Source organism: Poecile atricapillus, chromosome W (genome assembly GCF_030490865.1).
Source record: "Poecile atricapillus isolate bPoeAtr1 chromosome W, bPoeAtr1.hap1, whole genome shotgun sequence".
In the NCBI taxonomy this organism is placed as follows: Eukaryota; Metazoa; Chordata; class Aves; order Passeriformes; family Paridae; genus Poecile; species Poecile atricapillus.
In genome coordinates, this window is record NC_081288.1 from 28254352 (window position 1) to 28503221 (window position 248870).

At 44.6% G+C, this 248870-nt stretch overlaps 8 protein-coding genes and 1 non-coding gene across 23 annotated transcripts; 3 read left to right on the forward strand and 6 right to left on the reverse strand.

Annotated features, from left to right (window-relative positions):
- Positions 1-5232: 5232 nt before the first annotated feature.
- On the reverse strand, positions 5233-135674 carry LOC131591598 (transcription factor 20-like). 4 transcript variants are annotated; one of them, XM_058862444.1, is made up of 8 exons: positions 135411-135674; positions 123979-124086; positions 52711-52930; positions 47309-52434; positions 20961-21054; positions 14258-14307; positions 11173-11300; positions 5233-7364 (listed from the first exon to the last, which is right to left on the reverse strand). In XM_058862444.1, the coding sequence occupies exons 3-7, from the start codon at positions 52892-52894 to the stop codon at positions 11217-11219; spliced, it is 5538 nt and encodes a 1845-aa protein (XP_058718427.1). In that variant the 5' UTR covers positions 52895-52930; positions 123979-124086; positions 135411-135674; the 3' UTR covers positions 5233-7364; positions 11173-11216. The 4 variants fall into 4 exon arrangements, with proteins under 4 accessions (XP_058718427.1, XP_058718425.1, XP_058718424.1 ...); XM_058862442.1 differs by having other exon boundaries at positions 11173-11267; positions 47309-52930; XM_058862441.1 differs by having other exon boundaries at positions 47309-52930.
- Positions 135675-145150: 9476 nt separating this feature from the next.
- Positions 145151-160619, reverse strand: LOC131591800 (NFAT activation molecule 1-like). Its single transcript, XM_058862864.1, has 6 exons — positions 160437-160619; positions 158040-158378; positions 156847-156956; positions 154295-154390; positions 149694-149780; positions 145151-147082 (listed from the first exon to the last, which is right to left on the reverse strand). The coding sequence occupies exons 1-6, from the start codon at positions 160489-160491 to the stop codon at positions 147023-147025; spliced, it is 747 nt and encodes a 248-aa protein (XP_058718847.1). The 5' UTR covers positions 160492-160619; the 3' UTR covers positions 145151-147022.
- A 13440-nt stretch (positions 160620-174059) lies between these two features.
- LOC131591931 (suppressor of cytokine signaling 1-like) lies at positions 174060-189133 on the reverse strand. 2 transcript variants are annotated; one of them, XM_058863059.1, is made up of 3 exons: positions 188859-189133; positions 178859-178983; positions 174060-175660 (listed from the first exon to the last, which is right to left on the reverse strand). In XM_058863059.1, exon 3 carries the CDS (start codon positions 175592-175594, stop codon positions 174911-174913), a length of 684 nt encoding a protein of 227 aa, XP_058719042.1. In that variant the 5' UTR covers positions 175595-175660; positions 178859-178983; positions 188859-189133; the 3' UTR covers positions 174060-174910. The 2 variants fall into 2 exon arrangements, with proteins under 2 accessions (XP_058719042.1, XP_058719043.1); XM_058863060.1 differs by lacking the exon at positions 188859-189133 and adding an exon at positions 188667-188714.
- A 9936-nt stretch (positions 189134-199069) lies between these two features.
- On the forward strand, positions 199070-208870 carry LOC131591388 (serine hydrolase-like protein). Of its 4 annotated transcripts, none has more exons than XM_058862008.1 (12): positions 199070-199135; positions 200531-200755; positions 200827-200940; positions 201991-202032; positions 202766-202785; positions 202977-203051; positions 203771-203880; positions 204156-204235; positions 204571-204605; positions 205364-205440; positions 206886-206979; positions 207320-208870. In XM_058862008.1, exons 2-12 carry the CDS (start codon positions 200608-200610, stop codon positions 207434-207436), a joined length of 912 nt encoding a protein of 303 aa, XP_058717991.1. In that variant the 5' UTR covers positions 199070-199135; positions 200531-200607; the 3' UTR covers positions 207437-208870. The 4 variants fall into 4 exon arrangements, with proteins under 4 accessions (XP_058717991.1, XP_058717990.1, XP_058717993.1 ...); XM_058862007.1 differs by lacking the exon at positions 199070-199135 and adding an exon at positions 199156-199734; XM_058862010.1 differs by lacking the exon at positions 199070-199135 and adding an exon at positions 199809-200161.
- Positions 208871-209003: 133 nt separating this feature from the next.
- LOC131591387 (ribosomal RNA-processing protein 7 homolog A-like) lies at positions 209004-212431 on the reverse strand. Of its 3 annotated transcripts, none has more exons than XM_058862005.1 (7): positions 212339-212431; positions 211985-212127; positions 211675-211800; positions 211269-211392; positions 210556-210653; positions 209950-210148; positions 209004-209481 (listed from the first exon to the last, which is right to left on the reverse strand). In XM_058862005.1, exons 1-7 carry the CDS (start codon positions 212388-212390, stop codon positions 209396-209398), a joined length of 828 nt encoding a protein of 275 aa, XP_058717988.1. In that variant the 5' UTR covers positions 212391-212431; the 3' UTR covers positions 209004-209395. The 3 variants fall into 3 exon arrangements, with proteins under 3 accessions (XP_058717988.1, XP_058717987.1, XP_058717986.1); XM_058862004.1 differs by having other exon boundaries at positions 209034-209481; positions 212291-212405; XM_058862003.1 differs by having other exon boundaries at positions 209034-209481; positions 212243-212405.
- Positions 212432-213726: 1295 nt separating this feature from the next.
- LOC131591389 (polymerase delta-interacting protein 3-like) lies at positions 213727-229484 on the reverse strand. Of its 6 annotated transcripts, none has more exons than XM_058862014.1 (9): positions 229354-229484; positions 225714-226101; positions 222482-222577; positions 220819-220914; positions 218836-219018; positions 217900-217977; positions 217196-217325; positions 216267-216333; positions 213727-215926 (listed from the first exon to the last, which is right to left on the reverse strand). In XM_058862014.1, exons 1-9 carry the CDS (start codon positions 229410-229412, stop codon positions 215752-215754), a joined length of 1272 nt encoding a protein of 423 aa, XP_058717997.1. In that variant the 5' UTR covers positions 229413-229484; the 3' UTR covers positions 213727-215751. The 6 variants fall into 6 exon arrangements, with proteins under 6 accessions (XP_058717997.1, XP_058717996.1, XP_058717995.1 ...); XM_058862013.1 differs by having other exon boundaries at positions 222482-222580; XM_058862012.1 differs by having other exon boundaries at positions 225705-226101.
- Positions 229485-229775: 291 nt separating this feature from the next.
- LOC131592527 (U12 minor spliceosomal RNA) lies at positions 229776-229924 on the forward strand. Its single transcript, XR_009280645.1, has one exon. It is a non-coding gene; the product is annotated as a U12 minor spliceosomal RNA (small nuclear RNA).
- A 3005-nt stretch (positions 229925-232929) lies between these two features.
- Positions 232930-239353, reverse strand: LOC131591972 (uncharacterized). The gene is made up of 8 exons (XM_058863139.1): positions 238992-239353; positions 237541-237777; positions 237025-237093; positions 236649-236738; positions 235993-236173; positions 235266-235361; positions 234680-234754; positions 232930-233616 (listed from the first exon to the last, which is right to left on the reverse strand). The coding sequence occupies exons 1-8, from the start codon at positions 239255-239257 to the stop codon at positions 233380-233382; spliced, it is 1251 nt and encodes a 416-aa protein (XP_058719122.1). The 5' UTR covers positions 239258-239353; the 3' UTR covers positions 232930-233379.
- Positions 239354-239456: 103 nt separating this feature from the next.
- Positions 239457-245217, forward strand: LOC131591971 (heat shock 70 kDa protein 12B-like). Its single transcript, XM_058863138.1, has 4 exons — positions 239457-239869; positions 241053-241277; positions 241631-241802; positions 242709-245217. Exons 1-4 carry the CDS (start codon positions 239588-239590, stop codon positions 243767-243769), a joined length of 1740 nt encoding a protein of 579 aa, XP_058719121.1. The 5' UTR covers positions 239457-239587; the 3' UTR covers positions 243770-245217.
- Positions 245218-248870: the final 3653 nt, after the last annotated feature.

A 248870-nucleotide genomic window follows, 5' to 3' on the forward strand; every position in this document is an offset into this window, starting at 1 on the left:
GTTCCAGTTCCTGTGGCACACCACTGACTGGAGGTAGAAAACCAAGATGAGGCATTTATGAAGAGGGACCAACCAGCCCTGGTGAGCTGGCCAACATTCCTCCTTGAAGCACAACAAAGACTATCCCCTATTTGGAATGACCATTTGGATGCAAAAAGAGTTTTCTGCATTAAAGAGTGGACTTCAGGGCCTGTTGCTGTGTAGTCTAATAAAAGTTACAGAATGGATTTGGTATGGTACCTACCTGGACTGTTCTTCCAAAGCGCACACACGCACACACACACACACACACACACACACACACACAGAGCTTCCCACAGAAAATGTCATCAGCAACAGCCATGTCCACCAGTGAGGCCCTCAAGTGCCTTTCCACTGGTCTCAGGACTCCTCTCAAGGCATAACATTCCCTAGAAAAAACCTCAGGAAAAAATCTTCCCCGACTTCTACTGACAGGTTATTTCTCCATGACTCTTTCACATGACAGGGCCACTTGTAAAAGGTTTTCTCACCTCTCCTTATTTTTAAGAGGAACTTTGGATCATAAAACTGCCATGCTCAGCTCAGGGGTGAATCCATCCAACATGGGTGGTGGGCAGTGGTTGAGGCTAATGGGCCATGCTCCAAAGCAGAATTTTTCCCAGTTACTGGCAATCTTACAGTCACTGTTGCTTTAGTAGTGTTCCTAATGATAATTTGTACGTCTTCTGATCCATTAATCTTCTAGACAGCAACAACTCTGCACAGTTAAAAAGATGCACCTTCTTTCCCTCTTCTGAAGCAGCAGAACCACAAACTTGATGTTTGCTAAGTCTGTCTTTCACATTTGTCCTAAGGGATGTTTGTACTTTTGCTGTAACAAGCATCTTTTCCAAGTCTTTTGTGTTCCTGTGGCAACAAGATGCTGCTGGTTTTAGCAAAAATAAGTGGTACAGCTGGAGTCAGCCATGAGGACTGCAACCCTTGATGTCCTCTTTAAGGCTGAAAATTCCCACTTCCATCTCACAGCTCTGGAAACTGTTTCTTCTCCTGGCACATTTTCCTGTCATGTAAAGCCAAGAATGATTCCCACTTGGAGCAGAATCAAACACAACCCTGGAAATCTGCTTAGATGCTACAAAACCAGGCCATTCTGTATGGCCCCTGCTTTTGGTTGCTGGAAAAGTCTCCATCAGCAGTATTACAGAAGCTTGGTTTGTTTTCTTGCAAAGTGCAACTCTTTGGCTGCATTCCCAAATGGGCACTTGTATTTTTGCCATCTATCACCTGTAGTGGTAATTAGTGATTCCTTCTCAGAAGTTTCAGCCACAGCAGGACAGCAGGTGAACAGAGAGTGCAACATCCACTTTATACAGCGACTTCCTCACTTTGGTTTCCAAAGCAGCAAAATATTACAAAATCCAGGAGTGTGACATTAAATTGGTCCTTGTTCTGCTTGTACCACGGTGCTTTCTTGCCTCTTGGAAATCCATTGCCACCTGCCAATTCTGAATTTCACATTAGAACACTAAACAGTAATTTGTCCACTTTTCTGTATTTCTTCTGACTACAAATGTGAACTGTGAGATCTGTCTTACGTGCAAGTTACTTCAACTCCAAGGTGATGAAAAAGTGCACAAGAAGAAATAGATATTGTTACGTCCCATAATCCAGGTTATTGTAATTCCAACAGCCTTCAGAGCAATGTCCTCAAAATAATCTACAATTTGTAAGAATCTAATAATTCCATTTCTCTTCTGAGAGGGAACACAGTTCAGGTGGGCAAGAACTTGGGTGAAAGTCCAATTAAGTTTTTGTCATGCAAATGCTGTGTACAGACTTTAATTTTTTAATAAAACCATGAGAAGTGGTGACATTTCTCTGATGAACTGGCTTCAGCTCAAAGGACTCTCACTATAATGCAAATTTATCCTTTCACCACCATTTTTATATTTAGTGTAAACACCTCCCAGCTCTTTCCCCAACAATTTCTCAGCCATTCTTTGCTGCTTCCCTCTGGAAGATGTAGCACTGAAAAATGAGCAATTTCAATAAAACTCAGAAAAGCATTGCCATGCTGTGTCTCAAAGCCAGGGAGCACCAATCTCCAAATCTACTGTGAACTCCAAATTTGGCTGTCAGCAGGGGTAGCTACGACCCAAAAGCCCCTAATGCAATACAGGTGGTATTTGCAGTTAACCTGGCCATGCTCATGTTCAGTAGCACATGCAAGCAGGTTTTATCACGTTGGTCTGAATTCTGAACTCCAGCTAGAACGGAACATTTCTTTCCCAGGGGCTTTGCTATGAGCTATTTTTCTTTTTCAAATTATTTGGATGGGAGTTAAGTCTCTCTGGGGGCTGCTAAGAAGTATCAGCATTTCTAAAGCTGGCCAGGTAAGGTCAAAAGCTTGAAACCACAGTGTTAAAACTGAGTTAAGCAATAAATAGCAAGAAACCTCTGGAGGATGAAGAGGGAAGAGAAGCAATCTCAGCTCTCTCTATTGCCCTGTGGGAGAAGCCTGCAAACAAGCAATGCTTCCTTCCAGTTCAGGCTAAACACACTAAATAGGAAGAGGGATCCACTTAAGAAATTAAATCCTACACAAAGATTCTGTAAGCAGCACCCTCTTCACTTTCCAGCTGGATGACAGAGTAAATCTTTTGGATTCCACCAGAAGTACAGACAGAGCAAACAATTAAACAATCCCATGTAGGGACAATGACAGCAATTATTTCACTGACCTTTGCACTCTAAGGAAAAACCTCATTCTCTCCTTCAGAGCTTTACATAGTAATTTCTGGCTGAATAGCACAGGTCAAGTGGGGAGCTCATGGTGCATGGCTTCCATATGGAGCCAATTTTTCAGCGATGTGCATTAGCCAAGCTCTCTTTGGCCTGCAGCAATGCCAGGAGAAAGTACCGGAGTGCTACCGGTCTTCCACAATTTTCTAGTAATTCCTTTTGTCCTCTACCTTTACTGACTAAATTCTCTGACTCATAATATGCTGCCAGAGTTCCATCTTTAAAAAAAACCTGAAACAAAAACCCAACCCTAAACTTGTTTTTTTGAAATATTTCACAGCCAGGCAAGAATCTTGTCTTGTTTCACAACAGGGATTTCTAACCAAAAGCTAAGATTGCAACTGCTCTTTCAGCATCTCACAGCAAAGTCAGTAAAACCACATCTTTGTATTTTCTAGATCAATAACTCAACCAGGATTACCTGCACTCTGCTCTTTTTCACATAGCTTTTAATATTTAAAAAAAAATTCCAGAGCAATGGTGAATTATTCATCCTCAACCGTCTAGATATCCCGTTCCAGTTCCAAAAGTATGATATTTACACTTAATTTTCTACATTTTGAAATAGAGGACTGCTTCTTTCATTCATTCTGTTAAGTCCTGGGCCAGATCAGACAAACCTCTGCTGTGTCCCTCTACCAAATGTTTCTGCCACATCCAGGACACCCACTGCACTCAGGACAGCACAGGTAATTCCTGATGTAGTAACTCGGTGAATAGGCATGATAATTTATAGTTTCTATCCAAGTCAGCCCCCAAATGTTCCCCCTGTAACTATGCCAGTTTAAGGTATTAGCTTTCCTAATATGCATTTTTATGTATATTAGTGCACATTAAATAGTCAAAATACCAGACCTGTCATTCAACTGCCCATATCTCAACACACTTTTGTTTTTTTGAATGCATGTCCCACCAAAAATGTATTTCTTTAGCTAGCCGTTAGCTGGACTCCATGAACTAGATGTGCACCATTCTTTAGCAGATACTGCACCCCTGAATATTATTTCAATACTATTAAACACCATCCAAGTTTGTCTTGTTCTAAGCAATTCGAGAGGTTCAAGAATGTCACAACCCCAAGTAAAATTCTCTCTCATACCTCTGTGGTACAGATTAGCGAGGCTGGCTGCTGCCTTCTGCAGTGGCAGCTGAGGTGCCTTTCTCCTGTGCTGCACCATCCACAGTGGTCTGTGCCTCAGATTTCCAAGCATGTATCTCACGTGCAGTAAATACATATGACAAATCTACCAATGGGCAGCTCCCGGTATTGAGATCTGCTCTGCACACATCCCAGGGCCTCCACCAGCTCCTGCAGCACTCCCTTTATCCTTGTCATATCAACAAGCATCCTTTGCATGTTAAATCCATTCCATGGAAATGATGGGAAAACATCTTTTTCTTTGACCATGCGCAGCAGTGTTGACTCACTCTGATTAGCTTGGAAATGCTGCTAAACCATCACATTCAACTCCAGCACATTGGTGTAAGTCTCTTTCAAGAGATCCCGATGGGAGTCGGCAGAGGAACACTTGGAAAATGAGCTGCCTTATCCAAGCTCTCGTTAGTTCATTCCTCATCCAAACAGGTAATTCCCAAGCGGGTGCCAGGCCACCCATTCTCTTCTATACAACATCTCTTTCAAGGTTTTAAGGCTCTGCTGCAGGTCATTTCTGCTCCACAAATTCTAAATTAGCCACGACTTCCAAACCTTTCTTTCTGGTTTGGGGTAACCACGATGTCAAGCTGTTAATTGCTTTTGCAGGATGGAGCAGGTAAATGTTTTGCACAACAGCTTTCAAAATCCACTCAGCACTTTGTATTTTCTCAGCCAAAAGAAATTTTTATTTCCAACAGGATTTTATGACTCTTCTGAATAATTTCCAAATTCTCCCAGGAAGCCATTCCACATTGTTTAAATTCCTCCTGGCTCGGTTTTAGAATCACGACAGCTCTGGTTTCTGTAGACTTGGACCACCAAGCACAATCCTGCTCTACTGGAGAGCACCTCTCACCACAGCACTGGGGGGGTTAAGCCACAGCCGAGTTGAAGGATTTTAAGCACTTCCCACTGAGAAATACTTCCCATGGAGTCGACTCTGGTACCATTTCTTTATTTGCTCTACACAACTCCCACTACTTTTCAACCACAGTGCATGAGGAAATACTGAATCTCCATACTTGCCACAAGCTCCCACATGGAAAACCTCCAAGGCTCCCTCCTCCCAGCTACCCAAAAACCTTCTGCCTCTGCTGTGATACCACCCTGAAGAGCCAAAGTGAAAGTGTCAAATTCAGCAGTTCCAGCACACACTGTTCTGCTGTCACAGTGCTACAGAGTTGATTCTTCACCAATATAAAATCAATGCAATAACAGGATTTTTTTTTTGAATATGTAGAATAGAACAGACACTATGAAAAAAAAAACTATTTTTATTCAGTTGAAAAGAAGTCATTTACTCAATCACATTAACTATGCTAAAAATGACTTTTTTCTGACTACACCAGCAGTTAAATATTTTCAGCACCAATTCATGACACATTAGTGACATTTATCACAACAGGTCTATTTCTTAATGTAAAGGACATACTAACTTCAGTAGCTGCTACTGGGAAAGGAGTAAGCAGAAGGCTGCCCGTTCTTTCCAAATATTTATGAGTGAGAGTAGCAACTTCTAGAAATAAATAACTGCCAAATTATCTCCCAAATCTTTAAATCGATCTTTTAAAAATAGAGTTAAAATAGATATCTTAATATGAGCTATCATAGATTTTATTTTTATGTGCTGAATACTCCAAAATGTGAGTAGCTGAGCAAGCATCCAGTACATAACTTTTAAAATAGTTCTTCCCTCCCCACAATATCAACCCCAATTTTTTATCCATGTCATGCTGGTTAGATCCCTATCTCTAGTTGACTTCCCAGTAAACACCACGCTGTTTGATATCGCTAGGATAGGCTACCATCCTATGAGTGAAAGAAGTCAGTGACTTGGTGAAACACCACCAACTCACACAAACAGAAAATTCATCCAGTCATTGGCTTGTTAACTCTGAACATCAAACAAATCCTAAGCTTTAGTTTTTCAAAGCCTTTGTGGTCTTCCTCTTGCTGGGCCAGTTCAGAAGGTCATCACTGAAGGCAGAACCGATGAAGGCAAAGAAACAAAAAAGCAGCAGATAGTACTGTCTCTGTCCTTTTAAACAAATCAAGTTCGCACAAAACAAAAGGAGACAAGGTTAAAATGAAGTTTATTAGTTTTTTTGGTTTTTTAAGCTTTTTTTATATAAAACTGTTTGTGAAACAGCTATTTTTATTCCCATGGCAGAGTGACCCCTGAAAGATGCACTAACCCCTTTCTTAAGGCCTTAACAAGAAAAAATTGATTTTTTTTGTTGTTTTTGTTCGTAAAACCCAAGTGTTTTAAATTTCCATAATTTACAAAAAAAAAAAAAGAAAAAAAGAAAAAAATGAAAAAAATGAAAAAAAAGAAAAAAAGGGAAAAAAAGAAAAAACCTGACCCCAAATAACCATACCGTGTAGGCTTTTACACTGACATTGCCTCTTCCTTCCTTAGGAAAAGCAAAAACATAAAATTTAAAAAGGGCCAAGCGGATTTACCCCAATCAGTTTAAAGATACATTGACTCCACCAACATTCAGACTTCCTTTCATTCCCCACTCTGGCAGGTAAACCATGTCTTCCTCTCACCTGCCTCCCAAACTGAAGGCAGCTTCTTGGAATCTGGGGGTCACATTGTGGCCACACAGGACAGACACTGCCTTCCCCTGCGTGGTACAGGTGTTCTCACACCAATGAGGTGTATGGGACCTAGCAAGCAGCAGCCACCTCTTCATGAGTCTCAGGACCCAAGAGTCTGCAGATGTTGTTCAAGCGTACATTGTTAATAGTGTTTCTCAAAAATGGAAACCTCCCTACCCCTCAGACACAACTGCTGACACCAAATTACCTGCAACCATCCAAGCCTTCCTCTCACACCCTACAAACAATTTATCAGTATTTTATTTGCCTTTCAAAACTGAATTTCATTAGATATTGTGAGAAAGAAAGCAAGAGGAACAGAGACAAGTCCTGTTTGGACTACTCCCAGTTTTCCTATTCTTTCCCACAAAATGTTAAGCTCCACATACCTTGCTTTAACTTCGGATTTAATATTTACTTTAGCTATAGGTTTCTTTTTTAATTTATATGGGGTTTTAAAAATTTTAATCAAAAGCATCAAAAGGGATATAGCGCACCTTTCATTTAAAACAAAGTCTTTCAAGACTAAAAAATAGATCTTTATATATATATATATTTATCCCTCCCTCTTTAATTCCCCCCACCTGTTTCCTTTTTCCCCCTCCCCTCCCCACTGTCACTATGGAGATTGTGTCCATGGAAACAGCTGGTTCAGACTCCTTGGTCAGATTCTGTGATGTCATCAGTCTTGAGTGTGATGTAAGAATTTATGAAGGAAGTGCTGGCATTGGCAGGCACGTCGAGAGGGGGCATGGCTGCACAGTGGGAGAGATTCCATTCAGTCACGAATGTCCACCGCTTTTTATCTCAACAGCCTAACCTGAAAAACAAAGTCAAAATAATATTGAAATGGCTCCTTTCCCTCCATTTGCAAACAGGCCCCTCAGGCTTTGGAAAAACCCACTCTGCAGCCTACCACAGCAGCAACACCAAGAGCTTTTTAGTTTTGTGGACCAAGAGCAGATATACACAATGGCAAATAGTTTATAGAAGTTAATCCATGTGATAAAAAGTCTTAGTTTAACAACCAGCAAAAAAAAATTAAAGAAGCCCAGTTCTGAAGGAGGTCTGGGATGGCAGGATGATCTGTGCCACCATGGCCCGGCACTCTCACAGAACGTCTACCTTCAGCAGCCAGGCAGGAGCTCACTCACCGCATGTCCACTCCTCACATCAACCATGAGAATGGGAAACAGAGGAGCCAAGCATGTCCCAAGGCAGCGACAGCTCCTGGGATGCCATGAGGGACCACACCCAAATGTTTCCCTATAGGTCATGCTGCTACCATCCAATGGTGGTTTCCAGTGAATATGTAGCAGACAGTGAAACTAGTATCAAAATTACAGAAGTCCAGAAGCCAAACCTGGAACATGGCCAGATTTCACTAGTTAAAGGTGAAGCCGTGTGTGGTTTAACTAATTGAAGGGCAGGTGATATTTCTTTCTGCTGCTTTTTTAATCTGATTTTCATATTATGGAGACAGTTTGTGGAAGGACTAAACTTGTGATATCTTTCCAAGACAAATGTGGAAATATCCAAGTGCTTGGCACATGTTCTCCCTGTCCAGAAATTCTCTAAGGTGACAAAATGAACTTCAGGAGTTTGCTAAGTTGCTGGAGGCTCACTTCAAAAGAGAAACTACAAAATTGAAATTTAATTCCTCTAAGTTATGGTTCTCATTCTTAATCTACACAAAGAGAAAGCAAAGCTTGAAATAATGTAATCCTTTCTTCCCTTACCCCACAACACAAGTGAGCCCAGAAATTTATTTATTTATCTAGTAAGGTTACTTATTTACTTGGATATAACTTAGGTAATTCCCTTCCTACCACCTAATGAGTTTGGGAAAAGGAAAAAAACTTGCACCATAAGTGATGCAGATGGAAAGCAGTTAATGGAATTAGAGGTGTGCCTGGGAGCAAGTAACACCCATGTTCGTTCATAGCTGGCAATTAAACTCCAGGAACCCTGACTAAGTGTGATGCAGAAGTCAGTGCTGCTCTGATCATCAGCACACCAATTAGATTACATCCCAGCAAGCCTAACTCTTGGCTGCAAATATCCCCCATCCAGGGGTGCCAGGCAGAGAGCGAGTAAAGAGTCAGGCAAGTACATACAAAAACCAGACGGGCAATGTTGCAGAGCACCAGCTGAAGAGGAAAAGGGGAGGTTCCTAGAAAGTTCAGGCAGCTGCCCTTTGTGGTTTCATTACTGCGCAACTGTGAGCCCTCGCTGAAGGAGTGTCAAGGCCGTGTTGCTGTCTCTGGCTCCTGTACAACTGCAGCTTGCCCATGCCTGGAACTGGTCCAGAGCATTAGGCACCAGCTCAGGGAAGAAACAGGCTCAACACAGAGAGAGAGAGAGAGAGAGAGAGAGAGAGTCCTGCCTCGTTCCTGGACAAGATCCAGAGCACCAGACTCACTCTCACAGTCACTCTCCAGATCTGGACTTGATCCAAATGTTCTAGAGGCAACTGGCTCAGGGAGAGAGAAGCAACAAAGACAGAATACACTGACTTGCCTGGATATTATCCAATATGCAGGATTTTTCTTAACTTGCTAGGCCTGGGAGTGAACCAGGACTAAAACAGCCCAATAATCTTGCAATTGAGTATCCATTTTATCTTACACTAAGGCCAGCAGAAGGGCAGTTCCAGTACTACCTGGACTGCTACAGCATTCCCCTAAAGTTCTTTAATTACCACAGTAATACGATATTTTTATTTTTATTTTTTGTTATAATTAGATCTTTTAGATTTGCATGGCTTTTATTTTGGAATGCAAGATCAGGTTAGAATTAGAGAACCTAATTTTTAAGACATTCTGAACATTGGAAGGGAATAGCTAAATAGGGCCTTCTGGTAAGAACTACTTGAGGCAAAAATGGATTTGGAAAAAAATGATGCCTTAGAGAGGTATCTAGGGCATACAGTGAATACAGTGCAGAGATTCCACAGCCTGCAAGGTCTTAAGTCAAGACTTTCCTATGATATATAAAAAAAGAGCTATCACTGGAAAATAATGCAGGGAAGAAAGCTGTGAAAAGGTCTCCGGGACACAGTAATGTTCACCAGTACATTACAGAAATGGCCCAAAAATCACCAGACTTCTCTAGTGTTAAACAGTCAGAAGAGGCACCTTGGCTGTGGGACTCTGGTCCTGCTTTAATTTTACGAATTACATTGCTTGTTACACTTAAAGGAAAAGAGAAAAGCTTAAAGGAATCCCAGTGACCTTTACCATGGAAGGAGAAAGCTACTCAAACACTGAATACTGTTAAATACTGTTTACATGGTAACTGTTAAAACAACACTCCAACACTATTAAAAATGAAAAGTCACAGAGCACAGCTGAGCTAGACCAAGTCAGCAGTCAGTTTACAGAAAGTGTTTATATGGGACACTACCTGTCTTTTGCAACTGCACCAAAACCCCACAATCTTCCAATTAATCTCTCATCCTTCACACAAAGCACCATTAGAAGTACTTCACAATTACTTAACTTGAAAAACAGGAAAGATTTTAATTTAGGGAGGTGCCTGGGAAGCAAGGGAACGGCAATGAGGGAAGGGGATTACCATCAGCAGTTCCAAGAACTGACACAAAAGAGCAACTTCCCCTGCATGACTGCAAGAAAGAGACAGAGAAGCAAATAGCTTGAGTAAGAAACGCAACTGAGTAGTGAAATGAAGGCAAGAGACCTTCTTGGGCTGCAGTTTCATGGAAAGGGTGCCAACAAGTATTAATTTGAAACCAAGCACTTACTTAATTTTAATCCATCCTGCTGCCTTTCAACTGCAATGCATCTGCAATTGAATAAAAAATCCCAACCTCATCCCATTTCCTCCCACCTCAGTGCTACTTGCTCCTTGTGCAACTGTATTTTCCCAGCCACACAGTGAACCAGATTAGGAAAATGACCCAGCTCTGATGCTAACATGGCAAAAAGCTGTTTCAGACAAACTGAATTCCCCATCAAGCTCACACCTGGCTGTATGAACAGTGGGCCTAGACAAAGGAGGAGGCAGGAAGGAAGTGCAGTGTGGAACTCGGGGCACATTACAAAGTTATGGAATTGTGATCACTTCTGGATACAGTTCTACCTTCTATGCCCCATGTCTGCTTGCAAAACAGAGAAAAAATCTGGGCTAAAAGAAACACAGTGGGCTCCTGCTAACACTAATTTACTTATTCTTGGATCTATCTACATTTCCAGAAAATAGGAATCCTAGATTACAACAATCCTGAACTCATCAATATTATTTATTCCTTACATACAGAATTTAAGATACTTTAATGACTTCATTTATACAGAAGCTTACTATTAACTACTCTGAGACTCACAGAAAAAACCCTTCAGATCCTTATGGATGTGATACAAAAGGACATTTCTGCCACTGGTTTAGCTGTAATCAGTAATCAGGCAGTTATAACAGCTAACAAGCTTTGCCTTTCACTGTTTAACAGAAGAAAGTGCTGCAGAAATACAAAAACTGAACAGGATGGTAGCAGAGAAAAAAAATATTACAAATGTTTTGAATATACACAAAAGCACATTGATTTCTCACAGAAATGGGGAAGGCACTGGATGTAAGGCAGCAGGTGGAACTGGAAGCTCTCTCCCACTCACCTGTGCTTGCTTTTATATCCATTCCCAGGAGTACACTTCCCCCCTCACCCCCGCTCCGACTGCTCTGTGCTGAGGCTGCCCTTCACCATCTTGTTCTGCAAGGAGGGAAGAGAGCAAGGAAGGAGGGGCTGACAAACCAGCAAGCCAAACAGAGGAGGAAAACGAAAATAAGGGATAAACGGAAGACAGGGGTAGGGAAAGGGAACATACAGAAAGTGAGAGAGAGAGAGAAAGAGAAGTCAGTATTGGAGCCAGAAATAGACTTTTCAGACAGAGTTTTTCCCGAGACAAAGGCACGTAATTCCACAGAAGTAGAGTCTGAGATAGAAAAGACTGGTTAATTTTAAGAAACACAGAATTTAACACAAAAAGGTAGAACGAGCTTAGAAGCATCACTTTAAAATTGCCCAAACAGATGGTTTAAGACAATCTAAGATGGCTGAGCCACCAAAAGGTGAGATACCCCATCCCCTTTATGGCCTCTCCATGGCTCAGCATCCTCATCAGGTCTGTTGCAACCTCACTTGCTGTGATGCAGACAGAGAATCTGTGAGAGGAACGCTTCAAAAGATTATAGTTTTCAGACAACATTTTCCTTGTGATAAAAGCTGATATTTTGCATAAGTAGCATATTCAGGACATGGATGGTTGAAGCATCAATCCTGACAGAAGGAAACGGAAAAGCTCACTGGGGAGCACACAGAAAGGCAGGACCAGTCCCTTTGGACTTAGCTTGCTTATGCCCCAAGTGTCAAGCACAGTTAATGAGGCAAGAAACACCTTTGCTCTCCAGGAGCCTCTTACTGTGATGAAGTGTATTTACTGGTGTGAGGCACAGACTGCCAAAGGGTAAGAGGCCCTGTACCGGAGGACTTAATGCTGGAGATTTATAAAGTTAGGTCTTCCACCCATTAGCTACAGAATGGCAGAGTGAGCTATGAGACAGTTACTAATTTGCTAATAGTGCTAAGCTGGTGTTACCTAAAAGCATCACTTTCAACAGACTAATTGAAAGTCTTTCTTCCTCTCAACTGCTCATACTCATATCATGCAAAAAATTGATGCAATTTGTTCTCCAGTCATTCTAGAGCAATGGTTTTCAGCCTTCCTGTTCCTGCATTGTCACTGTCTGGAATTCTCCTTTCCAGCCACTACAATGAAGGAGCAGAGTGAGTTTATATTCTGCCCTGCAGAAGGACTGGGAAAAAACCAGTAAAGATTAGTGAAACGTGGTGAGGGCAGAGAAAGAAAGCAAAGAAAACTCTACTTGGCTTCAAACAAATTATTTGCGTCTTTACTAAGCAAAAGTCAACAAACTTCAGTGTCAAAGAAGGGCTGCTGGTGTTGAACTTCTGTTTTTGATACAATGAAGAAAGTGATCTGCAGTAAGATCTGAATAGAATTCAAAATTTTATTGCCTCATGAAATACCATTATGAACTTAACTGGTAGTTGTCCCTCTCCCATCCTGCAAGATTGCTTTAGAAATCCATGTGCCCTCTCAGATTTTTTTGGGGAGAGCTGGATTCTATGCCTGAATCTAAACCAGTTCTTTTCCTTTCATGGTTTGATCACCATCACTGCCAAGTGCTCACATACAGCAGCAGTGACCCAAGCCATCTATGTAACACTATTTTTCTGGAATACTTCAGGCAACAGGCAGTAAAATAAAACAGCCTTCAAATACACAACCCTCTGTCATGGTTTTACCCCAGCTGGTAACTAAGTACCAAGAAGAAAATAACTATCCCATCCAAAACCAAGACACACTCCAATTATCTTTAGTCAAGTATCCAAAGTTGAGCAGAGGTTGGCACTTTGGCAGTTACGTTACGCAGTATGGGGGGCTCGTCCTTCCCATTTTTGTTTGGCAAGATCTGCAGATTCTTGTAGCATTAAGGCATTAATTTAAGCTTGCTGTACATCGTCAACATTATTCCACAGTTGTGCAGAATAATTTATTTTCTTTTATATAATGAAAAGTAGGCCAATTCTGGATAAGAGCCTGAATGTGCACTGAATCTTCCAGCGTATTTTAAATACGTGTATATAAATACATCATTTTGTGGTAGAACATCCAGAAAGGAACACGCGGCTAATTCCTGTATGTTTACAAAAGACAGATTAAGAATAATCTGTGAAAACAAAAGACCACCAGATGTCAGTCTAATTCTAGGCAGGGATCTGCAGACAAGAACTAGATGGGGACTAATCCCTGCTAGAAAGCAAAACAATTCTTTCCTATTATCAATTCCTTTTCAGCACAAGCCATCCAAACTCTTGCACAATTCCTGTTGTATTCAACTGGCAACAAGAACAGTTGTTTTTCTGGATACTTTCTGACCATTTAAAACTGGAAGACTGGTATCCACAACCTCCCAGGGATGTAGCCTCCCTTAAGGGCTGGGAGGGGTGTTCCCAGCACCGTATCCCATTACTTAGGGCTATAAGAGAGTATGTATCGTCTACCTTGTCTCCTCTTTCCATACAGACAGCTCTTTGCACCACTGTGTTTGTAGGCTCCGGGGACAATTATTAAGGATGCCCAGACCCTGGGCAGAAGCAGCATGGGAGTCTTCTGACAAACCAAAGATTTACAGAACAACCCCACAGATCCACTGAAGGCCGAGTGGTTGCACTCAGTCCAGTTACTACTGGTAAACTAGAACAAGATGCTTCCAAAAACCAGGAGAACTTTTTCATAAAGTCATTTTCATCTTCTTTGCATCCTCAGTAAATCCAAGGAGAAAACCCAACAGTTCAATGCAACATCCAAACAGGAATAGCGAGCAACATATTGATTCTATCACAGAATTCAGGAAATGAAGCTGAGCTTTCTGAAGAGTCATCAAGGATCTAAAGAAACACTGAGCAGATGGAACAAAAATTGTATCTTCTTAATCTTGGTATTCTTCTTAAATTGATGTTTGCCCCCAGAATACACCACAAGCATAGATCACAGAATAATTGAACTAAAAGCATCTCTGACTACAGACATTATCCAGGTAATAAAATTACTAATCCAAATTTAGAAACCAGAAGAGGGCAGCAAAAAACCCAGGTCTAATCCAGGAGAGGATTCTTACCTTGTGCTTGGGGCACCTCACTGAGAAATTCTCTTCGTTTAGTAAACAATCTAAAGGAGGAGAAGACAAGCAATGGATTATTTTTTTTAATGAAAACCAATTTAAATAATACATCACATGTGTTAATCTTGCCTCACAGGATACATTTTTTTATTCAAAGATCTCTTACAGGAATACTTTGTTAGCAGTTTCATTCCTTCCACCCCCAAAGTTTTAGCAAACGAAATAACTGAACACCCCAAGTGACAATGCTGCTTGGATTACCACGCAGCCCCGGTTTTCCCAACGATCTGTAAGCAGCAAGAATGACAACAGCAAGTCTCCCAACCCCCTTCAGCTATTCGAGCCTTCTTCGCTTTACCACAAGGAAGATGGACACATTCATCCAATCTGAACAGACAATCTCTGCACTTCGTAGTACAAATGTTGCATTCCACCCTTACCCCAAGGCCCTGCCAGTATCAGGGGGAGAAGGGGTGTGCATCTCTAGGTATGGATGCATACAGTTTATCTGCAATCCCAAATCCTGGTGATAAGTTTACACTGTGACACTATTTCTGGTAGTCTGGTCCCCCATGCTGCTCTTAGATCTGCTTCCATGAATCATATATGTGAAGCTTCTATGATCTAAAAAATGGTGTAGTTAATTATTTAAACCTATTACGTAAAGTGAGGCACCTGTGTGGAACTGCTTATTTAGGAACAAAGTAAGCAATACTGCCACTTGAAAGAGCACTTATTTGGCAGCACTGCCAGAGTACGGATTGCTTCTCCTCGCATCCCCCCTCCCAGACTATGCCTCTAAGTGATGCAAGTTGGCAGCTCCTGGAACTTCAGCCACGGGAAAAGGCAGTGCTCCCCTGAGAGCACTCAGCTGCCTCCCCTGGGCACCCTGAACTGCAGGGTCACCTCTCGACCTGCCCAAACGCCCGATACCGCTCTGTTCCAATTGCCTCTTGCATTGGAGGCTGACCCAAGGCTGCCACCTCCTGAGGAAGAGCAAGCACCCATCCCCACCCCAGCACGACTGACCAACGCTGCCCTGGAGAATTCAGCAAGGTGCTTAGGACCTCCTGCCTGCTCCAACACACCCCAAGAGCTCACAAGTAGGCAAGTGCAATGGTAACTAAGATGTGCTAATTTAAAACGCTCTTAAGTATGTAGCATAACCGGTGCTACCTGCTGTTTCAATCTGCTGGAAGAGTTTAGCAGACAGCAGGAGACTGGAACTAAAGCTTGAGGGAAAAGCTTTCTAGATACCCAAGCTTTGGCAGAGCATCCCTCTGCTACGGAATGCTTAATGTTTCAACATGAATGCCTCTGGCCTCAATCAAAGGGAAACAGCATGCAAGAGGCTAAGTTACTTGAGAGATTTTAGGAAAGGGGAGTAAAAGCCTTAATCCTGTCACAGATAATTTCAAATGCAGCATTAGCAAATCACAGGAAATAAACAAAATGTCTTCTCATTATAAGGGCAGGAATCATACATTTAGACTACAGCATGAATTATCACTGCATAATACAGCAATCATCAAAAATATACAGAGCAATCATCAAAAACATACACAGTATGTTAGAACAGAATGGAGTTTTCTTCTTTGTTGGAAACCCAACATTGGTAATGAATGCAGTTCTTTAGCTAGTACATCAGAAAGGAAGACTGTACAAGGATCAGGAAGAAGTGCCAGAAACCTTGTACCTAATGCCTGATCTGTGTATGGGGCTCAATTTCTTACTAAGGTCAGCATTTTTGTTGCAAATACTAATAGCAGATTTAATTAATAGCAATTTTTTTCATTTCTGTTAAAGGACTACTATGAAAAATGTCATCAGCACAGTGTAGAAAATCAGCTGAATACCAATAAGGCAGAAATTGTTCATCATTACAAAGCTGGCCTGGATTTTGGTTAGCAGTTCCAAGTATTTTATATAACAGATTACAATTTGTCATGAAGTCAGCAGACACGGAGCTATGATCAGCTCATTGTGGCAGAAAGGGAAAAGAACTGAGACTTGTCCTTGTTTCCACAGATTTTTCTCCATAAAGTAGTCAGGGAAAACCTAAAACACTTTTAATAGAAGCAATTATTCTTCTGTAAGCTTCATACTTTTGTCTCACCCTCTGTGTTCTGCCTGTTACTCATCTTTAATGATACTTGTGAAGACACAGGATTTCTGTTCTCCGAAAATTCATTTTATTTTGCTGTTAATCTTTTCCTAATTTACAGTCAAAAATCTGTAAGTGGAACTGCCTGTGATATATGTTGTAGGGACAAGTGTGCTGCAACCATCAGAATCTGACTCCAGGTGGGGAAGAACAAGCAGAGGGAGAGGATATAAAATTTCAGAAAACAAAGATCCTGTTTCCATGGAGACATCCCTAGGACTAAGTTATCTTGAGACATCAGAGGCTCTTCATAAATTTGGACAGACGAAAGCCAAACACAGACAATGTTAACCACAGTCATTTCCATACAAAAATGACTTAAGTGGCACTACTGATCTTGATTTTTATGTAAATGGATAAGAAATGTTCAGCTCTCTTACACCCTATTTCGCCAAAGACTATTTTCTATGAAAGGAGATTAAAAGACAGCCTGAATTAGGCTATATAAAAGCATCCATATGTACAAACTGGCAACTTACGAAGCCACGTGCCTTGCACAGCACTCAATTAGCAACAGCGGGGCAAAGCCTGGTTCCTCACCGGGGTGGGATTGGACACAGACCATTGGCACAGAAGCCAGAGCCCAGGTCCCACCCCAGGACTGCCTTCAGTGCTGCAAGGAATTGAAGCCGTTCGACACGTTCCAGCCTCCAGCCCTTTCCCAAAAATGTACTGCCTTTCCCAAGGTGCAGGAACTGACAGGGACCAACACGGACGCAAAGGCAGAAACGCTTCAGCTCACACTGCAACTGCTTCAGAATGCAACATGGCTACTTCATCTCAACTAAGGCACAGTCACTTCCAGGAATTCAGACAAACCAAGTGTGTATGACTCAACATACCCTAAAAAACACTCTAGCAAGTGTTTTCTGTTTGGCTTTATTTCTTTTAGATACAAAACCAGTCATACATATTCCAAAAGCCTGAGAGCCCTTGTAAATGTTAACACACACTTCTGAGGATTCAGAACAGATCTGTGACAGATCCTAAATACAGCAAGGTGGCACCATCCTTCAAAGCAGGGTGGTTGACTTCAAAATGGCACTACCACTGAGCTCAAGGAAACTGAGAAGCACCTCTACAGTTTCACTACAGAAAGACAGTAGAACTGCAAAACCAATAAAAAGGGTTTACAGGCAGACAGCAGGCTGAGCAAAGAGAAAATAATGTTGATTTGTTTCTCAAGGAAGCCTACATTTTCTGCTTCGGCATAAATGAAAATCAGGTCTTATGCTACATAGCTTATTTCTTTTACACAGATTTATTGGAAGAGTGTCTGTAGATTAAGACAGCTTGATTACACCCACAGATAAAACCAACTGCAAACAAGGTCTTTTACTGTCACACCATCAGGCTGATATTTTGAATGCTGAGAATCTACTTCAAGATGGGGCTCTTTTATTTGTTTTGGTTGAAAACTTCAGCTGAAGCAGCCCAATGATTTCCTTAAAACTCTTTCTTGGAAAAAAGTTATTCTGCCCATGTTAAACATCCCAGGATTATTTTCTCTGAAAAGCTCTACAATATCCTGATTTTCAGTAGGACCTGGATTTTAGCTAAGGCATACCCTTGCCAGCTACCACAAAAACAGCAAATAGAACTCCTTGAAAGGTGACATGGGGATTTTCATGTGCACTTCAGAAGGAGCTTGTTACATTTTAATAGCTAGGTCCTTTTAAAAATTCCACCAAATCTACTTCTGTCTGGGGGTGATCAGGGCTTTCCTGTAAATGAACCTCTGCCCTCAGATTCAGGCACCAGACCCAAAAGCAGTGAAGCTGTCAGGGGACATTTCTAAGACTCATGCAACCCAAAAGAACAAAGTGACCATTTCAAAACTGCAAATTCGGAAGCACTGGTCCAGCAGGCAGAAGTGAGAACAGTACTGAGAAAGGCAATCAAGATACAGAAAGAATGGAGGCTAGCAGGAGGGAGACCAGTGCTACTAGAAGTCAGGAGCAGGAAATTAAGGACAAGTGCCAGCAGAAGGCTAAGACAAAGAACTGATTGGAACAAGGCATAGAAAGGTGAAACAGAGAATATAAAGGACAATATACGAGAACCAACCAGGACTAGTAGGGTGGGGTGTGACAGGGAGCTGAGTTAGGAGAACCAAATGGCAGTGATAAAGCCCAGAGAGGAAAAAAAAAAGGAGAAAACAAGAAAGGAGAGAAGAAGGTGAAGTAAGAGCAGAGAGGAGGAAGCCAGAGTGAGAGCTGGAAAACTGGACAAAGGAAAAGTCAGAAATAATTAGGAGGAATTGGGTCTTACAAAGAGACTGGAGTAAGAAATTTGTAAAGAGGAGCCTGAGACCAACTAGATAAAAGGCCTGTGGGTGGTATGAGAAGCCAGAGAGGAGAACATATCAGACATACAGATAGGAAAATGTATTTAAAAAAGCACCAATGAAGTCTTTTGTTCTCACTAAACCATACTCTTCTGGGAGTGAAACCAGAGACTCACCAGTTTTACCAACTCCTCCGCTATTTTTAAAATATGTTTGTGAAACTCACAGTCCAAGTATCCCATCTCCATGCAGCTCTTGCAATTTATTACTGCCGTATTACTCAAAGGAGGGAAATTAGCTTGGAATTGTGCACTCCGACAGATGGCCACATGACAACATGATGTCTCATAACAAAATTAAAAGAAAATGAAGTAAGTGTAGCCTTGGAACTTGAACACAAAAAGCTACTCTAAAAAAATCTCACAGGTTGCAAAGTCAAGACAAAAGTGAAAAAAAGCCAAATTTAATCTAACCCAGGTCTAGATATTATATAGCAGACATGTTACATTTAAAATGGACTAAATACTATGATTATATACTGGTTTTTGTACATGACACTGCATCTTCCATGCATGACACAAACTGCTCTTGCGATTCAATCGTGATTGTTCAGTATATTTATCATTTTGGATGATCATACATTTGCTGAAGTGGAGTAGAGTTAATATATCTGAAGAAAAAGGACAGTATATGAATTTTGATATCTGAATTTAGAACCCAGAAAATGCTACATACTGTGTCTAGTAAAACATGAATTTAAATTAAGCCCTCAAATTTTTGGGAACATTCACTATAATTTATTTTTGTTTTTTCATGGTATTGAAAAGGGCAGGTCACAAACCAGAAACAAATACATACTAAACAAAATACGAATGTGAATCTGATTGGAGATTGTGTGTCTCAAACACTGTACAAAACCAAGTTTATTAACGTTCATGAAACTCTCAGGCATGACGGAGATGAGTATCACAGGAAATTTCCCAGTTCTACTTTCAGAACTGAAAAGGAATCATCTGCAGTAAGTACGACACAGATCCAGCAAGGACAACATATGTTCATGAATGAGTACCCTTCCATCCTACAGGCTGAGGTAAGGCCTTATGAAAAGAGATATCAGCCTTTAATTAGGTGATTACTGTAAGACAGATTCATGAAAGACCAAAATTACATTTACATGGACACCCTTATTTCCGGTATTTTTTGAGTATGTGATTTTTGCAACCTGATGAATCTTTCTTTCACGTGAAGTCAAATATTCTCTCTACTAGTAGTAGTAGTACTGTGGTAGTAGAATATTCCACTGCAATATTAATTTAATAATACCATTCCTATTGGAATAGAATGCATATCTCCAATAGGGAGGGACTTCACAGTGAGAGGTGCAGTGCAGTCATTCAGAAATGAGCATTCCTACTTCAAATACTCTAACATTTGGAAAACAGCATAAAATGGGTGGTGAACAAATGAGTTGCTGTGGAATGGGAATAACAAACAGGAAGCTTGCAATTGTTTTCCAGTCTAGAGTTATAATCTTGAATCCTTTCCTGCTTTTTATCAGACAAAGTTTTGTATGACAGGAGAAGTGAGATACAGGGTACTGGAAAAGTGGGGTATTATTTACTCTGAGGTTGGATTTTTTTTTACCCAAGAAAAAAGCTTATCTCCATGAAAAACTGTCATTATTGCACAGAATCCACCAAACTCACAAGTCCAGGCTCACAGATGGAAATAGTATCATCAAACAATTAGCTTATCTAACAGTGAAAATTTGACCTACTCAAGAGACTGGCTGAACTACTTCTTAGGAGGGAGAAGGAAGGTTGTGTTACAAATGGAAATGATGATTCTACAGACACAAACACTACAAGTCATTACTAGGATCACCCATAGGCATGTAACCCTGAAAGAAGAAATCCCTTGCTACACATCCTTTTAACAAAGGGTTTCTATTTTTGGCAGGGAGCGATCAGGTCTCACACTGCAGCCAAATTCAGTGACTGCAGCTGCACTCCCCCAAACCAGGCTTTTTCTGCTCTTTCAGGCAGATTCCTCTTCATTACAAGCTCCATCTTGTCCCAACATGTTACTGTACACTGTTTATCTCATGCCGTTTCTCGCCATTTTTATTACTTTATCTTTGCAGTAGGAGAAAAACTGAGAGCGAGTAATTTGTAAAGTACCTCAGAATTATTTAGTGTCGTATGATGTGAGTAATTACGGAATACAGTTAAGATGTCATTTGTTCCTACCTGCATCGATGGCACATGGGTAATGGTATCGGAAGGAGCAGCCTTTGTTGTAGCAGCCTAAGGTGGCTCCCGGTTCCTGGCAATGGGAACATTTCTGAAAGGAAAACCAAAAAACAGTCATGAAGATTGGAGTCATTTTTCTGAACACCTGTATTTTCCTGGTAAGTTTATCAACCACATTCCAGCAAAAAGAAAAATTTGATAAATCATGTTAAACTATCTTTCTACACCACACAATTTTTTTTTGTTTGCCTTTCAAACAGGTAAAAACATAAGCTCTTTTAAACTACGAAAATTTCAGCTGTGCTAATCAAGCAAGAGATAGAAATGTTCAGCCATTCAGAAAGAATTTGAAATCCTTCTTAAATCTGTTTTACTGGCCCATGTTTCATTACCTGACAATGACATCACTATTAAAATAGGAGGAAAAAGAGTGTCTTTGAGTCTACAGCAGCTTTAAAAGGAGAATCAGCATGTCAAATAATGATTTAGAAGACACCACCATGAAAGAAATTTGGTTACACCATTTTTATCACTAGCAATTGAAAAAGATCATGCACAAGTTGAATATTTTTTCACAGGTGATCAAAAAGGGTTTATCTGGAGCAGGAGAAGATGCCAGCATAGCAAAACACCTCATCATCACAGAAATGGTACCTGTCCAAAAAAAGCACTTGCAGTACAACAAGGATGCTCATACAACTATTGTCAAAGTAGCTCAGACTCATCTGATGACCACGTTCAATTTTCATTAGTTAAACCCTATTAGCTCAACTAGTCAGTGATGTATTTGACCATAATACCAGACAACTGTGAAAGCAGAAAGGAAATCTCTCACCTTCACTTCATCCTAAATGACTTAAGAAATGACCTAAGGAAGAGTTCTAAAGCACATCTCATTCAGACAGCCATTTTATTTCTTGAATGTATACACTAAGTGATTTTTGCTAATTAATCTGATTCTGATGAAAGCTGATTTCTGACTGGTTGACATTTTTCCCTTAAAAAAAAAAGATATAGCCATACCTGGTAGAATTCACCAAATGCTAGGAGATTGCAACTGTTTAAAAATGAAAAAGTGAATTAACTACTGGCAGAAAATGAAGATAGGAACTACCATGGTATAATTGGTACAATTCACCTTGAATTCGGGCTGTGAGAAGTTGCCTTTGGTCCCTGCCTGCACACAGGGATGATGACATGATCTAAAATCACGGCTGCTACTAGGAAAGCCGGTGTCAAACTACACTGCTCTATTGCCATTCCCAGCGAGCTCCACCTGTACCACACAGGAACAGCTGTGCTCAAGCCAGCGGCGCACCTGGCACTGGACACGAGCGCGGCCTTCCCACCATACGGGGACGCTCGTTTGCCAACATGGCCACATCCCCCGGACCACACATCTTCCATCCCTCATCAGCACACATGCTGCAGCGGAGATCTGCACAACAGACGTGGCCAAAGCTAACAGCCACAGCAAAGTTCCTCACTCTGCATAGTAAACAGGGGGTTGATTACAGTATTTCCAAACCCTCTGAGAATATCTGACAGTTATTGCTCTTCCTGCTATTCTGTGCTATGCAGAGATAACTATAGTTTGTATTTAAATGCCTGAAGGAAGATGAAAGCAAAACTAGCTCCAGCCATAAACTAGGGGGGGCTCTTCAAATCAAAGCAGATGCAACTAACAGAAAAAGCTTGTGAGACGTCAGTTCTCGTGACATCTACAACTGCAGTTTTGAGTAACACCTTCTCTTTACAGGTATGCCAAAGAATCCTGAGCCTGATCTTCAGTGCTTCCTACTAAATAGTGTCTACCTTCTAAGCACAACAAACTACTGCGGTATTTATGATGCAAGGGAAGTATCCCTGAGGCCTAGAAAGAGACACACAAGCAGTTTATTATTGCCTGTCAGAACATGAATGCAGGTTTCCAAAGATTAAAAAGAAAGGCTAAACCAATATTGAAATGCACACCAAAATATACCGACCACTAGCCAAACTGCAATGTAACTCACTCTCTCATGGGAGTAAAACCAAACTTCATCCACAGAAAATGTCTTTTCCTGGCTCTGAAGTCAGCTCTAGAAGGATATTATGTACTGGCAATAGTCCCAGATTCACCTATGCCAAGTACTCACAAAGTGCAGCTTGAGGAGTTCTGAAACAGAGCTCTGTACCTGAGTACTTTATTCTCGCTTTTAGATGTGGCTGACTGGGATTAATTATTTTAACAGGACAGAACCTAAATTGACGATTCTTTTTGAATGCAGATATGAATTTCTAGTCTTGTTCCTCAGAGGCATTCTGCCCTCCCCACTTTATCTCATCTTTTACGTACTATCACACTGCTGCAACAGAAGGTCATTCTCCCCTGGAACACTGTTTCCCGTGCAGAGCAGTCAATAAGAGCATAAGAACTACTGCAGCAGAGATTGAACTGCAGCTGTATAAAATATTTCTTAACACTAAAAAGGCATGTCTTAGAAGAGTATGCTGTGTGATACAAGAGAAAAGAAGACCCCTAGCAAAATTTTTTTACTTTTTCCAAATGCCACAGTTTTAAGTTATTCTTTGCTGCATCTAGAATGGTTCATGCTGCTATTCTGAAAATCACATCCTGAAACACGACATTTTGACAAATTTTCAGCTGAGAATAGGTAAGGAATGCTTTAAAATAGTTTGTGATTTTAGAAGTTACCAGACAGTAAAAGTGGGCAGTTAAGATGCCAGTACATGTGCATCAAACCTTCACAGCCCCTTTTTTTCAGCCTGGCAGACCAATGAGATTTTACCAAGGTTACCTGTGCTACGCCCACAACAGCAATTCCCCAGCGGATGACTCTGCCACTGACGGCTCAAGGCAGAGATCATCTGCTGCTGCTGGCTCCCCTGCTGCTGAACAAGTCTCCATTCTGGCAGATGCTTCTGCTTTTCACAAGCCACTGACAGCCTAATGGCCCCATTCCTTCTACCTCCCGGGACCCCCAACCATCTGCTTCTTTCATGGGAAGCTGAGGGAACCACATACACAATAACTACTCTTTTTTTCAAGTTCTTCCTTCTTGACACACCTGAGTGACTGAACAAAGCAAGACACCCTACAAAGCTGTGTGGTTCTAAAACAACAAGTCTATCACCTCATCTTTGAAAGAGACTATCATCACATAGTACCACATGGTTTCCAAATACATCCAGGTGTTCCCATGAAGACAAAAAAAAAAGTGCTTAAAAAATTTCTGGATGGTCTCAGTCTTCTTTTGCAAGACATTGCTGCTGTGCCTTAAAAGGTAAAAAGATGCCCTGTTCCTGCTGGTATTTTCTGTGGCTTTTGTTAGAACCCTCATCTCACATATTTATGCTTCAAAACAAAAAATACATACACTACAACTAGGAAACATTCTAACACCAAAATAAAATCACATAACTTCTTACAAGGAAATGTGTGAATTCAGCATAATGAAAACTAATTGTTCTCTTAGTCCGCGAGAAAATTTTCACCCAAACTCCACCATTCTGCTGCCATTCGCCAGCAGATGGTAGCAGCCTGCTTGTCACTTGTAAAGGAATTATAGCATTCTTAGCCAGGGAAACAGCACTCCAGCTCTCCTGGGAGGAGAAATTCCTTTTGCTCAGTAAGCAGCCTGCTTAACCTCCCCTGCTTGAAAGAGCTGAAGGCTGGTACTTGGAGTGTGCTCCCAATGGGAGGTGCCAATGGATAGTAATCATTGCCAAGCATCTAATCAACTCTTGGCTTAAATTAAAAAAAACAAAGAAAGAAAAATAAAAAGGAAAAAAAAAAAAAAAGAATAAAAAGAAGGAAAAAAGAGACCACACAGCAAAGATTGATTCATAGGTCCTATCTCCACAATTCATCTCTGGCCACAAGGCACATATATCTCACTTAGAATAGGCTGGAGAGACTGAAAAGTGCCATTTAGAAGAGACACTCCATCCCATGAACTAAATTATCAATAGTATTAAAGCCAGATACATTGTCTCTACCTCTCTACACTATTAGCTGCCCATTTCTTCCTTGCTACAGCTCATCATTCTGTGTCTACCAAAATGAAGTAACAGCCAGCCTGGAAGTGTGAACAGTTGGGGGACAGCTACCACATCAGCAGCAGAATAGCTCCGATTCATTTAAAATGCAACAGCACCTACCAGCTATATTCCTTTTGCTTTACGCTTGGCTTTTTTTCCCCCTTGAAATCTGTATTCTTTCACTCTTCTGAGACCACACTGCTGTATGCAATAAACAAGAGTATGTTTTTGAGTATCTTTTTTTGCTTTCCTCAGATTTGTACCGAACTCCACCTAAGTGCTGTAACAAAGATGTCCTGAACTACCTATCTTGCTCCTCTGAACAAGACAAAGCTCTTAGCCTTGTGAAAACCAGTGCCCCAAGCTGCTCAAGTAAAGCACTCACCTGCTCACTCTGGCTCTGCGCTGACAGATAGTATCTTTGTCCCTAGACAAAGTACTCCTTCGTACTGGAATCCTACAGTGGACATTGCTTCACTGGTGGGAGGATGGAAGCTGCCGACTAGCCCTTCCAAAATATTCCTGGCAGGAGCAGTAACAGCTGCTTAGAGGCAGAAATTAACTGCTTCTAACACTAATATAAGGTGTTTTCAGATGACTCTTCCGCTATCTTCCTTGCTGAACAATTACCAAACCAGTTTACACAAGGACATTAACAACAGGATCTGCTGTCTGTAACATAAAGCATCTTTTTTTGATGAACAGTTACATACCCTATACTCAGACCTCTTGACTTCCTCTCTTCCAAAGACCAGTTTTTCCTTTGGTCTGTTTTCTTTTTCCTTTGCTTTGCTTTCTAGGCATCTCCTTGTTTTGTCCCTTCTCACATACCAGTGTCAGGAATGTATAAAAGGAGTAAAACGGAAAGCAACAGCTGAAGGTTACTAACAAAGCAAAGCAAGTAAAAACTGAAATATATGTGGCATCAATTATACAGGTACAAGTCTTTGCTTTAGATGCTATATGCATTTTTCATACTCTCTCCTTCTCCTGTTTAAATTATAAGCTTTTTAGGAAAATAATTGCTTCTGTATAATTGCACTGCACAAATGCAGATGTAAGATAATGAAGACTTCACAGTCAGCTGCAATATTAGGAAGGAGGGCCTTCTGACTATTTCTGATTAAACAGTTGGCAGGCTCGGCAGAGGCTTGGATTTAATATCCAGGCAAAAGGGCAACAGAAACAGCAGGCAGCCACATTCTCTTTCCTGGAAAGTGGGATGTAGAGAGTCAACTTATTCCAAAAAGCTACAAGAAAAAATAAAAATAAATAGGAGTGTTTGTGTGTGTGTATATATATACATATATATATATACTGCTTTTTACAGGAGAAAGATATAAGTGATTTTAAAAGACTTCTGCAAAAAAGGACCAAGATGAAAAAAGCAAGGTGGGGAGACATTTTTAGGAAACAGGAGAGGAAAAGAGTACTTCCACTCTGATGTGCAGATACTGCTTAATGAAAAAAATTGTTTATGTGGCTGGGGCTAGAGATAACCACCAGTACTGAAGGACACACAACTATTAGTTTATATTTCCTGACAAACAATTTTAAATTATCAAAAAAACCAGGCACAGTATATCAGTAAAACAAACTCCACAATTAAAAAGATAATAATCTTTAAAACTTGCATTATAAAAAGCCATCTCTTGCCAATGACGATATACGCCTGTAGCAAGCAAATCAAATAAATAATAAAGGATAACATTCCAGAGGTAAAACTGGACAGTTGTCTTCAAGTTAAGAAACTAAGGACAAATTTAGATTCCAAGATTTCAGCAAATCTGAAGGATGCCATACTAATAAAGCTGCATTGGGAAACATAATGAAAAGTTAGATCTGCAGTGCTGCACAGGCTGCTGAAGCACAAAGGGAAGCTGCAGCTCAAAATGGATGGCATAGAAAAAAAAAACCACAAGAAATCCAAGAGCTGGAAAATGTCTTAAAAATGGAAAATCCTATTCAATACATATGAAATTGATTACACTAGAACAGAAGCACTTGAAATTAAGAGCAGAGCATTTTATTACCCTCAACTAGAAGGAAAAATAGAAAGCAACAAAACCAGAAATAAATATTTAGTTTTAACAAAGAATGGTTTGCCAGAAATAATTTTAAAGTCCTATATACACTTAAGCTATTCAACTGCACTTACAGAGACTCGCAAAAAGGGGGGTGAACAATAAGATGCAAAATATTGTGAAGTTTGTAAAATTATCCAGGGCAGCCAGACCTCAAACTGATAGTAAAAAGCTGCAAAACCATCTCACAACCGTGGATAACTATGATAAAATGGAGATGAAAATTACTACTGTTAAGTGCAAAGTGATGTATGTGGTAAAAATATTTTCACCTATGCATATACATGATGACAGATTGTAAATTAGCTTTTACTACTCATAGGAAGGTATTAGTAGTCATCCTAGACAGAAACATCATGCAGTCCCTGCAAGCACAAAAAAGGACAGCCAAAACATAAGCAGTTATCAAGAAAAGAAATCCATAATGAAACTCAAATGTTCATTATGTCTGTCTGTTACTCCTGTAGTAGCCTGACATCGTAATATCGTGTGTGGTTCTGATGATCCTCTTAAGACAGGAGGACTGATTAGAAACAAAAATGGACAGACCACAGATGTAACTAGGAATGTAAAGAACTTGTATATAAGAGAAGTCTAAGTATTTTGGAAAAGAGGGAACTGAAGGGTGATTGAAACCTACAAAATCCAATATGATGCACATAAGGGAATGACTCTTAGCCATTTCCAAGAAGGAAGAGCAGGTTTAAATGCAACTTAAACCTGCTTTTTTTTTTCCTTCACTCAAGTAACTAAAAATCATTGTCAAAGAATGCTGCACTGGCAAAAAGATAAGCAAGTTCAAAAACAGATTAGACAAGTTCATCAAGGATAGGTATGCCTCTGCCTGGTAAACACAGGGATACCAAAGCTATAACTCAAAAGCTGTGGTTGCTGAAGGGAGGGAGAAAATATGCAACTATCATTCTGCACATGCCTCATTTACTACATATCTCTGAAGACGTGCAGTCAAGTGGTAAATATACGGCCATTGCTGAAGAAAGGACACCACAACAAAAAGGTACTTTCGCACCTGTCTGGAAAGGCAGTTCTTGTGAAGACCAAGAGATGTGATTGTGAAATTCCACAATGAACAAAAAAAAACCCCCCCATGATTATCAACAAGAACACAGGCACCAAATAAATACTGTATGGTTACAAGTTTTTAAGACTCTTCAGTTTTACCTCCCAAACAGAAAGGTTGAGCTAAACTGTAACATTTTATAGAAGAGAGAAATTCAACCTAAGTGATATATTCATGTTCACTACTCCCTACAAGCCTGTTTCGTTCACTTGGTGGAGTGATCAAAGGCTTACATGTGCATGAATACATGAGACTGCTGAAGAGCCAAGTAAGACTTGGAGGGGGATGAACCCTTCCCGCCTCTTCCACACAATGGAAGGAGAAAAAACCCAAACGAAAAAAAGACCCAGTGTAACTGAACCAGAATAGAGATTAGGTCCTTCAAGAGTCAACCAGGGCAAACTAAAACAGATTCAGCAAAATTAACAAAACCAGTAATTTTAAATGGTGCTACAAAAGCAAATTTAATTTCAGTTAAACAGGCTAAGTGTATACCTACGTAGCCATTTTATATTTTAAAAGGAATATTAAAATAATACATAGACTACCAAGTCCAAGAAGTCAAGAAATTCATAAATCATGTTTCCTTTGATGCAAAGAGCCACCCTGAATGAGAGAAACATTTCAGAAAACCACTTGTAAGTATAGGGATTTGACTTTGCCGAAGTATGCATGTCTAGCAGAAAAATTTATAGTTTTTATTATCTTGACTGTTCATTTGGGGAATTAAACATGCAACAATAAGTGCAATTTAGTTACAAAAAGGTCTGAAAGACAGAAAAGCAGACTTAAAAGAGGAAAAAGAAATCCAAATTTTCAAGCAGTGATTATGTGATAAGGACACACAGAGTTGTGCTAACAGCACAATCAGCAAGAGAGCATTTACTACAGTTGGATTTTTCTACCAGTACTAGATTTATTTCCCAGCCATCTTGGATAATGATTACAGGAAACATCCAAATATATTGTGAATTTCTATTTAGTGCAAGACCTGCCAAGTACAGTATAAAATAACAAAATGCATTTACCTGAAAATAAAGCAACATTGCCATCATAATTGAAGAGATTTTGGAAAAAAAAGCAACAGCTTTGAGTATCAATGTCTGAGTGATATAAAAAAAGAAAAAACCTGACATAAACTACAAAACGCAATAAATTCACGGTTTTCAAGAGGCAAACTGCATAAGAGAACCAGCTTTTGTCTAATGAAAGAAGAGATGATGCTGAGTATTTGCTAAAATGCTCAAAACAAAAAAAAAAAGATTGGTTCATTAAAGACACAATCACTACGTTATTAGGAGCAGTAGATACAACAGAAACAAAATCTTCATAAAGGCTTAAAAATGAGGAAATATGTTTGATAAAAGCAAACTCTAAATGGAAAATATTTTGACAAGATATTACATATCTGTGCAACCTGACAGAAAAATGGGTGCAGCACAAACCCACCCGTCAATGACTCAAAGACTTGTAACACTGGACAGAAATACACCATTTGTCATTACTTGTAATAATCCATGCAATCCTTCATCATAAACAGAGCCCCACTGTGCGAGACACTTCGGTAAAAGAGAACAAAGCGTTGGTGGATGCAAAGGGATGAAATAGGAATGGGGAGACTGAGCCAGCAGCGTTGGGCAGAGTCCATCTCAGCAGCAGGCTAAGCATATCCAATTATTCAGCACAAATCCCAGACAAGAAGGGCTTTGAAGAAATGCAGTTTCTTCAAATGAAAAAAAAACAAAGGTAAATGTGCAGTTTTCAAAGTGAAGCACTTAATGTAGGAAATTATAAAATTAGCCAGGGTGTACTGATTGGAAGTAAATCTTAAGTTCTTGAAACTGAAAGAAGAAAAAGCAGCAGGAAAAAGGCAGATTGAAATAATGACGAGCACCTTATGTTTGAAGCGTAAGAAAATAGGAGGTGGGCAGATGAATGTGAAAGAAGTAGGAATGTGAAAATGACCGTTTAGAACAACAAACCTTTGTGAAAGCATTCCATCCAAACTGCACTTCACTAAGAATACCAATTCTTAAACTGAGGTCTGAAGAACCACTCCTGCACAGTCAAAATACATTTAGCTGCAAGGATAGGTGAAAAAACTACAATGTTTACCTTACTGGAAAAGAAATAACTTGTCTCTAGAAAAAAGGTAGCAAAGAAAACTACTGAAAAACATTAAAGAAAGAAAACAGTTACCCCAGAAAGCTGCAGAAACAGTGGTTGGCAGCAGAGCTCCAATAAGGAGTAATAAAGTGCACACCAGTATTCCTGAGGTCCCTAGTAGCTGTTGCTACCACTGAGGAAAAGCAGAAGAAGATGAATCCAAGAGAAGAAGTAAAGGTGCAATGCTTGCAGAAAGAAAAATGCTTGCAAGCCATTGGATCTCTCTTTAGTGATGAGCTGTCAAGTAACATATCAGCATAAAAAAAAAAATTACAGTCTTATGAACCACAGCAATAAATCATCAATCACAGTTGAGGAAAAGTAGACAATTAGCACATATTGGTGAAATATCCTCAGATACACAGAAAGTGCTCTATGTAAAGTAATAGTCGCTGGCCAAAAATGTGAATGGGTTTAGAGAAGAATACGTTATTTCATTTTTCAACAATCATCAGGAAAAAACAACCCCACAAACCATAATAATAAATGTGCTGCTAAACTGCACATTGCAATAATAGGCACTGTTTATGAATTCCAAACTGAATTTATACAAGAACATGTAGTGGCTGTAGGCCTGTCACAGACAGGACACAGGAAAACATGGTATGAGCTAGCAGCAGTTTAGAAGAGGCAGAAAATATAAATAGCAGCAGTCCAAGCCTAGACGGCATTCCAGCTGGATATTACACAGCAGCTGAGGTAGTGTCAGTAGTTTCTTTAAAGGACAGACATAACAATGTGGTTCTCCTGACAGAAGAGCTTCCTCCATCTAAGGATTAGATGGGGTTCTCCTGAGAGCTGAAGGGAAAGGACTAATGAAGATCTTCTGGACTCAGAACACTGCTGAATCATGGTAAAGGCAATAATATTATTTGCAAGCCACACCTTCAGTTTTATAAATCTGGATCAATCTATGCTATGAAAAAAGGGTTGGGATGAGCCATAGATTACTAGAAATAAATCACTGGACAACATCAAAGAGAAATATTAATTTTTTTTTTCACCTGAGGTAGAAATCAAAGGATATAGGCAATTTTGTTTTCGTTTTTTTTCTATTTTACATAAACACACCCTCTTCTTACTTATTCCTTCATCTTCTGAAGACTCTAGCCCAAAAGCAGAAGAGTAAGTCAACATGAAAGTCTTCTTTGTTAAGACAGCTTCAGAATAGACAATTCTTCTTTCGGCATTACCCTTGTAGCTATTTGTCCGGGAGACTGAATTTATTGGTAACTATTCATAACTCCTGCTCCCTAAGAACTGCCTCTGAAAGTTTCTGCTTAGAAGAGCGGTATCATATAATCACTAAAGAATCCTTATGCCTTCCAATGATAAACTGTAACACTTCAAAGGGAGAATAATTAAATTTGAGTATAGAACTTAAGACTTCATAAAAACCTTGTAAAAGAGTTTTATGTACCTATAACATAAGTACTGGAATTTTCTAAACAATTTCCTAAAGTTGACATTAAACAAAATAATAATGTTGGTTTTCTGGAAAGCATCAGTTATGAACCGTGTCAACTCTGAAATTTTAGTGATTGAATTGAACTTGGAGAGTTATTCCCAAGAAAAATCTTAACAATTAAAAATAACAATGAATTTACATATGGGACAAGTACATTGCTACTAGTATTTTTAGCATTTTAACTTTTTACAAGAAAAGAGAAAGCTAACAGCAAATGAACACATTACAGAACATTTTTGTTATCTTTTTGGACCTGACTCAAAATGATACCTTGGCAATCTTTAAATTTATCTTCCTGCCATTACATCTATGCAACTAAACCATAAAACCTTGTATCAACTCCCTAATCTTCCAATTTAATTGAGAACATCTGACAACTTAAACACATAGTGTACTTTGAAAGCACCCTACAAATTTGTCTTAATGGTCACAAAATAAGTGGTCTTAAAGCCTACTTTACAGAATAATTAGATGACTTGTCAAAGGCCTGCAGGCAATTTCTGACACCAAAGGCACAAAGTCAGCAAAGTTCACAGCTCTCATACCTGAACTCAAGTACATGAACTTGCTTTTCCCTCCCATCCCCACCCACTTTTTTTATTTTCCTTTTAAGCTTCCCATTGAGCAGCAGTAGCCCTCAGTGAAAGTCCCCATTTCAGAGATTCATGCTAGGACACCCTCCTCCTCCTTCCCCTCCCCTAACAGTAAGTCTTTTATGAAGCTGGTCAGTCGCCTTTAATCATCAATAACTTTGTGAAACTTAGCAAGTGTGAGTTCTCTGTAAGAATAAAGGAGTTGGAGGCACAAGAAAAGCTGTAATTAACAGCAGTCTAGGGCAAAGTAACAACAAAACCATGCGGTGAAATGAGTAGCCATGAGAAAAAGAAATACAGCTGAGTCAAGTCTCCTAGTTCTAAGCATAAATCAAAAGAAAACATGCAAGAAGCTAGAAATGGGGAAGAGGGGTGGGGGGAATCACTAGTAAATGAAGACTGCACAACCATATTTTAACATCAACTTTTAATATTTTCTCAAACAAAAGTAAAGCTTATGACCCAGACAACAATCAGCTAACTGAAGTAAGATCTGACTGTACTTATGCTACAATCACTTGTGCAGCCAGACCTCAGGAAGGCATATGCAATCTATTTTTGCCACCAGTAGCTCAGGTGTTGGGTGACAAACAGTGCAGCTGCAACACCCAGAGCCCTGGGAAGGCTTTGCCACTCAGCACTGTCTTGTGCCTTGGGCTGGAATTACAGACCAGGCCCTACACTGATATTTCTCCTCCTATGGCAAGTCTGAAGACAACTTAAGTAGATCTACACCATTTAAGTCACACAGTGAGCAGTGTCAGAATTTCTAAGAAACTGTAGCTACTTGAGAACTTTTAACTGGAAGAAAATGTCTGTTTTAGGCTGCTCCAGCTGGCAAGTTAGGCCAGGGCGGGAGAGGGAGCATCCAGTCCCTAGTGCTTCTGCATCATGAGATCATCATATTAAAGAAATACCCTTATTTTTTCCTATGTCTAGGCAATGAGATGGATGTACTTGACATCAGTAATAAATACATACATTTGAGAGCCACCTTAGACAAACTTTAAACTGGGTTTGTTTGTTTGTTTTTATTTACTACTTTGTGTAATTAATAATATCATTCTGGAAGAAATTTCCATCTGAAGTCATGATCTTGACCAGACTTCCAAACCATTTTAAGACTCGAGTTTGCTCTTGCACAGCCTGCAGCCTCCTCCTATGCCTAGCATTTCTCTGTATCAGTATTCACACATTCTTGACTGCAAGTCAAGAAAGCTAGTCTAGCCAAAAAATTAGCCTGATTAAAATGGAAATGGGGTGATGGAGGGATTTTCTGGCTAGATCAGCTACCTAACTCGGTTCAGTCGCAGAGCACTACTGCTGGCAGAAGGGGGGGGGTGGGGGGGGGACAAGAAGAATGGCTTCTAACAATCTTAATTTAGCCTGGATGAAATCACCACCATATTTCATCTTCACAACAGATTCCTCAAGTGAAGCGGAAATGGTTTACATGGGGTACTCTTCACTCTTCTGTACCTCTAACAGTGAGGAAGCCTTGACCTTTTGCTACACTCCTACCTCCCTCTGCCCTCATTCATTTCACGTCTCCCAGCCCTTGCCCTGCACTCATTCTAATTTACCCCACAGTGGCACAAAGCAATCATGGGCTCTCCTGTCAAAAACGGGAATTTCACCAATTCAGAGGAGAATTCTGAAAAAGGAGTTGTAGTTGTGGCAAAGAGAGGGACAAGTCTATGAAAACCAATGTTACTGTGAGAGCAGCTCAGAACTTCAAAGGGCCTTTTCAGGACAATGATCATTTTTGTTAACTCATGGGCTAATCCACAGCCAGTCTCTGTGCCTGATGTGCAGGTTGTGCTCTTATGGACATTTGCTCCGTTTCCCACTCCCATCCACCTTCCTGGCTTAATGGTGCAGTAGGAACAAGCTGATGAGGTCAACTAACCTCAGAATTCTTATTCCCATATTCCAAACAGCTCTGTGCCCACATCTCCAGCTACAGACCTTCTCCCTCAACGTGGCTCTAGCCACTTATGTTCACCCATAGCTTTAGCAATACAAGACTGCTGTTAAATGCTAATTGCTTACTAATGAAAACTAATCATCATGCAATTAAACTTTAATCACTAAGCAGCTGGCTGGGATCCAATCCATAACAATGAAGGCTCATTAATAACTTTTTGCCAAAATGCTCTGTCCATGAAGACAATCCGATACACAAGAGTCCAGCTAAGCGTATGAAATTGTTTGAAAAATATTTCCTCTGCCGACCAACTAGCCAGAGCACAACAGGGTAAGAGCAGTGTAGTATAAATTAGCTAAGAAGGATGGGTTTAAGATTCAGGGAACCCAAACTACTTTTCTGGCTCCTTCCATAACCTCAGGCATAATGTGTTGCACAGAAAAATCTTCTTTTCTCCAGCTCTTGTCTCTGCAGAGTAACATTCTTTAAGGCAAAAAAAAACTAGTTATAATTTTGCTGTAGTTTCTAAAATTATTACATGAATACTCATCATACTTCAGTTTTATTTTTACTCATCTTTCTAAATCTAGGGAAATTAATCTAACCTCTTTCAGAACATATTTCTCTAATTAAAAAATATATTGAGGTTACATAACTAGGTTTATAATGGACAGACGAAAATCTACTTTTGAAAAGAAGAAAGTTTAAAACCTGCTTTCTACAAAGCCACAAAGATGATGAGAGGGTGGGAGCACTTCTGCTACGAAGACAGAGAGAGCTGGGGTTGTTCAGCTGTAGGAAGGGCTTCAGGGAGACCTTATAGACCCTTCCAGTACCTAAAGGGGCTCACAAAAATGATGGAGAGCAACTTTCAACATGGGCAGATAGCAACAGAACAACGGGGAGTGGTTTTAAACTAAGAGGAGAGGTTTAAATTAGGTATTAGGAGGAAATTCTTTACTGTGAGGGTAAAGCATTGGAATGCTGTACAGAGAAGCTGTGGATGCTCCACATCCCTGGAAGCCTTCAAGGCCAGGCTGGATGTGGCTTTGAGCAACCTGGTCTAATGGAAGGTGCTCCTGTAAGGTCTCTTCCAAACCAAACCATCCTTTGAATTCATGATTTTAAAGGAATTTCATACCACCACCAAAAAATATCCCAGTTTTGCCTGCGGAATTCCTACTCCAATCTGGCTACTGCAGCAAGCCTTATGTGTAGATAACTTTTTATTAACTTGATTTGCATTGCCATGCTTGGAAAGCTTTCCTTTATTATGAATGGTAGAACACTAGTATAACTGAAGTATTATTCTTGCTTATTCAGTGATCAAGGAATTCAATATAATGCTTATTTTAAAAATAAAATGGAAAAATTGTAGAATTTTTTTATTTAAAAAGATCTTACAAAAGATAGGACACAGTTCTAATAATCCACTAAATATTATGTAAAATAAAGTAATGAATTCTTACCTTCAGAAACTGACCTTTCAAACAGAGTAGGACAGATGAAAGAAGAAATCTTTTTTTTCCCCAAAAATCAGGAAAAATACTTTTTAAGTCTGCATTTTTGCCCAACTGTAATCAAATATACACCATTTTAAATGCAGGGGCATGGAGCAGAATAAGCTTATTTTCTAGTAGTGTTCTTCTAACAAAGCTAAAGGAATACAGCTGAAGTGACAAGCATCTGGAATTAGTCTAAGTTTAAAAAAATCGGTTCATTTTAAGTTAACAAAACAAAATGCCAACAACACAACAACCCTCCTCCAAAACTTTGGGGAATCTTAAGCTTTTTACCAGTACAGCTTAAAAAGATTTAAGCTAAAATGACACATAAATGGATTGCATTCACTCAACTATTGAAAATTTAGTATGAGTTTGGCACCCTTATGGTAACAGGCAATTGAAATCTTACAAAAAAAAAAAAAAAAAAAGACTGTGCGAGCTTGTGGGTAAGCCAGACAAAAAGCTCTAAAAGCTTTGTCTAGAAATCTCCTGCACAGAGAAGGCTCCATTCACATTTGGAAGAGATTCCTCAAAATTAAGTTACTTAAATGTATTTTTAAATTAAAACTGTACACAGATTATGAGGATCCCTGATGTTTTACAGAAAGGCAACTGTGGAATGAGCAAGCTGCTTTTTGCATACAAGTTTCCAGTGCTCTTGGCTACAACTAATATAAGTGGGTAAACATCCTATTCTTTCCCAACACTCCATTGTCAGTAAATCTATTTTCCACTTTCCTCACTCCACATGCAAGACAAACAGTAAAATATAAAACCACATGCAAGCACAGACATAATGCCTGTACTTTGGGATAAACTAATGACAAAGAGTCTGCTAGTAAAGATGCACATAAAGTACTTCCCTGCATCTTCTTTGTTCCCCATTACAGAGGGGATCTTTACGCTTGAGACCTCAACTAAAATGTGCTAAAATGTGCTTCCTATCACCTTGAGTCCATAATCACCAATAGGCTGCACCAAATTTATTACACTTCTACTCACAACAAAGCCAAAGAAAACCAACTTCATTTCACAAATGTAATTACTGGCTTCTGATAATTTAAGATATTGAAACATTTTCATTAGACATGTACATGTGGGTTTTATCTGCTCAGCTCTTTAGCATTTAAGGCTTGTGGCACCAATGCACAGAGCTGCTGTGAACTATCAAGTGCTGCAGCAGCAGGGATTCACACTTCTTGGTCCCCAGGAGAGGAAGGCAGTGAACTGGGATACAACAGGGGCTCCTCTCAGGCTCTCCTCTCCGTGGAGGAACACTGTTACAGACCAGGAGTCATGACAGCACAGAGTTTCAGTAGCACAGCAGATGGCAATGCCTTTCTGAGAAAACCAAATCTGAACTTCATCATTCAGCTGTCTTTCAGAATTTCTCCTCCACCCAAAATTTCATGCTTTCTTATTTTTGTAACACTGCAGAAGAATATTAAAGATGCTGCCATTTCCTGAGGAATGAAAACAAGTATTACACTAGAGTGTGCACGTTTCCAGCTCAGACAACTAGGTATTTGGGCACAGTTTGTCACTGAAAACCAGGAATTCAGCCACTTTAAGGATAACTGTAGGAAGTGCCTCAAGGTTCTGCAGCAATCCTCATTTGAAGGGTTAAAGCATACTAAAAGCTGTTTCCAGAGATAAAAGCAAGCAGTGTTCTCAATACACCCCTTTACCAACCACCACTGGCAGTGATTTTAAATCCACCATTCATTTCCCTTTCCCCACAGTGAAAAATTAAGAAGCTCCAGTGTCACTTCTTCCTACCCTCAAAATGTATCCTTACTAATACAGATCTAGGTGTAGAAATACAATTGTTCCTGTGTTTTGTCAGGCATGTTATTTTTGAAGCAGCAGATAATTATTTCTGTGGAACTCTACAGAACTTCACTTGAGGGGGTTTTTGCTTTGGTTTTGGGGGAAGGGGAGGGCATTGTGAGGGTGGGGTTGTGAGAAAAAAATTACTAGGTTCTGCATGTTTTTCCTCTCTATGAAGAAAGATGATGAACAAAAGGTTAACATTCTTCTCCCAACACTATAAAACAGTAGTACCATAGATGTAAAACCCTTTCAAGTGCTGGTAGCACCTGGGCACAATTTTATGTTACAGCTAAGTTGATCTAATGGTTATCATTACCAGTGGAAAGGACACTCCCTCCCAGATACAGCAAGCGTGGTTCAGAGGGTAAGCAGAGTCAGATGGCTGATCTGGCATAAAGAATCCCCACCCCAAGCTAGTCTTCTGATGGATTAGCTGGCTAAAAATCAACCCACTGTGCAAATACACAGGTGGTAGATCTAGCGCAAGTGAAATAGTGGAAAGCAAGCAGCTTGCAAAGAGGATAAAGTAGGATCACTCCTCATGACAGCAACTCCCTCCTGGTCTGGCTTAGGGATAAGAGAGCCCACCTGTGCCAAATGAGACATTCAGAAGCAACTGATACTGTATGGTACTACAGTAGTCAGGTTTCCGGGGCTAAAAACTGTTTTGCCAAAGGTAGCTAACCTTCCACGATTTTCCCAGTTCATACCAGTTCCCTGGCTTAGCCACTTGATTAGCTATGCAGCCAGGAACCTTTTATAAGCAATTACTTACAGGCTGTGGGAGCTTTTTTATTAGGCTTTGCTTTCCCAAATTTGAGAATAAAAGTAGCTTAAATCCAAGTGATCCCTCCAGATACCTTTCTTTACCCAATTTACAGCTAGGGTCCAGAACGGTATAGGTAAACAAAAGAAAATGGTTCTATGAAAGCATCAGAGTAAACCAAGTACTATAGAAAGGCAATTTCCTCCAAATAAGATAGTGAAAGATTAACTATCAGGAATCTTAAGAACAACTTACCTGTGCAAAACCAGGAGCTGTTCTCTGTGAAATATGGGTAACACGTAAACCTACCTCCAACACTGCAACTAACAAAGACACACTCAACATGAGGCACAACACTGCCACTGCCCAACAGTCATGAAAAATTCAAATGTCTAGCATCAAGCTGAAGAGAAAGAGACTTCGGGAATTTAGGTTCTAAACTTCTTATCACTAAAGTCTATCAGACCTTCAAAACACGCTTGTTAACAGCCTTAAAGCAGGTAGATTTCTCCACTTTGGGTAAAGAGCAGACTTTGAAAGAGAATCCATGAAGAGTTGGACAGACAAAATTCCAGACTGGTGAGAGAAAACAGAATCTTCTACTACACTGCAGATTATGGGCAGGTTTCACCCTTTACCTTTTGTTATTCCAAAGTTCACTTGACTGAAACCCAAGACAATCTTTTCAATAAGGAGCAACAAAGGAAAGAGCTTCCAAGGACTTCTTACCATGTATAAGGATTAAAAGATTTCTCAAGATGGGAGAGATGCAGAGATTGATGAGAAAAGCATTACATTCTTTTAGACCTTTTAAAAGAGATCTTTAAAAGGGGGATAAACAAGCTTTCCTCTCACAGAACACTCTCAGCAGGAACAGAAGCTACATTTACCTTCAGTAAGGTCAATTCTGATAAGAGCAGGGGTAGAAGTAGAAAAAAAAATACAAACAGAAAATTCCATCCCAACCAGAAGTAATAAATGTGCTAGGCCAGAGCCTCTGCCTTGGGAAAAAACACGTCTTATAAAAAAGTCCTGTAAGAAACAGCATAGCATATCCAGGTGAACAGCTTTTTAGAAAACAATGGCTGAACTATCTTGGATTCAACTTAACACAAAGAATGTCCTCTGCATTGTTCTTCTTTTCATTTACAGCTTCATATATTTAATACTGAGAATAAAGATCATCGATTCTTCTGAACATTAAAACTGCTGACAACTACTGAAGTGACTGCATAATTCTTCCAGTTTCAAAGGTTACCAATACTTCATCTTCCATGGAAATGAACCTCTCATTTAGAAAAATGGTGAAAAAATAGATAAGACAGGAAACTTTCTGGCCACCTTCAGTATTTGAAAGAAATTCAAATTTTATTCATTTTAAAAGCAACAGGATCATCTAGCACTAAGAAGATGACATTTTTTCAGTTTAAGATTTTATCAGCATTGGAACAAAAAAAGTAACTGCAAGAAGGCCACTTAGCACCATCACTATGCATTAACAGTTTATGAGAGACTCCTTGGCAGTTAGGTTCATCTGCTGGGGTATCTAATTTGAGCCTCAAAGTAAGGAGAAGGATTAAGTCACTCTGCATCTGAAGCGGCCCAAATAATTGCATTACATTCTCAGAATCAAAAAACATAGAAGAGTGACCAGAGTAAAAGGAACACCTTTTTGCCTTCAAGAAAGGCAGATTTCTAGCACTTTGGAAACCATCTGGATTGCTGCTTAGCAGATAACACACACCATTTTCAGTCCAGGGTGAAAATAGACTTTAAGGAAAGCTCAAAGCTCAGGAGAGTCACTTCACAGTTTGATAAACCTTTTCAAGATAACACCTTCACAGGAATTCTTCTAGAGCACCTGGTACAATATGATCTTTGAGCACCCTCACATACACAAAAATCCTTTCTTTACATTGACTATGGGGAAGTTGTCAAAAAAACTGCAGTAAGACAGATGTTCATTCATATAAGAAACAATTTAGCAAAAAAAAATTATTTTCTGATTCTGGAAAGCAATGAGAGAAACAGGTGCTCAGGGGGAAAAAATCTATAATAAGCTTTCATGTGATGAAAAACAGGAGAGCTCGTGTGAGGAGAAGAAGAAACTCAGGACGTGTTACTTATATCACTACCTCTACATCAATGGCCTTTAACTAGAGGTTTAAGTTTCCAATTTCTAAACTAGAGTGGTGCATAAACAGCAGCTGAGCCAGATGTCTAAAGAAAATATTTCAACTCGCTTAATGGTATGGATTCAGCTTAAATTGGTGCATATTTATCCTGTCAGTACCACAGACCGCTCACGTAATTTTTAGTTATGGGAGTATTTAATTTGCACAGAATGAGTTACATACATGAATTATTCACTTCCAGGATCATGACCCTTTATACACCATATGCTAAAGTCCTTCCTTACCCAAAGACAAAATCCAAGAGCTACATTCCTGTGTGCCTGTGCACACATCTCTCTACTTGTTCCTGGTAGGAAGCAGCTACTTGATTTGCACATCTGCTTTTCCATGACAGCAACACCAACGAACTGCATGTCAGAGGGAAAAAGAGAAAATGCACTTGCAAAGCACAGAGGAGGTAAAGAAAAAGCATATGCAACAAGCATAGGAAATCAGCTGTGTGAGCCAGAAGGCTTTCCTCAGGCAGCAGGGCAGGAGAGTTGAGCTCAACAGAACCTTTCCACTGCCTGGGGATGGCTTCTGGCAGGCACACCTCTGAATACCCCATGGCCATCTTAGTGCTGCACGTAACTCTCTGTGAGCTGAAGGGATGAGGATACACTGCTTCCAGAGGAGAACCCAGCACAACAGCTTGCTACAACAGGAAAAGAAAAATGCTAGAAGAAAACCTTTTCCATTGCTTGTCACAGGGGTGGTAAATGGATTATTCTTATGGATGCTATACAGAGGAGCCCAGCATCGCGTTAGGATACGGCGTTTGCTTGAGACACAATACAGAGCTTTAAAGTCTGATTTGGGAGGGGGACAGTATTAGGCTTGTCCTTGGCAAGCTGTGGGATGAGAAGCAAAGGTTAGAGGACAGGGTGCTAGTGAGGGCACTCTGCCCTTGACTCTGAAATGTGCTGGCCACACTTGGGAGTCTTACAGAGGTGAGCCAGGGACTCCTGAGGTAACAGAAGCCAACAGGGATACAGCAGGGAAATATCTCAAAGGAATTCTCCAGGAAGATGACACAGCCAGCAACCTGACCAAGGTGCCTTTATACACCAAAGCACGCAGCATGGGCAACAACTAGGAGCTGGAAGTCACCATGATGCTGGAAAGTTATGATCCTGATGCCATTACTGAAACTTGTTAGAACAAATTGTGTGACTGGAGTGTGACTATCAATGGCCATGAGCTGTTCAGAAGAGACAGAAAGGAGGGAGAGGTGGAGGGATTGCTCTCTACATCTAGAGGTGCACTGAGTGTGAAGAGCTGTCTCTGAAGAACAGCCATGAGCAGGTTGAAAGACTGTGGGTAAAAATCAGACACTGAGGCAACAAAAGGAACCTTGCAGCTGTGGTCTCCTACAGCTGCTGGACCAAGGGGAGCCATTGACAAAGCCTTCTTGCCCCAGCTACAGGAGGCATCATGCTCACACGCTCCAGTCCCGTTGGGGGAATTCAGCCACCTTGACATCTATTGGGAAAGTACCAAGGCAAGCTGCAGGAGACTCCTGCAATGCACGGAGGTCAGCTTCTTGAGCCAGGCAATAGCCTACTAGAGGGAAGCCAATACTGGATTTCATGATCACCAGTATAGTAATTGTGGATGTCCAGATGGGAGGCGCAGCCTGGGTTGAAGCCATCATGCACCAGTGGATTTTCCAGTCCTGAGGGATATGGGTCAGGTAAGGAGTAAAGTCAGGCCCCTGAACTTCAGGAAAGCAAACTTCCAACTCTTAAAGGAGATAGTCAAGAGGGTAGCCTGGGAGACTGCCCTCAGGGACACAGGAGGAGAACTGAGCTGGCAAGTTTTTACAGATATCTTCCATAGAGCTCAAGAGCTAGCAATTCCCAGAAGCAAGAAAATGAGCAAGGAAGGCAAGAGACTGGATGACTGAGTAGAGAACTCCTGGTCAAACTAACGGGAAGAAACAAAGATGCAGGCAGTAGAAACAAGGAGAGGTAATGTGGGAGGAGTAGAGGGACAAAATTCAGTTGGGCAGGGATGGTTTGAGGAAGGCCAAGGCAAAGCTGGAACTGAATCTGAAAAGGAACACAAGGAATAACAGGAAGGGCTTCTACAGGTAGGTTAACCAGAAAAGGAAGGACAGAATAGGAAGGACAAAGAAGGTGTACCCACACCATAAACAATGCTGGCAAACAGCTAACAATGGATGAGGAGAAGGCTGAGGTAACTCAGCAACTTTTTTGCCTCACTCTTCAATGGCAACCTCTCTTCCCACACCTCTCAAGTGGACAGATGACAGAAGGGGGACTGGGGCAGGCAAGTGTCCCTCCCACTTTATGCAAAGATCAGATTCATGAACACCTGAGGAACCTGAATGTACACAAGTCTATCGGATCTGAAAAGATGCATCCCAGATTCCTGAGAGAGTCTGCTGATGTAATTCCTAAACTGCGCTCCATGGTATTTGGAAAGTTGGTAGTCAGGTGAAATGGCAGGTGAGTGGAAAAAGGGAAACATTGTATATGTCTTTTAAAAGGGCTTTAAGGAGAACCCTGGGAACTACCAACCTGTCAGTCAGCCTCACCTCTGTGCCTGGAAAGATCATGGAACAGATCCTCCTAGAAGCTATGCTGAGACACACAGGGGGCAATGAGGTGATTCAGGACAGCCAGCATGGTTTCACCAAAGGGCAAGTTCTGTCTGACTAACCTAGCAGCTTTTTATGATGGAGTGACTCCTTCCTCCCTGGGAAAGGCTGAGGATGTAATTCATATGTAATGCTTTTGAGATGTAAGGCTTTTGACAGTCCCACACAACACCCTTCTCTCCAAACTGAAGAGTGATGGATTTGATGGATTAGGAATTTGTTGGATTGTCAGCTTCAGAGGATAGAGATCAACAGCTCAGAGTCCCAATGGGCATCAGTGACCAGTGGTGTCCCTCAGGAGTCTGTACTGGGACCAATTGTGTTATTTAATATCTTCATTAATGACACAGATGAAGGGATCAAGTGCACCCTCAGCCAAGTTTGCAGATAACACCAAGCTGAGTGCTGCTCCTGACTCACCTGAAGGATGGGATGCCATACACAGGGATCTGAACAGACTCAAAAGTGGACACATGGGAATCTCAGGAGGTTTTAACAAGACCAAGTGCAAGGTGCTGCACCTGAGTTAGGGCAATCCCCAGAATCAACACAAGCTGGGGGATGAAGGGATCAAGAGCAGTCCTACTGAGAAGGACTTGGGAGTGCAGGTGGACAAGAGGATGGATATGACCCAGCAATGTGCACTCACAGCCCAGAAAACCAACTGTATCCTGGGCTGCATCCAAAGCAGCGTGGGCAGCAGGATGAAGGAGGGGATTCTGCCCTTCTGCATCCAGCTCTGGTGAGACCCTGCACCTGCACCTGCAGTGCTGCATCCAGCTCTGGGGTCCTCTGCACAAAAAGACCTGTTGGAGCAAGTTCCAAGGAGGCCACCAAAATGATTAAAGGGATGGAGCACCTCTCCTTACAAGGAAACACTGAGAGAACTGGGATTGTTCAGTCTGGAAAAGAGAAGGCCTCAGGGTGACTTGTGGCCTTCCAGTACCTGAAAAGAACATACAAGAGAGAGGCTATTTACAAGAACATGTAGTGACAGGACAAGGCCGAATGGTTTCAAACTGAGAATAGGTTTAACTTGGACATCAGGAAGAAACTCTTTACTGTGAGGGTGGTGAGGCACTGGAACAAGTTATCTGGAGCAGTTGTTGATAGCCCATTCTTTGAAGTGTTCAAGGCCAGACTGGATGCAGCTCTAAGGAGCCTGGTCTAGTGGGAGGTGTCCCTACCCACAGCAGGGGGTTCAATCTTTAAGGTTGCTTCCAATTCAAGTCATTCTATGATTCGATGACAAAACAAAATGTACATACAAGACAATGGTCCCTGACTCTGAAAGTTCAGTCTTCTAAACAGATTAAAAACATACCTAGACAGAACACTGGAAAGGACTGAAAGACTACATATTACTTACCATATAAAAAAAGTAAGCAGTATTTCTTGCAGCCTTAAATACGAAGGATTAGAAAGAAATAATTTTAAAATCAAATGAGACTGTGAATCCGAGTGACATGAAAATCAGAACAAAATGACAGACAATGGATTAAGGATGATGTACACTAAAAGCCATGTTTTAAAGTGAGAATTTGAAAACTCACTATGAATTCAAGAACCATTTTTAAGTTTATGCCAGAAGAACACGAATCTGGAGAAAAAAGGAAGCTGTACAAACTCTGGAAGAAAGTGACTGAATTACCAAAAGCTACTCCAAAGCAAGGTATTCCAGGATAAAGGGAAGAAAAGCACAAGCAAACTTCAGTAAGTCCCACAGAAAAAGCATGCAGTAATGAACAACAGCCTCTGAAGAATACAATGGAAATCAAGGAGAGAATCAGAAGACACAGAGAGAAAACAAAAGTGGGACAATACTTCAAAAGCAGCACAGCTGATAGTGACCATGTAGTCAACAGAAAAATGGAAAATTGGGCACCGTTCTGAACCTTAATTGGGAAAAGATCATCAGAAACACTGATTACAATTGCAGTAGAGCGCAACTGAAGCCACAGTGGAGGACAAGAGCCCCAGACAATGCACTCAAAGAACTTCGAGATGAAAAAAGAAAAAGGGAATCAAGAAGTAGTTGCAAAGACAAGACAGGCCACAAGCATTTAGTACTTTTTTTTTTAAAAAAAAAGAGAAATGCTTATATCTACTGGCATTATGAGGGAAAAGACAGAGGAGCTGAGCAACTGATTAAGGGAAAGGGGTGAAGGGTAGAGAAAAAGAACACAAAGTTCAAAAGAGATAAGGAGATATTTTTATAAGGTGCTGTAAGGGCAGATGAAACAGCTAAGAAAAGGAAAAAAATGTTTTATTTGTAAGGAGGAGACGATTGTAACAGTTGGAAGAAAGTGATGAAGGGTAAGCCAAAGCATATTCAATCAGAAAGTCATGAAGATTCCATGCAGAGAAAGAACTAGATGTCAAACAACATGCAAAACCCATATAAAAATGTGGATAACGCCTTGCTATTATTTAACAAGTTTGATTAGAGCCTCTCAGCACGTTTTAGCACAGCTGGGCTTATGTCCTTTGCACAAATGGAGACACAAAAAGGATCACTGCAGGATAACTCAAGTGGTTTAAGAACTTGCAAAGAAGGCATTTGCTATTGGGAAAACCAGAATCCCAAGTGAAACACACACCCTATACACAGTAAAAGGGGAAAACCAGGCTGGAGAGAGACAAGTTCAAAGCTACCAGACAAATGAAAGCATGGCCACATTGCGAGTAGAATCCAAATCGTGGTGGAGAACCTGAAAGAAACGTTGCAATTATCAGAGATAAGAAATTCAGCAGTTGCATCAGAGCAAGCACACAGGCATGGCTCAATGAAAACCAAATGAAATTAACTGACTACGTTTAATGAGAGACTAGAAACAAGAATGCAAGCCAAATCAAGTTAGGGCAAAGAAGCATGTAATTACTGTCAAAGAACAGTTGAGTGAAAATTTAGAACACGCCAGGAATCAAAGTTGAAGAGAAAAAGCTCATGGGGAGGAAACAAGCATACTATATGTAACAATATAGAGGAAATAAGACAAAAACTGGATCCCAACACTGTTTAGAAAAGGAAGAACCTGAAGACAACAGGAAAAAGTAGTTCTATGCCTCTTCCATGGTCTGACTCAGGACAGAGAACAATACAAAAAAAGATAACCATAAAAAAAGGGATGCAGGATACTGATGACGGCAAAGAAAGGCCTGTAACAGTGGCTTAAAAGCATCAGCTTCTGCCTCGGGAAATCAAGAAGAGTGAGTGTGTCCCTCCAGAACCAGGCAGTTGTGAATCAAGTTTTTCCTTTGTCTCTGCTTTAATTTTACCTATTTCTTCTTACTGATCATATACTCGCACCCTGGAGAAAGTCAACTATCAGTATTATTTGTGAGTGCTGAATTCATCAATACTGAACCCACACATTTCAATCAATGCTTACAGACCTCTGTGCAATTCTGCTCCATCCACCTTATTTTGTAAGGACTGCAAATTCTCCTAGTTATGTAGTCATTTATTACAGTGCAGAGTAACTCACACTGGAAGGAGCCTCTGCTGAAAGCAGAGCCAACTTTGAAGGCAGATCCGACTTCAGATGTAAAGGCTTTGTCCAGAACCAAATTTTGCATCCCAAAAACCAGGGCATTCTACTGCTTTTCTGTCAATTCCTCTCCCTCAACCCAACGCTTGACTGTCGTCACCGGAATTTTTTGCCTAATTGAACTGGAATTTTCTTTGCTGCAATTGTGTCTGCTACCACTTGTCCTTTCACTCTATGACTCCAAGAAGAGCCCTAGAGAATGTTAAATATCTAATAGAAGAAGGAAGGGCAAAGAGATCAATGTAGTCACAAAAAAGCCTATGGACATCCAGAACTTCTACTAGGTAATAAGCACCCAGCTTTTTGATGTCCAAAAAATCTTAACTGACCAGATGTGGCAGAGATCCAAATGAGGTCCTCAAAAGGACATAACTAGAGATTTATTAAAGATAAAGGATTGTTGTTTAAGACATGAGAGAAGAACAAGGAAAAACAGTATTCCAAATGGCATATACTTGCTACTGCAACAATAAACTAAAATATATTACAATATACTAAAATAATTTAGTATAGCAAGGTTAGGTACTCACCATCTCTCTTGCAATCTCCACAGCTTCCTGCAGCCCATAGAGCCTGCCACAGACCAGGTAGATCCCATTGGCCCAGAGAATACAACCCTCATGGACCCAAAATTCATTGCTGTCAAGAGGTAGTTCAGGAATTTGTAACTCCAGCTCAGTGCCACCTTCTGAAGTGGGCATAGACGGTTTTGAGTCCAAAGGAGTCTTTTCACCAGCACTGCCACCATCAGTGGTTGCTTTTTTACAAGAAGCTCCCCTTGAAAGTGACCGAGAGGCTCCGCTGCAGTCCTCAGAGCGGTGCCGCCTCTTAAAGCGGGGATGAGCAGCCAGGCTTCTTTGTTCCTTCTGTTGTTGCTGTTCCTCCTCCTCTTCAGTATCTGTCTTGGAACCATTAGAAGCACTTTTGTGCCGTACCTTGACCTTGCTCTGCATTTCTGTGGCCCTCTTTGGAGGTGGATTCTTGGGCAAGGTAGCTGCGTAATCCTGGGGGTAGAAAGGACCAAAGAGGTCACCCATGTTACGATAGCTGGCCCATTTGCCACACAGGCAGCAAACCAGATGTCCCAAGACAGAAGACTCCGTTACTACAGGGCCTTGCAGCATGAAAGTTGAGGTGGGCAGCACTTTGCTCTCCGCATTGCTAGGAGGGGGTGTTGAAGACCTCTGTCCTTTCCGACCCCTCACCAATTTGTTCTGCTCCTCTTCCTCCGCATTTATGATTGTGCACACAGCGCCTAATTCACACTTGTTTACCACATGAATATAAGGGAAAAATGACTTATTCTTGGAGTCAGTTTTATCTACAGACTGGGTAGCATATTTAAGTTTGATCTCTGGTTCTTGAGGCTCCACGATTGGAGCAGCCCGTCTAGGCTTCCGCTTGCGTGGCTGTGCTGCAGGTTTCCGCCTCTCCCTCCTTTGTCTCTTGGGCTTTGGCTCACCAGCACCCACCCCTTCTGCAGGCTGTGATGGTGCTGGTGGGGGAGGCAGGGGCACGGGCAGCTGCTGCTGTTGCTGCTGCTTCTTCTGCTTGTTCACACTCCCAATTGGCCTCCCTTTTTTCTTTCCAGAGGGGAAATATCCCTTTGGAGGGAAACCATCTGGCTTGGGTGAAATATTTGTCACATCTCCATCTTTTTCCTCGGACTTTGGATTTGGTTCAGAAATGAACACACTGGAAGGGGAAATTGTTTTTGAGTCAGAAAAGGTCAGAGTTCCAGCTCCACCTACAGATCCATCAGACCTTCCCTGACCACCTGACTTCTGAGAAGCTGGTGGTGCTGTACTGGATCCTGCTCCTTCTTTACCAATACTGGCAGTTTCAGGGACCTCTTTTTTGTTTTTATCATCCTCACTGCTTTGCCAGTCTTCTGAAGATCTTGGAACAGTCTTTTCACCAGTTGTTTCCTGGCTTGCTGGCCCCACTTGATCTGACATCTCTCCTTTTCTCTTCTCAGCCTCTGGTCCATGTCCAGCCACAGTTCCTCCTTCAGGTCCACTCTTGAGGGACAGGATGTCATCAAGAGTGACAGTATCTGGACCACTTTCAGCACTGTTGGTAGAAACACTTCTCCTAATATTGGGAGATGTAATTTTTTGAACAATAGCTTCCAGTTTTAATCCTCGCCCCTTTCTTGGGGGTAGTATTTTGGTCTTCGCTGGGCTTGTGAGGGAAACAGCAGGACAATTCCTATTATCAGGACTTGGCAGGTCCTTGAAGGAATCTCCCTTTGCAACTGACTTGCCAGCATCTTGGCTTTGAGATGAATGGGCATAGGAGTTGTATGTTTTATCGGCTCCTTCTTTTGCTGAAGTCATCAGCCGCCCTTTATCTTCACTGCCACTGTTTTTCATATCATGTGGCTGTCTTTTGGTAGGGATAGGAGAGATGAAAGAACGGACCCTCCTCCTCATAATTAATGGGTTTTGAGGAGACTGGTCTTCCTGGCCAGGGAGCCTAAGCATAGCGTTACTCGGCTTGGGCAAATCTGTAGATTCCTCTCGTCGATGCCCATCGCTTTCTTGAGGGCAAAATCTTTTTTGGTTGGCTGCTCCAAGAGGGCCACTGCTTTTGGCAGGAGAAGTTTGCCGAGAGAGGTCCCATCCAGATTCATGATGCTGCAACTTCTGGTTGCCGTGTTTCAGTTCGGTGCATTTGCTCTGAGTACTGTCACTCCCCATGACACAGCGCCCAGCTTCCTGGCTTCCAGCATCATGGTAAGAGCTACCTTGAAGGTACATCATTCCATCCTTGTCATTTTTTAAGGGACTCCTTACTCTTTCCAAAAACTGCTGTTGTCTTGGGCTCTTCCTTGCTCCTTCCTGTCTGTGCTGAGCTGCAGCAATCACACCCTGAGCAGCACTGCTTGCCCAATCTTTGTATTCTTCTTGCTGTTGCTGGTATATCTGTCTCTTGTAATGATACTGGGAATTCAGACTCTGGTTGGGGTCACCAAAAGCGTGAGGCCTAGCATTTGTGTGATATGCTGAAGCCAGAGATGGGCCTTCTGAATTCTGAGGGTAGACAGAATGCAAGGAACCCCTGCTAACTCTTTCAGATAGTGTCATGTGTGGATTCATGTGATGCAGATCTACCCCTGGGCCTCTGCTTCTGCCTGGTGACATTTTCAGCTTATCAGCAAGATCCTGATATTGAGAGGGTGATTTACCCCTTCCAGTTCTGCCAGGTCCTCGTCTCATCTGTGTTGATCTGCTGTCCTGCTGGGACATGTAGTCTGGAGCAGCATCAGAGACTGCAGCTCCAGGGCTGGCATTGCCTCGAAAAGATTCATGCTTGATGCCAGCGGGATGACAATGGTCTCCTGTTTTTTTATTATTGAGACTAGCTGAGCTCTTTGACTGTTCAAAATCTTCTTCCTTTATTTGCCCACTGTGAGCTTTCATCTTTGTTTCCATGGATACTAAACCACCAGGGAGTATTACTGACTGGCTCAAGCCAGGGGCAAGGCGTTCACTCCTTCCGCTTCTGGCCTCAGGACCCATGTGCCCCATGGGGTGAGGGCCAGGATCTCTTACAAGTTGCCTTAATGGAGAAATGTCACAGATCACTGATCTCCTCTCTGAGAGTGCTCCTGCCTCATGGGCAGCAGACTGAGACTCCACATCAAACTTTCTAGCAATAGGGTAATCAGCTAAATTTATTTGCTTCATATCTGGAGCTGCACTGCTAGACTTCCTATCCCAGGGACCCCAGTGAGGGCCCTCCAGGAGGGACCCCATGCTTTTGTTTAAGAGGCCTCTATTGGTCAATTCATTGGTTTGACTAATTAAAACATTGGGCCTCATGGCTCCCTCCAAACTCCCAGCCATCCCAGAATGCTCCTGTGCATTCCTAGAATACCTTCTGTCTGGATGATGGTGGTACCCCTGTAAAACCTCTTGTAGGAGACTAGGAAACTTCTCATTGCGGCCTTTGCGCTCACTATGCCCCGGAAAATCCCCCTTTTCTTGACCAGACGGATACTGTGGAAAGCCACCAATATTTCTCTGTATACCAGGAGCTATATTATCCTTGTAGCTGTATCTTAAACTGCCAGGAGACTTGGAAGATTCTGTTCTTGCAGGAAAATTTGTCCCAACAACTGCATGACCAGGCTGGCTGTTCCCCTCCCCATTATGGTTAGTGTTATCACCACTTTTGCTCCCTTTACCTCCTCCTTGAGTTTCTTGCTGTGTCCCTGCATGCCCAGATTCTTTTGCTCCACTAGTGCTAGCTGGTGCCTGAGGGGCTGTGGGAGCATCATCTTGTGCAGGTTTATCTTGTGCACCTGACTTTTCTACTCTTCCTGTCATGGCTTCCCGGGAGACAATCACCCCAACTGCCTTTTCATTCACTTTTGGGGCATTTTCCACAGCCACCACAGCTTCCTTCCCATCAGGGGAGGCCACATCTTCCCTAGCTGCAGGACTGCTGCTGAGTTTTGATGGCTCATTCTGAGAGCCTTGTGCTGGTGAGGAGTTGGGCCTCTCTAAATTACCCCCCTTGTAAGTGGTATCTGAGCTGGTGCTCTGGCCACTCAGCTGTCTCACCCTTTCCCCATGATCCTCTGAACTACTGGAACAGCCACCATCCAGGGACTCTGCCATGGGAGACTTGAGTTGCTCCTCTGCCTGGGAGGAGCCTTCTGAGTTGGTACAGCTGTCAGCCTTCTTGGAAGAGGATGATCTTTTGGAACTTTTTTTCTGAGGTGCCAAGGCATCTGAGAGCAACATGTGTTGGACTGTGTTGGGCAGATTGGCAACTTGAGAACTTAGGGCACTCAGGCTGCTCAGTCCTGGATCTGTGAGCCTTTTTTCCTGCAGTCCTTCCAGTCCAAACCCCTTGAATCCACCCGCATGAGCATTGGGGCTTGGCATCATAGATGGTGTAGGACTAAGTTGAGGCATCATCTGCAGGATTCGGTTTCTAGAACCCATGGACATGTTGCCTTGCCCACACTGGAGATTTTCTCCACCTGGCATGAGTGGAGAAGGCGTAGAGCTGCAGCTTGGAGACTGAACCACAGATGCAGCAGGGGATGGATTAGAGATTGGACTGAAGTTTTGATGGAACTGCATCGGTGACCTTACAGGAACTTCAGTCTGGCTGTACTGTCCCACTTGACTTTGAAGAGAGAGTTTGGTGGCAGCATTTGAATACTGCATTACGTGCTGAGGTGGGTGCTGTTGCTGCTGCCCCTGCTGCCCACTTTGGGGCAGCTTAGACTGCTCAAAGCTTTTCATCGGTTGAGTCTGAAAGCTGTAGTTTGACTGGGTCCCATAGGCCTGTGCATTGGAACCCACAGCATGGCCTTCGTACTGCGACCCAGAATTCACATTGTAGCTTCCATCATAATTCTGTCCTGACTGGCCAAAACGCTGTGGGGAAGGGAAAGAGGAGGAAGAGGATGACGAAGGTGGCTGATAGTGTTGGCTGAACTGACCCACTCGTAACTGGTAGCCTGAAGCAGAGGAAGGCAGGGTGGATGGACGCTGCATTGGCTGCAAGTGTGAGGTGCTAGAAGCAGATTGGCTGGAAGCCTGGGGTAAAGGCTGATGAGATTGATAGATCTGCTGTCTCAGCTGCTGCACCTGCTGCTGCTGGCTAGAAGCCTGCTGCTGATACTGGGCACTCCCTGGAGAAAAAGGACCAGTATAATCCTGTTGATAGTGGGATACACCCCCAAGGGTCGAGTGCTGTGTTTGGAACTGGCCCACATGTCCCTCACTCCCATACTGACTCCCAAAGCTACTCCCTTGAGGGGGCCCATAGCTCTGTACTGGTCCAGAAGGCCTGCGCTGAGGCGGCTGCTGCCCTCCTGACACCACTGGATCTTTGTTGGCAGCCATATAGTAAAACTCTCCTGCTTCTTTTCTGAAACCTTGGTAGCTCTGATGGCCGGAGCTCTCACCAGGCATTGCTGTAGAGGCTCCTGTTGCTCCACGACGTCCACTGCCAGCACCTCCTCCAAAGCTCTGGAACATCTGGGCCTGCTGGCGGGGGCTGAACTCTTCCAGTCGGGATGAAGTATGCACTTCCTGTGGGTAGCTCTGCTGGTTTCCGTGATAACTACTTTGCTCCCGAAAGGACTGCATGCTGTTCAGCAGCAGAGCGGTAGCTCGAAAGCCCTCCTAAATATGGAGAAAAAGAGAGGGGAAAAAAAAAAAGGTATAATATGTTTCCCAGTCATACCAGTACCCCACTCAATTTCCCAACTGTTTTAACAGCAATTAAAATTTAGTATTTCTCTTCTACTTCCTGGTACATCAATGTTTAAACCCTCTTATTGCAACCTGCCAACCTTCTAGGCAATGCAGGCCAGCAGCCTACTACCAGCTGGAGTGCATTTCAGCATTAATATATCCCCATCATCATGTACTAACTGGCTGTGTTTATGTGCCCCTGAAGAGAGAAACTTCCAACAATATTTGCAAAGCAAAGGAGAGCAATCCTCACCCTCCAGCTATTCCCTATGGCTAATACTGGGAATAATCCAAGTATATTTGCTACCATGCTTAAAGATGTGACAAGAATCCTGCAATGCTTTCAAACCACACTTGGATTTACCACAGGAATGATATCCAAGGCCTATGTTTCACACAGGGAAAGATCTCTATAAGCAAATACTCAAGATACAACTGACCACAGCTCAAACCAAGATAACCCAATCAATGAAGGATCTACAAAAGCGTGTGTGAAAGAACTGGCACCAGCATACTCAGTGCTCAGCTCCTGAGTAATTCCCGTGACACGCCTAGGTGAAAACCAACACATCGCATTTTGTCCCCCCAGCCATCTGCTTTGCTTTACAGGATGGAAAGTTGAAACAAGTTCACTCTCTTTGAGCAGAACAGTCTGCAACTTCATTGCTCAGGACTTTTCTGTTACCTTGAATGAAACATAACTGAAAACATTTGCCAGTCATAATATATATTTTGGAATACCGTGTAGGATCATCTACATTTACATAATCAACACATAAGTAAACAAACTCCAGGAAGGCTCTCCTCTGTATTTCAACGTATTATTCAGTATGTGGAATTATAACTCAACCTCAAGGACTGGACCACAACTGCAGAATTGTTTGGGGACTCTGGCTAGTCCCTCTATAAAAGCATGTCACATTAGTAGATGCATTAAGAAAAGCACAATAATGAACAAGTATGCGCAAGTACACTGCTTTTAAAAACCAAATCCAAACAAAGCAAAAAATCAAAACCAACCAATCAAAACAAAACCCCCAAATAACAGATGACAAAAGCTTTTTATGTGTGAAACACCTTGTGGTGTTCTCTTCCTGAAAAAAAATATGGATAAAGCCACCTGGAGAGACTCCTTCCTTTAAAAGAATGTTAAAACAATGCTCAACACTTTTCCAGGAAACAGAACCCCAACTCCTCAGATTGGAGACTTCCTGGAAGGCTTGCCTGCATTATGTTTTCATATTTAGCCATGTTTTGTGTGTGCCACATTCAGCTGAACCCACTGAGAATTAAATTCTAACTCTGCATTTAAATTTTGTTCAAGTAGATCACCAAACTCACAAAAAAACCCAGGCACACAAATCAGATGCAGGCAAGATCTGGCATCCAGTTCTTTTCCCATCTGCCTCCCAAGGGTTTCTTTTTTTATTAACATGTATGTTATCTACAGAAGACTCTAACTCTACCACTGGAGCCTTTCATCTTCTACTATCTGTGTGTGTAGGCTACAGAACACGCAGGCACAAAACCACCTCACAGCACTGCATGTCTCTGCAGCCCCTCTCCTCTAATTCAAAGACCTCTTTGTGTTGCAGCCTTGGTTCATGCAGCTTGATGTACATAATAATATTACTAGAATCAAAAGAGAACTGTCAAATTGTTAATACTTCAAATTCTGTCTCTTTCTTCTAGGAAGTCAACTTTACTGCTGTTTTAATCTTATATTTTAAGTGTCATAAGAGAGATCTGCTGTTCTGCTGAACTTCCACTTTTCTAGCATTTTAAAGACTACATATATCACATGAATAACACTTCCATGAATGCCACACTGTGCCAACATGTCCAGTTCAGGCTTATTATGGATAAGCTCCTCCTTCTTCTGAATCACTGCTTTTGATGTTTCATCAGTTTGAAGTTCCAGCCCTATTAGAGAATGAATAAAATTGAGATATCTAAGGCAAGCTTCTTTCTTTTTTTGTGTAACTTACTGTAAAGGCAAAAACAAAAAAACAAAAAACAAAAAAACAAAAAAAAAAAAGAGGAGGGGGGAAAAAGGAAAAAAACCCCCATATATAGAAGAAAGTTATCAAGCTAAAGGTAAGAGAACATCTACTGAAACTGGCAGATGTTAAAAGCAGCTTTTCTAGATAAGCAGTTTGGGGCTCTGCAATCAGCAACATTCACGTGCCATGGAGACTGCGTGCACGCCCTGGCTATCACATGCTTGGCATCCATCCTCTTTTCATGAAAGCAACATCTCCATCCTCTCACAGGCTCAGTCTCCCACAGAATCTCAGACTCAATTTTTAAACATGACTTTACCAAAGCTTACTTTGCATAGCCTGGACAAGATCTCAGGAAGCCTCTTCTGCATTACATCATACAAAACCTTTAATCTCTGAATGATATTCATCCTCTATAACTCTACCAACAGGCTTGAAAACTGCTATGTTTTCAAGTTAATGTATGTTAACAATGCTAGCAAACATTCTTAAGACTTCTTCACTATTAAAAAAATAGTAATTTTAATTATATAAGGAATAGAAACCACACAAGATGCTGTAAAATGCCCTTAAGAACAGAGATACAGTAAAGGTCAACCAAGGCACAAATTCTTATCCTCCATAATCTCATGCAATCATGTAACATTTATTTAGTCCAGACATTATATATGCTAACTCAAAACAGGGAGATCATATTTTTCTCCTTCAATTTATTATTATTTTTCAATCTTGGAATTTACCCTGCCAACCAGATAAGAAGTTTTCATAAGGACAATACTTGCTTTGAGTATCTTACAAGGACCCTAACTTGAGTAACATAACCAGTAGAATAGCTGCCAAAAAAGAAAAAAGGCATTTAATTAATAACAGGAGTAAAAAAGGATGGACGTGCTCCGATCCATTACATCACTGATAACTTAAGACATATAGCACATTTCCTGTCATTAATGTGCTATAAATACAGAACTATTACAATTACTACTGCAATAGCCTTTCTTAATAGTAACAGCCCTGTAAAGTGCTTAGATAGAAGTGCTATGCTCTCAGCAAAACCACTGAGAATAATCCCCTGGACAAGTCTTGTTAAAAAAATATATTCAGACAGATAAGGCCTTCAAAGTCTACCCCCATCCACATGAAAAAAAAGTATCTATTTTATTAATTTTTACTGGAAGCCTTTAAAGAAAACATTTTCAGTTGGTACATACTCCTCCTTATGCACAATCTCAAGAGGACAATGTACCACCTGCCAACTAGAGACTACAACACCATCATATAAAACTCCATAATGGTGGTACACATCCATGATGCCATCCCCAACAGAAGGGACAAAGTCCTGCCTCCAAACAAGTGCTCTATTAACAGCCACAAATTACACACATTTACAGTACTTTCCAACACACGTAATATGCAACATCTTCGTTTATTCAAAGGGAAGGTAAGAGTCTGGCACAGCTTTCACTACTCCAGTGTCACACCTACACTGTTGCTACACGTGCATGCAGCTCTCTCAGTAAAGCTGCACGACTTTAAAGTATTTATAGCCTGTAGCTGTAGAGCCATCTAAGCATATTCATCTAGACACTGCAGACTACACTCACTGGGCTAAGCAGTTTCACTCTGCTTCAACACAGTCATTTCTCCCCCAACAGCCCAGTAATCAAAATTTGCCTTCAACCTGGCAGGAACAAAGGAAGCACATTACAAGCTTGTGTGGCTGATAAAAAACAGCCTCACTTACAGAATCACTGAACAGAAGTCTTGAATAGAAAGAAGCAATAGGTCCTTTTACCCAGATCTCAGACTTATTTGTGAAATATGGAGTTATTTCAAGCAATAATGCATATTTTCTATCTTGTTTAATCCTTCAAAACAGCCTCATAGAACTTTGTTAACATAGGAGCTCCTCAAAATATGAAGCTACTGCATTGTGACCTCACTGTGCACAAGATTATCCAATGTTAGTCAATAACGTGTAAGCATCTTTCAATGGTTCCTCCATCAGAGTGCATCAGTATCAGAGTGTATCAGAGTACACCTGACCAGTGCTGATTAACAGAATTCATCAGTACTCCCATACCAAGCTTACTCTGTGAGACAATCTTCTGCAATATACCATGCTATGCTTTCTTTTACAACCACATAAATCTTTAAAACTCTTTTTGTCCTGATTATCAAAGACCGAACAAATAACAGGACAGCTGCCCAGATCTCCCCACGCAACACTGATGCCAACACAGTAATGCATCTCTACAGACAGCTCATAACAAGTCAGCTAAAAACTAAAATACTGTAGGGACACGCCTAATTCTTGACTATAAGCCTATAAAGGAGCAAATGAAACCACCACCAGCTCATCCAGTAGGACATAAGTGAGGTCTTTCCGCTTCGTTACATTTTCTTTAGATTTGGGTTGACTACCACGATCCATCTGTGCAGAGAAGTCTCAGGCAGCAGTCAAATGCAATATATCTCTAGTGCTCTGTCAAAAGCCTCTCACTTCCTAGCATACTTATCAGGAAAGAAAATGCAGTTGCAGGCAGGCGACAAACAGTAAGACGGTATTTTCCATAGGCCAATGTACACAAAGAAGTTGAGAGGGTTATAGAGTGTCCGGGGTTCTGATTAAAATGGACTCACCTGCTAAATGCTGTGCAAGTGACAGAGATGTACATAAGTTTGCAGCCATTTCTTGCCACAACTCATACAAAATGCAAAAATTACTATTTTTGTCCTTCCTCATTGTATTTTCTTAAACTAGCAGAGAACACACATAACCAAAACAGTCTCAAAAGCCAGAACCTGAGTATAAGTATACTCCAAATTCAGCCAGAAACAGGAAAAAAGGATTTCCATGTACTAAGTACCATTTCTATTGTCAAGGCCAAGTTGCTAACCCTCATTTCTGCAGGTACAGAGTTATTACTTGCACACCTGATCAAAGGCTGGGAATAGACTGACCTTGTTTCAGTTTTGGAGGAACGCTGCTGCTTTTAAGAGAAGGCAAATCAGCCACCAGTGCCACAAGAAGATGAATTTAAAGATCAAGCCTTAGACTGCATTTAACAAAGTAACAGATACAATTTATTTCTTCTACATTTGATGCCTTTTTAAAAGAAAAGGGAGAATAATTGAGACTTGTTTCCAACATTAGGTGTGGTGTCGAAGTAAACCTAGACAGCCCTTCAGTCAGTCACCAGTTTGTCCAAGCAGTAACATTCACTGCTCACTTCTTTCAGAAAGTTGTGTTTCTGATATTATTCACTACCACACTTTTAGAGAAAACTGCAGTCAGATCTGGCTCTTACTAAGCCATCATGATATATTCTGTCAAACAAACCTTACTACAACACTCAAAGCTGAAACAGGATACAGTTAATTATCACAGAGCGTGACAGACCCTATGGAAGTAGCTAAACTGAAGTATCTTGTAAATAAAAATTAAATTAAACCCAGAATACTGCATTAATGGAAACCAAATTTCATAATTCTAAAAAATCACAGCATATCTTAGAAACCATATGTAATGGTTACACATGCTTAAGTACCTATCAATAACACATATTAGCAACATGTCCTGCAAATCAGTGGAAATATTGGTCTTGACAAAAAAAAACAGGACACCAAAACTTAATTTTGTCCCTCCTAGTGAAAACTTTTTGATAAAAGCTCCTCAAATGAGCTACAGCTTGGTGAAGTGGATTGTAACTAGCTTACATCATCTCACAGAGACGCTGGGCCTTCTTTACCAAAATGTCTGTACAGCTTTTCAGAAAGTCAGTATGTATCAGCTTAAATCCAAACAATTAAGGAAATGGTTCTCACAGAATGGGTGAGGAACAGATGAGCGTGGCAGAAGGAGCATAGTGAGCTTTGTCAGTTGAAAGAGAGGAATGATTAGAGATTATTGTGCTAGATAAAATCCACATTCACTTATTTTTCCATTTATTTCCTTAAGTGACCACAGAAAAAGCCCAACCACAGTAAGCCTGAGTGAGTGGACCTTCCTATCTCACAGGGGAGATGTGAGCAGACATATCCAAAGCATTCAACTGCTATAATAAAAAGCATCATGCAAACAAGTGACAACAAAAAATAACCAAATTTTGCATGTGGCTATTACTTGGCTGCTGCTTTCTTCCCTCACATCCAAAATATTTTTTAAAAAACTACTTGTATAACACCAAATCAGAAATACAGACATTTTTGCATCTGCAAGTTTTCCCTACTCACTAAGTGAACAAAACTGAAATACCATCTCCAGTTTAGCTTTGCACTTTTAGTGAAATGTACTGTTAAAGTCATACTCCTAAACATGAGGAAAGAAATTTGACAAGAACAACTTCTGTTGTAAGCCAGTATTTAAGCTGAAGTACTATGAAAACATGTATTTCTAGAAATATTACAAATTATCAAAGTTCAGCAGAATTTTGGCTGATTGTATACATCTGATTTTATTATTATGCCATTGGTTCTCAGTCTCAATCAACAGCACAGATGCACTTAAAAAGCTTTCAAAAATCCACCAACCTCTTGTTGAAAGTTATCTATCCAAATTTCTGACAGACACTGCTATTTTAATAAGAATCTATGCAAATCAGTCAGATTCCATTTTATGTCAAAGATTAAGACAACAATTTTGGTTTCACATGTAGGGTCAATCTTCTCTAGCCCAGTTGAAGAGGTCCATCTCTCTCTATGGTATTAACACAGCCATTCACGAACAAGTCAGATCAGGGAACTGATACGGTTCAGAAAATTCGGTGAGGGAGAAAAGCCATTTCTGACCTGACAGATCCATTCACTGTATCATTACACAAACATCTGCACCAGCAAAACAGACACAGCAGGAACTGTTTTAAGTGGTGTGGCTACTGAAGGGCACTTGAAATCAGGAACTCATATTTAAAAGGCTCTTCATTTTTACACAAGAGTTGAACTACCCTTCCTAACACCAAAATTAAAATAATACTGAACTCTCGGCTCATCCCCCCCCCCCCCCCCCCACTCCCCAAGCCTCCAGATCAGCTGACTGCACATCCTAATCCGCCTCACTCATCCTCCAAAAATTTTGGCAATTCATCAATTCATTACATACTTCTTATTGCAAAGTGACCTGATCCATACCCCCTATGTCCTCAAGCAGTCAAACATGATACCTGCTCCAGCAACACAGCAAAATCTGAACATCCACTTCAAGAACCACTTCTGATCTGCTCCTCCTGAGACATGCAAGACAGGAGGCTCAGCAAAGGCATTGCAGCTCTCACTAAACCTTCACCTCTCAGTTGCAAAACAACGAAAAGGAGAAGTCAATTATCAATTGCAAGAGGAAGGCAGTAAAGTGCAAGCAGTGTTCTATCTGCCCAAGCTCCCACCTTCTGTGGAGAAATTTATCCAGTATCTAAAACACTCAGAAATAAACAGTGGGGGGAGAAAAAAGCCCACCATCCTAACACATTATTTTTAATTAGCTTTTGTAATTTTTCATACTAAGCAGTAGCCCCAGCTTGATGACAAGTTGCTAAGATGCATACTTATAAGGATCATATTTAATAGTACCTGTAATATGTCTGTTTTTTCTATTCAACACAGTCCATACAATTAAATCTCTTTATTCTTTTTTTACCATGTCTGGTGTAATGAGCCTGTAACTAAGACCCCTGGGAACTCCTCAAGGCAAATGAAATAAATTGACATAAAATCTGTATCAGTTATGTGCAAGTATTATTACAATAGAGGCTATGCACTGTACACAAGAATGATATCCACTGATCAGGATAAAACCAGCATTGAAGACAATACCACCTATTTACATTATAGGCAGTAACATTAAAATCAGGTAGAAATATAACCTTGATCTACCTAAACTAATAAATTAAAGAATTACTCTTCAATTGCAGAAAAGCTGTACTCAAATTTATACCTTCCAATCCTTTTATAGATAGCTCTTGTTCCTTTAAAGCAAGACAAAAAATTTAGCTTTAGCACTTTAAATTTTCACTAGCTAAGGTTATTCTTTCTACTAATTCAGCACTTCATACCTTTAAATCAATGCAGATTTAAGAGGACTTTGAGTGTGGAACATCTGCAAATACTATTGCTATGGCACACTTTAAAAGAAAATACAGTCAAGGCCATATAATGTTTACTGATAAAAAAATCTGGACAGAACCTTATTTTTCCCAAACATAAGAACTGTTTGAACTTCTCTAAAAAAAATATGAAAAAAAATAATTCAAAGCATTTGTAAGATTTTCACACTAGAAGAACAACTTTTCTTTGCCTAACATTTCTCCTTGTCTCCTACAACCTATGTCCTCTAAATATCACTTTGCTCATTTTTCCACACTTCAGATTCCATAGCATCTGCCTCATGTTGAAGCCACAAACTGAAGCAGACCCATTCTTACAGTAAGCTTTGTCTTCTGAGACTAAAAGGGAGTGACTAAGACTACAGCCATACTTACATGGAGACAGGAGAAACAGTTCAGATTAATACAAAATAATTTTATACATTTAAATAATTCTACAAAGAGACTGCTTCAGAGGTAGTACTATTTTAAGGAGGTCTTCTCCCTTCCTATCAACCCATCCCCACCCCTGCAGGCTTTCTCTGAAATTTTCAGATTGGACCAGTTTCTTGCACCACCTCATTATGCATCCCCACTGCAGCTCCACTGGCATAGCCAACAGACACAGGAGAGAGAGAGAGAAGGCAGCACAACACAATGCTGGAGCATAAAGTGATTAAACTTCTAACACATCTCAGTCTGAAGTCTGAAAAATCTAGGTTTTAAACTCAAGCCACGAAAAATGACACTCCTCTGTAAATACTGATTACTGGAGGATAACAAAGATACTGCACTCAGAGCATAATTTTTGGAAATGCTAGAGTTAACATTTTAAAGAAAGACAAAGGGAGCTTAGATGGTCCACTACTCTCAGAATCAGTCCCACCATTCTCTTAAGTTCCCACACTCCTACAGTCATTTGTCTTGTACACCAGGGAGGAGAGAAAAAACAAAACCAGAAGTTTTGTCTACTGTTTCTGTCTCCACCTATCTCCCCTCATGAAGAGGCCAAATAAAGAGGTACAATTAACATAAACCATACATGATGAATTACACACAACCATTTTATAATGCTAATGTAGTCCTAGTGTTCTATTCCAAGAAAAGCAGTATATCTCTTTTTGCCCCTGCTCTAAAACATCCCAACTTTCAATGAAAAATGAAGTTTGTTACCTTGTTTCGGCTAGAAAGATGGCAACTAAATGACTTTCACGTTGAGAATTGTTCCTGATTTAATTCTGCAAGTCCTGTTAACCCACTAAGCAAAAGGACCTTACTCCTCAGCTCATTCCAGAAAGGCAATGCACACATAGAGACAAAATTCCATGAGGAAGCACAGACCAATAACATCTTTATAAACATTACAGTTCTGTGGATAAGCAAAGAAGTTTATTTCCTAAATCCTCCTCCCTTCCACTTTCAGAAACTCCCTAATGCTGTTTCTCATTGAGCTAAGAGACATGCTTTCGTTTGACCCAGGTTTACCGAAGCTTTCTTTTTCCACCAGCTTTGACAAGGTTTTGACTATGCTGCGGAGTATATGTATAATTAACCTCTTCTCCTCCCCTTGCTATTTTCAGCAGCTCTATTATATATACACCCCCTTCTGGTTTTCCACAAATTCCACCTTTCAAACATAAAATAAGCTGCATTCCTGCAAGGCAAAAAGACAAGGAAACAAACAAAATGAACACATGACAAGTCAAATTTCTATATCTTAACTGCAGGATACTACCATCATTGAAATAAAAATGTACTCAACCAAGCAATTCACAAGCAAGAACAGTGTTGTCTCTGATAACAACAATATTACATATACCTAATGCAGAAAAGGTGAAAGACACCAAATGTAGAAAAGTACATAGAGCAAAAGGAAAAAAGGCCAGAATGCAAGAATCCCCATTCTCCAAAGAAAATGTGTTATTAGCTGAAGTCAGAACTGTAAAGACATAGAATACCACACTGCAATGGACTCCCAGCTCATCACCAAAACCAGTGCCCTACCACAGCTGGCAAACAAACAATTCTGCAGCAGAGTTCTCTTTACACACTCTCAGAGTAACATGGTATGAAGTGTTTCTCCATTAAAATGCAGTGATTTAGATGGAAGGGAGGTAAGGACAGCACAATTCAGTTCTCATGCAAAATAAAAAGCATCTCTTCAGAGCAATTCTCAATTATGCCCCTGCTACTTCCGCTCTCCAACACTAGAGAAGAGAATCTGCCACTCACTCAGCAATGCCCTGCAATACAACGACAATCTGCTACCTCCTTCTGTAACAATTTTACCCAATCCATGTAATTTACTGCCTGCTTAGTTTCTATTATTATTAAACTTACCAAGACCTATCTAAAAGACCAAATTTATGTAGCAATACACACAAGTTATGGTCAGGATCAAGAACATCAGAAAATCAGATGTACACATTTCACGCAAAAATGCTGGAAAGATGAGAGAAACCTCCCAACCTCCACACAAGAAGTGAAATAGGTGAAGCTGATAGTGGCCAAACCAACTTACACAACATGACAGAACACTGCTGAATTAATTCTTTTTCCTTTGAATGCGAGATGAGAGACAAAAGGGAAAGACATGGTTTATAGTGTCATGGAATCCATTCCCTTGTAAAAGACCTTTAAGATTATCAAATCCAACCCCTCCCATAGAACTGTCAAAGCCACCACAAAACCATGTCCTTTACCACAATGTCTACACATCTTTTTAAACACCTCCAAGGATGGTGACTCCACCACTTCGCTGGGGAACCTGTTCAAATGTTCAACTTCACCAGGTAAAAAATATTTCTTAGTATGGAATCTAAACCTCCCCTGGCACAACTTAAGGGCATCTCCTCCTCTCCTATTGCTTGTGACTTGGGAGAAGAGACTGAACTCTACCTGGCTACAGCCTCTTTTCAGGTAGTGTAGAGAACAAGGTTTTCCCTGAGTCTCCTTTTCTTCAGGTTAAACAATCCCAGCTCCCCCAGATGATCCTCCTAAGATTTGTGCTCCAGACCCTTCACCAGCTTCATTGCCCTTTTCTGGTTGTACTCCAGCCCCTCAATGTCCTTCCTGTAGTGAGGAGCTCAAAACTGGACACAGGATTCAAGGTGTCTCACAAGTGTGAGGGGCTGGCCACACTATATCTGATAGGAGTCAGGCTGCCACTGTCACTTTCCGTCCACTCTGCCCCCAGCTGCAGAACTGCATGGTGCTGTTGCAACCCGAGTGCAGGACCTGGCACTTGGCCTTGTTGGACTTCCTCCTATTGGCTTCAGCCCATCAACCCAGCCTGATCAGATCCCTCTGCAGAGCCTTCCTACATTCCACCAGATCAACACTGCCCAGCTTGGCATCATCTGCAAACTGACTGAGGGTGCAGTGAACCTCCTCACCCAAATCATCGATAGAGACATTAAACAGGACTGGCTCCAGCACAGAGCCCTGGGGAACACTGCTTGTGACCAGCCACCAGCTGGATGCAACTCCATTCCCCACCGCTCCGAGACTGGCCATTCAGCCAGTTTTTCACCCAGCAAACAGGGCACCCATGCAGGCCATGAGCAGCCAGTTTCTCCAGAAGAATGACGGCGCAAACACTACCAAAAGCTTTACTAAAGTCTAGCTAGGCAACATCCACAGCCTTTCCCGCATTCACTAAACAGGTTACCTTGTTGCAGAAGGAGATGAGGCTGGTAAAGCAGGACTTGACTTTCCTAAAGACATATGCTGACACGGCCTGGTTATCCCATACATGCCACATGAGGACACTTAAGATGTGTTCCATGACGTTCCTTGGCACAGAGGTCAGGCTGACAGGCCTGTAGTCCCCAGATCCCTTCCAGCCCCTACTGTAAACAGCCATCACATTTGTCAGCTTCTAATCATCTGGGACCTCCCCAGGTAGCTGGGACTGCTGACAGCAAGCGGCTCAGGGAGTACTTCTGCCAAGTCCATCCGGGCCCGTAAGTGGTGTAGCAGGGTCACTGGCCATTTTCCCTTGGATTACAGGAGCTTTTATCTTCTCCCCATCCTTTTCTTCCAGCTCTGGGGACTGGATACCCAGAGAACAATTGGTCTTACTATTACAGACCAAGGCAAAAAAGGCATTAAGCATCTCAACCTTTTCCTCATTCTTTGTCACTTTGTTTCCCCGCACATCCAATAAAGGATTCTCTTCAGCCCTCCTTCTGTTGCTAATGTATGTTATAGAAACATTTTTATTGTCTTTCATGGTAGCAGCCAGATTAAGTTCTCACTGGGTTTTAGACTTCTAATTTTCTTTCTGTGTAACCTAACAACATCCTTGTAATCATCCTGAGTTTAATGCCCCTTGTTTCAAGGGTCATCTCTTTTTATTTTCCCCAAGTTCCAGCCAAAGCTCTCTGTTCAGACGGACCAGTCTTCCCTGCTGGCTTATCTTTCAGCACATGGTGACAGCCTGCTCCTGCACTTTTAAGATTTCCTTCTTGAAGAATGTCCAACCTTTCTTGACTCCTCTGCCCTTCAGGAATGCCTTCCAAGGGACTCTGTCAACCAAGCTCCTCAACAGGCCAGAGTCTCTGCTCTCTAGAGGCCTGAGGTGGCAGTTCTGCTGACTCCCCTCCTTACTTCCTGAAGAACTGAAAACTATCCTTGCATGATCGCTCTGCCCAGGATGGCCTCTATCACATCACCCACCATCCTTCTCTGTTCACAAACCACAGGTCCAGCAGGTGCCTTCCCTAGCTTTCTACCTCATCATTTGTGTCAGGGGACACACACTCCAGGAACCTCCTAGACTATTTCTGCCCTGATGTGTTGTATTTCCAGCAGAAAACATAATGTTAATCACGGGGTATTCACTACATTTATCATATAACCATTTATGTTAATTTTTAAAAAATCACACATTGCATTTTCACTATTCCAGAACAACTACTTACAGAAAACACTGTTGAACAAATCAAGCCTCATGGAAATTCAAGTGTATCCAGGCATCTAACCAAAGTTAACAGCAAACTGCAGATATTGAATTGAAGGCTGATTAACAAAATTTCATTATGGTGTATGAAGGTTTATTCCTATTCTGGCAAGTATTACAGCACATATTTTTCTTTCAGCTAATAAGTTTTAGGTATGTTTTTTCCTAGTCATTAGAGATGCTGTACATGGACACAAGCCATTCAGTCAGCTCTGCTAATACAAAGTCTTTAGATCAGTTAAAAGCTATTAACAAGATACTTTGCAGCATCTAATTTTACAAGGAAAGTGATATGAACAATACTTCCAATAAACTGTACTAAAGCTTCCAGCATAGTAGCTCCCTATACAATTTCTAGCTAAGTACTGAGCTCTTAGTAGAGCTCATCAGAGGGTTCTGTTTAGGATTTCCAATTTACTAGCAATTAGATGACTGAGTTCATACTAGTAAAATACTACAAAATAAATCATCGTATTCCAGCACAGAATATGCAATTAATTCCATACACAGTTACTGGTATGAACATAGGCATGCTGTGTGCTTGTAATGAAGAGGTAGGGGGAAAGAAAGTAATTTTCCTAGATTTTTTCAATTTGTTGCATCACAATTGAGACAAGAAATAATGGCCTTCCCAAACAGAAAACAGGTCAAATCTCAACGGACTCAAGCCAGGGCTCCCTGACAAAGAACCTGGTAACACTTTTTCCACTCTTCCAAAATCATCACAGGTTACAAACACTGTGGTACAAGAGAAGCAGAAAAAGCACCAGAAAAAACAAGCATATTCACTGTCACCCGGTGACAAGAGGATGCTTGCATTTTTAGCTACCACTGCTTAGCTCCATTCTTGAGGTAAGAGGCAAGAAGAAACAGGAATCTTACTGCAAGATCACTGCTCTGTTGTATCCAAAACTGGAAGTTTAACTGCTTGTGCTGTTGTTCATGAAGGCAGCAAGAAAACTTTTGAGAGCTGGTAAAACGCAGTTCTGCATTTTTTTGTCTTCAAAAGCAAATAGGCAGCAAATCACAGACTCTAGAACACCCAGAGCAGATATTATCCTCCAACAGGGCTAAACAGAATCCACTTCTGATTAAATGTCAGTCTTGACTTCTGAGTGTTTGGATCTGGCCTTTTATTTTTGTCCTTTTCTGTTATTAAAATGAAAGGAAACCCATGTACATGCATAACGAAGAACGTCACATGCTTTTCTAAGTGACCCCAAACAAATCAATATGTATCTCAGTGGTAAGCACCAGCAGAGAAGCTCAGCTGAAGCAATCAAGAAGTGGTGTGGCCAGACACGAGTGTGACACAGATGTACCAGCAGTGCTGTACATGGCTGTAAGACATCTTCCATTTTTCCAGTTCAGCCAAGACTGAAGTCTAGTCAAGAACTGTCAGGAACTGGACCTGAGTCATAAGAATAACTGAACCACCTTTTTTTTTTTTTTTTTTAGTAAGTATGAAAAGTTTGATAGGAACAGAACTGAACATCACCTCCCACTACAGGGAGGCTATTCCCAGGAGAGCAGTACCCTCTCCTGCATGATTTTAGAGAGGTATACACCTCTGCTTACATTATGTGTTCTCTATCAGTAACACTGAACACTTTTCTACAATAAAGAAAATTCTACATAGCATATCAACACTATTAGAAGTGGGTCTAAATACTTTATTTTTGATTTTAGAAGTCCAAAAGCTAAACCAGAAATTAAAAGGTTATTTTGAAAGAGATCTCACCAAAACCAGTCAATAAAAACCATCTTTTGCTGTCAAACTGCAGCTTAAATTTCTTGAATGGTAAGAGTTGATTTGTCTTAGGCCAGTCTCCATCAACAAATTAGTTAGTTGGCTCTTCAGAAACTGCCACCCATAGTCTTTCCCATTTCAGAGGCCAACCATGGGAACAAGTAACACAAAGTCTCACACAGTCAGTTAAGGTACACTCTGAAGCCTGACAAGCCAGTACTGCCAAAAACGTTACTAAATCTTTGTAACTGATAAGAACTCCGGTTCCCAATACATGAGTGTAATACCTTTCTTAAGTACAAAATATAACTGAAAAAGTATGAAAAAATAAACACATGCTTTAATTAAAAAGCTATCCCACCCAAATGGAGATCTGGCATGCCCTGTGCCAAAAGGCAAGATATGCATAAGCCAGCTATAAATGCTTACATACTTTTATATCAACTTATAGACAAGCCAAGGAAGCAGCATGAAATTATTCAAGTTTATTACATATTATGCCCTCACTCCAGATAACAACATGCCAAGCTGGTGCAAGAGGACATGTGCACTGCAACTCTTTCGAAGGGACCTTCCAAGAGCAGTGTTATTGCTGTTTTGCTGTGCCTCACCGGTGGTTTAGTTAAACGTGGCCTAAAAAGGGAGAAAGGGGGTATGCAATGATTTTCTTTTTAACATGTCCTAAGAGCCCAAAGGGTTGTCTTTGCACACATTTCCACAACAGGAAGCAAGAAGGAGGAAAAAAAACCCAAAATCCTACACATTTCACTCTGTCCTACAAACTTGACGCTTGTAGGACATATATACATCCTATATCAATCCTAGATTGATACAGAACCATTAAGAATGCTTTTACTTACAATCTGAGTGCCCTTTAAAATGTAGCAAACAGGTTAGTAACAGCCTATTTCTTCAGCTGAAGATTAAGGAAGCTTATTTTGACAATAAAAAGAGGTCTCCTTTACAAGTAATACACAAATAAGTTCTCTTTCATTTAAATAACCTTTACATCTTTCTTACGTGTTATAGAAACAGATTTACTCTTTAATAAAAAATCACTTCAGGGTATTTTTATGAAGCATTAGTAACAAAGAAAAGGAACAACAACAAAAACAAAAAGGTCATCTGATCTCCTATCAAAGTCACTAACACTGAAGCGGCTCCTACAGGTTTCACATTGGGAACCATGATTAACCTGCCCCAAGCTGCAAAGGTACATGAAAGCATATGTTTCATCAATCCCAAAACCTCTGAAAGTTGATTTATAGGGCAAAACCCAAATTATGTCAAAACACACACAATTCTAGTACAATGGATGCCAACAGACAAAGCTAAGTAGTCTGAAGAATACCAAACCAGCAAAAAAGTCCAAGAACGTCCCCCTAGACATTTAAACCTAACAATACAAAGCTTAAAAGCTATCCCAAAACTACAAGATTTAAAAGAGTAAACAGGAAAATAGCGTTTTTTATATAAAAGTAATTGTCATATTTTCACTCAAATAGCATAGTAACTTGCTTGCTAATTTAACCAGAATACACAATATTCATTTCATGTACCAGCAATTTGCAGAAATGAGGAATGACTATCCTCCTTGTAGCATTAACGAAGTTTAAGAGACAGATGACTAAGCGAATAAATCTTTTTACTTTTTTTAATAGTAATTCTCTCTGCAGTACACTAATGCAGATGCCTTCTAAAATGCCAATAGAACCTAATACCAAGATCAAATAATACGCCTTCAAACAACTCAAAGTGAACTAACATGGAACCCTATTTAAAGATGTGGATTTAAAGAAAAAAGAAAAAAAATAAAAAGAAACCATTTCAAACAAGTGAAAACTCAAATAACAGTACCAAAAATTATTTACCACATACAAATACACTTAACCAAATGCAGTTGGTTAAGCTATGTAATAATACCCATCAATAAGCCTCAAAAAACAAGCTTATCTGACAAAAAAAAAGTCTAGAAAATGCGTAAAAGAGATCAGCTCTTCTTGAATTGAGTTCAGCCAATGTGCTACAAATCTAACCCAGAAGTTGCTGCATCTCCATCATCCAGTCACTTATTGTTCTATAAAATCTGAGCAGAGGTGGTCCAACTGCTCCATGCAGATCTATTGGTCAGGAGGCATGGAAAAAATCATACTCTCCAAAGAATTACCCGTGCATGCAGCAACAGATGGCAACAAGCGACACAGACATGAATAGCTTTAAAAATGCTAACCTAAACACAGAAAGCTCTGAAACTCAATCCCCTCGCAGGTGTACCTCTTATTTTCCTTTTGTTTTCAAAGGAGGACTTAAAAAAATTGAATGGTACAGAAAACAATGTTGCAATTTAATCAAAGTGCTTGCCCTTTTAATGAAGGAAAAGGCAGTATACAAGAAATAAAGGATTCTGGTGGAGCAAAATCTACCCACAGAGACAGTCACTTGTTGATTCACATACAAACATCTTATTTTCAGGTTAATAACAGAGCCCCAGTACCATTATGCAGCTTTGATACATAGGTTAAAACACTTCCGTTACATAACTTTCTCTTATTCCTCCCCTCAAGGTAGGAAAAATAACTTCCAACTGCAGCACAAAACACAACTTCCAGCAAGGTAAGCACCATTAACAGAAGACAAGCTGATCCTCACAGCAGCCCAAACACATTATATCCTGATTATCTCTGCAGATAAGCAACGGCTACGTCGAGCCTCCAAAAAAGCAGAGGCACTACAAACCTCAGGCATTACCAACACAGCCTGTTCACCTACTACAATATGAGCACTGTGCATCCATCTTCTCCAACAGTTTTAATCGTTTATCTCTTCAACGAAAACACCAATCCCCACAACAACTTCACAATTCTTGCAAAAAAAAAACATTCTTCCGGGACAGGAAAACAGGTGAACACCTCACCAGGCAGCACGAGGGCCTCTTTGAACACATGTAAACAAACATTTTTTTCTTTAAAGAAAAAACAAAACAAAACACACCACAAAAAAAAAAAAAAAGGGGGGAGGGGGTGGGTGGGCGAGAGAAGGTTAAACTACCCAGGAGCCCTTTCACAAGCCCCCCTCGTACGCAGCGCTCGTCCTCCAACTCACTGATGAGACCCTCACATCCCTTCCCACACGCCCAGGCGACCTCGGCTTCCCCCGCCAGGAGCTCGCGCTCCCTCCCCAGGCCTCCCCCACACACCGACACAGCCCGGGCGAGCGCGGCCACCCCTTACCTGAGACACCCCCCCACCCCCGCCGCCGTGCCCGGCACCCTCCGCCGCGGAGGGCGGGGCGGGCGGGGCGGGGGCGGCTCAGCAGCGGGGACGGCGGGGCCGGGGGGCAGGCGGGGGCGCGGGGGAATCCGGTTCCATCCTCCTCCCCTCACTCACACCTCACACATACACACACACACACATACACACACAGGAAATAACACGGGGTCACCTGACCCCCGGCAGCCAATGGCGGCGGGCGGCGGTGGAGCCAGCGCGCGCGCCAGCGGGAACGGCGGCGCGAGGCGGCGAGTCCCGGCCGGGCGAGGGAGGGATGGAGGGGAGGGGGAGCGGCGCGTGCGTGCGCGCCCCCGCAGGCAGGGACGTGCCTCCGCGCGCGCGCGGAGGGGTGGGGGGGCGCGTGAGGGAGCCACTTCCCCTCCCACCACCACGCGCCCACTTAAAGGAGCCGCACGCCGCCGCCCACCCCCCCCCCCCCCCCCGGGCCGTCCCGCGCGCTCAGAGCACGTGGGCGAGGCGCGCCCGGTGCGCGTGCTACTCCAGCGCGCCCCTGCGGAGGGCACCGGGGCTCCGGGCCCCTCTCCGCCGGCACCGGGCCAACTCACATTGCCCTCTCTTCATAAATCAATACCGCCCCTCTCCTCCACCGCCCCCCCCCCCCCCCCCCCCCCCCCTCCGCCACCCTCACCCTGCCCCAAGTCATTTTAAGAACCGTCTTTGCTCCGTTTGCTCATTTGTGTCCGCCCGGCCTCCCCGGCAGGCACAGAGCGGACAGCGGCGGCCGAACCCTCACGGGGCCCGGACGCCTCTCCACCGGCCCGGAGCGCTGGAGCACACCTCGAGGCGGCAGTCGGGCCGTACAGCCCGGGCTGGGCGGGCCCCGAATCGGAGGTGCCTCGGCGGAGCCGCAGGGATCTCAGGAAACAACATGGAGGCGGCCGTGCCCGGGCTCCCCTGCCCCGCAGCCCCCGCCCGGCGGGAGCAGCACCGGCCGTGCCCGGGCTCCCCTGCCCCGCAGTCCGCCTGCCCGCGCACCGCTAGCCCAGGGCCGCCCGGACTATGGGAAGCGGCACTGCCAGCCCTCCGAGTCCCCACTGGCCTTGCATTTTAGAGTCCGGTGTGTCTAGTTGTACTTCCGTGCTGGAGAGACAATTATGCATTTTTCAGATTATTCGCTAGTTTTTGGGTTTGAGAGCAAGGGAGCAAGGAGACTGGTGGATGGGGCAGCTGTAGAGCAAGGATGCAGTGCCTGTCAAATCATCACCTCCTTCATTTAAGCCTGTATGGCAGCAAAGGAAGCTCTATATGACATTACAGTTTCCTCCATCTGCCACTCAGAACATTTCACATGAAAACGCAGTAGGGCTGGCAGTCTGTGAAGCTCTTAAATGCTGGGCAGAGAAAGCTCAAGCATCATTTAAAACTTGCTTTGCCAGGAACTTTACTGAGCAGATATGACACTTTCAATAACTGCCCCGTTTACCAAGCTTTGTTTCCCAGATCCTCAGCAAGCTGTATTCCAGGAGAAGGCCTCTGCTCAGAGCTCATCCAAAAGGCAATGAACTGCTGAGAAGGACTGTGTTGTAAGCACAGCCAGTTGACAACTTCACTAATGGCTCCTCCACAGGTGACTTGCTTTTTATGAAAAATGAATACAAACCACCACATCTCATACCATGCATTATCTGTCAAAAATAATTTGGAGGCTGGCTGAAATTCCATCTAGATAAGCCTAAAATGATGCCAGTAGTCTGGGGAAAACAACCAGAGCAGACAATAATTACACATGCTTCTACCATTTGTCTTTCAAGTTAACAATTTGTGGGTGTTAGGGACTCCCCAGCCGTTGGTCAGGCAATCATGCAGCTGGAGCATCTAGGAAAGACTTGCCTGCTCCTCTGCTGGCTTGTCTTGGGACATGAGAGGCACTGGCTCCTTTCTGAGACAAGTCTACTGCTGTGATCTATGCCTTATCTCCTTCAGATTAGAATACTGCGATGCACTCTGCGTCAGCTCCCTGGAAATTGCAGCTGGAGCACACAGGCGCTGCATTACCAAGTGCTTTCATAGTACACCCTGCTCTCCTCGGCACTGGCTGCCCATTCACAGGTAGTGTTTCAGGCACTGTGCTTTGCTCACAGGAGATGGAGATAATCGCTTCCTTCGCATGGAGAAGAGGCTCCGACAGCACATTCACCGTGACAAACCCACGAGGTTGCTCTCATCAGAAACAGCCTTAATCTTGTTGACTGCCACAGCAAGCTAAGAGCTTGGTTAGAGCAGCATTCCCCCTGGGGATCCAGGACTGTGATAAAAGCTGTAATGGGGTGGGGGAACTCGGTAAGATTTTTATGATTTGGTTTTCCATTATGTTTTCTGATTTTGAAGTGAAGCATCAATTGAGGTCAATCCTTTATGTAGATTTATAAGGTAAGAGTGCTTAGAGCACTCTAATTTAAGCTAAACTTAAACTTACCTTATGGTAAAACCCTTTGGTATATATAAATACATGAGAGCACAGCTTATCTTGATAAGCTTGTTATATCAAGGGTTTTTTTACCTAATGTCTGAAATGAAGTTGCAGCATAAATAGCAGAAGTTTTGTAAAATGCTCAAAAACACATATAAAAATCCAAGGACAGCAACTCTACCCAAGTCAAACATTTCTCAAAGGACCAAAAATAAGTGAATTCACAGAGTTAAATATCTGAATCTCTACTCTGCTGCAGAGCAGCATTTCCCATCTCCATTATGACTACTTTATAGGTGTTACAATGGAAATACAACAGGAGTTGCTTTTTAAAATATTTAAAACCTTGAAAACTATATGGCTGATTTTGAAGGATGAAGTGAAGTTTTAAAAGAGCTCATGCTATAAATACAGGCAATTGTCACACCATCGTCAACTGTTGCATTACAGTAGGCATTACTGGTAATACACAGGGTCAATAAGTGCAGAATGTAAACAAAGTTATCAAAACTATATTATCATGCAAGTAAAGACGCCATATCCTTTGCAGCTTTCCAAGTGATATATCAGGCTTCAACATACAACCCCACTGAGCTTAATGGATAATTTAATTCTCTCAGAAACTAATTTTTGGCTGTCTGCAGACTCCAGATGAAAAACCACTGTCATTAGTACACCTTGTTCACATTGCCAAGTTTTCCTTTGCCACTGAACATTTCATTTTCTTTCCAGAAGAAAGAAATTCAACCTTTTGACTTGGCCATTCAGTGACATCTATCTACTTGACCACCGTCAGTTACACAAAAAAATTGTTATAAATAAAACATTACTAGGACTAATGAAGACAGTAACCCCATCATGCTACTAGGGCTACAATCCCACACAAATGATCAAGATGGGAATCTAACACCCATGCAAGCTTTTCTACTTCAGGGTAAAGTCCTCAGTTGCATCTATATGCTCTCACCCTTCAATTCTGAAAAGAAGAAAAAACCCCAGGGATTTAAGGCCAAAAATGGTTACAAACAGACAAACAAATAAAAAAAAAACAACAAAAAGGATCTTAAAGGATCAATTTTACAATCACGACAACAAACTAAACAGGTTTGAATGTAAATTTACAGCAAATACATTCCATCATCCAAGAGTAAGTGCTATAAATTCAGCAGATGTGCTACACCACAGTCGTAAGAAAGACTGAAGTCTCTGCTTTTAGTGCAAGAAAACCAGCTCGGTCATAATTGTATAGAGTCACTATGGACTACCAGAACAGAAATTTTCCAAATCCTACCGATTTCCTCCCTGAAATCCTCCCTGCCATCTCCTAATCAAAATGCTTTTGAGGATAGAGGCACAAATAAGGCAGGAAAATAGCCTCAAGACTTGGCACCCTCCTCTATAATGGATGGGAGATTCTGAGCAAAATAAAGTCCCCTAAGTAGCCTTCTGGGTTAGTGTCACTGCTCCCACCAGTGCTGCTGTCATTACACAAATGCAACCACTGCTGCATCTTACTGCACATGAACTCACAATGGCTAAAACAAACGTTTTTGCCTGCTATGCCTTAATGTAAGGCTTACCTTGCACTTCCCTTTCCCCTCTCTCACAGATCCCAGAGAAAAATTGTCCTTCTGACCCCAAGAGGACTGACAAATGGAGATGGAGAGTCTCCTTCTGTCTTTGAGGTCAGCACTTCTGATCTAGCCGTAATTCAGTAATTACTCAGTTTGTGTGGCTCTCCAGAAGCATACATTAGCAGCTTGGAGGGGGAACAGAAGGATGACACCATTCCTGACCTCAACCACCTCTCATCTTCACACACCCCCTGAGCTCCCTCTGCCTGGAAGGGCGGAGGACAGTAAGTGATGCAGGATGGGGAATCAAGAACAAATTTGCAGGTAACATATGCTGGAAAGTCTCTGAGCACCCCAGTGTTTGTTAGAGGAAACATGATTTCTGCATGCAGCTGGTGGGGTCCTCTGAGAGATTTCTTCTTCACAAAATGAAAGGTTTTGCTGCTGATGCAGCACTAGGAAGGTGAAGCCTCCGCAGACTCAGGCACATAGATTTCTCACAGACATGGCACCCGTCCCCTCTAAGTATTACTCTTATCGTAATCTTTTCCCCTGTTACACAATTTCATGTCATGCACAGGCTCACCACTGCACTTTTACAGCTTTCATCTAGAGGCTCTTAGATGCTATGGGAATGGGCATTAGTGACTACCTTGAAGATAGATAATACAAAACATGACAGCAAGATTAGGCACCTACAGGTCACGCAACTGGGGACTGAAACTTATATTCACGGTGGGACAGCTACATCTTTAAGTGACTGTAAAGCAAGGGCAGCTCACCTGTTTCTCTTTCTCCAAGAAAGACATCAGCATGGCTACATTCATTAACATTTCTTACCTCTCTTTCTACCTATCCCTAGGATTTCCCATACCTTCCTCCTATTTCTTTTACACTTCAGATAAAAAGTGTTACATCTGACCCTACACAAGGGAGAAGCGGTATCAGACGTCTCCCAAGGAACTGCAGCAAAGATAGAGAGGGCTCTCCTCTCATTAATTCACTGATATTTAACTTTTCCTCTTAAGACTACCAAAGGATTTGTGCTTGCTGGAAAATATTTTGGACAGGCACAAGTTTTCAGCATACTGATGGCCAGGTCTTGGGTGCATCACTTGGAAGCTGCTCTCCTCCAGGCACTGGGGAGATCTCCATAAACCATAGCATTAAGTCCTACAGCCCCTTCCTGTAACTGAACAACTGGATTGAAAGACTTTGGAGCATCTCAAAGGAAGGAAAAGGAATGAAAATGATAAAGCAGCTGAAGGTAGGTAGTGTGAATCATAGCAGGAAAAAAATTAAAACACTGCAACACTTCTGCCTTTTCATCTTCCCATTACAAAGAGCTGATTCATGAAAATAAGATCTTTGTACCTTAAGACCTCCTCTGCTTCTTCTGCTTCTTCCTTTTGCTTCCTGCCAAAAAGCTGCTTCTGGCAGAATAGAATTAGTTGCTGTGAAAGTGATTGTGATGCTGCAGACAAAAGAATCTGAGTCCAGCAGAAAAAGCAAGAAACAACAGAAGCTGAACTTTTGAGGAAAAGCCAATCACATTTCCATGCAGATGCCCAGAGTCATAAAGGTGGAAATTAAAACAGAAAGCCATACAAATAGGATTCTCCAGCAAGACAGTCTCCAACAAGGCAGAAAAGACCATCAATGAATCTTCATTATCTGAATTGCTAAGCATATCTAAATAAAAGTAGAAATTCAAATATTAGAACTTGTCTTTTTACATGATCTTACATAAAACCAACTCTGCCTTACTTGAACATGTTTTACAGAAAGGGATTTTTTCTCTCTCTTACTTCTTCTAGCCCTTTACAGAGGTTTCATTTGCTGGGGTGGCTTTTTCTGCCTACGGGGAAGTGGGAATTTCTGGGCTTAACAAGCTCAAATCCCCATGACATATAGTTCCAAATTTTAGAGGCAACTAAGATTTTGATTCTTACTTTGCTCCCTGTTGGCTTCCTCCCTGATGTATGCAATAGCTGTTGAATCTCAGCTGTGCCAACAGGAGAGGAAAAAAAAGGTCCCTGAAGGAACAGCTTTAGTTCTTCCAGTCACCTTGCTGCTACCACACTCCAGAATTCCAGGCACATAAAACAGCACATAAGAAGAGCTTCCAGCAGCAAGAGGCCAATGCAGAAAGCATCAGACTGGACCAAAACCAAGAAAGTCTTCCATATTCATCTGGTAAGAAGTCTGCACTTATACTGGGTAGTAGAAACCTATGGGTACACTAAAGATAGACATTGCATGAGATCACATTAACTTCTTGTCATAGAAATAAACTTCTGTGCTTTCTTTTGTTACATATAGTAATATTCTCTGGTCCTGATTCATCTGAGAGATTGGTTTATTGAAAGTATTTATAAAGTTCCAACACAGTTTACTTATATATCTCCTCTTGCTAACAAAACATGAGGGAAAAAACCTACTTCAAACACAACCACTTTAATTACTTTGTATCTTGAGACTCATTAAAGTTTATTCAGTGCTCAAACACTCTAATTCTACATTTCAAAAGATAGTAATGTCTTATTTTAGTGCCCTGCATTACTTTAAAGTTGCACTCAAATACGAATCAGGACAGGGCACATGAGAACATACAGAACTCACAACCTTGAATGCAACATATTCCACTATTTATGAACACTACTGACACATCTGGGGATGGGGGAAAGTAGCATATTTTCATTCACATTACCTAAACCAAGTGATAAAAATGCTTTAAAAGCTATTAGGCAACAGACACAAAGACACAACTGTCCTCAGTTAAGAAAATCAGACTTTAATTTTTAAAGGCTGGACAAATCTATCATTAGAGAGTCCAAGCCATACAGCAAAATCTTAAGTAACTTGGTTTTGTTTCAAGATTTGAGGGATTCTTCCAGTTGCCTACTTAAGTTCAGGTTCAAACTAACAAAACCTCTGATCACATATCATGGATTTTATCATTCCTCTTTAAATGATTATCTTCTGCAGATGGGAATCCTGTTGGCACTCACATTTGTCCTGAGAGATGATTAGGACTGAAGGTCTCCCATTTAACTTCTGTAAATGTGCTGTGAGTAATTAGACCTAAACAAAATACTGTCAGTTCCATTAGGGCTCTGAAAATAAGGTCAGCACTTCTTAAGACGGCAGAAGCAGAACAGATACCTCAGCAAGCACAGTTCACGTCGACCTACCAACTCAGTCTCCACTGGTTTTAGCAAGTTTGAAAATAGCCCAAACTTCCAAATAATAAAACAAGCTATTCACAGTGGCATTTTCAATGAGAAGCAGCAGCATTGGCTGTGGGGGGGGCTGCAGTACTCAACGTCATCCCCTGACAATCCCAGCTGAACGCAGGTTTAATGATGGCACACTGGTTACATTGGTGGAGAGAAAGCCCTTCACCAGGGTGAAGTTCCACATTCCCTGGGGTACCTGCCTCCAGCTCAAGGATCCCCTCATCAGGGCCAAGCCTTTTCATAGCAGAGAGCATAATGTGAGAGAAGAAATGACTACTCTTCTCCAAAACAACTCTTACAGTGTGATTCATTCCACAGGCTAAAGATCTAGGTGTCTGCTTACTCCTAATATTGATGAAAAAGGGTAGTCACCCTATTTGTAATGAGCTAGCATTATCTCATCTTGAGAAACAAGAAGTCAGCAGCTAGCCTCAGGTGATAAGTAGGGGGCTTCCTGAACAGTACTTTTAACATTGGGACACAAGTTTAAAAAACAACAACAACAAAACAACAAAAACACAAAGAAAAGAAAGAGGAAAAGCAGTTGTGGATACAAGAAAGGGAATATCTTAAAAGAAATGGGCGGGGGGAAACTAATTAACGCTTTCAGCTCCTTCCCCTTCACCACTGCCTGGAAATTCTTTTCTGATGCACACATTGCCTGCCTAGGGCTTTTTGAGAGACCCTTGCACATCCTCACTGATTACTTCCCCTACTCAGGGAGACAGACTGTCCTTTACCCTAAATGCTTTTATCCTCTTGATGAGGTCTCTTACCCAGCTGGATCCTGCTTCCTTCTCCCACTGCAATCTCTGAGCCTGAGAGAAGACACCTGGGGACCTTCCACTTTTCCTAGGAAAGACATTTAATCCTTTCATATCCTAGCATGGGGCTGAAGTGATGCACATCTTCCCCCAACCTGAACACCTACGGTTACAGTCCTGGGTGACAGACGTCCCCAGCTGAAAAGAAATCAAAGGAAAGGGTTTTCTCCACTGTTTTCTGCTCTTTTAAAAGCAGATAGATAAAGAACTGAGGAAAGCCCCATAGGGGACAATCCTGCCATAGCCAAACAAAATAATGAGGCTTAAAATCTCTTCTGTATCTATTCTTAGCTAAATCACATCCCAAATGTCCTCTACCCTCAGTTTTGCAGAATGCACTTAACTCAACACTCCCCACCTCACAAGCAGTGTCCAGTCCCATTTGGTCACCCCCACTCCTGCTCTCCCTAGGGCCAGAGGTCCACAGGAGGACATCTCAATAGTTCTTTTGACTTAATCCTCCAAGGGGCCTGTGGGGTGATTCTAGGTTTCACTTCCCAGGCAAACTGGGTAGTGACTCAGACAAACCAACAGACTGTGTTGTGCACAGACAACGATTTTTATCTTCAAAGTGCTTTACAAACTTAAAAATTCTTACTTCCCCTCTGAGAGAAAAAAAGAAGGAAAAAAAAAAATCCCTAAACAACACCATTGTGATGGAACAGAGATGCAAAAATGCCTAAAAGTTCTTTCATGTTGGAGCAGAGGCAATGGAGAGGAGTCCTGTGGTGCAGCACTGCTTTGGATTTGGGGTTGTTTGTGGCTTTTTTGGCTTTTACACCAAAGACCTGGATTCGAATCCTGTTTCACATCACTCCAGTAGGACAGAGGCTCTTAAGCTGTGGCCAGCAGGTCCCTTCCCCAAGGACCATGGAGCTGGGGCTCTGAGAAGCAGGTGGCAGTACATGGGTGTCTTCCAAGAATCCACTTGCTTGTTCAGACTGCAAAAGTGCTGCACAATTAATTATACATCTGTGCTACAAAAGATCAGCTCTATAACTGCAGGGGGTGCTATTCATCAGCCTTGAAACATATTGGCAGAGGACAGCCAGGGTCCAGTAGTTGAAATAAAGAAATAAATAACTACAAAAGCAGGAGGTGCTCTGGGTCCTTAGGAGTGAAGTGCAGCAGCAGGACCCAAGTGACCCCGGAGTGGAGGGAAGCCTGGCCCTGCAGACAGTCGGGACGCGGTGCTTTTCACAGGAGTTTCATGAACCAGAGCAGCAGAGAAGCCGCCGGTCATCGGGGTGATCGGGGTGAGATGCGTAGGCAGAGCGGTGGCAGCAAGGAGCCTGCCTGACACCTGCCCTTTTCGTTTCTCAGCCCTCCCCTTTCATGGAGGCAACAAAAACACCACATTCCCAGCTGTGAGAATCCAGTTCGAAGTGGCTTCACCAAAGGGCAAATGCAGAAGGACCCCCTTTTGCTCATCCCTTTCTTTTGAAGCCCTCCTTTCCTGGAGCAGGCATTTAGCAAGTACAAATACACCACAACATTAGGCATCCTTCCACTGTCACTCTCCACTATCCTTCCTCCTCCAGACACGCACACTAACACAAAATGATGGCTTCCTCAACAGACTGAATGAGCAAAGCCTTCGCACTGATCCTTAATTGTCTGCGCTTTACTCTCTTGCTCCAGTCATATTATATCACAAAACTCAAAGCAGCCCACCCACTGCCCCCATCTTTGTCCAAAATCTCAAGTGAACAGTAAATTTGACACAGGGAAAAAAAATTACCAAAGAAGGGAGGGGCAAGCTAACCCCCCACTTCCCCCCCCCGTTTTCCTCCTCCCCTTTTTTTAATTTTTATTTTTAAAAATATTTTTTTAGGTTGCTCTTTGCTGATGCACCCACATTGCTATTGTGCAGCTGTCAGTTAAAAAAAAACAACAATCACCAAACCCCCCCCAAAAATGAAGATACTGAAGAGGAAATCATATCTTACAGCCCTTGAGAATGTGACCCTGAGGCCTTGCCCTTCTCCCTCCTGATGCACCCACATATCACGGGGGAATGGCAGGCCCCCTCCCCATCCACCCCCGTGCTACTCTGAGCCTGCAGAGCAAGGAAAAAAAAAAAACCCAACACATCCAAAACAAAAACAAAATAAATAATAATAAAAAAAATCATCAACGACAGATACAGGGGAAAGGAAAAAAGCGGGGGGGGGGGGCACCCCTCTCCCCTGCATATGCATAAACCCCGTAACCCATTCATGTCGGTCTCGCAGGAGCCAGACTGCAGCGAGCAGCCAACAGCTGGGGCCTTTGAAAAGGGACAAGGCGAGCGGCTCGCCGTGCCCAGCCACGGGCTCCGGCTGCCCCCGGCGCCCGCAGCCCCCCCCGCCCGGCCGCAGCCCCCCACCCCGCCGCGGGCAGCCCGGGTGGGCACGGCGGCGGCGCGGGGGCGGGTGACACGCACAGGGCGCCGCAGACACACGGCCGCCACCGCCGCCGCCGCGCGTGGTCGGCGAGAGCTGGCCTCTGCAGGGCAATTTTCCACTCTCAACTTTCAGGGAGAGGGAGAGAGAGATAAAGCCCATTTACTGTACCTTTCTGGCATCTTTCTCAGCTTTCCCTGCTGCTTCTCCCCACCCCCTTCCGATTTATCTCAGCTACTGGTTTTATAAACCGAGAGGGTGGAGGGGGGGGAGGGAAGAGGAGAGGAGGGGGCTTTTTTTCTCTTCTCTCAGCCTCGTCTGCACCTTCTGCTTGAGCCCGCCGGTGAAGTCACAAGACCGAGTCTCTGACATCACACAGAGCCCACAAACGCCGGATTGTGACTTCACTGCAGGGTAGAACAGGGAGGAATAGGAGAGGGGAGGGGAAAAGGCTCTTATTCAAACACATATCTGCAGTAGTAACAAAGGGAACTCAGGAAATGGCTGGCCAAGAAAATGGCTTTTTTTTTTTGCTTTTTTTTTTTTTTTTTAATAAATTATACTCCCTTTTTTTGTTGTGGCGTTTGTTTGTTTGGTTTTTTTTGTGGTTTTTGTTCACAAATAAACTTTGTGACCACGGTGGAAATACCTTTTAAAAGTAGCCTGGGCAGGACAGACAGCAAGCGCCAGTCCAGGCGCCATCCTCCAGCGCAGCACAGGCACCAGCAGCCCTTCTGGGACAGAACCACCTGCCGGGGCCCCTTGGGACCTGCCGGGACTGGAGCAGGATGAGGTGCTGGGGTGAAGATCAAGGGGTGGCAGTGGCCACACGAGAGGCTCGGGCGGGGGCACGGCAGGGGGGATTGCAGGGTAGGGATGGAAAGAGGCAGATGCTGCAGGCTGTGCCTGAGACACACGGGGAAGGCAGCGCTGAGAGCCACCGGGCAAGCAGGGCCATGCAGAGTGAACACAACTCCGTGCCAGAGGTCTTGGGAGCTGTTGGCCGGGCAGATGTAAGGCTCATCAGTGGGCACTTGGGGTTTTCTCCCCCGACCTGAGGATCTGAAACCACCGCTAAAGTACAATTCGGGAAAAAGTGGTCAGAGTAAAGGTAAGAGAGTTGTATGTCAGGCCTAAGCAAGGCAATAGGGAAAAGAGTGGAGTTTTTGATTCCCTAGTGTATTTTTAGGTGCCCTGGGGAGGGGAAGACAGACTGGGGTGGATGAAAGAAAGGCCAGGAGACTTTGATGTACTCCCAATACAAGGCAATGCTCGGATGTTGCTCTGGGAGCAAAAGCTGATGATATAAGACTTCTGTAGTCATTTCTGAAATGAAGCCTAGAAGAAAAAAAAAGGCTTATTAAGTAGCTATTGGCTTAATGTGACCTGGAAAGTTGTAAGATTTGGGGCTTTTTTTTGTTTATTCAGCTGGTATATCTTTTTAAAAATCATTTTCTCTATATTTAACACCACCTCAAACATGTCAGTAAATAAGCCCAAAAAAATAAAAATCTGTTATTTGTGTTTAAAATGGATTTTTTTTTTTTTCCACCTTTTGAAGCAAGGCAGCTCAAACACTTACACTGTGCTAATCATGCCTGAAGGCCAGGAATTCAGAGGAATAAGTCAAGGGCACAGCCACAGCCAAGTGAAAATAAAAAAATAAAATAAAAAAAAATTTAACTGTGCTAATTGCAGATGTTATATTTATGAAGTTATCGGAACTGCAGAGCCAAAAGGAAGACAGCTTGTGATCCTCACAGTGTGTCCACTCCTCTCTCCAACCTCCATCCCTGCCCTCATCAAGACCTACAAAGCAATTCCCATCACCGTGTGGACCTGGAAGGAAGAAAACAGCACTACTATCGTAGCCTGCCCTTTCTGCAACCTGCCAGTGAGGCAGGAGGGAAATCTGTATGTGGAGCGAGTGAGAAGCGAGGAGGAAGCAATCCAGATTCCTGCCATGAACCAGCTGGCACGTACATTCCCAGCTCGCTGCTGCTGGACTGTGGGAGCACCCCAGGAGTGCCTGAAGTGCCCCAGAGGGCTGGCATCAGCACCAGAAACCCAAGACACTTGTCAGAAACTTTTGTACCCCAGCAGCTCTATGTGCTTCCAGCACAAAATCCAGGCATCCAGAAGATAGTCTTCCAGGCTGAAGCTGCTCCATGGCCAAAGCCTCTGTTCCCACATCTACTCTGAATCCCAGTGCCTTGGGGCATCATCCCAGCCCTGGCAGAGCCACGATGTTAGGGAAGATTTCCCCTGTTGTTTTACAGTGTCTCCATGCCAGTACAGCAATAAACCAGGCTGCAATGGATGGAATGAACTCTCCTGCCTCTGCTTGTGAGAGGGAGGGAGAAGGTATGAAATGCAAGCAGGGAGGTCCCCATCCAATCTCATATCCTTTAGCAAGTCTTGCTCCTTGTTTGGCCACAACTTTACTACCATTTTTATATCAACTCCTTGCATTTTTTTATCTATTTTTCTCCATCCTGCTGACTGCATGAGAGGAAAACTCCATGTTTATCCCACTCCTTCTCTCTTGGGGAATCTCTCTCAGCCTGCCTGTGGCGGGGAGGCAACATGGCTGCCAACATGCCAGGATGCAAGGTGAGGAGGTGAATGGGGGAGAAAGGGAGGCACAGGCATTTGCTGGGAAGAGGAATAAAGAAGGGGGAAAGAGGAAGGAATCTAACATATACACACTGACTAGCATGGGCTTGCTCCAGCTTGGCCCACGATGCAATTACCTGACTTGGAGGCTGGCCAAGCCTCCCAGGTTAAGTCCCTGTGCACTTGTGCAAAATGCTGTCAGAGCTGCCGGGACTGTGAATACTCAGGGCTCCAGCAGCATGCCTCATCCAAAAAGGAAAAAAAAAACAACAGAGACAGGGCAGGGACTGAATGGGCTTATTTTCACACAACTGCAATTGTTTTGTTGATGCGGAAAGGTAATTAAAAAAAGTTCTGATTTCAAACGTGCCACAGAATTCCCAGAGCCCGGAGGCTGCTGCTTAGAGGCAGATTAATCACACTGAATTCTCCATCTAGATATTGCATGCACTCCAAACTCCCACCGCTAATAGCTCTAATATTCTCCTCAGCGTGTGCATGCTGCTGGTGTTATGTTCCAGGAATATTAATTCCCCAACTCGAGCTCCTTTTGCTTGCGCATGTACCCTAAAGGCTTGCTGCCGGGCACCGGGAGATTATGGAAAAGAGAAAACAGGGCTAGAGGAGAACCAGGGTGCAAAGGTACTGGCTGCAACTCCTCAAGGAAAGTCATTAATGTTCTTTGGATAAGCAAGCCGTCCAAATAAAATCTACCTGAAGGCCAAGTTCTTTAAACAAAGACAGCCAACTACACACGCACAAGATGGTTGAAATTAAAATGAGCTCCCAGTGCTGGCTTTGTGTTACCCATTCCCACTACCCTGAGACTTGCTCAAAATCTCAGTCCTGTTAATTGTGAGCTCTGAACTAGCAGTTTCATTTGTGTCTTCTGCTGGTGTCTTCCCCCATCCCCCTTACCCCCAAGCAAGGCTTCATGCATCTAAAACTCTTGCTGCCACACGCCAGTAACAGTGAAAATATAGCATATTGTAGTGCAAGCACCTGAAGAGCAGGCAGCACTTTACATAGCAAGTCCCTTCTACCCCTAACAAAACTGATAGGCCAGGGGGTTCACAGTCCAGCTCAAGGCATCCCCAAGATCCTCATTCCACACAGAAAACAGGAAAGGGAAAGATGAAGGCAGGAGAGAAACTTGTCATTTTTCTTGCATTCAACTAACTGCCATTCCTGATAAGCAAGTCAGAGTGTGTGTGTGAGCTATGTATATGCCCAAAAGGCCAGCTGCTAAGCTTTAAAACCAATGCATGCTTGAGAAGTACATTTAAGATGCCTATGATGTAATTTTCAAAGCTGCTAAATGCCCAATGCTTCTAGTGCTGTTCAGCGAAGACTGCAGGTAGTCACCAGATTAAAACACAGTTCCCTAAAACTGGCCATACCAGAACTCTGGAAATTACCACACAGAAGATACTTCAAAAACGGATGGTGCTGGTCATGCTTCCATTTAGTAGGATTACTCGCTTGACAAGAAGCTGTCATGGGTATGATTTTCTTTGTCAAGCAGTCAAAATATGTAGCTCCACATAATGTTAATCAGTGTACTCATGTCAGTACTGGAAAATCAAAAGAGGTTTGCCCCTTTTGTTGCAGGTGTTTGTGATAAGCAAACCAGTAGGATACCTGAGTCATAGGTTAAACTGGATGTTTAGACCAGCCCATCAGCTGTTTTCACAGATGAGAACATCTTACCTAGTCTCTGGACTAAAATCTGTAACACCACAGGTGCACAGACATAGGTGGTGGCCCTCTTCACAATTATGGCTGGTCAAAAAGTAAAAGCATATTTTTATGGCTAAATATTCTACAGGGGGGCTGTTGTTGCTGGGAGAGAAAAGGATAGGAACATTTTTGAAGCTGCTTCTCCTTGCTATCTGTACCATGCAGGTCTACAATTGTATGTGCACCTTGAGCTCTCAGCCAATTCCTTAAACTTGGCTTCTGCTGCAGGGAGGGAAAGGACAGGACTCCAACTGAGGCACTGTCTGTGTAAGGCCCTTGGGGCTTAACTCTCCTGTAAGTGGGCAGGGAGAGGCATGGGCTTCCTCCACCGTGATAAACCAAGGCACTGGCATCACTCTTAGTGTAGCTTAGGTGCAAATCTGTGATCCTCTTTCTCTCTTTGTGCACAAAGAATGAAGCTTATAGAGAAGCTGACATCTAAATCCTCAATATTGCACATCTGAGATAACCCCAGTTGGTTTTGTTTTTCAAACTCAAATATACGAGAAGGGAGAAAGACAGAAGGATTTCAACCCTTGTCAAACCCTGTCACCAGCCCCCTGTGTTACAGATCTGTGAACTCTCACATGGGATGAGGGCTCTTTGCTTTTATCTCCCTGTGCAGCGTGTGTCCTCAGCCCTTTGCAAACAGATGTTTTGCCCTCTGAAAGGGAATAGATGGGGGGGAAAAAGAGAGCATGAGCACAGGGGAAAGAGAGAGAGCACGAGTATGAGCATGAGCAAGAATGCTGTCTGCAGATGTCAATCAGGACTTCAGTCTAGGTCTAACCTGCCAGTCCTGCAAAAGAAGGATACATGAATTTTCTAGTTGGATAGTCAGTGTCATCAAACAAGAAAATTGTGAGGTTTAGATTGTAATGCAGTCTCACATTCAGTAAAAAGGCCTTGCTACATGGAGATGATGTGGGACTGAGGAGCCTATTCCTAGCACCTTAAAAATTAAAATTTCACTACAAATAACCCAAATGAAATGGTCAAAAATAGTACAGCATTTCAGACCGCTTTTGTAGAGCATGGTAGTATTTGGCAAGGGGAAAGTGATTGTAGGTAGAATACTGTCAGGTTTGGGGAAAGCTTTCTCTGCATTTAAAAAAATTATACGAAGGAAAATATTCTTGGGAATGAAGTCTAATGATTACATGTATGTGGAGTGTCATCTCTATCTTGGCGTTTAACAGAAATCAACTCCCCCATGCCAGCACCCTCCCCTCCAGCCACCCACCCTGATATTCTTCTTCACCACTTCCCACCCATTAACCCAGTACCTGCAGTGCAGTGTTCAAGTGGGACTGGCGGAGCTGCTGCCGCTGTCATCTCCTCGGAGCTGGCAGTCACCTGCCAATCTCGCCCCCACTTCCTCCTCCCTCCTGCTCCCCCCCACCCCTCGTCAGTGCAGCTTTCCCTGGGGATAGATCTCTCTCGCCCCCCCTCCAGCAGCCTCACAAATAACTACTGTTAACTCAGTAATATCACCCTCCACGGTTTTTTAATTACCAGCCGTCCACAGGGCACGAGACTCGCACCTAACAGGGAGAAACAGGCCAGAGAGGCGGGCTAGCAACAGGGCGTCGGAGAGTTTGGGCTGATGTGGGCTTCAGCCGAGAGACGGCTCCTTGTGCTCCATCCGCATGGCAGGGCTGGCACAGGGAGCCTGCAAACCCCCGCGGGACACTGCCACCCTGGGCACGGGCACATGTAATGTGCCACTGTGCGGGGGAGAGAGGGGGACTTGGTCCTGCAAGGGCTGGTGGGGAAAACTGCTCCTGCAGGACAAGGAGATGCTCTGCTACACCAACTGAGGAAGCATCATCCAGGACAGCATTTGTTTATACGGTATTTTAAATGGAAACCAGAAAAAAAGGGGGGGAGGGGAGAAAAGAGGAAAAAAAAAAAAAAAAAAAGGTGCATTTCTGTTTGTGTATCATCAAATACAAATCTCTTCTCACATATGAAAAGGCCTTCATTTTTTCCTTTGCAAGACAATAGCCTTATTTCACCTTTTTTTGTGTGCAAATTCATCGGTCTGTGGCCCGAGGCTTTTTCTTAGCCCTTTATTAAATGGACACGGCTTACTGAACTTTCAGACAACCTCTCCACCTAGTATTTGTTTGTTCACACCCATTTACACTCTCTTGATTTTTAACAGGTCTGAATAAGGCTTATTTTTTTTAAACACTCGGTTAATGAAGTTTTATCTGAATAGTCATAAGCCTATTAGTGCTCAAGTTGTGCATCGAATTCCCCCTCCCCCCTAGAGGTTAAACAAGACCAGAAATCCTTTTGTATTTGAAATAACACGCTGGGAAGAAAAGAAGCAAAGAAGGATAAAAAAGCCCAAGCCCCCCATTAGATCCCTTTTAAATCAAAAAGAGACACTAGAAAAGGGGCACAACGCAAGGCGCTTTCCCCCTTCCCCCCTCTTCATTCTTCTCCTCCCTCCTTTGTAGGTCACCTTTACTATGAAGACATTGATGCTTCAAGTCTTCTTTTGCTTCAATAAAGGAGTAAGTTCAACACCCCAATCAGGTAACCACTGTACCCCAGGTGGGCAATGAATGGGAAAGGCCATCCAGGGAGGAAGACCCCTTGCCTAAGGCGAGGGCTGGGTCCTCAACACGCGAGTGGGACTGGGGAGTCTTCTCTGGGAAACAGCAGGCGCTTTTGGAAGAGGACAAGTTTGACAGCATGGCACTGAAAATGCCGAGCTCGAGTGGAAAGGGAGGAGACAGACATGCAGCACTTGAGGGATGGCCCTGACTCTGGCCTCTGCACCCTGGGAAGGACTGAGGGCAGCAGTCGAGGGGAAGAGCATGGCAGTCGTGGCCTAGGAGTCCTTTGGCAGCCGCCCCTCCATCCCAGCAGAGCATCCTGGCAGACGAGAGAGCCCCTGCTCCCCTGAAATAAACAGCAGCCTTCCCAATGCTTCATTAAACTAACACAGCTTCCCGCCATTGCCCCGGCAACCGACACAGGCCTCCTGTTTGCCAGCTGGGGGAATTAAAGGAAGCCTGGCAGCCAGCCCCTGGCTCCTCCAAAAGCTCCCCTTACACAGCCAGAAAGCTTCCCCTGGCAGGGGAGGGGACCAGGTGGCTCCCAAGGTGCCAACTGAGATGCGGGAGTCCTGCCCACCTCCATTCTCACAAGCTACAGTCCCCAGGGGACCAAGGACCCTGCCACTGCCACCAGCACTGCTGCTATAAGGTGGCACAAAGCTGGAGGGCTAACCAAAATGGTCCCCGAACTGGAAGAGGACTAAATAACCCCTGGATGGTCCAATAGCACAAAGGTGGAGACTGCTCACCTCCACAGCATCACCTCTGTCCAAATGCGATCAATAGTTCACATTAATTAGCAACACATTCCTCTTCCTGCCCATCCACCAGCTGAGTGAGCAAATTATATCCTCTGGTCCCTGGTTTGCATCCTTTTATCCCTGGTTTTCCTCCTCTCTCTTAAACTACATATACTGGGGTAAAAGCCTTAGCATGACCCCCCACTCTCCTCAGCCCTTTGGTGGATGAGGAAGGCGCCACAGACCACCAGCTGCCCCATCCTTTGGTGCTCGCCCTTAGAGAAAGCTGTTTCAGGGAAAGTTCCAAATGGAGCTGTGTTGTACCAGCCTGTGGATGCCCTCCTGCTCTTCTACCTCTTCGCAATCCATCCACTCAAAACAAGTAGATGGGCCCTTCAGCCAAAGCAGAGACATCCCTCCACACGTCCTCAGCAAAGGAGCTCTGCCCAGATCTCAAAATCAGACCTGCTTGGCTGGTGTAGGTGCTTCCAGCACCTTTTTCCCACCACTGTTCCAGGACACCGAAACCACAAAGGAAGCTCAGAAAATTGGTGAGGAGAGGAAAATGTCTCACTTCAAAACAAGAAAGAATGAAGCAGTACTATTCACTTGCTTGGGCATCCACATCTGTTTTGTCCTGTTTTCCATGACTACTGGCTGTGAGCAGAGGTCTCACAGGGAGGAGCATTAAGTATTTATTTCAGCTCTCGGTTCTGTCAGCTTCTGATGCCACCAACGTGTTTCGATTCTGCTTGAAAAACCACATTGCTTTCTTATTTTTAATCCAGGGATCCCAAAACAACCATACAAAGGTACCTCCAATCTCCCCAACAGTAGCCTAGCTTTCCATAGCTCTGCAGTACACATTTCATAACAAACTTAACTCTGCCTGGAGAGACCCATTTCAGTCCCACCTCTGAACAATCTATATCCTACTCCTCTCTTATTTGTGATATTTAGCTTTGTGAAATACTACTTAGCTACATTTAGAACAATTAAGGATAAAAAAAAAAAAGGAGGAAAATAAAGAAATGAGTACATTCCAGATTCTGGCCACAGCTCTGCACTGCATGAGGAAGTGGCACATGGAAAATGTGGAGCTGTTTACAAGCATTAAATAACACATTATAGCAATCTTGCAGGGGCAAACATAAAGGTATTGAGTCCAAGCAGCCTCACAAAAATTAGCTCAGCAATCCCACCTCAGTGACAGAAGACAGCACTGTAGTTAAAGGTGTTCGAGCAAATCTTGAGCAGAGGGAAATAGGGGTAGGATAATACAAGCACCTTCCTTCAGTGCAAAGCTCTCAAAAAGAACAGTTACAGATGTGAAAAGGGAGTATTTGAGGTTAAAGGGACTTAAATTACAGTGGGAAGAATACTGCCTTATCTTACATGAGGGATGTAGAGAACAGGGGGCACTTTCTGCTACTTGCAGGAGAAATTAAAAGGGGAAAATGTGTGTGCAGACCACTGCAGGTAATGGCTATTAGACTGGGGAGTCTGGTAAAAAGTTGCAGGCCTGCCAGTGGTCCTGGTTTAGCCACGTCTCCTTCTCTGGAAGTTTTTGATAGTCTCACCTTCTGGTTCTCACCTCGTGTGGAGCTCTGACCTCGCAAAAAAAATCACATATACACACACACATTAAAAAAGGCAGGTTACTATTTCTTAAGCTCCCCTTTACAGCAATAAAAGTCAGATCCTGGAGATTTAAAACCAAATGCTTTCCCCAAAAGAAAGTCAAATTATGTTTTTATTTGTTGGGTTTTTTTTCCCCTTCAGGTATTGGTGGGGTGTGGGGAGAGAGGCGGCTGACAAGTCCTGAGGCAAAGAGAGATCTGCAACAACAATCTGGACCCGTCTGTGCCCTGTCCCCACCTCTCCAACTGGGAAGCACTTGCAGCCTGCTGTTGCCAAACCTACTTTTATTTTTTCCATGCTCCCCACTAATTAAACCTTCAGTCAGGTCTGCCTCTCCTCCCACCTGGACTAGATCAACTCCCTGCTTTCACATTTTTTTCATTCTTCCCCAGACCCAGGAGATTTAAGTTTCTCAAGTCCCAAAGTTCCCGGAGGACGGGGTGGGTAAGGAGCGGTCTCTTGGCTCAGGCGAAACACGGTCCCCCTCTGGCTGCCCTCCTCTGGGGCTGGTTTTCCGAGCAGAAGAGATCGCTGTCAGCGAGCCAAAGGCGCGCAGGGCTAGGGGAGGCGCTGGTCTCCGTGTGCGCACCGCGTCCTCCTTCCTCACTGCTGCCATACATGATTAATCATCCCTGAGACACGCCTGCTGCTTCCCTCTGGCTCTCCAACAACCACAACAGCGGCGGCAGCAGCAGCTGAGAGCACAGAGACCTCCTCAGGTTCCCGGCCCCAGCCCAGCGAGCGTTTCCCAGCGGGGACCTCTGATCCTCGCACTCATCTCTCCCGCACATGCCGGTCCTGCCTCACGGCCTCGCAATTAATCGTTCCCCTCCCCCCATTTTCAAACTCGGCTCATCTCCCACCCCTCCCCCACTCCCCTCCATCTGTGTCTAATTGCATTTCATCTGTAGTCATTCTCTGGAAAACTCACCGGGAAGGTGTCCAGGAGACTAGCACAAGCTTAAACACGCGCTTGACACGGGGAGCAGCCCGCCGCTCTGCTGGGGCGGATCAGGGGCCCGAGGGAGCCGCTCCTCTCAGCAGCCCAGCCCAGTGCTCCCTGCTGCGGCCCGGCCAGGGGATGGGGCAGCTGGAGAGAGGCGGCAGGGCAGGCAGCCAGGAAGGGCCGGTGAGCGCCTGTGGGGCAGAGGTGAGGCTGCTCAGATGCCAGGTCGTGCTCACCGCGGGAAGCATTTGCTCCGCTCCTTCCTCCGCCGAGCAAGGTCAACCTCCCCGTGGGCTCTGCCAAGGCCAGTGAGAGGCAAAGGCAGGGGAGAGGCAAGGTCTCACCGTACGACCTGCCCCCAGCGTGATCCGGGGGCTCCCCTGGCTTCTGGTTCTGCAGAACGATGTCCCCCATCCCCACACAGGCACCAGCGATGTTCCTGCCTTGACCCGGGCACACTTAAGCCCGACACGTCCCAGCTGTGACAGGTATGGCAGGTGCATCCCTGCTGGTCTCACAGCTCCACAGTCCCACCCCATCACCTTGCTGCTGCTCTGATCCCGAGTGGCCTCCTGTAAAATCCAAACATTTCCCAAGGGCTTGTTCGCCCTACGAAGGGAGCGATAAGCTGGGCTCTGAGTGGACGGCACACTGCGCACTGCACACCGACTCATACTGTAGCCACTCTTACTCAACGCTGCCGGAGGAAGCAGCTCAGCTCTGAACTGCATATGAAAAATGCCCACATAGAAGAGTCAAGAACAGTGGGTGAGCCATAAACTCACACCCCAGCTTAGTGCATGCCAACTTCCTCGCATCAACAAGCCTAAGTGCCCAGTGGTTTCACACTAAAAGCAAGGTTTCCTCCTGGAGAGGTAGACCCCGAATGTGAGCTATTTTAAGGTTTTAGACCTTGGGTAGAAGATCTGCAGCCCAAGGGCTGGGCACAGACCACAAGTTTGTTCTGCATAGGCTGGAACCACCTGACTTCACACATCACTGTTGGGTAACGTGAAGCTATGGACTGATGTGTGGCTGCCCAAAAGCCCAGCTTGGCTCTCAACAAGGGGAAGGCTCTCCACCTTTTCCACCAAGAGTCAGTCTTCCAGCTGTGGGAGGATAGGGAATAAAACACTAACCTATATAACACCACCTTCAGCTTTGTCCATCTGCAGCCAAAACTCTGAATATAAAAATTCACAGCTCAGATGAGGATGACAGATTTATTTCAGCAGGCCAGCAACTTAGACACAGACAAAGCTTTTTCCATTTCTTTTTGCCATCAGCTCTACAAGCAGATCTGCTTCTATCCAGACAACAGTGATTACATCCAGAGAAATCCCAGGCTTTTCCTTTTACTTGCCTTCCTTTGACAATGGTGACCCACCAAAATCAGTTCAAGAGCTACAAACACGGAAATAAGCAATTGAGTTACCACAACTAACAAGTTACCTTTTGCCAGCTGACTCACAGAAACACTGAATCAAGCAACCTCCTGATAGTTTAGGCAAACATTTTACTACTTAGTGCAATGAAGAACGCAGTCAAGCTACTATAGCCCAGACGATAATTTATAATCTTACTGTGGTAAATAAACTTGCTGGCGATCGTCTGTTCGAATGTTTTGCTCTGCCAGTATCACACTGAGTCAAATCTTTTGATTCCACCAAATGCCACAAGCCAAGTGCATTCCTGCAGTACAACTGCAACGCAGTTTGCAGTGAAGATGCAAAAAACCCCTACATTTTTATCCTTCTAAACCCCTTCTCAAGACAATTATCCTAATGAAAAATGCTACATTGAAGCTGTTCATCTCCACAGGCCAATTCAACACAAAAATATGCAAATGTATCTTTAAATAAGCACAAAAATCATCCTTTTTCCTCATTCTTCCTGAGTATTGGGCACTGAACCTAGAATCTGGAGTCTAGGTTTAGTTCCCAGTTTTAATGCAGACTTTCTTCATCATCTCAAACTGTGCACAGCATAGCTCTTTATGAAGCTATAAAATGGGGATGGTGCTACTTTTGAACAAAGCAAGGTGAAATACATGCACCAGTGCTTGTATTTTGTAAAAAGCTCTATACAAATGACAAGGGTTGCATAAATAACTAAATATAAATATACACATCAGATTCACATCTGCCCCAGAACTCTGACTCTGTAAGGTAGTCTACAGAGAAGGGTATTACCCTGATGCTTTCCCATCTAAAGCAAACGAATACCTGTGAGAGAACAGACAGCACTTCATCTACAGATGGATTTTACCTGCTTTCAATCCTAGTTCAGAGCCAGAACATGCTGGGAGCAAACAAAATCCATTACAAGACAACAATTTATGACAAATGAGATCAATACATGGACTGAGGACCATTGAACAGGTTCCCCCATACACAGCAAGATGACAAACTCTTGCAGAGGTCAGTTGGGTGACACAGAAACTTACCTGTTCTCCCACTGCTAGTGGCACTCTGCTCCATGTCAACACACATCCTCCACACTGGCAGAGGAAGTTCTTACTGGCATTGTCTGAACTGTATCATTACAGTGCAATGACTGTCAAACCCTGTCTCATCAGCACAGAGTTCTCCTTATCAGAGAAGGGATGCACAATAGGGAAAGAGAATTACGTACACACAAGCAGTGTTTCTCTGATGCTCAGCATAAAAATCTAATCAAAATTGTACCAGAATGGTGATGTGAAAAGCACCCTGCCAAGTCAGTAATAAATATAAAATTCATATCTTACATTTCCACAATGTATCACCTCTCATTCCGCAGTACTTTACGCATTGTTGGGACTCAGATGAATCCCCAAATCAGAACAGATTTGTATTGGAATCTAACATTTTTTTGGCTTCACATTTATTCAAATTACAGCCCTAAGCGAAAGCAGGATAACAGGCACTTAAAATGGCCCCTTGAATGCGGCAGCAGCCATTTTAAATGGGGCCCAACTCCTTCCAGCCGCCAGACTGATTCCCTGAAGATCATCCCCCACCCACCTCTCACTCCTGAGCCCTGCATGAGGTCCTGTTTCCCCTCACATCCACTCTATGGCAGAGGAAAGACAAAGTGGTTGCTTCAGGGTGCATAAACAGTGGTTTCTCCCCAGTAGGCCCGATTGAGTATATCCTAAATCCAAACACAAACCGTCTAATTTTGGAGATTGCAGCCACCAAAACCTGAGCAAGTCTCAGATTTAAAGACAATATAAACCCCTATCTTTTTGATTTTCACCCTTCCCAAGTAATACCACTGCACAGGTACTACACACAGCATCTGCAGAGATCAAGAACTCCGCAGGAGTTGAGCAATCAGCAATAGTAACAGCTTTTCCTTTTCTGAAGACCTTGTGAACTGGGAGAAAAGTAGAGATGGCAAGGAGTGAAAAGTCATAGTCCACCTCCCTGTGGCTCATTATCTTAACACCCATCACTAAATTCCTCCTGACAGATGCATTTGCCAACTAATCTGATGGGAACACTGAGCAGTGCCATTCTTTCTTGTCCTATCAATATGGCTATATGACAAAACTGCACTGATTTTAGGCCCAAAGTTTCACATTCTGAAAGACAGATGCATAAAAGACAGAAGGTGTTAGAAACCATGAAGAGCACTGCAAGTGTTAATAGCAGTAGGTAACTTAAGACAGAAATACTGATTGTAGTCCTTCAAGCATACCATACATAATCACTGCATGTCTAAGTAGGAAAAGCATCTTCTCAACGCTGAGCTAAGACTAAGGTGTCTAAACAAAGACCAGGTTTTCATGACTGTTCAAAAGCCTTGAGCAGTAGGTGTTCAGTTGTAAATTTTGATATTGCCTCTAACAAGCCACAGATGATCTCAAGCCTCTCTGCCTCATCACTAGTGGTAGCACAGCTAACTCAAGACAGCAGCAGTTCAATGCCTTGTAAGGTTTCCCTTAAAGTTTTGGAGATCTTCATATTTTTCATACTCGTATCTATTCACTTCTTGGGGCACTGTGTGCACACCAAGTTGGAAGAAAAAAACCCTTGGAAGCCATAATAAGAATGGCGTAAGGTGGTCCTCTCAAAGCAGGAAAAAGGACTTAGTAATACTTGGAGATGCTTCCAAAAAGAATTACATTATAAAGGTAGGAGTCTTCTGTAGCTCCAAGTACATTTATCTGTATCTACACTGATGAAATCAGGACAGTTATTTCACCTCTGGCAGCAGAAACACAGCCGCAGCACAGGCAAGAATCGGCTCCTGACATTAAAAAACACCCCAAACCCTTCCATAATGTCATTTAGCTTTACAACGAAACGATAAACTATGCATCATTTGTCTTCCTTTTTCTAGTATAGATAAGGCCCTAGAACAGCATCACCTAAACTGTGGTCCACAGGTCACTGCTGGCCTGTGAAGCATAATAGGCAGTCAGTGCAGTGCCCTATCTGCAAACAACACCCTGCAAGCCACAGCAGCCAGTAAAACTGCCTGTCCATTTCCCCGTGTCATTTTTCTCCTTATAAACTCTGCATGTTTTTATGCTTGCATGACAGATAAGCATTTACATCTACATACAAACTATCGTCCAGAGTGCATCTGTTTTGACCAAGGGGAAGAGACAGTATGAGACCCTTCCTGAGAGCCAGCCATCACACCTGAACCATCAGTGTTTGCTACTCAGTGTTTGCTACCAGTGTTTGGTACTCAGAGCCATTGCAGTGACACAGGCTCAGGAGATGCAGGATGCAGTCTCCTGGAGAAGACTGTTGTGACAGCTACTTCTGTGTACAGGTGGGCACTGCTGGAGGCAAATAGCTGCACTTGCTGCATGTGCTTACAGTATTATTAGTAGTCTCTAGAGCAGACAAGCCTCAAATTATTTTGGTTGCAACCATACCAGAAAGCTAGTATTTAACTCTGGGCTAAACCTGCTCAAAAAATACCCCTGACAAAAGAGAAGATTGCAGAAGAGCAACAAGTGCATTATCAAGAATCAGAAGTAATTTACAAACACAAAAACTAAATAGGAGATCTCACTAAACAATGACCAATGAGCTAGGAACTGAACTGTCTACAAACCTCTGAGAGGCACAAATTAAAAAGAGGATCATTCAGTGTGCCTCCTGAGTATTCAACACAACCTCACCATTGCTGCATGGGGAAAAGAGGACAGATCACCTTAACAAGAGACATATGGTCTTGTCTTCTCAGGAAAACATTGAAAATGCAATCACTCAGGACAGCTAAAACTAAATTGAATGCAAACACCAGAAAACACATGGAAGGAAGTATCACATCTACTGGATTTTGATCATGCGTGGAGCTAGATAATCAGATCAGTGGGGTGGGGGGTTTGCTGTTGCTCGCTAAAGGATATTCAATTCCACAGCTAAACTGTGACTTACTCTTCACAGCCACCTCGCTTGTGTCTAGCCAGGCTCCAGTGGGGGTCGGTCCCTGTCACACAGGACTGTGACACTCCTACACTACTACACTGTGTCACAGTGACTACTGTGACTGCACCTACAGTGCAGTGAAAGAGGTTTTAGGCAGAACCTCCATTCTTGACTCTGCCAGGATAATCAAATAACTCTGCTGAATCAGACTGGTTGTTTGTTTTGCTTATGATTTATTTACTTCAATAAGTAATTAATATTTTAAGTAGAAAAGGTCTTTGTCAAAGATTCACCACATTCACCCCTTCAATTAATGTTTTAAACGTCCACATTCATGGATTCATTTACACCTCCCACTTGTCCTTCAGCAATGCCAGAAAAGATCAGAGTTTACATTCCTGGCATCTCAAAAATAAAAGGGAAAGGGAAAATAAAACCAAATCCTCCAGAAAACAGCAAAATCAAAGCCTACATCAACCAAATCACCAAAAAAAAACCCCAAACCAAACAAAAACAACCAAAACCAAACCTAAACCTACCGGGTCTTCTATCCATCTCCAGAAAGAAGAAATGGTGTCCGAGCTGTTTAGAAATATCTCACCTCTCACATGCAATACAGCACCTGTAAGATGAATTAGGGGAGCAGCTTGGGCAACTGGGGCATCACCAGCCACTGGAAGAGAAGACCTGAGCACCTCAACCTGGACACGGGGCTGAAAAGTCTCACATTGCAGCTCTGCACCCCAGTGTGGCCAATGCAGAGAGGTGTGGGGTGGGGGGATCTGGCACCCCTCAGTACCTGCAAGAGGGCCCAAATACTTCTGCTGTGCCCGCAGTGAAGTCCATGTACCCTGGTGATGGACAGGTACCACCGGAGTGGCTGGGATATTTGCATATGTTAATTGCAATGTCAAGGTGTTTGTGCCTGCCGCACTCACTTCTTCGGGGGGAAGCAGCAACGACAGGATTTGGATCTACCTGTGCCGTGCTGGTGACGTCACAGGCAGCTATTTCCAGCCCTGTTGCCATGGAAACCACCAGGCCTCAGCACCAGTTAGCAGTTCAATATATAATTTACTTATTCTTTTTCACCTAAGTGATTAGGACTCAAAATACAGAAGCATTTCACACACCCTCAAATCATCTGATTGTTTCATAGGAATTTCTCAAAGGTGAAAACCAGCCTGAAATAGTGAGCTGGGCACTCTCCAAGGGGGAAAAACCCAAGCAAACAAAAGCCTAAACAAAATTTGAAAAAATCCACAACCTTTTCCCTGCTTCTTCCCCTGCTGTCCCAACTTTCAAGGGAAACGTTGTGGCTCCTGGGAGATTTCACAGTGCTGTCACCACCTGAAGGAGATGAGCCAACAGTGAAGGAGGAGATAAAAGCTTAACACAGGAGCTGCCACATCTGGCAGTGCCTTTGGTCCGTCCTGCCCAGGACACCACACTCCCCCGTGTCCTCCAATGCCACTGACAGGGCACAGCGCCTGCCTCATTCTGTGCCAGTGGTGAGAGGCAGCACCAGCATACTCAGCAAGTCTCCCCTGGCTCCCATGAGTGCATTAAGGAACAAGTCTCTCCTCCTTATTAATGTTAGCAGGAGTGCTTAGGGGTGCTGCTAGTCAATGCAACACCTACCAGAGCCCTGGGGAAGGCAGCTGCTCCATCTCCACCCCTTCTTACAATTCAGGATTGCAGTGGTTGCCCATATTTTCCACAACTTTCTTAACTAGTGCTGCGGTCAGAGGTGAGGTGATTTCTCTGCTTTTCCACTGCCTAATTAGTCACTGCAGAAGCTTATTCGAGACCCAAGGTTACACTTTAGCATACTGTTTTCATTGAGAGAAAATAGAAATATTTTTACAGGGAGAATTTTCAAGTGATCCATCTGCCTTCAGGTAGTTTCAAAGTATCAGTCTTTATGTTTCTTATTGTGTTTCATTATATTTTAAACCGGAACTTTTTAAAATGTGAAGTTTTAACCATTAATTTTGAGAACCAGCTGCTTTGTGGCTGAATCACAAAGTCTGGCAGAACAATAGGAACAGCAGCTCTCCCCAGCCCCCTCGTTTCAACCCGGCATGGGCTATCCCACTCTTATTTCCTGAAACAAGTCATCACAAACCATCCCTGCTCATCCCTTCTCCTCACCAGTCCTTCCTCACACACAGGCTTGACAGCAGGGAAAAGGGGACAACCAGCACCAAGAACAACCAAACAAGGCCAAAGGAGTTATTTGGCACAGTTTTAAATCAGGTACATTACTCTCTAAACAGTAAAGACAGGAAGACAAAAAAGCCACAGACAAGAAACTTTCTTTAGCTACTTTTTGTTAATGTTTTAAATGCTTTACATGTTAGGAGTTGTTCTCTACAACACAGGACAGCAATTTGAAAGCTAGCAGGACAAATTGGCAGGGGACTATGCCAAGCCATTAACACAACAGTTTGAGGAACTATTTTCTAGGGAAAGGAGGGTGCTATCAGACACTATTATGACCTCGAAGAACAAACTTTAGAGATCTTCCTACTCCAAATTATTTAATGTGATAATCTAAAGTGTTCAGATGCTTAAAAAAAAAAAAAAAAGCAAGCCTCATTTTGCCCTAAGTTTAGAAACATAAGGGTAATGTCTCAAAAGTACAATTCTACAAAGCTAAGTGAACTGAACAAACCTTTTTCCTTATTCCGTCCTTTTGCTTTCTTCCAACTCCTTGACTTAACCCACCTTTCTCCAAATCACTACTTTCATTTGCGCTCCACTTCCTTTCCTTCTTTGATCTGCATCTCCTTTCCTCTCACTTTCTGAATAATTCTTTCCATTCTTGCAGCTCAACACTAGCCTCCTGCCAGTACCTCTCAGTCTAAACTTTCCCTTTTTTCTTCTGTCACTAGACCCTTCCTGCCCCTTCATGCTCTTTATCCTAATTCTGCTAGGTAGCAGGTATATCCCCTCTTCTCTAATATTAAGATTCTCCTACCAATATCAACTATATTAAACAAGCAGGAGCTACCCCAATTTCAAAGATAACACAAGTAAAAGATAAATTTACAAGTGACTGAGCAAAGGTCACATGGCAAGTCAGTAGTATCATATGGAATAAAATGCAGAATCAGGCTGATCTGTACATGGGCCACCTCATAGTCTGAAGTGGATCACAGCACTGACCAATTGAAATAGATTTATGTCAAGTCTAAACCAGAAACAGCCACTGAAAAAAAAAAGAAGTTGTTTGGCTGTATGCTGAAACTGTGATTAAAAAGATGATTAACTGTTTCTATTTTAGAAAAAAAAAAAAAAATCCAAACCCAAAAAAACACCAGCTCAACCTGAACAACAAAGTGTGTCTTTAAAACCCTTTTGCTACAGTAACTCATTTCACACAGGGAACAAGGCAAGAAAAACATGTTGCAGTGACTTTAGCAATGGGAAAATGACTGATACTTCAGACTGAGTTGACAGCTGACTTTAAGAGTCATCACTAGGGCTAACATCTTCCTTTTTCCCCCACAGCCTCAGTGGTCTGGCATGTCTCAAAACTTGAAGGAAAAAAAAAACCAACCCTGCTGATTTCATAGAAAAGTAGCCAAAGAGCCTGTTTGGAGGATGAAGTCAACTACATATGGTTCTATTTATTTGTTTGTTTTGGGGTGGGGAGAGGGAGTCAGTGGCAAATTCTCAGCCCTAACAACCAGCTCACAATAAAAGCTTATGAAGTCAAGAGTTCCTCAAGGAAAAGAAACACTCTTAAAGTTTGTGTTTATTACATAAATGCCAACATATTTGCAAGATTCCAAAACTCGGGCAGCATCCAGCTTGAATGATTAAAGAGTATTTCTCCTTGAGGATTTGAATCCAGCCCAGATAAACTGTAATCCAAAACCGCCTTTGGATAGCAGGTCAATACAATTTACACAAAACCCCCTCTCTGTATACAGAGGTGATACAAAACAGGTACACTAGGCAGGTCATGTCCTAATGCACACTTAGACCTCTGCACCACAAACCAAACCCAGCTGCATCTAAATGCATGACCAAAGCTTTCTGCATTTTCTTTTAGTGGAGGGGAAGAAAAAATATCTCCCTTAGAAACAAAAATACCCCTTCTCTGTGCTTTATGAGTGGGAATTGACATAGAAAAAGGCAGGAAATGAGATAAGGTTACTTTTTTCCTCATTTTCTGTATTATGACCACGATGCATACATACATTTCTACATTTAAGAATATAACCACATACTCATATATAGCTGCATCTCATGCAAGCACTGGTCACTTGGGAAAACTTAGAAATTCAAGAATTCTGTGACTCTGACTCTACAACCATTACCAGCTGGGAGCTAACATACATTTCTTTTTTTGTTCCTCCTAAAGCTTTGAATTATAATTTGCTCATTAGCCTAATAAATATCTCATCCTTGTGTGGCCCATAACAGCAGATAGAGCAGTTATTACAGCAGTTCCTCACTGCAGCAGGGGAAGCTTGTCCGACCTCAGCATCCCTCAGCACCTTAGGCAAACATGGATTCAGTATAGCCACAATCCTCATGGAGCTTTCCTGCTAACTCCGACACAGGAAAGCAAGAGGTGTGACCCTTCTCTCTCTGGAGTGCACAGCGATTTTTCTCCAGTCACAAGAGGAAAAACCCCATCCCCAGGGGTTTTCTCCATCTGCTCTGGGTAAGAGAAAATTAACAGTCTGTGGCACAGGGGCAATATGTGCTGTAAAAAAGGTTCACTAGCTCAAGTGCCTTGGTTGTGCTGAACATTTCAGTTGTGACCAACATAATTTCCTATTCCACTTTTCCCAAATTGCCTCTACATCTGTCCTGAATCTATGTGAAACTCCTGTTTATACTTGGTAAGAAAACTAAGACATACTAACAGTTAACAGATTTTTTTATGTATTTCTAAAAAGCTTTGCAATGAATATAAAAATGACCCCAAAATAATGAGTCTGGTTTGGGGATTTTTTTAAAATTTTTTTGTTTGTTTGTTTGTTTTGTTTTTCTTTTCTCCCCTCCCCCCCATTTTTTTGTTGGTTTGGTTTTTTGTTTGTTTTTTTGTTTTAGGTTTGGGTTGTTTTTTTTTTTAAGAAAAGAAAGCTGAGATTGTGATTTTGATTCCGTTGAAAACACCCCTGGCCCATTCCCAAAACATATGCCTGATGAGCAGAACGATGACTCTCCCAAATGTACTAAATGGGGCAATTTTGGGACCTCTTCCAAAATCTCTTTCCATCTGTCCATCTTCTGCCCAGCAATTCACCATCTCCCCCAAATCTCTAACTCCACCGCATTCTTTAGCCCTAGCATTGCAATTTATCTCTGTCCCACATTAACCCAGTCACATCCCATCTCTGAGCAACACCTTTGCCCTTCCTGGAGTTGTTTCCTTTCACAGACAGGACGCCAGTTAAGTTCTCCCGTTTACCATTCCCAAAGCCAGGTGCCTCTGGGGAAGAACCCACTGCTGGCAAAAGGAAGAGGGATAATTCTATATCATATATCTTTGTTTTCTGCTGCAAAAACAGGCATCAATCCAAAAAGCAGAGGCATCAAGTTCTGCCTCTTCTACACCAGCTCACACGAGCTCCAACAGTTGACCTGTCCCGTTTCTCTTTGGGATTCCTTTATAAGCAAGGCTGAACCCTCTAGCACCATTATCTGACCTAATCCAGCCCTGCTGAAGTCCCATCGCTTGCCTGCATAAAACACGGAAAGAACTAGCACTGATCTTAGACCCCGTATCACCAATGGTCCCTGTACACAAGTGAATTAAGTATTAATATTGCAGATGCCCAGAAGAGGTGTCAGAAAGACTCTTCTGCCTGCAGCAGGTGAGAGACCCGCAATTTTCCGGGGAATCGGGCTTTTTCCTTTATCCTTCTGATTTACAGCGCGATCAATAGGTTTCTGCCCATTGCTGCCACCCCCTTTAGTTTCAGAATTGATGGGCGGCAGCGCTCCAGTGCTATTGTGTTACAGACAAACTGCGAAATGCCACCGAGGCTGAGTCACGCACAGTCAGCACAACACGACGGGCCGGCAGGGTTGGAAGGCTCTGCACGGACCTGGCCGCGCCAAGGCATCCCGTTCCCGCCTGTCAGCAGCCCTTGCCAATGCCATTTCTTGCCCCGCAGAGGTTTTGACAGCACAAATTATTCTTAGGTCTCTCTCCCTCTCGCACATGTATACACAAACACGCGTTTCGTCGGATCACTTCTCAGCCTGCGATAGCCTTATCACACCCTCATAAAGCTGGGAAGTACTATTAAATGGGGATAACAGGAGAGGGCAACGGCAGGAAGCAGACGAGTTAGCTAAATGAGCTGAAAACAAGTTGTCAGATAACACGTCAAGACAATCCAAGTCCTTACTTCTGCTGAGGGGGGGCAAAGAAGCCCCTCCTGCCTCTTTTCCCTCAGCACATTTCCCTGACTAGATCTGGCTGAAAAACGTTGTCTGTACTTGGCTAGTTTACCACAGCATACTTGCAGCAGTAACAAGGAATGTGGGAGACAACTGGGTCCATTCCATTTGGTAACTGTGCTGATCTCTATCTACGTCAGCCTATCACAAAGCCATGCCCTTAAGAACAACCTGACACCTGCAACCCAAATGCCAGTATCGCTCCATCTCCGGGCCATAGGTTTCAACTCCAAATGGTGAACAGCATCGAGTAAGCGCAAGCCTTTCATTCGGGTTCTTCCATCTGCTTCCCTTCCCCCTGCTCAGTCGGAAGGGGTTCAAACCTAATTCCTGCCTTCCTCATCAGACGCCCACAGCCAGAGTTTACAAAGGGAAGCCCTCCAGCATATCCTCTTCTGGAGGTGCAGAAAAGCTAAATAACGTCATCAGCAGAGGCAGGCTTGGGTTTCAAGTGCAGCAAGTCGAGTCCTCATGCAGCACGTTCCCTCCAGTGGGATGGCCTATCTTCTCCCCCTTCCCGGAACAGCACATGTTCTAAACGATGCTGCAGCCACAGCACTGCCAGGACCACTCAATACAAACCTGCAGCTTGAGAAACAACTATTTAGTGCATCATATCAACAAGTACCTGGTTCATAACTTGATGCCCAATCCTGCCCTTTCAACTTCCAACATCTTTTGAAGGCATTTTCCAGGAACAACTTACAGTAAAATAGCTTCCAAAGCCAAACAGACTTAAGAATGCCTTAATTACACTGCAGCAGGTGACACACCTTTTCAAAGCTTTAAGGAAACAAAACACAAACCAAAACAAGCTTCTCCTCCCACTCCTCACAGAATGATATGAAGGCACAGCAGGATCCTGGCTGCTGGTGAGAAAGCCAGTTTCCAAAGCCATTTCCCCACCTGCCATCTCCGGGTGTGAGTGGGAAGCAGGATCTATTTCATAAAAGACAGCCATGGAAAAACCTCTCTGCCTACTGCACCATCCCATCAGGAGTAAAGGCTTTGCTCTAGCTCAGAGGACAGCCTTCGTGCTGGCAGGCTAGGGGATATTCTGGGCAGCTGGACAACACCACATTCCTTTCCCTGTGAAACTTGTATGAAATGCTGAGATTTAGACAGACACTTACTAGTGTTTAAACTAACACTTTCCAAAAGAGAGAAAAACCCCACATTTAATCAATATTCCCAACTGGCTCAAGTGCTCGTATCTACAATGCAGGGAGAAGAGAAATGCTAAGAGGGGCAAAGACAGGGAAAAGGGAGTATTTTCAGATTAAATGAGACATGAGAGAGAAATGACAAAATGGTCAGCAAGTGCCTTCCAAAGTCACACAGCTGTACAGGAGCTTTTTGTACCAGAGAAGTGATTTTATAGCAAGCCAGAAAATAAACTGCTGTCTCCAAAGGAGCGCAAGGTATGGCATGAAGAGAAAGTAAAGGGAAGCTCAAGCTGCTCGAGCAGCTGTAATGCTTTGACTGGAACCAGCAGATGATAAGCTATAAAACACATTAGCTGGATGGATGGGGTAAGTATGAACAGAGGAATTCAGTGCCTGCGGTTCTGGCAGGAGGCTTCCTGGATACTTGGACATGGAGGACAAGTGAAATTTCTTAGATGCAGGCACCACCCAGGAGGAGGTCTTGCCAAATTGCAGTCTCTGCAGCCACAGGATAGAAGCACATGGAGTTCCTTTGACAGTCCAGAAGACAGACTGGCCAGTATCTTAATTCAATTAGACTTTTGCAAAGATGACAAAAATATCCACAGTGGTATCAGACACAAAATCAGTTATAAACTAATGCAGAGCCTTACATTTTGAAGTGTATGAAAGCCAACTGACATAAAAAGAAGCAGCTTCTCTCTTAGGGTCATTGCTCTAAATTAGCTACACTGGAATAGTTCTTCACTTTGCAAGAACACCTGGTATCAGCTCTGGCATCCTAGGCAGCTCCAGTGCCCAAGACAGGGTATCAGACCGAATGGGTCAGTGGGCCCAAAAGTGGGGCAGTGTTTCTGGCACTTTGCCATGGGCATAAAGCAAACCACGCAGCAACACATGAACCGTGACACCCCACACATTGATGATCCAGCAAGATGCCACGGTAAGAGGCTTGGAAGAACCACTGACAGTAAACATTGTCTATCCAGCCAACACCTCACTCAATTTCATCCATCATTCATGTTTATTTTATGTAACCAAAATAACAAAAAATCCAGTTCTGTGGTATTTGACATTGAAGCTTGTGCTACCCCACTGCATCAGCCTGCAACCTAGGTCTCAGCTGCAGAAGAGTCCTGTGAGAAACAGGAATAACCTGAAAATATCAGGCAAGTAGATGCCCCTCCCCAGTAAGGATTAAAGATCAAGAGTTCTCTGGGGCAGAAATGTGGCTTACAACAAAAACTCAAGGGAGGGGACTAAGAAGGAGGATTGAAATATAAGGCTACGTTTAACATATAGCTCTTCTAGGGAAAGACATTTCTGCTGTGCAAAACCCAGCATGGCCCATCTTTACCTGAATGGCCCATCCATGGGGTCTGATCAACTAAAGTGCCACGTTTCACTGCTGAGGGACAGGCCAGACAGGCAAAGGCAGGTGAAACAGAGGGCCTCTGTGAAGTCTCTGTGACCTCCACTCTCCCAAGGCACAACCTGGAAGTCATTATTCCTAAAGGTAATAAAAAATCGAGATGTTTGGAGGGGGGGAAGATCAGATTCTATATTTGGGATTCTGGGAGCTGAAAAGGAATAAAAAGCTGGTTGAAGCCTAGCTCTGCTAAAAAACCCTATGTGCAGACATAGAAACAATGCTCATCTTACATTAGAAACCAGGAAACGAGGTGGAAGGAGAATGCAAGATAGCACTGTGTTTCTGCATTAGGGTTTTTAAGTACACTGCAGGATTTCTGTCTCAGAGTACTCATTGAGTTACATCAGACTGTAATGGCCTGTTGATTTTGAGAGATTATGGCAGTGCTGCTGATGCAGGGGGAGAGGAGATGGAAGGAGAGAGATGTGATGTATCAGCCAGCGTGCACACACATTTCAGATGATTACCCCTACACTCCTGTGTGGATTCACAGCAGGACTAGGACCAGGAGTGGACTGTGCGCAGGACCCTGTTAGCAACCGGTGCAGACACAGCAGGTGGGTTTCTGCCCCTCTGGGGCAGCTGATGCCAAAAGCAACATTTCTGCAGGGGAGTCCCATCCAGGGCTGGCAGGACCAGAGCCACATAGCGTGGCATGGCAAGCATAATGGAGAAGGTGAATCTCGTGTTCAAGGTGTGCAACGTGTTCCTGAGATGGATTCAATCTCACTCTGCCAGGCTGACAACTTTGCTTGCCTGCCTATTTCTCCTGTATTTCACAGAAAGATGGTATCCTTTCCTTTTCCTTTCTTTGCTCCCGGGCACAAGCAATCAAGAACAAAGGATGAAAGAAAAATGCAGGGGGGGGATGGGGGGGAGAGTGAGGCGGGGGAGGGACATTTGAGAGTTAGGGAGCAATCTTTAGCAGAGAGAAGATAATTTAAAAAAAAAAAAAAAAGCAAAAAGGAGATGCAGAGGCTTGGAAAAAAAACCACAATATGCAAATGAGGCAGAACAAAAATCAGAGCTGGGAAAAAAAATAAAATCACACTAAAACAACCCATGTCTCCATAAACTCTCCATCTCTCAGACAAGGGGATGCCATTGGGGTGAGGGGTTCCCAAATCCTTCTACCGCTCTCCACCTCCAGCAGACACCCGTGGCTCACTGCAGGCAGGCAATCTACCCTCTAGGGCATAGCAAAGGAAAGGAAGAGGGAAGAGTAAAGCAATTCTGGAGCAGTGAAAATCCTTGTTTTCTCTCTGAGTTAGGGAGCTGTGGGGCAAACAGAACCAGCCAGGTGCTTCTAACACGATGTCTATCAAACAATCTGATTTCAGGCTTCACTGGAGGAGTCCCTCAGCAGCTGCTTTAATCTACTGCAGCACTTTTCCCCCACAGCAGGCTGCATTCCCCTTGTGCCTCCTCCACTCTTCCACCAGGACAGAGGTCCCACAGGAACAGAGACCTCCACCTCAGCTGGCAGCAGGTTGCCTCACAGACTGAACTACCTCAAGCCATACCACAAGCTAAGGAGGATCAGGCTCGAACTGGAGCTTTCCAAAGGGCATCCAGCTGCACAAGGAAAAGCAGGATTTGCTCCTGCAGATAACATGTTATTCTTGATGCAGAGCCCTCACACTGCTCAGAAGTGGGCATCAGCAGAGGTGGCTTTCTCCCTCCAGACCATGGAATAAATAACCCATCCATCAGCTTGTTCATTAGCGACACCGTGGCTGGTGGTGTGTTACGACACACTATAGTGCAGTTACCCTTCTACTCATCATCATTTATTTCTTCTCTTCCACGGTATGGCAAAACATCAGTGCGTGCTCCTCAGCTAGGAATAGTGAGAGCCATAAAAGGGAACTAGGAAGCAACAGGATTACTGGCTTTTATACAAAATCTAGGGCTCACTCCCCTGAAATACCTCTTTTTAGCACCAGGAGTGCCCTCCTTTCATGTAAACAGAAGCTCCTCTGCTCCAGCTTTCTGTTCTCCTTCCTGTCCACACTTCTATTTGAACCATTGCTTGTCCACTTCTGCCTGTGAACACCTGAAGCTAGGGACTATAGGCTTATATGCTATACCCTATATAGACTACATATGGGTCGGTCCTAACAAAATATTTTTTAAAAACTCTATCAATATCAGAAACATGGTATTACTTTTACTTATTACCAAGAAGGATCACCTAGTAAATGCTAACTGCCTAGAAGTATAAGTCACAGTTGTGTTGCAAAGGCTAGTTAAAAAGCAATTTCAAGAAGCTGACAAATTCCACACCAAATATGTCTAAACTCTGGTGACATGTGTGAAAGCAAAAGCTAAGTCTTGCACCATATTTTATGAAAGATTGTGGATATCAAGGTAAAGCAAATACTGGAAGCTTTGCTGGTATTGAGGGCAGCCAGATGTCTAAGGGGGAAAACAGCAAGAGAACAAAAATACAGCAGTGAGAGGACAGGGAGAAAAGTAAGTTTTAGCAGAGATTTCTGCCATGCAGATTGGTAACTCCAATCACCTGCAAAGGTCACTAGCACCTCCAGAAACAAGAGTGGCTGCAGGCACTGGCTGTATTTCCCAGGAGCTTCCCTTGCTCCCAAGTGTGACTTCCCCACCACAGAAACCCACAGGGAGGCAGAGTGAGAAGATGTATGATGTCTCAGTTCACATCTTAGCCAGGTCTGTGTCCCCATCAGTAAGAACTGCCACCACAACTGACACTAATTGGTTCTCTTGTCATGCTGCAAAGGTGACACAGACCACATGAGGCCTCCCACAGACAGGAGGCCTCCCTTTCCCTGGTCCCCTCAGGTCACTGCTAGGTACCCTGGCAGAACAGTGTGTTTGCATAGCTGGTGTTGCCACGGTGTGCGATGCCTGCTCGGTGAATAAAGAGCATCACTATCTGGAGCTGTTGAGCCTGCGTCACTCACTGCAAGAAGCGGGGGGGGAAGACAACTACCAGCTTAAACCAGATTTTACTGGTAGGAGCATCACCAGAATCCAGGCTCTCAGGGACTTTACAAGGGATCCTGAAACATCACCAGCTGCAGTTGCAGCCTCCATATCCTCTGTCAGCCTGGAAAAAACAACAATTATCACATGTGTGCATTAGTGCATGCATGTGTTTGCATGAGCCTGCGGTGCAAACATACACAATAAACAGTATGAGAAAGAAAGAGATTGTTGTTTGAAGCTCAAAGAAGCTATTTGTAAAAATCTGTGTGCAACTGAGAATAAAAAAAGGCAAAGATTACTTTCATCTTTCTGTGAGGCAGAGGGGGCAGGGAATTAAGCATACACACCCCCCAAGCAATGCCCAGGAAGAATTATGCTGCTCGTGATAAATGCACTTTTCTGGTTCTGTGAAAAATCTGACATAATGAAAGTACCTTGAATGCAATTACTGGCACTTGTTTAGCATGGCAGGGCATTGCACTGCCACTGGGCTCGCTCCTCTCTGCTCCCAATTAGCATGCCAAGTACTCCAGCCACACACATGGGCTCACAGGTCAGGGATTGGCGCGGAGGAGCAGCAAACAGCTACCTGCCCACCAATGAGGGAGCGAGCGATGTGCTGGAAAGCTCCAGCTTCCTTCATTTTACATCCTCCCATCCCTATCACACTCTTTTCCTCCACTCCTCCAGGGTCTCTGGAGGCAGTGATAAAAACCGCAAGCTCTCCCCCTCCTCTCTCAGCTGGTCTCATTCACGGCTCATGGCAGACCCGGTTTCCTCTGGGGACTCACTAATGAAGACGGCCAACGTTAATCTCTTTCCCCCTCCCTGACGGGTCGATTTATAGTTCCACGGAGAGTCCTGGATTGCAGCCAGAGGGCTTGACACATTCTTCTTGTTCCAAGACGAAAGGGGAGGGGGGGAAGAGACAGGCTTGCGCGCACACACACACACTGAAGACACACACACACATTGGTGATTTGGATTCAGCTGGAAGATGCAGCTGGAAAACCTGTTTACCTGTTCCGAAACGGCAGCTGAAGGGAACAGTAGCCAACAGTGTCTTTGTATATATGTGTACACTCCAAACATCTTTGTGTTTCCATAGCGCCTCTTCCAGCCCAAAGACCCCAAACCACAGGGATCACTCCCTCATCACCAGGATGAAATAAAGCATCAGCTGTGTGCCAGCAGCATTACCCGTGAGTCATTAGGAGAGGAAGCAAATGATAACTTCTCCAGGATAAACGGGGGGGGGGGTGGGGGGAAAGGGAAATTTTAGACAGGCAGAAAGTAATGAACTGGAATTTGGCCAGGACACTGAGGTTACTGTCCCCTCATCTAGAGAGAAATGCAGCGGGATCTTTAACAATCGATTGATCAAGACCTCGGCTCTACCTCTCATCCATAAGAGTTTCCAGTACTCCTTGCAGCTTCTTCAAGAGCAATGCTGGCGCACGGGCCCAGCTGTGGCTCAGAGAGAAATGCACCCCTCTGGTACCTCCACCTGCTTTTCTACAGCACTGCAAGGCACTGCCTGTACTGGAACTCCTCAGACCTGTCACTCCCACAGCTGCACCTTCAAATGAACCAGAGAGAAGGAGAGACTTGGGTATTTTTTTACGAGTGAGCTATGAGGGAGCATCCCCTCCTTTCCCCATGTGGCAGTCTCTGGCGTAGCCTTGTCGGAACCCCTAACTCGGTGCTATTTGTTCAGCCCAGCTCCCCGTGCACACAGCGGACTGGCCCGCGCTGACAGCACCGCTCTGCTAATAGGGTCAGTCAGTGAGCTACTGCTGCAGAGCCGCAGGGGAGCACAAAACACCGGCTTTATTCCTGTAAGACCTATACATTACGTCCTCACCCCCGCCCCCTCAGGAACCAAGTGGTGGATTTAAAAGGAGCACTGTCAACTCATTTAGGCCCATTATTTTGCACTAGAAGAAATGGCCTTTACAGAGCTCTGTGGAAGCACACTCTCATTCCATCTTTAAGTAATCTTGAAGGTTTCAATTGCAGGGCTGTAAACCACAATGCAAAAAAGCACAGACAAATAGATCGGATCAGATATGAGACTGCCCAGACACAGAGTTCCCCTTGCCAAGCTGACTGCAGAGCAAAAATAGAAATGAACACTGCACATAATTATAGTATTTTACATTTCCACTGCACTTTCCATCCTGAATGATCCCCAAACGCACACACATGTGCATGGGTGTGCATACAGAGAGGTAGGACATTGGGAAAATTCACTTACTTGTGAAAAAAACCAAGACATTGTAGCCCAGTGGTAACAGCTTGTACTGAACTAAAGCCTTCATTAACACAAACACACACACACAAGCTCATAGAAAATCATTATAATGTGAAACTAGACTAAGCCAAGCCACAGCAATCTGCAGATCAGCAGCTCCAGCACTTCTGCTGCTGCTCAGCGTTTCCCCCAAAACAGAAGATTAGAAACTGATCTTTTATTAGCTCTCGCCCTCTTGTTTCCCGGAGAAGCCCAAGGTGCCAATTCCACTTTGCTACCGCAGGGCAGGGGCAGCTCTGCAGCTGTCAATCCACAGTCTTCCTTTCTCCTGCTGTCGAGTAGCTTTGCAGTCTGTAAGCAGGCACATCCCCCAGCCCTGTGGGCTGCAACAGCCCCATTTTGCAGACAGCAGAGCATCTGAACAGGGGAACCAAAGCCAGGGACAGTGCCCAAAGCACACTGCTCCTCTTGCCCTCCTGACAAAAGAGCCCATATCAGGAACAAAGGCCTGCTCTCTACTTAGTGCCACCCAAGATGCTCTAAGCAAGGATGAAAAGAGCCAGGAAAGAACACTGGGAGATAGATAAGCAGAAGCAGAGACCTGACACTCTAGCAGAAACCTTCCATGTTTTCAGGAGGCTAAGAGGCAGGGGAGAGAAGAGCAGGCACTAGCTCACACCTCAGCCTGGGATGCTGGGTCACTTCTCCTTCCTGTGTGTCTGTGGCAAGTCAGTCTCATCTTCCACATATTAAATATCTCACAGTAGTTTTAAACTCCCATCTGAGCACACAGGCATTTCAATGCTGGTATCGGGCCAAGCACATGAAGAATGGGGGTAGGAAGTTCAAGAGGAGACAAAGAAGGAAGCAGCTCTGAAGCATTATAAAAATGAACTAATAGGTCAGAAGCAGGGAAGGAAACAGTCTGAGGTTATGAAATGATATAACAGCTGGCTTGAGAAAGCTGGGCTGTTTTTTTTTTAGTGAAAAACAGGAATTGCACCAACAAAACAACGTAACCAAGTGTAGTACACAACTACCCATTCAGGGAAGAGCCTTAGCCCTGACTAGCATGAGGCAAATATCTGCCTTTGATACTCCTCAGAAGAATCTGTTCACTCAGCAACATGCTGCAGTAATGTCTAAAGCTCAGTGAATGACTGGCCTATGCCCCTCTTGGCAGGGGAAGACTTGATAGTCTGGGGAAGAAAGAGACTTTATCAAGGACACTGCAACAACACCCTTCCCTATACTTAAGGAAAGAGTCATGGGATTGCCATCTTCCAGAGAGGACTCCAGGTTTTAATAGGGTCGTATCTGAAAGAGCCCCACCTAATAAGCTGCATGGAAGTCAATTTATTGACCTCAGCACGTGAAGCTGTGGTTGCAGGGTGTGTAGGTAATTCATACCTGATGCTCAAGGCCATCCCCTCTGGCTAAAAATGGGAGAAGGTGATTTCTTAAATTTAATTTAATTTAGTAATCCAGTGCTTTATTCAGGAATGCAAGGAAAGAGCCTTGTTAAAACAGGATTTTTATTTTGACAATGTCACTTTAACAACAAATAGCTGGCTGCTCAGTTCCCTTAGCAGGAGACAGCAGGTGCTCAGCTGGCTGATTTAGCAGCAGCCACAACTGCCACCACGAGCTGCTGGGTGCAGTTCACAGGCTGCAATTCCCAATTCCCCTGAAGCAGATTCCCAAGGAGGGGGAAGGGCTAAGGAAACTAGAGGAAAGGCAAGGGGGTGAGCTTGGGGTGAAGTGTTACTGAATTACTGAATAATTCTCACTGCCACTTCCCTGGGACATCCTCACTGGGCTGAGGGGCACCTACGTCAGCTGCCTTCCCCCAGCTTTGTGTGCTCACCTTCCCAAGTAAGGGAATTAAACTCCTTTCATCCCTCCTTCCCCCTCAGGAAATAACATGTCCACTTTTTACATGCATGCAAGATCAGCAAGATACTCTGTGATCTTCTGAGACCTTCCCCACTGGCCTCATTTCATGGCAGACAGTGTCCCCAGTAAACAACTAGAAAGCAGGAAGACCATGTCGTACAGCCTTGCGCCTACAGAAAATCAGGGCTATGGAAATGCATCTTAGAAGAGGGTACATGTCTCTGTTCAGAAGACAGGTGTCTGCTAGGGAGGGCAGAAGCCCTTAACATTATGGTACAGCTAGAGGCCTGTGGCAGAGATAGGTAGAGATGACTTCACAATAATCTTTAAAATTAAAAATAAAGATGTGCATGTGACTTTGTGATTTGGTTTTTGTTGCGGTTTGGCAATTGTATTTTTTTAAAACATACAGCATAAAAATGTCAAGACAAAAATTCTGGCCATTTCCTTTACCTCACCCATCTTGCCCATCTAGCAATGAAAGGTTTTTCTAGACTGAAAGACTATGAGAATCAGTGGGCCAAGAAAATTGTATCTCCTGAAGAGTGAGAAACTGAAAGCTGTGTTGTGAAAAGGGAATGGGATTTTACTCAGCTCTCAACAAATTCTGGATGGTCTTCACTTGATTTTGCTACTGTCTATACCAAGACTTGTATTTATTGAATTATTTTAAGCTGCAGAAAGGCAAAATTCTCTTACCTACAATTAAAGTATTAGAGCTCACAGAAACACCCATTATACTTCAGCAACAGTTCTCTAAGGCCTCAAAAAAATTAAAACACACAGCACACATTACTCTTTATTGCAGCCTTAGATGTATCAGGCTTCATGACAGTACCATTTTTTAAATCCACTGTGATGGGGTGAATAGGGGAGATAAACTGGTACAAGCCTAGTTTACAACAAACATTCCCTTTGGGTCATCTGTAAAACTAATCTAGCCAAACACTAGAAAGCACACTCAAGGAGAGAAACAAAATCCTTCCATTTTTTTTATAAGCATATTATCAGTGGAAGAGGTTTGAGTAAAAATAATAATATATGAATGTATTAGCTGACTTTTATTATTGGCTACTCAAGCAAAGTAGGACTTCAACAACCCAGAATTTACAGGGCTGGGAGCCTGGTGGATCCCTGGTTTTTATTTTGTGCCAATTCGCATTCACTCATGCTCCTGGGTAAGTGATGATGCCGTCAGCAACTTCAGCCCAGCCAGCTCCAGTCCAGCCACTGGAAAAGTGGGTTAAGAAAGCAGTGGACAGTCATCAAAAACTAGGTCTTGCCCACAGAGGGGCACACAGGAGAGGCAAGCTGAAGCACTTTAAGTGGGTGGGTAAAATGACATAAAAAACCCGAATGGACAGATTTATACAGAATGCAAATGTATCCCTGATTTGCCTGGTTCACTACTAAACCTATTTTTACTACATCAACTGAAAGTTAATTTCAATCTAAATAAGGGTATGGTCAGATCAGCCAAGCAATTGGGTCAGGGCAGACTAACAAGTTGTTGTCCTTTTAGACAGATATCACTAACTCACCATATGTGCTTCCAGTCTTCTGTAACACAAAGAAACTTACAGTATCCTCAGAGAAATCTCCCACAAACTGTTTTTATGAGACTTAAAAATCAGAGGGGCCAGTTTGGCTGGGAGTCAGCAATCTGGTACATTGGCAGGGGCAGACTACAAAGGATATCCCAAGAGTTGCCAGTCTAGCACTATTTTTTGGCTCCAAAACTAAATAGACATCAAATTCTTAATTTTCCCTCAAAAATACAGCTTCAACCCTGTAGGGATGCTGCCTCAGGAACACCCAGAGAAGTTGCCACTAAGAAGAGACATATCTGCTGTGGGACATTTTCCAGCCACTCAGAAACAAGAAGCCAGCCGAGGGCTGTTGCCAATTCACACACGCTACTCCAGGACCGGGCAGTGACTCAAGAAAATTACTTCCTGACATCCTCCCAGCAGTGACCCCAGCCATGCACCTGCCTCAAGAGATGCTAGTATGCCTTTATGGCTTTGACAAGAGATGCCACACATTCATCGGCTTCCTTACTTGGAGGAGGGCTCACCAAGGCACCTGGGTTCAACACTGGCTGGACAGATCTCCTGTAAGTGGACATTGAGAGATGAGCTTGTCACTGAATACAGGGGAAACACAGAGCTGGCACAGTAGCTGTTTCTTGAGGAACAACACGTTAATAACAGCAGGGGAAACCCTAGTTTGGTGTCTACCTGATTTTCAGTCCTTCCTGCCCTAGGGTTACATCAGCTGTGACTGGCATTTTTTAAGAATGAGAACACAAGGGCAGAGAGATATCACTGCTCCCCCAACCCTGCTGCACCAGGAGTCAGCTGGGTGTGGACTCAACCCATTGTACCTGACGATACCAGAACCCTTCCAGCCAATCTGCCGACGTGTCACAAGTGCCATTCTCTCCTGGCAGCTCCATCTAATCAGCACACACCAAGTGCCAGGGCTCCTCACTGTTTGCTCTCTCCCCCTCTCACCAGGGCTACGCAGCATTAATGTTTCACCGGCAGCTCTCGCTCTCCTCACAGCCCCATCAAGCACAACTCTGCTCTGACCTACTGCCCCAGGCACCTGGCTCCTGACCCCCAGAACCCACAGCAGCCCCAGCCTGGCTGCCCCTCAATCCCGGCAGTGCTCTGCATGCCTTTGGAACAGGAAAGCAGTAAAGCAGTAAAACCCCTCATCGCCCCGGGCAGCCGGCTCAGACCACCAGCCTCATCCTGCCTGCAGCTTAACTGGAATATTAAGGCTGGAAGGGGAAAATGCCCAGCACCAGTCCTGCATCCCTGCCAGCCCCCTCCCTTCCCCAGCTTGCCACCACAGCGTAAACCCTTTTGTTTCTCAAAAATGTTTCTCTGCAGAAATACAGCAATTATTTCAGAAAAATCTCTCCCCTCACCACTGGTAGAAATACCATAGTCTGAGACAGTAGCTCTCTTGATGATTGCAGACAGTGGAATATTCCAGAAAAAAAGGAAGATTTGGGGAGGGGGAGGGGAGAAGGTATCTGGGATCCAATCTTTCTCTCTCTGCCAATCCCTTCCATCTCTAGGAGATTTTCATTTTTATCAACAGGATTTCTGTGAAATTTTCACTCAATCCTCCCTCTCTCCCATTTCAACTCCCAGCTAAGCTCAAGGGTGCACAAGAATAACGTGCTGCCACCCTTTTCTCTCAGGCTGGACAAATAAGTCCTCAGCTAGCCACATGGAAGCCATTAAAAATATATTAACATACCCAGCAGGGTCTGTCACTTTTTCTTTTCCTCCTCCCCCCCCCTCCCCTTCTTAAACACAGAGAAGGAAGAAATCTTGCCACAGTAACAAGAGGTTTTCATCAAGTCTCATTACCTCAAGCACAGCCGTGCACCACAGCCCCCACAGAGAACAGCCTTCGGTTCCCGCTGTCATTAAAGGAACGAAGATCTTAAACAAAAATTAGACCCTGGACAGCATGAAGTTGGGAGCACATCAACGGATCAGGCAGGGAAGGGTACGAGAAAGCCAAGGGGAAGAGCAGGAGCAGAGCCACCAGACAGGACTCCACTCAAGCAGCTCAGGAGGGATGGAGCAGGTTAAATGTGTCCCACAGAGAAGGGCGGAGGGAAGTATTTTCAACGTTTTGAGCCAGCATCAAGGTATGCTGTATTTCCCACACTTAGTGACACAGCAACATCCTGGAACATTAATAAGGCTCAGGGTGAAACCAGACCAGCAATCATGATAAAAAAGCGCAGAGCTTTGTCTCAGTCTGTGATGTTCCATGAAAGGATGATTTTGCACGCTTCGACACGCGTCGATTTTTACTCCAGGGGGTCCTCATCCCTTCCAAACAGTATCGTGTCCCATGCATCCTGGAGTGGCTGCACAGCACATCTTAACCTGCAGCAGCTGCTCTAAGCCTGAAGCAGGTGGCTGCTGGTGTTTAATAGCTCAAGAGGAGGGTCTGAAGGGTGGAGGCAGCAACTCCACATTTAAACAAGGGATTTCTATTACCAGGGGGTTGTTAGTCAAAGGGCTATCAAGTCAAAGTGCTCTTAAACTGTAGTTTTTCAAGTATTTCTTTGAGCAAATCTCTGGGTTAAGCAGCTTTCCTCTTCACCTTGGCTAGTTTAATCCAGATCAATTCCCTGATCCAGTTCAATGTGCAGCAGCACGTTCAGCTGCACTGGCACAGCTGAACAAGTAGCTCAGAAGCAGCAGCAGGAACTGCTGAAAACAACCCTCATAAAACGACACCCTCGGATTCAACAGGCATGACACCTAGTCCCAGGGGAGCAAGACACTGCATGCAAACCCCATGAAAACAAAGGGAAGAAGGATACTTCGTACACGATTAACAGGGAAGCGATGAGCTGAGTCAAAGAGGACACAAACTAACCAAAATTCTGCTGACTGTGTGGCCGTGTTTTATGCACCTCTAGACAAGACAGAAATTCTATTTCTCCCATGGGAATGGAGAAAAGCAAAAAGCTCTCCCTTTTGAAGTGGGCAGTACAGTCAGGAAAGGAAGAGCTTGCAGAAGAACCAACAATGGCAAAGCACCAATGAAAGGTGGATAAAGACCTCTGAGGATCACGGAGGATAGGAATCCACAGCTGGTGAGGAGTAAGAACTGTGTGGGAATACCAGAGAAATAACTCACTGTCAGAGCAGTGAGGAGCAGAAGGGAGCCAGGATGTGAACTGCAGGACACAGAGGCAGGATGAGGACATAGAGGGTCCACGCTGGGCACAGAGGAAGGGATCAGCAGACACGGTAAGAAAGCTACTTCACATCTCTGGTGTCACAACCATTCTGGTTTAACAGGTCTTTGTCCAAACAGTTCATACACCCCCTAGTTCTGGAGTAATTACATCCATTCCTTAAAAAGACATCACATTACAAGGTCTACCAAAATTATAGAAGCAGATAGGAAAGTACTTGGCTGTACTAGAAATCGACTAGAAAACTGTCAATTTCACAATGATACCATGTAAGTCAAAGATACATTTGCCTCTGCAGCACTGAAATGTGCCCTACTCGATTCGCCTTGGAAAGGGAATGCAAGAAAGTGAGGAGGGGTTCAGCAACAAAAAGACAGCTGAAAAGTATGGAATGTTTTCATGAAATCCACATGTGCAAAACAACAGCCATGTGCTGCGGAGGAAAGTCTTCTAGTGCCTCTATGCTATAGCGCATACCAGGGCTGTGACACTGGGTGCATGCTGTTCTCCCCACGAAACCTGTCTGTCTGCTCACAGCCAGCCACCACAACCTGGCCTAACTGCCACCAGCCTTGGAAGAGTCACTCCTTGAGGAGCTAGCAAGGCAGACTCCTCATCCACACCTGCCAAATTGGATACACTGCATATAGAGTCTACATTGCTGAGCCTCATGGTTGGTATTTCCACAGCCTCACAGACGAACAGCTTGGCTGGGTTGCTCTTCCTTGCTGCTTCAACATAGACAGCACAAACTCTGTCATGTAAAAGAAATCAAAAGCCCTGATTTAAACGGATTGCAGGAATATACTGGAGTCTTACGCACACTTTTGAATTTGACAGCAACACAATTAGGTCATGGGATAGCTGTACTGTAACAGATTCCTTGGACTTGGCTCTATCCAAGGTAGAGACACACATGAATGCTGCTTCAGTGTGTATTTCCTTACTTGCCAGCAGTAAGGATTCTTGAAAACGGACTCAGATAATGAGTCCGTCTCGGATCACAAGTCAGGCCCTTGATGAGGGCTCCCAGATCTCAACTTCTGCAACAGCCTCCAACAGCAGCACTAAGGACAGTGGAGTCTGAGCCAAGGTACAGCTGCTTACAGCTGAAACAGGCCTACAATGAATGCCAGAGGAGAAGGAGGAGCAGGCTCTAGCAGCATGCGCAAGGAAGGCACTGGTATTGATGCAGGCTAAGGTCATCCCAGGGACCAGCAGTCTGACAGCCATGATGAAAGCCCAATCAAGAAATGTTTCCTGACAGAAAAGTCTATTAGGCTTTGGAACAGGCTCCCATGGGAAGTGGAAGAATCCTCATCCCACTCCTCTGTAAGGAGTGATGGGACAGGCAGTAGGGAATCAAGCCCTAAGACTGGTGAGATTGCCTGATAGGAACAGTCTCATAAGATGCCTCAGGAGTAACACAAACTTAATAAATTTCCTCTGCCCCTCCTGCAAAACATCTCCTCCCAGTTCTGCCGACACTGCTGCTTGCAAGACAGCACCATGGACTAAATCACTAAATCATGGACAAAGTAGCCTGGGTCATTTCATGTGTTTGGAGGAATGGGGCTTCTAACCCACAGCAGGTAACCAATGTATGTTACAGCACAGTCCTGCCAATGGCTGCACCCCCAAAATCAATGGGATGATGGTGGCACAGGACAGGAATGAGAGGTGAGGAAATAAGAATTGCTTAGGCTACGCTACAGGCATCTTAATATTAACTCCGTGTGCGTAAAATAATGCAAATAAAGTCAGTGGAGGATGCAACGAGGATGGGGGGTGTTTACTAAACTATGATTAAGTATGGTGAGACTTGTGTAATAGGATATGGCCTAACATATACGGAGACTATCTTAATTTACAGCGGACAATATCCCTGTTAATATATACAGTATCAAGTAAGTTTCTAGCATACTGGACTGGAACTAACTTAAGTTTGAGGTCTGAAAGACTGTCTCAGTTGATACTTTATTTAACTTTTAATTGCACCCTTTACATATTTCCTATTTTTTTATTGCAAAAAGATCAGCTTGGTTTTGAACCATGCAGATCTATAGGAAGGCTTACTTCACCATATTTAAAGCTAGCAGATGCCTATCTCCTATATGGTTTGGGGTTTTGTTGTCATTGTTACTATGGTTTTTGAGGGTTGTTTTTTTGGTTTTTTTTTGTTTGGGGATGTGGGGAAAAGAGGTGTTAAGGGTTCAAAAATTAATGTTTCACAAAGTTCAAAATTAATGTCTCAACTTGTAACTCACTTCCCCTCTCCCACAACCCTGGTTGCAGAAGCTACCCATGGCTGACACCACTCACGAAGCTCCATACGGTTCTGCTTCTCAGTTTTTCTCAGCCTAACAAACTTTGGCACTGTTCAGATTTTCCTGGTCCTGAGGAAACAGGAGAGATTCCAGCAATTCCAGTTTCTCCTTCCTTTGCTTTTACAAAGCTCCCATGGTGCCATCTGTGAAAAACCTATTATAATGGCAAAGTATAAAGGCAAACTTGTCTGAACACCATTGATAGTGCAGAGTTTCTCATACTGCATTCAATATTGGTAACAATTACTTACATTGCAGTAGAGTTGAAGGACTTCAGTAACATCAGGGTACCTCAAGCTCAGCACAACTTACACATAACAGCAACAAATGTCTGTGCCTGACTAACAGGCTAGTAACGTTTTTTTAAGGTAGAAAGGCTTCAAAACAGATCGTCATTTTAAAGCACCCATGAGTTGACAACAGTTTGTACAATTATCACAAACCACTCAAAAAAAGCTTCCAGTACACCTGGGAAAGTGACCATGTACACAGTAAGTACCCTGTATGCACCATAACTCAGCGAGTGCTTTTTGCAGCTCCCTTCTACACTCAGTCATGAAGGATATAGATCATTACAGCCTCCAGCTATAGAGCTTTAGCTCAGAGAGTAGCAGCTCACACTTTTAGCTCTGGAGATCCCCAGTTCAATCTGCTGCATGTCAGCCAAGAGGGCAGCTGTCATATAATTATAGCCACAACTTTGCATGTGAAAAAGTAGGGAGAGCGAACAGAGATCTTATTATAGAATTCTAGTTGCAACCTGCTGAACAGCTTCCTATTTAAAGTAACTTCTTGTAAAGAGGAGGGAGAGGGGGCCAAAAAAAAAAAAAATAAAGGAGAAAGAGGAAAGAGAATCTTCCAACTCAGCTTCCCAATTGCCTCTGTTTTGCAGAACAAACCAGTGCTGCTTTGCAGTCTTTTGTTACAAATGCTTATGTACACTAGATGAAGCACCCAAGTGCAGAGCCAGGAGTAAGGCTTCTGGTTTATCAGTCAAAAAAAGAGAAAAAGGGAAAAAAAAATTCTCATTGCTGCAACTGATGCAGCTGAAGTCCAACAAGGCATCATAGTTTCTTCCTGAACTATAACCATCCTGCAGCAGCCAACCCACGTTGTTATGCAATTTAAGTATTAAAATTTAAGATTAAGAAATCTTAAGTCATTTACATCCTGTTTTCTTCAAGCTGTACATACAAGCTCTTAGAAAGATTTGACAGAACAGAGAATCCAGGAAATGAGTATGTTTTAAATACAAAGGTACAAAGCATAGTGAAAAATTCACTCCCAAAAGTTCTTTTAGTGAGTGCAACATAAAACAAGACCAAGTTTCTTCTTATCCATTCATCTTTCTGCAGATCCTTCTGCACAGAGTCATTTTTGAGCCAAACCTTCTTCCAAGCCAAGACAGTCAAAAACTAAATTTGAAACAATGTAATCCAGTTTTAAAAAAACATCCGTTTTCCCCAAAAAACAATTCTAGAAATCTATTTCAAGCTTAAGATACAGATTTCTTGCAGAACATTTTCTCCTTGACAGTTCCATCCATCCATGACCCAGCAGTACAAAACCTGTGGGTCTCCCACTGCCTGAGGTGAATCAACCACTTTTTGGACCATGAGTAACAAATGGGAGCTAACTCTCCAACTCCCTGCAAACTATTTACCTCCTTCCTAAATACCACTTAAGTAGACCAATCTGACTCAAACTGTTCAGTACCTGCCTGCAAGAACACAGGCTTGCTGAAACACCTCAACTAGTTCATGCATTATACAACACTGGCCCTCCAAAGCTCCCTGAAACATGCTGCCATGCTTCCAACAAGATTTGAAGAACTATCTGATCTCCAGCCAAGCTGGAAGGTGTTCAGGTAATTGCTAATGCCAAGCACAAACCTGCAACAGTAAACTCCAGAACAGAATTCAGCAACACTTTGTATTTAAACCAGTTGAGTTCTTTGGTGACATCCTCTCATCAGCCTTGTTTCTGAAGACCCATATTCATTTGGCTCAGTCTTCTGCTTCTCACTTCAAGCAAGACCTACTCAGGAAACGCACAAACTAGCTGACCATCTCCCTCCGTTTAGAAGGGAGCAAGGGAGAGAATCAAGGACATGAAGCCCAGTTTTGAAGAAAGTTACACACAACCTCACCAACACAGATGCATTTGGGGTTGATTATAGACATGCAGCAAAACCCTGGCTGGGCTCATCCCACAGGAGAAACCCATAAAAAATTCACCTTCCACTCACCTCCTGCAACCAAGGAAAGCTCACAAACTTATCAGCCACACTTGTCCAACAAAAACAGTACAACCCTATGCAGAGATGACTGAAATGAAACACCATTATGCTATTTTTCTGGTATTACTTCTGTGAATTCAGCACTGCTAAAAGGTTCCAGATAGATATGCTCTGAAGACCCAAATCCTCTGCCTACCTTGACAACACATGCAGAGGGAACAGCATCAAAACTTATACATACTTTTCTCATCTCTCTTCCAGCCTGCCAAGGCTGAAATGACTGACAAAGGTCCAAAATGAGGTACACACATAAATTATTAACATTGCACTCGTAGTCTCACTGTTGCTGTAACAGTCTAAAGACTTAACAGAGGCAGGCTCTGCAGGGAAATACTACTTTATTTCAAAATCATTCATTCAGGAAACTTACAGAGGAGAAAAGAATCACTCTGCAGCACACTCTGTCAAACCCCTAGCTGTAAGACCCTTCATTTTTAAAGCAAAAGCAATTTTAACAAGAACAGGAAATTGATGTGAAGCATAAGAAGCTTCAGATTCCAAGTGAGCAAAACTGGAACAGCATTACTTCCGGACACAAATCCCAACACACAGATCTTCTCATGCCTGACCTGGAAAGTCCATCCCACTTCTGAGAGCCAGGTAAGTGTTCTGTTTCTTCAGCCTCTCTGCTGGAACAGCTAAGTGGCATACCAGCAAGAAGATAATGGGGAGCCATACTCTACCAGTTGGAAGGGAGCCAAAAAGCCACTTCAGTTTGCTTCTTGGATTGCAACCTGCGCTTTACACCCATGCAAAGCCTCAGATTCAGATTCCCACCACGCTTTTACTTCATTCCAGGTCTCATGCAGTACCTGCTGCCACAGTAGCCACATGACCACAGGCAGTACACAGAGAAACGCAGCTTCCTCCTGAGATATTTGCCTCCTCTCCGCTGTTGCAAGGGGAACAGTTATGCAGGGGTATTTAGTCTGGTTTACATTAATTTCAAGAACTAGGACAAATGACCTGAACTTTGACATTTCTGAAAAAAAGTTAAATTATTTTCATCTTTCTTAGTAATCAGAATAGATTTACTTTTCATTTAAAACATGAAATTTCCCTCCCAAAATATCTGAAGTTGTTACTGAAATGTTTTCTTTACCAAAGCCTGCAAAGCCTCAACATTATTAATAACATTTTGAATATAAAGAGGCACAACCTTGCTCCATCCCAACAAAAAAAAAGCAGTCAAGTTTTCACACAATGAAGCAATTAATTTTTAAACTAGTACTTTCTATTAAAAGTTCTCACATTTAAAAACCCAAAAAGGTTTCCAGGAACTCTAGACACTGATGGGGACAAAGGAAAAACAGACCCTACCCCCAGCTGGATGGCATTCCTCTCTTTGGCAATGTGGTAACATTTGATTGACGCATCTGATCCATTCCAAAACTTCAGACGTTGTTCTAATCATCAATGGGTAGAATCCTATTAATTTTCAGGGAAAAAGAAAAAAAAGAAAAACAGAAAAACAAAGTAGAATATGGATACAGGACACAGAGCACCTAACGTTTGTCTAGCAGATCCAGCTGATTTAGCTAGATCCACAATAAACAACAAATTGAAGACTGAGTTGATGACAGAAACTCACATTTACCAGCATAAGTCCCTTTTTCCCTTCCACCCTCTTTCTCAGCTCAACCCAATGACTCAACACAACCTGGAACATTAGTCCCATACCAAAGGAAATGAAATAGGAAGAGGGAAAGGAGTGGGAAGAGATAAACCAGGGTAAATAGGGATAGCATGAAAAGCCCATTGGCATGCAACCAAGAGCCTGCACAGGCCCTTGCTACAGCACAAAATAGGAGATTAAGCACGTATGAGGAGACAGCGGGAAAACAGATGTGAGAAGAAGGCCCCAGTGTCCCTGGGCCCAGGGGGTAGGAAATGGCAGCAGAGCACACACAATGAGCTCAGCCTTGAGCCACAGCACCAGGTGATCCACTGGCTTGGTGTTTGCCATCATAAGCATTTTCAGTATATAAATACTGATATTGTGGGGTATGAGCAGTGTCATGTGAACCTTCCACATCAACTAAGGCTTCCTAGTCTGCCCATAAATTTATCTGGCTACCAGTCAAACCCAGATCCACCAATACTACTAAGCACTTTTGCTCTGAAAGAAGCTTCCACTTACAGTCCTCCAACAAACGCTGCTGTTTCATTTCAGTGCTGATGAGAACCGCACACCCTAAGGACCCACAAACATAAGAGGCAGCACAATTCTAAAGGAATTTACCCATTCCAGAAGCAGCCAGAAGGTGAGCATCTGACCCTTCCAGTTGGCCAGCTGACACATCAGACCAGCCCACATCCCATTCAATCAGACCTGGAGTCTGGTACCTTCCCACTAGAAGTTCAGACACCCCACTGTTCCTCGGTTGTTCCTTATATCCGATCTGTGTTCCCGAGTCTCAGGAGGGTTACCAGCACTGAAGTGCTGGGTGAGAAAAAGTAGGAAAGGTAAGAGCAAGCAAAGGGAAGGAAGCAGCAAACTCAAGATGGGATTTCACAGTAGGAAAACTGGTTGCTAGAGTGTAGAGCAGAACCTGGGGGGAACATGAGGCGACTGGTCACAGAAAAGAGGCAGGCAAAGGCTTGATACTACAGAGAACTACAGGAAAGGCCTGTAGCCCCGGGCTGATAAATCAGATATTGCTGCCAAAGTCTCACACTAGCCCCTAAAGTCTCTAGCACTGACTGGGGGGCTCAGCAACAAGCAGGATCTGCCACAAGTACATCCATCCAACAGCTTCAGGTAGTCGCTTAAGGTATCTCAGGTCCAGACCATTAAGTGCCCTGATGGTAAGGACACAGACCTTGAATTCCACATGACAGGTCACGTGGAACTCACACAATGAGAAGGATACGCTGCTTTGCCCAGCCTTGACAAGGACCACACAGCTGCAGCTCGTGCCTCCCTTAGGCTCCTCAGAGCCAGCGGCTGCATTCCCAGCCAGCCTGCCTTTGTAACCAACCCCCCGCCCGCCAGGAGGGCCTGAACCCTGCACCATCAGCAGCGAAAGCACAAACCTCCACCTCATGCTCTAAATAATTAAACTCTGTGGGAGCATCAACAGACTCATAAAACTCTTACACAGACCAAGGCAGTCATTAATGGGGGTCAAAGATGAGCGCTCTATTTTTTTTAAGAGTGCTTTGATGCGTGGGGAGAGTGGTGAGAGGAGATCTTCATTACCCTTCTCTGGTACCTGATGAATTTTTCCTTTCCTAGCTATCAACACCTCCTACTACCACCCGAACGCCACAGCGCTGGTAATCATCCGGGCAGCCTGAGACAACTGGAAGGTGTGTTTGGATGACATCTGTGCCAGCTGGTCACCTGCAAGCAGGGAAGCAAGGGGCCACGCCGAGCAAAGCCAGGCTCTATCAGAGACTCAGCCGGTGCTTATTACGAGGTTTGGGTTTCCCCAGGGCCAGTGCAATGCTTAAAGTCATGCAAACCACAACCTCACACACCGTCTCCCCTACAGCGAGGCACGGAGCAGAGCACAAGGCAGTAAAATATGTCAGGATTATTAGCTTGGGCTCAGAGCCAGAGCTGGGAGCTGCCACAAGGGTAGGGAGGCTGCCTGCAGCCCTGCAGGCCAGCAGGAAGGAAGTGGAAGTCCCCTGACAGGCAAGGAAAGGCAGCATTCATGAAAGGCAAGCCACAGCTGAGAAAAGGTCACAGAAACACTAGTCTGACCCACCCCTTCTAGCCTTAAAATACATATATATATACACATATACATGTGAGCTTCTGTGCTTTGTTCAGACGTTTTAAAGAGAGGTCTGCTCTTCCCATTCTATCTACATTCCTCTGATCCATACCAGCTTTGGAAACGTTTTTTTAGACTTTCCATCAGTGAAAGCTTTGTCTGGAAAGAAGGGAAAGCAGGCAGCTTTGGGGAAAGGATCACAACACAGAAACACCCCAAGCAGTGGGCAGGGGAGTTGGATGCTCTAACAGCAGCTCCAATTCCAGCTTGCACCAGCTTAGCCTCTGCCTGCTTTCTCTGCTGCATTTGCTTTGTGTGGAAGAGAGGCCCCAGACTGGAAGTGGCTCCGGGATCTCTGCTACTGTTCAAAAAAAGTGACTGCTGTAGCAAGGCCAGCTTCTATTTATTAATGATAAGTAAAACTGATAGATGCCCCTTTTTTCAGGTCACTAGAAACCTTCTCCCAACAAACCCCAATACCTAGACATTCGGAGGGAACTTAGGACATTTACACACAACATCAGCACTCATCTTTTTCATCATGGCAAAAGCAGCAGCTGCTACTTCCCTTATTCTTGGAAATAAGGGGGAAAATAGCTAGGACCCTTGAGCTTTGGCACCTCTTCCCTCTCACCCTTTGGCTACCAGAGCTCCCGTTACTATTCAGGACAGAAGTGCTCCACAGGGCACACATTCCAGGGGGCTGAGCCATCCCACGTGGCCAGGCTCAAAATGGCAGACAGCAATGAATAGGATAATTAGAAAGTACAACAGCAACCACAACATAAAAACAAGCAGCTTCTATTACAAGGAACAGTTCTATGGCATGGTTAGATCCATCACCCCATATGCCAGGTTGTGGTGGTGCCTCAGGAGCCTGCTGCTATTATCTGTTTGCAATCACATTTCAGGCTGTCTTTCTGCTTAATGCTCAAAAAGCAAAGCTAATCAGATTCGCTCCCTCTTTCTACTTAATGTCTCCAGTTCCCAAGCATGCTCTGTACTGCTTCAATTGATGTTCAAGTAACACTAGCCAGGAGCATGCAGTGCAGAATAAAATAAAATTGAATTATCTATTAATTTTAGTCCTTCTTTGCACCTATTTTGTCTAAAATTTCTTCTACATTTGGTCCTTGCAAACAAAAGTCAGGAAATTCCCATTTCCCCCTCTACACCACACCCGTCTCCCATATGAGTTCCCTTCTTCAAACTGCTCCTCCAGTGGTATCTGGGCAATTAATTATAGCACAGACCTCTCAGGCTTCCCTCTTACTCTCTGGAATAGCTTTTTAAAATATTTGCTAGATTAGGATGTCTTCTGCTGGCACTGTAATAGCCCCTCTTTGTTAATCTATCTGAAACGACCATCGCATGCTCTCCTACTCCCTTCTCCCTCCAGTACTATTTCATTACTACAGTCCTACACGGGAACTCCAACGTGCTCTCAGCATTTCAGGTCTGAGGACAAACAGGAGCCCAAAACGGCTGCTTTTTTTACTGCATTCATTCACACTCCAAAGGGCAGCTGCAGCATTGCTGGAGTCAGCTACAACACTTGAATCTTTACTAGAGCAACATCACAAGAGCAGATAAGATGCCCCCAGACAGGGCGGGTTGCATGAAATTTCAGCAAAATGATCGAGGAAGAGACCAGCTTACAGGAACACCCACCATCATGAGGAGAAGAGTCACCCATTATAAGCACAGTAAAAAGATTTGCCAGAAGAACAACAATAACAAAACAAAACCAAAACAAAACCCAAAAAAATCAGCAAGTATTTACATGAGAAGAGAAAGAGATGTAGGTGGAAGACAAATCTGCCAGGATATATATATCTCTATCCAGGAGGAGTGAAAAAAAGGGAGACTGCAGAGATGAAACCCCAGACAGCCCATCAGCCCATGCATCTCTACACATTCCCCAGCTAATATGCACTACATCAATCAGAACAATGGCAGCTCCAGAGAAGACCCCGATTATCCAAGCTCCTTCACTAACATCTTCCCCAGAGGCTGCATGCATGTGCAAAGGAATGGAAAAAACCCATACCTCTCAACGAGATTACTTCCAGCATTTTCTGCATTGCTCCCACTCTTACAAATGTGTCTTTTAAAAATATATTGCAGCTGGCTTATAAATGTGTCAGTTTAAAAAAACCCCAAACATAGCCTTGAAAACAAAGACACTTTGTACTCATCATATTCAGTGCCATCATTATTTAATATCAATGCACTGATTCTTTCTTTTATTCACTCCATCCTTGTGAGAATTTACATCCCACTGTAAGAGCTACCCAGTGTATAATCTTACCATGCAACGCAACACAACCCTACAATAACCTTTCTTCCCCCATGTCTTCTGCTACCAATGAGAAGAATTTAGGTTTAAATGCTTCAAAAACCCAACCCAACTACAGTGCAGCATGAAACAAATCTCTTAACTCTCAAAGCCGGAGCAAATTCCCTCATCCCTCCTATGACTTTCCTTATTTGAAAATGGCTGCACAAACGTTTCTAATTTGTGCACCACACCAATTGCAACCTGTCCCTCCCGCCAAGTATAGCTGCAGGGTCAGTCCACACGTGCACAGGCTCACTGCATCCTGCTGCCTCTGGCACACTGCTCTTCACTGACATCATCTCCACCTTCATGCTGTAGAAAATTCACCAGACAGGCACTGCTTCTGCTCCTTTGGCCATAAGGCAATTGCTGTAGGCCAACAGATGCCCCCAGCTCATCTCCAAATGTACGCTCCAATCTGCACTGTGCCCCTGCTAAACTGATGCTTGGGCATGTGTCTCACTGGGGACACGTCCTCCCTGCAGCCAGCACAGGCTAATGCAGATACAACCAAAACATCAGTGGCAAAGCCAAGGCAGAAACACCAGCCCTGCCAGCCAGCAGAAGTGAAGTTTGCCTTGGCCAGCTCCCATGGAGCCTGAGCTTCATCTCACCCCGGGCTTCATCACATCCCTGGAGCAAGATGGCACCATTCTATAATACTATAGCAATGTCCTGCAAGGCCTTCCCAATTTCTGCTAGTGTCTGAAAATTAACTAGACAGTAGCACTTGGAACAACTGCAAGCCACAGTTCGGAGGAGAGACTTCCTCCTGGTGCCGTGGTACCCAGCTCTAGACCTGGCTCATCATGGCATGCAGAAAATTCTCCAGATTTTTCCTCTCCTTGTCATTTACTCCAGACCACCTGGTCCCACCAGCTCCAGGGTCTCGGTCCAGTCACCATCACCAGGTTTGGGGAAGCTCTTTTACAAACCTGGCCTACAGCTATCCCACCAGGCAGTTTCCTTTTGCCCTCTCATAAAGAATGATTACAGTTACTATTTTTTGAGCTTCTTAATAATAATACATGAGCCTAATAATAACAACAATAATAATAATTCTTAAGCTCACAGCAATGGGGTCTCATGAACTACAGTATGCCTCCATTTGTAGAGGCAGTGAAACTCAACCTCTCCCCATTTTTTCCCCCGTTTTGAAAATACTGCTTGGGAATGAAGCTGGCATCTGGAGGCACATGAGTATATCTGAAGGACAGAAGAGGTGCAGGGGGGAAGGGAGGGATCTGAAAAGGAAAGCTGAAGGCGAGGCTTCACATTACAACTGAACCAGGCTAATAGGTCACTGCTGCCAAAAAACGGGGCCCCATTTTCACCTTTCTTTCATTCCTTACCTTTCACTGCTGGCAAAACAAATCTCGCCCCTCCTTAGTGGCAGCTTTGATAGGAGCCTGAACCTGGTGAACAGGTTCAGCTCTCTGTCCCAGGAGAAAAAAATTCACTTTCTTATGGTTTTGGACAGGTCAGCTTTCCAAAAGCTGAACAAGCTGTATCCACAAGGCAAGGAACATGGCCACAGAGGCAGGAGCAAGGCATGATCACCCCTCTTAGGAGGAGCAAGTGGTTAGACTGGGTCAGCCACAGCAAGAAAATCCATCCTAACCTACATGGAATTGCAGTTTCATTCAACAAGGATACTGTACAGCACAAAACAAGCAGCCTAGCTGAAAAGTCTGCAATAGAGGTGTTTGCTAATAATCTTAAAACAGGTAGTTTTACCTATTATTAAGGTGTCCATACCAGTAGCATTTATGAAGGCAGTCACGCAGATAAAAAACAACACTAAAACTGAGCAGACCCAAACCAGACAGAAATACAAGAGGTACTGCAGAATTTCCAATAATAATCTCCCCTATTTCTAAACTGAACTCTGTTATTATCAAACAAGATGGCTGCCTTCATCACTCTATTAAAGAAATGTCTGTTTTCATTACAAACTTAACAGTTAGTTTCAGGGTGCATTTTTCTTTTCCCATTAGCTTCTACATCATCATATGAACAAAAATTATGCTTTTCTTTTATTAAAAAAAAAACAAGCCCATATTAACTCCACTGTCTTTATTTCTCTCCACCTCCTCCTCTGCTCAATTACTAGAAGCAATTTGCAGACAATAAATGTAACTTCACAGCTGCCTGTATGAAGTATTCCCTTCATTTTATAGATGAGGTTACAGGCTATAGAGAAATTAATATCAGCAAGGTCTACTTCAAAGCTGGATAAGCAAGAGGAACAGATGCACTCTTAAAGAATACAGATCATGACTGTACTCTAGTAAAACCAGTAATAAAGGATTAAGAATGTTGCCAGTTGGATATAAATTCTTTGAATGTATCTGCTTAAACAGAGTAACAAACAAAAGCTTGCTTTGAGGTTTTGCTTGGGTTTATTCTGTTATTATTAGGAATAACATTATGAGATTTCAGATACACCGCTCACAGACCAAACATGCTCACTTTTACTAGTAAACACAGCTTAACTGCTTACCTCACCGACTCAAAGAGGATCTCTTCCCAGTTGGTGCATGCGGCCAGAAACTCTGTATATAATTTTAATCGATACAGATAAGCAAGACAGGAAAGAGTCCCCATGTTTTCTGACATACCCTCATGGGCTTTGGCAGGGTTAGGAGAAGCAAGAACCTGTGCCTGTTGTTATAGTTGCCAGTCGTGACTGTGAAAAAGCACTGGGAGTAGCAACACTAAAGGGGAAAAAAAAAATCCAAAGGTGTAGTTTTGTGCAGGCACTCTTCTGATGATAACTGCTCCTTAAGGCTTAATAAAAATGCACAGCCAACTTGTCTTCTTCCACACATTATCAGAGCTCAGAAATAGCACCTGAGTCTAGTTATACAACTCAGCAGGCACAGCTTCTCCTAGGAAGCAACCACCACTGGCATGCAGGTACTCCAAAGGCTGAGTCATCTCAACAGGCCCTTCAAGGGAAAATAATCCTATTAAGAATTGGTGTGTTGGCATTGAAGGCAAAAAGGAGTGTTAATTTTGGCAGTTAATTACACAGCTTCCACTCCATCCATTTTCTACCAAACCTAACACCTATAGGTTAGTAAATTCACCACGCTCCTCCATCCAACCCCAAGGTCCTTTCTTGACCCTAATCCCCTCTTCAGCCAGCAACTACCTGTCATTGCCCATGTTTCCTTATCCCTGACTAACACAAACTAGTATTTGTACAATCACAGAGCTTGAAAAACCAATTTAGGACTTAGACCTTCATTTCTAGCCTGCATACAAATTCACCTGAGGACAGGCTACAACACTCCCCCCCTCTCCTAAACTCTTCCAAGGGGTGGACTGAGAAAGAAACCAGTGGCTTAGGTCGAGAATTTTACTGTTGAGACTGCTAGATCTGTTGTGGAGACTGATCCACGGATATTTTTCTAATATAAGAAACATATAAAATGCCTAGAATTTGATATCTGCTTTTTAATTAAATTGAAATAAGTAAATCATAGCCTGTTGCCATGGAGAATGAACAGACACAGCCTCTTGACTCCAGGGCAGGATCAAGCAGAAGAGGCAGACAAGGCTGTGAAATTAAAAACACCTATTTTAAAGCAAATGGTCTTGATAATTAGCAAAAAACGTGGCATAGGGAAATAATATAACCATATGGCAGGAAGTGGTTTTCAAGGTGAACTACAAAGCTGTTTTAAATAAATGAATAAACTGCTGGAGCTGCTGGGTCACCCACAGAATCATATATGCAGGATTAAACGTGATTTGAAAAATACACTGAATAATAGCAATTAGCTCTTTCACTTTTCCTACCTACAGCCTGCATCTGTGTCTGTTCTTATTTTTAAGGGCTTGTTTCAAGCAACTAATGCTTGCACCTATTTGAAGTTACCAGAGGGCCATCGAATTCAGATATTTTCAAAGGCCTTGCAGTTTATCCTGAAGCTAGAACCAAGCTTATAGGACATAAAACCTTTTATTTATTATTCAGTATCACCACACAATCCTGGTCAGGTCATCAGACGTTAATAATCATTCCTCAATCTGTGCATCCTTGATATGACTTCCATGACAAAGTGACTTTGGAGGGAATTTGCCCTCCACAGACCATGTGCCCGATCCTGTGCTACACCTCTGAAGAAGCACAGCTCAGAGAGAGTCAAAAGGTAACCCTGGTTTATCAGTGGGAGGCTGATAGCACATCCACACTTGGCTGGTGGACAAGAGCCTTGCATGCTCCCTTCCCAGTTTGTCTGGAGCACAGGACATCAAAATATTCCACCCCTTTTAAGATACTTTTGGTCTGGTAATATTTAAAAGGGCTGCAGCAAGGAAACTCCCTCATCACCTTTCTGAGCCCAGCCAGGGCAAATCTGAGCAAGACTGTCTAACAATTTCCAGTGAGCGTGTGGCCAAAGTGCATCAAATTCATAACAGCTTAAAATACTTGAAATAAACTGTACCTGATGACTCAGTTTCAAAAATGTGCTGTACATTCTTTTAAAGGGAAGGGACAGATGAACTTTCACTTCAAACCTCCCATCCACTCCAGAGAAAAAACCAACTTTTTCTCCTATTCCATGAAGACACAAGTTGTCAGCCACAATCATTTGGTCTTCCACAGCAGTTAATGACCCACATGAAACAAACTCTCAGGGTCTCAGATCAGACCCTTGTAACACAGCTAGTTGGTTACATTAAAAACTAGTCACATTCTCAGCCCACAGCAGCACAACTTGAGCTGGCTATTGACAAGTTACCTTCTGTTTTCCACCATGACCAAGAAACTCCTGTAAAGTGAGGAGAGTTGGACAGAAATCTTGAGAAAAGAAGGAGTTGTGGAAAAATGCACAATTAAAATTAGTATTCTCTGTTTTCACAGTTTTGCCCAGCTTTGGAACATTTGCTGCTGTAGCTGAAGTCACACTGCTTAAGATGTTCGGCTTCCATTAAAAATAAACTCCAAGTCTGCATGAAGATAGGCATAAACTTGCAAATGTGGCTCACCCTGAAGGACACCAATTCCTTAAAAATGCTGGGGTGTGGGCAGCAGATGTAGGGTAATTCATAGTTTTTGAACAGCCAAGGCCAACAGCAGTATCTGCCCAACTTCTTCGCTCATGCACCCCATTTCTTTCCAAACCCTGCAGCGAGAGGAGCTGTGAAACACCTCAGGACACATCAACTGCACTGAAAGGTTCTACACACCCTCGGCTTCCTCACTGCCCAGCACCTTCCCTGGCATGCCAAAAGTTTCCTACTGCTTGAACCATAGTCCTGCAATACCACTCAAACACAAATGGCTTTGCCAGAAACTGCTTCTGCCCTCACAGCCACCTGGCACATAGAGGGCTGCAGGTAGCTTGTTTCTCCTCACCTCGTAGTTCTATTTTGTTTAATTTTGACTTGAAGAGATTTAAGACTATTATAAAGGCTGACCAAGCATCTCCCTTTGAAAGGGAACTGCATTTTCCTCTCCATCCACACAAGCCAAGATAACCACGCAGAGGAAGACTTCTGCCCAGGGACACTCCCAGTTCGACAGAGCCAGAGTTTAGGGGCACCTCCATTAAAACTCAAGCCAGTGGCCACCTGGCATATGAAGGAAGATGCTAACCATGCCCAGGAAAGATTATTTTCATATCACAGTATACTGGGTCACAAGCCAAAAATAAGATTTAAAAAAACCGATAACATAAAAATACCCACAAAACAACAACAACAAAAACACACACAACAACAACAACCAAAAAAAAAAAAACCCCACTTAAAGAACAACCAAAACCAAACAAAAAACCCCCACACTATCCCTCACACTGCTCCTTTCAGCAGCATCACACTGAACCATCCACACAATAGAGGGGTCAAGCACCCTGCCCAGGCTGTCCACAGCTGCTCATTCCCATCACCCGTGCCACCCTGCCAGCTCCCTGCAATCCCCTCCCGCACCCCCAGCAAACATCCCCAGGACCGCCTTCACCCACCCACAAACTTCGCCCGACATCTATGCTCCCGGGACCCCTGCAAGCCCCACAACCCGGCTAGAAGGCTTCCCAAACAAGCAGAGGTTTCAGCCGCCAGCCTTGCTGGGGTATTTTTCCCCCGGCGGTGTGGCTGCCCGGGCTCCCAGCGGGAATTTCCAGCCCTAAACCTCGGCGGCTCGAGGAGCGTGTGGCACACGTGCGCTCCCGCCGCTGTCAACAACTTCCAGCCACCGTCCCAATGGGCAAGTCCCGGGGGGCAGGGGGCTGCCTACCAGCCCGGCAGTAATCTGGCTTGGGAAAGGACGCTCGTAAGCAGGACAATGCTTTAACAAAAATAAAGATCACCTTAATATTATCCTTAACAGCCAGAAAGGTCACGACGTGGAGGTCCATAAGGGGGGAGGGGAGGGAGATAGGTAAGAGATGGGTTAGGGGAGGGGAAAGAGGGGGGTGGCAACGCACAAGCCCCCACAGTTTTAACTGTTTGACTGCCTAAAAAAATGAAATAACATGAAGGAACCGGAGACTAACGAGACGGACAGACCTCCACGCGCGGGGACTGCCCGGCTGCCCGAGCCCCCGCCCGCCCTTCACACGCGGGAAGGCGGCGGAGGGACCCGAGGGAGGGAGGGTGTGGAAAGCAAATAACACCCCCAGCAAACGCCGCACACACCGGGGTCACACACACACACCCCCGCCGCCGCTTACCTGTGCGGGCCGGCGGCCCTCAGGGTCCCATGGCAGCCCCGTCCCGCCCCGCCCCGCCCCGTCCCGCGGCGGGCACAGGAGCTCCCGAGTCTTTGTTGCGCGGAGGGGAACGGGAACGGGAGCGGGTCCTGTCAGCTCATGTGACGCGGCGGGCTCGGTCTCCGCTGCCCCTCCTTGCTGCTCTCCCCTGCCCGCCCTCCGCCGGCGCTCGGCGCAGGCCCCGCAGCCGGGCGCGGGTCTCAGGCCCGACTGGCGGCTGGCGGAGCGGCGGCGGCGGGGGAGGAGGAGCCGGCAGCGGGGCGGGCTCGGCGGCGGGGCCGGGCTCGGAGGGCTCTGGCAGCGGAGCGCTGCCTGCCTGGAGCGGGAGGCGGCGGGGCCGGGAGGGCCGTCCTGCCCGCCGCGCCAGACCCCCGCTCTGGGAGGGGTAACGCGGAGCGCCGAGCAGGGAGCTTGTTCCCCTCCTGGGGCTGCTGGCGGTGCGCTTGGGGCCCTGATGCACAGGCCCGGGCCTGCCGCAGCAATCAGGAAAGTAAATAAAAACGTAATTATGTGCTTTCTAGTTGGGGCTCGCAATGAAAGAGAGGAAAACCTCTCGTTTTCTCGAGAAGAGATCTGAGAAATAGCAGTAGTGGATCAAATCAGCATCCTGCCTTTGAGAGTTCTGAACAGACAAACCCTAGTAGTCGGCTACAAGAAACAGACCCTGACGCTGCCCCAGAAGATTCCCCCCATGACCATGCCCATGATCCTGTGGTCAGGCCAGGCACTTCCCAATAGCTAGGGTCTTCGTATTTAACAGCTCCCAAAGGGTTTGGATTTTTTTTAATACATTCGGTATTTTTGGTCTTGAACCATTTGAAATTTTTGTGTCTGCTCCAGCATGCAGTAAGCATTCAGCTTTCTTCTTCAGAGAGCATTTAGTAATTTCCTTTTGTTTGCCAAACTCTAAGTAGGGGGCAGAGAGAGATTACCTTCCTGCAGATCTTTAAAACCCCAATATGCCATTTTTCTTCACAATCCAAGAAAGAAAAACAACACCACCAAGCTGGGCCTTGTAGAGGAAACACAGGTGACATTTCTATCAAAAATGCAGACAGCTCAGAAAACCTCAGACTCTTCATCATATACCACTAATTCAATGAGCAGCTTCCCTGCCATCCCAAGATTGCTCTTCCATGGGCATCAGCTTCCTAGACAACACAGCTGACATTAAAAATGCCCCCCCCCCCCCAAGCCAGCACCTATGTGAGAACCTACAGACCATCAAACTTGCCCTATAAAAAAGATGCAATAAGACCAGCAGCCATTCACAACACAACAAAAGGCTGTGAGATTCAGCCAGTCCTGCAGATACTGTTACTCCTGCTCTGAGGGGAACACCGGTGATCTGCTTTATACACAAAGGTCGCTCTTCCATAAAATACATACAGATTTACTACAATAAAGATATGACAGCAAAACCAGCAATTTTGGAAAATAACTTTTCAAGGAATCAAGGTTTATTTAGTGTTTGTCTAATGCTACCAAAATTAACAGGGCCTGGTAAAGTTTCTAACCACATTAGCTTTCTGCCAATCTGTTTTTCTGCTTTTTATTTTAGTCTCTGCTGTAGCATTCTCCCCTGCAACCACGTGCTCCTGCTGATGATAATACTCCATGCTAAAATCCACACATAAAATAATCTCTTAAACTACTGGCTCTCAAAGGGTGTTTTTTTCCCCCATGTCTCACCTCCTAACCTTCAGGCTCTCCCTTTTGCAACTCATTACAGGAAGCAAATCCACAGAGGCAAACATAAAAAATAGAACCAGATACCACCGGAGCATCAAATATGAAGTACGTCAGTACCACTCCACAGACAGCATAATCAATGCCCTTCCTGCCATAGCAAACCTGCTGAAATTCTTTGTTCCTGCATGTACTCGTCCCAAATCTCTACAGTTCATCATTTCATCCAGCACATGAAATACCCTTACAGAAACCATGTGAATGAAACTAAATAATTGCTGTCTTACAAGCACATACAGTCAAAGGACATTAGGAGAGTATTTGTCAGACAGCAACAACATGAACACCTCAATCCTTACCCCAGAGGAAACCAAAACCTTCCCAAAAGCTAAAGCTTGGCATTAAAACTTATAATCCCTTGATACTAAAGCTATGGATTTAAGGGAGATGTTGCCTGCCTGGTCTGTTATGGCCTCCCCGCTGACCTCTCCTTTGTCACCGCACAAACAGCCCTCTTTTGCTAGAGGTCCATGAGAAAACCAGCACCTGTCAGTCACTGCTGTTTACACCCCTTTCCACTTCATAGGTGCTCCTTTTATTTTTTTTCTCAAGTGGTCCAATTGATTAATATAATTAGATTAAGCTAAGAGCAATTGCATCTAACCTGTAGTTAGCTTGAATATTGCTGCTTTCTGTCAGATCTGATAAAAAGACCCTGAGCCCAATAGCTTGTTTGCTTTTTCTAGCTCTATCAGTTGATCTAATACAAGATATTACCTTTCACCACAAACCTTGCTTCCCTAGGATCTTTAGACCATCATGGCTACAATACCATTTTAATGTTTTGCCTTAACCGATTCTTCCATATTCTCTTATCTGTGAAGTAGAATATGATAAAATGTATTCCCTTCTGTATCAGTTCTTACACTGCTTTCATAAACATAATATCCAAGTACCTTCCAAGACTGCATTAGCTGATCTGACTACCATCTGTCATACAAAGGGGTTTGGTTTTCTTTCTTTTTTTTTTCTTTTTTTTTTTTTTTTTAAATGATGCAGAAAGCAAAGTTTTGGTTTCATGATGGTTTCATCCCCTTTCCTCTATTTATGTTGCTCTGTGTTTATACCATAGAAAATGAGGACAATGGCAGTTTATGTGATAGACCTTATTTCCCAAAGAAGCTAATTTCAGAGTGTTGCACCACCCACAGAAACAGTCTCCCGCACAAAGCAACATTTTACTATGTCATTCCCCACCAAAGAAAAGCTAATCCATATTCTTGACATTTGGGACAGAAACTTCCTAAGGAAAGAACAGCATTTTCCTTTTCCAGAAAAAGAGTTTCAACCTGTGATCCTCAGTATGGGACGTTCAAACAGATTGTGGCAGATTATTAACATACAGGCCAGCGCTCTATACAGTTATAAATAGGAAAATCTGGAAACCAAAAAGAGTAACACGCCTTTTAATTGCTGAGGCAGATTATCATAGGACAGCTTGGAAGGGAAATGGCGGAGACAGACTATTTCATGCTTAAAAAATAGAGGGAATTTACTTATGTGTAAGGAATCACACTGCTGTTCCTCAACGAGGAACCCTGAATGATCCCACATGTCTACAAAGGCAGTAGGTACAACATACCAAGCTACTGAATGACAGAAACTGAGGTGAAGAGAGGAATCATCTGTGCTCAGGCACCGAAAGCAGAAATGCCAGAAGACCTCGGGGAGACAGTAGACAGCAGATTTAATATGTTTTTGCAATGTGATATGGCAGCAAAAATCATGCAGTTAATTTAATTTGGGGTTGTAAAGGCAGAGACCTCTTCTCAGAGATACAGGCAATAGTCCCATTTTTTAATATAGTAGTGAGACCGCAGTTCAAAGACATGTTTAGTTCTGGACAACATGGTGCTAGCTAGATGTCAACAACTTGGAGGGAAATAAAAAAAGAGGAACATAAAAAGCTGGAAGGGATTACAGCATGTGTAGGTTGGCCAAATAACAACTGTGAAGAGCATCACGGGAATTGCAGATGAGAACTTCAGGGGCACAGAAGCACCAGGGAGTGAGAAAGACTGTTTAGGGTTGTCTGAGTGAGTATAAATGGTATAAATATAAAGTAAATTAAGTAAAGGAAACATTAACCTACAAGACTGCAAGATAGCATCCCACAGGAGCTACCATCACCTGATTCACACAAGACTACGGAGTAAAGCGCACAAGAAATCAGTAAAGAAACCCTGACTGCAGGAAAGGATTACATGAGGACAATATGCCTTTGGGACCATTTAACTGCTCACTGACTGGGACATCTGCAGAGCAATAGGTCTCAGCCCAGTACATGGAAATCTCCCTCCTCCACACCATTGCTGGAGGCACTTGTAGACCAAAATAACCATATGGGTAACCATGGATGGAGTCTTGTATTCAGAGGGGCTGCAGGGGGGAAGGTCTATTGTCAGAATTTCCCCCTTTTTATCACTATGATTTCCTTGAGATGTCACTGTCTCACCATCTGGAAAAAAAACCAGCAGTGATGTTTTAACATACATTCATTTGGATTACACAGACCTTTGAATAGATGTCTTGGACAGCCCTAACCTCTTCCGAGGTCTGTGACAGATACAGCAGTTAATTAGAATGAAAAAAAAAAAAATCTTTACTATTCCATAATTAGAGGGATGAGACCAAGATAAGATGTAACACAGGAAAGCTTTCACCCATAACACCTTTACATCACATTGTGCCATCATATATTCTACCCTGCCTGTCATACAGAAAAGGACACCTGACAGTATAATATGTTGCTTCAAAGCAAGGGCTGATACACCATGTCACTACTCAGTCCAGATGTGCCACACACTCATTGCTGGGGGGAAATAAAAATAGGGGGGAAAAAAAAGAAAGCCCGAACAATTTTATAAATGTTCTATAGGGAGTCTGAATGTCCTTTATTTTTTTTATTTTTTTTTTTAAATTTGGTCTATATTTTTTTAACACCACCCTTTAGGGAGGCATGTGCTGCAATCATTATCAGTTCATCCATACACAAAGCAACATACAAAGGTATAGTCCCCCTTAAGTGCTGACCTTAAATTGTCTTTCTCTACATAGAAACGTCATGATCTTCATGAAGAAAACCTTTCTGCTTATTTATGTAATTGAAAAACATGGTCTAACACACACAAATATACAGCAAATGCAAGTGTACTAATATTTGACATAATCTTGTAAGGAACTGCTGAAGCATATGCTAAAATTAATTCATCACCCCCCCTAGTTTATCATAAACCTGTGACTGTTTTGTTTGCACTCTGCTTAATGGTCCATCTTTCTCAGGACAACATATGTTACAAATCTCTGTAATTTCATGCTGTTACCTTGCAGACCATACCTAAAGAAAAGGAAAAAAATAAGAAAAATGAAGCATTTTCTTATTTTAAATGTAGCTCTCATCTAAGTGCTCGGACAGGCACTGTCAGCTCTGAAAATTCAAGATTAATCAAGCAATTAAGAATTGATATCTAGTGACTTATTATAACTGGAAATGAGAGATGCTGGATTTATTTTAGCTCTGCAAGAACCCAAAATAGCTAACCTGATTTTTATGGACAGCAAGATTTTAAATATTTGGGGAGAACAGTTAAAATTTCTTCTATTAAAGTGGTTCCTTCAGAACCTCCATCTACCTTCTGCATATTCTTTAGCAAAAGGCCTGTCTGTATAGAGGGCCATGCTGGAAGAGCACCTTATTTCAGATTCACACCCTGCCTTTACCTGAATGAGTCTGAAAGTGTACAGCAATCCTAAGAGCAGGAGCCAAGATGAAGTTTTGCTTTCTCTCCGCCATGTGCCAGCACAGCATTGCACTGCTTGAATAAACAACCCAACTGAGCAGGAATTACATCACTTCAAAACTGTGGTTTCCTTTAGACATTAAAAAGAATGGCAAACATTTCCATTCACATAATTATCAGCATTATCACCTCTCCTCACACCTCCTCCTCCAGCATCTAACTGTTGTTATGGTAGGGACTTCCCTGCCTCCCTTCCTTGGGAGTGGAGAGAGCCTTTGCAACTCAGCTGAAGTCATTTGCTTTCCTCTCCATGAGCTCAGGAACTTCTTCAGCAATCAGAAAGACTTCATGGGATGGATGAACAATAACTCAGCACATTCCCTCTGTAAACATTTATTTGGAGAATTGGGGCATACGTATTTGGACTTTCTATGGTAACTTGGATCTCAGCTTTCCTTATTGCCAAAATGGTGGATGCCTCTGTAAAAGAGAGGAGTAACTTCTGCTGCTTTGCTACCTCCGCTAGGCAGATGCAAGTGTTATTGATACCTGCATGAGAAATCAAAAATGAAAAGTGAAGTGCTCCAGAACCCAGTGCTGGTGACTCAGGAAGACACTTTTTCCCAAAACTATAAGCAGCTCAGCAGCTCTTACTTACCCCGCTACTGGCTTCTTCCTGGACAACCTGATAGAATTAAGAGCACAGAAACCTGAATTCTGTTCCTAACTTCACCTCTGATTCTCTGCATCGGTCTTGGAAAAGTCATTTAAGCTCCTAAGCCTCCATTTTTTCCATGCATGAGACTGAAATGACATACTGAGCCTTGGAAGAACTTCTGAAACCTCTGATTTTAATAGTACGTGTCAGTGCCAAAAGCACCATTATGGGCATTACAGCACTAATTCTCTCACAAGAGAGGGAAGCTCACAGTGCCACAGGTATTTTGGTTACAATTATTACCCCTGGAAGTGCTCAGATATCATTGCACAAAATTGTAGGCAGATGAATCTTTCAGATGGGATAGAAACCAGAGGCCCTGACAGGTTATTAAAAGACATAACGTTTTGAAGAAGCCCATATGTTAGCTTTTTCATGTTCACCCTGTTCCAATTTGGATAATTACATTCTAACTCCTTAAAGCAGGGTGGCTGACCTACCTGGCCCTACCAGCTGTATATTCAAATCTTCATGTGGCCCAGAGCGATACAACACAATGCATGTATTTAAAAAAGCTGAAGAAAAAGAGGAGCTCTAGGAGATGCTCATCAGCTAGTGAGAAAGATTTCCTCCTGGAACCAGAGCCCTCCCCTCCTGCTGAAAGAGTCCTTCCCTCAGAAGCAGCTTCTCCTCCGTGTCACTTCCCACAGGAACCTGTCTGCTATTGTCAGGGCACCATCACACTTTGTCCCCAGGCAGCTGCGTAGTGGCAGCTCTGTGATGCACAGATGCTGTGAACATTGAACACTGAAGATTCACAGCTCGCAACACATTCCAGCAGTTTACAGGCCTAGTTATTAATAGTGAAGGACCTAGTGACATACTAGTTACTAATAGTAATCTGCATTTCTGTTTTATCATTAAGAAAGAAAAACATTTCATCCCTCACAGTAAGTAGAGCCTGGCTTGCCTGAGAATCAAGCAAGAGAAGGCACTGAAGGTTCACTTTCTTCTCTTCTCTTGGAGATCACTGGTGCTCTCTGAGCTGCTCCTTTTTCCTGTACAAACTCTCAACAGTAATTCACTGTGCATTTGAAATCTTGACCACCACAGAATCCCAAACCACAGGAAGAGCAATATCTGAGCCTTCATCAATTTCCTGACATAGTAAAGAAGAGAAGCAGCATATGGTGCAAAGGATTTTTTTTCACCACAGACACACAGTAAATTTTCCCAAACCCAAGATAAGATGCCATTTCCAAATGGTGAAAGAATGTGGTGGCAACTTCAAGCAGCCCCAAACAGCTGGCTAATTTTGCATTTCAGATGCCACTCTGACCCAGTGATGGTGTCAGCAGCCGCTCTCTTGTCCCTCTCATGGGCCAAGACATTGGTATCTGATAAAGCAATTGCTCCAGACATCATGGATGCAAACAAAGAGAGCCTGTCCTGTCCCCATCTCTTCCCAGGTGCTGGTGGCACCTCAGCCATGGTGCAGACCTTTGAGGCGTGTCAGAGTCACCAGCCCCAGGGGTAGAAGACAGTCACAGCCAGGGATGTTCTGCATGGCTGTAGCTGCCCACGTCTGGGGAGTCTGTGGTCTGGGGGTCACCAAGGAAGTTGGTGGGGGCATGTGGGCACGCAGGGGACAGGAGAGAGAGAGAGCAGAGAGGACCTAGGGCACCATCTGGTGGCTTCACTCACTGCCTTCCCTAAATCCTTGTCTCACGGGGTCATAATATTGCATAGCCAAGGGCTGAAAGAACACCAAGTCTTACCAAGAGACAGCCCAGCTGAAACAAGAGACCCCTGCCCTTGGCCCAGACTCGCACATCAGTAGGGCACTGCTGGCTAGGACAGCAGTGCAAACTAGAGCCATAGTAACCATTTTTCTTGGGTGCTGTTCAGTCAAGCGCTTCCCTTGATAAAGAACCAGCTCCAACTGGGTATTTAGAGATAATTCGCAGTAGAGACACCCCTGAGAAGGCTAAAGAAGAAAAGACAGAAGTGATGAAGGAGAACACTTTGGACATGTGTTTCACTGGCGTTATCCACTACTGTAAGGTCTTGTCTGCAGATAAAGGCAAAATATAGTTTGCACTGTTTCATGTGACAAAACTGTACCCATGCAAGAGCTTGTCCTCTGCAGAAAAAGATCAAATCAACAAACCTCTCAAGTGCACCCTGGTTTCTGCCTTATCAAATGACGATTTGCTGTAAAGGATTTATGAAGGAGTCCATTTAAAGGGAATAGATTACTTCAGTGTCACCAACACCCTTTGTAGCAATGTACTCTCAGGACCAAAGGCTCACATCTGGTCAAGAGAGCAAAGGATCCTAGTCCTAACACAGCACCTCCTTTAGAGGAAGGCAGGCAGTGAATTTCCACCATGCCATTGCTTACTTTGATAACAGGTCTTCACTTCCCTGAAATCCTGACAATAGAAAAGGATAATTCAACACTTGGGAACCAAAGGTTATACCACTATAACCAGGGAGCCTTCTCTGTGCATAACAGCACCATGCTGGGGGCAGCAAGTGGAGCTGAGGCCTTTAGAGACACAGTTTTAAAGAGGAATCCATTCTCACCATTCAGTTTAAAGCAAAATGTATAGGGTGAATACAATAAACCAGTCACCGCTTCTCATATTTGTGGAGCTGGTGAAACTGATCCATAATTTCCTTTTTTTTTTGTTTTCCCAGTTGCCCAACACTTAGAAATGAATACATTTCCTCTTGCTAGCAATACTCATTTTTTTGCACCTATTCTCATGGGCCACAGAGCCAGGTAAGACAAAAAGACCAAATGACAACAAAAAGATCAAATGACTGCCTTTTCCCTGAACAAATCTCTGCTACAAAGTAGCTATACCAATATTATATAAATTATATTCCGTAGTCTTTCCTACCTGTGCCTTCAGGCATTTCCTCATAGCACCCTGGAAAACTCCATACCATTTAAAAACATCCCTGCTCTCACAGCCTTCTGCTTTATGCTTTTCTCTCTCACACACACACTGTTGCTGCCACGGCTGCCCATGGTGCATGATGCTAAAGAAGTAATTTTAGATTGTGGCTTCATAGCTTTAAACTTCCTTTTTCTCGTGCAGCAGCCTTTTAGCCTTCCTCACAGGGCCAACTCAAAAGCCATTGAAATCAACACAGTGACCCCCATCCCGATTTTGACAGTTTGGCACACAGCCCAAATCCTCACATTTGCCAGTGTTTCTTAGAATATTTTTACTTTTTCACTTAATTGATCAGAACCTGGTGTGATTCTTCCAGTACTTTAGCACTGACTGTTCTAGAATAGCATTTTCTGTTCCAAATACTCTTCTTTCTCTCATGTTATATTTTAAACAGCTTCAGCTTTTTAATATATAGAATTGTTCAGGCATAAATGTAAGAAACATGCTACTTAAAAAGACAACAGAAACACAAGACAAATCAGCTCACTGCAAAAAGATATCCTTGCCAGGAAATTTCCAGTAGCATCCAGTATTTTTAGCATTTATAAAATTTAAAAAACAAAACACAAAACCTAAGCATCGTTATTTTGAAAGTTTTTACTGTTCATCTAATCCACTGGCATCTGCTGAATATTTTATTGCCATACTGCAACATATTTATAATTCATCTCATCATTTCTTCAAATTTGTTAAGGAAAGGAATTGTTATACCTGTACAATCCTCTGAAAATTCTTCTGTGAACACAAATATTTCCTGGTCATATTAGTAAAATCTAAAACTTTTTACTTCAAAAATATTTATAATTGTTGTGATCACTTAACAAATTTTAAATGGGTCTAATAAGCGATGCTGTTCATTCATTGCCTTTTCTGAAATGAATTCCTCAGCACTGGGAAGAAAAAAAAGCATTTTTCTGTGGTTAAAGAAAGTCCAAATTGCATGTTTGAAATCTTTTCTAATAAAAAGAGCAAAGCAATAAGCGGATTATCTCTTTAAACATAGTATAGGAAGGTTGGAGGCCCCGGAGACATTTTCCATAGCCTCTATCTCTGATACATAGCAACATTATCTTCAGCTAGAGAGGGTCCTATGACCCTGGAGCTCAATTTTAATTTGATCTTCTTCTTTAAAGAGGTTTCTACAATTCCTCTCAAGTTATGCTGCATATTCTTATTTTGGGTAGGTTTTGTTTGGTTGTTATTTCATTGTTGTTTTTAATATGAGATAAAACAGCCTCAGCTTTTTGATCTACTGGTTTGATCATGTTATACAGATATTTAATGTAACTTCTTCCCTATCAGAACCAGAATATGCATCAGCACAAATGGTAGGCAAGTTCCAGATGACAGGGGAGAAAGAATTTGGATAGCAAATTCACTTCTAAGGCCTCCTTCCTCCAGTCATTCTAAGTTTCAGAACTGCTGTCCCTAGCCAATAACGTATAATGGGGGAGTAAAGGAGCTTTACACTCTTTACAGCAGCCAGCTGAAACAAAGGCAAACCTATTGGACTTGCTGGGGTGAAGGTACCATGCCTGCTCCCACAAAATCCCCAGTGATAACAATGCCCATTGCCAAGATGAAAAGGAAACTGGGGAGCTCCCCTTGGATTTCTGCAGGCTGGAACCTGGCCCCAGACCCGCATGGTTTATGCAGCTCCAGCAAAGGAGTTTCCTCACATTCCCACCTCCTTGCTCCTCTCTCTTGCGGAATGGGCACTGTCACTGACATGTGTTGTTAGGAAGGGGTATTTTCTCTGTGTTCATTTTCTCCGCCTTTATCTCCGTCAGTGCATCCAGTCCTCACTGTGTACTGCTGATATTGCTGAAGGGGAAGCATTTTCTTGGAGGCACTGATTTGAGTCGCCTCAGTAAGGTCGCAGCAGGCATCTGTGACTACTTGATGGGATTAGCAGATTACGAGAAATCGTGTTTGCTGTGGGGTTCCTGAGAAAGGGAAAATGGGCAGGTGGATGCTTGGATCTGGTTAAACTATGCATGAAGTCCTGATGGCCATTTCGGCAAAGCCACAAGCACAGGATCAGACGGGCGGATGCAGGTCAGGATCGGAACATCAAGCCAGCAAGCAGGGAAGTCTCTGGATTGTCCTACCACTTGCAGAGGATTTCAGAAGGGGTAGGTGAGAGAAACCTTCACAGATTGCCCATTCCCAAGATAAGTGCTTGACAAAAGCAGCTTTTCTTTTGCATCAAACAGTTTTGCTGCAAAATAGCTTTCCTGCATCAATGCAGGCTGAGCCTCGAGGGATTTTTACAGACACATTCTGTTGTTAATGAAGGGCAGTTTAGAAGGGGCCAGGGGTTCACAGTTCCCTCGTGGTTGTGCTCTGAAGTCACTGTGGATCTCTGCATGTATCTGCATCTCATCTGGGATGTAAGAAAGTAGCTCTGCCATACAGAAAGATGTCTTGTCCACATAGGGTCAGGTATCTTCCCTGTTAGATATTCTCATACAATGTATCAGAGGATTCTTCTAGAGTTTCTTGCTTCTTAGGTGTCTGCAGAATGATGAAGTGGAGAAAAAAGAAATGGAGGAAAATTATTCAAAAGATGATGAATTAATTCTTAATAAGCAGACACTGACGTTTGTTCTGTTAGATATGGCTGTAAGTGATCTGCTGAAGCAGAAGCCACTACAGTGAGAAATGCTGCTCCACCAGAGACGAACGTGACTAATCCAGCCCAAGGGATAAAGATGCCTCCTTTACTAGTCACTCTTCCCCAAAAAAACTGTCAGACAGGGGGGGGAGGGAAAATTGGACTTGGTAAAAAAATAAATCACTTTGGATTCTGTGAAGGAGGAATTCCCTGACCTCCTCAATCCTGTTTCTTCAACAGTTGAGTCTATTCCTCACGACCGTTCCTTGTGTAGACAAGGCGCTGACAGACTGATATTTTAAGTGCTGTGTGGCACAGGCCTGCTGTAAGCAAGGTTACACAGCAAGTAGCTAAAATGCCACCGGCTGAACTAAGCCCTACCTACACCAGCATTTTCTCTGCTGCCACCAGCAAAGGGAAACACTACAAAAGTGCTGAGTGGAGGCACCTCCAAAGCGTGCAGGATTAACCCCTTGCTATCCAAACTGGCCGACAGTCCATAGTGACAGCTTGCAAATGCTCTTTTCAGAGGCTTTCTAGCCTGCTTTCCTTTACAGCTCCCCCTCAATTGTGCAGCATCCCACAGCAAGGGTTGAGCTGGACCCTCTGAAGCAGTCAGCAGTTCAGCAATCCCAGCTCCCACTCACAGGCTAAACCTACTGAACCACAAGTCTCACTCTTAGGGAGAACATTCTCTTATACTCTGGCAAAGACAGCTGGAGGACAAGTGTCTCAAGTGGTCACAGCCCAGGATGACTGAGAGAAGCTGATCAACGTGCTTGCAACCATAGTGGATAGTGCAAACTCTCCAGTGCTGAGCTCATGGGACCCTGCCACTCACACTTTCCTTCCTCCAGACCAGCACAAGAACTGAGGACACTTGGAGCTGTCTGCTCTCAGTGTGAGAGTTCATCCCCTCTCTGCTTTCTTCTCCTTTCTTTCTCCCATCTCTGCTTTGACCTTTAGCCTACCCTGGCTGAGACTGCCAGCACCAGACCCACTTACACACAGATGCTCCTCTGCTGTTGCTTTGTTGCTGCACTGTTTTACAGACTCTTTGCCTGTCCAAACAGCAGTTGAATGGTGTGGGCCACACACAAACAACTCAGCACAGCCCAGACAGCTCCCTGGTAGAGAAAAACTCCACACATACTTCATCTTACCATCCAGACAGAATCATTTCAAAGGGGACAGCTGGTAAAGGTATACAGAGAATAAATAGAATCAGAAAGAGGGACCCTGTCCAAGTAGTTCAAAATGCAGCAAAACACAAATGCAGGGATGCTGTCTTTTCCAGTGTGTCCTGGGGTGACATCGTATAAGACAAGCCTATATAGAACAACCCATTCTTCCCCTCAACCAGGAACCTGCCACTGCTTTTACTAACTCCGTGGTGGTGTCACAGCAGTAACTGCAGGAGGCCAGGGGCCATGGGCCCAGACCACATGACAAGTAGCTCTGACACAAAGGGGGCTGCTTGATTTTAGACCACCTTTTCCTAAAAGGTGGGAGTTGTGAAAATGTCTCAGACACTGGAAAATACTGTCCCTTATGAAAGAAAGGGCTAGTGCAACCAGGGAAACTCTCCCCATAGAGCATTAATGGGAGAAAGCAGCAGATGTTTTCAAGGAACATTTTCCAACACTGGAAGAGGATATATTTCTTAAGTAGATAAGAGGTCTAGAGAAGAAAAGAAAAATTAGGTTCTGAGGACAGGAAGGAAATGTTCCCTGGGGTGCCTGATGCAAGTTTTGTCCATATGAAACAGCTGGTACCTGCCAAAGGCAAAATAGAAGTCTGTGTGGGCCTCTGATCTGCTTCATGGGACCTCCACAACTAATTAATATCTGCATAATCCTAGTTGCCTCTATTTTCACTATGAGTGAATTTAGTTCCTTGACTCTCACTCAATAATTCTCAGCCCAACAAGAAGGTCCAAGTCCAAAACATACCCACACTGCCTTTTCCTGGGCTCCAGAGCTGACAGCAGACATTGTATAAGCCCAGACTCTGCTCAAACCATCTTAGCTTCTGCTACCATGAAATGGCTCTCAGGTGCTTAATGCTGGTGAGGGGAAAGTTGTGTTCAGGGTCTGCTGCTGGTGCAGAGATTTCTTCAGCCCAGAGGATGTCTCAGCTGCCTAAATAATCTGGAAAGGGTAATAACAGGACCAGCACCTGCCCAGCTCTTCATGAATGCCTGTCTTGTTCAGAGGGAGCGGTGATGCCAAACCCCTCAGTGCCTTTCAGCATACATCATACAGCAAAGCATCTGCACACAGCTGTGAGTGCCAGAACTGGTAGAGCTGCAGGAGCCAGGGTTCTGCTGAAGAGAAAAGATAGGCTACATGTGCAGTCCAGCTGGTGAGTGCGTGCCACATCCCGTTTTCCCCCTTTGGTGGGACTGGAGACACATTTGCTCCCTGCTAGGTCATGAGATTGTGTGGGGTTTCTTTCCCCAGATGCCCAGGGCATATGGGAACTCTCCAAGAACACGGCCCTGGCCCTTACCTTCCCTGGAGGATTCTTTCTGTGTGATGGGCTGTTTGTCTTGTTCTCGAGGCTAGAATAGACATCAACTTGCTGCACATCCAGGCTCTGCACAAAGAAGAGAGAAGAAAGTAGGGGTCAAATAAAATACTTAGGTTTAAGATAACTAATTACCCACTGGGTTGTTCCCCATCTCATGCCTGACATTTTTTAGGAAACCCTGCCATCTTCAAAATTTTTAAGTTCCTGACCTTAATTTGGCAAACAGAAAATCCTTTTCCCCTGAAATCCCCACCATGCAGCTGCATCATCTTCTTTTTTTCAGGCTTACAGAGACAGGCTTTGATGTTACCTACCCTGTGCAAGGCAGTGGAGAAGAATGCCAATGCCCCTGCCTCCCTTTGCTCCAAAATTGTCCCAGAATGCAAAGTGGTGCACCAGGGGGGAGCACAGGTAAGAGGCAATGCTCTGCCTCACCCAAGACTGTTTGGGTGCCTGACAACCACAAGCTCTTGCTCATGATTATTCTGGGGACACAAAGGTGAGAAAATGGGAGAGGCTGGGAGTCCTGAAGCACAGAGGCTGTCAAAAATGAATACTATTTCTGTTTATTGTTTGTTTGGTTTGGTTTTTTTCCAAGCCAGAACTCTCCTTTCTTCTTTGAGTGAGCAAAGAATAATAAAAAAATTCATATGCTCCCAGGCCCTCAAACATTACCATGGTCCCACTCAGCTACACAGAGAAACACACACACGCCCTGCATGCATATGCACCCGTTGTCCCCCAGGTAATCGTGTCACAGGAGATGCATGTCAGTTTGAGTGATATTCCAGATCTGCCTGAAGGATCAAACATAACAATCATGAGGACTTTTCCATGTGTGTTTCAAGGATGACAGCAGGTTGCCAAGGTGGCTGTTTCTCTGGCAACAGGAAGATGGGAGGAGCTCCGGCTGCAAGAGGGGCAGATGGTATTAGTGGAGAGAGCAAGGCGCCCTGTAATGCAGTGAGAAGGATGAGCAAAACATGGAGGCTTCATTGGGGGCTGCCAGTCACTTGAACCTTCATAATTTCATGTGAAGTTGCAAACACCCAGCACCTCTAAGGATCATGGCCAGCAGGACAGTGCTTTGAACAGGACCAGAGGATAGAGAAGCAGCACTGGGGAGTGGGCCTTGGAATAAACAGGCACTTAGATATGAATTGGCCACAGTGAATGGGGCACCACATGGCTCTCACATTCCCACTGCTACTCTGGAAACAGCCAAATTATTTCACCTGTATGCTTTCTGTTCCCAAAAACTTTTGTCTACTGAAACATCCCCACCACTCGCGTGTGCACACAGAAAATTCTATTTCTCCACACTTATTTTCAATTCTCTTTGTGAGACCCCGACTTGTGTGCTGAGCTTCCAGAAGCCTGGCTCCATGACCCCTTGGCAGCCTCTTTCTCTACTCCAGTCTGAAGCCACTTGTTAGTAAGGTGTTTAACCTACAGAAAAGATTCCCTTTCCTCCACACGCCTTCTTCCTACTGAGGATGTTAACAATGCTGGTCCTTTTCCAGTCAGTTGGAGAGCTGGTGTCTCCAATCACCATTTGCAAGTTAATTACTTTTACTTGGTCACTGATCACCTGCTACTGTCACAGTGGAGGCACACAGGCCACTCTCCTCCCTGCTGACAGATGCCTTCCTATCCCTGAGCAGCCTTCTGTCTTCCTCACACCGGGAAAAGCTCCCGTGCTCTGAAACCTGACTGCACCTGCACAGCAGGAGTTCTGTTTGCTGCTCAAAAAAAGCTTGTTTGAAGTGTAAAGCAGATGAAGCAAGTCCCTCAGATTGTTATTTCCAAGCTGCTCATTAACTAAGCAGCTAAGCTGGAAGTCAGAGGATATACAGGTTTGGTTCCGGGCAGGGAAGTGAGGTAGAGCTACTCTATGGCTGCAGGAGGACAGAGAGGTCAAGGAAGGCAGTACAGAGAGAACAAAGTGGATTCCCAGCTGCCCCCTTATTACCAGGCTTTTTGCTATGTTGCATGCTTTTCACTGCATACAGACGCCCTTAGGGACAACAAAGTAAATAATGGCACCTGGAAGAACCACTGGGGAAGGTATTTGCTCCCAGGAATGTTCAGCAGGACAGCTTTGCAGAAGGTGTGTTAGGACCCTTCCCACACCAGGGATGAGCCTTGACACCATGTAAGATAAAACAGAGCATTTAATGTTACCAGCCAGTAACAGCATCTGTTACTTTGATGTCCAGTGCTGACTCCTCTTGCTTCTGCTCCCAGCTTCAGACCTGCAAGGACACTGTGCTTTCCTGGCCTCAGTTTTCTCCAGACTCCAACCTCTTGCTTCCCACACAGATAGCGTAGCTGGCATGTGCTGGCCTCTTGTCCTGTCCCTGAACTCTGACCTCCTTCTTTATCTCATTACTGGGAGTTACTTCTCACTTGTCTTTCCTTTTTTTCCTTGCCTTAGATTACCCCAATGCTGATCACAGATTTTTTCCCTCTCCATGAATTAAGCACTGAGTTCAACACCCACTAATAGAATTTCACAACTCACCTAGTTTCAAACACAGTTTGCAGGGCTGAGTTTACACCCTGCAGAGCCCCAACAAAATTTAGCTGTGGGGCACCATAGTTATCATTCAAAGGAAATCAGGTTTGTCAACTTTCTATTCCCTTTATCTCTCCTGAGGGCCCATCCAATGCAAGTTTCCATCCCAGGGCTCTCACCCTCTCTCCTCCCCTGCCCATTATGCTTTGCAGGGCTGTGCTCACTGCCCTCCACATCACAGCGCTGCTCTCAGCCTGTGTCTGGAGTGGGAGTTGCTGCTTTGAGCCCCCACTGCAGCAGTTGCTCCACAACAGAGCAAACTCCTGTGGGCAGACTCGTACCCCCAGCATGCAGGAGATGGTCCCAGGCTGCTTGCAGCCCTGGCAAAGAGGGCCAAGCCACCTGCCCTGCACACCGGACTGGCCAGGAGCCCTGCACAGCTGGTGTGTGGTTAACAGGCGGCACAGAAAGGCTGCCTGGGCCGGGTCCATAGGGCTCGTGCAAGCACAGGGGCCCAGCCAGCTCCTGGGATTGCCTGTGCCTAAGGCTGGCTCTGCTGGCTTGCTATATTAGCCTTAGTGGAGCCTGAACAGAATAACATGATGAAACATGTAATTAAGATGGAGCTAAGGATGCATGACGAGGCCGACTGAGCGAGAAATGGATTTGATTTTTTTTTGTCTCCTTGCAGAAATCATCCACTTCAGCAGGAAACTACCCGTTTGGATTTTTATAAGCCTGAATTAAAAAGAAATTACTTGATACAAATAAAAATGTTTATAACCTGCAACCTCCTTTACCCAAAGCATTGCCTTTTTCCCAGAATAAACATATCACATACATATAATACATAGTGCTCTCTTTGAAACTGCTACTCCAAAAATTAAAGTGCTACAAAATGGTGCCCCCCACCCACCCACAGAGTGAGAATGAGAAGGGGTATCTTCATCCTCTTGTAGGTATCTGCCCCCAGTCAGGTCTCCTGCCTCCCTGGCACAGCTTTGCTCCTCTCTGTAGTACATTCTCCAGAGCTTTGCTTTGTTTAGTTTAAATGATTAATGCAGCAGAGCTCACAGGGTTTCCTCAGAGTCTTTTCCAGCCCTTATAGACCTCACAGACAGAAAGGTTTCCTAATATTCATGCAACATCCTTCTCTACTCACTTTCATTTTATTCCTCCTCGTTGGTCCCACAGATCACAAGAAAAAAACAAAAACAAACCCTTCCCTTCTTAGTGGAGCAGCCATCCCACGGGAGTAAAAGGAGAAAAAGGAATCCATTTAAAATGGAGCTGGACAGGTTGTAAATGGGATTAGGAGCCATAGTTACTTGAGGTAGCTGAGGTCTAGGCCTAACATTTCAGGGGAGCCACTTCAATCCTACTACCTATGACACTGTGGCTATTGGGCTCAAGGGGTGGGAGCAGTTAACATTCCTAAGTCTGGGAAATGGAAAAGGAGATCCTATACAATGAAAAGGGAAATGCTTAAAAAAGAAACTCCCTTTACTTTCTCCTTGCCCATTTCCCCCTGCCTAGCTAGTGTGCCTGCTCAGGACTGCTGCAGTCTGTGACACTGGCACCAGTGAAGGTGCCACAGCAGAAACAGCTGGGGGTTGTTCAGGGGATCACGTCTCTGCCCCTTTCCTGAACCGTCATTCTCCAGCTGGGAAGGGATGTCCTTGTGACATTCTGCAGTACAAAGTGGGGCTGAGAGTCCCTCTTCCTTCCCAACTTTTGTAAACCCTTCTACCTCTTCCACCAAGAACCCTCCTTAGCCCCACACTTGCTGCTCTGTGCTGCTGGCAGAGGGAAAGGTGCTGCTCAGCAGGGCATGGGGTCAAGGCTTGTGCACTGGGGAGGCCATGACTGGGACCAGGATGAGATGGAGACATACCCAGTCCTGAGAGAAGCTAAGCAGGGCAAGGTCACCAAGACCTTGGCTGGTATGAAGGTATTGCTTATGTTCACATCATGATACTGGCATTGTCCGTACCATGGCAGGGAAAGGAAGGGTTGTACCATGATGTGGACAGAAGAGATGAAGGGTGATTCTGGTACTCACGTCATAGACAGGAGGTGGTGGTGGTGGTGGGCTGGCTGAAGGGAGCTGTGTTTCCACCTTCAGGATATTTGGCTGGCTCCTTCTAGGGCACAACACCTGCTCAGGACAAGACACCAAATGACACATTTGGAGAATGTCCTCAAAGCTAAAATGAACACCAATCTCATATCAAAACCAGCTGTTTGCACACCTCCTGAATGCTTCCACAAGAAAGAGTCTGCACAACATGTGCTGGTTACTTTCATCATTGCATGGTTAAGTGTAGAATCCAGTGACTTACACTGGAGCAGTGGAAAGGAGGACTGGCCTCTGTGTGTACGTATAAAGCACTTTCACCACTGAAACCTTGCTGGCTGAAAGGTGTAAGTATTGAGCAGCACAAAACAATGCTATAGAACAGGGAGTAAAGCAGGGCACTGGTCATAGTGGAGAGAGGAATTTCAGAGAGGCAAAATGCAATTTTATCAGTATTTGGCAGGGAAGCTTTTCCTAATACACAGAGTCTACAGAAGAGCACCAGGCTATCGTCAATGGTGACATATAGTCAGTGATACATTAATGCACAAGTCCAGCATGGAGTTGAAGGAAGAGGGCCCTTCATGTGAAATGTTTCTTGCATCAGATGAGTTCTCCTTGAACACATTCCATTGACACACAGAGAAAGGGTTAGCCCTGCTCAGCAAGAGAAGAGGCAGAAAAAGCAGAAGGCTTTGCTAAGTATCTCTGTTCTAATTCAGAAAGAAGTGGGATGATTATATTCACATCACATGAAAACGACAAACTGCTTTCCAGTCCATTAGTAACTAAGGAGGATGCTAAATAGCTTCTCTTAAAGATAAACATTTTTAAACCAGCAGGTCTGAGCAAGCTGTGGTGAGAAATATGGGTTGTGTTCTGCAGGAGGGCAAATGTAATGACTGCACAATCTCTTCAGACCCCAAGGAGAGGCCATAAGTCTGAGATTTGCTGGCCCACCTCAAAACCCAGAGATGCCTATTGGTGAGTTGTGACAGTGCCTCCCCTCCTCATCCCCACAGAGACACTGTCTAGGCAAACAGAGATGGGGGCCTGTCTCCAGCCAACTCCCTTTGCCTCTTACACTCCTTCCCCCACGTCAGACTGCCTGCAAGGTAAATCTCACGAGATTAGCTGGGCTGCCAACTGCTGCCATTCTGTTTTCAACCTCACGATCTCTGACTGTGTGTGCTGAAGCCTGATGCTCCTTGGAGTTGAAGGACTGTACACGCAGCACAGCCTCCACACAAAAAAGCATGCAGAAAGTCTGCTGTTGTGGTAGCAGAGAGCAGCTTCAAGGAGTTATGGGGTGTACTCTGCCTAGAAAACAACAATGCCAAATTCCATTCTGAAAGAGGTAAGGGTATTTTTAAGCCAGCCTTGAGATCTCTGGCAGAATGCAAATTATGCTGTTGGAACACCTGAGGCAGCAGTAATAGAAGCAATAGGTTTTCCCCAAACAACAGGGATTGCAATATTACGAATCCAGAGGTTTTTCCACAGGGTCCGTCTCATCCAGATCTTCCAGCTCTGCTTTTGGCTTTTCTTCTCCCACTCTCCAAATCCTTTCTCCCCCACTCCTGGTACCCCTTGGCTCTCAGCATCCCAGATTCCAATTCCTTATCCAGCTGGTCCCAACCTGGGACACTAGTTTGCTCACCCAAGGGGCTCCAGTCTTAAGATCCTTCTAGAGCTTCCTCACTCCAGATTCCAGTCCCAGTTTCCACCCTGAGGCTCATTCTTCCAGCCTCATTGAATCACTGCTGATGGAAAGCGTCCCTGGAGATTGTACAATCCGATCCTTGTCTCTCTATCATTTCTTTTTTTCCCCCCAGTTATTTGTAATTTTCACACAGGCTTCCTATGGGGATCCTTGTCCCGACCTTCCCCTCTCACTCTGTCTCCTAATGCTTCCTCTGCCAAACAGATGCCCAAGGCTTTGGTCCCCATCCCCATTACAGTGCAGAGTTTTTCTTCTATGGTGCCCAAGCTCAGGAATGCAGCTGCAGTCTCCTTGAAACAGTTACCTCCATCTTGAAAGAGAATTAGAAATAGGGAAAGTCCTGCCATCAGGATTGTAACAGATTTGCTCAGATGCACAGGACATTACTTGTCTAACTGGCCCCTTCACAGGGGTTTTAGACAACTGAACTGGTAAATTGACAAAAGCCATGACTGAGTATGCACAAACTGCAATTTTCCAAAATCCTATCACAAGGCTACATCTTCTTGGATATTCTCAGGACCAGCACACTGCTAGTGTGACTTCTTGCCCTGTGTCAAATCCTTGCTCTAAAGCAGAGCATGCTGTAGTCAAAATGATTGCCAGAATTTCTTTAATGGGCAAATCACTTACTCATTTTGTCTTTCCTGTAATCTTTTCTTCTCAGAAAAAGTGAACTTCAGAAAATAAACTGGATCAGACACCCAGCATGGAAAATTTCAGCATGGGGACTTCCAATTCATCGAAGCTAGAAACAAATGGAATTAATTCCTATTATGGGTCAGGCATTGCTTTTTATTCAATTATTACTTGCCTTTCTTTTCCACAGAAGCAGAGCTGTTGCAGTGATGCTCAATACAGCAAGAAGAACAGTAAGGGTAATGAGGATTTCCCACCCATAAGAGGTATTTATGTATCCTGTATCTGTAAGAAAGAATGCAAAAGGTTCACAGTGTGAGTGGAAGTTATAACCCTGCTGTATTTTTAACCCTAGAGAGACCCTTGAGAAAACTAAAATACAGGAGTGCAGAATATGGTGGCAGAAATGCACACACCCTTCAAAACATACTCTGAACAGAGCAAGGGTGCAGCTGCAGAAATCACACAGAAGATGCAGGGTACAAGCTGCTCCACTTCACAGAGGGAGGTGACATAATTATGAAAGACAAGAAATTTGGTAGATAGAGGCTTTTGTGGCAAAGGTCTTTTGTGATAGAAGCAGAAAGACAGATGGTAGAATGCACACAGGCCACATGAACTGGGAGGATGAGTACTGTAGGCATAACTCTGACCAGTATAGCAAAGCTACTTCATCACAGCTCTTTGCATATACATTAACAAGTTCTTCAGACCCATTGATATTGGATATCAATATTACTGATAATATTGATTATCAGTAATACATATCCAACCAGTCAGCAGCATGCACATCCTTATCACATTTCTTTAACATTCCTCTTATGTTGCATCAAGCTTTCCACTGCTTTCCAGAGTGCTCATTAACAGACCAACCAATTCCTTGTACCAAATGGAAAAGAGGGAGACATGTCAGTAAGGCCATAACCTGTTAATGAGTCCCTAAAACGGAGCATGCTGAACCTGTACAGGTGATTACAGCAGGCATCCTGATGACTGACCTTATCAGCTGCCTCTGTCACACTGCTGAAGGACAAACCACACTGTCTCCTGAACATTGACACCTAAAAGCACCATCTGACCTAGTTCCCAGACTCCCTGGACAGATTTTGACTCCCAGGAAGCTGTGGCAGGGCAGATATAAATTACTGCCCCTTCATGTCCCCATCTCTGCATTGGGAACAGCAGCACAGGTCACCTGTGCCAAGTGCATTCAACCCTGATGGCAGTTAGTATTGGGCATTAAGCATTATTCATACCTGACTTCATAGCCTGTGTGGATAGACAAAAAGAAGAGCAAAGATCAGGTTTTCATAGCCAGGTCCAACTGATTTTTAACCTCCTGCCCTTCCTTTCTGGTTGGTCACTTACCTCTAACAAGGACGAACACTCCCTTTCCCATTTTTTGGATATCATTCCATTTGACCTTGCAGTAGTACGTGCCAGTAGAAGAGGTGTTTTCAAGTGGCATGATTCTGTAGTCATAAGATAAGGCAGCAGTCTTATTCTCTTCTCCAGAAGGAATGGCTACGTTTTCCAGCCTAGTATAGATAGATGTCTTCTGATCCAGTGAATTAATCCAGTAATAGCAGATTGAAAATTTGGTGTATTTTGGCATGTAAGGGAAGATGACTTTGCAGGGGATGGATGTTCCTTCCTTGAGCAGGGCAACCTGGATTGGAGGTTTCTGCTGTACATCAACATTTCCCCCTGTAAGGGTAATAATTGTTAGTAGTCACCTAACCTCACTTTCAGTGAGGAGAGGATGTCTGCCCCAAAGACAGGATCACTATGAAAATAACCATACACCAGGAAGCATGCCTGTAGCATGCAGTGTTGGCCCTTGTCAGAAGCTGAGTGATTCAGAGCACGTGCTCTGTGCGATCTGCCACATCTCTTGGGTAATTGCTGTCTGATCCATGATAGCCTGCTGCATTCACAGGCTTCCCCTTTTCTCTTGTGAGCTCCTCCATACAACGCCATCACGCAGAAAGACAGGAAATGAAGCAGGAAGTGAACTGATTTTGCAGTGGTGTATGAATGTATTTACAGTAGGTGAATAGAAAACGATTTTCTAAGATAAATTCTAGCTGGACATCTCCTGAAACTCCCAAGCTATAAACCTCGCTTGGGAATCTATGTGTGGCTGTGTGATGGCTCTGTGGTAGTGAAGGCAGGTGTTATCAGTGAGACTGTATATTTCTGAAAAGCAAGTGAGGAAGGAAGTTGCATATTCTGTAAAGGGGCCAGCACCAGGGCCACCAGAAATAAGCCACAGCTTAATCACTCCAAACCTTTGCTGCTCTAAAACAGGAGCAAAGCACAAGCCTCAATGTTAGCCATAGGAGATACCTACATATGACTGCAGATCTTAACTATTTATACATGACAGTATCTTAGGCAGAGATGAGAGCATGCCCTTCATGCGCTTCGTCCCAATACATATAAGGCAGTTTAAAGTGATCTATCACTATAACTCAGTAGACAATGATGTCAGAAGTTAAGAGAGGACAAATAAGATGGACAAATAACCACACCACAGTTTTCCCTGTTTAGTTTAAGAAAAAGGAAGAAAAACCTAAGAGTGAGCCACAGGCTAAATAAGGAGACTGGGGTACAGGACTCCTTTGGTTCCCAGGCAAATCTGGGTTCAATATCAGGCAGTCTCTGGATCTGTTTGTTTGTCAGCTGATATGACACCACATATAAAGCAACTTAAGAGGAGGCTCTTTGAGAAGGGGAGCTGGAAACTTACAAGTCTTCTCACAAAATGAAGGATTCTTTTTAAAGACATGTGAAAAGAGAAGAGGGAAAAAGGGTAGAGAGAGAAAGTAGGGGATGGACAGGCTTTTCCATTTATGCTTTAGATGGGATTTCCTGGAGTTCTGCATCTATGAACAGGCTCATAACAAGGTATTAAAGCTGTCCCAGAGCACAGTCAGGCTTGCTTCTCTGTCACCACAGGCTAACGCTGCATCACAACAGCAGCATCACATTGGCACAGTGGGAGCTGGCATTGGAAAAGGCAACTCAGACTTAGCACTGCGGAATGCTGAGCACTGAGGATTTGTGGTGGGGGACAACAATGGAGAGAGGGCACAGTTACTGCCAAGGAAAAGGACTGTTGGGAAGTACCATATGTTAAGGAAAATTCTCTACAGATCACATATCCAGGGACAACAGCCTGACAGTAAGGATGAGCTTAGGTTACAACACCAAAGAAAGGGTCTTGGCTGTAAAAGCAACTGAGATACAGTACAGTCCTCAGGGACATGCTCAGTCCTGTGTACGCTAGTTACAATATTATTGGAAACGTGGTAACAAAATCCTGCAGACACTGTGGGAGTGATAACCCAAGTGGTTTATTCTGGGCCATATTTTTCAAAATAATTCATCATCCTTCTCCTCATCTCTACACAGCAGAAGACACATGAATATAGTTTCTATGTAAGACACAGCTAAGCACTACTGTAACAAAAGAGAGGAGAGATCCATCTTGTATTATCCCAGAAGACACGAGGTTGAAAACAACATACCTAGGAAAAAGCCAAGCCATTTTATTTAGGTTATCTAACCCTTCTCCCATGTTCCCCCTTTCTTAAGGATTCACACTCTCAGCTTTGAAATGCTTAAAAGACAGAAATAGCAGCAGCGTGCAAATTCCTAGAGGGGATCTCTGGAAATTAGCAAAAGATAGCAGCTGGAAATGCTCTAGTATGAAAAACATGAGAGTAAACAAAAGGAATTAAAAACAAAATATTTGTTTACCTCCACATTGAAGCAACCAAACAAACAGGAAGATGATTTTTAGATTAGGGATCATGACGGGGGGGTCAAAGGCTGTAAGAACACAACCAGACACAAAGATCCAAAAGGCAAAGGAGATGGGGGTTTGTCAGGTATTTTCACGCCAGGGCAGCTGGCTGATCCCCTCCTGTTTGCAAAGGGACAGGCGGGATGTACACACACTGCATTTGGCAAGCAGTTCCTGGCAGATGCAAGTTCTTCTGCTTTTTGGTCAGACTCCTCCCCACACCAGGGTTTGTACGTTCTCCGTACTACAGCGATGGTGTTAGACCTACCAGCGAGTGTCCAAACGCTAGACCGCAAGCAGTTTAACACGCAGACCTTTGCTCCCTGATGACTGTAAAATATCTCATGCATTTAAAACAAACTTTGTCACCTTCCACACTGACATGAAAACTCAAGTGATGGATCACCTGTTTTGCCTCCAACACAGAAAACCAGTACACACATGAGTAGTCAGTGCAGAGCAATGGCTCTACTGTACCCCTGACTCCACAAAATGGCCCTCCACAGCCAACTTCTCACTAGGCCCTTTCTGAGGAAGGCACTCACATTCACAGAGTGACAACAACCAGACAGCAAATTCGTTCTGAACAGCTGGACTATTTCAGATCCACACCGTGCTGGCTCTGAATCAGCTTCGCAATGCAGGCAAGCTTTAAGTAACCTATTGTAGGCAAATCTAAGGAGAGCCCTTTGAAGAAGAAAAGCCACGTTTTGTGGGAGGCTCCTGCCGCCTATACTCACAAAGAGTCTTTGATTTTCAATGAACGCTTGTTTTTAGCTAAGACATCTGCAATGCAACAACTGAGCAGCATCTGACTCATAAAAACTCCTGTGGCTGAGAGGTCTTCACTTCTCTTTAGGCAGCTTCCTCCTTTCACATGTCTTGTGAGACAATTGCACTGTCCACAAGGAAGCACTTTGCTGCAACTTCAAGGGTGCCCACTCACATGGGGTGCTGTGCTGCAGAGACTGGTGGGAGATGGCCATGTGGGGAAAGACCTAAGACAGCAGATCAGCCTGTAAGCTTGGTGTATTCAAAAGCATGATCAGTTGTTTTATCCCTCCAGACTTTGTAGGAACAAGGTTTCCTCCAAACAACCTTTGGTTTACAGCATTTTTCCTCCTGTTCAGCCTGGGACAGGTCCCCAGGAGGAAGGGGTCTTGACACAGGGGGAGGCATAGCAGCTGCATGATGCCCAGAGATGGCCCCAGTACCTTGCTGAGTGCCCTGACAGATGGGGATAGGAGAAAGTGGCTTTGTGTGGCTTTGCAAGGCTGGTGCAGCAGCTGCACTCCTCCAGGGAAGGTTTAGCTCAGATTAACCAAAACCAACTCCTCTCCCCAAGACATGCTGATGCGAGCTGCACGGGGCTGGTCTCAGCTGGAAATCTCTCCTCACAGGTCTTAATGCTGAGCAGCAAGGACAATCAAAAGCAGTAACAAGACACTCGGGGCCCACTTGGTATTTCAGATATAGAGGCACAGATCAGGCAGCTGTGGCTTTGGGGTTACAACAGTATTCTGCAGCCTTTCTCAGGCCTGAACAGCATCTCAAGGTAGTTGGGGCAGGGAGGGAGCAGGAAGCAGAGGCTCACTACTTTCCTGTGGAAGGACTCTGCTGAATAGTGCGGGCTTCCTCGGCTCTTATATCATGTTCATCCCCATGGTAGCACACAGCTTTGTAATTTCCAGTATTGATGTATTTCTAGAGGACAGAACATGCTGCTCCTGCCAGTGATGTGTTTTAACTGTTATCAGCATTTATCTGCTTCAGGAATTCAGGGTGATAAGTGGATTAAGTGCGGTAGGTTTGTAGGGCTGCTAGGTCAACATCGTCCTTCCGTCCTTTCTGTTCTCTTCCTATAAACAACCCTGTTGCCACTCAAAATGCCAAGTCCTAGAAATATCACTGTCTGGAATTAAAAAAAAAATAAATCTAGCATTTCAAAAGAGATCACACATAAGACTCAGCTGTGGGATTAAAGGCACAGCCAGGCCAGAAATACATTCACTGCTGGGATTTGCTATGGTAGAGCTCACTGAAAAGAAATGGCTTTGAAACGACTACCCAGCAGCTATTAACTGCGAGACAGGATGACATTCTGTTCCTTAGAGCCTAAAGGGAGCCTGAATCTTTGAATGTTAAATTCTAATTCAATTTGGTCTGGGGATTCTGAACTGAGTTTTAACCCTGGAGACATAAATGGGAGGAAGATGAGGAAAAGCTGGGGAGTTGCTATTACCAGCCTGTAGCAGGACTGAACTGATTGCCCTAAAACTTAGGTGGAACTAACCAGTATACCTGTACCAAAGGAAATAAATTAAGAAGCTCCAAAGGAATAGGTCATTGTATGACCTTCACTCATGCATTATACAGTACATCGGTGCATGTGAGCCAGTCCCTGCAGCATGGTGAGGGGGGAACTGCCTGGCCAGTTGTAATCGCACCACAGCACTGACTGGCCAGGATCTGTATGGCTTGGTCCTTCCTTTGATACAGTGAATGCTGACACTTCCTGAAATTAAATAGAGGATTGGGGTAGATTCAAGCCAGTTTCTGCCTGTAGCTGAAAAGTGGCTATTAATTTCACTCAAGCACTTTAAAAAGCCCACCATAGTGGCCAGCATTCCCAACAGTGAGGAAAAGCACGTTGTTCTGGCATGCACCACCAACAAGTTTGGGCAAGTGCAGAACCTACCAGAAGTGCCCGTTCACAGCTGCGTCCAATGTACACCCACAAGTCCAGGCACACACATGCACACACACGAGCCCACACATGCCCCCACAGCCGACTCCAGGGAAAGCATTAATTCAAACAAAAAGGCTGCTGCTAGCCAAGGCAAAAGCGATGCTGCAGAGACCACAACAAAGCCTCTTTATTGCTGAAGCGTTTAACACCACAACCATCCAAAAGAGGAACACCACTTGGCGCACAGAAGAGCTGCAGCAAGTCAACGAGCCTGATTGCACAGAGCGTTTCAGAGCATTCCCCAGCACGGCAGCTCTGGGTTTGCTGCCTTGTCAGAGACCAGCTCAAACCCCCATCGCTGGAAAGCCAGCCAGCGGCAACATGTGCACCTCTGAGGATTCACAATCTCTTTGACTCCTCTAACCCCAGACTCCAAGACATACAGTTTCCCTGTCTGGCGGCAGGAGTGATAGCAGAGCCAGTGTGAGCAGGGCCGTACCTCTGCCAGCATTTTTACCACTGTTGTGTGTCGAGTGCCTTTCAGCAGGGCTGGATGATGCTGAGGTAAAAGCTGCCAATGCCCTCGCTATGTTTCTATCCACTGAACTGCTCTAGGGAAAAGAATGATCAGTGACTTGATGGGAATACAGAAAATTAGAGGCGTTGACACCACCGTGGGGAAGGGAGGGGACAGTTCTCTAATTCCTTTTCACCAGCAAAACAAGTCTCCCTCAGGAATCATCTACTGCTTTTTCTCTGCTCACCTCGTGGGAAGATTCCCAGGGTCTAAGTTACTACCACAGGTCTGGCACACTCTCAGGGCCGTGCCTCAGCCTCGCGGTGCTCCCACCCGTTCCTCCTTGTGTGGCAAGTTGTGGCCAGCGGGAATCTGCCTGGCGGGAGAGCTTTGCCTACTCAGGGTGACACCTTCCAGAAGACCATCTACCTGGCCGGGCCCGGGGCTGAGGCTAGGCCAGGCCACAGCGGGACATGTTAAGTCCGCCTGATCCAGGGGGTTAAATCTCCCCGCGGGCAGGCCCCCCGGCCCCTGCGGGAGGCTGAGCCGCGGACACCGCCGTGCCCCGGCGGGGCGGGCAGGGAGGGGCGGCGGCCGCTCCCGCCGACCCGCGCCCTCGCCCACAAGATGGCGCCGCCGCCCCAGCCGCCCCCTCCCTCCTGCCTGCGCCCGCCCACCCACCCACCACGGGCCCAGGGCACCGGAGGAGTCGCAACCCTGGAGAAAACGAGCGCAACTAGGATCCACTTAAGGCAAAATTAATGCTAATTAACCGTAATCAACAGCTGGAGGAACAACTTTTACTCGGCAAGCTGCAGATACTGCAGTCGCGGTTCGCCCGTCAGGCAGGAGCAGCAGAAGATGGGATGTGGAAAAGGAAAATGAACCTGTCTGCCGTGGGTGTCACCCATCCCCGCTGTGTCCAGCCCTTGTCGCCCTTCTCTGCGCCAGAGGTCACTGTTCCCCCAGGCCAATTCATCCTCCACAGGCCTCCTGCCCCACCAGCGGACACTCCCCTCGCAGCCCCCTCTGGCAGCGGCAGCCGAGTCGCTTCTGCTGAGCCTTTTTGGGGGGCAAAGCACAGGGAGCTGCCGGCAGCAGTGCCTCCAGCCCTGGCACCGTCTCCACACTCACAAGCCGTCCCTTCTTTGCCGAGGGTGCTCTGTAAACTCCTGCCAGTGCTACTGAGGAGCAGTTTTATTATGAATGACAATTCTCGGCTTGCAGACGCCTCTTAGCACCACACGCGGATGCTTCCCACCACAAGCAAAGCCCAAGTACCTATTTAATGCCACTGAGCAGTGCACTAGTCAAGGTGCTGGTAATGGTGTTCAGCTTGCTGTGGTGGCCTCAGCAGGGGCAGGCTCAAAGGAGTGTCCCCACAAACAGCCATACACACACCTCAACAGCCCCCATAGGAGCACGAGTGCAGGAGTCACAGGCACACAGCCCTCCCACGGTCACAGGCCATGTCACCGGCCCCTCAATGCCACGACCAGGCCAGACCAAACTTTCTCACGTGAGCAGCAAAAATGCTGGGGGAAGGATGCTGGGCAGGAGCACTGCCAGCAGTGCTCTCCTGAAACAGGAGACCCTGAGCCCAAGCTGCGTGCACATAATGCTCTGAAACTGTCCTGAGTGCAATCCACTGCTGGGGGTGAAGGGGGGAGGCAGGCAAGTCTGGCAGGTGCTGGGTCCTGTGGAGGGCACACACAGGGAGGATCATGTTGGACAAGATGGCAGCAGTTGCAAGGGAGCTGCAGGACTGGTTCCTGCCAGCAATGGCTTCGCCAGATGGCCCTTCTGGTCTTGTCTGTGCAGGAAAACTGCTTGGGCCTCAGCCCTGCTCCAAGCCAGCCAGCTGTGCCAACCCCAGCTCCCTGCAGCCTGGCAACAGTTTGTGACTGCCCCCAGCTACCCAAGCCTGCCCCACAGCTGGCTCCCAATCTAAGCTTCCCATAAGCTTGTTCAAGAAGTCCCTGCACTCCCTTTCACCCAAACCACCTTATTCTCTTGCCTGCTCTTTCTCTCCCTTTTTCTGGGTTTTGTTTTTTATTTCTTTTTCCTTTTAAAAGTCTTCCCCTTTTTTTAATTGGGGACCCATTCTTCATCCTGCAGGAGCTTTTCAGCTCAGATCACTGGAAGTAGAACAGGCAGCACAGCTGCAGTGACCCCGGGAACCAGCATGGATCCCCACAGCGACACTTGAGTGCAGTCACACCCCACTTTAGATTGGCACAGCTTTCCTCATGTGCTCCAGGCTTCTGCCAGCTCCCAGGAGGAAATCTGGGAAAGGATTAAGTAGCTAAGTATCTCATTGGCAAGTGAATATACTGTGTTTTTTTCTTTCTATTAATTCCTCAACTTTGCTTTGATTGTGGACTGTGGAGAATATGCAGGCTGATACAGCTGTAATAGCACACCCTCCTAGGGTGGAAAAACATAATTTTGCCACCAGGCCCTATTCTGGCTATGAAAACTAAATAAAGGATCCTGGCAAAAACATGTGCTGGAAGAACCACATCTCTGCTAGGATTTTTGCCAATACAGAAATGTGTTTCATTCTGTTTTCCTCCCTACCCCTGAATTTCCCACCTGCTGTCTACATTCCTGGCTGACAGCACTACAGGACAAGGATCTGTAGTTTTGACCTAATGCAAGAGAAACATCATTGGGTTTTGTTTTTCAAACCCTTACAGACCACTACTGAGCACACTGGGAGCATGCAAGGCTGCCGTAGGCCATGGGGAAACCTGGGAGGGGTTTTGTGAACCTCCCTGAGGGCCTGGAGGTTAGACACTGGGCCTGAGCCGACTCCAAACCCTTCAATGGAAGGAGGTTTCCTCTCCCTGGAGAACTGCATGATGACAGATGTGAGTCCTACAGGGATGAGAAATGCAAAAAACCCTGGAGTGTAAGAAGAAGCATATCCCATCTGCATGGAGACACAAACCTCAGTGGAAGCAAGTCCATGGAGTTGAGACTATATAGATACCACAGCAGGGCTCAGACACCTTCTTCTGTGACTAATTGTATCTCCACTTGCTCTTTATATATATATATGCATGCATATACATGTACCCACATTTTATACCTAGCTACTAATACTGCTGAGGTTTCCCTAAGGCAGCCACTCTGTGTCCCCCTACAGCCCAAGTAGTCATACTGAGACTCTCTACCACAGCTGGACCCACGGTTTCCCCTGCAGACCACTCTCTCCTCACTCTGTACACTCTGGGGAGATCCCTCCCCACCCCAGTACTGCTTCCTTTATTATCTCTGCCCAGCTGTGGTTTATAAGTTGTTTGAATCTTTTCTAGGAACAGATAAAGATCACAGTTACCCAGAATCCAAAAACACAGCTTGAAATGTGGTTAGACTGTGCCCTACTTTCATTGAGTTCAGAGCAAGGCTCTGCCAAGGTGCTCAAGGGAGACAAGAAGAGAAAGACCCACTTCAGCAAACCACCCCTTTCCCCCAGCCCAAGAAACAAACTTAACACATCCCCCTCCAAACCTGCTGCGTCTGTTCAAGCCACATCGCCTCCCCTCCTGGTTTGCCCAGGACTTGCAGGTGAGCAGGAGCCTGAGACACATGCTGTCCTGCACTGCAACACTTGACAAAGGCACAGGCGCATCCCCAAGCTGAGAGAGGTGCAAGGAATTCACTGAATCAGGGTCATGAGGATGGCAATGCAGGGTGTGCTGCAGATTAAGAACAAGATGTGATGGTAGAGTTTTTACCATCCACGTGCTCACTGACAGCTTCTCCCCGTAGCAACTTGCCCTAAGCTGGGGGAGCTGCAGAAGTGGAAGTGCTGCCTGGGACTTCCCTCCTGTGAAAAATCCCCTCCCTGGGAAGTTCACATTGGGTTTCAGAGCTGCTGTGTGGCTGTGCCTCCAAGGTGAGATGGCTCACTTGCACTGTCAGGCTCCTCTTACAGCAGTATTTCCAGGGATCTGCAGTGATCTGGGAAGGGATACTGCTGAATAAATGCCAGGGATTTTTTTTCCTTTTCTTGAGTGGTGCCAGCCCGTAAGACCAACCTGCAGACAAGGATGTGTGTTTCCTGCACCCATCTCGCCTGTGGTCTGATTCTGATAACCCTGGGCTTTTCTCACATGCACTGATGGTGTTCAGAGGAGATGGGACTTGGCCAGGAGAGAACACCTTGCAGATACATACCTCCAGCTCTATGACTTTCTCCAAAGTACAGGATCTTTGCTGAGTGATTCCACCTATATTCCACATGGAATATATGGAGCAGTACACAGACAAGCCACTTGCAGACACTAATATTTCATTTCAAGGGTATTAATTAACCCTGCTTGGAAGGGCTTGTATCAAGGCAAGGATCAAAGCTGCAGAGGGGTATTTTTGCTGGTGCTCTGTTAGAGGTAGAAACAGTGAGGTGTTTCAGGAGAAGGGTTTGCTGCAGTCAAGGCCATAAAGAGATGCTGAAGACGGTTTCATCTGAAAGATAGTACAGTCCAAGATCATTATGATATTTAGTAATGCCATTTACAGGGACTGACTTGAAGAGCCTTGGAAGGAAGAATGAAAAAATGCCAGCAAACACATTAGGATCTCCTGCAAGTTTTTTCATCCTATTGAAAAGCTTTGTTGGAAAGAATGATGAGAATGGTAATAATAAGGCACTATAATTATACCTGATCCTTCTATAATCTCTCTCTCTCTGTGCAGAGTTCGGGAGCACTTTACTGCTATTATTGGATTTGAACAGTCCCATCTGGATAACATACGACTGATTTGTTTGCATGACTTATTTTAGGTATCTCAGCACGTACATTAGAGTTGCCTTTGTATCTGGTTGATTCCCTGCACAGTCTGGAAGAGCAGAAAAAGATCTGCAGCTCATGTTTGCCACCACCCCATTCTCCCATCCCAATGCCACGGAGAGCTCCTTACAGAAGACCAAGGATAAAAGGAACCATCAGTCCTTCCTAAGTCAGTACTGCAGAATGTACAACTGTAGTACTGAAGCACTTAGAACATGGAGGCTGGATACCAAGAACACCTGGATTTGCACCTGTGTTATTCTAGGCTTGCTATTCCAGGGATTCCAAAACAACTGAAGATGCAGTGAAAGTCTAGCAGCAAGGACCTGACAAATACCTTATGCTCTGTGACCAGAATAGCTGCTACCTGAACCCTTTAAACAAATGGATGAGCTGCATGTTTCCAGCAGACAGACCCAGGGAAAGCATGAAGGGTGCTCGTGTCTTTCTGGATTTAGCATTCCTTGCAACATCTCAGTTATAGAAATGCTGGTAAACTCTGGTTGCAACTCCCATTCACCATGTCATTAAATGAGTGACCATCAGTGTCACAAACCTTGTTGTCCCCTTGCAGGAGCTTGTGAGTGTGAAGATGGGCACTTGCTACTTCACTCTGCCAGGGCCAGGAGAAATGAGACATAACTGAAAATAACTTAATTAGCCCATACGTAAAAATCTTACATAAAAACAAGATTTTAAAATAAAAAAATATTAAAAGCACAATAGAAAAACTATGTTTTACATGAGTTGGACAGTTTTCAGTCTGAAATTCACAGCAATTTGTTACTAGTTTGCAGTTCAAGGAGGGAATGTCCCTTTCAGACTGAATCACCATAAAACAAGCTCAAGTTTCCTGATCCTTTTGTTCCTCTCACCACATTTTAGGGATTGTTTTTTTCTCCTGTGAACTGAAGAAGGGTTTTCTCCTGCATCCCTTATACATCCCACCTGGCTTTATTCACAAGGACAGATGAGGTTTCCAATGTCTGTCCATCCCTAAGGCTGTGGGACATCTTGTGGAGGAGTTTAAGAGGACCCATTAGCCTTGTCTAGTTTTCCCCTACTTAATTTTTGGAGTATTATATCCAGTCTCCTCACTTGCATCCAGAGCTGTCTCTGTCAATTTGTTTACTTCTAGTTTATTTTTAAAAGACAAACCCCCAATGGACATAAGCTCTCAAGTCCCTTCTGAAAATGCTGTCTTCTCTGTAAGTGCTTTGTTTGTGATCCTCTCCAATCCTTTAGGCTATTGTTTACAAGCTGGAAGGCATCTGCACTTGGGCTAATCATGCCTAATGCCAGCAATTCCCCCAGCATGATTTGTTGCACGAGCCAGTGGGAGCAGGGTTTGTTTTGATTACGTTTAGTGCGGAAAACCCACATTTTGCTCGCATCAGCCTGACAAAACAGGGAAGCCTAATCCAAAATCTTCAGAGAGGAACAATAATCTGGCCATTGATTTCAGTGGTATCTGGGACCAGCTCAAAGATTGAGAGCTCTGATGGCAAGGATGGTGTCTTGGGAAAGCAGGTAGGCCAGGAGGCAAAAATATTTAAAAGAGTATGCATGTCACTTGCTCTGGGATGGATGAACCTAGGAGCCTGCCAGTGCTTTGTTTCTCAGAGCTCTGCAGCTCCTTTCTGACATGCAGTTAGTCAGGCTGGGAGCCTCCAGCTCTGCCCCAACCAGCCATCACCTTGGGCTGATGCTAGCCTCCCCCAGTGCCCTCAGCTGACAATCCAGGCTCCTTCACTCATTCTGAATGATGGCAATGTTTTTATCCTCAGCCTGTGCTGATGCTAGCCTCCAGGCATCAGATGGGTGTCCCAATTTTTCTGCTTGTGAAAGCTGGGAAGAAGCGCCTGAGGGCTGCTCCCTTTGGGGCTGCCATCAAACTGCTGGGGCATGCAACTGCACTGCAGGGGTGGGGTACAGGTCTGCCAGGTGCAGACCCCTCTGTCTCAAGAGGCCCAGCACAGGTTCTGGGAGCTCAGCACAGCTGTCCCTCACCGAGCCACCGGCTCAGCTGGCCTGGGCTGCCCCTGTGCTGCTGAGCCTTAGGCTGAGCCTAGGCTGGCTTGTTCCCACACTCCTGTCATAGCACAGGTCTGCCCTACAAGGCATAGAACTCAGAGCTCCACCTGGATCCTGCCTCTCCCCTATTTCTTGACTCTGCTTTTCCTCCTCCAGAGGTGCTCCATCAATCATCATTAATCCCTTTCTGTACCCACATAGAGGTTAGCCTTGCTGGTGGCCTGTGGCAGAGATTTCTACAGCTTAAGCTACTATATGTCACATGAAGAAATGTCTCTTTTTGAGTCTTGAACTTGAGTATTTCATCAGACGCCTCCCTGGATTTTTAAGAAAACACATGGTCACCTACTCCATGGCATTTAGGCTTTATAGATCTCTGCCGCAGACCTCAGCCATCTCTTTTCTGGCTGAAGAGTCTTACTATCGAGCCAGCCCTTGCACGGGAAGCGTTTGGAAGTACTTTGCTTTGCCTGAATCAAAACCTCAGCTCCGCCAGCCCCAGCTGAGATCAGAAGGCAGCAGGAGCCTGCCAAGACCCAGGCAGCTCTGCAGGGAGGCATCGGGAGTTTCACAGCGACTCTGCCACATCTCCCTCTCCCTCTGACACCTGCTTTCTCTTTGAAGACTGCCCTCAGTAGCCTGGCCTTTGCACCAGGGAATGGCCCAGGGCAGGCAGAAATCTCCAGTCCGTGCAGTTTTAACTGTACAGATGCCAAACATCTAAGGAACTGAGGCAAAATGAACTCAATCATACAAAGCTGCCACATTCTCCTAACCAAGGTGTGTTGTAAATTAAGGGGTTTAGCACACTTAAAGATCAATGACACAAATGCACATTTTCAGAGGAACATCAGGGTAAGGGTCAAAACTGAGATCCAGGTGTGTGTAGACAGGCTTTATTTTGAAGCTTGACTACCTAAGAAGAGTTCCGTTCCCAATCACTGAGGATAACCAAATGTTAATACATTTTTAAAGTGTTTTTGCACAAACTTGTGTCTTTTGGTGAATCCTGATCCCTAACGACATACAGACCCTTGTGTCAGAGGTAATCAAGTATTATTACAAGAGCTGATGGCTGTGGGGCCCCTCCTGAGCACACACATGCATACATATGGAAGTTATTAGCAAGTTCCAGTGAAGAATTTTGGGAAATTAACCCTTGGGACCCCAGAGCACTAACAAAAGACAGCTAGTTGGGAGCAGACAAAGAACAGTTTCCTGCTGGATGCCTGCAGCATATTGGGACTGAAATCCAGACCCTTCACAGCATGGTAGAGGAAGCCCCTCTCATAAGCACTAAACTTTTCAACTTCTGCTGTTAGGAAGAACACTTGAAAAAAACCATCTGCAAAGCCTGTGTAAGTTTCCTCGACAAACTGAAATGAGTCAGCTGGAGAAATGTATAACATACCATATAAAAATGCAAACAATTTTCTTATATTCCCCAAATGGTGCTCAAGAGGTTGTGAGGAAGTTTGCAATTTCTTTTTAAGTCCCCTTAGGAGCCACCAAAAGAAACATTTGGATACAGACCACCAGGAGCTACTCCTACGTGACATAGGGACTGGTTCAGAGGAAGGGTCATTAAAGTGAACATCTCCCATTCTAATGAAAGCAGCAGGACAGTGTTACCCCATGGAAGTAAATTCTTACCGTTTTGCTTTGTACATCTTTTTTCTCAAGAGCTGAAAGAAAAAGGTTTCTCTTCCAATATCCAAGCAGAGAATGAAGGACTCTAATGCTTGTCTCAGCCAATGCACTTTTCACTCTCCTGTTCTTTCTGCATTGATTTCCTTTCTTGCACCAATCCTGATCCGCAGAGTGACCTCTCCTTGGGAATAATGAGGATACTCACACATGATGTGCTTTCAACTTCCACAATATAACAATGCTTGGCAGTAATTCACTGCTTTTCATCCACAGATCTCAAATCAATTCGCTGCAGCCCTGCATGGAATTTACTTACTTGTAAGACTGAGACAAGTGCTTGCTGTGCAATTAAAAAAAAAAAAATAAAAAGGAACAAAATAAAGTAGACTTTATTAAAATCCAAATTATTTCTTTCTCCCTTGGTGTGATTTTCCTAAAGCACAATCCAGACCACAAATAGGGCTCTTCTGAGCCCCCAGCTATACAACCCAAGATGCTCATTTGTGGCCAAATGAGAACAGTTCACAGCCAGGTCAGAGCAATACCGTTAGAAAGCTCTTCCCTTAGTGAGGTATAACCTGGCCAGAAAACAGAAGCATTCCTGTGCTCTAAACATGGTTCTAAACATGGAAGAAATTATACTGCTCCTCCATCCCCCTGCTTTCTGAAAGGAAGGCAGGAAGGCAGCCAAGGCACCTCAGCAGTCACCCTCAAGAAAGAAAAGGATCAAGGGGTGAATGTGATGCCTGGGTCAGCAAATCCAGTCCCACTCCTCCATGGCAGAGAGGGAGGGCAGCTGTGTAGCTGACCCTGCTGAGGCAGGGCCTTCACCCAAGAGCCTGAGAGCGGTCCCAGAGGTGCCCAGAGCCACCTGAGATGCTGGCAGCAAGCAACACTATGCCCACATGCCAGCCACCCCAGGGCACACAAACCCTGCAGAAATGAAGAATCCCAGCTCCTGCTTTTGCACTGGGCTGAGACACAGTAGCTGCAGGGCCACCGAGCTGCCTCTGGTCTCCCTGCAGCTGGAAGGAGCAGGCAGCAAGGACAAGATCACCATTTCCCTGACACTTACCTAACTACCTTTGTTCATAAGCCAGTGCCCTGAGACAGGCAGACAGGCACCTCACCGCCAGCAGAGCAACAGAGCCCTCCAGAGAATAATTCAGAGTGTCTAAGTTAGGCTCCTGTGATGAATCACAGCCTGTATCTCTCTCTGTGCTGACCACACACTTTAGTTCCTCAGATAAAACAGCTGATCACAATCAAGCAAATTCAGTGTACTCTCTTCCCCTGTTCAGCTTTTTTCTTCCATACAGGTCTAAAGAGGAAAGTCAGCATGAGCAAAGCAGGCTGCCTGCCCAGCTATGGATGTTCAGCAGCATGGAAAATGGTTTGGCTCAAATTTTAGAGTATCTGAATTTCTTCTTTCATGTAGCTGTTTTCAATCACTTATTTTGAAGACATCATACAGACTATCCCTGAAATGAACCATGACCCTATTTAAGCCAACTCTGTTCCTCCCATGTGTACTCATACTCACCAGTTCAAGTTCACTAATGCTGTGTCCTGTTCTAAGATCTTGAATTACTCAGTCTTTTTCAAACACTCAGTACAAATTTTAAGGTACAAAAAAAACTTTCTAAAAATGTAGGGCTGAGATTTTCAGAAGTATTCTCTGTTTAGCAAATTCCTCAATTAATTACACTACAAGATGAATTTAACGTTCCCACCTAGAACCACTCATTTATGCTCTGCTTTTGTTCCTTATGAGAAATTCACTTGTTCAGTTTCAGTTTAATTACCAAGCCTGGGCACTAAACTAACTGGGCTTCCAACATTACAAGGGAATGAAGTTACTGCCACGTATTCACTGACTTTTAAAAACCAATATAAAAATTTTATTAAAATTTCAGAAGTTTTATATAAAAAATTCCTTGCCTTTTCAGAGGCAAAACCAAAATATCTTCTGATGCTCGACAGATGGCAGCAGCACACTATCAGATGAGCTTAAGAAAGGGTGCAGGATGTCATCTCTTCACACCCTCCCAGGGCAGATACAACTCTCCAGATCAGGGTTATCTCTGCAGGAATGCCATGCCCTTAAGTACAGCATAACCCATCTTCAGTCTCAAAAATCCAATCAAATGAAGCAATGCAAAAGCCAGTGAAGCTGCATGTATCATACACGGCTGCAATGGTTTCACTTTGTGCACAACACCGGCCTCTGAAGTAACAGGCATCACATTTGTGCTGCAAGAAGTAAAATGTGCTCTTGCTCCACCACAGCTCGGTGGGTCAGCACAAGGGTCACGCCCATCGATGTCCAAGCTGCACTGCTGTGGGACTGGACTCAGCTGCACTCCACAAGGGTAATTTTGAGGCAGAAATGAGCTCAAGCACTTAGGGGTTGAAGAGAACATAGGGCTGACCTGGGAGGACAGGCAATTCACCTTTTTCTGAAGCTTTTAAGTTATAAATGGAGCAAAGAGCAAGACGTGGTGGCAGTGGAAATGCCTGCTCTTCGAGTCTGGCTTTACCCCAGGCATGTCTGGGGAAAGTCATGCTCACTGTGTATGTATGAGGACACATCTGTCAACAGCCACTGGGTTCAAGCTCTAGTCCCTCTGCCCTCCCCCTTCCTCTCCCAGCAGCCAGTCCCGCCTCACTGGTGTGGCACATTTCCCACCAGCACAGCCATAAAAGAGGCATCTCGCTTCATCTCCCATATGCATGGCATCATCTCCCAGCCCAGGACAGAGAGGGGCTGGGGCCAACACTCCCCTCTGACCCTCCCTTTCTGCCCAGGGGTGAGAACACCTCGTTCCTCAGACACATCCCCAGGGAGCCCCCTAGCCCTGCTCTGCCCTCCGTCACGGCACCAGCAGGGAGGCTCCGGCAGCACAATTCTCGCAGCGTGGGCACTGTCCGGCGGCTCCGGCACAAGGGCTCAGAGAAGACCAGGGGAGTTCCCCCCATCTCATCAAAGTGCAAGGGGTTGTTCCGGGTCCCCGCCACCACCAGCTCCAGCAGCCGGACCACACAGTCTGCAAACCAGTTCTTAAGGCGGAAATAGCCCTCCTGAAAAGAGATTCGAAGGCTGACGGGGCCCGTGGGCATCCGCACGCTCAGGCTGAACAAGCAGTTCCCCTGCGAGCTGTCCCGCACCAAGTAGGTGCCTACAGGCTCCCGCTGGAGCTTGGCGTGAGCCTCCCCCACAGACAGGGGGCCCCAGTAGAAGTCACTGGCCTGGAGGATATTGAGGGATCGTTCCAGGACTTCCCACTCGCAGCTGCGAAACATCCGGAAACGATCGGGCAAGCCGGGTGGCGCGGGGCTGGGGAGAACGCTGCGATGCTGCCTTTGCAGACGAGAAACAGTGGTGTGTGTGTTGTGCAGATCATCTGGCCTCCCTCTGATCATCTCTCAAAGAGCCCATGAATCCTGGAAAGATGCTGCCTTTACCATGCTTCCTCCTTTGCATCCAGCCTGCGGGACAGAAGGAGAGTGAGGCAAACCCAATACCTTCTTCAACCTGGGCAAGACACTTCCCAAGGGAGAAAGACCAGCAGAGTACCAAAGAGAGTACCAAAGAGCTATTGCATGTCACCAACCCCAACTGTGGGGACAACCAAGGTTATATCTGTGGAAAGGGCTCCAGTGGGTCCCCACCAGCACAACGTGGCACTTTACAGAGCTCTGCATCCATTGGGTTTCTGTGATTCACAGCCAGGGGCTCCTGCACACCCTCCAGCAAGCTAGTTTGAACCCAGCAGATCTCAGCATTTCAAGATTTCCCTCTATTGGATGTTTGGGACTCTTCACAGTGGCCTTGAGATTGGAAAGGTGAAATGACACCACAAATTAAAAGGGAAATATTTCCTAAAGCAGGAAAAGCAGGAAAGTATAATTTACTTTGTCATTCAGTGAAAGGTAGAAAGGTTTCTCACACTTCTCCAACCATTTCTTCAACAAAAACATTGACAACACGACTTGGTAAAAGCAGAAGACAGGTATGAGCCTTTCTCACCAAATCCCAGGAACCACTCCCTTATCCCAAGACATGCTTGTTTCATTATGTCAGGAGAAAACAAAGGTCTCAGATCAAGAGCCCTTCAAGAAATGCTACGTCAACTTCAAGACTGAGACTACCATGAATGAGTTCACTTAACACTGGTACCAGACATTGCTGATGCCCTTCCAGACTCTTAACTTCGGTTTCTTCCAGAAGGGCAACACCCTCTGCCTGCAGACAATGCTGCCCTCTCCCAGTCACCATCCTCTAATGTACTGTCGTGACCCTGCTCATCTCCTGCACCTTATGTTATCACCAGGCTGTTTTCAGAAATGCAAATTTCTGAACCCAGTGTTGCCATCAGCCATCCAAGTCACTTCAATTATATATATAAAAAAAATACATATTCTAAATGTGTGTGTCTGTATAGGCACAAACAAAAAAACCACAGCCCTAAGCCAGAGGCTCATTCTGTGTGAGAAGCTGATCTGTAACATACCACTTCCCCAGGCCTGACAAGTCAGTAGCTCACTGCCAAATGCTGCCCTCGCTCCCTTGACATACTCCATTAACCCAGTCATACTCACTCACAGCACAGCCATGCTTGGAGCAGAACAGAGTGCTGGCACAGCCTGCAGCAGAGGAAGAGACACACTTCATCTCCAGCAGTCTCCCCCCACCACAGACTTGCCAGAGCATCAGGGCTTGTATCAGGCAGACAGCCCCCCAGGGAATGCACAGGGACCTGTGCTGGGCTTGCACTGCAGGGACAACTTTATGTTAAACTTAGCTCCTTGAAAGGGTCCTCTATCTCACACCCTTTGCCAGTTATTCACATTCCTTTTGGTGCTGGTGCCAGCTTGGTGGCCATGCACACTCTGCACCCTGGGAGAGGACAAACAACTTTCCTTCACACAGGCACAGTAGTTACGGAGAGCAGGCATGTGCCTGGCAATGCCTTACTGCAGACATCTTTTCTAGTCTAACATCTCTCTCAATACACAACAGTAATACCAATAATGTAGCTGCCAGGCACGTTTCATATATGGAGCCATAAGCATCCTTTCCAAGAGCAGCCTGGGAAGCTTATCCAGCTTATAGCCCTATGATTTGCAGTCCAGAAGTCACTAATGTCCCTGGTACAGTTCTGAATGCTGTTGGTTGATCCTGCCCTCTAGGTAGTTTCATAGCAGGAGGGAAATTCCATGCTTAGAGAAAGGTGGGAGGGGTAGGAAGGAGTTAATCAAGTTGGGTTTTTCTCTTTTCCATTAAAGAAAAAAAAAAAAAAAAAAGGCAGCAGTTGAAAGCTGCTCAGACCATTCAGCAAGTCAGAATAAATCTTAGGTGAGGACGATTTAATGAGCAGGATGCAAACAGACACAGTCACCACTACAGCAACAAGGACCATCTATCACCACCAAAAACTCAGCACAGAAGGCACCACAAGGAGTTGCAGCATCTCTGTCCCTCTCCTCTCTGCTGGGTGAGGAAGCTATAAGGCCCTCTGACATTAGCTCTTATAGAAAACAAAGGTTATATGCCAGGTGCCTCCAGGGCTGTGGCTACAGCTTCAAAAGGAGTGATAAAGAACTTTCCTAAACAGCAACTTCTCTTGGGTCCAAATGGAAACTGCCAATTTCACAGGTCAAGGTTGGAAATTTAATTCAAGCGTGAAAACAGAAGCAGACAGCTGTCTTTCATTTCCAAGCTGGTTTTAAAAATAACAACAAATATATAATTTGTATAAGGCTGCAGATGCTATTTGACAGAAAAAAACCCCAAACCGGTTTGTCCCAGTTTTCAACCTTGAGTCATTCACCCAAGTCCTTTAAGAAAAATCCACTGCTACTAGAAATCTGACTGACTGAGAACTGAGACTGTCATTTCAAATTCAAAGTAAATGCAAAAATAGCACCTTGACAATTTGTTCACTTGGTTTGAAATCAACATGTAGGTCAGAACCTCAGATGGGGGGAATTTGTTTAGCTTCAGTGACCCATTTCCAAGAGATAAGTGCCTGGCCTGCAGCACAGCATTAGTTACAGTAATATTAGCCCTAGAAATGCTTCTTAATACCATCTTTAAGGTTCACTTTTAATGGGTCAACAGGTCCTAGGCATACATGGCCTCCCACATCAAGGAGGACATGCAGACCCAGGATTAGGAATAAACCAAGCCAGGGGTGTAATAAAACACACATGCATAATTAGTTCTGCTGACTTGTCACACTATGATTTGCATTCCCTCTTCTCCCCTCCAAAAAAACCCCAAAAACCCCAACACCCAAACAAGTTACTACCTCCCTACTGCAAGTCAGAACAATGCTTGCAGCCAAAGCAACATACCCTAAAAAGCTGGCATCCTGCTAATTAAAAGGCTGGATAAGTTTCCTCAGACTTTCTGATTTAGTTCAAGTTCAAGAGCTTTTCAAAATAAGTGCTCTTGACACAGGGCATTCTGCTTTCCTCCACACTTACAGCCCAGGCAAGGCAGCGTATTTTATATAAGGAGACAATTCTGGTAAACCAGGGGACTGTACACAGCGTGTGGTGTCAGCCAAGCCAACCCTGCAGCCTGGGGCTTGACAAATCTGGCATGTTCAACATCAGCCTCAAGTACTCAGCTATAATGCATCCTCGCTCTGTTCTTCCAGGATACTTGAAAAAGCTTACCTCTTTGTCTTTGCCACCCATAGGGATGAGCTTCTGGATGTCAGGACTGGAAGTGGTCCAAATTCAAAAGTTCTGATGCAGCACTTCCCAGTTTTTTCCCGACTTTACTTAAGAGAAAATCCATCCTTTGAAAAGAAAGAGACGTCCATCAAGCAGGTGACTAAGCCCATCACTTTGCTGTAATGTGGATCTAAAATACAACAAATCTGGGGACAGGTTATTTGTCTTTATCTCTTTGATCTGTGTTACTGTAGAAACATGTATACAGCACTTCAGATAGCAACAGAGACAGCAGATTATTGCTGTTATTACTATTGCTACTTACAAAGCCATGAGCTGATTAGGTCCAGGCAGCTCACAGGTGGCCCAAGGACAAATGTAAAGACCATAAAGTTGCCATTGCCTTCCGGAATCAGGAACCATAAAACCAAATGTTAAGAGATAATGGCAACAGGAATAAACCTAAAGATTCAGAACAGCAAAGTCCTAACTTGTGCTTAATACAAAACACAACATCTAGAGTATCTGATTTGACACCACAAAGGTATCCATTCACTGCTGAGTTATCCTAATTGTGACCCAAAACGTTCTGGCCCACACTCTTCTGCCCTGCTTCCCCAGCTCTCAAGACTTTTCCTTCTCACCTCACAGATGGAAAAGTAAACCCACTGACCTGGTGGAGCAGCAGACCACCACATGTGGAATCATATGTCTGTCAGTGGATCCATTCAGCAAGCTGAAAAAATAATCCCAGCTTTCTGCATGCCTTTCAGAGGCAGTCCCTGCACAGCTTCACTGGTACCCATGTAATGACTTCTCTGCATCTTTCCCAGCCCAGTTCATACTGGGCACACAGCCCACAAGCTACACTGACTTGCAGATAGCAAAAAAATCACAGTCGATCCCATGATTACACTTTCCCATTACCACTCCATTTGGCTTTGACATCTCCCAGATATCAACCCTGCAGTTCCCAGAGCAGTTAGATGGAGACTGGGATAATTAGGAAAAGCTCTCCCTAAGGCACCCTGCAAGCCCTCACCACAGCATCCCTACTCCAGGCAGCAGAGCTGGAACAGACATCTCTTGCTTGCACGTCTGCATCCCACAGAAATGCACTGCCTACTGATTTGTGGCTGGGAAGGATGTTTCAAAGGAAAGCTTGAGCAAAGGGCTGGAAGAAACCTCCCTGGTAAAAGCCAAGCATGCAGCACTGGGTTTTAATGGTAGGCCAGCCTGGTTCCCAGGCCGCCACCGCCTGCCACACACTGGCATTGGTTTGAATCGCGCCGTCACTGCCATGATGCGTGGTCACACCAAAGACCCCTGGTAGGAACACCCTGCCACAGCCAAGGTGACTTGGGCTGATCCAGAAAGGGATCACAGAGAGGGAAGGGAAAGGAGATGCACAGACAGACGTGCCAAAGAGAACAGAGGGAGCTGTGGTTAGAGGAGGAATGTGGCCCAGCTCAGCCAAGAGGACCAATGTTGACCACAGCCAATTTCTCCAGCACAAAGCAGGCCTTGGAGACATTGCAGTTCCCTCTATCTTTTATGCCATGGCAGTTTGATGTGAGGCTGCCATTAGGTCTGACACTTGAGAGAATATGTGGGAAAAAACCCAAACCACACCACACATACATACCCCAGACCAGAACTGCATTTCCCTATACAACCAGCATCCAAGGATGCAATATTTAATAAAATAAGCTGAGACAGCACACACACCCTGTGTGTTCTTACTGGAAATGGCAGTTCCTACTTTGCCCTGTAGAGACAGGGCAGGAAGATCCTGCATGCAGGCTCTGGGAATCAGCAGCTGGACACCTTGCAAGAAGACTTGTCTTATCAAACACCTCCCAACATTTTGGGTCTGGAGAACATACCTCAAAACCCACAAATAACTTTGCATGAATCTGATATTAATGTTTGGTACTTCTTAACATATTTTTCTATGACATGTCTTTTCTGAATTAATATAGCACTTTGCTGACAGGGGCAAAAAGGTTTTTACTCCAAGAAAATCAACAAGACAGTGTAATGTGTGCCAAATACCCTTCAAGGTAGGGAAGCCTGCAAGCACTTTGGTTTCTCCCTGACACACGTTAAGAAAAACCCAACAAGGTGGCAGTTTAAAGGAAAAACTAATTGTCTTTACAGGGCTAATTAAAGAAGCTAGAAGACAGACATACATTTTTAGGGTCCCCTCCCCAAACCTTGGAAATACTATCCCCTTTCAGAAATACTTTCAAATAAAAGAGCCCAGTGTGAAACTGTAATCCTGCCATTTCAGAATAACAGAGAAGCCTCATCACTTCCCTGAACTCAGAGGCTGCTCTGCAGTAGCCACAAGCAACTACAACTTATTCCATAGCAAGTAAAACTACCATCTAACTTCTGCCAAAGACATCTTCTACTGGAGACTGAATTATTTCTGCCTTCTCCTGTAACTGGGGAAACAAGAAGGGAAAAAAATAAAAAATCAGGAGGAATTACTACTAAGTTCCAAAGCTGCAGCTGAGCCTATCCTGCTATGGCTTAAGCAAAGAGAGTTGTTGCTTGCCTCTGGCCAACAGCATTTTTGGTAAGTGAGAGAAGCCCAGTCGTGCTGCTCCTGACCTTTGCAGTTTCACAGCGAGCAGCCATTCCTGTGAGTGTCAGTGCTGCACAGCTACACAAAACCTCAGCCCTGTGCTTGGCCAGGGAACACAGAGTCTGTGCTGCTGCCTTGTGGATCCCCCACACCACACTCCGGCTCAGGAAGCAGCCCCTCTGGAAAGGTGGCTGGAGCTCTCCCCAGTTTGGGGGCAGAAACAAGGAGACAGGGAGAAGGCACAAGGAGGAAGAAAGAAGCCAAGATAACAGCAGTCCCTCACGTCTCCCTACATGAAATACTCTGTTCCACCTCTCTGTGGAGAGGGGGATCAGTGGGAAGGGGGCAGCAATGCCCAGGGCTGCCTCCAACCCATGATGGCTCCTCAGCATTACCAGCTCCCCTCACCCCCAGACCAGCAGCACAGGTACGCTTCCTCTGCCTCTCTGTACTAAACTGACTTTGTTCCAGAACTCTGTTAGAGGAAATGAGTAAATCCTGAGACACAAAAGCCATCAGTGGTCCCTGTGAGGATCATGGCTTTTTATCAAAACCATCACATTGAGCAGGAAAAGAATTCAAAGAAGCAGCTAACTCTGAGAAATGAGCAGTGTCTGCAGCTAAAACTGGTTCAGTATCCTTACCAGAACTATGCTGCTAGAGGAGTCCCAGATGATTAACCAACATGAGCACATGGGGACAAGGGAAACACCCTGCCTTGACTCTTCAGAAGGACCAGCTTCAAACGATGTGAGGGGCCATTACGCAGCACCAGTTACTGTGCCTTCAGAGGAAAGGGCAAGGGTCAGAAAGCACAGACACACCACAACACTAAGTTTTATAGTGGGGGATTTCCAACACACAAAATAAAGAAACTAGTCCTGAGAGTCCAAAGTAAAAAGAATAAAATTAAAAAAAAAAAAAAAAAAAGTCATGAAAGGTTATTTAGGAAATCTTAAGTGACGGAGCATGCAGACCTCCCACAAATGACAGCACAGAGGACAGGCTTGGGGGACAACACAGGTCACTCCGCAGGTAACAGCTGTAGGTGCAACAGCTTGCAAGGGCTTCTGCAGTGGATCAGAGACATCAAACACACACACTACAAAACCACAGTCCCTATTCAAATCTCTCTGTAACCTCAATAATCCTTCAGAAGATGAAAAAATAATCCTGGAGGAGCCAATACAAAGGAATATAAATTATTGACGGTAGGGAACAAATTTATATGAGGATGCCTGTCATGAAACTGGGACAGTAGGTGGCCAAGATAAACGAAACAAAACCCAGAAAACATATGGCATTTTCAGTTTATCAGAAACAGAAACCCTCTGGGGAATCATTTAGTTGAGTGGGATACCAGCTAGTGGGGACAGGGACACTGCAGAAAAGAGACACAAGCAAGCAGGTATTTTTTCTTGCACAGGATGTTGAGGAGATTCCCCAGTATTTAATGCTGATTAACCTGAAAGGAGAAAAGAGGGTGTTCAATCAGAAGAGATGGGGAAAAGTGACATTAAAGCAGAAAGCCAGCTGGGTATGGTGGACTGTACCCAAAGATTTTTAATTGGAAATGAGTGATCAAGATACAAAGAGAGGTGTTCTCTCAATCAAATCAGCTGCACTAGCAATTGCCAGAGGACTGCAAGTACTGGAAGGAACTTTTTTTGACATATGTTGCTAGGGCAAGAGCAGCACAAGGCTAGCTGGTGTGGGGGAGAGCCAACCCCCAGGCAGAGTTCTCCACCAGGCAGATGGCACCTGAAGAAGCAACAGATGACAGGACACACTTTGTGCTTCCCAAAGCAAGCCAAAAAGTGAGACACAGTACATGAGCTAAAGAGCCAGCAGCACGCCAGGACCTGTACAGCAGATGGGCAGAAGATGTGGAGCAGTCATGCCACAGGGTGAATGGGAGGTAGAAGAGGGGTGGCTGGAAGAAACCAAGGCATTTCAGCCCCTGCACATCTAGTCACTTCTCTGCCACCCTCCCACCCACTGCATCTTCCCCCTGGTTCGACTGAGCCCACTTTGCAGAGCATCCCACCTCACACCTCAACAGGCTGGTGGGTACAAGCAGCCCAAAGGCTCCCCAATCTCTTATGCAAGCAGCTCCTCCCCTTGACTGTGCAAACTCACATGTTGACCCAGGCGTCTTCCTAGAATTGCCTCTCCCTGTCTTCAAGCTCTCACTACTCACAACACCTCAAACCCCCAAGGCCTAACCTTGCCCCCCAGCAGGCAGCTTACAGCCTCATGTTACTTAAATCTAGGCAGCCAACTCAAAACGTAGCAAGCCCTCTCCATCTCCTTCCCAGGGTAAAGAGTGACAAAATCACTCTCTGCAGGACAGAAAAGTCAGAGGTCATTCAAAATTCATCAGCAGGAAAGCAGCAGGAGGTCAGGCAAGACTCTGTCCTGACACATGCAAATGTACACAGGCCTGTAGGAAAACCAGCTGGGTCTGCCTTTTCAAGAGCAATAAATTAAGTGGTGCAGCTGACCAATGAGCCGAGTAACAGTGCTGAGGGTTCATTAAGGAAAGCTCCAGCTCCAAATGTAAAAACAGTCATTTAAAAACCAAGAAGCAAGTGGGAGTGGGAGGGTGCAAAATGGATGGGTGGGAACATACCACTAATGTCACTACCTGAGAGAATACAGTCCGTTCTAGTCACCTGAAATAGAAACATACAGAGCTGAAACTAAGAGGATAGGCCTAAAGATGGGTAAGAAGAAGCAACACATCACTGTACAGAGAGAGACTGGAGAAATTTCATGCTCAGTTTAGAGAGCAGGTATATATACAAGAGGATGCCAGAGAAAGATACAGTACAATGAGGACATTCTTTTTGTATTTTTTCAGAAAACCAGATGAGAGGAAGTTCAAAGGTGACCAAGATTGAAAAGTAACTAATTTTAAAACTCATAAAAGGAAAAACTCCAATCATATAGAGTGGGGAAAGTGAGAGAACTGATCTGAGGAATCTCATTTCTCTTCTCTCTCAAATGTCTTTGCTTTGTTTCTGTCATGTCATGCTTTAGCAGACCTTAGGCAGAGGAATCCAGCAGCAAAGGGCTGGGTTTTTTATCAACACTTTTTAAAGACACCTCTCAACCATTTAAACCTAACATAACACTAAGAGAAGCCCAGCACAAGGCATAAATGCCCTTTGTGCAAAACTGAAGTAGTAAAAAAGGGTATAAGAAATCAATATGAAGAATCAGCTATGGACCTACTGCAGAGTTAAAATAGCTCTGTCCATGTTTTTCTCATTCTTTAATGACTAAAAAGAACAGCACCTTTTCTTTCGATGTGCTGACTTGAATATCAGCGTGCACTGTACACAAACAGTAGGTTTCAAGTGTTTACTACTAAAGCAGCAAATGTTTCTACAGCTCTGACTTCCCTCCTTCCACACCACAAAATCTCACCAGAAAACAAGGAAGAACTAAAATATGGATAAAGAACAATGCTGCTGGTCTGTCAAAAAGCATAAATAAACCACTCCTGCACAATCAAACCTGTGCTCATCACCACTAGTGTGCCAACTGAGGCAAACTTACACTGAACACCCTTAGATTCAGCAAGGCATCTTCAGCAGGATGTGCAGAAGCCTAGCTACAAAGTTCAGACTGCAGATCTCTGGCATTTTCCAACTGCTAAAAGTCATAGCAATATTCTTAACTTTAGCCTAAGTTTCCAAATAAACTTTGCTACCGAGGAAGTATGAAACTAGATCCAAACTGTTTCTGAACTGCAGAATCACATACACACAAAAAACTCCCTTGTTGCACAAGTCACAATCCGAAGTCAAATTTTTTCTTCAGCATTTGCAGGGAGTGAGGGGAAGGACAAAAGCCTTCTGCAACAAAGGCAACTGAATGCTTCCAGTTTAACCCAATTTTGTCAGCCACTGCTCCAGTATAAAGCTATAAGCAAAGGAGCCCATCTGCAAACTTAATAGCGTCACCGTTCGATTCTTCCCCTCAACTCTGCATGTGTTTGCAAACAAGCAGAAGCACACAAAGTGCAGGAGGAGCAGGAAGGGAGAAGGCAGAGAGAATGTGCATTATCAAAATACCTTGAGAGTGGTTCTTGGAAACACGCAGCCTGCAAGCCTGTATCAGACATTCATTTCCTGTGAAGTGCACACAGGCCTTTTCATTTCTCCACTGAAGAGGATGAAAATAAGGGGCAGCTCTGAAGTCTCCAAAGACAACACAAACCACCATTTAGCCATTCTACTAAAACTGAATTTACATTTTTATACTATTAAATACATTGATATTGACATACAAGCATTGATTTCCAGAAGTTTAAAAAGCAGGATTTTCTACACCTCTCACTTCTAAATCTTAACTTGAAACTTTGCATTTGGTGAGGGGCAAGGGGGAAGAAGAATTCAAGTCATCATTTTGATCAGTCATTAACACAAAATTACCAAATCGTGCTACATGAAACAGCACTGCACTTTTTTATTTTTTAAAGGTTGAGACTGATTTCAGCAAAATGGTGAGCTAAGAAATACCTTACTGAGGCAGAAGGATGCAGGATATGCACAAATGCAAACCAGAAGAGGAGGTTGTAATGAAGTAGACTGACAGGATAAAAAGGGTTGCTATCATACCTGCCTTCTGCCTCTACTTAATCAAGGATTAAAAACATTTAATTGCATTATTTTAAATAAATATGCCTCCTAATGACATACATGCTTAACACCTTCACTCTCTAAAAAGATATCATCCCTGTATGGTTTACTCAGCTCTTACACCATCCACATTTTAAGTTACAGAGATGCATGTGCCCTCCTCTCCCATCTTGTGCGCTTTTGGCAAGCACCACTAGCTGAGGTCTGCAGTGGCCTGGAATAACAGCTCAGGAACACACCACCTCCCCACAGCTTTTATTAATCTAACCACAGTATCAACCCGACCCAAATGATGTCATATTTAAGTATTGTCACTATCTCTTTACTGCTGACCAAACCAAGGCTGGAGAAATCAGGACAGAAAAGCCTGTAGGTGGCAAGGGGACAGACGGGTGGCAAGGAGCTGCAGGGAAACACTAGGAGAAAAGAGCAAAACATTTCCAGTGGGGACAGAGAAGGGAAAAAACACAGCTCTAAAGGCACATTTTCTCCTTTGTTTCTCAGCAATGCAACCACAGTATTAGTGACAGCAATTAAGAATTTACACCACCCAACCCCAGTTCTATCCTTGCGCAAACCGACCACCAACTTCACAGAAATCCCAGCTGGACTGAGGAGGGTAAGAGGCACTGTTTGCATGTTTGAAGCTGTCATCTGGAAACTGAATTTGGCCCTCTCTGAGCAGGCACAGTGGGGACAGAGGCACACACCTGGGAAGATCTGAAGAAGCTCAGCCTCTATGTCCATTTCTGGGGACCCTAGCACAGTTTACCTGTGCATTCCAACACAATCTTACAGAAAATCCCTGTGTTGCCACTCAACCCCACTACATTTAAGTAAGTACTAATAAGCAAGGCAGGTTATGAAAGGACATGCAACATACAGAAGGTTAACAAGGAGTACAGAAATAACAAAGGCCCAGATCCCAGTTTAACTCAGGAAAAGATGGGAACCTGTGTGGGAGGTTGGCATCCCAGTAATCCTGCGGGCTTGTGCCCAAGAGCCTTCCCCTCTGGAAGGAGCAAGAATCCTTACTTCAACAACTATGTTTTAAATCACATACCCAGCAGAATCACTCATGAACACAGAAACAAAGCTTGGCTTCATCTGCAGCGACTGGCCACATTTAGTTGCCGTAACTTGAGCAACATTATGTGATAATACAGCCTCAGTCTCACAAACTTCATGATTTTAAAGCACATGACCATTGCCCTGCTGTGACTGAATGGGCCATTTGACATTCACACAGCATCTGAATTGCAGTTGCAATTGTTTGGAGAAAGAAGATATGCTTGTATACCTTCTTAAGGACACAGTAAATAGAGAATGAAACATCAGGAAACTAGTTATTTCTGATTCCACCCCATTTTACAGAGTTGAGTGTGGTCAACATGTGACTGGGTTTTTAATTTAAATTCTCTGAGAGCTGCAAGGAGTTGAACTAGTAAATGGCACTGTCTGGACCACATAGTCCTAAATAGCAGCTTGCTAACAATACTCTTTACCCTCAACTTTCCAGAACAATGGTCAACCCACATCCCCCTTCTTCACCATGCAGGAGAAGAAAAAAGCCAGGGACATTAACTTAACATTCTTGAGTTCCTCTCAGATACCTCTGGGATTCATCCAGATCCTGTTTCCAAGCTTCTACTAAGCAAGAAGTAATACACATTTAAACTAAATTTTTAAAAAAGGGAAAAAAAGAAACCTAAGAGTAGCATGAACTGAGGTTTTACATGGTAACCATTCCAAAATTCTCAGTAACAGCGTGTGTATTTGTGGGAAAAAGTGAGTAGCGGATCCTGCATGACTGTGAGCACCATGACTCAGATTGCATAAAGGAGGATTTAGCGATAACCTTTGCGATGAGGCTTTTCATGGGCGTGCAGCACTTATCTTCTGAGAAACGACAGGTGTGAGGCTGCGTTCTGACTGTGCCAGGTCTGGAGGATGGCGAGTTTCTCCGCCTTTCAAGGCAACCCCAAACGGGCATGTACACCCCTGGTTCAGTCACCCCACTTCCCTGTAACTCCTTCACTTCTGGCAGGCAGCTCCCTTATCCAGCAAAGTGTAACACCCTGAGCACCGCTCCTCCAGGGCTTTATGTGAAAGGGAAGAAGTGGTATGAAGACCAAGTTACCCAGACCTGTGCGGCTGCTTCCCTACAGACCCATCTAAGACATTACATAATTTGCAGGTTTCACTTTAAAAGAAGCATCCCCTGCCCTGACGCTGTGAAGAACACCTTGACAGCAGGACAGTCCCCATGGAGCCTCCCAGGCTACTCCCAGCACCTCGCCACCAACCCAGTACAGCACATGGCTCCCTTCAAGGCCGGCAGTGAGATGCCAGCACCCCAAATCTCCCCCGACTCCTCGGAAAAGCCCCCCAAGCCCCAACACCCTCCTTCTTTCCACCCAACGACGGTCCCAACCCCTTCAGGAGCCAAATCAGCGGAGACTTGCAAGCCAAGGAGGGATCGGAGCAGACAGGCAGACGGACAGACAGACTCCTCGCAGCCCGCCCCCCCAGAAAGGCCGTTTCCAGTTAACGCAGCACAACTTACTCTCGGCACCTCCGGGGCCACGGGCGGGCGGCGCTGCCTCCGGTGCGAGCGAGCGCTCAGTGCCGGAGAGACGGCGGCGCTGCCCGGCCCGGCCCCCGCCGCTCTCCCGCCCCGAAGCCAAACGGAGGCGGCCCCGCTCCCCGCATCCCCTCCCGGCCCCTCCGCTCAGCAAGGGGCCGGTGCGCGGCTTACCGGGGGCGGCGCGGCTGCCCCGCCGGGCCCTCCTCGGGCGCCGCGGCGGCGGCTTCGGCTCCGGGGAGCGGAGCGGCACAGAAGGGAGGGGAAGGGTAGGAGGGGAGGAAACCCCCCAAATGTTTCTTTTCCGAGGAAGGAGCCACGGAGGAGGGGAAGGGGAGGGGTTTCTCCCTCCTCCACTACTCCGTCTTTCCACGGCGTGGCTCTTGCAAGGGGAACAAAAAAGTAAAGAAGAAAAAGTTTGGATTTTTTAAAAAGCAAACTTGGACGGATAGTGGGGAGAGAGAGGAAAAAAAAAAAAAAAAAAGATGCTGTGAAAGCCCCTCCGCCGCAGACTGGCAGAGGGAACTCCACCGGGACGGCACCGCAGCATCCGCCAGCCCCGGGACCCGCCGGAGCCACGTGTCGCCCGGGGAGGGGGCGGCCGGTCCGGGGCTCTGCCCCTCCTCCCAGGCACCCTCAGCTGCCCTGCGGCATCGGGGCTGGGGCATCGGGGCTCCAAGCGCCGGGGAAGGGGTCCAGGGCCGAGACGGGGGGGACGTAGGGGGCTCTTTACACCAGCGGAAATCAGAGACCCTGCCCCGACCTTCCCTGCCAGAATTCTCCCAGCACCTCTCGGGCACTGCAGGAGCTCTCAGAAGGACACCGGGCACCCTGGAAGCACAGCGTGTGTGGCAGGGTAATACGCACTTAAGGATCGTGCCCCAAAACGCACGCTCTTGCCTTGGTGGGTCAAATTAAAATACTGGAAATCATGTAAAAAATTACAAATGCAGAGAAACGTTATGATATGAAATATACATAGCGCACTGCATGGTGTATACTGTAAGCATATTACTGCTCAAAGAGAAAAGATGTATTAGAAGAAAAAATAAACTTTGGAATTCAGTACAAACCTCACAGTTTAAAGGCCTAGCCTGTAATGAAGCTGTGATTTGATCATGTTATCAGAGCTCTCACTCATCTCTATACTTTCTCTAGATGCTTTGAACATTACCTGGTGTGTGCATACCAGGTGGATTGCCCTGTTGAAAAAGCTCTATACAAACCCCAAACGCAGACGTGCTCTGGCTGCTCTGTACCAGTGCAAAGCAGCTGTAATTCCAGCTTGAGCAGCGGACTAAAAGCTTTACAGCTGCTTGACATTGCTAAGGAGCATAAAGCAGTCAGAAACACACCACTGAATCTGATCCTCAGCTTTGCCAGAAGCTCCGCTGAATGTTGAGACATCAGTTCTTGTTTTTTCTTTCAACCAAGCATGAAGATGTTGCTGACCACAGAAGAATTTCTGAACTTTCATAAGAATCTGGGCAAAGCACTTCATTCTTTTTCAGAGAGGCTTCAGTGGGAGGACCTGCCGCTGGAACTCTAAATCACAGCAGGGATGAAGTGCTCATCTGTTCCATTTTTGGTTTTTAAGTAGGCTTGTCACACTTTTCTTTGTACTTTTGGATGTCAGCTTCAAAAATATCCTGTGGTTTTCTTTACAGTCGCCTAGTAGGGAGTCTCTTTTCCTCTGTGGATATTTATAACATTTATTGGGTGACTTCCTAGACTCTTCCAGCCACCTTGCCTTAATGTTAAATGGCCTGGTCTAATTCTACCTTTTCTTCTTTTTCATCTTTGCCTGTGAAAAGTTACCATCCAGCCTCACTGCTCCAAGATTGTCTGTGGGTCTTGCTCATATTTCTCTCATCCACTTGAAACTGTGACCTGGCAGCAGTTACAGCTGAAGTGTATTGCAGCAATCACCTTCAGCCATAAAAGCCAGTGAGACATGTCACAATGGCACTACTGACCACAGCTTTCCAAAGCTCAGATTTGACCCACAGGGTCCAAAATGCGTTCAGGATCAAGGTACCTCTGAGGTACCTTCATTATAGGTGGAAAACACAAGGATGCTGAAATAGCTTGTGTTCTGTGACATGAAGGAGGAGAAGGCAACCACATCATGCACAGGCTTAGCTAGTGCTGCATTTCTTTCCTGTGAGCCTGAAACCAAGTCTGGATATGTTTAACATGAAAAACAAATCCTGTCTTTAGGTGAGTTTTCTTGAGGAAAAAAGAATACGAACAAATTCCCTAGAACCAAGAGACTTCCCATGCTCTCACCACTGGATTGAAGGGGTTTTTTTCCCCAACTGCTTTCAGTGCAAGGATACACACCTGAAAGGCTTTGTGTAATGACAGTGAAAATATAGGCAGGCTAATTTTAACACCTCCCACTGCTGCATCTCTGAAGAAAGCTGGATCCATGCTAAAGACAGTTTTTGAGATGCCCAGGGTGCTGATGACAGCATAACAAGAAGGAATAGCTCCCAAGAAGGTACCAGGATTTGTTATTAGGACTTACAAGTTTTATCCTACCCCTCATTTTTTTCCCCTGCCTACGGATACATACACCCTCACTATCCCTGATACTAAAACTTTAAACCACATTAAATGTGAAACATCAATTGATAGAGCTGCTGACAGAATGAACCATTTGCAGAGAGTTTTGTCTGAAGTCCTGCTGCTGAGAGCTGTGGGTCTGAGTTCATTCTGCCTTTGGATGATAGTTCTACTTTGTGGTGTTTCTCTGCTTGTTCTTCAGCAACCTCCAAGTCTTTGGTAAATCCCAAGATGTTGATATCCAGCACCCCAGAACCAGTAACACCCTAACAGCTTCAGTCCTTCTCAGCATGCAGATTCCTCACAGCTTGCACAAGGTAGAAGGAGCCACAATCTGCCTATTTACTCCTGTCAGTTTGGGAGGGAAAAAGCATGGTGTTTCGGGGCAGGTCATTGCAAACTACTGAATAAAGACAGTTTTCTGGGAAAGCAAAAGGAAGACATTGGCTCAGAGGAAGGGAGAGGATAACATGATGAGGGAAAAGAACTGGAGATAATGAAACACTGAAAATCTGCAGAAGAAAGGAAAAAAGATACCAAAAAAACAAAGGAGAAGAACATGGAAGGCAGAGAGGAGGGAAGATAAGTGAACACAGTAGATTTCCCACTACTGACTTGCCCTTCAGCTCAGTAGACCTGTGTGTGGAAGCTCAGCTGGGGCTGGAACACCCATTCCAGATCACAGGTGACCAGTTATTTAGGATCTCAGTGCCTTACTGGGCCCCTACCCAGACCCAAACATGCTGTGTCCGCTGGTGTGGACACTGACTTTCTGGATGGGATGTGAGTAGGATATGAAACCGCCCTGACAATGTAGCTGGCCAAGTGGCCCAGACATAAGCTGGGGGCTTCCTGCCAGCTGGTTAAGTGGCTAGGAAAGGGAGAGAAGAAAGCAAGGGGGAGCCCGGAGTACCCTGGGATGAGAGGTGATGCAGGCAGGCCATGAGATTTTGTACAGATGGAAGGATGCTTGTGGGGTGAGTAGGAAATGACTGCCACCATCTCCTGATGTGTAAGTCCAACCTGCAAATAATACAAAGTTTGACTGCATTCAGTCTTAGGTAGTCTTCCCCTTTGGGTCTTTCCTCCCCCCTTTGAGATGGTCTCTCTTAACTTGCTAAAAGTCTCCTTTTAGAAGTGCTAACAGCAAAGCATTAAGAAGAAGGAAAAAAACCCAACACCACAAAAAGAGAAATCCAGGAGGACTAAACCAAGACGCAAAAACCCCCCAGCCCTGTTCCTCTGCTCCCTCTAGGAAAAACAACAACAAAAAACAACAACAACAACAAAACAACCCAAAAACAAACAAAAACGAACAAACACCTCCAGTGTGGTTTAGAGTGAGCAGAGGTTGCTTTAGTTTGTAAGAAAAATTAGCACAAGTAGCGGCCCCTTTGCATGGAGCGGTGGCAAGGCCCCTCCTTCCTCTACCAGAGCAGAGCTCTTCTCAGTAAAGAAGAGAAACTGCTTTCCAGGAAAGCGAAGGTACAGGGGCTGCCCAGAGCGCCGTGACCCAGCGCGGCTGCGGGGAGCCGGCTGCCGCGCCTTGCGGGCTGCCAGCCCCGGCACGGAGCGGCCGCGCTGCCGTGCCCGGAGGTGCTGCGTGTCCCGGGGGATGGATGGAGCGAGGGCAGCCAGAGCCAGCCGCGCACCGCGGGCCGTGAGCCTTCATGCCAGGGCGCAACACCCTCTGCTGCCGCGGCTTTCCCCCACGGCCGCCGCAGAGCACGAGTTCTCACTTACTGCCAGTCCATGCCCTTGCTCCACTTGAGGGAAGAAGACCCAGCAAAAAGCGACCTTCTAGGTTTTCGAACAAAGCATCGGGCTGCATAATCTGGAAGGTATTTAGGTCAGATTTAAGCAGCTGCAGTCTTTTATAACTGTAAAGCAAACCACTCCCTTACATCTGAGTCAAACACCCTAGAGCAGTACAGGACCATCCGGGAGGGGGGAAATGAGGTACCAGCCTTCTGCATCACTGGACTCAGGTGTGAGCTCCTTGAGGCTCTCTGGCCACATAAATCCATGACCACCCCAGGTAACTTCTCCCACCATTGCTGCCCAAAAGACATGGAGGTGGAAGCTCAGTTAAGGATTTCATTGTATCCTTGAGGTCTATTGCCTCTCCTTGTTATCCCACATTTTCAGGACATGTTACTGGCGGCTGAAATGGGTGGATCTTGCTCAAATCCTCCTGCTCAGAATCCTTCAGCTGGAACATGTAGCCTCAGTCCTGCCCATGCTTTCCCAGATTTGTCCCCCCCACAGTGGGGTGGGTGGTGATGCTGAACCCCACTCACAGAACACAGGCACCGAGTTCACTCACTTCAGGCATTTTTCCAAAGCACACAAACACAGCCGGGGGAGGCTGTTTGCCAGGAGCAATCCAAGACAGAGATCCCATAGCAGAAAGGTCCTAAGTCATTGTTGGACCTAGAAACAGGGGCTTCCTCAGCTGAGGAAACCAAGCCTCCAAATTAAGTAAAACAATGTAAAATGCAAGGAGTATAGCTACAGACCATAATTTTGGGAGTGGTTGTAGCAAAAGCATTGCAGGCTGGTACCATGTGATAGCAGTGTCTATTGCAGTAGACTAATTTCCAGACCACTCTGCTTTCCAGATGATCACAGGACAAAGAACTCTGTCACATTAATCATCGTTGTTTTGTTAAACATCCCATCTTCATTAAAAAACTACCAATGGTTGGAAAGCTGCCAGCACCCTAAGTAAACCACTGAAGTATTTAACTCCTTTCTCCATTATCAAATTATCATCTCTAGACTGTTTTTTGGGGTTTTTTGTGCCATTGTTAGGCAGTGTGACAATTGGAGGAACAAAATTGCAAGGCTACATAGTTATGCTAAAGCTTTGATCATATTGGTCCTAAATGCTTCTCTCTCATAAAATGTCTTCCAACTCCTTAACAGGCCTTAAAGCTCTGCCAGGAAGCCTTTCCAACTTATTCCCTTCTTCATTGAATCATAGCTGTCAAAACTGGGAATTCTTTCACACCAGTAATCACCTCCATGGAATTAGCAGACACAATATAATCTCCTGCAATATAATCTCATTACACCTGTTCCTCATTCCCTGCTTATACATCAGAAAATGGAATTAGCCTTTCTGACTGCACTGGGAGCTCACACTCAACTGCTGCTCTGCTGTGAGTCAGTCCTCCACCAGAGTCACTTCTTCCACAAACAGTGCTGCCCGATCAAAAGTGTAGGTTGGGTTGAGTAACTCACCACTGGACTGTTTCTAAAACCCCCCTTACATGCTTGTATCAACTTTAGTATTTTGTCACTTGCTATCTAATCAATTCTCAGTCTGATTACTACCAAATGTGTTAATTTGGTATCATTCCAGTATTTTAAAAATCAAAACACAGTGTAAGACTGTATCAATTTCCTTGCTGGAGAGCTATTACTTCAGCAGCTTTTACGTTTGTCAGCTAAATCCATAACCCAAATCTATAACTTATATCTCCAAAAGTTCCCAAGCAGTTTTATAGATTCTTTTCCATAAACACACGAGATTTAGTGTTAACTAGAACTTTTCCCTTATTTTTAAATGATCCTAGTATGTGCTATTTCCTTATTCTGTCTGAGGTCAATAAGGAGCTGGTAGGCCGGTAATTACAAGTGTCAGATTACTTATGGTTTTCACTATTATTTCATTTCAGCCTATGGAGAATCTGCCAGATTTTCCAAGTGAAAGATGGTTAAGTCTGGACAAGAGCTGGAGAGAAACTTCTTCCCCTGCCACTTCATACATTAAAATAGGTTCATGCTGTAAAGGCGGGTATGGGTTTTGTAGAGATATGGAGAGTAGCTCACCTTGCAAGTTAATCTAAACAGGCCCAGGGGATGAGAACCAGCAGAGACTCCTGAATCTGTCCCAAATATAACAGACTTTCTGATTGAGGAGGAAATGGAAAGCTGAGACTGGAAAGAGTTTATTTGTATGATGGGTGCTCATATATAATTTATATGCAATAAATGTTTCTAGCTATTTCATTAGTTTCAAATAAAGTGATACAAATGTGCACCATTTGGACCTGATGCATGGTGTGTGCCTGGGGCTGCTTCCAGCTGAATGGTGGCAGTTCATGTGGGAATGATTTAACACCCCAGCAGCCCCACTATCCAAATTATGCTGCAGGTTAATCCCTGAAGTAGATGCACTCCACTTTTTCAACCACTCATTGCTTGGCTTAAAACAAAGATTTCCATTTAAATTATCATATTGGCCTCAGACTGCGATGGGTAAAGAGCCAGCATCTCTATCTCTCCCACCTTCTGCACAGCTGGAGAGCTCTGGAACAACTGAGTTTAGCTCAGTTGGTTACAGCATGATGCCAATAAACGAGGGGCGTAACAGGTCTGGAGCAAGGGGGAGAAACCAAATTAAGCCATCACAGCATTTTTTTTGCACTTAACAAGTAAGCAATTTTTTCAATCAGATATTCACATAAATGAAATTCAACAAGTAATTAGGGAAAACCAAAGAAAAAGTGCACCAAACAAGGCACCTGGATGAGTCTGTTGCTCTTAAGCAGAGCACAGAAATAATGGGATAATATCCCACCCCAACTCTTCCCACCTAGGGAGCTCATTTAAACTCTTGATACTACGTGGGACCATCTCCAAGGCAAGAAAGATTTGTAGATGGAGCTCAAACTAACTGCTGTGAGCCAGCATGTTGGAGCTGCTTGCATGATAACATGCTTGCCTGTGATCACTTTTATTTTCCTGTCTACTATAGATTGCAGCATATGCTCACAATATGGGGCTTTACATAGAGGTGTGTTCTCTATATATCCTCTGAAAGAAATCAGTTAAGCTAGCAATAGCATGCTTTTTTTTATTTGTATAACTGCAGAAAAGAAATTGGGGTACAGGATTATTACTAATAAATCGACATAAATAGATCAATATGTCAGTACTTCAGTGCTTGAATCCAACCTGCTATGGGGAATTTGTCCCCTGGTAGCAATCAATCTGCTGTACTTAAAGTTTCCTCACCAGATCTGCAGCTAGCACAAACTGATCAATGCTGTTCCAAGTCAGCGGAGCATAACAAGTTTGCATGTCCCAGTGTTCACCCTTGCAGGTCTCCTGCTACTTTGCAAGGACAGAGTGGTTAAATTAACCTTTTACTAAGCACATGGGATATATCACAGTGACTCACAGTTCTTTATTCAAAACCAGCCTTTCTTACCACCAGTTCCAGTGTAGCCTAGCCAACGCCTCAGCACCTTTCCAGGCAGAGTCTAGTTTGGTCCTCCATGAGCAGCAATCCCACTGCAGTGGCCTGTGGCACTTACTAGAAGTAGATGCAGCCATATAAATTCTGTGAGCCATCCAAATTCTGCTGTGCATCCTGCATAGTGCCCTCCCCTTGGGGGGTTTTCCAAGCTGTGCTGGAGGAGATATGCAGTCTTATAAAGTGTTGTGCTGCTCTTTTAGAGGGGTGAGTAGCATTGCTAGAGAAGGTATGAGGGACCTGGAGGAGCTCAACAATCTGGCTTTGGCTAACAGGGTGACAGTCCTGCCGCTGAGGGGAGGGTACAGAACACATCCCAGTGCAATCTTCTCCACTTGGACTATCTGAAATCACCTATTCCAAATCATTTCTGTGAGGAATTTTTCTGTTCTCTTCAGGCAGCTGCTGATGTAGCCTCTTACCAGAAGAGATTTAGGATGCAGATCATAGGAGTCCAACATCATTAGAGAATGCATTATTCCCACCTGAGTCCCAGAATAATCTCTGTGACCCAAAGCAATGAGAGCCCAGATCCTACTGGCTGCTGAAATAGGGGAGAGAGCCCAGTATGGTGGTCCAAGACCTCTTGGTGGTGATGCATATACCACCAGGGCAAACATTTACAGCTTAATTACAGATCCCAGAATTATCCCAAACAAGGTTTGTGCCCAATAACTGGTATTAGGTAGAGGTCAGGGCTGACAGGTAAACAACTTGGGTAACTACCACCTACCTTCAAGGTCTGTCCAGAACTTCTGCCTCGCAACAAGCTCTGTGGAACCAGCTGCAGCATGTAGCTCTCAGAGGATGTTGCTGGTGGGTACAAATTCTTGGAGGTGAAGTCCCCCATGCCCCAAGCACAGGTGTTAGCCAAGGCTTGGGATAATCTGTGCTGTGCTTTTATGGCTGGCTGGACAATGCCACCACCTTCTGTGGGCTCATTTCACTGCTCCATAGAAGTGGGTCTGGCTCATGAGTGGCAATGGATTTTCCTGGCCATGACCTGTTATCCCACCAACCACTGGAGTGTGTGCCAACAGACCACATAACTTCTCATGGCACAGGGTCCTCATCCTCAAAAGTCATGTCATAGACTGAAGAACCACAAGCCTAGCAGCAGCCAGGCTGCCTAACAATTACACTGCCGTCTGGTGGCTTGTTGAGGAGGAATTCTAGGAATTCATAAGAGGGCCATTCCTTCAGTTAGAAGCAGCAGCTATTTGATTATTGATCATTATTACTGAGTGCATTTTACAAATCTGTTCTGCCAAGCTGTCTCTTGCTTTTTGACTTTTGTAATCAGCCACCCACCTCTGACAGTTTAAGAGAGAAGCTGTAGAAGTTACTGTGGCCTCTCTCCTTCTGCAAGGTTCCCCAGTCCTTGTAGTCTGTTTTCCTGCACCTCCAGTATGGAGGCCTAAGAAAAAGCAAGGCTCTGGACACTGTGCAAACCTGTAAAAATTCATGTTCTGATTTAATTTCTAATGGCTCACATGGAAAGGAGGCTGCAAGCTACACAGCTCTCCTGTTTCTTCTCAGTGATGGGTCCCCAAGGTTACGTCTCAACTGCCGTGGTGCAAAGCCCATTTTGCCAGGATGAGTTAGAGCTAGGCAAGAGAAATAGAACTCCAAGCTTCTACACTGGTTTCTTTCAAGCTTTTTAGGCTGTTCTGAAAATATATTGTGTAATTTAGAAGACTGATGTGCTGAACTGAGCATAGGGCTTTCAGTTACCAATATAAAAATGATTCCCTAAGAACATACATTCATTCTGCTTCCTTCAACTGTTCCAGCAAGGGGTCCCCCTGCTCACAGTGTGATTTGACTTTGCCTCCTTTGACCGCAGAGTCCTTGACTGAAGAGGAATGGTTGTGGTCTGCATTAGGCCTAGCAGACAGACTGCTGGACGAAATGAGAGGCACCAGCAAGCAGCCATACTCGGGTATTGGCTTCCTTGAAACTTGATCTGTGCGGACATCACCTTTTTGGGCAATTAATGAGGCAAACTGTATAGAAACCTCTCCATCTGAGAGGGGTTTGTTTCCGCAGAAGAGGAGTGGAGTGGCTAAGGGAGTGCTGTCTGCTGTGTATCTGTGGCAGTGTGGCCCTGTAGCAGAGTCAGTTCACTGTGATGGGTCACAGTATGGGAGGGTGACTCTTGTCCCTGAAGCAACATGATTTCAGCAAGTGTTAGGAGTTCAGAAGAGTCTCTCTATCAAAGAGTGACAGAAGTGCAGTGTTAGTGTCAAGCACTGGGCCTGTTTGATGTCAATATGAAGCTCCTGGGTCACAGTTAAAACATGTCACACTGTGTCACCACAGTACAGGCAGTTTCCATCACCAGTAATGTGTCTTGTAGAGGTAGTCAAGGATGCAGCCATACCTCCTTGATTTCGACCCCTCAGAGACTCCCATCACTCCCAGGAGGTTGTTCGCAGCGCCAGACCCCACAGCCACCGTTAAGTTCCCGTTCTTCTTACTGAGCCCGAAGCAGACAGAGGCGGGGGCGGAGGCCGGGCGCCCCAGGGAGGCGGGCAGCGGGGCGGTGCAGCCGGCCCGGCCCGCCCTGCCGGGCCCTGCCCCCGCCTCTGCTCAGCCGGCCCGGCCGCACGGAGCGGTAGGAGGGTGCCGGGGTGCTACGGGAGGGAGGTGAAGGGAGACGGGGCCGGGTCGGCCGTGGCGCTCCGGGGGCTGCTCTCTGCGTCGGGCGGGGGTCGGTCCCCGGGCAGCCCTTCCCCGGAGCCGGGAGCAGGACCGGGAGCAGGCGCTTCAGGGCGCCCCGAGGCGAAGGCCCGGGTGTAGCGGCGCTTCCTGCCCGCCCGGGGAGGCCTCACCCCAGGCCCGGGGGACCCCAGGGCCGGAGCCCCGCTGGGCCCAGGAAGGAGTGACTGGGGAGGCCCATCAGGCTATGTCAGGAGCCCAGGCCCTCAGGATAGGGCAGGTCCATGGTCACACCATGGAAAGTCAGCCCACGGTTGTTTGTCAAGATCTGGGCCAGCGAGGGCAGCTGGGATAAGACACAGCCCCGTGATCAGCAGGCAGGGCCACGGTTCTTGGGGCGACAGCGTTGCTGATGGAGACCGGCACTCCGGCAGCCCTGCTGCGGCTGGTCCTGGGCCGAGCTTAAACACACTCGGGGGAGCCCCAGGCTTGGCTGATTGGGACCATCAGGGCCCTGACAGCAGCCTACCCCCTCTGTCCTCACTCCCTAGAGAGGTATGGGCTCAGGAGGGACTTGCTGTAGAGTGATTTAATTGCTGTGTGGTCTTAGAGGGCTATTTAAGGGAGCCGATACGCAGGATAAGTCACTTGGAAGGGGATATGACATGAGAGACTTGGAGATAGGGATAGTCAGGTTTCCCGTGGCTTGGGGATAAAAGGAAGATGTTTAAACCACCACTGGAGGGTTGCCAGAGGCTGGGTTCACTCAGGAGCTGGCGCTTGAGCAAGGGTCTGTGATTGCCAGGTGGATGAAATGGTTTGAGGTCGAGCAAGTGCCTGGTAGGTGTGGCTCCGTATCCCATGCCAAGACCCCTGGCCCTGAGGGGTGCACAGGCGGGTGGCAGCAGTGACCTGCTGTGCAGCACAGAGCCAGCTGCTCTCGCAAATGTGCCAGCCAGTTGTGCGAAAGAGAAGCACCAAGGTAAAAGGGGGCAAGGTGGTAACAGTCTAATGCTGGAAGCAGCATTGTTATTCCCCAAACTGTCTTTTTGGTACAGGACAGGTGCATGGCTGACTGCAGCTAGCTAGGGGAATTCTACATGGTTCCCTCTTGCCAGGTCTCCTGCGCCTTCTGGTTGAGTTGCAGCTGCTGCAGAGACACAGAGAAGGCTTTCTCCTCCTGCATAGGGAAAACTTATTTCTTCCTAGGAGCATAGCTAGTACGTGCTGGGAGGAGGATTCCCCAAACAGGCAGCTTGGGATGTTGAATAGGGAGCTATAAATCAGCAAGCTGCTAATTAAGACCACAGGAGACTGGTGAGTTACTAAAGACCTGTATTACTCTTTTCAGAGCTCTAGACCATTAACAAGACCCCTGGGACCTGCTCCAACTACGTGACTCTCCAAGGACATCACCCTGTTTTGGGCATGTTCTCAGAGCTGAAGTTCCCTGTGCCCTGGGGACATGTGGCAGCCAAGGCCTGGGGACCCTCAGAGGGGCACCCTGTGCTGTGTTTGCATGGCTGGTTGGACAATGCCAACACCTTTGACAAGCTCATTCCATTGCTCCCCAGAGGTAGGTCTGGCTCATCAAGATGGCTTGTGTTGTACGGCCAGGCTGCACATCTGATACTCTTTCCCTTTCAGGTTGTTATTATGTGGCAATGGATTTTTCTGGCCATGGTTTGTCATCCCACCGACCCGCAGGCTGCCCCTACCATTTCCTAGATTATGTGACGGATGTGCGCCGGGTGGCAGCAGGTGGGTAGTTGAAGGAACCCTCGAGGGGGTGCTGTATTGGTCCTGCTCCTTCCGACAAACAAGCAGCACTTACTGCCAGGAGAGGAATCAGTTCCCTCTGCTTCTCAGTTTGACATTACCCAGTGCTTTGTGACTGAATAAGCATCCCCCTTTCTCACTGTTTTGGGAAAGGAAGAAGCTGTAAGCCCTGGGTGTTTCTGTAGTGTTTCTATACTTAAAAAAAAAGCAGTAGTGGTAAAGTGGGAGATGCAACTAAATAGTTTTGCCAGACTGGCTTTTTGTAAGTAGTCAGTGACCCCCTCACCAGTGTTAGGACGAAGTTGGAAACTTCTGGTTCTCCCTGATGGCAGTTTGCTACTTGCTTTAGTATCATACTGAGAAATCTGAAAGTCAAAGTGTCTTGTAATAACTCCTGATGTAACTGTCCATTTGTATACTTGGCATGTGTGGTTTTACATCCCCCCTTCAGTACACAAAAGAGCATCTAGAAGCTCTCAGATGTTCCCATCTTTCAGTGAGGTATATTTCAGATGGGCAGAACTGATAAAGCTGTATTTTCCTGTAAGCCTCCCAGAGTGCCCTAAAAATGGACTGAAGAGCCTGATGTGCTAAATGGTGCAGAAAGCTTTCACTTGGAATCATACTTCCCTCAGTGCAGCAGACCTGGCTCTGTGTCCTCACACGTCTTGCAGAATGCCCTGCAGCAGGATGCTCTGTCAAGGTTTCTCTCTTCCACCAGATGCTACCCAGTCAGGCTCTTCTGCTTCTTGCCAGTCCCAGGTCTGGCAGTGAATGGGACTTTGCTGGAGTTTGTTTGACATACAGAGAGAGCTTGAGAGCTGAATGTCTTAACGACATTCAAATGAGGTGGTGAATGCTCTTTTTCTTCAAAACCGGCCTACTTAGCTGTTTAGTTTCTGGATTAAGAAGAGAATGTAGCAGTGCAAAAGCCCTCCTGGGAGAAAGGGCCCCTGTCAGTGGAGTAGCAGCAAGATGTTGCTGCTCTGGTTTCTAACGTAGCACTATCTGCTTTTCTCTGTTGCCATTTAGCCTTGCAGTGGAGACGGTTCACCCTGATGGGTCACAGTATGGGTAAGTGTCTCCAGTCCTTGCAAGCGATGAGATTAATAGAAATCAGTAGATAATTAACTTCCAAGACATGCTGCTAGGAGCTGGGTTGGAATATTTATTATATTATGCCAAGTACGAGGTTCCTGCATGAGTGTTTCAAAAATCTGTGCCCGTGTTTGAAATGCCTGTTTTCAAGATCCTGTAGTATGGACAGTGGTAACTCTTGCTGTGAGCATTTCCCCCACTCACAGGAGGAAACAGAGATTGGCAAAAAGGCATGGTCTACACGGGAGAATTCACAGCAGGCCTTCCTCCCTGGTCCCCACAAAGCCTGGAAACAGACAGCCCATTTGGTGGGCTATAAAGCTGGCTGAGGGGAACTGGACTCCAGGATCCATCCCTTTAAGTCCTGGAGTATGATTTGATTTTGCCACAATTTGGAATTTGCTCCCCAGGGCTGCTCTGGTCACAGCTCACAGGACCTGCACACCAAGGCATTTTAAACAGTAACTCCTCCTTGGCCTTTGCTGCTTGTGGGATGTGGGAATGGCACAAGTTGGGGAATACAGCAGGTCAGCAGCCCTGGTCTCTCCCTGCCTGTTGCGGGCTGGGAGAGCTCTCCTCTATACTGGGGTTTTGTCCCATGATACAATGCACATTTTTATTTCTGAGGCACCTCCTGCTGTGGGGAAGGTGAATTTCTGTTACCAGGGGCTGTTCTGTGCATTACTGAGCACCCTTTTCTCCTTTGCAGGTGGGGCTGTGGCAGGAATGGTGAGTAAAGCATAATTTCTTCATGGGGTTGTGATTTCTGCAGCTGCAACAACAAATGGGATAGGAATGCAGGGACAAACCTGGATCTCAGGGGAGGAGAGGCTCTTCCCTGACCCCTCTCCCATGCCATAGGATAAAGACATCACTCAGTGCTCGGCTTTTCATTCTCTTATTGTTTCATCTCTCCTCAGTTCTGTTTCCTTTATCCTGAGATGGTGGACAAGCTGATCCTGCTGGAAAGTCTTGGCTTTCTTCTAGCTCCAGAGGTTAGATCTCATGTGTCCTTCCCTTCACTTTTTAAAAACACAAAAATAGATGCTTTTTTTCTTTCCCTCACTTGTTCAGAGAAAGCACTGATGTGACCACTTCCTGGTAGGTCATACAAGTCCCTTGTTGCACAGACTGAAATCTGTCCTTAGGGTGGCCCTTGGAGCACACTTGGTATAGATCCACATCTTGTAGTCCCTTAGCACTGAAATTTGCTTGTCTGTGCCAAGCCCTTGTACAAAGGAAACTAGAACCTCTGTCCAGTCATCTGCCAGCTGAGGTTATCTTTTTGCCAACAGCTTGTTGGATGACCTGGGTACAAGATTGGTGGATTTCTTTTTCTGTTCCTGGCAGTTCATAAAGCTACATTCCCAACTTGCCATCATTGCTACCAGGTACCGGAGCTTTTGTTGGCAGTAGTGGGACAGAAGCCATAGGTTAGAGACAAAAAATACCAAACTTTGGAGAGTTGTCCTCAACTCGGAAGTGAGGTAGGAAGGGTTAGAAAAGATAGCAAGGATAAAAAATTATTAAGTTCATTACAGCAGTATTGATGTTCCCTTTCTCCCAGAAATTGACATTTTTAATAAGATACCCATACCTGGTACCACTTCTGAGGGATGTGGAAGGGTGAAATTCCCTCTTGCACTCTCCAATAAGGGGGAAAATCATTCAGAAGAAAGGGGTTACTCCTCTTCCCTACCTCTCTGTGTTTCAGGACACTGAGGAATGGCTGAAATCAAAACGGAAGGTGATTGACGGACTACTGAGTCTGGAAGCAAAGCCGCAAACTCCCAAAGCACGGAGCCCCGAAGCAGCATTGCAGAGGTGGGTTCCCATCCATCCTCTTTATTTACTGCCTGCCCTCACCTCAACAGAGTTACAGCTGCACAAATGAGAAAGGAAAACTGTCCCTGTATTTCACCTTTCAAGTCCTCTTCTGGAATCCCAGCAAGACCTTTTGCTTCTGCTGCCAGAAGCTGATGCTTCTTCCCGCTTCTTTCTGAAGCAACTTGAGAGCTCACTGTCGCCTTGTCATGCCATTTTTGCTTCACATCCTCCCTTTTTCCAGCATCACAATCTCTCTGCCATGTCTCCCTCAGGCTTTTAGAAGCAAACAGCCATCTGACAGCAGAGGGTGGGGCAATCCTGCTGCAGCGAGGAGCAACTGAGACACCCGCTGGTAAGGGGCTGTGTGATGCTGGGCCACTGCTGGGTGTGTGAAGGGACTGGTGCCAACAGCCATTGTCTTCTGCAGGGTACAGGGTGCCCTAGCTACAGATTTATGCAGCCTGAATGGGATCAATTAAGTCTGGAGGCATAGTTCTCCATTCCCAGCAACTGGGTTTGGTGTTCAAATCCTAGAACAGCTAAACGAAAGAAATTTAAAAAAGGAGAAATCTGAATCAGTCCTATTCCTCGCATCTCAAAAAGTCTTGGGCAGACCCCAGAAACAAATTAAAACAGAACAACTCCTGCTTCTATGAAACATGAAAACGTTTTGTTTTTTCTTTCCAGGCCTGGTGTATAACAGAGACATGAGAGCCCGTACGGTGAGCACTGCTCTTCTGATGTGCCCCCTTGCTACTTTGGAGCCCTGAGCTTAGAGAACATTCAAATAGAGGATGCCTGCTCACTGAGCTAGGCCCTGCCTCCACCCAGCCATTTACTTTCTGCTTTCTTAATTCCCATGTGTCCTTTAAATGATGCTTTTGAAAGAGTCTGCACTTGATCATGGATTCAGCTTACAGAGTCACTGGAAAATGTTACCATTTGTTTTTTTAGAAGTTCCTCTGCCCCAGGGCCTCCTTGCCACATTTTCCTGCTGTTATAACTCTTCAGGCAACAGATGGATGGGTGCTTTCTGTCAGCTTCTTTGTCAGGTGACCTGAATAAGAAGGGGAGTGGAGCAAAGTCCTTAGGTTTGGTATTTTGATAGTTTTGTGCCACTTTTGAGCAACTAGGGCCTCCTCTACCTGTGCTACTGTCAGGATATGGAAACCAGGGTAATGTACTCTCTCCTTTTTAGTAAAAGGATTTTTAAAGCTTTTCTCCATGAGATCATTCCCATATGTGCTGCAGCTCAGCAGGCAATGTTGTTGGCAGCCCTGAAACACAGCTGGACAGAAGGAGCCTTTGCAGAGCCAGCTACTTCTTTGTGCAGCCTGGATGCTTGTCATGTCCCAGCATGGAAGCTTCAGGGCCAGCTACTTCTACCTTCAGAACCACTTGTGCAGGAGGGCTTGGGGAGGCCCCTGCCCCCAGCTGCTGTCCCTGACCTTTGAAACTTTCCCTCTCTTTGCACCTGCAGCAGAGTCGAGAGTTCTTCACAGTGGAGCAGTGTGTGAAGCTCCTGCAGAAGATCCAGGACCGTGTTCTCATCATCATGTGAGTGAGGCACAAACCACACCAACCCTTGATGTCTCTCAGTGGAAGGAATGAAGGCTAGGAAGGAGTCCTCCACTACCCCTTCCTCTGCACCAGTCATCCAGACTTTTGGCCAGCTAGGGTAACAGTACAGCTTCAAATGTGAGAAGTATTTGCCAGTTCCTCACCACTGCCCTGAGTTGGGCAGGCTCCTGGAGAAGGCAGAGAGCAACTGGAACATCCTCCCAGCCTGGCACTCTGCTTTCATGCTGGGACTCCCTGGTGCAAGGCTGACTGAGGATACAGTCCTGCCCCATCTTCCCTATGCTTCACAATCCCACCTCACAACTTCACATTCCTTGGCACTACAGCAAGGGACCATCCTGGCAACTACATGACCCTCCACAGCACCACCCATACTTGCTATCCTCCTGACCTGACTACTCCAGTCAGCAACCCAGCCTGCCCCCTTCTCCAGGCCCAAAAACCTCTTGCCTGAGCAAACAGGTGAAACTACAGCAGCCTCCATCTCCTCCAACTGCTCTTGAAGCCCGTGGTCTGACTGAGCTCCTGCAAGCTCTTTTGTGTGGCACCTGGAGCAAGCAGCTTTGGGGACATGGCCAGTGGCTTGCACAGAGTCCCACAAGCTATTAAGCTGTCTGGGTTCACAGTTTGTTCTGTGAGTTGTCCTCTGCCTTTTCCCACCTCCTTGGAGGGCAAGGTGTGCAGGGCTCTTGGCTACCTTGGCCAGTGGGGTGCTGTTAAAAGATTGTCTAGAAAACAAGAGGAAGTGCTAGCAGTTGAGAAAAGAGGTGCAGTTTTGGCTTCCCTGACCTGTTTTAGTATCATAAGAGGTTCAGGTTATTCCTGCTTGTCCAGAAATGTAACATTGTGATGAGGTCAAGTCCTCTGGGCCATAGACATGCCTTTGAGCCTGGGATGTCCTCTTGTCCCATCACCAGCACAGTAGGAGACGGCATCATCAGCTCTGCGGGAGATCTAATGCTGACTTCAGGGCAACTGCCCTGGTAGCTCCCTCTCTGAGCAGGACACAACCTGGTTAAATAAGCAGCAAAGAGAAGCAGAAGGGACTGAAGGGAGATATGGAAACTCTAAGGAAGGAAAAAGTAAAGAGCACTAAGCAGAACAGGACAGGGAATGATGTTCTCAGACCAGTTACAGAGCCAGCCCAGGGAGGACAATATTTAGCCGGTCTCCACTCTGATAGCACTAGGCAGTTACCCAAGGTTTTACAGAGTCTGATAGAAAACAGCTGCTTAGCCAAGCTGTGTGGTGCATTGTGACTACCATGTATGACCCTGCCACCCACCTTTTAGCAGCAGCCTGGAAAGAGCAGCTGGGTCTGTCACCCTACTGTCTTGTGGACACCACTTCTGCCCAGGACAGCCACGAAGACAAATGGAGGCACACTGGGTGCTGTACTGAGCCTCACTGTTGTTTTTCAGATCACAAGATGGACTCTTGGTACCACACAACCTACCCAGCAGAAATCACTTTGTGAAAGCTCTGCAGGAGGCATTTGAGTCTGCCCTCAAAGAGGTGAGAGCAAACTTCATCCTTGCATCTTGATTTGCCACCAGCCTGGGAACAGCAGCTGGGAAGAAGCTGACCTTGGTGGACACCATCCACTAGGTGATTTGTCTTGAACAGCACAGCCCTCACATGGGGTGGAGAGGGGTGAAATGGGGGGAGGAAGACAACTTTGTCCTTGCTGCCTAAGTCCCAAGTAAGTACTGCCCTCTGGACCCAGCTCTTCCCTGGTTCTCCCATCTCTATCCTGCCTCACTTGCCCTGTCCCTTCCCACGAGTGTCATAAAGCAAGCAGTGTGTGCCTGAGGGAACACTTTCCTGGTCCACATCTTGTGTCCTTTCCCTCCAGCACATCCAGTTAGCAGAAGTGCCTGGGAGTCATTTTGTGCACCTGAACGAGCCCAAGATGGTATCTGGGATCATCAGCAACTTCCTGACATCACATAACACCAGGGCCAGACTTTAGGAAGCCCTCACAACTGCAGCAGTCCAGGAGAACTGGGAGCTAACAAGCAAGCTCCAGATTTATCATCATTCCTACCTCGGATCCAACATCAGATTGTGATAATCTTTCCTATGCTTAGCTCACTGCAGGGTGGAAGCAGGTCTGACAGGGGTTCTCTGAAGGAGAGCAGAGCAAAGTACCTCATTTGCCAAAGGGAGAAGGAATCCTTGCTCTACTTCCAGCTCTGTGAGTACAGGGATAGAGGCCCGGAGTGGCCTTCCCCTTGGCTTACTCCAAACTTGCACCCTGAAATGGAGCAAACACAGGCAGAGGCATCCTCTGTGACAGCAGCAGCAGCTTTGGCACTGCAAGAGAGGTGACTCATCTTGCCTCCTCCCTGTGGATGGTGCAGACAGGCTGCTCCTAGGATTTAACCTGCTGAAAAACAAGGAAAGTGTTCTGCTTCTCTTCTTACTTCCATAGATGCATGAGCTCAGAGGGCCTCAGTGTCTCTGTTCCACTGTGAGAGCTACTTTTTTTTTAAGAATCAGCTTTAATAAGAGCTCACCTGTGCAGAGAAGGCCATTTTAATGAACACTAGAGAATGTCCCTAATCCTCTAGCTGAAGCAGCTGGGAGAACTACAAATTATGGAAAAGTTGGCAGAGATGATTTCTGTCCTAAATAAAGGTTAATGTTCTAATGTTAAGTCTGTCTTCTTGACACTACAGAAGAACAAACCTCCTTTCAGGCCATTCACCCAAGCAGCTAAAATGCATCTTGGGAGGCAGCAATTTTTACACACTGTGTGCCTTAGGTAAGCCATACCAAGGATCTGCCTCCCAGTTACATTGATGCAAACAGCTCACTGAAGCAGCCAGGCCTGTCATCTCTGCAAGCAATGCAAACTGTATGTGCAGTTGGTTTTTTAGGAGAGGGTAAATCCATTTTATCTCAACTCTCTGGAATTTACCACCACTTCCGCCTTACATTCACGGTCACATCTCTAACGACGTTGTAGGTAGTAAAATAAAAGTTTAAAAGCCTGGGGCTGGGTGGGTTACTTTGTTCACAGAGTTACCACTTACTTCCAGAGGTGCACAAATGCTACAGGAGCAGTACAAAAGCACTGCCCCACACCTAAACATGCCTGCTGCCATCCTTACCTGCCTTCTGTGGGCTGGGGACAGGTTAAGTGGAAACAGGGCGTGGAGAGTCTAGTTTCTCTTTCCAAACCAGGTTGCTCAAAGTGGCATTTGTTCTTGCAACAGTTCTGGGTATCAGGAATTTCCCATGGCCTAGACATAGCTGCAAACTCCATGCACACAGCTGGATGACTGGGCACCACAATACTTGGCCAGGGAGGGAATCACCAAGATAAGGGGTAGAGCTCTGTACCAAACCACTGATCTTTCCTTGTGACAACAGGTCGAAGTTAGTTTTTTCCTAAAGTTGCTTTCCTCCTTGTTCCTTCAATAAAATGTGCAAAGGAGCATTAGGTTACAAGCCATAATTTTTACCACCACCCCAGCACACAAGAAGCTGTTTCCCACAGGAGACCAGGGGGGAGAGAGAGAAGCATTCCCATGTTCTGAAAACAGTAGCAGCAGTTTATTTACAGTTCTTCAGCCGTTCCCTGCCCCGGCAGAGGCTGCGCTAGGTCAATCCCAGTTCTCACCAAGCTTTAGGAGGTGTGTTTTTGGGTGGCAGGGAGATACAGGTTGTCACAGAATGTGCCTCAGCCCCTTGACCTGAGCACCCTGAGAAGTGGTGCCATGGAGCTGAATGACAGAAGAGCAGGAGGATACCGGTGCAAATAAAGGGAACTCTCCTCCAGCAGCAGTTGCTGGGATCTCCCATTTCAGATCCAAAGGCAAAGGCAATCCAAAGCTGCCTCAATTCCCCAAAATCCTTTGGCAAATGGAGTCAGTAGGCATCTCTCCTACCCAGCACAGGCACCTGAAGAACAGCTCAGCACAACCTAGTACGGCCGAAACTTGCGCTGGGCTCGCATCAGTGCAATCCTCTGCTTGTCCTCCTCAAATTTCTTCCTTAACTGGGCAATGTCTAAAACACAAAGAAAGAACAGGTCACACGAGAGCAGCAGACCTCCCTCTACTGGGAGCTTCACTTCCACACACCGGAGGGGCTCAGTCCCAACAGCCACAAACACACACTTTCCAGAGGGAGTCCTTTTACACCTCGGCTGAGTGCCAAGCTGGGGCTCCAGCCATTCATCTCTGGCGGTGCTGCAGCTCCCTCTTGGGGAGGAATCGGCTAGTTTCCCCCTTCAATCACGGCCTTTGTGCAGACTGAATAAGCACCTCTTGGAAAATCACAACCTACACACCCTCCCACAAAATATTCCATCAGCCCTTGCTAGGACAGGTGGTGGCAAGAGGCCGTTCAGATCCAGCCAGCCAATTGCTTACTGGCAGCTGGATGTAGCCTCCCCCAAAGGCAGAAGGACTCTCTTCGGGCCACAGTGTGACACAAGAGACACGGGCAGGGGTAGGAGGAGACTTGCACACTCACGCTCTCTCTTGGTCTCGCGGTGCTGCCAGGCATAGAAATTGAGCAGCTCTTTGCGGGCCCTTTTCTGTTTCTCCTTCTCCAGCACACGCAGGTTGGCAGCCTCTGTCCGGGGCAGGCCAGGCTTCCGGCCCTTCCGGGTCACCTTCACCCAGCCCTCCTCATCTGGAACACCCTCCTCCTTGGCTGCTTTGGCTTCTTCCTGTAATGTCAGGAGGGTGAGGCAGCCCAGTGCAGATGTACAGCCTAATGCACAACTCCCGCACAGGCCTCCCTTAAACACAGGCAAAGTTACAGCTCCTGCTTCCACACGAGATTTAAAGGAAGCCATGGGATCAGGACTACAGGCATTCTCAGTCCTCCATAACTCTCAGTCACAACATTGCATGTCAGCCACAAACCAATTTATTTGGGGATATCCATTGTAAGCCCTAGGGGAAGGGTCAGGTGTTGCAGACCAAACCACCAGCAACTGGGAGTAAAAAACCTCTGGCAAAGAGAGGGATCCTCAGCCCTTCCCAATATGGCCGGAGCACTGAGAAATCTCTCTTCTTTCCCTCTGCCCCAAGAAAACTGCTTAGCTTGGTTCCCTCCCTAGCCTGGCCTCACCTCTGCCGTCTTTTTATCGTAGTCTTGCATGTAGGCATCCACCTCAGCCTTCAGCTCCTTTGGATTCACGATGGAGGCCTCATAGCTGGCGATCCACTCTGGGAGAGAGAGGGCACAAGTCAGCAGTAGCTGCTGTTAGAAGCAGGTTAGTGTGGTGCTTTTGGGCAGCTCTAGAGTGAACTCTAGAGCGGGGGAAGGACACATTGTTCCCATTTATGTTCAGCTTCCCACCACCACAGCTCAAACCAACTTGGCTGCGAGCACAACCAATACGCAATGGGAAGAGTTTGCAACTTGCCCAGGCAGAAGTGGGCTAGCCTTATAAGCCCAGGGGCACGACATTCAGGGCTGTGCTTCTGTCAGGGGTTATATGTGAAGTGCTGTCAACTTGACAGACATCCGGTGCCTGCTGCATGTGTCTGGTCTCCATTTTGAGGACAAGATGCAGACAGTATCTCTGAATCTATGCAATACTGAAAAGATGTCAGGAAAAAGGACCCTTCCAAGTGTCCCCACTCTCCCACAGGGTCACCGGACCAGACTTCAATACCTGGTTCAATAAGATTGCTACCCTGTAAATAATAAAAGCACACAAAACACTGAACATTCCCCAGCTTAGGACAAAATGGGACATGCACGGTAGAATTCAGCAAACAACGAGTATAGTTCTTCCCTGGCATTAGCCCATGGAAAGATAGCTAGAGCTGACATACTGCTAATGCCGGTTTTCACAGGGTGGCTCTTTGTTGATATTAGCAAGGGACCTTCCTTTGAGAGAGCCTTGGCTGCCTGGACAGCTGCTGCTTTCCTGAACACCACGTATGCTACTTGAAAACCCTAGAAGAAAAGAAACACCCAGGTGAGTCAGATATGTTAGAGACACTGGTGATGGAGCAAGCAACTGCAGTACAAATAACTTAAAAAAATATAAAAAAAAGTCAAGCCACAAGTGGAAGTAGGATAGCAAAAAAAAAAAGACAGCGTAAATTTAAGTAAGCAATCACGTCACCCAATGTCCCATACGGTTTCCCTTGCCTCATGTTCTGAAAAGAACCATTCAGTATCTGCCATCTTTTCCCACTAAAGCATCAGTATTCCTCTCCCCTGTGCAAGCTTTACCTTCGGAGTTTTGTGATCGAAGAATTTGGACGTCAGTTTATCTTTTTTCTCTCCTGGACCTGGCTTGTCACACATGTCCACAGACTGCACATGCCCGCAGCGAGAGAACAGCCTAGACAGAGCGTCCTTAACACGAAGAGAAAACACGCGGTACAGTAAAGCAGGAGCGACGCCTCCCTCACACAGCCTGCAGAGCTCTCCGGGCAGCTCCCCGGGCCCTAGCCCGGCCCTCCGCCCGTATCAGCCCCGAGGCACGCCGGCTCCCGGGCCCGCAAGGCCCTGTCCTCGGCCCCCAGCCGCCCCCACTCACCGGGCCGCAGTACGGGGGCACGTTGAGGACGAAGAGCGTGCGGCGAGGCGGGTGCGCAGTGTCGGCCCCTTCCCGCACCTGGTGCTCCTTCACCAACAGGCAGTGTGGCGAGCGCTGCCGCTCCGCGAACTTCACCGCCAGAGCTGCGAGGGACGCACCGTTCTGAGACGCCGCTGCCACCCCGGCCCCGTTCCCCGCGCTGCCCCTCACCCGTGTATCCTACCGGCGCCGCTCCCGGTACCCCGCGCTGCCCCTCACCCGTGTATCCCGCCGGCGCCGCTCCCGGTACCCGGCGCTGCCCCTCACCCGTGTATCCCGCCGGCGCCGCTCCCGGTACCCGGCGCTGCCCCTCACCCGTGTATCCCGCCGGCGCCGCTCCCGCCGCACGCCCCGTGGCGGCCGCCATCTTCTCTGTGCGCGGCGGCGCGGGGGCTGCCGGGAATTGTAGTTCCCCGGGCGCCGCGCGGCCCTGATAATGGCGGCGGCAGGAGGACTCGCCGCAGCCCCGGGGTTGAGTTTATGTTTTTGTAAAAACAGTGTAAAACTCAGTCCTTAATCTGAGAGACGCAAGTAAATCTTAAAGAGATGTAGAAACATTCAAAGGCAATTGATTTTAAAGACTCTTGTTAATTAAAAAAAACCAAAAAAACCTTTACAGACGAATTTGTAATGGAAGACAGGACCATTTCAAAAATACTGAAGTGAGATTAATGTAGGTGACAAAATAGGACATGATTTGGAGAGTTGATCCAACCAAATATCAAGTTAATGAGCGTTATTGGAAGGTACATGCAAAAGCCATGAAAATATACCAAACTTGCACACTGTGGCAGCATTTCAGAAGTCCTCACATTTTTGAAACAAAAGAAACCCAAAACAAACAAAAGAAACACCATTACAAATTACCTACCACCTGTCCCGGCCAGGCAATTTAATGTCTAAATTAATGCACATTAATTCAGAGTGCAAACAATTAGTATTTCATATGGAAGTTCGTAATTTCTATCAGACCAGAAAGAAAAAAAAACAAAAACAAAAAAACCCACAAAAATATAACCACGTTGCATGAGGATAAATGTAGCCAGAAGGTGATAGGTTTGAAATCATGATTAGCATGACAATTGCAGGATGTCCATGAGAAACTGGAGAGCCAAGGTGAACTACCTAAAAAGGACTGGGAATAACCTGATAAGAACTGACAATAAACAGTTAGTTTTGATTGAGTGCCCAACAGAAGAAGCCATGCAATGGTGCATTAAAGAGCTGACCAAGACCAGAATACCAGTGTACACCAAGACACTGCTCTAAGACAAGCCATGGAGTGGTGTTTGGACAACCACTTAATTCACCAATTTGTAAAAAGTAAGAATATGTTGTCATAGATAACAGAGCTATGTAACGGAGCAGAAGGTAGTTCTTCCAAGGAAGTATGTCAATGCCATCAAAACTCTCAGATAACCTAAACATAACCCAGAATTTAACAGTAAGTTAAAATGCATCTTCCTATTTGGCTTTTCCAAAGGACATGAATCTATTAATTTACAAGATCCTTGAGTCTCCCCATTCTTTCAGAAGAGGCAAGAGATGCACTCACAATACATGTCTTCACATTTACACAGCTTTCTGTCTAGCTGGTAATGAAAGTATCCCACTTCATTTAGAACAGGTACCCTGATTTCAGAGCCATTTTTGCTATAAAATTGCTTTTTAAATTACTAGGTTGTCAGTAACAAAGGCCGCTATTTTTTGTCCTGTAAAAAGAGAATTTTAATTACATGGACACAAATGGCTTCAATTTAGTAGCAAGAATCAGCTGCTAATTTCTATGATCCAGATTAAAAGGTAGAGGAGTAACAGCTCTCTCACCCATAAGCTCCTCTTGCTCTTCATCACATTATCAGTTTTGAAATTTCTATGTTCACCTAGAAAGCACAATTGACTCAATATTGGAATATTACCACTGAACTTTAGTTGCTTCACATCATCTAAAAAGGCTTAGAATCCACTCTGTATAACAAATGTTTATTCAGAAACAGGTAATACATTATCTTCTCCAACCCCTAATGTTTCCTCCTCCCCCCCCCCTCCCTTTTTTTTTATTAAAACACAGGTATTTGGTGGGCAATCTAAAAAAAGGAGAACAATAGCTGTCTTAGGTCCCCTCCCCTACAAACATCCGCTGTTCACATGAAGCACCCTACCAATCATGGTGTCACTGGCCTTCAAACCAAAGAGTACTCCAGAAAAACAAGTCCTGCCAAGTCCTTATTATTTCCATGGCTAAAAGGGATACAGTGAGATAGAGGAATGGTCTGCACAAGCTAGATAGAAGAAAGAGCTCTTACAGAACAAGAAAGCAAAATAAACATGGGGTTGTCCAAGAAACAGAGTCTGAACTTACAGAAGCTACTCAGCAGAGCTGAACAAAATGGATTAGGTTAGTCTCCCACCTAGTAGGATCAAGTTCAAACCCCAACCAGATTCTGGAAGTCGCTCTCAGCTTTTGTCTCTTCCAATACAAATTGAACAAACACAAACGAGTGGACCCACTGGGACTTTCAACATCCAAGGCGCCAATGCAGGACAAACAATGAGAAGTACTGGAAGTGCCACCTAGTGGCCTGTCACACACACTCGCTGGCCCACGCCACGTCCTCGCCGCCCTGCACCGGACTTGACGCTCTTCTCCCGTGCTCCTTACACAGCGCTAACTGCCCTCTGCTCCTAAACCTCTCCCTGAAGCCACACACTGCAGGAATCATCCTCCAAATCCAGGCATGCCAGCAGCATAACTGCACAGCAGCCAAACAATGCCCAAATAGCATCACTCAAAGAAACGAGTTCTCAGACACAAGACTTTGTGAAAAGGGTCCCAGGTCCTTCCATTTTATAGGAGACTGGCTGAGTTAGAAGGCAAGAAAGAAACTCATGTCCATGCATCAGCAGCAGGAGGCAGTTTAGTCTAATGGGAGTCAAACAGCTGGATTTCTTCTACCTCTGAGCATGACTGGTTCTTAATTTTTCAGTCCAGAAAGAGGAGAGCAACTGAGCCTGACCCTCCAGAGTAAATATATTCCTTATACAAACGCCAGAACAACCCTCCAGCACTACCAGAGTTGAAACACCCCTGCCCACAGCACAATGTCTGGTGCACTTGTGCATATGTCCTTTCTGCCTGATGTCTCTGTTGGCACACACTGCTGGCAGCTCGGCTTTTCCTGCTTTGTCTCAGTGTCCCAGCTGCTGAGCAGGAAAGTGTCCAACAGCCAGAAGGAAGAGTTATGCCACCAAATGCATACAAGTCCTTTCTGGACGGAGCCCAACCTGCCTGTGCACCCAGTGCAGCAACTTCAGAAACAACGTGGTGCTCTTGCCTGTGGACAATCAAGGGGATGCACCTTTTCGTTAAAGGTCAGTCAGAAGAAAAGAGAAGGAGATCACCACTCCTTCCCTCGAAGTCTATGTGCACTTTTAATGGCCACCGGGGGCTTTGGAGTAAAGGATGGAGTTACATGGTATATGCTTGGTAATACATTACTGGCAGAAGGGGGAGGTTATTCTCTTGGGAAAAAAAAATCATGGAAGAAAACTCCAACTATGAAAACAGAAAGTACACACACAAGAGAAAACACTATTGTACAGTAAGGTAGCGATCATAGAAAACAAAAAATTTCAGGATAGGCAAATGCAAATAACATCTGCACTCCTGCACTTTCCTCATCCCCCAACTTATATGTGTTTTCCAGTCCACTGCTTGCTCCCCCCTCTCAGAGTTTAATTTTGAATTCTGTGGGCTGCACAGAGGCAGAGACCCCTGAGGATTTAAAGAGTGCCTTCAAGATAGTTTCAGGGTCCACTTCAGCTGGGGGATTTGAGGAGGCGCTTGCACTTGACCGGCGTGGTTCCCCTTCCTTCTTCACTGAAGGGGTATCACTCAGTCGGCTAGAAGATTAAAAAAAAAAATTACTAACAAAGGCAGTATTTAACCTCTCCTTATGATAGATAACTTTTAACACTCTGTCTGCATTTACTGTTATCAGTATTTCCCCCTTAACAATATCAGAGATAAAGGTTTTAAATATGCTTTTCTCACAAGAAAACGTCCTCATTTCAGATCATTTTTGCACCTCAGGGCTGAGAACACTAGGCAGTCAAGCTACATTGCACTCCACTCATCATATTGTACCACAGAAGGGGAGAGAAAGAAAATTCATGGGACAACGATTCTCAAAATAGAACCTGCAAAAGCATTTGGACCCTTTCCCCACTGAAGGACACTTACAGCAATATAGGCTGGTCTGAGGTGATGACATTCCCATTCATATGAAGATTGCATTTCATTGGTTGGCCTAAATAAAACCAAAATACAAAACGTTCTATCAGAATTGGCGTAAGGTAAGATCCTTGAAACATCACACAACAGTGCAAGCAATAGCGTTCTACAAGCTGGGGAAACATGAGAAAGAACAGATGATAAATGTCTTGTTGCAGAATCAGAGCAACAGAAGAGCCACTGAAACACTCAGTACTGTATGAAGAATCATTCTAATTAACAAGTTACACTGAAGTATAAAGCCCTTAGCAGAGACACAAGAAGATCTCTCAGTCTCAGCTGTCTGCTCCTCATCTGACTTCCATAACATGTCACTCATCTAAAGAAAGAAAAAACACCTATTTCCAGCTAAAAATGAACAGTTCAACAATAATTTCAGTTTAACATGGTTAAAAAAATAAAATTGCATTATTGAAAGTTTATGGAGAATCTAATACTGTTTTACAAATCCAGTTCAAAAGGTCTCTGAGTACACCCTGGAACTATTGCAAATACTAGTTTTACTTGTACTTTGCAAGCAGCTCTGTAAGCAGGTAAAGCCTTCCTAAGGACTACGCAGCTCTTAGTACTAAATTAGAAACACAAGAAATTTCATTTGAAAGTTAGGCCAGACTCAGACCGATCAGGACCCTGCCTCCAGCTCTGAACCTTCATTTTCTAGGAAAATGCGGGTGGGCTTTTTATTGCATTTAAATAAACTGTGCATATATTCAGCTAGTTACACAGCAATTAGTATCTTATCTAGCTCTTTAATTGATTTTCTGGTATTTCTCTCTTGCCAGCATATTAGCATCTAAGATGCTTTTAAACCTTACAGTCAGGTGATCAAGTCATTCTTGATTTATTTATCCTACATGCAACTCTGGCATCAAACTTACCATCTAAGCACCTGTTGTTGTATTTCTTATATGCTGTGATAGCATCTTCTTTCTTCACAAATACTACCTCAGCCACTCCAGGGTGCACCAGCCTGGCTCGCTTCAGAGCGCCACACACACAGAATAACTCCTGAGGGCAGAGAGTCAGTCATGACCATGGTCACACCAAAGGCACTGCATGAGAAGGGTTTACTCGCTTCATCACACCACCCATCCTGCTTATTAAATACCTGACAGGATCTGGACACTATTCTTACTGCATTTGTTATGGTGTAAGTACTTGGCACGATTAGCAGAGACTACACAAGCAGGGAAGTTTAGGGCCAGTACCCAATAATGTTTTTCACACGGGAGGACCAGATTCATGCTCAGCCCGGTGAGAATGGAAGCCCCTAGATAATTTGGATGGGGGCATAAGTTTGGGTAAAAGAATCACTTGGCATGAACTCTTCTTCTAAGTTATGTCAGGTATCTCAATATACTCTGTGGGATTTCGTCCCATGTTCTTAAGTATGTGGTTTTTTTAAAAAAAAATGTAAACAAACCCAAATCAATCAGGAACCCTGGAAGTTTTTGCACGGACAGTAGATCCACATCACACCCCTCTTCACTGCATTCACCTTAGATCAAGTGATTTATCAAAAGAGGAAGTATAAGGAAAGGAAGTGTCACTCATGCACAGTTTGGCAGCAAGCAATACTCACAACAATATCTTCTTCTGTAACTCGAGGATGCAGATTATTTACGGTCATCTTTGTGCCTTCCAAAGGACTGAATGCCAGCTGCCAACACAAATAAATGCATCACATGGAAAAGGTCAGAAATACAGCACACAATATAGCACAGCAGAGAAAGCAATAAAAAGTCACTAAGGGTATGTCTGGAAATTTCTGTACAAACACACAAAGGAGAGAGCTACAGCTAGTAATGGGAAATATCAATGTTTACTACAGCCCAGCTCATCTGATGGCAAAAAAGAGCTCCTTTTCTATGCTAGTTTCTTTCTGAAGTAACTTTTCCACTCTTATTCCCAAGAATAACACTAACTTAATCTGCATACCCAGTACTCTGGTCATGCCCACACTTTTAACAGCCTGTCTCTGTTGTACTCTACACCAGTGAGAAAACCCCAAAATACAGCTCCAGCCTCTCAGGAGCATGCTAAACTCAACACACCTAGGAACACATAGTGAGCTACTTGTACCCAACATCAGGCAGTTTGGCAATGCAATTCCAGGCAGGCTGTCTACAAATTGCCTGGGAGGTCTCATGTGTACATGAGAATGTGTACATTTGGAAGAACTCTTTTTTCTCCTTGCTAGCTGCAGTCAACATACAACATATCAAATAGTGTTAAAACACTACTCCTGGGGACATGAAGGGCACCAAGAAGTGTCCAAACAACAACTGCCATCTCCCCATAATATAGATTCCTCCAGGACCATGTGCAGGGAAAGGATGTTTAGACTAGTTTCAAATTCTTGGAACATGGACTGCAGTTATCAGAATAACCTTGATGATGTCCCAGAACAAATGGTGCAAGGCAGGCAGAAGTAGGCTGCTCAAATGTCCAATGAACAGCAAGTTTCAGATGTTTCAGAGACTTCTATAAACTGCATTTTCCCCTTCCCTGAGCTCACCTCAACAGGTGCTGGCTCTTTCGGAGGCTCTTCCTTTGTCACTAAGGTCCGGGACATGTTTGTCAAGGCCTTTGCCCGCATAGGAGGGGGAGGTGCAGGTGGAGCTGTGTATGTATCGTTCTGGACCACTTTAGTCAGGGGAACAGTCTTGGACAGAGAGAATTTATTGCTGCTCAGACCAGTCTACAGGAAGAAAAAAGGAAGTATCTCAGATCTGCAGCCTACAAAAGCCATCACTTTTCTTCAAGCACCACCACCAGAGTATTACTAGTATGCACTAAGAACTGCATGCCCTTCCCAGTGTCAAAACTACTACAGTGCTGGAGACTTTCAAAAGTCTCTGAGAAAAAAATAAGTGAATAGTTTCTGGGTATAAACATAAAAAGGTATGTTTATCCAGAAAGAGCCCTTCTCTCATAAGCACATTTTGGTTTCATACTTTTCTTAAATAAACTTTAACAATGTAATCTGAATTTGAAAAGCTCCTTTCATCTGAAGATTTTCAAGTACTTTACAAAGTGTTCACAAAGATTGCTCATTAACAGTAAGATTGAGAAGCCCCAGAACAAAAAGCAGTAATTCCTCACAATCATCAAGTTAGGGCACACAAAGACATGGAACTTAGGCTGAAATAGGTGAGTTTAAAGCCAGACTAAAACTTGTGCTTGGAAGCTGCTGTGAACACTGCAAAGAACAAATTTACTCCTCAAAAAACCCTTGTAAGATTATTTGAGAATCACAAATAGCCTGAAGCTCTATTCTGAATACCTACATCAGGAAATAAATTCCTGGGGTAATCACTGCACTACAGTGCCTGCATGATGGTAAAACCACATGAATTTGCTTTTCCGAAACCAGAGAATAACTTAGTCTAAACCTATGCCAGGGCTAACTTCAAAGACACGTTAGGTTGGCAAGGGTCTTATCCAGATAAGCACTAAATATTCAAGAATGATGACTGCACAACCTCTTTGGGTCGCTGTGCCAGATGCTGATCAATACTGTGATAATTTCACCAACGAGAATTTATTTTGCTGCAGCACATTTACTGGTTTGTCTTCTCCGTGGTCTATCCTGAAAAGGATCTGGGCTTTGCCTTTTCCAGGCAGTCCTGTCCACTCTTTGCCCTTTCCAAGCAGTGAGTGTGGATGGATCTCACTACGGACTTCTCAGCCTTGAGACTCTCTCAGCCACTCCTCATGCATAACATGGTGCAGCCCTCTGCCCACCCTGTTTACTGGTTCCAGCCATGTCTTTCTTGTATTGCAGAGCCTCAAGATAGGCAAAGAATTCCAGATGCATTCTCAAAATGTCAAACAGGAATGATTATCTTCCATGATTTGCTGGCTATGGTTTCACTACACGTACAGCTAGCCTTTGTTGCTAGAAGGATGCACTACTCACTCATTCTTAGCAGATCACACAGGAGGACCCCCAGGCTCCTTCCTAGAAAGCTGCTTTCTAGCCAGTCAGTTCTCAGTTTAAGCTGCAGAGGGTCGTCCCATGCCAAAAGCAGGATCTTGTATTTGTCTGTACTGAAATTCCATCTACTCCAGAGCAACAGTCCTCCCCAACAAGATGCCTACTAAGATTTTTGCACAGCAAGAGATTTCCTGCTTTGATGTCCAGTCTCCAGAAGCAGCAGAAAGCTTCCCTTGTTGGTTTACTCAAACAGTAACAGGACAGGTTCAGTGCCCTTCCTCAACAAGAAGAAAGTCAAGAGCCAGGATGCAGCAATCTGCCAGCAGGGCAGAAAGCACACATTCTGGCTGCTAAAAGCCCATAAAACCAGTTACCCTAAAAGAACTCTGTTCCAAAAATAACAGTAGAAGCAATGGCACAAAGGGTGGGGTGAAGAGCAAATATTTGAGGAGAAAGCATCATATACAGATTTTAAAAGAACATAAGCCCTGTAAAGACACAGTCTCTGTGTCCATGCAATGTGAGCATGGCATGGTGGGGACTGTTCAGATGATCTCTTACTGAGTTGTGCAGGAAACTGTTTGTGGTGGTGATTTTCATCTGTTTGCTAGGAAGGGGAGAGACGCTTTCATCATCATCTTCTGTGTCATACAGACCCTGAAGTGAAGAAGGTAATAGTTTACATGCAGGTAGATTTCATTGAGACATTTCAAAAATAGGTAGTTTTCTCCTGCCTTCAACCATCTTCAGCTAATGAACATGATTACACTGGATTTTAGTTCTAGATATACAAGTCCATGTCAAAACATCACTATGAAAACAATCATTCTTTCCAAAAACACCACAGTAAAACTGTTTCCCTAGATATACTGAAATTACATACAGATTCTTCTACTCCTGGACTTCACTAGGACTGCTGAAGCTACATTAATGGAATAAAGCCTCAATGTCTTCTAGCACCCTCCTACCTTTGCAGCTGAAGCCTGTGCATGTGATTTTTTAATTAGTTTGGGAGTGTGTGGCAGGTTTGGTTTTTTTGTTTGTTTGGAGTTTGGTTTTGTTTTTTTTTTAATTAAACGAATTCCTCCTGAGTACACCTAAACCGAACATTCCTTTTGAATAGCCTGTTTTCCTTAGTACAGAACATATCCATCTGGCCCTAGTAAACACTGCACTAAGAGCATTACTGAATGAGTAATTAATTTTCCAGTTCAACTTAACACTCATAGCCTCATAGCATGTATTGCTCAACTACACAAGCAGTTTTCTCATTGACTCTAAATAACATGAAGAAAACGTCTAGACACATATAGCAGTGCCCAGAACACAAGAAATCACAACTGCAAACAGCTTCCCATTGATTCAGTAAAAAGGTAAAGAAAAATGGAGGGATTAGCAATAAGAGCTTGCAAAATCAGTGGGTTGTCATAGTCAGCAAGATTCTGGTTTACAAACAGGGAAGTTGTTCCAGTCACAGAAATGCTATAAAGGAAAAAAAAAAAAACCAAACCAAAAATGGACAGAGAACAGAGGAGAATTGTGGAGAAAATAAAAGAGCTGGGAAAAACACTAGGCATCAGGACAATGGACTTGAGTTTGAGACAAAATGAAATGGATTCCATGTTTACAGTGATGAGGTCAGAATAATGAAGACACTTCCTTAAACAACAGCATCTGGGATAAGTAAGGGTAGCAGGCCAGCATAAAGGTAACATACACAAATAACTGAAGTTACTATAATCATGGCAAAAAAGTCACCTGACATGATATTGTGAATGCCAGTTTTCCGGTATTTCATGCAATACTTTACATGTATACACACAAAATAACTTAAGTAATAAAAACACACATTTTTTCCCTGAAAGCACCCAAGGTAGTAAGGGGGTTAAACGGCTGTGGGCCACGACAAAGGTCTTTAAAACTGATCCCAGAAAGACAGTACTCTAGGGTCTTTCTCAAAATCTGCTTGATAAGGCCCAAGGGAACTTTGGAAGTACATCAGAATGCTAATTAACATCATTCCCTATCAGGATTCCAGCAGCGGCCCACAGCTGGGATTTCACAGGAAATCACCCTCTCCCACCTCACTGCAGCACATTTGACTATGTACAACCACATCCACTCTCCTAATCTACTTAAGAGTTTTCTTTGCACCTGCCAATGTTTATGGACAGATTTTCTTCCCTGACAAAGGTAACAAACAAAGTACAGAGCAGGTACACACCTGTTTATGTGTATGATTGTTCACCACATTAATCCTCATTCCTGCTGGATGAGAGTGTCCAGGAACTGCTGGATGAGAGTGTCCAGGAATGGCCTTCTGCTACAGTTAGAGATAAAGAACCAAAGCATTAAGTGCTACAGTCCATCAGGTCCTCATTTCAGAAAATCAAAGCTTTAGTTGAATACCCTGAGATCACTTAAATGAAACTCACCTTCCTGCTTTGAAATATATATTACCACAATATGCTCTTAGGTAACACCTGTATTTCCTGTGATACGGTCAGCATGAGACAGCTTCGCTTAAATTAAAATCTAAGGCCACAGGAAGAAAAGGATTCAAATTACTTAGGGTTCAGTCCAAGATTACTGGGAAGGAAAGATAAATTCAGTCCTGTCAGGACCGACTAGCTCTACATTTCTGCCAATACAAAACCATGAATGGATTAAGTCAGAAATGGGATAAGTATCTCTTCCTTCATGCTACAGGTAACTAAACATACATATCTCCATCAAACAAAAGGAGAAGTGTATACTGCCCCTTAGCACTAGAGCTGGAATAAAATAATGCACAGGGTAGTGTAGCTGCCTCTTCTGCAGTCCAACAGGGAAACCACCACAGAAGTAGCTAGGGAATGCAGCTGTACTAATTGATAACTGAAATCATGCAACAACACCCTTAAAAACGTTGTCCTTCTGCTTTCTGAAAAAGCTGGAAGCTGTCCATTAAAGAACAGATATTCTTGCAAAAATAGTCCACACAGGTAGTAAAATCTTCAGATTTGCATGTTCTCTCGACTGCTACTTAGACCATAGCACCTCATGTTTCAATTTGCTAATCAATTCAGAAACAAGGATACATATCTTACAGGAACAGCAGCAGACCGACAGTCATTTTTCTGTTCCAAAGATTTTTCCTTCTCTATAACAAACAAGACTTCAGGACAGCACATTTAGAGCTGTGTGCTGTACCTTCGATCAAGATATACTAGTTTGATTCTACTTCCACATTTGGAAAGATAGGAGGGTCAGGGGCAATCTGGAATTTCAGTACAAGTATTTTAAAACATTTTTAGTTAATTGCTCATGTGCAAGGTTCTGTCTACAGTCTGAATTGCCATAATATCCTATATATAAATATATATGCTTCCATGTATAAATATCACTGTTTGCTAAATGTCACTGTCCTTGTGTGTGTATATGTTTATATATATGTATGTATAATGTATGTGTTTGTAGCGTTAGAATATATATTAGTTTGGGTAATAAGTTGACGATACGGGGATAAGGGGTGGAATGTACCTGGGGGGACTTTATGATGCTTGTATCCCAAATCATCTGTTCTGTTTACGCTACATATTAAGTTCTGCACCTTTAAAACTAGTTTTGAGAGCAAAGGGGAGGAAAGAAGAAGCACACAGTTTGTTTTCAGAAACAGCACCCACTCCCCTGCATGCTTCTCCAGACTCTGCTGTCTGCAGCAGACAGACAGCAAGACAGAGCTTTCCTTTGTTTCTAGTTAGTTTTTAGCTAGCTGAGGCAGAAAAATTCCCTGGTCTGTGTTTTGTTTCTTTTTTCTTAAATCTGTTCAAACCTACTCTTGACTGAAATCCCAACAAAACACCAAGAGCTCATACCTGTGGCCCACCAAAGCCTGGGCATCGGCACTTTCCAGCACTAGAAAGACTGATAAGAGATGGAATGAGCCAAGCTACATCCCACAAAAAAGACTTTTCTGAATTTGCCATCTCTTCAAACAGCAAGCTGTTTCATTGTTTAATACTGTACATTTTTTTTATGCTTGCAGATACTTTGCTTGTTAAATAAACAGGTTTTCCACTTTTCTCCACTAAAATATTTTCCCAAACCAGTTGCAAAAAGAGCTGTTTAAATTTACTTTCTAAAAAAATCCCATTCTGAAGTTTTCTCCCAAATTTGCCCTAAACCAAGACACCTGCACTTTGTTGTCTAACAAACAGAAAATACTATTCGTCAAACCAAGTAACAAAAAACCCCCCAAAACACCAGGTTAGAACAAACAGCTACTGCACCAAGTCTCTGTAAACTACTTTAATTCCTAGAAACTTTGTAGAAAATGGTCTGTTCCTCATGGCTGATGCTGGTGATTTGGCTTAGGACAGCAAAGAGTACTAATCACCCTCCTAATTAATGGCTGCTGAACAGACTGCTCTACTGCTCTGTGATTAGCCCCTCTTACTCCTCTTACTCAGGAGTCCTTTCTCTTTCTTACATCAGCCTGGCAGTAAACCTGCAGAGTAGTGGGAAACTTCCTAGGCTCATCTGCAGAAGAAACATGTTTGATGTTCTTCAGCAAAACCCACAGCTGAACAGAAAGCAGACTCATCTAGGCTCTCAACCTGATGACAATAGAACACTGGTATGTGTAAGCACAATGCTCATTTTTGGGAGGATGAAAATGGAAGAGGTAGGTTAGGAACCTCAGTTACGTGGTTGTAGACGTAAGGAGCAACCACTCGAACAACAATCTTCTCTTCTGATTCTACCCATTGTACTTAACAGACACAGTTCAACAGGAGTTGCTTCTCAGAGACGCTAAGAATCAAGTTGCTGTGCTGCAAAGTGAAAGCAGAAAACTGGCCCAGGAAATTAGCAGGTCAGGGTGATTATAACACAATTGAAATAAATCTTGAGCCTCAGCAGGAATGCTTCATGTGATCAGGCAACTCCCTGGAAATTAGGGCTTTCCTGAAAACCAGACAAGTATAAAAAGAGAAAACTGTAGAATGGCTCATCGAATTTTAAATTTTCTTAGATACAAACATAGCTGCATATTCTAAACTGTTATCCCACCACTAGGATAAACCAGTTATCTATACAGGACAATCCACTGCATCAGACTTGCAAAGAGGGGCAGTATGACAAAAAAAAATCTGCATCATTTTGTTTGCATTCAGGTAGGAAAGAGACTACTTAACCATTCAAGACATCTCCTTTAATGCTGACAGGAGTTCTGCCTTAGTCTTTTTGGGCCCAAAATTGAAATGAAAATTTAAATGCAAGGTGTGATTCTACAGAAAGTCCCAAACAGCTGCAAGGACACACAAAAGAATCAGGATCCTACCCCACAGGCTGGAATGAACTGTATCATTGTTGCTTCTATTGTAACCATATGAACATATTATGAACTGTCTTATCATTTCTACTGAACTGCTGTAGAGTAACTGAGAAGCTCAGAGGTGATTCACTTCACCTACTTGGATAGTTTTGGTGATTTTCATGGCTGGATTTACTGTCCCCATAGCTGGGCTGATAACAGCTGGAGTGCTCCTTTTTAAGCTGATCTTCTCTCTGGCATCCACCACTTTGGTCACCTTTTCAGCAGCAACACTTTGCTGCTTACGGGAATTCAACATCTCTCGAGCATCCTGCACCTTCCCTTTGATTTTGAACCGAGCGTCCTTTTGAACCAGTTTTTCTCGAGCATCTTTAACCCCCAGTTTGTGCCGGGCATCAGTGAGTCCTATCTTCTGTCGGGCATCAAATGTCCGCTGGAAGCTCACAGCTGGTGATGATCTATTCAGAAGATTTTGCTGGATCCCAATGCGAGATCTTACACCTCCAAACACCGGCCTTGTGTTAAGTCTGGGGGAAAAAAAAGAAAAAGAAAAAGAAAAAAGTTTCAGGCATTATAGGATGTGATACAATGTCAATAAAAGTATTTGTGTTTCTGCAAACAAAAGTTCATTATTACTGTGCAGAAATCCACTCTGGTTGGATGTCTAAATACAACAGTAGAGCTCCTAAGCTGTTTTATGCTGGATTTTACTTTCTGTATAAACAGCTAAGGAACTTTACAAACTCCATCCTTAAGCTCACATTTACAAACTAAAGGGTCTGATTTCAGCTGTGCTAAGTACATTTAAACAAAATTCAACAACTCAGATACTTTGGGGAAACCTTTGAAGACAAAGAGGAACAGGAACAGACTTTCTAGCTTTACAACTGAACAGGTCTGCTAAAGCACCTTCTGCAACACAGTAATACATCCTGATACGAAGGAAACATGGAACTACACATGATTTCAAGAACTTTGGGCAGCAAGTTCAGATTTGTGGGAGCACAGCAACTTGAATTTTAGGATGTACAAGCACCAGTAACAGTCTAAGTTCAAAACCACCAGTTTCAAGGTTGATTAGATTCAAGAACAGTCATTGGTCAAATTACTTTTTAACATGACTGCCTCTTCTTTAATCTACTAAAAGAACTACTGCACTTGATGGCCTTTATTTTCTAAGCACATCATTATCACAATACTGAGCAAAGAAAGACAATAGCCCTCTAAAACTACAGTATTTGTACTTGTAAACAAGTATTCCTAAAAAGCAGCATAATATAGGGTGAAAGCTAGAACTACCTTCTTATTACAGGTTTCAAAGACTGCCCTAAGAACAAAACCAGTTTATCTGTTTTTTAATGGAGTTCCTCTGGTACGTATTTTTAAAGTTGGTTTTTTTTTTTCTCATTGGGTTTCTTTGCATTAAAAAAGGAAAAAAAAAGAAGAAAAAAAGTAAAAAGAGAAAAAATATTATTGCTGTTGACTTTTTAAAAGCCAGAATAGAGGGCTAGAGTGTTCATCTGCTTTCAGAAACGTGTTGCCCAGTTTTATAAAGTCTAAGAGTAGATACCTAGAATTTGTTGTAATACTCAAAAGGTTAGTATCACAGTATCAAATGAGGATGTAGTTTCAATTCTTCATACACCTTTACATCAATATCTCCTGATCTAACTCCACAACCTTCACATTATTTACAGTCATGTATTTTCAGTGGAGAGATCTTTAAAAAAAACTCCAGCCAGCCAAGAGATGAAAGACTTAACCTCTGCTTCTGTCTCTTTCATTCTTGTGTCCAGATGTCAGGAAAGCTGGGACTGGAGTCCCATTTTATTACCTATCTAAGAGTCCTATGGCTGCTCTCTCATACAGCAAAAGCAAGCCAGCTAGAAGAAACAGGAAGATTATTAAGACCATCTATGAAAATATACCCAGAATACAGAAGACTAACAGTACCTATGAAGCAAAAGACACAGAGCAAGACCTTCCTTGCAATTTTAAAAAGCATTTATTTAGCCATGTTGAAAGCATGTAGCTGGAGCACTGCAAAGGGCTGGATCAGAGGCTCGTGAGAGAGGTCAAAGTAAAACCAGCAATGTATGTACCAGCATTTAAAATACGATTAGTTAAGACTGTTGATGACAAAACCCAACGTAATAGGTTAAGAAACTGTACCGAAGACTACACCATTTGTGAAGAGTTGTCTTTATGCTAATAAGCAACTCTTTCGCAGACAATTGCTTACCCTACAAGAGCATTAACTGCTCAGGTATTTGTGCCACAGCACCTGAAATAAAAGCTGATCTCAAACATCTTATTCACTTTTCAGGATTCCAAGCTCTGGCTTGAATATGTTATGCATCAGTACATTTTACAGGTGAAAATTTTCCTGTTATTTCATCTAGACTACTGAACTGCATGAATATAACGATTTAAGTTTACTCAGTTTATCCAGCCTTCACAAAGCCAAGTTTGCTACCTCAGGAATTTATAAAGTGAAGTAAACATGACATACAAGAGGAGCGCAGGGCACAACAATTCTTACAGTGCTACGGAGGGATTCAGCTCATTTTGCTCAGCAAAATAAAAGCAGAAAGAAATGAGAGTTAAGGAGAGATTTGAGAAGGGATAAAGGAGGTACTTAGGGCATAGTAAGCAGCCTAAGACTCTTCCAAATATGCAGGATAACATGAATGAAAGCACAAAGCCAAGGCCTTGTCTAGACTAGGATTTAAATATGTTTGAATGTTTGGTAGTATGTATTAGCAGGTAACTTTCAGAATATTACTCTAGACGTGTAAGTGTATACACATTCAGAGTTAAAAACGAAAACCAATAAATTAATTAAAAACCAGCAACAACAACAACAACAAATCCCCAACAAAGCAAGAGCACACTGAGCTAACGGAGATGGGGGACAAGATCTTCACAAACATTAAGAGACTATGGCAAAACGGAAAACGAAAAGCTACCGAAGGAGAATCCAGGTAAGAACTGCCAACTGTGGCGGTAAATGGCCCAGCCTACACTGGAGACATCTGCCATGCAAAGAAATAATCTGACCTCACAGTTCTTATCTGCAACATGCTCCGCTTCTTCTCAAGTACTTCAAACAATCTGTCAGAGCACCACTAACCACGCTAGAGGGTCGACACCTTCCGAAGCCCGGGCAGCGGTGCAGCCGAAGCCCCGGCAGCCTCCCCCGCGCGGGTGCCCCGGTCGGTTACGGCTCCCCGAGCAGCACCAGCGCTCCCGCGGCTCTCCCACAATGCACCGAGCCGCTCCCGGGAGCGCGGCGGAGCCCCGGGGCACTGCCGGGAGACCAGCTGCAGCCCGGCTACCGACGGGGCTCAGGGCCGCCGACCCCGTTACAGGGAGCAGGGCTGGGTTAATCGGCGGGGACAAGCACGAGGCAGCGGGGACAGTGCAAGTCGGAGGATTCAGTGAGACAAGAGACGGCGCCAGGAATCCCGAAAAGACCGAGATGGGATGGGCTGGCGAGCGTTCCTGCCCCACCGGGGCACCGCCAGGCACTGGGGCCGAGATGGGGGCCCGACCCCCGCCCCGGCCCTGAGTGACGGCCGCCGCCGCCAATCGGATCGCAGCGCGGCCCCGCAGCCCCGCGGCCCAGCCAATGGGAACGCGAGGGCGGGAGCAGGGCCGGGCCGCGCCGAGGCAGCCGCGGCCCGCAGCCCACGGAGCGGAGCCACCCGAGGGGACACACGAAGAACGGCCGGGGCCCGCCGGGCTCGAGGCGCTGCTTCGCCGTCCCAACCGCTCACCTTCCCTTCACCGTCACACCGCGCTTCCGTATGAGCTCGTCCAGAGACAGGTCCGCCATCTTGTCGCGGCCCCGACGATGAGACGCAGCGAGCGAGTCCCGGAGGTGACACCCTACGACTTCCGCTCCTCGCCCCGCCCCAGAGGCACGGCGGGCCCCGCCTCCGGCTCCGCCCGCTGCGACGGGACGCCCCACAACTCCCCGCGGCCCCCGGGCCGTTCATTTGCATACTGCGCGGCACGGCGCGGCCCGGTTCGGCCCGCGGCAGCGGTTCCGCGGCGCGGAAAGGGACAGGGGCAGCGGGCAGAGGTGGGGACACTGCAGGCCAGCTGGAAACGGTGTCAGGCGGCGTGCGGCGTTGCTCGCCCTGACCTGTGGAGTTAGTGCAGAGCAATCTCCCAGCGGCGCGGCGAGCTGTCCGTCATGCCTTAAACTTATGAGTAAGGAAAATAACGACCCGGGGTGACGCCCGGGTCCTCACTCCGAATGTGAGAGGAATTTTTGCGCGGGTACAGGTCGCCCCTGGGTGCCCCGCTTACTTCGCGGGATGCCCGGGTGCCGTGATCTGCCCGTCCCTCCGTGCCGCCAGTGCCAAGGACAGAGCTGCCGGGCCGGGGGGTGGCGCTGCTCCGCCGAGCCCTGTGGGGCGGGACAGCGCCGCGCACCCAAACTCCCACCCTTCCAAAGGTCAGGAATATTTCGACCTGTGTTTCTCTTTGGCTCTGTTCGCTCAGTGGCCGTAAGGGTCTTCACGACGCTTAGAAATAAATCACCCAACCTGCCTAAGACATGCTTCACGTGTCTGCAGGAAGCAATTCCTTTTCTGTTCTTCTGAGGGAGCAATTACACCGTTTAAAATCAAGCTAAGAATGAAAGGGAAATGGTGCCTTGTGCAGCTCGGGCAGCAGCATGACCTGCACGGCTGTGGCTCTGGGCCTCACTGCGGGCTGCGGTGCTGTTGGGGCTCCCTCAAAAAACCTTTTTGCAGCATATCACAGCCACAGTCTCTCCAAAATGCAGTTCTGCTTCCTCCCACAGCTCTGTGACAAGGTCCGTTTGTGACCCCTTTGCACCCCCGCTGTTCCCCTTCTGCCGTGTCCCCAGCACGGCCTCCTGACCTGCAGTAACCCTGAGGCATTGCCGTGCGAGCTGCAGCACCCCTCGTGCTGCTGTGGAGCTGGCGGCCAAAGCACATTTCATGTGGGATGCAAGGGAAAGCTCCTGGCAGACTTCAGTTTGGGAGCTGCCAGGGAGGCCGAGGAATGTAGAGGAGACTTGTGCAGCTGAGGTGGCTGCTCACAGCCACACAGGCTCAGGCTCCCACAGCACTGATTTCCTCTCAAGAAGCCTTTGTGAGCCTGAAGTCATACCAGCGGTGATGCCAGGTTCCTGCTTGGTTGTGCGCTGGTGCTTGGTCCAGCTCCAGGGTGGCACACGTCTGAGGTGTATAAATGAAGGTACACAAAATACAGCCCTTTTTGTGCTGCCTTTCTGCAGCTGCTGAGCTTGATCAAACTGAGACGATGGGGTGGGTAATGTGTGACATTTGTTTTACTGTTGCAAAACCAACAGGCAACATTTGAGCAAATTCATTTGACTTTTAAGAGCAGCCCAAGTGGTTCCAGACTAGAGGGCCCCCTAGCCAGTATTCTGTTTCCAACCTGCAAGGACCCCTGTGGAGGTCACTTCCAGACACCCCACAAACCTTAGTGCTATTTGTGCAGCCACGGTATCTTCCGGCAGTACCTCCCCTCTCTGCTTCGTGGTGAGCCACATCCTGCTGTTCATTTAGTTTCCATCAGCTTAGTTCTTGCAACTGAAGCTGAAGAGTGCATATGTAGCTGCCATCCATCCTTTCTTCCACCTGTGATCCCTGAATTCCTCTTCAGTCCAGGCTAAGAATTCCAGGCCTACTCAGACATTCCTCTTCAGTGAAGCTCCCTTCCCTCTACAGGCTCCCACCTTCCCATGTTAAGTCTTTGTGGGAGGCTGATTAGGGGGCATGAGTCATGCTGTTGTGCGAAAGGAGGGGTTTAAACCTCAGGACCTTCCTCTTTCTGGGTTTCTGATTGTTTTGCTCTTCCTCTTAGACACAAGCTGTAGCTCAATTTTCACAGGTTCTTCATGGTTCTTTCTCTGAGCTGTGGATGAGAAGTCAAATATTTCTTCCAGGAAGGGCCTGGGCCTCTGCTTCCCTCTTTGTGGCTGGGAGAGGGGGAAGAGTGTAAGCAGCAGCAGAGATCTCCCTGTGTAGGGGTCTCTACAAAGGGCTCCTTGTCCCAGTGTGCTGCAAAACTTTCAGGTCTGCTCTTGCTTTTCCAGAGGCAGATTCCTTAAGCATGTCTCCTCCATCTGCTGAGACCCCACGACAGGGAATTCTGAAGGAGCTGGGGGAGAGGAGACCATTTCCCCATCTCACACCAATTTCCTGTTAAAATATTTCTTAGAAAATTATGCAAAGGGTATCCGGACATCATATTAGCCTTGGGATGGTATGTGGTACAGTATCTGCTTTAAAATATTGCCTCAACCTCAAACATCAAGAACTCGGAAAAGAAGTTGTGTTGGACCATGGACAAGATGTTGTCCTTTGCACCAGGAAATGCGAGAGTCTGGCAATAGGGGAATTTGATGCACAGAGACACTGCACAGTGGCTGTCAGTGGATCTTTGTTGCTAAAGGAGAAAGTACCTGGTTTGTAGTGAAAGGTTAAAAATCCTCTGATTATAGCAGTTTGTTCACTGTTTCAGGACTACTGTGCCCTAGGTCTTTTAGTCTTCTGAAGACTTTAAAATCAGTCTTTGAAATAGAAGGTCTTGCAACATGAGTATTTTAGCCTAGCAAAAATGATGCTAAGGGGAGAAAAAATAAAGGAAAGGACACACATGAGGAGATGCAGAAGTGATGAGCTTCAGAGATAAAACGGATGCACAGCATAGGACCAGCAGACCCAGGGACTTACAGAATAAACTTAGGCTAAAAATTTTCTAAGCAGGTAACAAATAGAGCATGACAGTTTGCCATATGTGTAGTATTATACCTGTATAATCACATGGCATTTGGCTCAGGGTCATGCTGAAACTTCTGCTTACATGTACTGGACAACAGCCCTGTCATTTATCTTCTACAGCCTGGAAAAATGAAATATTAATGCAATGCTCATCTGAATCTGCAACATTATAAAAGGTATGAAAAAAGAGAAAGTAGTTCTTTTTTTTTATGAAAGTTGTAGGAAATACAGTACATATGTAATTTTTACTTCACCTGTTCTATTCCATAATGTATATTTCTATTAAAGGTCTTTCACAGTCAGTTTCTCAGAATAGTCTGGTTTTCTAAAAGCCAATTTTCTTGCACACACCTGGATCCCAACTCATGTTGTCTGTGACCTGCAATATGCTTAGGGAATACTGAATTCCTGAGAGAAGTAAAGCAATTTGCTTGCAGAGAGCTGCACAGAAATCTGCCTTTCTTTCTGGAGGCCCATTGAGTGAGAAAATCACAGGGAGTTTGGGCAGCCAAGGAAACTGAAGGACTAGAAAGAAAAACTGGAGAAAAGGACTTGGCAGGCACACAGTAGAATTTAGTCTCTTTTTATTTGGTCATTCTCAAGTTGCTTACAGAATACCGTGTCACACAAAATCACATAAACATACACTTGCCTCACTGCATCCCTCTTATGCCATGGAATACAACTTTTAGAGCTCTTTGGCCCAGAGCTGTGGCACATGTGTAGCTGAAGGACTTTGGGAGAGGTAAATTGTACAGATGTGAGAAAGCAGCTGAGTGCTAACAGGCAGGTGGCACCGGTGAGGAGTGGTGAGGAGACAATTGGAATAGCTTCAATTTTTAAAACAGGTTTGCTAATGATGATTTATCCTAAGTGTCCCATGTGGGGGATGTCTAACTTACTAGCTCTGAAAAGCAGGCAGTTCATGAGAGAAAGAAAAGCAGAGTATTGCACAGGAAAAGTTTCATCTTCTTATATCTAAGCAAGTAATTAGCCTGACTGTCAAGTCATTCTCCCTTAATCCCAGACTACACCTTTCACAATAACTTGTTCCCCGCATTTCATTATGGGCCACAGAAGTGATGGTTTTTTCCAATACACAGAATCTTTCTTGTCCACGTGCTCTGAATACTGTATGTCCATCTTCCAGTCAGCTTTAACTGGTGGGTCCTGAAGAAGCAGCAAACAATAAATTTGGCAGCACTGCAGCAAGAACTGTGTTTCATTTCCACTTCCTGTGTGAATGGCAGTTTCCTGAAAATCAAATGAGAACAGCTTTCAAAGCTTTGTAATGTTATGTTGATGTGTTGTTACGCTGCCTCCCTGCTCTCATTCTGTGCAGCTGCTCCACAGGAACTAAGCACTCAAGAATTTCACTTGTCAAAGCTGCCGGTACTGTTTGAGTGGGACATGCAGGGGTCCCAGTGTCACTTTAAAGGTTCTTTTATTTACCAAGTCCTGACTTCTGGATTGTGCCAAGTGTCCAGCACCTTTCTCTATTTCCTCCTAGAGAGATCTGCAAGGAGTTTGGTAAGATGAAGCTCTCGGAAAAGCCCAGCAAGCTGCAAAAGGAGGAAGCTCCTCTTTGGAAGTTTCATATATCTGTGCTATGGATATGTCATATCTTCACAAAAAAAGCCCACTAGAGACTAGTCCGTGTGGATAGCAGGTGTCAGGGCTCTGTGCACATCAACAGCCTCTGCATGCTTTCCTCTGCCTTCCCAGGGGTTTGGCTGCTTGTGTTCAAGGTCAGCTCAGATTAAGCACGAGCATTATGACCTTGTATTCAACTCCTGCAACAGCAGCCACGCCGGCAGAAAGGGTGGTGTGAGAAGGAGTTATGAGAAGCCTCGTCTTCACCCACCAATCGACCCAGCAGCTGAGTGGTGGCTAGGTGCTTGACTGAGCTGTGGTGGTGGGATGCCTGTGCCCAGCCTTGCTGGTCCTGACCCACAGACCAACTTCAGCTTGGTCTTGACCTGGCTGGTCACTGTGAGCTTGCCCAGTGGTCACCAGTTTGTGGCTGACCCTGACCACCACCACTGACCCTTTGCTCTTTGCTCTTTGCTCTTTGCTCCTTGCTTGGGTCCAGTAGGGCTGTGCCTTTGTTTGCAGGGGCACAACCCTGCCTGTCCTGTTGTACTTCCCTTACAAGGTTACATGTACTTGAGAATATTTTGGGAGTATATGGGCTGGAAGGACCTGGCCACAAGTGGAAAACAGCCTCATGCAGAAGGGAGACCTCTCATTTTTTAAACAACAAGCTGCACAGACAATTGAACCATTGCCCCGTTTCCTGGGCTGTATCTTTACTCACTTGAACAATCCTGTAAAGTGCTGAATTTTCGCGATAGCGTTGCCTGAGCAGCTTCATTATGTCTTGCATCATCACCTACAGAACAATCAGAGCACAAAGCAGACTGTTATCATGTGGTAAGGCAAGCACTGGGAAGTTTTATTTCTCATATTGGGTCAATCAGTAACAGAGAAGTCACTCATTTCAGGCTTTGGAGGAAGGTCCCATAAAAGCAACACAGGGCTTGAAAATACTTTCTGCACTCATGTGTGTGCCTCATCCAGCTGGACAATTCAGATATGCAGTGTGTGTCTGTGTATCATGGGATACAGAACCATTTAATTTTGGAAGGCTCCCACAAGGATCCTCAAGTCCAGCTCCCTGCTTCTTTGTGGAATAGCTTAACTCTTAGAAAGACCTGGTTTTTATCCAGTGCTGCTCTCATACCTAGGGTTGCTAGAGCCTGGCTTTCTACACCCCCAGCCCTCTCAGCTCATAAGTTATCCAGTGTCATTGCTGACAGATTTTGAGCAGTGCCCTTAGTAGAAGCAAACCTCTAAATGAATGGTAGATGCTGATGGCTCTTGTACACAGAAACATAAAATACCTTGATCAAAGTATTATTCCCAAGTGGAATGTCAAAACCTTTAATTATGGCATCTGTTCTCTGTTGTATATCTTTCTCACAGGCATCAAACAGCTTCTGCAGTGCAAAAACAACAACTGATTACAGCATCAATCACGATGAAAACAGAAGTGTAGTGCAAAGCATGTGCTGAGAAAACATCTGCTTTAGAGTAAATTGTAGAGCTGCTGATTGAAATATGTCTTCAATAGCTAGGAAACAAACAGTTTCATTGAGCTGCTTGCATTTTGGAGCCCATCCTTCAGCATCCATGGGGCCTTATCATCACAATCAATGCTAATAATGGCCTCATCTCAGTCTCATCCTTTAAGGTAATACCACTTTGGTTTTTTCTTTCAGATCTCTCCAGCATCACAGCAGTGAGTAAGACATCAAAATGAGGACTCCCAACTATCAGTTCAAGCACTAACATAAGCAAAGCATATTGTTTTCCCACTTGTGCTTAACAGGTGTAAGAGATGGGGCTGGTATTTGAGTGTGTGTGCCCTTCTGAAAGGCAGGAGGAAGAAGGTCACTGTCACTTTGATCCCTACAGCATTACACAGGCCTAGCTGGGCTGGATAATCAGAGACCTAAACTTAGGCCCCAACACTGTCTGATACAAAAATACAAGTGCCCAAAGGCTGCTATATGGCTACATCATATTGATCTGATAAGAATCAGATGGAGAAAATGGATGTGAACAAACCTTAATGGCACGGCTGCCTTCTTTATATGTCCAACGGTAGGGCATGGAGCTCCTGACTTTTTCCCATTCCCGTAGCCGGAGCAGCTCATATCTGTCCAGCACAGCAGACAAACGTGAAGGGTCATTGATGTCCTCAGAGTGTTGGTGCATGACTATTGCTTTAGCCAAGAGCTCTTGGATTCTAGGTCAAGAAGGATATTAAAAAACCAAGTCAAGATGAAATAATGAGTGAATGTAAATATTTTACTTATGAAACTGTTTCATGAATCCCATGTTTTCTACAATGCACTTCTCATTTATATTATATAGCTGGCAAGCAGCTTTTCTGTGGAAAACAGTGCTTTCTCAGCTCAGTTTTGCATGATCACAGTAGAATCTGACCAGAGTGGCATGTTGATGATGTCATTGTAGACTGGTTTCTTTTACTCTTTATTTAACTGGTTACCCTGAGAATGTCTTCTTCCCTTTGCAGAACAACTCAAGCCATCTTCCAGAAGTCAGTTACAAAGAGATGCTGGCAGGTTGAAAGCCTGGAGAGAAGGTGTCTAGGCTGTCTGGTCAGAAACAGAGTCCCCAAGGACTGGAGGAAGCAAGAAGTATGCGGCTTTTCAGTGTAGAAACACACACTACGTCTGAAATGTGAATAAATACTTTACCTTGCCTCTAGCTTTTTGATCTTCTCTTTCAGCATCTTATTTTCCTCTTTCTCCTCATGCTGTATTTGGATTGCCCTTCCAGGAAGTGCTCTGAAACAGATTTGTGAGATCTCTTTATTTGCACTTGGACACTGGCACAACAGTGCCTCCACTGAATAATCTGAATTCAAGGAAAAAAGCTCTGAGGTTGGAAAGTGCAAGAGCATCCAGGAAAAACTCCACGGGAGCTGAACACCTCCCCTAAAAGCTCCCGCCCAGAATTTATGCTCAAATCAAGTGGGAAGCTATCTACAACAGAAGAAACAGAGGTATGGTTGTGAGGATCATCATGATTTCCCCCTCTCACAATGATTATTAATATAAAGAATCACACCACCTGTTGTGACTGTCCAGAAGGTGAGCATAAATAGTTTCAAAGAAAGTTCTGTTCTCATTGTGCATCCATCTATAAGGGGAAGAAAGAAAGAAATAATAAACCACAATGCAATCAGTGGGCAAGTATGCAATAAAGTCTTTAAAAAATGCACAAGCTAAACTTCCTCCCTCCAATTTCTGATCAGCCCATGGGGAAAAGAAATATAGAGACCAAAACTTGTCAAGGCTGTTCTTTGCCAGAGGGGTGGTTTGTGATTCTGTGAGTCAATACCAACAGTACAAATAAAATACTCCCAAAGTATAAGATCTGCACGTTACATGGAGCAAATCCAACAGCTTCTGTAAAGTGGCCCTGGGTTCCCAGTACAGCCTGGGCAAAATTTGTTGCTAATGCAGAGCCCTCCCTGTGTCTGGCTGATTTGTAATTTTCTGTCCCAGTCACCCTAGTGTGCACCAGCTACAGTTCACTGTCAAAGGCCACACTAAACAGTGTCATTTCTGGTCACTGGACTCTCACAGTATTTTGTTGACCATTTCTTTCAGAAATTCATCTCTTTCCTTTGCGTTCTTGCTGTCCATTTCTTTCATAATTTCAAATATTTCCTCTTTTTGTTTATTGTTCGCCTCTTCCATCATTTGCAACATTTCCTTTTTGTATTTATTGATGTTTTCTTCCATTATTTCAGGCATTTCCTTCATGTTGGAAGTCTGGTCTCCATAGGCTGATGGCTTCTGTGAGGTGTCAGATGTATGTCTGAGGGAAAAAAGAAAAGGGAACTCTTATAATGAAGGGTGGTAAGAACACATCCTCAAAAGAAGTACTTTATAATAGCCAGTCCTGTGTACTTTATAATAGCCAGTCCTGTGTGCAGAGGCTTCATGGCTACATCCATGCCTGCAAGCAGATCAGAGACAGGACAGAGGGTGCGCAGGGGCGCAGGCTTGGCACAAGTGAGTTAGCACTCTCCCAGATAATGCCTGATACAGCTCAGAGGACTCCACAGGCCAGGGCATGCCAAAAACAGGAGAGTCTGACTAATCATTAGTTCTGGATAAAGTGGCCAAGATACAAGGACAGTTTTCTGAAAAACAAACTCAACCCAGACCTGCAGAGAGTGGGGAACAGCAAATGCAGGTAACTGTTCTTTAACTGTTCTGCTAAAACCAACTTTGCAATTTACAAGTGTGGGTTTTTTTAATAGAGGAGTACAAAGCTCTGTGTTCTCAAGGTAATTTTTTATTTGTACAACTGCTCTGTGTCCTGTTTCCTCACGAGGATCCCAGATGTCAACTATTAATTGTACAGAGACAGTCCCAGATTAAGGTGCTCCTGCAGCTTGGATCCAGGTGGAACAGAGACCAAGCTTGTCCCTGCAACCAGATGTCAGAGAAAGCCTCAGCATGAGTCTTTAACTTTGGTTTATGCCAATAGAAGGCTGCACTGCTGCTGCAAGGGACTGTGCTGCCCTTCCAGCTCAGCGTCACTTCCTCCCACTGAAGTACATTTTGGTTTTGTTTACTTGGATTGGTTCCTTTCCGGTTAAACAATTTCAGTTTCAGTCTTTCACTGAAGACACCATCTTTTTCTTTAAGCTCAACAATCCAGTAAAAAATATACATTTTAGTCTGCCTTTCCCTGCAAAATTGATGAGCTCAGAGTCAGAGCCATGAAATCTCAGATCCTGTCACACTCTTTATACTGTTCTTTCTAGTTTCTCTTCCTCTTGCATCACTTTAAGATCTGCCTCACACTTTGGAGTTGTTCTTGAGCTGAATTTGGGGACAGTAGCCATCTCTGTGATGGCTGGAAAGGTTAGGAAGTAGAAAACAGAGCTCTTACTGAAGATTTCACAGTCAGAAAATGTTTGCAATTCAGCACTCATGCAACCCTTCAGGAAGCTTTCTAGAAATTTTCAGACCTAGGGAAATTAAAGAAGTTTACCCAGAGACACCCCCTGTGTAACCTACCTGCTGCTTTGTGCAGTCATCTTGCTGGGATCAGTGTCCCCATGCTGACCTTCCAATACTTCTGTTCCTCTGTTGCCAGAAACATTGTGTGTGTGCTGCGATTCTATTCCTCTGGAGTCAGAAATGTTGTATGTACTCCACACTGCTCCTTGAGTGAAGCCAGAAATATCAGGTGTATCAGATATTTCTGTTCTTTTGGAGCCAAAATCGTTGCCTATATTCCACATGTTTCCGTTGCTGCAGTCAGAAACATTTGGTGTATTCATGCTTTTACAGTAGCAGCAGCAGAAGCCGAAAATGTTTGTTGAAATGTGTGGGCAGCCCTGAGGACTGTCGATGCTGCTGGGAGTGCAGAAAGTTACTGATAAGAAAGTTCCCTAACAAAGGCACTTTGCTGTTAAATAAAAACCAGAAGGAAGCCCTGCCTCTTTACAGGAATAGTTACCATTTACAGTATGTCTAGAGTCACATCTCTCTCTAGCCAATAAAAGCAGGGGAGGTTGCCCCTCCCCGTGCAATATCAGTTTCAGTCCGGTCCCATCCCGGTTTACCCTTTCTCTGCTCCCAGAGCTGCGCGCCTCTGCACTGCAGTGGCCATGGCCAGCCAGTCAGTCTTTGTTGTTGCTATAGATTTTGGCACATCCTACAGTGGGTACTGTTTTTCTCTTGCTTCAGGTACAGACCAAATCCGGCAGGTTAACTGGGGAATAGAGCATGGGCTCAAGACCCCAAAGACACCTACGTGCATTTTGTTCAACCAGAAGCAGGAGTTCAAATATTTTGGCTATGATGCTGTGATGAGGTACAAGAGCCTGCCCTCCAGCCAAGCTGACAGCTGGTACTTCTTCGAGAACTTCAAGATGCAGCTGTACAACACGGTAGGTGCGAGAGTTACCGCTAATGGGGGTTGGGGCTCTTCATTTACATGAGGGGTGGGATTTAGAGAATCCATGAAGAGGGCTGAGTAAATCTGGTTGATGAGGATGAATTTTGATGAACAAAAGAAGAAATTATTTATTTTTTTTTAGTTGCTGAAAGCTTCACAGGTCCTTCCTTTATGATGTTTTTTATTTGTCTAAAGACAATAAGAACCTGACTGCATACCCTGGGTGAAGGCAACTATCTGTTCCTAACAAAAAGCTGCACTGTTCCCGAGTTTGACAGAGAAACTGGTCTCCCTTTGGGGCTCCTTACCTTAGTCCTCAACAAGAAACAGGGATCGAGTGAAATTTCCTGTAATTCAGAGGAGATGGGCAGTCTTGGGAGTATCTCAAATCCCATCCCGTGTTACACAGCTCCCCCTAGCTCTCCCTCCCTTGAAATGTTACTCTGAAGCTAATGTAAGGGTGTCCAGCTGTCTTTGAAGCCTGCAGTGGCTTTTATCAGATTTCTCTCTGAAGGCTCTGTGCTGGATCAGAACAGTTCACAGCTTTATCTGTGTTTGCTTGCTCAGCCAAACACCAGGCTGCCTTAGGGCCTTCCTGTCTGTGCTCCAGGGTCCCCCAGGGCCTCTCAAGCGTAGAATAAACCAGAGCACAAGGCCAGTCCCAGGAAAAGCACCAGCTCCTCTCTTTGGTGGATGGGAGGCTTCTTTGAAGATTTTCCTCCCCAGGACAGCTGGGAATGATGTGGTCTGTCACAATGTCACCTCTGGAGCAGTTGGTTCTCATTTGCTTTCAGCAGGGGCTGGAGAGAGGTTTTAGATCAGAACTATTTCTCTGCATCTGAGGTGCAAATGGTGAAGAAAAATTTCATTACAGAATCACTCCCCACTGTATCTTCAGGAATCCACAGGATCTACAGGGTCTTTACAAAATTTGGCCTAGGAGAAACAGGGGAATTGTCAACCATATTGACATTTTGCCTGCTGCATCACAGGCAAGGTGGGTAAGCAGTTTGATAGCTGACCTGTCCCACTTGGACTCATTTAGCCACAGTAGTAAAGCCAGTGCTGGGAGTTTACTCAGGTTTGGAGACAAGGGTGTCTGGGTGCCTTATGCTGTGCAGTGCTTGGTGTGAAGGGGACAGGTCTCATGTGACCCTGGGCCTTTTCTTTTGTAGAGTGTCACAGCTGGCATGCAGCTGAAAGCCACCAATGGAAAGACACTTCCTGCTCTGACAGTCTTTTCTGAAAGCCTGCGCTACCTGAAGAAACATGCTTTGAATACCATTAAGGAGGCCTCTTTCCAAACTGTCTACGATCCAGAGGAGATCACCTGGGTCCTTACTGTCCCAGCCATATGGAGCGCTGCTGCCAAGCAGTTCATGCGTCTGGCAGCAAAAGAGGTAAAAGCAGGGGTTACTCCATTTCCTCAAATAACCTTTGGAGGTTTCTTTTCCCATTGAGGCAGAGGAACTCCTCAATATGTAAACAACCTGTATTTCAAATTTCAGTCCATTGGGCAGAGAAATCCTCCCCATTGAGGGTGATGAGGGAGAGGATGTCCCCAAATGGCAGTAACAACAGCTCTGCCCTCTCCCACCACTGCCATGTAGAAAGGAGCCCCACAGAGATCAGCAGTGCTAGAACCAGCACTCCTGCATGAGCTGCTGGGGTGAGAACAGTCTCCTTAGCAGGTGGTGTTCATGCAGCGGAAATCTCACACCCTTGAACTGACTCCTCTCTCTTGTGATTTTAGGCAGGAATTATCTCTGACATGCTCTCTAGGAACCTGATCATTGCCTTGGAGCCAGAAGCTGCATCACTGTGGTGCAAGCAGCTTCCACAGGAAGGGTTTATGGCAGACAGCAGTGACAAGAAGAAGTTTGAAGACTCCCCTGGGATCCAGTACATTGTCGTTGACTGTGGAGGTAAAATTTTCCCCGTTTAACAGGTACCATCTTTGCCGGCTGTGGTGCATGGCTATTTCAAAATATGGCCAAAGCTCCCAGAGCTTGGACTCCACTGGTGTGCCCATCATGGGTTTTTATGTTTATTTCTCACCTAATGAGATCCTGTTAGCAGGCAGAAAAATAGGAGGAAAGCAGGATTGTGTCTGACGCTGCAGTGCTCTTCAGCCAGATGGTCACAACACGAGGTCCTGCCCTCACACCAGATCAGCTGGCATGATGTCCCAGCATCAGCCACCAGCATGCACCACGTGCTCCTGTGTAGCCTGAGCTCACAGCCTCCTCTCCAGAAGCAACTGTAGGTAGTGCCCAGTGAAGTGACCAAAGAGATGAGCTAGCAGGCACTGGAGAGTAAATCATTAAGAATATTTGATGAAGCACTTCTCAATAATTTCTCTAGTTTCCTGAGATTTTTTGGTGTGATGTGAATTTTCTGCCAAGAGCAGTCTGGTGGTTGTGAACAAATAGCAAAAAGGCATCAAGAGGACCACAAGTTCTTGGGAGTCTTCTCACCACTGCTCAGGAGCCAGCCACCTATGTGATCAGACAGGAGATTGGCTTCAGTGAGCAAGTCAGAGCATCCAGCTTTTATCAGAAATAACTGTAGGAGCCTTGTGAGACCAGGCTTTTAAACAAAAGTTTAAATTTTCAATTGAAGTTTAAATTTTTAAATTGATGAAATCTAGAGAAGTACAGGCAATAGCAGAAGAGTGAGGATGAGGAAAAAAAGCAGCAGAAAAGCACATCTGTGAATCAGGAGTTCAGAAGATGATTGAATTCTGTGAAAACTCATGTACTTTAAAGCAACCAGTGCAATTAATTTGAGTCTCTTTGTGTGAATGTGTGTGTGTGTGTGTGTATGTGTAGGTGGCACAGTAGACATCACAGTACATGAGATCCAAGAAGACCATTACCTAAAGGAGCTACACAAGGCAGCTGGAGGTGGATGGGGAGGCAACAGAGTGGATGAAAACTTCATCAGTTTCCTCAAGGAAATATTCAATGATGGCGTATGGGATGAATATGTAAAGAAGCACCCTACTGAATTACAAAGTATGATGTACAACTTCAGCCTACAGAAATGCTCTGATAGAAGGGAGGCAGTCTACATGCATTGCTACTACAACTTGACCAAAGTGGCAGAGTCCAAGAAGGACATCTCCCAGTTCTTTGAAAAAGCAGCAGGAGCTGTGTGGTGTGATGGGACAATCAAGATTACATATGAGAAAATGAAAAGCTTGTTTGAGTATAGTATCAACAATATAATTTGTACTTTGAGTGAAATTCTTTGCAAACCTGAGATGGACAAAGTCCAGTATATTTTACTTGTGGGAGGCTTTGCATCCAGCATCATCCTGAGAGATGCAGTCAGGCAGGCCTTTAGCAGCAAGTATCACATCCTTTGTCCCATGGAGGCCCAGGTGGCCATTGCAAAAGGGGCTGTTTTATTTGGAATTAATCCCCGTATGATTACCTCAAGAATCAGCTGTAGGACATATGGCTTAGAAATATGTCAGAAATTTGATGATGCTATCCATGATGCCCGTAAACGGAGGGTCTCAAAAACTGGTGACTATATTTATTGCACAGGTCTCTTCTGTAAACTGGTGGAAATTGGGGAATCAGTGAATATACAGGAAGTTGCCCACTATGATTTCTATCCGACAGAACCAGATCAAACAAAGGTAGCCTTTGCTTTCTATTGTACAAAAAACCAGAATGCTCGGTATGTAGATGAGGAAGGGATGGAACAGCTTGGCTTCTGTGTAGTGCCATCACCAGACACGAGGCTGGGGAAAGATCGCAAGCTGAAGGTGGCGATTAAATTTGGGCTCACTGAATTTGAAGCCACATGTACTGATGTTACTTCCCAAGAAAGTCAGACAGTTATAATAGATTTTTTATCTTATAATTACTCCTCATATTGAACAGATCTTAGATGTCTTTCCAGCCATTATGATTCTAACAATTCTATGACTTCTACAATAGAAGAGACAATTGGACCAATAAGTCCATCATGCAACTTTCTATTTACACAGGATAATTACAAGTCTGATTCTCTGGTTCCTTCCATTCCTCACCCACCACCCTTTCAGTCCAACACCTCATTTTCTCTTGTATCTGATAACGTGTTTGTCTGCTGCTTTATCTCATGTCCTTTTAGCTTGCATCTCTGTACACAATAGTCCATACCACCAATACAATCATCTGTGACCTACCTGTGTTTGATGAAAAGCCTCTGGACTGGGGTCTAACTTCCACATAAAGCAGACCATAGCTGTTTATTTTAGCCTGGTGTCTTCTTGCAGCTACATCTTCTCTTTCTCTGACATCAGGTCACTTTATCTGAAGTCCAGGTTTAATTCTGCTGGGGGTGACATTCAGTGGATTTCTCTTTTCTTCAGAATATCATTTATATAAACTCTGTGTAATTAAAGCTCCAGGGTCCCAGACAAGAGAGCTGAGTGAACCAGTCTAGGGGCTTGTGTCCAAAACCTGTGGGAGTGTTGTTTCTATTAAATGATTGGGTGGTTTGATCTCATTAATTGGGCAGATATGAATGCCAGATTGTAACTTTACAGATATGAATAGTGCATATGCTGTTGCCTGATGACTCTGTCCACCTCTGGGTGCTCTCTGCATCTCTGATTTGGGCATGATAATTTTCTACATCACCTCCTCCTGCTTGCATCATCTGTGCAAAAGTCCAGCACAGTGTAGGCTTCCTGGGCCAAAATTTGTCCAAGAAAAGGGTGCAGTCCTACAGTGTGCTGGGTCTGGCTGAGGTGGAGTTGACTTTCTTCATAGTGACCCTTATCTTGGTGTGTGGTTTGGGTCCAGAATGATGCTGATAACACACTGATGGTTCAGGGGTTGTGAGGGGTGGGTTGGGGTTTGTGGAGTTGGCTTTCTTCCCCTCCACTAAGGATGTAAAGTTTCTCTGCTGAACACCACCAGCCTCCAGCAATGCAAATTCTTGGTTAGCTGGATACCATGCAAGAAAGCTCAGCACTGTCATCCTTATTAGTTGAATGATTGCATTAGAGTTACTGCTGGCCAGGTACTGAATGTTGTTAATCACTAGAGCAGCATTCAGAGGACTAATCTGCATATATGCTATGTCCTATGATACGTAAAAGTGGAATGATTTTGAAGTTACTACCTTTGCTTTTACATTTAAATGTTATGTATGTGTCATGGAGTTACTTTACCTTTAAGGAAAGTTGGAGTTACTGGGGACTGCCTACAGTCTTTCTCATGACCAATTATCGGTCATTGCTGAGAATTGACAGCAGTTTTAGCCATTGAAAAGTGAGATCAACTTGTGAACCCCACCTTAAAGTGTACAACCAGAACGCTGTTGTGCTCTTTGTTGCTTGGCTGTGAAAGGTAGCAGAGCTCCGGCTGGCCTCCGGTTCCCGGCCCAGGCCACGCGGGCGGGCGGGGGCTGGGCTGCGCCTGCCGCGTCTCCCGTCTCCCGGCCGGGAGATGGGGCCTGCGGGAGCTTGCTCCGAGCCAGGCTGGGCCAGGCCGGTTCCTGGCTTGGCTGCAGGTTTTGCCGTGATGGAATTTACCAGAAAACTGTCGAGTAAAGAAGGAGAAGAGCTCTAAGCCTGCTGCAAGCAGAGACAGTGACCATGCTCTCCAGAGCAGCTATGAGGAACTTTCCATCGCAGACAGCTCCAGCTCCTGTTCAGCAGAGATCACCGAACCATCTACAAAAGCTTGGGCAAGATTTTAACTCTTTCTTATCCAGATGAGACTTGCGGATTAATCTTTTTATCCAGAGAGAGAAAAGGAGAGTGATCAACATGAAAAGAGACTTTATAAACTACTAGTGGCAAGAAAGAAAAGAAACTTCAAGAAAGGTAGAGAATTAAGAAGATGCTTTAATTAAGCTGAAATATCTTTCTGTTAAAACTATGGGGATGGACAATGAAGTCCTGAAAAGAACTCCTTTAATTCATGATGGAGTATGGGGAGGAATAGAGTGTTCAAAGTGTAAATTTGAGAAAAAGTAGAGTAATTATGGCATAGTGAAGTGCTGAGTGATATGAAGCCTTGAGAGGCAATGAGAAAACTGTTTTCTAGTGAAACTCACAGAAACAGATAAAGAATACTTTTTACCTTTGACTAACTTATCCTTAAAAATGCTATCCCTAAACATCATGACCCATAACACATTTCAGAGTGATGTGGAATGGGAGGGGTGGGCTTTGATAACAGCAGCTCTAGGCAGCTGATATCAAAGAAACAGAAAACTATAACAAAAATAGCTTTCTTGTGAGAAACTCCATAAATTAACAGAAAGGAACTTCTGTTTCTCTACAGAGACTGATGAAAAGACTATAGAAAGAATTGAGATTGTTTAAACCATCAAAAATTATAAAGTTTTTGTCTCTGTTGTCATGTGAACAAAGAAATAGTGGGCAATAAGAAATGAAAAGGTTTTTCTAGAAGTTTATTCTGGTGTTCTTATTCTTGTAGTTTGTCAATAAACTTTCTTTATTCCTTTTAAGTTTTATGCCTGGTTTGCTCTTGTTTTAATCCATATCTCACAGCAAGAAATAAGTAATTCTTTTTTCCCCCTTTTTGTTAATTACTGGTTTAAAACCAGAACAGTATGCAATAAAAATATTCACAGCAGACACCTGTGTGCATTTCTACCATGTCAGGTGGTATGCTTTGTAAGGGCCATTCTGGGGGTTAGGTCCTAAGAAGCTGAGTAGTCCTGCTTTTTTCTTACCCTTTGCATTTGGTATTTTCACCAGTGGAAAGCCAAATATAGCTCCACCCAAGCCCACCAATGCTCTGGAATGGGAGAGAGAAGTAGGGTCTGGGAAAGTGGCAGCGGGGAAAGCCTTTCCCACCCATGTGCTAGGTGGGCTTTAGGGTTCAAACATTGCCACTGACAGTCGTGAGTGCAGCTCCTCGTTCTGCTGGTTTTGATGAGCTGGTTTTGTTGATAACCTCAGACACTGAGTATGGGCAGATGCGGGTGTTTGTCCTTTCTGTGAAAGCAGCACTGAGTGTCAGGGTCTTGGGCTAAGCACCCCTGAAACCTGTCAATATAGGGGGCTCTACCCTCAGCCTGACACTACCAGGGATGTGGGAAAATAAGTTACAGCTGCTGAGCCCCTGGCAGCCATCCTCTGAAACAGGAGCTGGGGATTAACCCCACTGAACAATAAATAGTATGGGTTGTTTATGGTAAAAATCACAGATCGCCAAGTTTCAAGGATAAGAGAAGGCAGTGAGATTTGCAGTGCCTGTAACCAGGACATAGATAAGCTCTAGGGCTGTGATGGCTGCTGGATCCTGAATGGCTGGGTGAGTAGAAGGTGCCACCCACTTCTGTGGCTGGATCTTGCCGACTGCCTTCTGCCTAGAGCATGTGATTTCTTGGAAACTGAGAGAAAGCAGTAGTGACACCGTTTCCTGGCAGCGAAGTGGGAGGCACATCCTCTCTCCCCTGGCTGGGATGGAGATGGGAACAGCTTGGCCACAGCCCAAACACCGTGTCTGTGCCTTCTGCTCCGGATTTCCCAGCGCCATCTGGCTCCCCAGCCTCACCCTGGCTGCTTGATGTTAGAGGAAAATAAAGATTCACAAAAAGTTCACAGTAACTCTAAGCCTTGAAACCATGACAGTGGGATGCTGGAGTAATGGAACCATGAAGAAACCCCAGGAACAGAATGCTATAAATCCTTATGCCCTTGACAAGTAATGATTCAAATAGATTCAAGCAGAAACGGCAACAGAGGTTTAACAAAATAAAATTTAACAATAACTTAGCAACAGGTGACAAGATGTAAAGACAATTTCAAGTTACCTGAGATGATTATAATGTTAAAGAAGACATTCCCAGGGGAATTTGTATGTGGAAATGATAGGATAATGAACTGGACTGAGATCAGCACATGCACATTAAAAATTTTGTTACACAAGCATGAGTGGCCAATCTCCTGATTCTTTTTTGGTTACTTTTTTGTAAAAAGGATTCTGCTTGTTTTCCAAAAAGTTGGAAAAGGCTTGGCCTAGCCTGGCAGCCTATTCTTCAGATTTGTAATAAAATCATGTCTCAACTCAATTGATAGGCTTTTGCACACCAGGATTCCCTTCTTTAGGGATAACAATCTAACATCCTGAGAAGCTTTACCCCATATTAGAAAATAGGTCTCTTCATACAATAGAAATTATGATTGAGAGGATTCACTTCCTTTGGCATAATAAAACAAACCATGGGAGAGGAAAAATAAATAAACCAAGCACTCATCCTCTTGCCCATGTGTGGGGATGTAATGACTTCATCATTAAACAGCTCATTTTTCATAGCTCTTCCATTTCCAGGCCAAAATAAACAGGTTTCTGGAGCTTTTTGGTTTCAGTTTCTAGAGATTGCTGAGATGTAGCATAGATGTGTATAGCCCTGAGGGTTATATTGGATATGAGCTCACTCACTCACTCACTCACTCGCTCACTCACTCACTCACTCACTCACTCACTCACTCACTCACTCACTCACTCACTCACTCACTCACTCACTCACTCACTCTATCTATCTATCTATCTATCTATCTATCTATCTATCTATCTATCTATCTATCTATCTATCTATCTATCTATCTATCTATCTATCTATCTAATCTATCTCTAATATGATACATATTAGAGATGTCAAAACTTTATGTGGGATTATTGTGTTCATCATCAAAGGACTTGACAAATCATGCCAGGGAAAAAGAGAAGGTAATTTTCCAAAACAGTAAAAGTAACACCAGAGGATGGAAGAATAGAAAAGCATGTCACAGAGAGAGCATAATGACATGCTTGAGGGAAGATATCATTGCTTTGTCTGGTCAGGGATTGCACTGTGCTGCTGACACTTGGCTTGGTCCTAGACAAAACTGACCCAATTGCACCCCAGAACTGGACCAACCAAGTAAGATTAGGGTGCCTCCATGGAAATGTGTTTAAAAAAGGGCAGGGAACACTGAAAAGGGGGAGACAAGTCCGGGCAGGTACAGT

Excerpts from the sequence above, each read along its gene's own strand:
- LOC131591598 (XM_058862441.1), bottom strand. The coding sequence starts at position 52,894 with ATGCAGTCCTTTCGGGAGCAAAGTAGTTATCACGGAAACCAGCAGAGC. Across the intron at positions 21,055-47,308 it reads TGGAGATTGCAAGAGAGATG|AAATGTTCCCATTGCCAGGA; the intron begins GTGAGTACCTAA and ends TTTTCCTTTCAG. Across the intron at positions 11,301-14,257 it reads TGAGGTGCCCCAAGCACAAG|CCCCTCCTTCCTTGCTCTCT; the intron begins GTAAGAATCCTC and ends CTGGTTTGTCAG.
- LOC131591800 (XM_058862864.1), bottom strand. The coding sequence starts at position 160,491 with ATGATCCCTAATCTAAAAATCATCTTCCTGTTTGTTTGGTTGCTTCAA. Across the intron at positions 149,781-154,294 it reads CACCACCTCCTGTCTATGAC|AGCCTGGATGTGCAGCAAGT; the intron begins GTGAGTACCAGA and ends TTCTTTGTGCAG. Across the intron at positions 147,083-149,693 it reads GAAAGAATCCTCCAGGGAAG|ACACCTAAGAAGCAAGAAAC; the intron begins GTAAGGGCCAGG and ends ATCATTCTGCAG.
- LOC131591931 (XM_058863059.1), bottom strand. The coding sequence starts at position 175,594 with ATGATCAGAGGGAGGCCAGATGATCTGCACAACACACACACCACTGTT.
- LOC131591388 (XM_058862008.1), top strand. The coding sequence starts at position 200,608 with ATGTTCTCAGAGCTGAAGTTCCCTGTGCCCTGGGGACATGTGGCAGCC. Across the intron at positions 203,881-204,155 it reads CCCGAAGCAGCATTGCAGAG|GCTTTTAGAAGCAAACAGCC; the intron begins GTGGGTTCCCAT and ends TGTCTCCCTCAG. Across the intron at positions 204,236-204,570 it reads AGCAACTGAGACACCCGCTG|GCCTGGTGTATAACAGAGAC; the intron begins GTAAGGGGCTGT and ends TTTTCTTTCCAG.
- LOC131591387 (XM_058862003.1), bottom strand. The coding sequence starts at position 212,390 with ATGGCGGCCGCCACGGGGCGTGCGGCGGGAGCGGCGCCGGCGGGATAC. Across the intron at positions 212,128-212,242 it reads GGCGCCGGCGGGATACACGG|CTCTGGCGGTGAAGTTCGCG; the intron begins GTGAGGGGCAGC and ends CGTCCCTCGCAG. Across the intron at positions 211,801-211,984 it reads TGCCCCCGTACTGCGGCCCG|GACGCTCTGTCTAGGCTGTT; the intron begins GTGAGTGGGGGC and ends CTTCGTGTTAAG.
- LOC131591389 (XM_058862011.1), bottom strand. The coding sequence starts at position 229,412 with ATGGCGGACCTGTCTCTGGACGAGCTCATACGGAAGCGCGGTGTGACG. Across the intron at positions 226,102-229,353 it reads GGTGTGACGGTGAAGGGAAG|ACTTAACACAAGGCCGGTGT; the intron begins GTGAGCGGTTGG and ends TTTTTCCCCCAG. Across the intron at positions 220,915-222,481 it reads ACAATCATACACATAAACAG|GGTCTGTATGACACAGAAGA; the intron begins GTGTGTACCTGC and ends TCTTCACTTCAG.
- LOC131591972 (XM_058863139.1), bottom strand. The coding sequence starts at position 239,257 with ATGAATACACCAAATGTTTCTGACTGCAGCAACGGAAACATGTGGAAT. Across the intron at positions 234,755-235,265 it reads GGAATAATACTTTGATCAAG|GTGATGATGCAAGACATAAT; the intron begins GTATTTTATGTT and ends ATTGTTCTGTAG. Across the intron at positions 233,617-234,679 it reads CACTTTACAGGATTGTTCAA|GAAACTGCCATTCACACAGG; the intron begins GTGAGTAAAGAT and ends TTTGATTTTCAG.
- LOC131591971 (XM_058863138.1), top strand. The coding sequence starts at position 239,588 with ATGGCCAGCCAGTCAGTCTTTGTTGTTGCTATAGATTTTGGCACATCC. Across the intron at positions 241,278-241,630 it reads TGCGTCTGGCAGCAAAAGAG|GCAGGAATTATCTCTGACAT; the intron begins GTAAAAGCAGGG and ends TTGTGATTTTAG. Across the intron at positions 241,803-242,708 it reads CATTGTCGTTGACTGTGGAG|GTGGCACAGTAGACATCACA; the intron begins GTAAAATTTTCC and ends GTGTATGTGTAG.